Source organism: Ranitomeya imitator, chromosome 10, assembly GCF_032444005.1.
Source record: "Ranitomeya imitator isolate aRanImi1 chromosome 10, aRanImi1.pri, whole genome shotgun sequence".
Lineage (NCBI taxonomy): Eukaryota > Metazoa > Chordata > Amphibia > Anura > Dendrobatidae > Ranitomeya > Ranitomeya imitator.
The window spans coordinates 141,234,427-141,522,784 of NC_091291.1; the positions used below are offsets into that span (position 1 = coordinate 141,234,427).

General features: G+C 48.4%; 4 protein-coding genes across 7 annotated transcripts; 2 read left to right on the top strand and 2 right to left on the bottom strand.

Annotated features, from left to right (window-relative positions):
- Nucleotides 1–8,862: 8,862 nt before the first annotated feature.
- On the bottom strand, nt 8,863–38,181 carry DDX25 (DEAD-box helicase 25). 2 transcript variants are annotated; one of them, XM_069742466.1, is made up of 12 exons: nt 38,052–38,103; nt 20,031–20,067; nt 19,853–19,888; nt 19,383–19,518; nt 18,629–18,721; nt 13,629–13,731; nt 12,525–12,639; nt 11,986–12,163; nt 11,414–11,651; nt 11,172–11,334; nt 10,219–10,407; nt 9,369–9,568 (listed from the first exon to the last, which is right to left on the bottom strand). In XM_069742466.1, exons 5-12 carry the CDS (start codon nt 18,688–18,690, stop codon nt 9,507–9,509), a joined length of 1,110 nt encoding a protein of 369 aa, XP_069598567.1. In that variant the 5' UTR covers nt 18,691–18,721; nt 19,383–19,518; nt 19,853–19,888; nt 20,031–20,067; nt 38,052–38,103; the 3' UTR covers nt 9,369–9,506. The 2 variants fall into 2 exon arrangements, with proteins under 2 accessions (XP_069598566.1, XP_069598567.1); XM_069742465.1 differs by lacking the exon at nt 19,853–19,888 and having other exon boundaries at nt 8,863–9,568; nt 38,052–38,181.
- Nucleotides 38,182–43,350: 5,169 nt separating this feature from the next.
- VSIG10L2 (V-set and immunoglobulin domain containing 10 like 2) lies at nt 43,351–62,686 on the top strand. The gene is made up of 12 exons (XM_069742689.1): nt 43,351–43,625; nt 45,053–45,376; nt 45,515–45,790; nt 47,250–47,525; nt 52,914–53,174; nt 55,536–55,787; nt 56,094–56,384; nt 56,644–56,961; nt 57,984–58,106; nt 58,692–58,716; nt 58,972–59,090; nt 62,447–62,686. Exons 1-12 carry the CDS (start codon nt 43,544–43,546, stop codon nt 62,545–62,547), a joined length of 2,448 nt encoding a protein of 815 aa, XP_069598790.1. The 5' UTR covers nt 43,351–43,543; the 3' UTR covers nt 62,548–62,686.
- Nucleotides 62,687–63,713: 1,027 nt separating this feature from the next.
- Nucleotides 63,714–157,860, bottom strand: CDON (cell adhesion associated, oncogene regulated). Of its 3 annotated transcripts, none has more exons than XM_069741100.1 (21): nt 157,725–157,860; nt 131,781–131,823; nt 86,179–86,302; nt 84,561–84,836; nt 84,294–84,440; nt 83,136–83,279; nt 82,755–83,042; nt 78,957–79,226; nt 75,994–76,350; nt 74,456–74,688; nt 74,190–74,364; nt 73,404–73,508; nt 71,385–71,585; nt 71,121–71,302; nt 70,942–71,047; nt 70,721–70,843; nt 69,374–69,598; nt 68,058–68,329; nt 67,884–67,963; nt 67,151–67,359; nt 63,714–65,724 (listed from the first exon to the last, which is right to left on the bottom strand). In XM_069741100.1, exons 3-21 carry the CDS (start codon nt 86,246–86,248, stop codon nt 65,585–65,587), a joined length of 3,603 nt encoding a protein of 1,200 aa, XP_069597201.1. In that variant the 5' UTR covers nt 86,249–86,302; nt 131,781–131,823; nt 157,725–157,860; the 3' UTR covers nt 63,714–65,584. The 3 variants fall into 3 exon arrangements, with proteins under 3 accessions (XP_069597201.1, XP_069597199.1, XP_069597200.1); XM_069741098.1 differs by having other exon boundaries at nt 67,151–67,389; XM_069741099.1 differs by lacking the exons at nt 131,781–131,823; nt 157,725–157,860 and adding an exon at nt 108,165–109,085 and having other exon boundaries at nt 67,151–67,389.
- Nucleotides 157,861–203,222: 45,362 nt separating this feature from the next.
- LOC138652267 (trichohyalin-like) lies at nt 203,223–205,238 on the top strand. The gene has a single exon (XM_069743035.1). It carries the CDS (start codon nt 203,223–203,225, stop codon nt 205,236–205,238), a length of 2,016 nt encoding a protein of 671 aa, XP_069599136.1.
- The last annotated feature ends 83,120 nt before the right edge of the window (nt 205,239–288,358 follow it).

The following is a 288,358-nucleotide window of genomic DNA, read 5'->3' on the forward strand; positions in this document are numbered from 1 at the left end:
GGAAGGGCGCAGTCCTAGACACATATATACGCAATGCCCTGACAAGATCAAGCGTATGCAGAGCCTTCTACACTCTATGAACCGGAACGGGACAAAGGGATGGCAGTGAAATTTCCTCATTGAGGTGGAAGTGGGAACCAACCTTCGGAAGGAAGGATGGGACCGTACGGAGAACTACCTTGTCCTGGTGAAAAGCCAGGAAGGGCAGTCTGCAGGAGAGTGCTGACAGTTCAGACACCCTGCGTAGCGAGGGGATTGCCACCAGAAAGACCACCTTCTGGGATAGAAGGCGGAGTGGGACCTCCCTAAGGGGTTCGAAAGGTGGTCCCTGCAATGCTGTCAGGACTAGGTTGAGGTCCCACATTTCTAGTGGACGTCTGTAGGGGGGGAACCAATCAGGAAACCCCCTGAAGAAAAGCCCTTGCGGCTTGTTAGCAATGCGTCTCTGAAAAAGCAGTGAGAGGGCTGACACCTGGCTCTTAAGCGAGCCCAGGGACAGCCTGGCCTCCAGACCCGACTGGAGAAAACCAAGTACTTGGAGGAGAGAATAAGGGAGTGGGGTCTGGCCACGAGATTCGCACCAGGTAAAGAAAGCTTTCCAGGTACAGTAATAAATCTTGGCAGAGGCTGGCTTCCGTGCCCTGATCATGGTTCCAATGAAGTCCGGCGATAGCCCTGCCTGGGTTAGAACCCAGGTCTCAAGGGCCACGCCATCAAATTGAGAGCCCCTGAGTTCTGGTGGTAGAAAGGGCCTTGTGATAGAAGGTCGGGGAGACGCCAGGGGACGTCTGCTGTAAGTTGTACGATGTCGGCGTATCATGTACGTCTGGGCCAGTCCGGTGCGATTAGGATGGTTGGAACTCCCTCTTGCTTGATCTTCCTCACCACTCTGGATATCAGGGGGAGAGGTGGAAAAATGTTCAGTCCTGAACCAGGGCATCTGCTCCGATCGACTGCAGATCGTGTGTTCTGGCCATGAAGTTGGAGATCTTGACATTGAAGTGGGATGCCATTAGGTCCACCACGTCCGGAGTCCCCCAGCGATGGCAGATCTGGTGAAAAATTTCGGGATGGAGAGACCACTCTCCCCGAGTCCATTCCTTGTCGGCTGAGGAAGTTTGCTTCCCAGTTGTCCACACCTGCAATGTGGACCGCCGAGAGAACCGACCCTGTGTCTTCCGCCCAGTGGAGGATGTGTATCACTTCTCGCATCGCCTGGGTACTGCGGGTCCCTCCTTGGTGGTTCACATATGCCACAGCCGTGGCATTGTCCGACTGTACTCTGATGTGAGAGGCTGCCAGTAAGTGACGGCTCTCAATGCCAGGAGGATGGCATGAATTTCCAGGATGTTCATGGGCATGGTCTTCCACTGGTGACTACTTGCCCTGTGATGTAGGTGCACCGCATCCCAACCCGTAAGGACCTTCCATTGACCTGTGAGAAAGGATTTCCCCGTTGCTAGCAAGGTTGGCTTGAGCCACCAGTGCAGGGACCTCCTGGTTGACGACGTTAGCTGGAACTCCCTGTCGAGAGAAAAAGGATTCCTGTCCCAGGGCTTGAGAATGGCTAGTTGGAGAGGCCTGAGGTGAAACTGGGCAAATGGGACCGCTTCTAGTGCTGCCACCATCCTTCCGAGGACTCTCATGGCAAACCGGAGAAATCGGGGGGGGGGGGAGGGGGTTTGCGGAGGAGGGTGCGATGACTTTTGTAGGCTGACTAACCAGCCCAGGCGACTCGGAGTGTCGATTTGTGAGTGACACGCTGAGCTCGCAGTCCTTGAAGGTGGAAGCTTTGATGAGGAGATCGTCCAGGTATGGAACGACTACTATGCCTCTGGAGTGCAGGACGTCCATGGTGGCTGCCATGACCTTGGTAAACACTCTGGGAGCCGTGGCGAGTCCGAACGGGAGAGCCACGAACTGGCAGAGGTCCTGGTCGATTGCGAACCTGAGAAATCTCTGATGGGCGGGTGCAATCGGTATATGCAGGTATGCGTCTTGTATGTCTATGGAGGCGAGATATTCTCCCTTCTCCATGGATGCAATGATGGACCGAAAGGACTCCATGCGGAAGTGACAAACCCGTACATATTTGTTGAGTTGTTTTAGGTCAAGTACGGGCTGCACGCTGCCTCCTATCTTGGACTACGAATAGATTGGAGTAGAACCCTCGGAAGCGCTCGGCCGCGGGAACCAGTATTATGACTCCTGCTTGAAGAAGCGAGGAAACCGCTTGGTGGAAGGCACGAGCCTTGGCTGGCGGTTTTGGGGGAATAGAGGAAGAATCGGTTCGGTGGGTTGGAGGTGAACTCTATCTTGTATCCGGAAGACACTAGTTCCCTGACCCACCTGTCTTCTGTAATAGGCAGCCAGACTTGCTGAAAGAGCAGAAGTCAGCCGCCTACGGGTGTGGTGTCTTCCGGAGTCCGTGAGTCATGATGAGGAGAAAGTCTGAGGTTTTCCTCCTTTGGGCTTCGACTGGCCTGCTTTTGACTGCCAGGTCTTGTCGGACCTTTGCGTCGACCGTGAGTTGTCCCTGCATGGGGAACGGTTACGATTTTGTGCTGGATGCGAGATGGACCAGCCCGAAGAATTCCAAAAGGATTGGAATAGAGTTTGGTTACGCTTCTTGTAAGTGCATTTAGGTTTCAGTTGAGGGAGAGAGGTACTCTTCCCCCCGGTGGTGTTGGATATCATTGTGTCCAACTTTCCACCGAAAAGTCGCCCACTGAGATACGGGAGGTGCGTGAGGGACTTCTTTGAGGCTGTGTCCACTTTCCATTCCCGCAGCCAGAGGATACGCTGAGTCGTGATGGCGTTTGATGCTATCCCTGCTACACCCCTTGCTGAATCCAGAGCTGCATGGAGCATGTAATCTGCTACAACTGCTATTTGAACCACTTGGTCCGACAGCTCAGGAGGGGATGCTTGGAGGCCAGCTTGTAAATTTTTGGCCCAAGCCAGGATGGCCTTGGCAGCCCAAACTGAAGCGAACGTGGGAGTCAGGGAGGCCCCTGCAGCCTCGAAAATTGAACGAGCCATGCGTTCTACCTGCCGGTCTGCTGTGTCCCTGAGGGTTGAGCTATCTGGCAGTGAAAGGAGGGTCTGTGCTGCTAGTCTAGAGACTGGGGGGTCCACGTCGGGTCGATCTGTCCATTCTTTGGTGTCCTTCTGCGGGAAGGGGTACCTCGCCTCCAAATATTTGTGATTAGCGAACTTCTCAGGCTGTGAGCTGCTTTTTAAGGATCGCCTTAAAAACTCTGGGTGGTTAGAGAAGACCTTAGGCAGTTTCAGAACTCATTCAAAGGAAATCTTGTGTTCTGGAGCCTCCGGGGGTGGATCAGATGTCCAGCACCCGATGGATGGAAGAGATTACGTCCTCAACTAGCACTGTATTGCAAGGGGGAATTGGGATCAGGGACCCCTCCATTTCCTTGTCTTTGTCGGAGTCACAGATGCCTTCCAAATTCTGTGTATCATTGAGGCGTCCCCTGGTGGGTGAACTAGGGTGGAGATCTGCATTGTCTGTCCCTGGTAGGGGACGGTCTAGGTGACCTGGAACTACGCTGTCTCTCCCTAGAGGGGGATGACCGTGTTCTATGGGATGACACAGATGAACGTGACCTGTGGGTCCACTTACGTCCTGACCTAGACATGGATGTGCCCGGGACGTCATGTCCCTGATTCGAGCTCTCCCTTTGCTGGGTAATGTTTACAGCCGAAGCAGAGCCTGAAGCAATGTGGAGGTTAGGTTATCTATATACTGCGTCATGCATTGCGACATCAGAGTAGCCCATTCCGGCGTGGCATCAGACACCAAAGCATTGGTTCGGGCTTTGACACAGTAGTCTGGATACAGTCCCGGCAGTGCAGGTACGTGCTGCCACTGGGGAGAGTGGTCCTGCAGGCTGTGCAGAATGCATAAAAGCAGTCCTGCCTGGTTTTCTTGGACCTTGAGCCCGGCGTAGTGTGCGAGAGGGGTGGCTATGCAGAGGAACCTATAGGGGGTCTTATAGGAATATGGAATCACAGCCGAGTAAGAACCCCAGCTGTGATCTTACCCCACCAGTCTGCCCCTAGGTCCAGCGCCGAAGATCCACAGTCCTGTGCCCCCTGGAGACTGGCTGGCCTGGACGCCGGGAGATGCAGGGTTAATCTGGTCCTGCAGCAGAAATGGCTGACAAGGAGAACAGGAAGATCTCTCTCCGCCCCCTCTTTGACACTGTAAAGTGTAATATTTGTCATCCGGGGCAGAAACAAGGCGGTGGTCTCGGCTAGGCCGAAGCCACAGCCTAAAGTAGATGCCTGATGCCCGAGAGGGCACGGGAGGGGATCGGATCTGAACCGGACCCTCCCAGATTTGAAAAGCAGGATAGCGGTGGGGCTCTAAGTGATAGGGGGGTTGGGCTGAAGGGTCCCCCCCCCCCCTGCTGCTGCCACAGAGACAGGGAGCCGTGTCTCAGATGTGCCCTGCCTGCATGCCCACCGGCCCCGACAGGAGCCCACAGCTGGGCTGGGGTCCCTGGATGCAGGCGCAGTGTGCTGGCCCATTGCTGGGAGCTGCAGAGTGCTGCCTGTACAGGCCCTACCTGAGGCGTCCCAACCTAATGGCCCCAGAGGGGGATTAGGGAGGGTGCTGCTGTCACCTTCAGGGGGCTTCATCCTCACCTCAACCCAGAAACCAAAAGGAATTGGGGAAGGAGGGGGGGTCTCGTCTTCGAACCAGCACCCGAGGGACTGGGGAAGGAGCGACATGGGGAATAACCATCTCGACTTCAACCGGGCACCCCGTAATAGGGGGCCGAGGAAGGAGCCATGCCGGGAGTCTCGCAGGAGACCACTTTTCTTCATCTGTAATCTCGTTGTGGAAAAAAAAAACAGTATGAAATTTTAGGTGTGCCTCCAATGCGACACTAAGCAACAACTGGAGAAGGCCAACGCCGTCCAGGGGTGTATACTGCAGAGGAGCCATGGTTAATCTTTTTCAGATTATGCATAGTGTTGCCTCCTCGTGGACAGCAGCATAACACCCATGGTCCTGTGTCCCCCAATGAGGCAACAGAGTAAGAAAACCTGTACCAAAAAATAAAAAGGTAAATTTGGCATCTGACGTTAACATGGTAGCGTGGCAGATCTTATGCCACAGGCTAAAAACAGAGGATGTCATGGCACCAACCTGGAGGATGTCTGCCTTGAAGCCTACCCGGTAGCCTTGCAGAATGGCTGAAGGTCAATGCTGTGATAGTGAAGGGTTAAAGGTTAATGAGCTACCGTATTACCGAAGAGCAAAAGTATAGAGAACACTGAAAGGGGAGGCATGGAGGCCTGACCCTTAAAGGTCAAGACCCTACTTAGGACAGTGCTGGGGATTAAGCAAACCAACATATCAATACTTCACACATCAGAGGCCACCAGATGCAAGCAGTGAACATAGACCATGGCCAGAGGGTCTAAAGGACGAGATCTTCAGAGCCTCTTTAACAGCCAATCAGTGGCGTGGAAAGGAAGTCAAGCTGCACATGAAGAGGCCAAAGGGTCTCCCCATGAGAGGCTGTTCGGAGGGCAGGCACGCCCCTCGCCGTGAAGATGGTGTCCAACTCGACTTCGTTCATGAAAGCTGGAACCTTGTGGTTTACGTAATAGAAGAGACCCTCAGGGAAGGCAACTGCTCCTCTGGGGCGAGTGTGTTCCCCTCTGAGCATCTTGACAACAAAAATTATCTACTCCTGAGAATTGGAATTTGCTCCTCTGTCCAACACCTGAAACATGGTGGTCCTGATCAGAAAGGAGAAGCCTGCAATGTTGGGATCGGGCGCTGGGCTCATTGTGGAAAGATTCCTTTCTCTGTGCGGCAGGTTGAACCCATCTCCTCTAGACACTGAGGAAGACGCTGACTGCTAAAGACTGCAACAAAGCCTAATGGTGGCATTACACCCGGATGGTGCAGGACGATGTCAGCCCCCCAATTATACAAACACCACCACTGCTAAATGAGGACGTCTGCCACCTGTTAGAGCAGGGGTGTCAAACTGCATTCATCAAGGGCCACAAACCATGCGTGTTTTCAAGATTTCCTTAGCATTGCACAAGGTACTGCAATCATTATGTGTGTAGGTGATTATCACCTGTGCAGTACAAGGAAATCCTGAAAACATAACCTGTTTGCAGCCCTCGAGGAATGCAGTTTGACACCCCTGTGTTAGAGGTCTATAAATCCCTGGGACAATCAACCATTGGGGCTTCCACTGAATGCGTTCTCCCATAGACTATACCAGCCATCTTTCATGCAAATGACCAGAAGTTTCTATGTATTTAGGATTTTATATATGTCCCGCATGGACCACGAGGTCACGTTGGGTCTAAATGATGACAGGCTTTGTACACCGCAATGAAAAATGTGGATAAGAGGAAATGTTTTATCTCTGGACATTATCTCATCTAGTGGACTTGCTATTGATCTTGTGATTTATGTTGACACAAGCTGTCTAACCACCTTGTTAACAACTTTTGTCCATGTATAGCAGATATGGAAGCAGAGTCTTCTCTGTACATGGCACCCGCCTCCAACACCCGCAATAGCAGCAAACATCAACTGCTGCTGTATAGTCACTCACATGTGTGAATACTACTGTCTATGGCTGTGATTAGCAGTTAAATGAATCAGCAGGGTTGGTAAAAACTCACATGGCATTTCATGGCAGCTGACCACCTTGTTACTGCTATGTTTTTGACTATGCTTTGTAAGAGATCACTTGACAATTTGGTTCCTAAAATGATTGCAAGTTCAGGGGAGTTAAATAAGAAATCAACCTAAAATAAGCATGTGTACAGTTATGTTGATGGGGTGTGAGTGAAGGAATTATTGATATTAAACCAGTGAGGGGAAAAAAAATTTAAGTTCAAAATTAGAAAATAGCTATATCAGAAAGGGGAAAATACCAATATTATTTTGCAGTCTTGAGGGACCGCAATGGGGACAACCTGGATGCCACCATTTAAAAAAAAAAAAAACTGGGAGGTGAACTAGGAAGAGAATTTTATGGGGAAATGGTGAGGTTTTGTGCATGTGCCATGCGGTGATCATACACTAGAGGAGTTTATACATCTAACCCAGAAATATAGTCCGGTCACCACAGCATTTTGGATATCAAAATTCAGAACACATCAATGGATATAGATACCTATACAATAGTAACCTCAGGCTATGCTTTTCTGATTGCCCAGTCATCTAAACAATAGATATTGCAGATTATTCCAAATGGACAATATCTGGCCACACTTTATATGCTGGGACTGAATAATCGGTGACAATGAGTTCAGTACAGCTGCAATAACAATGAAGATCAATGACGTTAAACGATAACTAGCTACTGGGGGAAGCTAAGTTAAGGATTTGGCTTATGTGGGTCTAGATGGGAGTCGTGGCCCACATTTTCTTTTAGGATTGGTGCACGATTTAGGGTATGTGCACGTGCTGCGGATTCGCAGCAGTTTTCCATGAGTTTACAGTACCATGTAAACCTATGGAAAACAAAAACCGCAGTGCCCATACCGTGGAAAAAAAAAAAAAAGCACGGAAACGCTGCATTGTTTATACCGCAGCATGTCAATTCTTAGTGCAGATTCCACAGCGGTTTACACCTGCTCCATAATAGGAATCCGCACAAAAAAAGCGGTAAATCCACATTAATTCCGCAGTGCGGATATATTACCAAAATCAGTGCGGAAAAATCCGCACACCTTTCCGCAACGTGTGCACATACCCTCAGAGGCTGGTTTTCTTGACAGTGGACAATGCTGAGCAGCCCCATAAGGAATGCAGCGCAGATGGACATGTGCACTGCTGCTCCATCCTATAAGGGGGGTAAAAGCTAATTCGATGCAGGTTCCAGAAGTCAGACCCCCACGATCAGTAAGTTATCACCCATTCTGTATACAGGTGATAAAGGGATTGTCAAGTTAAAAAGGTTGTTCAGTCTAAACCGATAAGTCTACAGCCACTGTGTACCTACAGGTATATGAATCCCCCTAGCGTGCGCATTGTGCGGTGGGGATTGGCGGGTTTCAGACCGGGGAACAGAGACCATGTATGAGTTATACACACCCCTGCCCAGTTGTGCAGCCTCGCTCCATACAAGTGTGTGGCGAGAGAGGCTGCAACCACTGTCCGGGGGAATCTATAACTCGTAGATACTCTCCGTTACCCGGTCTGAAACTGGCGAATCCCCGCAGGCAACACTGCGCGCTGGGGGGGATTCATATGTCTGCAGATGTATCGGTTTTGACCGGACAACCCCTTTAACTTTGGGGTTTCTTTGTGCAGATAAATGCCTAATTTAGTGGTAATTCTGAGTCTTTTACACGTAAGCTGGTTGTCATTGTGGAGTAAAATAGCAAAATATTCTGGGGGGGGTGGGATACGTTTTGGGGGCTTTTTTCACACTATACTATGTTTTATTTCCGCCCTCGCAGCCATTTTTTAGTGGAGGGAGTGTGGGGGGTCACAAGTGGTCAAATCTAACAGTGGGTGTTTTGCACCCCAGAGATATACAGCTTGGTATAGCGATCTACTGGTATGCATACATGTAGGGTGGTGGTACAGGGGATCCAGGTGTATATGTCATTGCGTTTCCAGGAGGTCGAGCATAGAGGACATGGTATTCTTGTGTAAGATACACAGGTAACATTCCAATTACATCCATTATCTTACTGGGAGATGAACTAGAAATATGGCTGACCCATCAGCCCCTGACAAAGCAGAGGTGAAACTCACAGTGGATAGGATAGCAAGACGTGATCGCGCCACTCTCCGGTGTAGAGGTTGGGATCAGAGAGACTCCCATCACACAAAGACACTTATTCTAGAACAGTAACAGATTTAATAAAAATATCAACATAAAACTTTCCTGGAAAATATTTCCAATGAATACGTAACAAAAACTTTACAAAAAAAGAAAAAAAAAAAAAGAACATTCGTCACACCAGGAAACGAAGAAGAACATTTAGATAAAAAGCTTCATAAAGACGGCTGCGTCCTGAACCCGAGGACATAGATCGAGAGACGGAGATGTCTATAAGGGGGCTCTGATAATCTGAAGAGGTGTCGGGGGACCCCTTTATGGTCCCGCTAGCCTCAGTGCAAGTGTTAAAAGTAATGCAGATATAACACATTGTATCTGATCGTTCACCAAGTGCAAGTCTTCCCAATTAATATTACTGATCGATTGTGTGACCTGGCGTCAGTCACCCGTGTATGATCGGAGGGTCTCAAGCCCCCCGAAGCAAAAACTAAGAGTGGGCCGATCATTCGCCTCTTATATAAAGTGATATTTACAAATAAAGTGATTAATAAATTTACAAAAGTGCAAAATAAACAAAAACAAACAACTGTGAGAACTTCGTGCCAAAACTTCTCTCCATAATGCAGACCTCCCTAGTGCCCGAACTTCTTTTTTTTTCCCTTAACCAACAGCAGCCTTATAAAACATGAAGATTCTCCGTCCTCATCAGCAGCAGAGTCTTTTCACCTCGTCAAAGTCTCCAGTATCCAACTGCACGATCTTTGTCCCTGGAGGAAACAGAACAAGTCACATCCTTGTGGCCTCACAATTTGGGGAACAAAAGTCACCATTTTCTAATATATATATATATATATATATATATATATATATATATATATTATATTATATACACATATATATATATATATATATATATATATATACACACACATATATATACATATATATATATATATATATACATATATATACACATATATATTTTTTTTTTGTTTTTTTAAATTTTTATTTATTTTCCACCGATTTTGCTTTTGCACATTGAGCGGTAGTTTTTCTTTCCGATACCATTTTGTGGTACGTACGTTTTCATACATTTTTTTTGGAGGAGGAGGTTATCGATAAATGGCAATTTTGGCATTCAGATATTTTTCTACTTAACAGTGTTTATCATTGAGTTCAATATCATATCATATGCTGCGACTAGTCAGCAGCGACTGGAGCTAGCCCTGGTCGCTGCCATCGGACGGCGCCTTTTCTGCACGGAGTGAGTTCACCTTTGTACATAAGCATCCGACATGCGATGAACATATACATAACCTTAAAGGAAAACCTTCAAACGTGGCAGTCCTGGGTAATTATCTGCTATCCCCGTTATTCTCGCACCTAGAGGCGGTATTATACACTGATGTTCACTTACCAAAATGCTCTTCGATGTCCCTCAGGATGTACATGAAACACTTCTCTACCAGACTGATCGCCACACCCTTCTTACCGAACCTGCCGGTGCGACCGATGCGATGCAGGTACGTCTCGTAGTCCGTCAGGCCTTCTATTGTGACCGGCAGGTCGAAATTCACAACAATAGAAACTTGTTCTATATCAATTCCTGAAAACGGAAAAAGATATAATAACATTCCCTGCTGGGAAAATAAAGCAGAGCTGTGATCACACAAGCCAGGCCTGCAGAGACACACCGGAGCCCTACCGAGGACGATCCTTACCTGCTACTGACTGCAATAAGCTCCTCAGCGGAGCTCTCCTAGGATCTCCTGCTTGTTCAGTGTCTGCACAAATGTTGCTCTAATAGCATTTTGGGTAATCTTGATATTAAGGTAAACGGATGTAGGAATAACCAGCAGAATAACGAGTGCAGCTCTGGAGTATAATACAGGATGTAACTCAGGATCAGTAATGTAATGTATGTACACAGTGACTGCACCAGCAGAATAGTGAGTGCAGCTCTGGAGTATAGTACAGGATATAACTCAGGATCAGTAATGTAATGTATGTACACAGTGACTGCACCAGCAGAATAGTGAGTGCAGCTCTGGAGTATAATACAGGATGTAACTCAGGATCAGTAATGTATGTACAGAGTGACTGCACCAGCAGAATAGTGAGTGCAGCTCTGGAGTATAATACAGGACATAACTTGGGATCAGTAATGTAATGTATGTACACAGTGAGTGCACCAGCAGAATAGTGAGTGCAGCTCTGGGGTATAATACAGGATGTAACTCAGGGTTAGTAATGTAATGTCTGTACATGCTGATTGCACTTTTAGGCCCACTGCCGTAAGCATCTCTTACAAATGTGGTAAGGCATAAACCCTCAGGCTAGTGGGTCAGGATGCCTCCTCGGTGGTCTTACCTCGTGCGCAGACGTTGGTGGTGATGAGAACCTTCTCTTTGCCATCCCGGAATCTCTGGATTATATTTGCTCGGTCGCTCACCGACAGTTCGCCGCTCAGCAGAGCCACCTGGTGCCCATCGTTAGCCATTTCTCGGGAAAGCCAGTTTGCAGTTTTCCGAGTCTATTTCACGAGATAAACACTGGTTGGTGTCACAGAAATTACTTCTGACAGCGTTACATAGTCCGAGATGGGACTGTACCTGACAGAAGATGATTGCCTGCGCTATAGTCATCGACCCATACATGTTGCATAGCGCCACGAATTTCTCTTCATTGCTTTCACAAAAGTTGTAGAATTGTCTAATATTCTTCAGAGTCACGTCCTCCTTCTTTACTTTTATGATGTTCGGATTTGGAACAATCCTCTCAGCAAAATACCAGACGGACTCATCGAAGGTGGCAGAAAACAGGAGCATCTGGCAGTCGGGTGGCATCACCCTGCGGGGAGGAGACAGGTCAGGACATCCCTAGAAGAGGCGCCGCAGCGCCCGTGCCTTAGGCACCGCAGCACTGAGGCCAGCAAACATGGCAATAGTGCAGCACTATATCAATGTGTGGCCCACTTTAATCATCTGATCATTGAGGGTCCCAGAGGTTAATTATCCATAAAGTTATGATACATTACACCTACATAGACTGTAGACAGATTGAGGAGAGTATCCCCATCAGACACATTTGTGGCTCGTCCTGTGGCTGCCATGAGTGAGTGACAGGTCAGTGCACCGCATGTACAACTTAATTTAGAAGCCCCCTTCTGTCCCGGGAACCTCACCGCTTCACTCGGACGCTGTGGTCAGAATATCCCTGGCAGCCGATCATGACGTCGGCTTCATCCAGGACGAACACTTTTATGTTTTCAACACTGAAAAGTTTGAGCTTGAAGCACCAGTCCATTACCGTTCCCGGCGTTCCTACAATGATCTGAGATTCTATTCTGGTTCCTCTGGTTGCTGAAAAAATAAATAGTGGAAAAAAAAAAAAAAAAATCAATTTGCAGCTGGAATGCTCCATGAATCTTCTATACTTGGAGGAGGATGAGATTCCTGATCCATTGTAGGACATACTAAAAGACTACAGCTCTGTACGCCATCTAGTGGCCGTTTGCGAGTACTGTGGTTCAGATCACATTCATTTCAATAGGAGCTGAGCTGCAGTACCAGGAACAGACACTTAATAGAAGACAGGAATTATACTGTACAGTTATTCCCATTTATTGAATGATAGTATATTGGGGCAAAAGTGAAGTGCAAATGTATCTGCAAGGGGCAAAACATTGCAGACTCTGCTCCGCTATACAGCAACGCTACTCACGTCTGTTCCCACGGATCGCAAAGATCACGTCAATTCCTTCACAGAACTTCCCCATCTGTTTCAGGACGTCTCCCGTCTGTAAAGCCAACTCAAATGTGGGACTGAGGCAGATGCACTGAGGACGGGAACGAGACAGCAACGAGGGGTTAGCTCGCATTTTTTTCTGGCATCTGCGCTAAAATCATGTCACTTTGCTGTTCACAGGGGGCTTTTTTTAGTTTTTTTTTTTTTCATTAAGAGGTTTTGAAAAAATACACAAAACAAATAAATTAAAAATAAGTACATATCACTTCCAATAGCGAATCCTAAAGGAAATCTCTCCAGACTAAGCCCTGACCAATGAAACGGCCGCAAAGAACACTTCAGGGGGGGAGGGGGGGGAATCTCCACCAAAAACGCTAAAGAGGACGGTTTCTGCTTTAAAAAAATAAAAACAAGAATCAACCGGGGAGAAGGTCAGTCCTCATCCCGAGGAGCCTGTGTGACACCCGTGGGCTGGTCATAGGCCGGTTTGCAGCAGAAATATCAGCACCTTTCTTGTTCATCTGAATTAGCTCCATTCAGATATTTGGGAATGGACAGAAGTTTCTGCAATTAATCTGCATCATGTGAACATACACTAACTGAAGGAAACTACAAGTTCCAGCATTCCAAGGCAGCCACAGGCTGGGCAGGTGTCAGGGCAAGCTGGGAGTTGTAGTGCAAGAAGATCTGGACTGCAGCAGGTTACTGATCTCTGTCTCATAGTATGAAATGCTGCTCTTAAAGGCGTAGGACCCCAGTGGGGGTCTCACCTCTAGGACCCACAGCGATTGTCAGAACCGTCCTGGTCCTACACTGGCTGGTTGCCAAGCTATGGCACAGAGTGACAGCATAGCAGTTCTATGTTCGGCTACCCTCATATTTGGCAGTGAGGGCGCCTGTTCGTTTAGCTCCTCCAGGCAGTGGTCTTATGTCCAAGGGAAAACCAGGGAAGAAAGTGGCACAAGTCCCAGTTCTGGCAATTAGTGGGGGTCCTGGACCACTTATCCACTGGACAGGTGATGATTCATCTAGACTAGAAGACCCCCTTTAAGTGCCATGTGTACGAGCCCTTACACTCACCTGGGGGTATTTTTTCTTGACATCGACCCTGCTGAGCATCGCCAGAACAAACGCTGCCGTCTTCCCTGTCCCTGACTGGCTCTGAGCGATCAGATTCTGAGGTCTAGAGAGAAAAATAAAGAAAACTTTTTTTTCTGCTGTTTAAGTCGTACAAGTAATTCCCTGCCCGGTGCTAACAAGTGGACAGCTCCTATGCGGGGTCTTAGATGAGCAGGGGGAGGCCACATGCCACCAGTATCTCACTGACCCCAGTATCTCACTGACCCCAGTAGCCTGACGCCGACCAGCAGCCCTGGTAGTCAGGGCAATGGTGGCTGTGAAGTCATTGCTCTTTGTTTTAAAGAGGTTTTAATGCATGAATTTGCAAAGTTCTTGTAAAAACAAGGAACTTTGCAATTTACCTCCTAGGATTTTAAACCTTACTGGTCACCCTGTGGTATCGGAGCGGCCAGCCTCACAGGCGAGGGGCGCGCGGCCAGCCTCACAGGCGAGGGGCGCGCGGCCAGCCTCACAGGCGAGGGGCGCGCGGCCAGCCTCACAGGCGAGGGGCGCGCGGCCAGCCTCACAGGCGAGGGGCGCGCGGCCAGCCTCACAGGCGAGGGGCGCGCGGCCAGCCTCACAGGCGAGGGGCGCGCGGCCAGCCTCACAGGCGAGGGGCGCGCGGCCAGCCTCACAGGCGAGGGGCGCGCGGCCAGCCTCACAGGCGAGGGGCGCGCGGCCAGCCTCACAGGCGAGGGGCGCGCGGCCAGCCTCACAGGCGAGGGGCGCGCGGCCAGCCTCACAGGCGAGGGGCGCGCGGCCAGCCTCACAGGCGAGGGGCGCGCGGCCAGCCTCACAGGCGAGGGGCGCGCGGCCAGCCTCACAGGCGAGGGGCGCGCGGCCAGCCTCACAGGCGAGGGGCGCGCGGCCAGCCTCACAGGCGAGGGGCGCGCGGCCAGCCTCACAGGCGAGGGGCGCGCGGCCAGCCTCACAGGCGAGGGGCGCGCGGCCAGCCTCACAGGCGAGGGGCGCGCGGCCAGCCTCACAGGCGAGGGGCGCGCGGCCAGCCTCACAGGCGAGGGGCGCGCGGCCAGCCTCACAGGCGAGGGGCGCGCGGCCAGCCTCACAGGCGAGGGGCGCGCGGCCAGCCTCACAGGCGAGGGGCGCGCGGCCAGCCTCACAGGCGAGGGGCGCGCGGCCAGCCTCACAGGCGAGGGGCGCGCGGCCAGCCTCACAGGCGAGGGGCGCGCGGCCAGCCTCACAGGCGAGGGGCGCGCGGCCAGCCTCACAGGCGAGGGGCGCGCGGCCAGCCTCACAGGCGAGGGGCGCGCGGCCAGCCTCACAGGCGAGGGGCGCGCGGCCAGCCTCACAGGCGAGGGGCGCGCGGCCAGCCTCACAGGCGAGGGGCGCGCGGCCAGCCTCACAGGCGAGGGGCGCGCGGCCAGCCTCACAGGCGAGGGGCGCGCGGCCAGCCTCACAGGCGAGGGGCGCGCGGCCAGCCTCACAGGCGAGGGGCGCGCGGCCAGCCTCACAGGCGAGGGGCGCGCGGCCAGCCTCACAGGCGAGGGGCGCGCGGCCAGCCTCACAGGCGAGGGGCGCGCGGCCAGCCTCACAGGCGAGGGGCGCGCGGCCAGCCTCACAGGCGAGGGGCGCGCGGCCAGCCTCACAGGCGAGGGGCGCGCGGCCAGCCTCACAGGCGAGGGGCGCGCGGCCAGCCTCACAGGCGAGGGGCGCGCGGCCAGCCTCACAGGCGAGGGGCGCGCGGCCAGCCTCACAGGCGAGGGGCGCGCGGCCAGCCTCACAGGCGAGGGGCGCGCGGCCAGCCTCACAGGCGAGGGGCGCGCGGCCAGCCTCACAGGCGAGGGGCGCGCGGCCAGCCTCACAGGCGAGGGGCGCGCGGCCAGCCTCACAGGCGAGGGGCGCGCGGCCAGCCTCACAGGCGAGGGGCGCGCGGCCAGCCTCACAGGCGAGGGGCGCGCGGCCAGCCTCACAGGCGAGGGGCGCGCGGCCAGCCTCACAGGCGAGGGGCGCGCGGCCAGCCTCACAGGCGAGGGGCGCGCGGCCAGCCTCACAGGCGAGGGGCGCGCGGCCAGCCTCACAGGCGAGGGGCGCGCGGCCAGCCTCACAGGCGAGGGGCGCGCGGCCAGCCTCACAGGCGAGGGGCGCGCGGCCAGCCTCACAGGCGAGGGGCGCGCGGCCAGCCTCACAGGCGAGGGGCGCGCGGCCAGCCTCACAGGCGAGGGGCGCGCGGCCAGCCTCACAGGCGAGGGGCGCGCGGCCAGCCTCACAGGCGAGGGGCGCGCGGCCAGCCTCACAGGCGAGGGGCGCGCGGCCAGCCTCACAGGCGAGGGGCGCGCGGCCAGCCTCACAGGCGAGGGGCGCGCGGCCAGCCTCACAGGCGAGGGGCGCGCGGCCAGCCTCACAGGCGAGGGGCGCGCGGCCAGCCTCACAGGCGAGGGGCGCGCGGCCAGCCTCACAGGCGAGGGGCGCGCGGCCAGCCTCACAGGCGAGGGGCGCGCGGCCAGCCTCACAGGCGAGGGGCGCGCGGCCAGCCTCACAGGCGAGGGGCGCGCGGCCAGCCTCACAGGCGAGGGGCGCGCGGCCAGCCTCACAGGCGAGGGGCGCGCGGCCAGCCTCACAGGCGAGGGGCGCGCGGCCAGCCTCACAGGCGAGGGGCGCGCGGCCAGCCTCACAGGCGAGGGGCGCGCGGCCAGCCTCACAGGCGAGGGGCGCGCGGCCAGCCTCACAGGCGAGGGGCGCGCGGCCAGCCTCACAGGCGAGGGGCGCGCGGCCAGCCTCACAGGCGAGGGGCGCGCGGCCAGCCTCACAGGCGAGGGGCGCGCGGCCAGCCTCACAGGCGAGGGGCGCGCGGCCAGCCTCACAGGCGAGGGGCGCGCGGCCAGCCTCACAGGCGAGGGGCGCGCGGCCAGCCTCACAGGCGAGGGGCGCGCGGCCAGCCTCACAGGCGAGGGGCGCGCGGCCAGCCTCACAGGCGAGGGGCGCGCGGCCAGCCTCACAGGCGAGGGGCGCGCGGCCAGCCTCACAGGCGAGGGGCGCGCGGCCAGCCTCACAGGCGAGGGGCGCGCGGCCAGCCTCACAGGCGAGGGGCGCGCGGCCAGCCTCACAGGCGAGGGGCGCGCGGCCAGCCTCACAGGCGAGGGGCGCGCGGCCAGCCTCACAGGCGAGGGGCGCGCGGCCAGCCTCACAGGCGAGGGGCGCGCGGCCAGCCTCACAGGCGAGGGGCGCGCGGCCAGCCTCACAGGCGAGGGGCGCGCGGCCAGCCTCACAGGCGAGGGGCGCGCGGCCAGCCTCACAGGCGAGGGGCGCGCGGCCAGCCTCACAGGCGAGGGGCGCGCGGCCAGCCTCACAGGCGAGGGGCGCGCGGCCAGCCTCACAGGCGAGGGGCGCGCGGCCAGCCTCACAGGCGAGGGGCGCGCGGCCAGCCTCACAGGCGAGGGGCGCGCGGCCAGCCTCACAGGCGAGGGGCGCGCGGCCAGCCTCACAGGCGAGGGGCGCGCGGCCAGCCTCACAGGCGAGGGGCGCGCGGCCAGCCTCACAGGCGAGGGGCGCGCGGCCAGCCTCACAGGCGAGGGGCGCGCGGCCAGCCTCACAGGCGAGGGGCGCGCGGCCAGCCTCACAGGCGAGGGGCGCGCGGCCAGCCTCACAGGCGAGGGGCGCGCGGCCAGCCTCACAGGCGAGGGGCGCGCGGCCAGCCTCACAGGCGAGGGGCGCGCGGCCAGCCTCACAGGCGAGGGGCGCGCGGCCAGCCTCACAGGCGAGGGGCGCGCGGCCAGCCTCACAGGCGAGGGGCGCGCGGCCAGCCTCACAGGCGAGGGGCGCGCGGCCAGCCTCACAGGCGAGGGGCGCGCGGCCAGCCTCACAGGCGAGGGGCGCGCGGCCAGCCTCACAGGCGAGGGGCGCGCGGCCAGCCTCACAGGCGAGGGGCGCGCGGCCAGCCTCACAGGCGAGGGGCGCGCGGCCAGCCTCACAGGCGAGGGGCGCGCGGCCAGCCTCACAGGCGAGGGGCGCGCGGCCAGCCTCACAGGCGAGGGGCGCGCGGCCAGCCTCACAGGCGAGGGGCGCGCGGCCAGCCTCACAGGCGAGGGGCGCGCGGCCAGCCTCACAGGCGAGGGGCGCGCGGCCAGCCTCACAGGCGAGGGGCGCGCGGCCAGCCTCACAGGCGAGGGGCGCGCGGCCAGCCTCACAGGCGAGGGGCGCGCGGCCAGCCTCACAGGCGAGGGGCGCGCGGCCAGCCTCACAGGCGAGGGGCGCGCGGCCAGCCTCACAGGCGAGGGGCGCGCGGCCAGCCTCACAGGCGAGGGGCGCGCGGCCAGCCTCACAGGCGAGGGGCGCGCGGCCAGCCTCACAGGCGAAGGGCGCGCGGCCAGCCTCACAGGCGAGGAGCGCGCGGCCAGCCTCACAGGCGAGGAGCACGTGCCGCCTGTGGGCTCTGAAGCTGGCAGCATTGCTGGATCCCCCTGCGCTTCTCACATGGTGCAGGAACAAGACCACCTGAGCAGCCTGCGGAAAGGGCTCCGTTCAGACCAGCAACCCGTCCTCGCCACTGGTCAAAATTGTCCACAAGCGCTCCGACAACCAGTGAGCCGGAGGACGGAGTGGAGCGCTGCTGACAACGGAAGATTAGAATAAGGGTGCAGTCAGCTGGCCATATAAAATCGGACGGCGGGGCACGGACTGACCAGCGACTCTCGACCGGAGCGTGACATTATGTATGTCTCTGCCGCTGGCCGGTCCGTGCACACCATGCCAAGTTCGTGGCTCTAATGTTGGAGCAATGTGTAATATCGGCCCGATGAATTTCTAAGATTTCCACCAGAGATAGCACAGGATATTTCATTAGTCAAACGAATAGCATTAAATCTCTGCCACCGGCGGTAAAATTAAAAAGGGTTTAACAAAATGGGTCCACAGACGGCCACAAACGGGGGTTTAATTTACACCTCGACACATTTATCCTGTAGTTTATGGCCAGACGACACGTGGAGGACAGCTATACTTACGGGTCAGCAAGAATCATTGGGAGAGCGGTGGCCTGGATTTTGGAGGGTCTGTTGAAGCCCATTCCATAGATCCCCTGGAGCAGATCAGGCTTCCTGCAGAAACAGCAGCACGTCACGCACCCCACCGTAACACCGCGCCACCGTAACACCCAGCCACGTGCACCCCTGAAACACAGCGCATCACGCGCACCCCATAACACCGCGTCACCGTAACACCCAGCCACGCGCGCCCCTGAAACACAGCGCATCACACGCACCCCATAACACCGCGCCACCGTAACACCCAGCCACGCGCACCCCTGAAACACCGCGCATCACGTGCACCCCATAACACCGTGCCACCGTAACACCCAGCCACGCGCACCCCTGAAATACCGCGCATCACGTGCGCCACATAACACCGCGCCACCGTAACACCCAGCCACGCGCACCCCTGAAACACCGCGCATCACGTGCACCCCATAACATCGTGCCACCATAACACCCAGCCACGCGCGCCCTGTAACACCGCGCCCCTAACACCACGCCATCTAACACCCCACCACGCGCTCCCCCGTAACACTGCGCGCCATCATAACACCCAGCCACGCGTGCCCCCGAAACACCACGCACCACCGCGTCATGAGATCCCCGTAACACCACCAGGTCTTCTAGCACTTGTCCCCCTCTCCCTTTATGTCGGACCCTGCACCTCTGGTTACTGCTGGATTAACCCTTTTATGGTCACTGGGTTTTCTGTACTGTGATCACTTACAAGTGCAGCTCCTCAAAGGACTTCACGGAGTACAATGGAGACGAGGGGTCTCTCTGCTGCACCTCCAAATTATGGCTGGACTCCACCAGAGAGATCCGGATCAGCTTATTCAGGAGGGAGTTCGTCGCCTGTTCGTCTGCAACAGAAGAGAACACAAGATCTTTACTTTTCTAATGATTTATCTATAAATTTAGCTCTAATCCCAGTGGCCGTGGCCACAGCAGCAGCCATGTGTGTGCGAGGCATGTCAGCCTATGGAGCAGCCCCCCGAGACCCCTGAACAGTGAAAAGATGCGGCCAGTGGCACCATCTGCAGGAAGAAGGAGACGCTGCCAGTCCTACATGCACCCATCCTACATGCACCCATACACAGAGGTGACAGCGGCGCCTCCTAGTGCCAGACACCGTGGTGGATGGAAAGAGACCCCTGTGCCGAGCATAATATATAGGTTACAAAACGCTAAACTTACTGACACCCTCCTCCTCGCCATGGTCCCAGTAATGGCCTGAAATAGGATATTAACGCTTTTATGAACGGATATATACAGGCCAAGATTCCATTCACTGACAGCCAGCAGGGATCTTAAACAAGCGCTCAGCGGTAGCAGGAGTCAGGAAGGGCAGGTATATCAGAATAACTGGACTTACCTGACCGATAGTGATCTGGACAATCAGGAGCAATAACCTGTAAGACATGGAGGCAGTCAGTATGACGATCACATATGGAGAAGTTATCAGCAGCTGCATAAATCCAATAATCCAGCAGATTACAGTCAGGGTAACCTGATAATCCGAAGCAATAATAAACAGTCTGATGTGCTGGACAATCAGATCCATCGCTGCACACGGACGAGCGCGGGACAGGAACGCAGCAAAAGCCGTCAGCTCTGCGTTCTCTGCACAGCGCCAAGCCACGGACACGTACAGACAGCAGGGGCGGCGCCAAGCCACGGACACCTATAGACAGCAGGGGCGGCACCAAGCCGCAAACACCTATAGCCAGCAGGGGCGGCGCCAAGCCACGGACACCTATAGACAGCAGGGGCAGCCCGAGCCACGGACACCTATAGACAGCAGGGATGGTGCCAAGCCACAGACACCTATAGACAGCAGGGGCGGCGCCGAGCCACGGACACCTATAGACAGAAGGGACGTCACCAAGCCACGGACACCTATAGACAGAAGGGACGTCACCAAGCCACGGACACCTATAGACAGCAGGGGCGGCGCCAAGCCACGGACACCTATAGACAGCAGGGGCGGCACCAAGCCGCAAACACCTATAGCCAGCAGGGGCGGCGCCAAGCCACGGACACCTATAGACAGCAGGGGCAGCCTGAGCCACGGACATCTATAGACAGCAGGGGCAGCGCCAAGCCACCTATAGACAGCAGGGGCAGCGCCAAGCCACAAACACCTATAGACAAGAGGGGCGGTGCCGAGCCACGGACACCTATAGACAGCAGGGGCGGTGCCGAGCCACGGACACCTATAGACAGCAGGGGCGGTGTCGAGCCACGGACACCTATAGACAGCAGGGGCGGTGCCGAGCCACGGACACCTATAGACAGCAGGGGCGCCGCCGAGCCACGGACACCTATAGACAGCAGGGGCGGCGCCAAGCCACAAACACCTATAGACAGCAGGGGCGGCGCCAAGCCACGGACACCTATAGACAGCAGGGGCAGCCCGAGCCACGGACACCTATAGACAGCAGGGATGGCGCCAAGCCACAGACACCTATAGACAGTAGGGGCAGCCCGAGCCACGGACACCTATAGACAGCAGGGATGGCGCCAAGCCACAGACACCTATAGACAGCAGGGGCGGCGCCAAGCCACGGACACCTATAGACAGCAGGGGCAGCCCGAGCCACGGACACCTATAGACAGCAGGGGCAGCCCGAGCCACGGACACCTATAGACAGCAGGGGCGGTGCCGAGCCACGGACACCTATAGACGGCAGGGGCGGCACCAGGCCACGGACACCTATAGACGGCAGGGGCGGCACCAGGCCACGGACACCTATAGACAGCAGGGGCGGTGCCGAGCCACGGACACCTATAGACAGCAGGGGAGGTGCCGAGCCACGGACACTTATAGACAGCAGGGGTGACACCAGGCCACGGACACCTATAGACAGCAGGGGCGGCACCAAGCCACGGACACCTATAGACAGAAGGGACGTCACCAAGCCACGGACACCTATAGACAGCAGGGGCGGCACCAGGCCACGGACACCTATAGACAACAGGGGAGGTGCCGAGCCACAAACACCTATAGACAGCAGGGGCGGTGCCGAGCCACGGACACCTATAGACAGCAGGGGCGGCGCCGAGCCACGGACACCTATAGACAGCAGGGGCAGCCAGAGCCACGGACACCTATAGACAGCAGGGGCGGTGCCGAGCCACGGACACCTATAGACGGCAGGGGCGGCACCAGGCCACGGACACCTATAGACAGCAGGGGCGGTGCCGAGCCACGGACACCTATAGACAGCAGGGGAGGTGCCGAGCCACGGACACCTATAGACAGCAGGGGTGGCACCAGGCCACGGACACCTATAGACAGCAGGGGCAGCCCGAGCCACGGACACCTATAGACAGCAGGGGCGGCACCAGGCCACGGACACCTATAGACAGCAGGGGAGGTGCCGAGCCACGGACACCTATAGACAGCAGGGGAGGTGCCGAGCCACGGACACCTATAGACAGCAGGGATGGCACCAGGCCACGGACACCTATAGACAGCAGGGATGGCACCAGGCCACGGACACCTATAGACAGCAGGGATGGCACCAGGCCACGGACACCTATAGACAGCAGGGGAGGTGCCGAGCCACGGACACCTATAGACAGCAGGGGAGGTGCCGAGCCACGGACACCTATAGACAGCAGGGGAGGTGCCGAGCCACGGACACTTATAGACAGCAGGGGTGACACCAGGCCACGGACACCTATAGACAGCAGGGGAGGTGCCGAGCCACGGACACCTATAGACAGCAGGGGCGGCACCAGGCCACGGACACCTATAGACAGCAGGGGTGACACCAGGCCACGGACACCTATAGACAGCAGGGGCGGCGCCGAGCCACGGACACCTATAGACAGCAGGGGAGGTGCCGAGCCACGGACACCTATAGACAGCAGGGGAGGTGCCGAGCCACGGACACCTATAGACAGCAGGGGCGGCGCCGAGCCACGGACACCTATAGACAGCAGGGGAGGTGCCGAGCCACGGACACCTATAGACAGCAGGGGTGACACCAGGCCACGGACACCTATAGGTCAGAGATCACTGCTGGGTGATCGCCCCTGAAATGGGGTCTGCAACTGGGAGCTCCAGCACATGCTGGGAGTTGTAGTCTCCCATCACAGCAGAAGCACAGGCGGAGTACTAGTGAATCCTCAGTGCTGGGAGTAGTAGTCCCTCCTCCGCACACAGTATAGGCCCGGACTCGCACATTACATGTATTTACATTGTTGTTCCGGTCGGACATTTCTGCACATGAAGCCCCGCACGCTGTGGAGCTCTGGGAGGCGGCGGACAGTCGGACACCTCTTCTGGTTCCCGCCACGCACCGCCGATACCGCGCACCGCCGCCAACGATCCTTCCTCCACGTGACCCTAGCAACGCTCGGGCGGGGCTGGCCGCTCCTGACTCCGCCTCTTTTTTGTGCAAAAAAAAAAGCAGTGACGTCAGCGCGCAGGCAGCGGTGTGAGGGTAGAGACCGTTCACCAGCAGGTGGCGCTGCTGTGAGGGAAACAGGAGCGAGGGCGGTCACTGAGGAGGAGACACGGTGCACGGTGAGCGTCAGAGCGTGCGTGCGTGTGTGAGCGTGCGTGCGTGCGGTGTGTACACTGCGACACAGGAGCCCGACACTCGCCTCGTCATGCCACGTTCACACACTCAGTATTTTACCTCTACCTCAGTGTTTGGTCAGTGTTCAGTGTTTTTTTTTTACCTCAGTGTATTTTTTACCTCAGTGTTCAGTGTTTTTTTTTACCTCAGTGTTTGGTTAGTTTTTTACCTCAGTGTTTGGTTAGTTTTTTACCTCAGTGTTCAGTGTTTTTTTTTACCTCAGTGTTTGGTTAGTTTTTTACCTCAGTGTTTGGTTAGTTTTTTACCTCAGTGTTTGGTTAGTTTTTTACCTCAGTGTTCAGTGTTTTTTTTTACCTCAGTGTTTGGTTAGTTTTTTACCTCAGTGTTCAGTGTTTTTTTTTACCTCAGTGTTCAGTGTGTTTTTTTACCTCAGTGTTCAGTGTTTTTTTTTACCTCAGTGTTCAATGTTTTTTTTTATACCTCAGTGTTTTTTTTTTACCTCAGTGTTTGTTAGGAGAGGAGCAGTCAGAGGAAAAGTGTAATAGAAACACGTCACCACTCCTGTATTTATCACCCACTCCAGGTTATAAATACTGACCGTGTGACCGTGGCCTTACTGTGCGCCTCAGGTGCAGACGGTCAAGCACACGCTGTGGCTTGGGCAGCAGTGGGGGGATTGTTCGGCTACGTCCCCACGGTCAGTAATCGGCGAGGCTTTGGACGCAGCACGTGTTCGCTGCCGGGTATTGAACGCAGGTGACTCCTCTTTGTTCCCTGGACCATGCAGAACCAATACATTGGCGTATGTTTCCACGGTCAGTAAACGCTGCCGGTTGGACGCTGTGTACATCCGCAGCGTCCAGATGTTACAGCATAGTGGGGGGATTTGAAGATATTCCATCTCCACTATGCGTGCATCAGCACCCGCAGCTTCCCTGTGGAGACGGACATGCGGCTCGACTTTCCAGACTGTAGCATGTCTGTATCTTGTGGAGATGCTCCTTCTCTGCAAGATAAATATCACTCGTACAATGTACGGGGCCCGGTGATTCCCCACGGATCAGTGACCAAACGCAGAATCGCCTGCATTCAAAAGCCGACAGCAGACATGTGCTGCGTCCAAAGCGCTGCTGGTTCCTGACCGTTGGGACATAGCCTTATACAGGTGACATTTATCTGTGGAGGCTCGTAGCCTTAAGGTACTGTCACACTGAGCGACGCTGCAGCGTCGCTGTTTGGTCGCTGGAGAGCTGTCACACAGACAGCTCTCCAACGACCCACGATGCCGGTAACCAGGGTAAACATCGGGTTACTAAGCGCAGGGCCGCGCTTAGTAACCCGATGTTTACCCTGGTTACCAGCGTAAAAGTTAAAAAAAAAAAAAAAAACACTACATACTTACCTTCCGCTGCCTGTCCCTCGGCGCTCTGCTTCTCTGCCCTGTGTAAGCACAGCGGCCGGAAAGCAGAGCGGTGACGTCACGGATCGCTAGCGATATCGTTTAGTGTGACGGTACCTTTACACAAGTGACATTTATCTTGTGCAGGCTCGCAGCCTTATACAGGTGACATTTATCTTGTGGAGGCTCGCAGCCTTATACAGGTGACATTTATCTTGTGGAGGCTCGCAGCCTTATACAGGTGATATTTATCTTGTGGAGGCTCGCAGCCTTATACAGGTGACATTTATCTTGTGGAGGCTCGCAGCCTTATACAGGTGACATTTATCTTGTGGAGGCTCGCAGCCTTATACAGGTGATATTTATCTTGTGGAGGCTCGCAGCCTTATACAGGTGACATTTATCTTGTGGAGGCTCGCAGCCTTATACAGGTGACATTTATCTTGTGGAGGCTCGCAGCCTTATACAGGTGACATTTATCTTGTGGAGGCTCGTAGCCTTATACAGGTGACATTTATCTTGTGGAGGCTCGTAGCCTTATACAGGTGACATTTATCTTGTGGAGGCTCGTAGCCTTATACAGGTGACATTTATCTTGTGGAGGCTCGCAGCCTTATACAGGTGACATTTATCTTGTGGAGGCTCGTAGCCTTATACAGGTGACATTTATCTTGTGGAGGCTCGTAGCCTTATACAGGTGACATTTATCTTGTGGAGGCTCGCAGCCTTATACAGGTGACATTTATCTTGTGGAGGCTCGCAGCCTTATACAGGTGACATTTATCTTGTGGAGGCTCGTAGCCTTATACAGGTGACATTTATCTTGTGGAGGCTCGTAGCCTTATACAGGTGACATTTATCTTGTGGAGGCTCGTAGCCTTATACAGGTGACATTTATCTTGTGGAGGCTCGTAGCCTTATACAGGTGACATTTATCTTGTGGAGGCTCGTAGCCTTATACAGGTGACATTTATCTTGTGGAGGCTCGTAGCCTTATACAGGTGATATTTGTCTTGTGGAGGCTCGTAGCCTTATACAGGTGACATTTATCTTGTGGAGGCTCGTAGCCTTATACAGGTGATATTTGTCTTGTGCAGGCTCGCAGCCTTATACAGGTGACATTTATCTTGTGGAGGCTCGCAGCCTTATACAGGTGACATTTATCTTGTGGAGGCTCGTAGCCTTATACAGGTGACATTTATCTTGTGGAGGCTCCTAGCCTTATACAGGTGACATTTATCTTGTGGAGGCTCGTAGCCTTATACAGGTGATATTTGTCTTGTGGAGGCTCGTAGCCTTACACGGGTGATATTTGTCTTGTGGAGGCTTGTAGCCTTACACGGGTGACATTTATCTTGTGGAAGCTCGTAGCCTTACACGGGTGATATTTGTCTTGTGGAGGCTCGTAGCCTTATACAGGTGATATTTATCTTGAGGAGGCTCGTAGCCTTACACGGGTGATATTTGTCTTGTGGAGGCTCGTAGCCTTACATGGGTGATATTTATCTTGAGGAGGCTCGTAGCCTTACACGGGTGATATTTATCTTGAGGAGGCTCGTAGCCTTACACGGGTGATATTTATCTTGAGAAGGCTTGTAGCCTTACACGGGTGACATTTATCTTGTGGAGGCTCGCAGCCTTAGGCCGGCGTCACATTCGGCGTAAGACAATACGGTCCGTATTTTACGGCCGTAATACACTGAAAAGTCCCCAAAATAGTGGTCCGTATCTCCTCCGTAGGCAGGGTGTGTCAGTGTATTTTGCGCATGGCATCCTCCGTATGTAATCCGTTATTAATATTAATAGTAATAACGTATGTAATCCGTTATTAATATTAAGGCTATTAATATCTGCCCTCAGTCACTGGCTTTACTACTCTGGCGGAGAAAATTGCGCGGGAGCCCACGCCAATTTTTTCTGCCATTTAACCCTTTAATTTAATAGCTAGAACGGCCAAATTTTGCACATACACACTACTAACATTAGTAGTGTGGAATATGCAAAAAAAAAAAAAGGGGGATATGAGATGGTTTACTGCATGTAACCATGTCTCATATCATGTCGGGTTTAGGAAGGAGATAGCAAAAGCCGGTAATTGAATTATTGGCTTTTAAGCTATCTAGCGCTGGATGAAATATTAATATATATACATATATGTGTCTCACTGATAGAGATATATATATATATATATATATATATATATATATATATATATATATATATATATAATCTATTCTATGTGTACACATTTATTCTACCTATTCTATTGTAACCTGTCAGTGTGATTTTACTGTACACCGCACTGAATTACCGGCTTTTCTATAGAACACTGCTGCGTATTTCTCGCAAGTCACACTGCTGGTCCGTGTGTAATCCGTATTTTTCGGGCCCCCATAGACTTGAATTGGCGAATTTTTTTTTTTTTGCGCAATACGGTGAAAAACGCAGCATGCTGCGATTTTCTACGGCCGTAGAAGACCGTATAATACGGATCAGTAAAATACGGCTGATAGGAGCAGGGGTATACAGGTCCTTCTCAAAAAATTAGCATATAGTGTTAAATTTCATTATTTACCATAATGTAATGATTACAATTAAACTTTCATATATTATAGATTCATTATCCACCAACTGAAATTTGTTAGGTCTTTTATTGTTTTAATACTGATGATTTTGGCATACAACTCCTGATAACCCAAAAAACCTGTCTCAAAAAATTAGCATATCAAGAAAAGGTTCTCTAAACGACCTATTACCCTAATCTTCTGAATCAACTAATTAACTCTAAACACATGCAAAAGATACCTGAGGCTTTTATAAACTCCCTGCCTGGTTCATTACTCAAAACCCCCATCATGGGTAAGACTAGCGACCTGACAGATGTCAAGAAGGCCATCATTGACACCCTCAAGCAAGAGGGTAAGACCCAGAAAGAAATTTCTCAACAAATAGGCTGTTCCCAGAGTGCTGTATCAAGGCACCTCAATGGTAAGTCTGTTGGAAGGAAACAATGTGGCAGAAAACGCTTTACAACGAGAAGAGGAGACCGGACCCTGAGAAAGATTGTGGAGAAGTGGAAACATCCAGAGCCACCGTGCACAGGCGTGTGCAGGAAATGGGCTACAGGTGCCGCATTCCCCAGGTAAAGCCACTTTTGAACCATAAACAGCGGCAGAGGCGCCTGACCTGGGCTACAGAGAAGCAGCACTGGACTGTTGCTAAGTGGTCCCAAGTACTTTTTTCTGATGAAAGCAAATTTTGCATGTCATTCAGAAATCAAGGTGCCAGAGTCTGGAGGAAGACTGGGGAGAAGGAAATGCCAAAATGCCTGAAGTCCAGTGTCAAGTACCCACAGTCAGTGATGGTGTGGGGTGCCATGTCAGCTGCTGGTGTTGGTCCACTGTGTTTCATCAAGGGCAGGGTCAATGCAGCTAGCTATCAGGAGATTTTGGAGCACTTCATGCTTCCATCGGCTGAAATGCTTTATGGAGATGAAGATTTCATTTTTCAGCACGACCTGGCACCTGCTCACAGTGCCAAAACCACTGGTAAATGGTTTACTGACCATAGTATTACTGTGCTCAATTGGCCTGCCAACTCTCCTGACCTGAACCCCATAGAGAATCTGTGGGATATTGTGAAGAGAAAGTTGAGAGACGCAAGACCCAACACTCTGGATGAGCTTAAGGCCGCTATTGAAGCATCCTGGGCCTCCATAACATCTCAGCAGTGTCACAGGCTGATTGCCTCCATGCCACGCCGCATTGAAGCAGTCATTTCTGCCAAAGGATTCCCGACCAAGTATTGAGTGCATAACTGAACATTATTATTTGTTGGTTTTTTTGTTTGTTATTAAAAAACACTTTTATTTGATTGGATGGGTGAAATATGCTAATTTATTGAGACAGGTTTTTTGGGTTATCAGGAGTTGTATGCCAAAATCATCAGTATTAAAACAAAAGACCTGACAAATTTCAGTTGGTGGATAATGAATCTATAATATATGAAAGTTTAATTGTAATCATTACATTATGGTAAATAATGAAATTTAACACTATATGCTAATTTTTTGAGAAGGACCTGTAGAGAATAATTGGGACGTTTGTTAGGCGTGTTTTACGGACGTATTTAATGCGCTCATACGTCCGTAAAACTCGCTATAGTGACGCCGGCCTAACATGGGTGATATTTGTCTTGTGGAGGCTCGTAGCCTTACACGGGTGATATTTATCTTTTGGAGGCTGGTAGCCTTACACGGGTGATATTTATCTTTTGGAGGCTCATAGCCTAAGGCTATGTGCACACGTTGCGGATTAGCCTTAGGAATTTCTGGTGCGGATTCTGCCTCTCCTGGCAGAAAAGGCACCTGCGGATTTGTCGCGTTTTTTGTGCGGTTCCGCAGTGTTTTTTGTGAGTTTTTGCTGCGGTTTTCTTGTGGATCTGCTGCGTTTTTTACCCCTGCGGTTTTCTATAATGGAATGGGTGCAAAAACACTGCAGATTCCAAAAAAAAGAAGTGACATGCTACTTCTTTCAGGGTATGTGCACACGTTGCGGATTCTCTGCGGATCCGCAGCGTTTTTTGAGGTGCATAAACGCTGCAGATCAGCAATTGATTTACAGTACAATGTAAATCAATGAGAAAAAAAAAATGCTGTGCACACTTTGCGGAAAATCTGCTGCGGAAACGCTGCGATTTAAAAGAAGTAGCATGTCACTTCTTTTTTGTGAATCTGCAGCGTTTTTGTACCCATTCCATTATAGAAAACTGCAGGGGTAAAAAAACGCAGCAAAAACGCACAAAAAACGCTGCGAAAACGCGACAAATCCGCAGGTGCGTTTTCTGCCAGGAGAGGCAGAATCCGCACCAGAAATTCCTAAGCCTAATCCGCAACGTGTGCACATAGCCTTACACGGGTGATATTTATCTTGTGGAGGCTCGTAGCCTTACACGGGTGATATTTATGTTGCAGAGGCTCGCGTCTCCACATGATAAAAAGACACGCTACAGTCATTAAAGACACTCCATATGTCCATTTCCGTAGGTGATCCGCGGGCATCAGTGCACACATAATGGACATGGGGTTTCTTGAAATCCCCCCACTATGCTGTAACATCTGGACGCTGCTGATGTATGCAGCGTTCAACCCGCAGCGTTTACTGACTGTGGGAATACAATACCCATAAAATATAATGGGTGCGGAATCGCCTGCGGTCTAAAGCCGGCAGCAAACGTGCTGCGTCCAAAGCGCTGCAAATTCCTGACCGTGGGCACATATCCTCTGTGGTCACTGAACCGTGCGCATTCATCGCTTCCAATATATTGTATGAGTGAAATTTGCGGGCGTCTATGAACACATAGCAGACATGGGATTTCTTGAAATCCCATCCTCTATTCCGTAACATCTGGCCGCTGCACAAGTACCCAGCGTCCAACCTGCTGCATTTACTGACCGTGTGCACCTGACAGACACGGGGCGCATCTTTCCAGCATGTTAATTTCTCTTTTGCAGACACGAGTCTCTGTAAGATAAATTTCACCCATATAATATATTAATTTGGGCACGGTTCCGTGAATATAGAGGAGTCACCTGCATTCAATTATAGATGGCTGCAAAAGTGCTACATCCAATGCGCTGCCAGTTACTGACCGTGCGCACCTACACTTATGAATCAGGAATGTCTACACCAAAATGCCCCCATGGAGTGCCATACAGTGGGCACAAAGACCTATAACTCCCAGCATGCCCTGAGTCAGAGAAGAGCTAGCAGGGCATGCTGGGAATTGTAGTTTTTAGCAATCTGGAAAACCTAATTAAAGACCTCAGTCCTCCATCAAAGAGCAACTTCCACCCTCCTCCATCTCATTGTAAAGTGTTATATTTTGCCTACACAGTGCCACACACCAAAGAGCAGTAATTACTGGCACCCCTCTACTGTGCACTATAATTAGTGCTGCCCCTCTACTACTGTGTCCTATAGTTACGCCCCTGTACCGTGCCCCACAATTAGTGCGGCCCCTCTACTACAGTGCCCTATAATTACTGGCACCCCTTTACTGTGCACTATAATTAGTGCGGCCCCTCTACTACAGTGCCCTATATTTACTGGCACCCCTTTACTGTGCACTGTTATTAATGCCACCCCTCTACTACAGTGCCCTATAATTACTGGCACCCCTTTACTGTGCACTGTTATTAATGCCACCCCTCTACTACAGTGCCCTATAATTACTGGCACCCCTCTACTGTGCACTATAATTAGTGCGGCCCCTCTACTACAGTGCCCCATAATTACTGGCACCCCTTTACTGTGCACTGTTATTAATGCCACCCCTCTACTACAGTGCCCTATAATTACTGGCACCCCTCTACTGTGCACTATAATTAGTGCTGCCCCTCTACTACTGTGTCCTATAGTTACGCCCCTGTACCGTGCCCCATAATTAGTGCGGCCCCTCTACTACAGTGCCCTATAATTACTGGCACCCCTTTACTGTGCACTATCATTAATGCCACCCCTCTACTACAGTGCCCTATAATTACTGGCACCACTCTACTGTGCACTATAATTAGTGCTGCCCCTCTATTACAGTGCCCTATAGTTAGTGCTCCGCCTCTAGTCCTGTTCCCTATAATCAGTGCTGCCCCTCTACTACAGTACCCTATAGTTAGTGCTCCGCCTCTAGTCCTGTGCCCTATAATCAGTGCTGCTCCTCTAGTCCTGTGCCCTATAATTAGTGCTGCTCCTCTAGTCCTGTGCCCTATAATCAGTGCCGCTCCTCTAGTCCTGTGCCCTGTAATTAGTGCCGCCCCTCTACTCCTATGCCCTATAATTAGTGCCGCCCCTCTAGTCCTGTGCCCTATAATCAGTGCCACTCCTCTAGTCCTGTGCCCTATAATCAGTGCTGCTCCTCTACTCCTGGGCCCTACAATTAGTGCTGCTCCTCTTCTAGTCCTGTGCCCTATAATCAGTGCTGCTCCTCTTCTAGTCCTGTGCCATATAATTAGTGCTGCTCCTCTAGTCCTGTGCCCTATAATTAGTGCCGCCCCTCTACTCCTGGGCCCTATAATTAGTGCCGCCCCTCTACTCCTGGGCCCTATAATTAGTGCCGCCCCTCTACTCCTGGGCCCTATAATTAGTGCCGCCCCTCTACTCCTGTGCCCTATAATTAGTGCCGCCCCTCTACTCCTGGGCCCTATAATTAGTGCCGCCCCTCTACTCCTGGGCCCTATAATTAGTGCCGCCCCTCTACTCCTGGGCCCTATAATTAGTGCCGCCCCTCTACTCCTGGGCCCTATAATTAGTGCCGCCCCTCTAGTTCTGTGCCCTATAATTAGTGCTGCTCCTCTACTCCTGTACCCTATAATTAGTGCCGCCCCTCTACTCCTGGGCCCTATAATTAGTGCTGCCCCTCTTCTAGTCCTGTGCCCTATAATCAGTGCCGCTCCTCTACTCCTGGGCCCTATAATCAGTGCCGCTCCTCTACTCCTGTACCCTATAATTAGTGCCGCCCCTCTACTCCTGTGCCCTATAATCATTGCGGCCCCTCTACTCCTGGGCCCTATAATTAGTGCTGCCCCTCTTCTAGTCCTGGGCCCTATAATCAGTGCCGCTCCTCTACTCCTGTGCCCTATAATCATTGCGGCCCCTCTACTCCTGGGCCCTATAATTAGTGCTGCCCCTCTTCTAGTCCTGTGCCCTATAATTAGTGCCGCCCCTCTACTCCTGGGCCCTATAATTAGTGCCGCCCCTCTACTCCTGGGCCCTATAATTAGTGCCGCCCCTCTACTCCTGGGCCCTATAATTAGTGCCGCCCCTCTACTCCTGTGCCCTATAATTAGTGCCGCCCCTCTACTCCTGGGCCCTATAATTAGTGCCGCCCCTCTACTCCTGGGCCCTATAATTAGTGCCGCCCCTCTACTCCTGGGCCCTATAATTAGTGCCGCCCCTCTACTCCTGGGCCCTATAATTAGTGCCGCCCCTCTAGTTCTGTGCCATATAATTAGTGCTGCTCCTCTACTCCTGTACCCTATAATTAGTGCCGCCCCTCTACTCCTGGGCCCTATAATTAGTGCTGCCCCTCTTCTAGTCCTGTGCCCTATAATCAGTGCCGCTCCTCTACTCCTGGGCCCTATAATCAGTGCCGCTCCTCTACTCCTGTGCCCTATAATCATTGCGGCCCCTCTACTCCTGGGCCCTATAATTAGTGCTGCCCCTCTTCTAGTCCTGTGCCCTATAATCAGTGCCGCTCCTCTACTCCTGTGCCCTATAATCATTGCGGCTCCTCTACTCCTGGGCCCTATAATTAGTGCTGCCCCTCTTCTAGTCCTGTGCCCTATAATCATTGCCGCTCCTCTACTCCTGGGCCCTATAATCAGTACCGCCCCTCTGTGCCATGTGCCTCATAGACATCACAGCTTCCTTAACCCTTTATTAGATCAGTGATAAAGAGCGTTGTTGCTCTGGGGGGTCACGTGTCTCCCTCTGTTGCGCTCATACGTCCTGCGCCCCCTGATACCCAATTCTCTCCCTAAATGACTAATGAGACAGAACACTTCATTCCTGCGTCTGAAGGTATCGAGTTCTGCAGTAACCGGAGACGGCACCTTGCAGAATGGCAGAACGGGCGAGGACAGCACCGAACACCAACTCCATGCTGTAAACAATTTACCTAATCAGTGGGGGACGTGCGCAGGGAGTCACTGTGGGGTCTCCTTACTAGACCCCCAGGATTACAACTCCCACTATCACCTGCTGGTAAGTATGGCGCCGGTCCCTTATAATATCCGGATGATGGACATGACAATATCAAAAGCTCAGTGACTGCACAGAACCAACCACAGGGGGCTGGAGATATTCCTGTAGTGTAAGGTCAGGACGGGGTATTCCGGATGATGCACACTGCTGCTTCAGAACCTCTTCATCACATAGAAGCTGTATCTCCATGTCATTGAAAAATGTGAACAACTTTAAATCGAGGCTCTTAAATGAGGTGGGTATTGGCTATCGACCGGAATGTGTGCAGCACCCAAAACCGTGCCAGCCTCAGAAGTTACATAATGTGCCAACCACACTAGACCCATCCCTGGTGCCAGCCATACTGTGAGCACCATCCTTTACCCCCCATGCATTACCAACCTCGGAGAATCACATCCAGAGCCAGCCATACTGTACTCACCATATAGAGACCACCACACTTTACCCCATACATTACCAACCTCGGAGAGTCACGTCCAGTGCCAGCCATACTGTACTCGCCATATAGAGACCACCACACTTTACCCCATACATTACCAACCTCGGATAGTCACGTCCAGTGCCAGCCGTACTGTACTCACCATATAGAGACCACCACACTTTACCCCATACATTACCAACCTCGGAGAGTCACGTCCAGTGCCAGCCGTACTGTACTCACCATATAGAGACCACCACACTTTACCCCATACATTACCAACCTCGGAGAGTCACATCCAGTGCTCACCATATAGAGACCACCACCCTTTACCCCCTATACCAGGCATGTCAAACTCAGGGTACCCCGAGGGCCACATGAGTAACGAGGTTGTTGCGAGGGCCGCACACAGCAGCTAATGTCACACACATATGTTAACAGCAGTCAATGAAAACAAGATATGAAGTAGTAATATGTAACAGCAACATATATTTGCAGTGCGCAACAGCAACTATTATATTCAACAAAAATACAGCAATTAAAAACTAAACATTTATTTGCTATCTTTTTTTCAATCATTAGTGTTTTGTCCTGAGGCTTGACACCTCAGTCTGTGCACACTGCCAGGTACGTGCATAACGTACAAACCCCATCCCAGAAGGTACGTGCACACTGCCAGGTGCGTGCATAACGTACAAACCCCATCCCAGAAGGTGCGTGCATAACGTACAAACCCCATCCCAGAAGGTACGTACACACTGCCAGGTGCGTGCATAACGTACAAACCCCATCCTAGAAAGTCTGTGCACACTGCCAGGTGCGTGCATAACGTACAAACCCCATCCCAGAAGGTACGTGCACACTGCCAGGTACGTGCATAACGTACAAACCCCATCCCAGAAGGTACGTGCACACTGCCAGGTGCGTGCATAACGTACAAACCCCATCCCAGAAGGTGCGTGCATAACGTACAAACCCCATCCCAGAAGGTACGTGCACACTGCCAGGTGCGTGCATAACGTACAAAACCCCATCCCAGAAGGTACGTGCACACTGCCAGGTGCGTGCATAATGTACAAACCCCATCCCAGAAGGTACGTACACACTGCCAGGTGCGTGCATAACGTACAAACCCCATCCCAGAAGGTATGTACACACTGCCAGGTGCGTGCATAACGTACAAACCCCATCCCAGAAGGTACGTACACACTGCCAGGTGCGTGCATAACGTACAAACCCCATCCCAGAAGGTACGTGCACACTGCCAGGTGCGTGCATAACGTACAAACCCCATCCCAGAAGGTACGTGTACACTGCCAGGTGCGTGCATAACGTACAAACCCCATCCCAGAAGGTACGTACACACTGCCAGGTGCGTGCATAACGTACAAACCCCATCCTAGAAGGTACGTGCACACTGCCAGATGCGTGCATAACGTACAAACCCCATCCCAGAAGGTACGTGCACACTGCCAGGTGCGTGCATAACGTACAAACCCCATCCTAGAAGGTACGTGCACACTGCCAGATGCGTGCATAACGTACAAAACCCATCCCAGAAGGTACGTACACACTGCCAGGTGCGTGCATAACGTACAAACCCCATCCCAGAAGGTACGTACACACTGCCAGGTGCGTGCATAACGTACAAACCCCATCCTAGAAGGTACGTGCACACTGCCAGGTGCGTGCATAACGTACAAACCCCATCCCAGAAGGTACGTGCACACTGCCAGGTGCGTGCATAACGTACAAACCCCATCCCAGAAGGTACGTGCACACTGCCAGGTGCGTGCATAACGTACAAACCCCATCCCAGAAGGTACGTGCACACTGCCAGGTGCGTGCATAACGTACAAACCCCATCCTAGAAGGTACGTGCACACTGCCAGATGCGTGCATAACGTACAAACCCCATCCCAGAAGGTACGTACACACTGCCAGGTGCGTGCATAACGTACAAACCCCATCCCAGAAGGTACGTACACACTGCCAGGTGCGTGCATAACGTACAAACCCCATCCCAGAAGGTACGTGCACACTGCCAGGTGCGTGCATAACGTACAAACCCCATCCCAGAAGGTACGTGCACACTGCCAGGTGCGTGCATAACGTACAAACCCCATCCCAGAAGGTACGTGCACACTGCCAGGTGCGTGCATAACGTACAAACCCCATCCCAGAAGGTGCGTGCATAACGTACAAACCCCATCCCAGAAGGTGCGTGCATAACGTACAAACCCCATCCCAGAAGGTACGTGCACACTGCCAGGTGCGTGCATAACGTACAAACCCCATCCCAGAAGGTACGTGCACACTGACAGGTGCGTGCATAACGTACAAACCCCATCCCAGAAGGTACGTACACACTGCCAGGTGCGTGCATAACGTACAAACCCCATCCTAGAAAGTCTGTGCACACTGCCAGGTGCGTGCATAACGTACAAACCCCATCCCAGAAGGTACGTGCACACTGCCAGGTGCGTGCATAACGTACAAACCCCATCCCAGAAGGTACGTGCACACTGCCAGGTGCGTGCATAACGTACAAACCCCATCCTAGAAAGTCTGTGCACACTGCCAGGTGCGTGCATAACGTACAAACCCCATCCTAGAAGGTACGTGCACACTGCCAGGTGCGTGCATAACGTACAAACCCCATCCCAGAAGGTACGTGCACACTGCCAGGTGCGTGCATAACGTACAAAACCCATCCCAGAAGGTACGTACACACTGCCAGGTGCGTGCATAACGTACAAACCCCATCCCAGAAGGTACGTACACACTGCCAGGTGCGTGCATAACGTACAAACCCCATCCTAGAAGGTACGTGCACACTGCCAGATGCGTGCATAACGTACAAAACCCATCCCAGAAGGTACGTACACACTGCCAGGTGCGTGCATAACGTACAAACCCCATCCCAGAAGGTACGTGCACACTGCCAGGTGCGTGCATAACGTACAAACCCCATCCCAGAAGGTACGTACACACTGCCAGGTGCGTGCATAACGTACAAAACCCATCCCAGAAGGTACGTACACACTGCCAGGTGCGTGCATAACGTACAAAACCCATCTCAGAAGGTACGTGCACACTGCCAGGTGCGTGCATAACGTACAAAACCCATCCCAGAAGGTACGTACACACTGCCAGGTGCGTGCATAACGTACAAACCCCAGCCCAGAAGGTACGTACACACTGCCAGGTGCGTGCATAACGTACAAACCCCATCCCAGAAGGTACGTACACACTGCCAGGTGCGTGCATAACGTACAAACCCCATCCTAGAAGGTACGTGCACACTGCCAGATGCGTGCATAACGTACAAAACCCATCCCAGAAGGTGCGTACACACTGCCAGGTGCGTGCATAACGTACAAACCCCATCCTAGAAAGTCTGTACACACTGCCAGGTGCGTGCATAACGTACAAACCCCATCCCAGAAGGTACGTGCACACTGCCAGGTGCGTGCATAACGTACAAACCCCATCCCAGAAGGTACGTACACACTGCCAGATGCGTGCATAACGTACAAACCCCATCCCAGAAGGTACGTGCACACTGCCAGGTGCGTGCATAACGTACAAACCCCATCCCAGAAGGTACGTGCACACTGCCAGGTGCGTGCATAACGTACAAACCCCATCCCAGAAGGTACGTGCACACTGCCAGGTGCGTGCATAACGTACAAACCCCATCCCAGAAGGTACGTGCACACTGCCAGGTGCGTGCATAACGTACAAACCCCATCCCAGAAGGTACGTGCACACTGCCAGGTGCGTGCATAACGTACAAAACCCATCCCAGAAGGTACGTACACACTGCCAGGTGCGTGCATAACGTACAAACCCCATCCCAGAAGGTACGTGCACACTGCCAGGTGCGTGCATAACGTACAAAACCCATCCCAGAAGGTACGTGCACACTGCCAGGTGCGTGCATAACGTACAAAACCCATCCCAGAAGGTACGTGCACACTGCCAGGTGCGTGCATAACGTACAAAACCCATCCCAGAAGGTACGTGCACACTGCCAGGTGCGTGCATAACGTACAAACCCCATCCCAGAAGGTACGTACACACTGCCAGGTGCGTGCATAACGTACAAAACCCATCCCAGAAGGTACGTACACACTGCCAGGTGCGTGCATAACGTACAAACCCCATCCCAGAAGGTACGTACACACTGCCAGGTGCGTGCATAACGTACAAACCCCATCCCAGAAGGTCCGTGCATGATGTGTACAGGAGGAGGGCCACTCACTTCTTTGCCTGTGCGGCAGTGGGTCCCTTCTTCCTCGGTCACAGTATCCCAGTCACTCTCAGCCTTCCTGACTTAGGACGGAGATCAGCAGCCACGCGAGCCGCAGATGTACAAAACGCGCGATCAGCACTTCTGGCTCTTCATTCATTGGCCGATATCCCTGCATATGACTTGCTTACGTCATCAGCAGCCGACTAAAGTACACACATCATGGATTGACACAGAGCTAGTTGGTCGGCTGCTGATGTCGTAAGCAGGTCATATGCAGGGATATCGGCCAATGAAGAGCCGGAAGTGCTGATCGCGCATTTTGTACATCTGCGGATTGCGTGGCTGCTGATCTCCGTCCTAAGCCAGGAAGGCTGAGAGTGACTGGGAGCATCTGTGGCCCGCACAAAAGTCTCAAACTTTGTGTTTACAGACAAAGTTTGAGATTTTTGTGCGGGTCGCAGATATGCCTGTAAAGGGCCGCATGCGGCCTGCGGGACGCGTGTTTGACATGCCTGCCCTATACAATGGGTACGGAAAGTATTCAGACCCCTTTAAATTTTAACTTTGTTTTATTGCAGCCATTTGGTAAATTCAAAAAAAGTTATTTGTTCTCGTTAATGTACACTCTGCACCCCATCTTGACTGAAAAAAAAACAAAAATGTAGAATTTTTTGCAAATGTATTAAAAAAGAAAAACTGAAATATCACATGGTCATAAGTATTCAGACCCTTTACGCGGACACTCATAAAAGTCACATGCTGTCCATTTCCTTGTGATCCTCCTTCAGATGGTTCTCCTCCTTCATTGGGGTTCAGCTGTGTTTAATTAAACTGATAGGACTTGAATTGGAAAGGCGCACACCTGTCTATATAAGAACTCACAGCTTGCAGCCCATGGAAAAAAAATGGAGTGAACGTGGATTTAGGCTACTTTCACACTGGCTTTTTTTGCTAGACGTCGCAATGTGTCGTTTATGGCAAAAAACGCATCGTGCAAAGTTGTTTGCAGGATGCGTTTTTGCCCCATAGATTAACATTTGCGACGCTTTGCAACACGTCGCAACCGTCGTGCGACGGTTGCGCCGTGTTGTGGCGGACCGCCGGGAGCAAAAAACGTTACATGTAACGTTTTTGCTCCTGACGGACCGCTTTTTCCGACCGCGCATGCGCTGCTGGAACTCCGCCCCCACCACCCCGCATCTTACAATGGGGCAGCGGATGCGCCGGAGAATGCATCCGCTGCACCCGTTGTGCAGTGCGTCAAACGCTAGCGTCGGAATCTCTGCCCGACGCATTGCGACGGGGAGATTCCGACGCTAGTGTGAAAGTAGCCTTACTCTGTTCTGCTGAATAACTGGAAATCCGGGCGTATTATAAAGAAATGTGGTTTTCTTTATGATAATACGCCCGGACTTTCAGTTATTCAGCAGCGCAGAGTAAATCCATGTTTACCCCATTTTTTTTTTCCTACAGTTGGTCATTGCAGCGAATATTCCTACAAGCTAAATTAAAGCTCTATCTGGTGAGTACAATTCAATTGTATTAACAGTTTGTGTCTCGGATAAGACGCTATATTGTGCTATTTTCTCCATTAGGTATGTCAGGAAAATAGCGGTCTATTAGGAGCGCTGTGAGGGCAATGAGGGAGTTAAAAAGGAGGCAGGATTCAATGCAGTTCCAGCCACGCACCTTCTAGAAGGAGCGAATAAAACTAGGAAATAGAAGCACGATCACCTGATGAAGATGGGGTACCGTCGAAACACGTTGTAGTTTACACCAATAGTCTTGTCCTGGCTTCATTTCAGCGCTCCTGTGAAGGTGCTTGTATTTCCTAATTTTCTCCAGCAGCACTCATTAGCTCACAGTGCATGTCAGACCAAATGAGAATCGAGGTCAAAGGCACTGGCCAAGGAGCTCAGAGACAGAATTGTGGCAAGGCACAGATCAGGCCAAGGTTACAACAGCATTTCTGCAGTACTCAAGGTTCCTAAGAGCACAGTGGCCTCCATAATCCTTAAATGGAAGAAGTTTGGGACCGCCAGAAGTCTTTCTAGACCTGGCCATCCATCCAAACTGAGCAATCGTGGGAGAAGAGCCTCGGTGAGAGAGGTAAAGAAGAACCACAAGATCACTGTGGCTGGGCTCCAAAGATGCAGTAGGGAGATGAGAGAAAGTACAACAAAGTCAACTATCACTGCAGCCCTCCACCAGTCAGGCCTTTTTGGCAGAGTGGCCCGACGGAAGCCTCTCCTCAGTGCAACACATATGAAAGCCCGCATAGAGTTTGCTAATAATAATAATAATCTTTATTTTTATATAGCGCTAACATATTCCGCAGCGCTTTACAGTTTGCACACATTATCATCACTGTCCCCGTTGGGGCTCACAATCTACATTTCCTATCAGTATGTCTTTGGAATGTGGGAGGAAACCGGAGTACCCGGAGGAAACCCACACAAACACGGAGAGAACATACAAACTCTTTGCAGATGTTGTCCTTAGTGGAGCATCTTATGGACCCATAATCAAGGTTTGTGCAGCACTATATGGGGCAAATATCTTTATGGAGCATCTTATGGCGCCATAATCAACATTTGTGCAGCATTATATTGGGCAAATGTGTCTATAGAGCATCTTATGGGGCCATTATTAACCTTTATGCAGGATTATATGGGGCATATTTTAATATGGAGCATCTTATGAGGCCATCATAAATTTTATGGAGTATTATATGGGGCTCCTGATTCAATATGGATATTCAAAAACACTTAACCTACTGATATCTCAATTAATTTTACTTTTATTGGTATCTATTTTTATTTTTGACATTTACCGGTAGCTGCTGCATTTCCCACCCTAGGCTTATACTTGAGTCATTAAGTTTTCCCAGTTTTTTGTGGCAAAATTAGGGGGGTCGGCTTATACTCGAGTATATACGGTATGTACTGTAAATTTGCTCTCACTTTTTTTTTTACAGGACAAAATTAATTTAAGGCATATTGTAATTCTTGCAAGAATAGGGAATCATGCACTGTACTATTTAGGATAGAAATAAAACAATCTTAGCATAAATCAATAGGACAGATAAGTATAAAGTTTGTAAAATATGTTGTTAGATAGCTTTACTCTGAACTTTCAATGTCAAATTGTCTCAGGGTACAGCTCACTAAATGCTTCACATCATATTTCTTCAGTCTATGAAAAGGGTGCATGTTTCCCCTTATATTCTATGTATAGTGTATATGTCATCAGAGCAGCTAATTTCTTCAAACATGAGCGAAGAGGAAAAACAAACTAAAGCATCAAGCATACAGAGACAACATAAACTAGACTATTGATTTATGTACAGTTTATTGAAAGTTTAGATATAGCTTTATGAAGTACTTACCTTAATCCTGCTTTCCTTTTCACTCCAGAAGTACTGAGATGAATGCAGGCATTCCTTCCCTGTGTCTTTATTTTTTCACCTTATCTGTAGAGGAGGAGCTTCACTACTTATCATGAAGATAACTGCAGCACAGATTCATCTCAGCTAAGGGTATGTGCACACGTTCAGGTTTTTTCGCATTTTTCCCGCTATTCTATGCATTTGGAAAAAACGCATAAAAAACACGCAAAAAAAGCATAAAAACCGCGAAAAAAACGCATGCGGATTTCTGGCAGAAATGTCAGGTTTTTGTCAGAAAAATTTCTGCCAGAAATCCTGACGTGTGCACATAGCCTAAAAGTCTAGACCTTGGATCAGGAATAGGATGGACATTTATAAGACATATCATAACTTTCCTAAATTTCGGAGATCCACCCCCTGATAAAGGAATCTCCGAAACGCACGTCGGGGTGCTCTGTACTTGGGTACGCAGGACTGACAGGTATATATATGATCTATCCCTAAATCTCCCATATACCTCTCTACCAGTAGTGTGCATATGCAATCTTGAGTTGCATGTGAGGACACGTCTATGTATGGCGTAGTTCCCTTTTTCCCTTGCTTATATATTTTTGTAAATGTAGGCATAGCTTTGATTGCAATGCAGAATAGACGTAAGTGTTGATATTGGGCAAGCTATTTGTCCAAGGCAGGTTTAAGAAAACCTGCCATGGGCTTTTATTTTTTTAATGGACTACAGAATGGCAGTGGGGCAGTCCGTTTCCTCCCTGGCCCTGGGTTTTCCATGTGACCGACGGCCACAGGTTCTGTTGAAAATCCCTGCAGCAGTGGGTTGATTGTGTTAATTTTGGCCTTGCAAGCAGGCAGAGCAGAAGGCTCTGCAGAGCTTAGTCTGTGTGAGGCAACACAGGGCCAAGTGGAGCTAACAGGCCTGGCACTCTCAATGTACACGGTGGTGCAGTAGCCCATGGCAACCGGTCACAGACTGTCTTTGTTTTCCCGGCTCCGATCCGGAGGATACAGCGTGCTGTGCACTGTGAGAGTTTGGACATTAAACATGTTTTGCTTTGAGCTTTGCTGGGTCACTGCCTCATCACTGCACCGCGTGGATTCCGCTGCACTACAGTATCAATGGAAGTCTTAGACACTTGAGCACCAACACCTAGAGATGAATTATGAGAATACCGTGCATCTCAGGGTTAAATCCAATATACCACCAGAATCCTAGGAGCCCTCTGCATGCACCCCTGTATCTATAGCTGTCCCAGCTGTATATATTTGTAGTATCTAGCACGTCTTTTGGCAATTAAAATATCAATTAATTATGGGCTGCTGTTTTACTTCAAATCCTGATTTCCCATGTCCGTGAGTCCGGCTTGTACTTATAGGCTACCTGGGGTTGGTTTCTGACCCGATATGAGCTTGTTAACAGACTGGGCTTATATCTAACGATGAACTGGTGGCAGCATACCGTTCTGGTGTTATATATTCCTGGTCTGGGACTGGTGATATATACACCACCCTCACTGCAGAGTGCCTTGATAACCAGTGCGTGACAGGGCAGCCTCTCTGGCAACTTATCCTGTGTGCTGTTCCCTGACTGACCTGAGGGTAAGGGGGGCGCTAGAGAGCTGTGACTAAGCTGCATCACAGGTTGGGGGGGGGGGGGGATATCCATATTCCCTGGCTCTTGATTTCCTCACAGCCGGCACCCAGCTTTTCTGTGTTCTCCGCAGGATCTCGTGGCCACCCAGCGCTACGGTCATTGCTCTTCTTTTACCTTTCTTTTCTGCTTTCTCCACTTACCTTAATAACCTTACAGATTAATATCCCGGCTACAGCGGAGACCCGAGGCTGGAGGAGGTTTCATGTTCGTGGAGTGCTGCTCCGGCTCCTGCATTATACATTGTGATAGGACCATAGTGTGTAACAGGAAACACGATTACAGCTCCGGACTGAATAATTCACTGCCTGAAACGCGATCGTCCAGTATGGAAACTGTGAGCGCATTCCTCCAGTAGTGATTGCAGTGGACGCGGTTTGGCAGAGGATAATCTGTCCAGACATCTGACAACTTCTCCTCGTAGGTTTCATCCAGGAGCGACATGGGGACATGGATCATGGTGTAAGCAGGGAATGTAAACTGCAGAAACTCCTGGCACTTCTGTGCGTGCTGCACACGCTGCTGACAGTGGGTGAGTACGACCACCATAACTGGAGGGGTAGACGGCATATGGTGGGTGGCTACATACTGGATCCTCCACACACTGGACCCTCCGCTCATTGGACGGACCCTCCGCACATTGCACGGACCCTCCGCACATTGCACGGACCCTCCGCACATTGGACGGACCCTCCGCACATTGCACGGACCCTCCCCCCCATCCCCCCCCCCCCCCCCCCCGCAATATTGTGACTGGTGTCACTTATGTATGCAGAGAAAATCTAAGGAATTAGATGCAAATTTCCAGTTGCTGTCTGTTAGTTACTTTATTTGACTTATTGCCCCCAACATTAACATGTGGTCCCAGCCTGCAGGAGGCAAGTACGGGGGGCAGCACAGCTACGGATGTGGCATCTAAGGGGACCCTGCTACAGCAGGTGACATATATCATAGATGGGCACGTCTGGGACATCAGAGGGAGCGCTGAGGCCTCGTTCAGACATCAGGGGGCATTTTGTATTTAAGAAAAAGGCAAATTTCATCCACTTTATGTCCATATTTCAGCATCGTATTTATTTTTCTCATGCAAAAAATAAATTAATAATAATAATCCAAGCTTTTGTTACAAGCGGTCGTCCCGTTACATGCAGCCATCAATCATCCCATGATAAGTGATCCTCAATCATCCCGTTACAAGCGGCCCTCGTCCCGTTACAAACGGCTGTCGTCCCGTTACATGCAGCCATCAATCATCCCATTACAATTAATCCTCAATCATCCCGTTACAAGCGGCCCTCGTCCCGTTACAAGCGGCTGTCCCGTTACATGCAGCCATCAATCATCCAATTACAATTGATTCTCAATCATCCCCATACAAGCGGCCCTCGTCCCGTTACAAGCAGCTGTCGTCCCGTTACATGCAGCCATCAATCATCCCATTACAAGCGTTCATCGTTTCGTTAATAAGCGGCCACCATTCATCCCTTTACAAGCGGCCATCAATCATCCCGTTACAAGTAGCCATTGTCCCGTTACAAGCGGCCATCAGTCATCCCATTCCAAGTAGCTGTTGTTCCATTACAACTGTCTGTTATCCCATTACAAGCGATCACCAATCATCCCGTTCCAAGCAGCCATCAATCATCATCCCGTTACAAGCAGCCATCAATCATCCTGTTACAAGCGGCCCTCAATCATCCCGTTACAAGTGTCTGTTGTCCCATTACAAGTGGCCATCAGTCGTCCCAATCCAAGCGGCCGTAGTCCTTTCTCAGTCCGTTTGTTTTTTGTCCCATTTTGCACCAAATCTGCATTAATACCAACATCTTCATCTCTGATTCGGTGCAGATTTTGCCGTATGCGTTGCTGAACATGAAATCCGCAATGTATACCTGCACCTCAGAGCCGAAATCACCACCATAATGTCTAGTCCTCATTGAACCTTTTCTGCATCCCCAGGTGAGGCGCTAAGTCGCGAGAACAAGGTGCTATCGGTGGACGGGGTGCTGGGCCGTTCTGTGCAGCTTAAGTGCGGAGACATTGACTCCTCCTTCGTCCTCATCTGGACGTTTATTATCATCGGAACGGATGAAATCGTCCTCATCGCTCGCAAGGGTAATGTGTACGAGGAAGCGTCAGCTCTGGGGGTCGTCACGCTGACCGGCAGCTCGCTCCTCATAGAGAACCTGAAGCCGGCGGCCGCGGGCCGATACACGTGTATAGCGTTCAGGGAGGAGTCGTACATCTCCGCACCCACGGTGTCCATTAACCTGACTGTTCTAGGTAAAGCATTTTTCCGCTCTGCTCTCACATCTGCACTTTGTTACAGTGTATCGGACTTGCTGGTTCAGTGTAACAAACCATCAGCTGTGCACATACAGTGCGCTCTCCATATCTCTCATTTGTTTTTTTCTGTTTTAGTGCCGGTTACAAAGCCCAATCTACACATCGACGAGCAGACGCCGGTGGAAGGGTCCGCAGTTGTGTTGTCCTGTGCTGTTGAGGCTGGAACCGGACCCCTCAGCTTCATCTGGCAGAGATACACAATCCTGGACGGGACGTTCACTGTACAAGATGGCAACAGCAGCGGCCTCATCCTGCAGCCGGCGACACGATCCCACACCGGCTGGTACACCTGCACCGCCAGGAACATGGTCAATGAGGAGACCAGCGGGAGACTCTACCTGGACGTTATATGTGAGTCCTCCAACTCCACCACTGCAGAATAGTGAGTGCAGCTCTGGGGTATAATACAGGATGTAACTCAGGATCAGTAATGTAATGTATGTACACAGTGACTGCACCAGCAGAATAGTGAGTGCAGCTCTGGAGTATAATACATAATGTAACTCAGGATCAGTAATGTAATGTATGTACAGTGACTGCACCAGCAGAATAGTGAGTGCAGCTCTGGGGTATAATACAGTATGTAACTCAGGATCAGTAATGTAATGTATGCACACAGTGACTGCACCAGCAGAATAGTGAGTGCAGCTCTGGAGTATAATACAGGATGTAACTCAGGATCAGTAATGTATGTACACAGTGACTGCACCAGCAGAATAGTGAGTGCAGCTCTGGAGTATAATACAGGATGTAACTCAGGATCAGTAATGTAATGTATGTACACAGTGACTGCACCAGCAGAATAGTGAGTGCAGCTCTGGGGTATAATACAGGATGTAACTCAGGATCAGTAATGTAATGTATGTACACAGTGACTGCACCAGCAGAATAGTGAGTGCAGCTCTGGAGTATAATACAGGATGTAACTCAGGATCAGTAATGTAATGTATGTACAGTGACTGCACCAGCATAATAGTGAGTGCAGCTCTGGGGTATAATACAGTATGTAACTCAGGATCAGTAATGTAATGTATGCACACAGTGACTGCACCAGCAGAATAGTGAGTGCAGCTCTGGAGTATAATACAGGATGTAACTCAGGATCAGTAATGTATGTACACAGTGACTGCACCAGCAGAATAGTGAGTGCAGCTCTGGAGTATAATACAGGATGTAACTCAGGATCAGTAATGTAATGTATGTACACAGTGACTGCACCAGCAGAATAGTGAGTGCAGCTCTGGAGTATAATACAGGATGTAACTCAGGATCAGTAATGTAATGTATGTACACAGTGACTGCACCAGCAGAATAGTGAGTGCAGCTCTGGAGTATAATACAGGATGTAACTCAGGATCAGTAATGTAATGTATGTACACAGTGACTGCACCAGCAGAATAGTGAGTGCAGCTCTGGAGTATAATACAGGATGTAACTCAGGATCAGTAATGTAATGTATGTACACAGTGACTGCACCAGCAGAATAGTGAGTGCAGCTCTGGAGTATAATACAGGATGTAACTCAGGATCAGTAATGTAATGTATGTACACAGTGACTGCACCAGCAGAATAGTGAGTGCAGCTCTGGAGTATAATACAGGATGTAACTCAGGATCAGTAATGTAATGTATGTACACAGTGACTGCACCAGCAGAATAGTGAGTGCAGCTCTGGAGTATAATACAGGATCAGTATGTAATGTCTGCAGTGACTCCTCTGTTTTTGTAACCTGGAGAAAATGCTGTGATTATTATTTTTTTTTTGTACATATCTTGCAATATGGTAACGGCACGTCCACTGTTTCTTCCAGACGGCCCAGATGAACCTGAAATCACCATTAAGCCATACGCCATCAGTGAGACCGGTTTTGCTGCCAACGAGCTGGAGGAGGTGACACTGAACTGTTCGGCGTCCTCCAACCCTCCATGCCACTACATCTGGTTTTATAACAACTCTCAGATGTCCACCGGGCAGATGTACGTCATTCCCAAGATCTCCCGCACACAGACCGGCTTGTACACCTGCTTGGCACAGAACGCCCAGCTCAATACCCGGACCCAGAGCACCATCATCCTCACCGTCTACTGTAAGTTCTGTTATTTTATATTACAGCACAATCTGCAACCTCCTAATTCTCTTGTGATACAATTCCTCATCCAGATCTCTGCTTGCTGTCAGAGAATAGGAACATTTTTATTTACAGCATCTACAAAACTAACACTTGTCACAGCTGAGCGTTTGCTACTATTGTGTCCAGCCTCGACGATCCTGAGCTGACTACATCCACTGCACACTGCTATGGTTTGCTGCAATGTGTCAGTGCAGCTCTGGCCGGGGAACTCGCTTCTCAGCTAGGACAGGACAACATCTGTTTGCTTTACACCCTGTGACCATAAGCCAAAGAGGTTTCATTCACTAAATACAAGCAGAGATCCTATAGATTGTGAGGGATTAAAATATAAAAATGTTGTAGAACTTGTGAAGTTCCCGGAATCTGCTGTTGAAGTGCCGCCATCTGGTGCACAGGCCAGTAACCCGGCCGGATATCTTGCTTTTTATTTGTCCATCTCTTGTTCGATGTGATCACTTGTAACCATCTTGTGTTTCTCTTCTGGATGTTACTTTCTTGCACATGTGCAGATGCGGCACCACGTCCAACCTTCTGTATGCTGGAGGCAATTGTCTTATATTGGGTTCATGACTGACTTACCATGGGGGAGACTGCACTGCAGCTGAATCCCCACCTGAGTTCAAAAGCGGGGGGCTCCCTGTATTTTTTTTCAGAACTTGCACTTGTGATACGTGTTGATATTATATACAGAACTTTACAAAAGTTTTATGCAGATGAGGAAACAAAAGTGCAGTAATAGAAGGGTTAATGGTTTATTTTTATGAACTAATAAAATGCAAAGTGCATAAAGAAATGAGAAATGTGAATCTCATCAGTATCTAGTGACCGCCCGTCGCCCCCATCATCAGTATCTAGTGACTGCCCATCTCCTCCATCATCAGTATCTAGTGACCGCCCATCGCCTCCATCATCCTTATCTAGTGACTGCCCATCTCCTCCATCATCAGTATCTAGTGACCGCCCGTCACCACCATCATCAGTATCTAGTGACCGCCCATCGCCTCCATCATCAGTATCTGGTGACCGCCCGTCGCCTCCATCATCAGTATCTAATGACCGTCCATCGCCTCCATCATTATTATCTAGTGACCGCCGATTGCCTCCATCATCAGTATCTAGTGACCGCCCATCACCTCCATCATCAGTATCTAGTGATCACCTCCATCATTAGTATCTAGTGACCGCCCTTCGCCTCCATCATCAGTATCTAGTGACCGCCCTTCGCCTCCATAATCAGTATCTAGTGACCGCCCATCGCCTCCATCATTATCTAGTGACCGCCCATTGCCTCCATCATCAGTGTCTAGTGACCGTCCATTGCCTCCATCATCAGTATCTAGTGACCGCCCATCACCTCCATCATCAGTATCTAGTGATCGCCTCCATCATCAGTATCCAGTGACTGCCCTTCGCCTCCATCATCAGTATCTAGTGACCACCGGTCGCCTCCATCATCAGTATCTAGTGACCGCCCTTCGCCTCCATCATCAGTATCCAGTGACCGCCCTTCGCCTCCATCATCAGTATCTAGTGACCGCCCGTCGCCTCCATCAGGATCTGGTGACCGCCCGTCACCTCCATCATCAGGATCTGGTGACCGCCCGTCACCTCCATCATCAGGATCTGGTGACTGCCCATCGCCTCCATCATCAGGATCTGGTGACTGCCCATCGCCTCCATCATTAGGATCTGGGGACTGCCCATCGCCTCCATCATCAGGATGCGGTGACTGCCCATCGCCTCCGTCATTAGTATCCAGTGACCGCCCTTCGCCTCCATCAGTATCCGGTGGCCGCCCGTCACCTCCATCAGTATCTGATGACCACTCATCACCTCCATCAGTATCTAGTGACCGCCCATCGCCTTAATTACTATTTCTCGTCACTTGTACACTGGTTATAAAGGATCTCTGCAGGAGATTGTTCCAAACATCTTGGAGAACTGAGCCCAGATCTTCTGTGTATGAGGCCTGTGCGGATCCTTCTGACATACTCAGCATTCTGGTCGCTCTTCTCTGGACCTGCTCCACGTTTTCAATGCCTTTTTTATAATGTGGTGCCCAGAACTGGACACAGTATCCAGATGAGGCCTGACCAACGAGGAGTAGAGGGGGATAATCACTTCACGTGATCTAGACTCTATGCTTCTCTTAATACATCCTAGAACTGTGTTTGCCTTTTTGCTGCTGCATCACACTGTTAACTCCTGTGCAGTCTGTAATCTATTAGTACACACAAGTCTTTTTCACACGTGCTGTAGTTTAGTTCTATTTCTCCCATTCTACAGATGTCATTTTAGTTTTTCTTGCCCAGATGTAGAATCGTGCATTTCTCCCTGTAAAATACCATTCTATTAGTTATTGCCCATTGTTCCAGTTTATCTACTGTAGATCCTTCAGAATCCTTTCTCTGTCTTCTCTAGTGTTGGCTATCCCTCCTAGCTTTGCATTAACTGCAAATTTGATTAGTTTACCTTCTGTTTCCTTGTGTAGATAATTTATAAAAATGTTGAACAACACTGGGGCCAGTACAGAGCCTTGTGGTCCCCACTTGTAACACTGGGGCCAGTACAGAGCCTTGTGGTCCCCACTTGTAACGCTGGGGCCAGTATAGAGCCTTGTGGTCCCCACTTGTAACGCTGGGGCCAGTACAGAGCCTTCTGGTCCCCACTTGTAACGCTGGGGCCAGTACAGAGCCTTGTGGTCCCCACTTGTAACGCTGGGGCCAGGACAGTGCCTTGTGGTCCCCACTTGTAACACTGGGGCCAGGATAGAGCCTTGTGGTCCCCATTTGTAACATTGGGGCCAGGACAGTGCCTTGTGGTCCCCACTTGTAACGCTGGGGCCAGGACAGTGCCTTGTGGTCCCCACTTGTAACGCTGGGGCCAGTACAGGGCCTTGTGGTCCCCACTAGAAATCCTTTTCCAACTGGATGTGCAACCATTTATGACCACTCTTTGAGTATGATCACTGAGCCAGTTATGAATTCATCTAACTGCAGCCTTGTCAATCCCATACTAGGTCATTTTTTCAATAAGTATGAGAAAGTTAGGTTCCAACCACACAGTCAATAATCAGCAGGGCTTTGGACTCGGCACATGTCTGCTGCCGACTTTTGAACACAGGTGATTCCGCATGTGGTCACTGAACTGTGCGGAATCACCGCGCCAGTACATTGTACGGGTGACATTTATCTTGCTGAGATTCGCGTCTCTACAAGATAAGTTGATATTCTGCAGCCTGGAAAGACGCACCGTATGTCCGTCTCCACAGGGAAGCTCAGGCTCTGGAGCACGCATAGTGGACATGGGGTTTCTTGAAATCCCCCCACTATGCTGTAACATCTGAACGCTGCGGATGTACACAGCGTCCAACCTGCAACGTTTACTGACCGTGAAAAAGTACCTAAAAAGACAGAAGGATCCACACAAGCCCCATACACAGGAGATCTGGGGTCAGGTCTCCAAGATGTCTGGCACAACCTCCTACCGAGATCCTCCATAACCGGTGTACAAGTGACCGAGAAGAAGTGATGGAGACGATGGAGGGGTCACCAGATACTGATGATGGAGGTGTCGGGCGGTCACCAGATACTGATGATGGAGGCGAAGGGCGGTCACCAGATACTGATGATGGAGGCGATGGGCGGTCACCAGATACTGATGATGGAGGTGTCGGGCGGTCACCAGATACTGATGATGGAGGTGACGGGCGGTCACCAGATACTGATGATGGAGGCGAAGGGCGGTCACCAGATACTGATGACGGAGGTGACGGGCGATCACCAGACACTGATGACGGAGGTGACGGGCGGTCACCAGATACTGATGACGAAGGTGACGGGCGGTCACCAGATACTGATGATGAGGGAGACGGGCGGTCACCAGATACTGATGATGGAGGTGATGGGTGGTCACCAGATACTGATGATGGAGGTGACGGGCGGGCACCAGATACTGATGATGGAGGTGATGGGCAGTCACCACATACTGATGATGGAGGTGATGGGTGATCACCAGATACTGATGATGGAGGTGACGGGCGGTCACCAGATACTGATGATGAGGGAGACGGGTGGTCACCAGATACTGATGATGGAGGTGATGGGTGATCACCAGATACTGATGATGGAGGTGACGGGCGGTCTCCAGATACTGATGATGAGGGAGACGGGCGGTCACCAAATACTGATGATGGAGGTGACGGGCGATCACCAGATACTGATGACGGAGGTGACGGGCGGTCAACAGATACTGATGATGGAGGTGACGGGCGGTCACCAGATACTGATGATGGAGGTGACGGGCAGTCACCAGATACTGATGATGGAGGTGACGGGCGGTCACCAGATACTGATGATGGAGGTGACGGGCGGTCACCACATACTGATGATGGAGGTGACGGGCTGTCACCAGACACTGATGATGGAGGTGACGGGCGTGGTTTCCAGATACTGATGATGGCGGTGACGGGCGTGGTTTCCAGATACTGATGATGGAGGTGACGGGCGTGGTTTCCAGACACTGATGATGGAGGTGACGGGCGTGGTTTCCAGATAGTGATGATGGCGGTGACGGGCGTGGTTTCCAGATACTGATGATGGAGGTGACGGGCGTGGTTTCCAGACACTGATGATGGAGGTGACGGGCGTGGTTTCCAGATACTGATGATGGAGGTGACTGGCGCGGTCTCCAGATACTGATGATGGAGGTGACGGGCGCGGTCTCCAGATACTGATGATGGAGGTGACGGGCGGTCACCACATACTGATGATGGAGGTGACGGGCGGTCACCACATACTGATGATGGAGGTGACGGGCGGTCACCACATACTATTGATGGAGGTGACGGGCGGTCACCACATACTGATGATGGAGGTGATGGGTGGTCACCACATACTGATGATGGAGGTGACGGGCGGTCACCACATACTATTGATGGAGGTGACGGGCGGTCACCACATACTGATGATGGAGGTGATGGGTGGTCACCACATACTGATGATGGAGGTGATGGGTGGTCACCACATATTGATGATGGAGGTGATGGGCGGTCACCAGATACTGATAGGATTTACTGTTCTCTTTTGTTCATTCACTTTGGGTTTAGATAATAGATATAAATAAACCATTATCTCTTCTACTTCTGACATCTTGTCCATTTTCAGCAATTTTCTCACCTGCCTAACACTTTTGCACAGTACTTTGTGCATATCCTATTCGTTCACACTGATTTGTCTACGCAGGGGCCTGAACGTGGCAGGAGACGCAGTGACGGGCAGCTGATATGGTGGGGATTGTGCCCGTTCATGTGTTTTTGGTGCATTTTCACTGTTTTTCGTGCAGATTTACCAGAGGGGTCTCCCACCTGCACAGCGCAGCCTCACGGTAACTACAAGGATGTGGCGCTGTGGTGCTCCTGGCAGGGGGGTCTTCCCCTGGCGCAGGTCTACTGGGTACAACCAAATGAAGTCAACAAAGTCATTGTGTCAAACTCAAACGCAACTCTGGTAAAAAATGGCGCAGAGCTGCGAAACGGGAGCGCCTTCACCTGCACCATCTCCCACCCGTCTCTGAAGAAAGACATCAACTGCAGCACCACAGTGGGTGAGTAACAACCCCACCACTCCACTGTGGGTGATGGAGAGTAAAGGAACATCCAGGGTGACCACAGCCCCGCCGTCCGATATGCTGTAGGATGCCCCCTGTGTATAGAGGTGTTATCAGTCATTGTACTGGAGGATCAGGTCAGCTGTGACATCATCTATTCTGATTGGTGGATCCTGTGTCATCCCCTGTATATGGAGGTGTTGTCAGTCATTGTACAGGAGGAGGAGGATGTGAGCTGTGACATCACCTATTGTGAAAGGTGGGTCCTGTGTTATCTACTGTATATAGAGGTGTTGTCAATCATTGTACAGGAGGAGGAGGATGTGAGCTGTGACATCACCTATTGTGAAAGGTGGGTCCTGTGTTATCTACTGTATATAGAGGTGTTGTCAGTCATTGTACAGGAGGAGGAGGATGTGAGCTGTGACATCTCCTATTGTGAAAGGTGGATCCTGTGTTATCTACTGTATATAGAGGTGTTATCAGTCATTGTATTGGAGGAGGAGGTGAGCTGTGAAATCCCCTATTGTGAATGGTGGATCCTGTGTTATCTACTGTATATAGAGGGGTTATCTGTCATTGTACAGGAGGAGGAGGTGAGCTGTGACATCATCTATTCTGATTGGTGGATCCTGTGTTATCTACTGTATATAGAGGTGTTGTCAGTCATTGTACAGGAGGAGGAGGAGGTGAGCTGTGACATCACCTATTGTGAAAGGTGGGTCCTGTGTTATCTACTGTATATAGAGGTGTTGTCAGTCATTGTACAGGAGGAGGAGGATGTGAGCTGTGACATCTCCTATTGTGAAAGGTGGATCCTGTGTTATCTACTGTATATAGAGGTGTTATCAGTCATTGTATTGGAGGAGGAGGTGAGCTGTGAAATCCCCTATTGTGAATGGTGGATCCTGTGTTATCTACTGTATATAGAGGGGTTATCTGTCATTGTACAGGAGGAGGAGGTGAGCTGTGACATCACCTACACTGTGTGCAGAATTATTAGGCAAGTTGTATTGAGGATTATTTTTATTATTGATCAACAACTATGTTCTCAATCAACCCAAAAGACTCCTAAATATCAAAACTTAATATTTTTGGAGGTTGGAGTGGGGTTTTTTAGATTTGGCTATCTTGGGAGGATATCTGTTTGTACAGGTAACTATTACTGTGCAGAATTATTTACTTTACTGATCCAACCTCTGGCCCTTCAAGAGTCACTCTCATTTCATCAGTCCATAAAACCTTTGGAAAGTCAGTCTTAGGCCTGTCCCACACGTCCAGATAATTCAAGTACCAGAGTTATTCGTGTCCGTGTGTTCACATAGCACATCAGTGTGGCACACGTGCGGCAGCCGTGTGCCGACTGGGTACCACACGCACCGTGCAGGAGACAGCGCTAGAGTTAAGCGCTGTCCTCTGCTTTGGGTGCTGAATCCAGAATTCATTCCTTCTTCCCAGCAGCGTTCGCTGGAGCGAAGGAATGAAAAATCTTTTTTTTTTTTTTTGGTTGTGAAAATAAAGTTCCCGGTAATCTCCCCCGTCCCTCCCCCTGTGTGCCCGCCCGCTGGCATTAAAATACTTACCCGGCTCCCTCGATGCTTCCTCCAGCGTCGCAGCTCTTCCTGTATGAGCGGTCACGTGGTGCCACTTATTACAGTGATGAATATGCGGCTCCACCCCTATGGGAGGTGGAGCCGCATATTCATCACTGTAATGTGCGGCACCACGTGACCCAGCGAACGCTGCTGGGAAGAAGGAATGAATTCTGGATTCAGCACCCAAAGCAGGGGACAGCGCTTAACTCTAGCGCTGTCTCCTGCACGGTGCGTGTGACATCACCTATTGTGAATGGTGGATCCTGTGTTATCTACTGTATATAGAGGTCTTATCAGTCATTGTACAGGAGGAGGTGAGCTGTGACATCACCTATTGTGAATGGTGGATCCTGTGTTATCTACTGTATATAGAGGAGTTATCAGTCATTGTACAGGAGGAGGAGGTGAGCTGTGACATCACCTATTGTGAATGGTGTATCCTGTGTTATCTACTGTATATAGAGGTGTTATCAGTCATTGTACAGGAGGAGGTGGTGAGCTGTGACATCCCCTGTATATAGAGGTGTTAAGTGTTGTGGAAGGTACATGAGATATGGCGGTATAATATAATATAACCCCAGTGTCCATGGTAAAAATTTATTTCTATTTTTATACAGATTGTGATGTGCTAAAAGTTTAGAAAACACTTTAAAGAATTATCTGTCTTTTTTTAGTTTTTATTTCATAAAATCAGTAAGGAGGTGATGCGTAGAGACTCTGTGCACGGTTTATTCATTCGCATCATTTTGCTCCTTTGTGTCAGTGATGCCTCCCGGTGGCCCCAATTGCTCTGCGGTAGCCACGAAGATGAATGAGTTCATCATGTTGACATGTGAGTGGAGCGGCGGGCTGCCCCGGATCACCCTGCAATGGAATAACCATGAGATCGGAGACATCAAGGAGTCCTCCAACATCTATGTGTTCAAGCCCGACCGGACGTACAATGGCAGATTATTCACCTGCACCGCTCTGCACCCCATGATGGCGGAGCCCGCTCACTGCCTCATCAAACTCGGTAAGGCACAAAACAACAGAACTTAGATGAAAAAGATGCAAATGCCCCAAAGTTTATAAATGTTTCAAAGCTTTTAATTTGAGCAAGATTTGGCCCAGTTTCCAGGACCTCTGGGTGAAGGCGGTGACCCTGAGCCTCCATAGTCTGAGGTCCTCACTATGTGACCCCCCGAGCATGTGCCGGCCTCTGACGTTTGCCTTGTCCACCCATTTTGTCTTCTCTGTTATTTTTGCACCCTTGTCACATAGACCATATGTAGGTCTGCAGAGTATTTGCTGAACCTTCCTGTTCCTCCGCTTTTCACAGTGGCTCCAGTTTTGGACTCTCCGAATCTTGACACCTCCATATTAGAAGGACATAATGCCCAGCTGAGCTGTCACCTAACGCTGGCCACCCCCAGCTCCGAAATCACCTGGTACGATAACTCCAACAAGGAGATCATCACTGATTCTCAGAAGTACGGCATGTACCGGGAGAGCGGGCTGTCAGCGCTGACGGTGCGGGAGACTGAGTGGGACACGGACAGCGGATTGTACCGATGCCTGGCCTCCAACGCTGTTGGGAACACGTCTCTGTTACTGCGGCTGCGTGTGAACAGTGAGTACAAGCTGCCATGGTTGTAATTATAAATGGGGTCCCCCTGTTCTCCTGCTTCCCCAACCACCGGGAAGAAGAACCCCAACCTCCGGGAAGAAGGAACACAACTACCGGGAAGAATAATCCCTGGTATTTGCTTCCCCCAAACTCAAAGTCTTTTGAGACTTTAACCCATTCCCCCGGTGCAACCAAAAGCCCCAGAGAATGGTGTATGCCTAATTACTTGTTTATTTTAGCTTTTTTTGCGTTTCCTTGCCAGAATATCCTACGCCCCCCAATGTGACCATCAGTAAACTTCTCTACAGCCGGCAGAGGACGGAGGTGGATCTGGAGTGGATGACACAAGGCACCGGGGACCTGACTGGTTTTATGGTCCAGCGACAAGCCAGCATCCGATCTGTCCCAATTCCTAAGCGATCCATCCAGGCCGCTACCTGGGACACGGTGGCCAATGACATAGAGCCTGAAATCCGGGGGCACAAACTTGGAGGACTGGACCCTTCAATCGTATACGCCTTCAGGATACTGGCCGTCAACCATAAGACTACGGGATTTCCTTCTGAGGTGAAAACACCAGGTACAGTCTGAGGTTCATGGGTCTGGTGTAAAAGTATTGGTACCCTTGTACCAAAGATACCAGTGCCAGGGTGTGAGTGACATTTACCAGTGATGATGGTGACCTTACTGCCTTCTTGGGCTCGTACGGGGCCCAGACCTCCAGCATACAGATGTGAGATGTGGTGCTGTGCGCTGACGTCTGCTCCTTATTCCTTTCCATACTCCTGTTCTTCTGGGGAATCTTGGGGATTTTCTAAGGAGTTTAGTCGATTTTCAGAAACATCCGACACTTCTACTTTCCCAGTGGTCGGTGAGGATGGAGGCCGCTGCAGGATATATAGGGTGCATCAATTTCTGCCTGTATGGCTGCCCCTCTCTGACCACTGTGATTGGACCACATGCCTCGTATAGCCACGTCACTCCCGCTGTACTGTGGCTTTGGGATCACTGGCCCCTGAAGATCAGTGTGCTAATTAACTTTTTCTTTTATTGACCCTTAAAGGGGTTTTAAATGACTTCTTAAAAGTTTACAGAGGCGAGGCATCCATATCAAAGAAAGTTACTTACCACTGGAATCCAGTGCTGTCCTCCAGGATCGGACGCGATCATGTTCCGACCACCCGATGCCTGACGCTGCAGCCAATCGTCCTCATCGGTCAGGTGATTGGTGGTCAGACAATGGTCACTTTTGGACGTGGCGGGGCTGACCTGTCGGATCTCTAGTGGTCAGTAATTCTATTCTTTTATGCATTTTTTTTTCCCTCCATAAACTTTTCATATTCCTTTTAACTCTGTGCCTGGAAAATACCTAAACATTCTTGGTTAAATTCGGTGTTCGGGTCTCCCCACGTGACAACCTGACTGTAACACCTGAGTTGTCATACAGTATGCGCCCTTCACCAGAGTGTCCGTGTCAGAGCGGTAATGGCCGCCTCGCTGGGTCATGTCCCTTACTGATCAGATTTGTCCACACAGAATAATATTGTACCATCCCTTTTAACCGGTCATTCTTACAGATTAGTATAATTCTTTTCCTTCCAGCCGATCCTCCAAATAACGTTTACCCTGCCGCTATCGGGGCTGGCTTTGCTGGTATGTTGGTGGCCAGTGTGGCCAGCCTTCTGGTTTTCCAGTACATTGTCCGGAACCGCGAGAACAACCCACGTGAGTGACTGACCCGATCTCTGGATATTGGCGCAACCTTATTGTTACTGTTCACATGGCGGCTAATGACTGCGGATTAATATCCAATATTACTGATTCTGGGTGACCATGGAGTGCACAGGGCCGGTGGTTTCACGCCCAGTAGAGAAAATTTAAATTCTCTTTTTTGGGATCTCTCCTAAATTTGTCAAACACATGATGAGGAACTGCGCGAGGTCTGTGCACATCGCACCTCCTCATGGGCCGGGTTTTCATAGAAACAGGAGAGTCCTATTATTTATTTTTTTGCTCACCCCCCCCCCCCCTACCGCGGCGGTGCCCTACACAGGGGGGCCACACAGTCATAGGCTTGACATTGAATTACAGGGGTACTTTAGCCACAAGCCTCTCATAGGTGATAAACGCTGGATTAGTGGCACCCGCCCTGATCGCCAGCAGAGAGACCACCGTCCCCCGATTTCTCAGTCGCAAGAATGCAGTTAATAGGAGTTTGAATGGAGCGGAAATGACAGATGCGTCCGGCTGGAATAACTCTCCAATGTTTTCTAACCACAGTATTATTTCTCCTTTTTATATCTCCTCCAGGATTGCACGACTTGTTCTTCAGACCGTAAGTAAAATACTTTCATGAGTTGGGAAATCACAACGAATTATAAGGCTTTTGACCATCTATGAAAAAGAATTATATAGAAAGCAATGTTGATTAAAAAGTGTCTCATTAAGTGTATACAGCTCCTATGTTGACCTATGTGTCTCACTGGTTACCGAGCACATCTGTCCCATATGGACTCACTCTGTGTATGTTCGGTAGGTCAGTCTGTCTCCATGTCAACCTTTCTATGACTCTGTCTCATCTGCTCCTTAGCGCCACGGCTGAGTCCCGAGAAAACATCCGCAACCCTGAAGATGCGGAAACCGCAGCAGATGGTGAAGAAGGACCTGCCAGTGCCGGAAATGCACCAGCGGCAGAAGCTCCTGCTGAGGGTAAGGGACCATCATATTACTGTGTGAAGCCCCTGATGGTGCATATTAAACAGGGTCTCCCGGTGTTCAAACCAGGTTATTTATGGTCAATGTGCACACGGACGGCAAACTCACCAATGTCAGTCCATGTGCATGAGCAATTCTGGGGGAAAAAATGCAGCATGCTTTATTCTCCTCCATCTTTGCAATGACCTGTGGATGATTGCTCTGAGACCCTCGTACACCCTTCCACGCTGGTTACGATTGCACTGAGACGCTTCAACACCCGTCCACGATGTGTATGATTGGCTCCGAGCTGTTCCTACACCCGTCCGCGATGTGTATGATTGCTCCCTACACCCGTCCGCGATGTGTATGATTGCCCCGAGCCGTTCCTACACCCGTCCGCGATGTGTATGATTGCACTGAGCCGCTCCTACACCCGTCCAATGTGTATGATTGCACTGAGCCGCTCCTACACCCGTCCAATGTGTATGATTGCACTGAGCCGCTCCTACACCCGTCCACGATGTGTATGATTGCACCGAGCCGTTCCTACACCCGTCCACGATGTGTATGATTGCACCGAGCCGCTCCTACACCCGTCCACGATGTGTATGATTGCACTGAGCCGCTCCTACACCCATCCACGATGTGTATGATTGCACCGAGCCGTTTCTACACCCGTCCGCGATGTGTATGATTGCACTGAGCCGCTCCTACACCCGTCCACGATGTGTATGATTGCACTGAGCCGCTTCTACACCCGTCCACGATGTGTATGATTGCACCGAGCCGTTCCTACACCCGTCCACGATGTGTATGATTGCACTGAGCTGCTCCTACACCCATCCACGATGTGTATGATTGCACCGAGCCGTTCCTACACCCGTCCGCGATGTGTATGATTGCACTGAGCCGCTCCTACACCCGTCCAATGTGTATGATTGCACTGAGCCGCTCCTACACCCGTCCACGATGTGTATGATTGCACTGAGCCGTTCCTACACCCGTCCACGATGTGTATGATTGCACTGAGTCGCTCCTACACCCGTCCACGATGTGTATGATTGCACCGAGCCGTTCCTACACCCGTCCACGATGTGTATGATTGCACCGAGCCGCTCCTACACCCGTCCAATGTGTATGATTGCACTGAGCCGCTCCTACACCCGTCCACGATGTGTATGATTGCACTGAGCCGTTCCTACACCCGTCCACGATGTGTATGATTGCACTGAGTCGCTCCTACACCCGTCCACGATGTGTATGATTGCACCGAGCCGTTCCTACACCCGTCCACGATGTGTATGATTGCACTGAGCCGCTCCTACACCCGTCCAATGTGTATGATTGCACTGAGCCGCTCCTACACCCGTCCACGATGTGTATGATTGCACTGAGCCGTTCCTACACCCGTCCACGATGTGTATGATTGCACTGAGTCGCTCCTACACCCGTCCACGATGTGTATGATTGCACCGAGCCGTTCCTACACCCGTCCACGATGTGTATGATTGCACTGAGCCGCTCCTACACCCGTCCAATGTGTATGATTGCACTGAGACGCTCCTACACCCGTCCACGATGTGTATGATTGCACCGAGCCGTTCCTACACCCATCCGCGATGTGTATGATTGCTCCCTACACCCGTCCGCGATGTGTATGATTGCACCGAGCCGTTCCTACACCCGTCCGCGATGTGTATGATTGCACCGAGCCGTTCCTACACCCGTCCGCGATGTGTATGATTGCACTAAGCCGCTCCTACACCCGTCCAATGTGTATGATTGCACTGAGCCGCTCCTACACCCGTCCACGATGTGTATGATTGCACCGAGCCGTTCCTACACCCGTCCACGATGTGTATGATTGCACTGAGCCGCTCCTACACCCGTCCACGATGTGTATGATTGCTCCGAGCTGCTCCTACACCCGTCTGATGTGTATGATTTGACCGAGCCGTTCCTACACCCGTCTGATGTGTATGATTGCACCGAGCCGTTCCTACACCCGTCCGAGATGTGGATGATTGCACCGAGCCATTCCTACACCCGTCCACGATGTGTATGATTGCACCGAGCCGTTCCTACACCCGTCCACGATGTGTATGATTGCTCCGAGCCGCTTCTACACCCGTCTGATGTGTATGATTGCACCGAGCCGTTCCTACACCCGTCTGATGTGTATGATTGCTCCGAGCCGTTCCTACACCCATCCGCGATGTGTATGATTGCACTGAGCCGTTCCTACACCCGTCCGTGATGTGTATGATTGCACCGAGCCGTTCCTACACCCGTCTGATGTGTATGATTGCACTCAGCCGTTCCTACACCCGTCCGTGATGTGTATGATTGCACCGAGCCGTTCCTACACCCGTCTGATGTGTATGATTGCACTGAGCCGTTCCTACACCCGTCCGTGATGTGTATGATTGCACCGAGCCGTTCCTACACCCGTCTGATGTGTATGATTGCTCCGAGCCGTTCCTACACCCATCCGCGATGTGTATGATTGCACCGAGCCGTTCCTACACCCGTCTGATGTGTATGATTGCTCCGAGCCGTTCCTACACCCATCCGCGATGTGTATGATTGCACCGAGCCGTTCCTACACCCGTCTGATGTGTATGATTGCTCCGAGCCGTTCCTACACCCATCCGCGATGTGTATGATTGCACCGAGCCGTTCCTACACCCGTCTGATGTGTATGATTGCTCCGAGCCGTTCCTACACCCATCCGCGATGTGTATGATTGCACCGAGCCGTTCCTACACCCGTCTGATGTGTATGATTGCTCCGAGCCGTTCCTACACCCATCCGCGATGTGTATGATTGCACCGAGCCGTTCCTACACCCGTCTGATGTGTATGATTGCTCCGAGCCGTTCCTACACCCATCCGCGATGTGTATGATTGCACCGAGCCATTCCTACACCCGTCCATGATATGATTGCACCGAGCCGTTCCTACACCCATCCACGATGTGTATGATTGCACCGAGCCGTTCCTACACCCATCCGCGATGTGTATGATTGCTCCGAGCCGCTCCTACACCTGTCTGATGTGTATGATTGCACTGAGCCGTTCCTACACCCGTCCGCGATGTGGATGATTGCAGCGAGCCGCTCCTACACCCGGTCTGATCTGCCCGATTATTTCAGTGCTTGTGTGAGTTTGGTCTTATTAAAGTCTAAGGTTTTAGGAGGCAAAAAAAAACCAATTCTCTGCCGCTTTCTCTGTGCACACAGTGAATGGCAATGGCTGAGGAGGTCACTGCTGGGGTTTCCTGGCATGTTCAGTCCAGACAGGAGGTAGAGACCTGGGAAATATTAGATAATTTGCTGATTTTACTTTTTTTTCTTATTTCCCCATTAGCATCTGCTCCCAGTAACTCTGAGGTGCCCCTGTCCCAGATGTCTCCAACGTCAGAGGAGCCGCCGGTCAATGTCACCATCACTGTGACAGCATTGTCCTAGAGGAAGGTCTCATCATGGAGGAGCAGGGATGTCGCCGCAGAAATCCTGGGCCGCATGGATGAGTAACCCGACCACACAAGGGACCATCACAGACGTGGTTTATATGCTCAGATTGCTTATTAAGGCTGGTGTTTCATCACATCTGGGTGTTGCTGGAGGATTTGTTGTGGGACTTAAGTGTTGGAGGTATGAACTCACATTAATATTAACAAAGTGCCTTTTGACGTTCTCGTATAATATGTTCGAGTCCCCACGGCTGCGTGTCTCAAGGCTTTTCGACAGCCGCAGTCCACGCCTGTTAGGCAATCCCTATATGTGTTGCGGCTATCGAGCAGCCGCGGGGACTCGAACATATTATTCAAGCATGGCGAAGACACTGGGTTAGCACCAGAGCATGGTAACACCTTATCGGGCACGTTCACTCATCACAAGACTTCAGCTTTATTTATGATCAGGAATTCCTTTACCATTTCGGATCTGATGGAATTCAGCCTCGTACCTGGGTGCGTTTGTTTTTGTTTTTTTGTACATAGTTCACAATAAAAACTTTGCACATAAAACTGGAAAAGCCCTTTAAAACCAAGATGACGTCAGTGCCTTAGTTTTAATGTACACTGTACTCGTACACTGGCATCCTGAGCACCACTTGTGATGGCTAGGACCCCCGCAACGTCACAGACCCCTGCCTGTCATGGAGATGTTAGTAATCACGAGGCTCACAAGTCCCCCGGCCCTCGCTGGCCAGCTGGGGAAGATCACTTTGTCCTGGTCCGGTAGCCACAGAGTAAATCTTTCTGTTGACAGCGAGCAGAGATCCTGGGAATAGAGACTATTGATGCATAAAGATTAGAAAGTCGCAGTCTATCTGCACGATCCCATGATTTCTGTACCTTCTCCCTGCGTGAGCCTGAATGCAGATTCCAGCAGCATTCCAATACTTTGCTTTCAGCACCACTGCTTGCTGCCAGTGAATGGCTCATATGTCTGCCATTACTGCAGTGTACCACTGCTTGCTGCCAGCGAATGGCTCATGTCTTCCATTACTGCAGTGTACCACTGCTTGCTGCCAGCGAATGGCTCATGTCTTCCATTACTGCAGTGCATTCCTAGGGATTCCAGCATGTTGGCGGCTCTCACACCTCCATCAATGATCACGCCACTCGTCGTGCTGTATATTAGGCATCTGTCTTTTTAATATTATATTAAAATATAACAAAAAGTTAAAACCGGAAACACGAAATCCTACAACACTTATGTACAAACTGCTACAGAATAATTCCGCTTCTTCGTAGGAAAATAGTAATTTTTTCTATGATAAGAAATAACCCTTTATACTTTGCAGAAAATAAAACTAAGAACAAGGCAGAAAGTTGCAAGCGGCGGTCCCATGGCCCGGGGGGTCTCCACGGATCATGTATGTCAGAGTGTGTACAAGGTACGAAGGGATCGGACACAAACGTGCAATCCTGGAAAGTGCTGCACTATGGGCACATGGGGGATGGGACATGACATTGTCATCTGGAGAACTACAAGTCCCAGACCAGTTATATATGTGCTAAGTGACATAAGATACAGTGAAGCCAGCGTCTCGAGCTGCCAGCCCTTCTCTATACCAATATAATAACCATGAGCGATCTGCCAGGCGCCTCGCGCTCCTGACATAAATAATAATACGCGACACTTAGAACAGCGCCATTATAATAAATTACACCGCAGCCAGATAGGAGCTGCACGGAGAACGTCCCGCCGCTGAACGGGGGTCCTCTGAGGGGAGGAAGGGGCCGGGTCACTATACAGTCTGTGGGAAAACGTGCAAAAATATCTACAGGAAGCCCAAACACTGGGACCCCCATCATAATCAGGGACACGGGGGCAACACGGACCATACGTGGAAGGTAGTCGTGCCCTCCTCAGCCTGAGACATACAGGTGTCAGTAATGTGTGGAGCGATTAGCTAAGAGCACGGACCCCCATCCCGGGATGGAGGATACATACAGCAGAGGGATGTTCAGCCTCGGGGAGCTGCCGAACAGCGGGAACGGTCCCCAAATTCACCATGTTTAGATATTAAGGATGCAACTCGCCCACGATGCAGGAAGCTGAGATACATGGAGCTGTTTACTCGACAGTTTGCAGCCATCGCCTCAGTATTACTGCCAACCTGTGTGCTAATTGCCCCTCATAGGTGAGCTTGGTATTAGGCCACACAACGAGGCCCACCGGGAAGAAAAGACAAATGCCTCAGCACAATGGCAGCCATCACTAATCATAATTAGCAGCGGTGCGTTATTATACAATGATACAACATATATACATCTCACTTCTCTGGCCGTCACTGTGCCACATCGAGGTGACTAATATAATTGCAGAGTGTCGGCTGTGAACACGACTGTGCAGGATGAGGTCGTTACTGATTATTACAACGGTCAATTAGTGCATAAGTAATATTAAATAATATCTTTATAATTTAATCACATATAACACGGACAGAGCCAGGACTAAAGTGCTTCTCTCTGCCATCCACGCCTGCCCCCGGCCACTATATTTACAGGCCAAGTAACGACACCGCACCACCTGCACAGCTAACACCGACTCTAAGCCGCCATTATCTGCCATGATTGGTTGTACCAAAAGTCATGGGACAGATCGGACGCCATATGCAAAACGTACTTTGTCCAATTTGGTTCTGTCCGTCAGGATTATTTCTCCCACAGGACACCAGGGGGCATGTTTTCTGTATATGGCAGCACAGACTATGCTTTCTATACAGTCCATGTACCGGCCTGGCGTGCGTCACGGGAACACGATGGAGGGTCCTACCAATGCAGCCGCAGCTTTTAGGACATTTCTCTTGTAGTGAGCAGAGCAGCCATATAAATAGTGAATCTCGTGTGTCCCCGGGGACAGGTGGGACAATGTCAGCACAGGTGATGTACTCGTCCCATGGGCCCAAAGCACGCCTGCGTTACATTGTAATGGGTGGTCCGCAGTCATGTGATGCTGCTCTGAAGAGGAAAGTGCAGTCCCGGGCTCTGGTTCACGCTTCTGCTATCGGCAGCTGCTGGCGGCCGGTGGAGCCATCTAACGTCCGAGTCTGGTTTTCATCACAGGAACTTAGAACAATAGGAGTCGGTGATGTGAAGCCTCCATCTTCTCGTATACTGGAGCAACTGTCACCTGAGAATGTCAGGGAAGCGTGGGTTTTATTCAGCCATAACCAAGTCCTCCTCCATCCTCCACTACTCTCCCGTATCCTTGTCTTCTATCCTCCAACATGTCCTCGTCCTCCTCCATCCTCTACCACTCTCCCATATCCTCGTCTTCTATCCACCAACCTCTACAACTCTCCTGTATCCTCATCTTCTATCCTCTACAATGTCCTCATCCTGCTCCATCCTCTCTTACTCTCCCACATCCTCATCTTCTATCCTCCTCCATCCTCTACTACTCCCACATACTCATCTTCTGTCCTCCACCACATCCTCCTCCATCCTCTACTACTCTCCCACATCCTCATCTTCAATCCTCCACCACATCCTCCTCCATCCTCTACTACTCTCCCACGTCCTCTATCCTCCACAACGTCCTTGTCCATAGAGGATGGAGGAGGACGAGGACATGGGAAAGTAGAAGAGGGTGGACGAGGACGTGCTGGAGGATGGAGGAGGATGTGGGAGAATAAGAGAGAATGGAGGAGGACGACTATGACATGGTGGAGGATAGAAGACAAGGCTACCGGAGAGTAGTAGTGGTTGGGGGGTAGAAGACGAGGATATGGGGGAGTAATAGATGATGGAGGAGTATGAGGACATTGTGGAGGACATGGGAGAGTAGTACGCTCTCATATCCTCGTCTTCTATCCTCCACCTTGTCCTTGTCGTCCTCCATCCTCTATTACTCTCCCTTATCCTCATCTTCTATCCTCCACATCTTCCTCCATCCTCTATAACTCTCCCATGTCATCATCCTCTTCCAGCCTCTATTACTTCCCCATATCCTCATCTTCTACCCGCAAACCACTACTACTCTCCCGTAGCCTTGTTGTCCTCTAGTACTCTGCCATATCATCATCTATCCTCCTCCAGCCTTTATTACTCTCCCACGTCCTTCTTCATCCTCTATTACTCTCCCTCATTCTCTATCCTTCACCATGTCCTCATCCATCCTCTACTACTCTCTCATGTCCTCCCCTTCTTCTTAAGCCTTTATGAAGGGGTTTTCCTGAGTAGTGAACAATCCATGTAACCATCCCATTTTGAAGCTATACCTTTATCTACAGAACATCACTCTGGTGTCCTCTGTGGTCAACTCCGCCTTCTCTGCCCAGACATGAGTTTTTGTATTCTCTGCATCTTCTCTACTCCACCATGATTGTCTCTGCAACCTGTAGTCTTCTTCATCCGCTGCCTAATCCTAAGATCTTTGCTCCTCTTTATCAGCATGCCCCTCACAGTCTTGTACCTGACTAGGAGACCTGCGCTCTGTTCACACTTGGCTCTTTACATTCTACATATAATTGTGACCTTCCCTTAATCCATAGAACTGTAAATTCTCAATGGCCAAACCAGACACAGACGCCACTCGGCGCCATTAGTGCTCTCACCTTCAGGATTGGCGGCTTTTATCTCTGGCGTCCCGTCCTGGTGAGGGGGTCGGGCCGGGGCCTGTACATCCTTCTCTTTCAGATCCACATCTACTTCTGGTGAATATTCAGATTCGCCTGATGACAAGATCATGGGCGCTGATGCAGGACCGAGTGGTTTGGTTTCTTGGGTCTCCTCTTGGTACGGAGCCCTGGCTGCACCATTGCTGCTGTAAGAGTCATTGATTTTATTAAAACACCTGAAAGAAAATAAGAAATCATATAATGTAGTCATGAGGCAGCCATAACAAAGGGCAGAGTGCTCTCAAGATGGATCTTCAGGGTGTCAACCAAGCTTGTATGGCCTGTTCTGCACCTGAAAACAACATGGGTGATCATCAACCCCAGATTCCAAACTTAGTTACAACCCCCGAGCCCTGAATAATCCCAGCTCAAGTTTCAAGGCCAGTCCAAACCCCCTAAGTTGAGCAACACAATAGTCCTAGCCTTCCAAGTTGGGCAAACCTACGATCTTCTCCAGACCGATCGACTCCAGTCCTAACTCCTCAACCCTGGCACAATGGCAATGCTAGCTTGTAAGCAAGGGATCAAAATATCAACCAAGAAACAAGTGCCACAGGGTGGAGGAGAGGACACTGCTAGGAACGTAGTAAGCCGCTAGTGATCATCGTAGTGCACTGGCCAGGAAGGCACCAAGACAGAGAAGGAACATGTGGCTGCCTCCGTAACTGACCTGTTATTGTTGCAGCAGTTTCTGCAGTTTCGGCACTCGGACGGGTCTGTCTGGGGTACAGCCGAATAAAGCACACCGCCCTGGAATACAAAACATCCCCGACGTCATGGACTGTATGATCAGATATGGAGCTCGCTATTATACACTGGGTTCTCATGCTTATGGTGGACGTACATTGGAGATGCTGTGTGGTAAGTGTTCATACACCGGACACGTTCCCTTAGGAGAATTAGGACAGGTCGTATATAATTCTCCATTTAGGATGCCGTTTACTCCATTATGTACGCTGTGATGCATGTGGGGGCAGCCATTGGTGAGGCTCCCATTTCCCATATATCCCCCATGAACGTTCCCATTGATGAGACTTGTTCCTGGTAAAGTGGTATATTCAATCATCTGTCCATTCAGATCTGACCCTTGATAGAGATAACCAGGAGGCTCGAACTCTGCAGAAAGAAAGTCCAACAGGGACAAATAAGTATCTGATATCATCTAGATCACAGTTTACATGTTCATATGTAATAATCAAATTATATCATGTATTATACCCCAGAGCTGCACTCACTATTCTGCTGGTGCAGTCACTGTGTACATACATTACATTACTGATTCTGAGTTACATCCTGTATTATACCCCAGAGCTGCACTCACTATTCTGCTGGTGCAGTCACTGTGTACATACATTACTGATCCTGAGTTACATCCTGTATTATACTCCAGAGCTGCACTCACTATTCTGCTGGTGCAGTCACTGTGTACATACATTACATTACTGATCCTGAGTTACATCCTGTATTATACTCCAGAGCTGCACTCACTATTCTGCTGGTGCAGTCACTGTGTACATACATTACATTACTGATCCCGAGTTACATCCTGCATTATACTCCAGAGCTGCACTCACTATTCTGCTGGTGCAGTCACTGTGTACATACATTACTGATCCTGAGTTACCTCCTGCATTATACTCCAGAGCTGCACTCACTATTCTGCTGGTGCAGTCACTATGTACATACATTACATTACTGATCCTGAGTTACATCCTGTATTATACTCCAGAGCTGCACTCACTATTCTGCTGGTGCAGTTACTGAGTACATAATTCCATTACTGATGAGGAGTTAGATCTTGTATTATACTCCAGAGCTGCACTCACTATTCTGCTGGTGCAGTCACTGTGTACATACATTACTGATCCTGAGTTACCTCCTGCATTAAACTCCAGAGCTGCACTCACTATTCTGCTGGTGCAGTCACTATGTACATACATTACATTACTGATCCTGAGTTACATCCTGTATTATACTCCAGAGCTGCACTCACTATTCTGCATCTTTTTAGCTAAATTCTGCCTCCATTTCCTTCTTATTCTGCACGGAGCTGATCTGTAGTCTGGGCGGTGTCCTGTTCATTCTCTGTACAGTCACTTTCCTCCATTATTTCTGCTCATAGCTAATAGAAGTTCTGCTTGTGGCTTTATAAGAACTTACTGTGCAGGAGACTCTGCTGCCGATGCTTCAGGAGACATATAGCGATGAAGGTCATCAGGATCAGAACCATCCCGCCTAACACACAGCCCACGATCACATAGAGCATGTCGCCGCTCCGCGCCAGTGTGCTGGATGAGCTGGAGCTTCCCTGCCCTCCTCGCTCTATGGTGGAAGGAGTGCTGAGCTGCAGCACCGGGTACTCCGAGGCTCCAGGACTCCTGCGGGCTGTAATATGATGCCGCTATACATTAGTGTGCACCCCGAGTGCCGGCGTCCTTACCCCGCACCCCAGAGTGCCGACGTCCTTACCCCGCACCCGAGAGTGTCGGCGTCCTTACCCCGCACCCGAGAGTGCCGGCGTCCTTACCCCGCACCCCAGAGTGCCGGCGTCCTTACCCCGCACCCCAGAGTGCCGGCGTCCTTACCCCGCACCCCAGAGTGCCGGCGTCCTTACCCCGCACCCCAGAGTGCCGGCGTCCTTACCTCCCTGCACCCCAGAGTGCCGGCGTCCTTACCTCCCTGCACCCCAGAGTGCCGGCGTCCTTACCTCCCTGCACCCCAGAGTGCCGGCGTCCTTACCCCGCACCCCAGAGTGCCGGCATCCTTACCCCGCACACCAGAGTGCCGGTGTCCTTTCCCCGCACCCATAGTATCGGCGTGTCAGAGCTAGAGGCCAATTTATCAGTTTTCCCCAGAATTCGGACATAAAACTGAAATTTCGCACATTTTTTTACACTTTTGTGGGGTTTTTTACGCTTGTCCGGGCAGCTCCACCATCTTCTTAAAAAGTGAGTAGAGCTTAGCTGCTTACACGGGTAGCCCACTCAGTGCCTACAGAATAATTTCTGGGGGCAGCACGCACCTCATCATTTTTCAGCAGTATTTGTCTACACGGGGGGTGTAAAGCCTTGGTCTCAATGACTGGGGCACTGCCGTTTCCTGTCTCGACCGGAGGCCCTACCATTTCCTGCCTCGATCTCAACCGGAGGCCCTGCCATTTCCCATCTCGATGACCGAGGCCCTGCCGTTTCCCTCCTAGGTCTCGATGACCGGGGACCCTGCCGTTTCCCTCCTCGGCCTCGATGACCGGGGCCCTGCCGTTTCCCTCCTCGGCCTCAATGACCGGGGGCCCTGCCGTTTCCCTCCTCGGACTCGATGACCAGGGGCCCTGCCGTTTCCCTCCTCGGCCTCGATGACCGGGGGCCCTGCCGTTTCTCTCCTCGGTTTTGATGACCAAGGTGTCCTGCCGTTTCCCTCCTTGGCCTCAACCAGGAGCCCTGCCGTTTCTCTCCTCGGCCTCGATGACCGGAGCCCTTTCGTTTCCCACCTCGGCCGCTGCCCGCTCACCTTTGGTCTCGCAGATCATCACGTTGCTGTAGTCGCTCGCTCCCCTCTCGTTGAAGCACTGCATCTTGATGTCATACGAGGTCTCCGGCTGCAGGTGACTGATCTGATGCTGCTTTTTGGTTCCTGTAATTAGACTTAATCAGATTTCTGGTTTCTTCCTCATCTGCTGCATTCACCAGGCGCCTGTCAGCCCCCCAGGCCTCTGTCCCCCTGGCGCTCACCTTCCACCATGTCCCTCTTGTAGTCGCTGTCATTGTCGCTGTCCGTGGGCCGGTAGTAGATGTAGAAGCCTTGGATCGGGGTGTTGTTGTTGTTTGCTGGAATGTACTGGAAAAATAGAAGAAAGCTGTAAGTCATCCCAAATATAAGGAGCGCGAAGAGGAGGCAGAGGGTCGCTCACCGTCCACTTCAGCAGGATCTCAGAGTCCGTCACCGCCTCCGTGTGGTCAATACGAGGACCGACAATCAGGGGGTTGGGGAGGCGGCTGCTGTATCCGGCCACTTGATACGGTCGGGACACTGTACTGTGTCGGCTCTCCCCATATGTATTAATGGCGATAACTCGGAATTTATACACTGCACCTGTAAAGAGGAGTAATTATGTCCAGCAGGTTACAACACCCGTCCAGTGGTCAGTCACAGCTACAGGCAGCTCCCATCATACCTGGCTCCAGGGCAGACACCTCCACGGACAGCATAGACGGAGGGATGTTCTCTGCAGCCATCATCCAGGCCTTCCCAGTTTTCCTATACTCCACTTTAAAGGAAGTTATTGGGGAGCCGCCATTCGCTCTTGGAATCCACGTCACATAGACGGAGGTCTCTGATGCAGTGGAGATGGTGGGACGGTCGGGGGCTTCAGGAACTAAAAGTGGGGGGTGGAAATGCAATTTAGAACTGTGAATGCAGAACAAAAGGGTAAAACATGAACATTACCGACGACTCTGCGGCACCGGACAGCTCCACACCTCCTATCTCTGTTGTACGGCCAGCACGGCGGCACTGCTGCATCCCCTGCACTGTCAGCGGCTCTGCTGCATCCCCTGCACTGTCAGCGGCTCTGCTGCATCCCCTGCACTGCCCGCATCTCTGCTGCATCCCCTGCACTGCCCGCGACCCTGACGCATACCCTGCACTGATATCGGCTGTGCTGCATCCCTTGCAATGCCAGCGGCTCTGCAGCATCCCCTGCACTGCCCGCGACCCTGCTGCATCTCCTGCACTGCAGGCGACCCTGACGCATGTCTTGCATTGCCAGTGGCTCTGCTGCACGCCCTGAACTGCCAGCAGCCCTGCTGCATCCCCTGCACTGCTCGCGACCCTGGTGAATCCCCTGCACTGCATGCGGCTCTGCTACATCCCCTGCACTGCGTGCGGCTCTGCTACATCCCCTGCACTGCCCGCAACCCTGACGCGTCTCCTGCACTGCCCCCAACCCTGCTGCATCCTGCGTGCCCGCGACCCTGACGCAAGTCTTGCACTGCCAGTGGCCCTGCTGCACCCCATGAACTGCCACGGCCCTGCTGCACCCCCTGAACTGCCAGCGGCCCTGATGCATCCTCTGCACTGCCAGCAGCCCTGCTGAATCCCCGCACTTCCCTGTTGCATCCCTGGCACTGCCAGGAGCCCTGCTGCATTCCCTGCACTGCTTGCAACCCTGCTGCATCCCTGGCACTGCGCGCGGCTCTGCTACATCCCCTGCACTGCGCGCGGCTCTGCTACATCCCCTGCACTGCGTGCGGCTCTGCTACATCCCCCTGCACTGCGTGCGGCTCTGCTACATCCCCCTGCACTGCGTGCGGCTCTGCTACATCCCCTGCACTGCCCACGACCCTGATGTGTCTCCTGCACTGCCCTTGGCCTGATGCATCTCCTGCACTGCCCGCAACCCTGAAGCATCCCCTGCACTGCCTGCGACTCTGCTGCTTCTTCTGCACTGCCCGCAACACTGCTGCATCCCCTGCACTGCCAGCAACCCTGGCTGCATCTCCTGCACTGCCTGCGACTGCTGCATCCCCTGCACTGCCAGCAACACTGCTACATCCCCTGCACAACCAGCCAATGCTCTACATGTCCTACCTCTGTTGTGTTCCTGCCCTACTCCAGTCCTAGCACCCCCAGTCTTATACCAGCCTTCTCCTTACGTTGTAACGCCATCCCTCCTGATGTACTGATGTATAAACCCAGCTACTTCTGATTCATTTTTACAAATAATAAAGTAATAACTACATGAATCCTCAGTTCCCCAAGTACCCAGGGGTGCGCAATAACACATGGATGAAACAATGATCTGGGTCACAGAGATGAGGTGAATGTAGCACAGTATAGTCAGTATAGTGTTAGTGACTGGGGAGGGGATGGACGTGGTGGTCTTCCCGGCTGGCACACTAGATACTTACACAACACAATCCCCTTTGGACAAAGAATGCAGGAAACAAAGAGAAGATTAGTGAGGAGAGGAAAGAGAAACAAGAAATATTACAGGTCAGAAAAAAGGAAGCGCCGTCGCCATCCTGAGCATTTCTGTGAAGGGTTAACACATCTGAATGGCACCATCATACATATACAGGTGACCACTGTGTAGTATTCTCTGTTAACAGCCATTTTAGAACCAGAAGCATCGGACTGAGGCGCAGGTGAATGCAGCCTCACTGACTACCAGATGTCACCGTGGACGACTCACCACTGCTGTGCCGAACAGAGTCCTTCTGCACCGGTGAAATGACCTGCTTGTGTCTTCCGACCGGAGGGGAAGGAGCCAGGGTGTTCTTGGAGGACGAGCTCTTCTCTGTGCAAAGTAAAGAACAATCTGACATCAGGTTGTGCTGCAAAATATCACATGTGCTGATGAGTGGCCAGGCGCACACAATACAGCCGGGCCATATGGGAAACAGTCAGCAAGCTTGTGAGCACACACCAACTAAAAGCTGCTATAATGGAGGACAGTTAGTTTTCCTACATCAGCTGCACAATGTCCGGTGGACAATCGTCATCCCCAAACTAGAAATCACCAGACTAAGCTCCGCTGCCACCGAGCAACCAGGGGATGTGGGAGACTTCAAGTCAGCAGACTAGTGAGTGCAGCTCTGGAGTATAATACAGGAGGTAACTCAGGATCAGTAATGTAATGTATGTACACAGTGACTGCACCAGCAGAATAGTGAGCGCAGCTCTGGAGTATAATACAGGAGGTAACTCCGTGTCAGTATTGTAATGTATGTACACAGTGACTGCACCAGCAGAATAGTGAGTGCAGCTCTGGAGGATAATACAGGATGTAACTTGGGATCAGTAATGGAATGTATGTACACAGTGACTGCACCAGCAGAATAGGGAGTACAGCTCTGGAGTATAATACAGGATGTAACTCAGGATCAGTAATGTAATGTATGTACACAGTGACTGCACCAGCAGAATAGTGAGTCCAGCTCTGGAGTGTAATACAGGATCAGTACAGGACATGGCTCACCTTTGCTGGTTCGGAATGTGAGCATGGCGGGTTGCCCTTCGCCCGCTGCGTTCCTGGCCACCATCAGCACCTCATATAGGCTGGCAGGCTCCAGTTCTGTGAGGTGGAACTCGTTCTCGCTGGCCGGGACTCGTATAGAATTCCAGGATCCCACCACATTTCCATCATCATCCAGCTACGGAGGGGAGATATGATTTAGTAACCTGTAGGAGCGCGCCTCGGGGCATCCTGCTCCGTCTCATACTACAGCACATGATGGCGCTCACCTTCCGGTAGCGCACGAAGTAGGCATTGATCGGTAGGCCGCCATCCCGTCCTGATCGCCACACCAAGAAATACATGTCCGGCTTGGTGGCCTGTGGTGGGCTGAGGATGATGGGAGCCTCCGGTAACATGGTGGCATTGACAGGCTTGTCTGTGGGGGCAGCGCTGGCAAGGACGGGGTCTTCAGTGGTCCTGGGGGCCACATCCAAATGTATCGTGCTCATCTCATAGGGAACTAAGGGATTAAATCCAACAATTCAAATACTTCTGATTGATTGCATGAGTCAATGTGCGCCCCAAACTATCCGGACCCTCGGACAGCGGGGTGATCACCAATATAGTGGCCAATACAACAGACTACATAACCAAGCACTTCTGCCCTTCAGGAGTCTAGGAAAGCTGGGTGGCATTAATAAATGTGGTCATATTGGTTATCACCCAGATGCCCCAGTGTCCATAACGGCAAATGTACAATTGATTTATCAGAGAACAGGACATAATGTCACCAGGCAGGTCGGCCATTCAGGAGTTTTGAGAAGTTGGGTGCCCATCTCTGCAATGACAGCAAAAGTTTCCCAGCTAAGTAGAAGTTTGGAAAAGTTAGGTGGCAATCTTACGTGGAAGCTGTAACATCAGCCATATTGATAGCCATCCAACTGTCCAAGAGTCCTGAAAGGCAAATCTGACCGATGCGCGGGAGCAGAGGGATAAATAATCCCATAACTAAGCAGATTGGCCACAAGTCTGGAACAGTTGGATGGCAGTCTTAACAGGACCTGTAATGAAAGCTATATAGGTTGTTACCCAGCTGTCCCAGAGCCCTGAAAGGCAAATCTGCCCGGTGATGGATGGAGGCCAGGGATTTATTGGCACAGGATTAGGTAGATGTGACCTTCCGAAGTCTGAAAAGCTGGATAGTGCCAATGTAATGGCAGCCTTCCGTCCAGGAACCCAGCTTTCCAGGGAGCAGCTATAATGGAGGGACAACTGAGGAGGGACACGGGGGACACACCTGCGATTTGTCCCCCGTACACCGGCTGCACACATACAAGGCGAGCAGCATGAATCACCTTTGCAGACGGAAACTGCTGGTAATCAGCTCCAGCATCGGCCGCCTGCGAGGCCGTGAAAATACCTTCAGCAAACAGAGGCTCCAGTATGAGAGGGCCGGACCAGGCGGGGGGCCGTACAGGAAGGGCTCGGAATAATATAGCCCCCCGGAGAGCAAAACCTGACGTATGAGACCGCGAGATGCTCGAGAATAAAAGATGTCAGCTATTGTTATACGGGCGCAATGCAAGACAATGGCCAGTAAGGGGCGAACTATGGCTCTGACCAAGCCCCACAGTAACGCAGGGACCAGTCATTACCCCAATGGGCCCAGTCCAGGATGGGGCCGTTTCTGGTCCCTACGGAGCATCATGCGATATCTGATGGCGAGTTACATGTTGGACCCGCACCATCACATTGATGCTAAGAACCTTTTATCATTTTATTAGATGTTTGGAGAAGAAATCACAATTTACGGTACGGAACTTACCGATGGTCAGCGTGGCTTCTGCTCGTGTCCATCCAAACTGATTAGAGGCCTCGCAGACGTATCTGCCAGCGTGCTGCCCCCGGACTGCAGGGATGTGCAAGGAGCTGGACCCCGCCTGAGACATGACCACAAGTACGGGGTCCGGGCCGCCGCTGCCTGCCGCCTTGGACTGCGATGACTTGCGCGGTTTAGGACGCAGGATATGGAATGGGTGACTACTGATGGGTCCGTTGCCGTCAAACCAGCGGATGATGGGTGTGGGCTGACCGGTGGCGTTGCAGGTCAGGGTCACCCACTCTCCATTCACAACGCTCAGACTTGTAGGGGGCGACACAATGGAGGGTCTGGAGCCGGATTCTGGAAGGAATTAAATGGTTACGCTACAGGATGCAAAACAAGAACCAACGCTGCCTCCACGGCACAGTCGCTGCCACCACGGGACAGACGCTGCCACCACGGGACCGCCCTCCCACCACGGCACCGACGCTGCCACCACGGGACCAACCCTCCCACCACGGGATCGACGCACCACGGGACCGACCCTCCCACCACGGGACTGACCTCCCACCACGGGACCGATGCACCACGGGACCGACCCTCCCACCACGGGACTGACGCTGCCACCACCCTGCTTTCCCAGCAGCCAGAATAGAAAACCTCTAGATGTACAGACTATTGGCAAATCAGGAGCGATAATCACGCAGTCCCAAAGACACAAGAGCTCAGATGATCGGTGTCCTCACACATAGAAAGTGTGCACTCACTGACCACTTCTGCCCAGAGGTTTGTGCAGTCTGTGAGGGTCCCCGGATCCCCCTAATCAGTACATTGGAGGGGCTACAATGCATCAAAATAAGTGTAGTTACACTTCCAGGATTTTGTCACTTTGTAGGGACGCGTTCGTGAATTTGTCCCTTTTTCTCATAATTTCCGGATTGTTATAACTGGAAACAGTCCAGAGTGAAAGGTCAATAATCTCACTAATTGTTCCAGTAAAGATTTCTATGAGAAAAAAACAAAAAGGGGGAATCCTGCCTCCTCCCACTTGCTACAATCGGCTCCTCACTGTTTGCTAAGTATTGATGCAAGACTCAGATCGAACAGCAGGTGGCGCTCTTGTATTGCTGTATATGGAATGGAAGAAAGACTAGAAATGACTCTAGCATCAGATGGCGGCATCTCTCAGAGCGGGGATGCCACTAGCATCAGATGGCGGCATCTCTCAGAGCGGGGATGCCACTAGCATCAGATGGCGGCATCTCTCAGAGCGGGGATGCCACTAGCATCAGATGGCGGCATCAGAGCAGGGATGCCACTAGCATCAGATGGCGGCATCTCTCAGAGCAGGGATGCCACTAGCATTAGATGGCGGCATCTCTCAGAGCGGGGACGCCACTAGCATTAGATGGCGGCATCTCTCAGAGCGGGGACGCCACTAGCATCAGATGGCGGCATCTCTCAGAGCGGGGATGCCACTAGCATTAGATGGCGGCATCTCTCAGAGCGGGGACGCCACTAGCATCAGATGGCGGCATCTCTCAGAGCGGGGCTGCCACTAGCATCAGATGGCGGCATCTCTCAGAGCGGGGCTGCCACTAGCATCAGATGGGGGCATCTCTCAGAGCGGGGACGCCACTAGCATTAGATGGCGGCATCTCTCAGAGCGGGGATGCCACTAGCATCAGATGGCGGCATCAGAGCAGGGATGCCACTAGCATCAGATGGCGGCATCGCTCAGAGCGGGGACGCCACTAGCATTAGATGGCGGCATCTCTCAGAGCGGGGACGCCACTAGCATCAGATGGCGGCATCAGAGCAGGGATGCCACTAGCATCAGATGGCGGCATCTCTCAGAGCGGGGACTCCACTAGCATCAGATGGCGGCATCTCTCAGAGCGGGGACGCCACTAGCATTAGATGGCGGCATCTCTCAGAGCGGGGACGCCACTAGCATCAGATGGCGGCATCTCTCAGAGCAGGGATGCCACTAGCATCAGATGGCGGCATCTCTCAGAGCGGGGACGCCACTAGCATCAGATGGCGGCATCTCTCAGAGCGGGGACGCCACTAGCATCAGATGGCGGCATCTCTCAGAGCGGGGACGCCACTAGCATCAGATGGCGGCATCTCTCAGAGCGGGAACGCCACTAGCATCAGATGGCGGCATCTCTCAGAGCGTGGACCCCACTAGCATCAGATGGCGGCATCTCTCAGAGCGGGGACGCCACTAGCATCAGATGGCGGCATCTCTCAGAGCGGGGACGCCACTAGCATCAGATGGCGGCATCTCTCAGAGCGGGGACGCCACTAGCATCAGATGGCGGCATCTCTCAGAGCGGGGACGCCACTAGCATCAGATGGCGGCATCTCTCAGAGCGGGGACGCCACTAGCATCAGATGGCGGCATCTCTCAGAGCGGGGACGCCACTAGCATCAGATGGCGGCATCTCTCAGAGCGGGAACGCCACTAGCATCAGATGGCGGCATCTCTCAGAGCGTGGACCCCACTAGCATCAGATGGCGGCATCTCTCAGAGCGGGGACGCCACTAGCATCAGATGGCGGCATCTCTCAGAGCGGGGACGCCACTAGCATCAGATGGCGGCATCTCTCAGAGCGGGGACGCCACTAGCATCAGATGGCGGCATCTCTCAGAGCGGGGACGCCACTAGCATCAGATGGCGGCATCTCTCAGAGCGGGGACGCCACTAGCATCAGATGGCGGCATCTCTCAGAGCGGGGACGTCACTAGCATTAGATGGCGGCATGTCTCAGAGCGGGGACGCCACTAGCATCAGATGGCGGCATCTCTCAGAGCGGGGACGCCACTAACATTAGATGGCGGCATCTCTCAGAGCGGGGCAGCGCAAACCTGATCTGTAATTTGCAAAGGAGACAAAACTTCCCCTTTAAGACGTCTGAAAATTCGGTGCAATAATCATCAGTGCTAATATGTTCACCCACCTGATTGTACCCGGAGTCTTGCTGCCGCCTGTGCCACCCCTACGCCGTTATCCGCCATGCACTGATACATCCCTGAATCCTCCGCCATTACGCCTGTAACATGGAGTTTGCTCCCCGATGGGCGGAGGCGCGAGGACGGATGCAGCGCCTTGGAGTTGTGCAGCCAGGTGACGGTAGGAGGTAGGCTACCTCGCCACTCACAGGTAAAAGTGACATCTGCACCCAGAAGCACAGACTGGTCCTCAGGGGGGTGCGAAATAGACGGGACCTCTGCAAGGAATAAAAAGGGACAAATGTAAAAAATAATCCTATAATAATAAAACATAAGTATTGACTTGGAGAAAAACGGCGTCTTAAAGTGACAGACCATGCTATAACTAATCTCTCCTTGTAAGCGATTTCTCAGAAACCACGGCTGAGCATTACCACGACGAATCACCATGAAACACCGCAGCAATTCCACGGTCATTTGTCCATTCACCGTGCTGCTCACAACTTAATGACTAAATTGCTACGAAATCCCATGGGATCTGGATAAAGGAACACAAACCCTTTACATTGATGACATCTGCACAGAAATTACAGCACCTGAGGACGCTATAACAGCCAACGTGAATGCTCCGCCCTTCTGGGAACCCTCTCAGCCATTCAAAACAGCCCAATGTGGTCATGTGACTATACAGTCCTGCCCCCGAGGAGGCAATCTCTTCCTGGGCGGGGATGGCCAATTGAGCCCCTAAAATTGACCTCAGGGAAGCAGTTAATGTGTGGTGTTAAGCCCATCAATGCAATAGGACATCATATAGTGGTAATCCCACTGTCGTACAGGGGCCCCACATCTAAAGGAGTCCTGTGTCCCTACAACGCTCCATCCCAGAGTAGTAGGGCCCCTGGAGGAGTCCTTGGCCCCATAAGTAGCAGCAGTACAAGCGTCTCTATGGTGACTATACCCTTTGTCAGCTCTTTGTTTTATTTTTTAGTTCCCCCTAAACTAGTCCCCCCATCTATGTCTTAACTGTGGTTATATGAAGGGTTAATCAATAAATCACTATGGATGCATTGGAGCTGCTGACAGAGGGGCACCGCATGGCAGCACATATACCCATGGGGCAGCCACAGCTGTCTCTATAAAAGTCACGAGCCTTCCCAAAAAGAAGAACCAGGTGTCACAAGCATTGTAGGCCAGAGCCTAGTGTAGTAGTCATTTCCTCATTGCCGGTGCTGCTGAGAGTACCTGACCACAGATCACTGTGATACAATGTAGCAATCACACGCTGAGGTCATCACTACGATCCAGTCCAGCAGAAAGAACAATGACAAGTGGGTGGAGTTTCCCAGAAGCCTCCACTGCATAAGCATTGGCACTGAAGACCCCAATAATGGTGAACATCTCCATCCCCGCTGATGGACACACCCGGCCTATTTGGACCGTTCTCGCTATCTACACGATCAGCGGGGATTCTGGATTAGCGGTCGTTACACTCGATCAACCAGAGAAGGAGGAAAAAGTTCTATAAATTATGAAACAAAGGATTTTCAATAAAAAGTACATTTCCAAATATTTTCCTATGAGCCGAAAACTTCATTCCGAGCGGCGTTTTACTACCGCAACGACTGGAACGGGGACAACGAACATAAAATCACATAATAAATATGGAACTGGCACGGATGGAAGAAAACGACTCAGGTGCCAAGAGGAGCGGTGGTGTGCGCCGCCACATCTGGAGGGGACACGTCCTGCATTGTGCCAGGGTCCTCGGCTGGGACACGCAGAGGCGACCATAGATCTGGTGGGGGGAGGGGCGGCGGTAATGGACGTGATCAGGAGCTGGTGTAAATCTCCCAGATTAGTGCTGGACTCGGCCCGCAGACATAGTGCCAACTGCGCCCTCCATGCGCCCGTCCATCACCCAGACACCTTGTCTCACATAATCGAGAGCTTGTTGTGGTGGCAACGGGAACGTGCCAGCAAGGATGTGAGCGCGGCTGCCAGCGGCACCGGCACCCGTGCCAAAATAATGAGCGCGTCTATTACATAAGCCGGGAAATAAATCCAGATAATTGCAGCGTTCAGACCGCAACAGAAAAATACATAAAGTGAGAAGAAAATGTCCCCAAATATATAAAATACATAAAATAGTCAATAAAACCGCTCCTACAGGGGTCCCATAAGCTCCATGATCGGGGGGTCCTCAAATCAAAGAGGTGATAATTAATTACAAAGTAACTTAAAGGCCCCGAGGGTTTGGGGGGCTACAGGCGTGCAATGCCCCCACTCACGAGTGACGACCACTCTTCCCATCATCCTCCATGCGGAGTAGGATGCTCAGGGGCGGGCACACAGTTCACCACTTAAATCTATGTCATGGCTCAAGGAGGGTCCCACTTCCAGGATCACAAAGATGGCGGACGCCTTCACATCCAGTCATTTCCATGTGCGCCACTTATCCAACACCATGAGCAGGAGTTGCAGGTGCCTGGGCACATCGCTGTCCTTGTACCCGAGCAGAGTCTGATGGGTGAATGTGAGGCCGCGGAGTTTGGGCGTCACGTTCCCTATAGGAGTCATGTGAACAAGGCTATAGAGCCGCCGAGGTGTTTCTTTTCTTACAACGGTGAGTTGTGTAGTTGCTCTGTTACACCTCCTGAAAATATATGACACGGCGACACTAATTGGGTCAGCGTCAGGCTGCACAGAAACACGCCTTATTGACAGGAGGAATGGTAACGCCCAGTTGTCCATCTGGCCATTCATTTCCAGGAGGAATAACAGAGGAAGAGCTCGATACAGAATTGTTTTTTTATGAGGAAGTCAGGAGCAGATCGGTGATCTACACCACACAGTCTGTCTCTGGATGCCCCGTATATACACCACACTGGACCGTCCGTCTCCGGATGATCCCTATATACACCACACCAGACCGTCCGTCTCCGGATGCCCCGTATATAGACCACACCGGACCGTCCGTCTAAAAATGCCCCGTATATACACCGGACCGTCCGTCTCCAGATGCCCCCTATATACACCACACCGGACCGTCCGTCTCCAAATGCCCCGTATACACACCACACCGGACCGCCCGTCTCTGGATGCCCCCTATATACACCACACCGGACCGTCCGTCTCTGGATGCCCCCTATATACACACCACACCGGACCGTCCGTCTCCGAATGCCCCCTATATACACCACACCGGACCGTCTGTCTCCCAATGCCCCCTATATACACCACACCGGACCGTCTGTCTCCCAATGCCCCTATATACACCACACCGGACCGTCCGTCTCCGAATGCCCCCTATATACACCACACCGGACCGTCTGTCTCCCAATGCCCCCTATATACACCACACCGGACCGTCTGTCTCCCAATGCCCCCTATATACACCACACCGGACCGTCCGTCTCCGAATGCCCCCTATATACACCACACCGGACCGTCTGTCTCCCAATGCCCCCTATATACACCACACCGGACCGTCCGTCTCTGGATGCCCCCTATATACACCACACCGGACCGTCCGTCTCTCGATACCCCCTATATACACCACCCTGCATGGTCCGTCTCTAGGTGACCCCTATGTATCAGAGCCCGTATCCACAGCCAGGGTTGTACAGAAGATGCAGAAGTTGCAGTTGCATATGGACGCTGATACCTGAGGGGCACCTGAAGTCCCCTAACTGTAATGTTGGACCCCACATTGCACCTCGTCGTCTGGGCAAACCTTGTGGATACAGTGAGGAGCGGCACAATACACACTTCTCATGGGAGCGCAGCTCTGGAGTTCTGCTTCTTACCTAGAATGGTGACTGTATAATTGACCACAGCGATTCCCAGAGGGCCATGTCCCACCTGACAGGAGTAGTTCCCCCCGTCCAGGGCTTCCACATCCTCGATCACTAGATGAGTGAACCACAGTTTCCTCCATCTGTCCCCCATAGCATCACGTCCATCTTTATACCAGCGAACATGGAGATTAGCGGCGCCAGCGGGTGCACACTCCAGAGTCAGCGAGTCGTGCAGGTGAGCGGACACCTTGTGCGTGATGACCGGCGGTGCGACACTGGCGTCATCGTGAGATGGATCTGGCCGGGAGGGAAGGAGGAGCTGTAAGAGGACAGTCCAGACCCGTAGACTAGACCACGTGGGTCCGTCGGCCCCCCATGCACGCTGCTCACCTCTTATAGCCAGCTTGTAGACCGAGGCGCTGATTTTCCGCTCATGGGTCATTGGATTATAGGCCGCACATCTATAGGGTCCGCGATCCTCCAGGGACACATTGAAAATTTGCAGATTTCCTGAAGGTAAAATCAGGAACTTATCTAAAGACATAAAAGATAGAAACTGTTATTTTCAGTGAGACAAAGTGCGTCATCCCTGACCTGCGATGGTGCCGCATGTAAGACTGGTCTGTGCAGGGTCAGCTTCGAGGGGGTCTCCATCCGGAGGGGACATATGCCAGATACCAGGAGATCCTCCAACCTCTAATCATGAAGAATGAGCCGGCGCTGCATGCCTGACTAATGAAGGGCACACACGCCATACAGGTGGCCCAGAAAGGTGCAAGCGAGCCCCCCCCCAGAAGTGTGGACTGGAGCAAAACTATTTATTCTGAACCAATCAGTGGTCTCTCCATCCACAAGGGAGCTAAGGAAACTGAGGAACCAGAGTGGGGGGCCCGGGCAGACTGTGGACCCTAAATCTGAGGTCCCTCAGACACCCACCATGTGGATAAGAGACCCAATGGTTGCCATCCCCTTGAGCTTTTGAGGACCATGACTGTGACGGACGCCAGGCCCAATGACGGATGCCGGGCCCAGGGACGGACGCCGAGCCCAGTGACGGACGCCGGGCCCAGGGATGGACACCAAGCCCAGGGACGGATGCAGGGACAGACGCTGGGCCCAGGGACAGACGCCGAGCCCAGGGACGGACGCCGAGCCCAGCGACGGACGCCGGGCCCAGGGACGGACGCCGGGCCCAGGGACGGACACCAAGCCCAGGGACGGATGCAGGGACAGACGCCGGGCCCAGGGACAGACGCCGGGCCCAGGGACGGACACGGGCCCAGGGACGGACGCCAGGCCCAGTGACGGACGCCGGGCCCAGGGACGGATGCCGGGCTCAGGGACGGATGCAGGGCCCAGGGATGGATGCAGGGCCCAGTGACAGACGCCGGGCCCAGGGACGGACGCCGGGCACAGTGACGGACGCCGGGCCCAGTGACGGACGCCGGGCCCAGTGACGGACCCCTGGCATTGTTATACTAGGGACCATTTAATCTCGGCTATGGGGCTCATCTCTCCATGCAATCACAAGAGTACCCACGGCCGCACCTGCTGATCGCTCCAGCCATTTCCCTTTGACTTTATAATGCATCTGGGCACGGGGGACACTTCGGGGGGCGCTGCAGTTAATAATCACGCTGCTTCCTTCATCAGCCGTCACAGTGACTTTCGAGGAATTTGTAAAATCTTCCAAATCTGCAAAACAAGAAGAGAAAATGTGACACGAGTGCGGACCTAGTGATCCCCTAAGATCTCATGCTGAGAGGTCTCGCTGAGGGATCGGTGTATCTGAGCCCCATCGCCCACAGTACTCACAGGCCATAGACACGGCTGCAGGTGCACTTATTATAGAGCCGGAACTGGAATTCATCATGCACTGATAACGTCCAACGTGCTGGGGAGCAAGAGCCGAGATGGCGAGCTGCCCTGGAGGAGCGTCCACATCCCGACCCATTCTGCTGTCCAAAAATTCTCCATTAAATAACCATGAAATGTGCGGCCGCGGCGACTCTGCAGAGCAAAACAGCGTCACCCTGCTCCCCGCCTTCTGCACAGTGGAAAGGGGCTCAGACAGAAAGCGAAGAGTCACATCTACAAGGAAGGAAGAAAGAGCAATTATAGGAAACTAATATATATTCACATAATGACGCCTATAGGTGGCGCCACTAAGGTATTTCAAGAAAATCTACCTAAAAAATTAGCAAGGACTTCCCATATTAAAGATTACTGCATTGATCCCGCGGCCCATTGTGCATTATACTCCAGAGCGGCACTCACTATTCTGCTGGTGCAGTCACTGTGTACATACATTGCATTACTGATCCTGAGTTACATCCTGTATTATACCCCAGAGCTGCACTCACTGTTCTGCTGGTGCAGTCACTGTGTACATACATTGCATTACTGATCCTGAGTTACATCCTGTATTACACTCCAGAGCTGCACTCACTATTCTGCTGGTGCAGTCACTGTGTACATACATTACATTACTGATCCCGAGTTACATCCTGTATTACAATCCAGAGCTGCACTCACTATTCTGCTGGTGCAGTCACTGTGTACATACATTACATTACTGATCCCGAGTTACATCCTGTATTACAATCCAGAGCTGCACTCACTATTCTGCTGGTGCAGTCACTGTGTACATACATTGCATTACTGATCCTGAGTTACATCCTGTATTATACCCCAGAGCTGCACTCACTGTTCTGCTGGTGCAGTCACTGTGTACATACATTGCATTACTGATCCTGAGTTACATCCTGTATTACACTCCAGAGCTGCACTCACTATTCTGCTGGTGCAGTCACTGTGTACATACATTGCATTACTGATCCTGAGTTACATCCTGTATTATACCCCAGAGCTGCACTCACTGTTCTGCTGGTGCAGTCACTGTGTACATACATTGCATTATTGATCCTGAGTTACATCCTGTATTATACTCCAGAGCTGCACTCACTGTTCTGCTGGTGCAGTCACTGTGTACATACATTACATTACTGATCCTGAGTTACACCCTGTATTATACCCCAGAGCTGCACTCACTATACTGCTGGTGCAGTCACTGTGTACATACATTACATTAGTGATCCTGAGTTACACCCTGTATTATACCCCAGAGCTGCACTCACTATACTGCTGGTGCAGTCACTGTGTACATACATTACATTACTGATCCTGAGTTACATCCTGCATTATACTCCAGAGCTGCACTCACTATTCTGCTGGTGCAGTCACTGTGTATATACATTATATTACTGATCCTGAGTTACATCCTGCATTATACTCCAGAGCTGCGCTCACTATTCTGCTGGTGCAGTCACTGTGTACATACATTACTGATCCTGAGTTACCTCCTGTATTATACCCCAGAGCTGCGCTCACTGTTCTGCTGATGCAGTCACATAATTATAATTTGCCCTTGTACCTGACTCGGCCCTGGTCGGCAGCAGGAGAAGTGAGAGATACAGCAGCAGATGCCTCGGTCCAGGATGCATAGCGCCAGGTCACAGCGATGAACGGTGCAAATGTCGGGATGAAACCAGAAGAATCTGGAAGAGAAGCAGAAGAGATTAGCTGAGTGTTCGCGGTGCCGGAGAGACGCCGCCCGATCGCCCGCGGCTCCTTCCTGTGATCAGGACTGGATCCGGATACTGGATTTCACCAATAATTGAAGGGTCGTCAGACACATGAGATGAACATTGGCCAAACTCAGATTTCAGGGGGTCCGGCCAACAATCTGATCAGTGGCCGACATATCGTTGAGCAGCTGCACAGGGGCCCAGGAGGTCTGGGGGCCACTACTACTACGTCCAAAACAGGAGGGATTGTGTGTTATGAGGAGCGATTGGGATTCAAAAGGGCCCCTATACTGTTCCTACACAGGGGCCCCTGCTGTCAGGAGCTGATGTATGGGGGTCTCCTGACTCCACCTGACACATAATACTGTGAGGACAGAGAATACGGGAGGGGACCAGTGCTGGAGACCAGGCCGCGCTTCACCAGGGTCCAACAGCAAGAAACAAACTAATGCAAGAATCTGACACATAAGAAGCAGAATCCAGAAATACACGAAGAGTAAAGAAGTAACGACTCCGGCAAATCCGAAAACCACAAGGAATGAAAGCGATTCCAGGGGAGATCTGAGAGCAAACCGGACCCCAAGCGTCACTGCCGGGGCTGAGGCCGAGACGGTGACACCCGGAGCGAGACCACCTGACCGATGAGGATTGGAGGACGACGTTGTCAGGGGGTCTGCGCGCAGGACGGTCACAGGGTAGTGCACGATCACTAAGGGTGTGGATTACTGTAGGCGATTATAACAAAATAACGGGATATATATACGAGATAAAATCAATGGATAAAAAAAGCCGGAACCTGACAGTAATATATAAGGTACAGAACAAAGCATAAACATGGCAGCGGCTAGAGGGGTCTGCCAGCGGCTAGAGGGGACTGCCAGCGGCTAGAGGGGACTGCCAGCGGCTAGAGGGGTCTGGCAGCGGCTTTCTCCTCTCGGTGATGAAAACACATGGACACTCGGTTGAGCTGAGCGTTCATGTGTATGGGGGGGGACAGGGAAGGAATGGAGGTCTGCTGCATGGATGCGCAGCTGGCAGCTAACCCTCTGCATGGCAGATTTAGGGATCCAGCTGCCCCTCACCTGGAGCCCCATAGTGATACCTGGGAAGGAGCCATAAAACTGTTGGGAAGCGCCCCACTAATAAACCAGAACTGTCAGCATCGAATGACTGATCAAACCCAGCACACGCACTCGATGCTCCCTTGGCGTGCACCTTCCCACCTACTGGTCTTCCCTCTATCTCGGCCCCTTCTTCTTCTTTGATTGACAGCTCTGGCTTCATAAAGTCAGAGCCGGGAGGAGATAGATGGGTAGAGTTCAATGCTCGGCCTCGCTGAGGGTGCACCGGGCGCTGTGCTTGGTTTGCACAGTCAGTCACAATCCCCTGTAGTGTGAACTCTTACCCTGAGAAGCCTCAGTGATTCCAGGACCATCTCGCCCCGCAGAAGCCCGACTGACACCCGGATAACGTTGCAATCATTCTTGGCGGAGCAGCTGATGGGGCGGCAGGTGTCGGGGCTTTGGACACCCGAAAAATAAACAGGAGAAGGTGTTAACACTTCACAGGGGAGAAGAGCACAGGGGGCTGCCGCCAGGACATTTCCAGAGAGACCCTCACCCACGTCGCATGAACATCATTTTTCAGCAACGCTCTGCTGCCTGTCAGTGAATAGAAGCTTCTCGTCTTCATCCAGAGGCCGGACCTGCAGGAGGATGGAGCAGCCTATGACACCGGCAGGGGATCATCTACACAGACTCCATGTACAGGACCCAGGATACAATGAAGACGGCAACATTCACTGACAGCAGCAGAGGAAATGAAGCTCCAAGCTAGAAAGAGGCAGAACTGCACAAGCTTCACTGAGGAGGAATCTGAGGTAAAGTTCATCATCAGACGGGGACCAGGGTCCGATGGCCGCTCAGACCCCAAATCTCCACTGTACGGGAACCGTCCACCCCGATATCAATATTGTGATACAAGTGAAGACAGATCATTAGGGATCGGAGGTCGGACAATGGGCACCTGCTTCCCCAGCAGCCGACAACTCCCATCATCCACAAGTGTTGTCACAAGGACAAGAGTGAAGGCGAAATGCAACATCAGCACCATTACCCTCCTGATTGTGAAGGACCATGCAAAAGTGTTGGCCAGGTGTGGAGGAAATCTGCAACATAGGAAGTTTCCAAATATTTATGCACAGTGAATTACCCCCCAAAAAATGCAAATCACATCAGTATCTGGTGACCACCCGTCACCTCCATCATCAGTATCTGGTGACCGCCCGTCACCTCCATCATCAGTATCTGGTGACCGCCAGTCTCCTCCATCATCAGTATCTGGTGACCGCCCGTCTCCTCCATCATCAGTATCTGGTGACCGCCCGTCACCTCCATCATCAGTATCTGGTGACCGCCCGTCACCTCCATCATCAGTATCTGGTGACCGCCCGTCACCTCCATCATCAGTATCTGGTGACCGCCCGTCGCCTCCATCATCAGTATCTGGTGACCGCCCGTCGCCTCCATCATCAGTATCTGGTGACCGCCCGTCGCCTCCATCATCAGTATCTGGTGACCGCCCGTCGCCTCCATATCAGTATCTGGTGACCGCCCGTCTCCTCCATCATCAGTATCTGGTGACCGCCCGTCTCCTCCATCATCAGTATCTGGTGACCACCCGTCTCCTCCATCATCAGTATCTGGTGACCCCCCGTCTCCTCCATCATCAGTATCTGGTGACCACCCGTCTCCTCCATCATCAGTGTCTGGTGAGTGCACCGTCGCCTCCATTATCAGTATCTGGTGACCGCCCGTCGCCTCCATCATCAGTATCTGGTGACCACCCGTCTCCTCCATCATCAGTATCTGGTGACCGCCCGTCGCCTCCATCATCAGTATCTGGTGAGTGCACCGTCGCCTCCATCATCAGTATCTGGTGACCGCCCGTCGCCTCCATCATCAGTATCTGGTAACCGCCCGTCGCCTCCATCATCAGTATCTGGTGACCACCCGTCTCCTCCATCATCAGTATCTGGTGACCGCCCGTCGCCTCCATCATCAGTATCTGGTGACCGCCCGTCGCCTCCATCATCAGTATCTGGTGACCACCCGTCTCCTCCATCATCAGTATCTGGTGACCGCCCGTCTCCTCCATCATCAGTATCTGGTGACCGCCCGTCTCCTCCATCATCAGTATCTGGTGACCACCCGTCTCCTCCATCATCAGTGTCTGGTGAGTGCACCGTCGCCTCCATTATCAGTATCTGGTGACCGCCCGTCTCCTCCATCATCAGTATCTGGTGACCGCCCGTCTCCTCCATCATCAGTATCTGGTGACCGCCCGTCTCCTCCATCATCAGTATCTGGTGACCGCCCGTCTCCTCCATCATCAGTATCTGGTGACCGCCCGTCTCCTCCATCATCAGTATCTGGTGACCGCCCGTCTTCATCATCAGTATCTGGTGACCGCCCGTCGCCTCCATCATCAGTGTCTGGTGACCGCCCGACGCTTCCATCATCAGTATCTAGTGACCGCCTGTCTTCATCATCAGTATCTAGTGACCGCCCGTCTCCTCCATCATCAGTATCTGGTGACCGCCCGTCGCTTCCATCATCAGTATCTGGTGACCGCCCGTCTTCATCATCAGTATCTGGTGACCGCCCGTCTCCTCCATCATCAGTATCTGGTGACCGCCCGTCGCCTCCATCATCAGTGTCTGGTGACCGCCCGTCGCCTCCATCATCAGTATCTGGTGACCGCCCGTCGCCTCCATCATCAGTATCTGGTGAGTGCACCGTCGCCTCCATCATCAGTATCTGGTGACCGCCCGTCGCCTCCATCATCAGTATCTGGTGACCGCCCGTCGCCTCCATCATCAGTATCTGGTGACCGCCCGTCGCCTCCATCATCAGTATCTGGTGACCGCCCGTCGCCTCCATCATCAGTATCTGATGACCGCCCGTCGCCTCCATCATCAGTATCTGGTGACCGCCCGTCGCCTCCATCATCAGTATCTGGTGACCGCCCGTCGCCTCCATCATCAGTATCTGGTGACCGCCCGTCGCCTCCATCATCAGTATCTGGTGACCGCCCGTCGCCTCCATCATCAGTATCTGGTGACCGCCCGTCTCCTCCATCATCAGTATCTGGTGACCGCCCGTCTCCTCCATCATCAGTATCTGGTGACCACCCGTCTCCTCCATCATCAGTATCTGGTGACCACCCGTCTCCTCCATCATCAGTGTCTGGTGAGTGCACCGTCGCCTCCATTATCAGTATCTGGTGACCGCCCGTCTCCTCCATCATCAGTATCTGGTGACCGCCCGTCTCCTCCATCATCAGTATCTGGTGACCGCCCGTCTCCTCCATCATCAGTATCTGGTGACCGCCCGTCTCCTCCATCATCAGTATCTGGTGACCGCCCGTCTCCTCCATCATCAGTATCTGGTGACCGCCCGTCTCCTCCATCATCAGTATCTGGTGACCGCCCGTCTCCTCCATCATCAGTATCTGGTGACCGCCTGTCTTCATCATCAGTATCTGGTGACCGCCCGTCACCTCCATCATCAGTATCTGGTGACCGCCCGTCACCTCCATCATCAGTGTCTGGTGACCGCCCGTCGCTTCCATCATCAGTATCTAGTGACCGCCCGTCTCCATCATCAGTATCTGGTGACCGCCCGTCTTCATCATCAGTATCTGGTGACCGCCCGTCACCTCCATCATCAGTATCTGGTGATCGCCCATCACCTCCATCATCAGTATCTGGTGACCGCCCGTCGCTTCCATCATCAATATCTGGTGACCACCCGTCTTCATCATCAGTATCTGGTGACCGCCCTCCGCCTCCATCATCAGTATCTGGTGACCGCCCTCCGCCTCCATCATCAGTATCTGGTGACCGCCCGTCGCCTCCATCATCAGTATCTGGTGACCGCCCGTCGCCTCCATCATCAGTATCTGGTGACCGCCCGTCGCCTCCATCATCAGTATCTGGTGACCGCCCGTCGCCTCCATCATCAGTATCTGGTGACCGCCCGTCGCCTCCATCATCAGTATCTGGTGACCGCCCGTCGCCTCCATCATCAGTATCTGGTGACCGCCCGTCGCCTCCATCATCAGTATCTGGTGACCGCCCGTCTCCTCCATCATCAGTATCTGGTGACCGCCCGTCGCCTCCATCATCAGTATCTGGTGACCGCCCGTCGCCTCCATCATCAGTATCTGGTGACCGCCCGTCGCCTCCATCATCAGTATCTGGTGACCGCCCATCGCCTCCATCATCAGTATCTGGTGATCGCCCGTCGCCTCCATCATCAGTATCTGGTGACCGCCCATCGCCTCCATCATCAGTATCTGGTGACCGCCCGTCGCCTCCATCATCAGTATCTGGTGACCGCCCGTCGCCTCCATCATCAGTATCTGGTGACCGCCCGTCGCCTCCATCATCAGTATCTGGTGACCGCCCGTCTCCTCCATCATCAGTATCTGGTGATCGCCCGTCGCCTCCATCATCAGTATCTGGTGACCGCCCATCGCCTCCATCATCAGTATCTGGTGACCGCCCGTCGCCTCCATCATCAGTATCTGGTGACCGCCCATCGCCTCCATCATCAGTATCTGGTGATCGCCCGTCACCTCCATCATCAGTATCTGGTGACCGCCCGTCGCCTCCATCATCAGTATCTGGTGAGTGCACCGTCGCCTTCAGTGATTTTTTTTCACGCCTGCCTAGAACTTTTGCACAGTTCTGAGTAAGTTTAGATCCCTTTTCAGGCTATGTGCCCACATTGCGGATTTCTGTGCGGATTTTTCCGCTCAGTTTTTTAAAAATCCGCAGGTAAGACGCACTGCATTTTATCTGCAGATTTACCGCTGATTTAGTGCGTGGTTGTGCGGTTTTACACCTGCGGTTTTCTATTATGGAGCAGGTGTAAAACGCTGCGGAATCTGCACAAAGAATTGACATGCTGCAGAGTAAACAATGCTGCGTTTCCGCGTGTTTTTTTCCGCAGCATGTGCACCGCGGATTTTGTTTTCCACAGGTTTACATGGTACCGGAAACGCATGGAAAACAGCTGCGAATCCGCAGGCAAATCCGCAACGTGTGCACATACCCTAAGAGGTTGAGTAGCGGACTAAAAATCATGGCTGCTTTCATACAACACTTTGCGCCCCTCTGTCCATGCAGTGTTACTAAAATCAATGAGGCCGAGCTGCAATACCGCACACAACCTTCCGGGCCGCGGTGGCGCTGCTGTTAATGTGGCCATTAGTATGTAATCTTATAAAAGTTCTATTTTCTAGAGCCTAAAGCTTATAATAAAGGGTGAGGACGTTATTACATGTGCGGCCGACCATTGCAGGGAGTCAACTAGGGAGCGGTCATGGAGCCGGGCTGCTGGTACAATGCCCAAAGGCAAATAAATAACAAATGTCACATCGCAGGATACAGAAAACCGCAGTGTGTGAACAATGACTTATTACACAGACTTGTCTCTGACGCTCCGTTTTCCATCTATGGCACAGAGACCCGGAATATTTCGCATCTTGGTACAATGTACAGTTGGCGGGGTTGTTTCGGGGAGGCGGGGGCAGCGGCGGAGGCCTCCGGCCCGTTACCTTTGTGGACAGGTTTCCTACAGAGAGAATAAACTGACACATTCCTTGGGCCGGAGGCTCCTTGGAGATTGAAGAGAGGCCTTTATCCTCCGCGCGTCTTCACGCTGTTCTCTTGGCCGAGTTTCCAAGTCAATTTTAAAGTATCCCACAGGGTCCGCATCGCCTCCCGCGGGGGCGGCCATTCTCCGCGGACGCCAGTGTATGAGCTGGAGACCATGTGGCAGCCGCAATGCCCCGGGCAGTGGTCTCCGTCTGCCAAGAAACTACAACTCCCAGCATGTCCTATCCTGTAAAGGGGCTTTTAGAACCAGAGTCACTTGGAGAACGCGTCCTATTCATTTCTATGGGAAATCTGCTTTGCAGAAATACAAGTTTTCGGAGCCTTTTTTTCTCCTCCCCCTGAAGAGACTTAGAAAAAAATTCTCCAAACTGGGCACGGTCCAATCAAATGGCTGCAGAAAAAAAACCTCCAAACCTCTTCAGGGCGTGTTCACACTGTGGTCTTTTATATCAGGGCGTGTTCACACTGTGGTCTTTTATATCAGGACGTGTTCACACTGTGGTCTTTTATATCAGGACGTGTTCACACTGTGGTCTTTTATATCAGGACGTGTTCACACTGTGGTCTTTTATATCAGGACGTGTTCACACTGTGGTCTTTTATATCAGGACGTGTTCACACTGTGGTCTTTTATATCAGGATGTGTTCACACTGTGGTCTTTTATATCAGGGCGTGTTCACACCGTGGTCTTTTATATCAGGGCAAGTTCACACTGAGGTCTTTTATATCAGGGCGTGTTCACACTGTGGTCTTTTATATCAGGGCGTGTTCACACTGAGGTCTTTATATCAGGGCATGTTCACACTGTGGTCTTTTATATCAGGATGTGTTCACACTGTGGTCTTTATATCAGGATGTGTTCACACTGTGGTCTTTTATATCAGGACGTGTTCACACTGTGGTCTTTTATATCAGGGCGTGTTCACACTGAGGTCTTTTATATCAGGGCGTGTTCACACTGTGGTCTTTTATATCAGGACGTGTTCACACTGTGGTCTTTTATATCAGGGCGTGTTCACACTGAGGTCTTTTATATCAGGACGTGTTCACACTGTGGTCTTTTATATCAGGGCGTGTTCACACTGAGGTCTTTTATATCAGGGCGTGTTCACACTGTGGTCTTTATATCAGGGCGTGTTCACACTGTGGTCTTTTATATCAGGGCGTGTTCTCTTATGATCCGGTGACCTTGGAGCAGCATGAAAACTTTCACTGGAGTAGGTGGTAACTATACTGACCGCAAATCCTGATCTTAACACCGCAACTAGAAGTAGCCGTGGGGTGTGCCTAACAAAACCTAGACACCTCGTCACAGCCGGAGGATTAAATACCCCTATAGATGGAAATAGGAATACTACCTTGCCTCAGAGCAGAACCCCAAAGGATAGGCAGCCCCCCCCAAATATTGGCTGTGAGTAGGAGAGGAAAGACACACACAGTCAGGAAACAGGATTTAGCACAAGAGGCCACTCTAGCTAAAATAGGAAAGGATAGGACAGAGTACTGTGCGGTCAGTATTAAAACCCTTCCAAAAATATCCACAGCAGATTATACTAAAAATTCCTCCATCTAACTAAAGACGTGGAACGTATATCTGCAACTCCAGAGACTCCTACACTGAGAGCAGGAATACAATCAAAAAACAAGCACACAGCTTGTGTGCCATAGAAAAACAAACAGACACTTATCTTTGCTGAATTGGCAGCTAAGCAGGAGAAGCCAGAAAGAGGTCCAACACTTCCCAAGAAACATTGACAACTGGCAAGGACTAATGAGTCCTGCAAACCTAAATACCCCAGTAAGAATTGCAATCAGCAGATACACCTGTCCAGGACTGCAGCCCAGAGACAACTGCATTACCACCTACAACCACCGGAGGGAGCCAAAAAGTAGAATTCACAACAGTGTTCACACTGAGGTCTTTTATATCAGTTTCCTCTACACACAATCTTCCCATTATTCCTATGGGAAAACGACTCGACGTTCAGGCTTTTGTTTTACCGCTGTGGCGTGAAGAGAAGAGACTGCGCCGTTCTTCACGTGTTTTCTGCTGGGAAGATTATGGGTTATTCTAAATAACTGAAGACAATGGGAAGGATGAGGAGACGCCTGGAAGACGCTGGAGACCTGAAATGGGGACGAATATGGACAAAAATGTGGAAACCGGCGGCCGGACGACGAAAACTGGAGGAAAGCGGGAGCGACGCAGACTCAGAACTGCCCGATCGCCCCGCGGCAGAGCTGCGCTCCTCAGAGGAGCAGGCAAGGGGCAAAACTGATACAGGGGCGGGGCATCTGGTCATGCTCTGCCCTATCACTGCCATATGGGAGGAGCTTCCACCCCCATAATTACAGTGAAAAGACCTGGGGAAGGGGCGGACGTACCTCTGGGTACCTGCACAGCCCTAAGAGGTCAGGGGCCACTTCTGGCACAGGGTGATCACAGGCTTGGCGATTGTACACCATTATTACCCTCTTGCAAAGCATCATGGTCCCAATTTCCGGCCCATGTTGCCATTTTCTGCACAGACACCGCGGTGTAATCCCACAATGCACTGGGGCACATCGGCACAATTCAGCAATCTCCTGCATGCTCCTCTCCTGTAATACTCTGTGCTGCATTCGAGACCCTTCTACAGCTACTATAGCACTCAAAATTTCCCAGAAAATGAGGATAACAAGGGACAAAAAACAAATTGTTAAATCTCAAGTTCAGAATTTAAAAAAAAAAGCAATAAAAAATAAAAATATATAAAAAAAGAAAAGAAAACTGTAAGAATGTGCTAATTCCACAGCTGTAATGTGATTATTCGCAGGCCTCTCCCCGCACAGCGCACATTATATGAAGTGCGGAGGAAAGTTACTTTTCTTTGTCAATTTACCACAAGAAAAGAGAAAAAAAAACAAGAGGAAAGAAATATTTGCTGTGACTGGATACGGCCAAACATAACATTTGTGTTTAACCCCCTCCGCCTCCACACACGAAAACCGGCGTCAACTACTGTCCAAATGTGCCGAGAAAATGAGGAACAGATGAAGACGAGCGAAAAGGAAAAGAAGAGAGAACAGGAGAAAGATGTGTACAGTCTGTACCCCGAGTGTCAGAGCCCCGTGCCCCGAGTGTCAGAGCCCCGTGCCCCCAGTGTCAGAGCCCCGTGCCCCCAGTGTCAGAGCCCCGTGCCCCCAGTGTCAGAGCCCCGTACCCCGAGTGTCAGAGCCCCGTGCCCCCAGTGTCAGAGCCCCGTGCCCCCAGTGTCAGAGCCCCGTACCCCGAGTGTCAGAGCCCCGTACCCCGAGTGTCAGAGCCCCGTACCCCGAGTGTCAGAGCCCCGTGCCCCCAGTGTCAGAGCCCCGTGCCCCCAGTGTCAGAGCCCCGTGCCCCGAGTGTCAGAGCCCCGTGCCCAGAGTGTCAGAGCCCCGTGCCCCGAGTGTCAGAGCCCCGTGCCCCCAGTGTCAGAGCCCCGTGCCCCCAGTGTCAGAGCCCCGTGCCCCCAGTGTCAGAGCCCCGTGCCCCCAGTGTCAGAGCCCCGTGCCCCCAGTGTCAGAGCCCCGTGCCCCCAGTGTCAGAGCCCCGTGCCCCCAGTGTCAGAGCCCCGTGCCCCCAGTGTCAGAGCCCCGTGCCCCCAGTGTCAGAGCCCCGTACCCCGAGTGTCAGAGCCCCGTACCCCGAGTGTCAGAGCCCCGTACCCCGAGTGTCAGAGCCCCGTACCCCGAGTGTCAGAGCCCCGTACCCCGAGTGTCAGAGCCCCGTGCCCCCAGTGTCAGAGCCCCGTGCCCCCAGTGTCAGAGCCCCGTGCCCAGAGTGTCAGAGCCCCGTGCCCAGAGTGTCAGAGCCCCGTGCCCAGAGTGTCAGAGCCCCGTGCCCAGAGTGTCAGAGCCCCGTGCCCAGAGTGTCAGAGCCCCGTGCCCAGAGTGTCAGAGCCCCGTACCCCCAGTGTCAGAGCCCCGTACCCCCAGTGTCAGAGCCCCGTACCCAAAGTGTCAGAGCCCCGTACCCCGAGTGTCATAGCCCCGTACCCCCAGTGTCAGAGCCCCGTACCCAAAGTGTCAGAGCCCCGTACCCCCAGTGTCAGAGCCCCGTGCCCAGAGTGTCAGAGCCCCGTACCCCGAGTGTCAGAGCCCCGTACCCCGAGAGTCAAAGCCCTGTACCCCAAGAGTCAAAGCCCTGCACCCCAAGTGTAAGAGCCCTGTACCCAAAGTGTCAGAGCCCCGTACCCCCAGTATCAGAGCCCCGTACCCCGAGTGTCAGAGCCCTGTACCCCAAGAGTCAGAGCCCTGTACCCAAAGAGTCAGAGCCCTGTACCCAGTGTCAGAGCCCTGTACCCCGAGTGTCAGAGCCCTTTACTCCAAATGACAGAGTGATTATCCTGTACCCCAAGTGTCATAGCCCTGTACCCCAAGTGTCAGTAATTATCCTGTACCCCGAGTGTCAGAGCCCTGTACTCCGAGTGTTAGAACCCAGTACCGCAAGTGTCAGAGCCCTGTACCCCAAAAATTAGAACCCTGTACCCCAAGTCTCATTACCCTGCACCCCAAGTGTCAGAGCCCTGTACCTCAAGTGTCAGAGCCCTGTACCAAGTGTAAGAGCCCTGTACCCCAAGTGTAAGAGCCCTGTACCCCAAGTGTCAGTGTTAATCCTGTACCTCAAGTTTCATCATCCTGCACCTCAAGTGTCATTATCCTGTACTCCCAGTGTCATTATCCTGTACTCCCAGTGTCATTATCCTGTACTCCCAGTGTCATTATCCTGTACTCCCAGTGCCATTATCCTGTACTCCCAGTGTCATTATCCTGTACTCCCAGTGTCATTATCCTGCACCCCCAGTGTCATTATCCTGCACCCCCAGTGTCATTATCCTGCACCCCCAGTGTCATTATCCTGCACCCCCAGTGTCATTATCCTGCACCCCCAGTGTCATTATCCTGTACTCCCAGTGCCATTATCCTGTACTCCCAGTGTCATTATCCTGCACCCCCAGTGTCATTATCCTGCACCCCCAGTGTCATTATCCTGTACTCCCAGTGCCATTATCCTGTACTCCCAGTGTCATTATCCTGTACCCCCAGTGTCATTATCCTGCACCCCCAGTGTCATTATCCTGTACTCCCAGTGTCATTATCCTGTACTCCCAGTGTCATTATCCTGCACTCCCAGTGTCATTATCCTGTACTCCCAGTGTCATTATCCTGTACTCCCAGTGTCATTATCCTGTACTCCCAGTGTCATTATCCTGCACCCCCAGTGTCATTATCCTGTACTCCCAGTGTCATTATCCTGCACCCCCAGTGTCATTATCCTGTACTCCCAGTGTCATTATCCTGTACTCCCAGTGTCATTATCCTGTACTCCCAGTGTCATTATCCTGTACTCCCAGTGCCATTATCCTGTACTCCCAGTGTCATTATCCTGTACTCCCAGTGTCATTATCTTGTACTCCCAGTGTCATTATCCTGTACTCCCAGTGTCATTATCCTGCACCCCCAGTGTCATTATCCTGTACTCCCAGTGTCATTATCCTGTACTCCCAGTGTCATTATCCTGTACTCCCAGTGTCATTATCCTGCACCCCCAGTGTCATTATCCTGCACCCCCAGTGTCATTATCCTGTACTCCCAGTGTCATTATCCTGCACCCCCAGTGTCATTATCCTGCACCCCCAGTGTCATTATCCTGTACTCCCAGTGTCATTATCCTGTACTCCCAGTGTCATTATCCTGTACTCCCAGTGTCATTATCCTGCACCCCCAGTGTCAAGCTCTGGGATCTCTCTCAGGATGATGGATATTATCAGCCGCGCCATCACTTTAGTTTTGTTTCTGCAGAGACTTCTTTTCTTCAGTCTTATGTCAGTGACAGCTGAGGAGTCCAGCACCTCGTCTGTTTCTCCTCCATCACTGGCCGAGGTACAAGATGGAAATTGATAAAAGGAGATCGAGAAACACAAACAGTTCTTGGATCATCTCATGTATATAACAAGAAAGTGCCAGAGACCTGGACTGGATCATGTACGGGACGGCGCTGGCTGCGGATCGCCCACTGCGATGTCAATGTGCTGTAGACAAGCTGTGCGGTCTATCTACGGACCGTCTGCACATGACTGTATGCTATCACAAACCTATCTGTATACACAGGGTGCAGGACATGCAGAGCATCACAGCTAGGATAGAAAGAAGTCAGGACACAGGGAATCACAGCTAGGATAGAAAGAAGTCAGGACACAGGGAATCACAGCTATGATAGAAAGGTGTCAGGACACGAAGAGCATCCCAGCTATGATAGAAAGGTGTCAGGACACGAAGAGCATCCCAGCTATGATAGAAAGGTGTCAGGACACGAAGAGCATCCCAGCTATGATAGAAAGGTGTCAGGACACGAAGAGCATCCCAGCTATGATAGAAAGGTGTCAGGAAACGCAGAGCATCGCAGCTATGATAGAAAGGTGTCAGGACACGAAGAGCATCGCAGCTATGATAGAAAGGTGTCAGGACACACAGAGCATCACAGCTATGATAGAAAGTGTCAGGACATGCAGAGCATCACAGCTAGGATAGAAAGGAGCCAGGACACACAGAGCATAACAGCTATGATAGAAAGGAGCCAGGACACACAGAGCATCGCAGCTATGATAGAAAGATGTCAGGACATGCAGAGCATCACGGCAATGATAGAAAGGTGTCAGGACACGAAGAGCATCGCAGCTATGATAAAAAAAGGAGCCAGGACACACAGAGAATTGCAGCTAGGATGGAAAGGAGCCAGGACACACAGAGAATCGCAGCTATGATAGGTGTCAGGACATGCAGAGCATCACAGCTAGGATAGAAAGGAGCCAGGACACACAGAGCATCACAGCTATGATAGAAAGATGTCAGGATACAGAGAATCACAACTATGATAGAAAGGAGTCAGGAAACACAGAGCATTGCAGCTATGATAGAAAGGAGTCAAGATACACAGAGCATCACAGCTATGATAGAAAGGAGTAAGGACACAGAGCACTGTAGCCTGCTGTGTATGGGAAGCGTAGATGTAAACCAGTTAGAGTGCATGCAATTGGCACCAAAGCTGCAGAATTGGAATATGGAGCAATTGAATGAGGAGTACTGGTCGGATGAATCCCATTTTTCATCATATGGACAAATGTGCTATGGCAAGAAGACAAAACAGCATAGGCAGTTTGATGTGGCGATGCACTGCTGAACGCAAGCTACCTAAACATTGTACATTGTTCTCTTCAGTAGGATAATGGTTGTTCAAGAATGAGGAACATAACAGGTCAAGGTGAATATTCGTCCCCAAATTTCCCACTGCCCAATATGTCTATTTACATAAAAGAATAAAACTACTATAATACTGCCCCTATGTAGAATATAACTACTGTAATACTGCTCCTATGTACAAGTATATAACTACTATAATATTGCTCCCTATGTACAAGAACATAACTACTATAATACTGCCCCTATGTACAAGAACATAACTACTATAATACTACTCCTATCTACAAGAATATAACTACTATAATACTGCCCCTATGTACAAGAATATAACTACTATAATACTGCTCCATGTACAAGAATATAACTACTATAATACTGCTCCTATGTTCAAGAATATAACTACTATAATACTGCTCCTATGTACAAGAATATAACTACTATAATACTGCCCCTATGTACAAGTATATAACTACTATAATATTGCTCCCTATGTACAAGAACATAACTACTATAATACTGCTCCTATGTAGAAGAATATAACTACTATAATACTGCCCCTATGTACAAGAATATAACTGCTATAATACTGCTCCTATGTGCAAGAATATAACTACTATAATACTGCTCCTATATACAAGAATATAACTACTATAATACTGCCCCTATGTACAAGAATATAACTACTATAATACTGCTCCTATGTACAAGAATATAACTACTATAATACTGCCCCTATGTACAAGAATATAACTACTATAATACTGCCCCTATGTACCAGAACATAACTACTATAATACTGCTCCTATGTACGAGAATATAACTACTATAATACTGCTCCTATGTACAAGAATATAACTACTATAATACTGCCCCTATGTACAAGAATATAACTACTATAATACTGCTCCTGTGTACAAGAATATAACTACTATAATACTGCCCCTATGTACAAGAATATAACTACTATAATACTGCCCCTATGTACAAGAATATAACTACTATAATACTGCCCCTATGTACCAGAACATAACTACTATAATACTGCTCCTATGTACAAGAATATAACTACTATAATACTGCCCCTATGTACAAGAATATAACTACTGTAATACTGCCCCTATGTACAAGAATATAACTACTAAAATACTGTTCCCTATGTACAAGAATATAACCACTATACTGCCCCTATGTACAAGAAAACAACTATTATAATACTGCCCCTATGTACAAGAATATAACTACTATAATACTGCCCCTATGTATAAGAAAACAACTACTATAATACTGCCCCTATGTAAAAGAACATAACTACTATAATACTGCTCCTATGTACAAGAAAACAACTACTATAATACTGTTACTATGTACAAGAATATAACTACTATAATACTGCCCCTATGTAAAAGAATATAACTACTATAATACTGCTCCTATGTAGAAGAATACAACTACTATAATACTGCCCCTATGTACAAGAACATAACTACTATAATACGGCTCCTATGTACGAGAATATAACTACTATAATACTGTTCCCTATGTACAAGAATATAACTACTATACTGCCCCTATGTATAAGAAAACAACTACTATAATACTGCCCCTATGTACAATAATACAACTACTATAATACTGCCCCTATGTACAAGAATATAACTACTAATACTGCTCCTATGTACAGGAATATAACTACCATAATACTACCTTAATGTACAGAATATAACTACTATAATACTGCTCCTATATATAAGAATATAACTATTATAATACTACCCCATGTACAAGAATATAACTACTATAATACTGCTCCTATGTACAAGAACATTACTATAATACTGCCCCTATGTACAAGAATATAACTACTAAAATACTGTTCCCTATGTACAAGAATATAACCACTATACTGCCCCTATGTACAAGAAAACAACTATTATAATACTGCCCCTATGTACAATAATACAACTACTATAATACTGCCCCTATGTACAAGAATATAACTACTATAATACTGCCCCTATGTACAAGAAAACAACTACTATAATACTGCCCCTATGTAAAAGAACATAACTACTATAATACTGCTCCTATGTACAAGAAAACAACTGCTATAATACTGCTACTATGTACAAGAATATAACTACTATAATACTGCCCCTATGTAAAAGAATATAACTACTATAATACTGCTCCTATGTACGAGAATATAACTACTATAATACTGCCCCTATGTAAAAGAATATAACTACTATAATACTGCTCCTATGTACAAGAACATAACTACTATAATACTGCTCCTATGTACGAGAATATAACTACTATAATACTGTTCCCTATGTACAAGAATATAACTACTATGATAATGTTCCCTATGTACAAGAATATAACTACTATACTGCCCCTATGCACAAGAAAACAACTACTATAATACTGCCCCTATGTACAATAATATAACTACTATAATACTTCCCCTATGTACAAGAATGTAACTACTATAATACTGCCCCTATATACAAGAGTATAACTACTATAATACTGCCCCTATATACAAGAATATAACTACTATAATACTGCTCCTATGTACAAGAATATAACTACTATAATACTGCCCCTATGTACAAGAATATAACTACTATAATACTGCCCCTATGTACAAGAATATAACTACTATAATACTGCTCCTATGTACAAGAATATAACTACTATAATACTGCTACTATGTACAAGAATATAACTACTATAATACTGCCCCTATGTACAAGAATATAACTACTATAATACTGCTACTATGTACAAGAATATAACTTAGAATACTGCTCCTATGTACAATAATATAACTGCTATAACACTGCTCTGATTTATATTGTTTCAGAAATGGATTCATTATTTCAGGGAGTTACATACAACTATACCTACAGAGTGCAGAGTATCAGTCTTTCTACTTTCCCTGGATACTTTCAGTTTGTTTCAGAAATTTCTGTGATTGTAATCCATGAAGACTCTACAGAAATATTACCTTCCAGATTGATGGAAATTCTACATCAGTTCTATCAGATTTATTATGTAGGAGCATATTCACATTGCCACTATTAGGCTGCATTTTAGGGTCAGACCAAGACAAACATAAGTCTCAGGGAGGGTCTAATTAAAGCTCGGCCTGCTTATTTGCTGGCTGTGCCCATAACACAAGCTTTACATGTGGAAATCTTGGAACGTCGCAGGTTTATAATGATCACGTTTTAATTACATAGTGAAGGTTTTTAGTAAAATAATCCTACAAAGAGATAGTAGCAAGTGCTTTAATTATTGTATTGTTAACGTTGTTACTTATGACTTTTGTGTTTGAAACTGTTAAACTGTAAAGCGCTGCGGAATATGTTGGCGCTATATAAATAAAGATTATTATTATTATTATTATTATTAAGTGATTATCAATTTATTATGGTGTTCTCCTGTGCGGGGCCTTAGGTGCTCTGCTGCCACTAGTGGTCCCCATCTACACCATGGACATAAGGGGGATGCCAGGGCTGCCAATCTCGCCTGTGTATAATGATATAGCCATGTCCTCAATGGTGGCCATGGATCATGCAAAGCTCTAGATTTGTGAAGATCTCGGCAATACTGCAGGATTATCAATGTTCTGTCCTTATATATTGCTGTCCCTGTTTAATGGTGGGACTTAAAGGGCCCCCCTAAGCTGCTGGGTCTGTGTATCCCAGCTGGGGCGGGGTAACATCTTGTGCCTCCTATTAGTAAACAAAGTTTATAAAAAGGAATAAGCCACAGAGTAAATACTGACTGTTTCCTGGTGAGATTGATGGAAAGTAACTTTCCATTGAGGATTAAAGGAACAAAGACCAGAAAAGAGTGAAATGAGAACATCTCATTTCTCATGAGGGCCCTCACTCCTCCTGGTATCTGTTTTGAACTGTGATTTCTGTTATGCTGTAATGTCTATTGTCTGTACAAGTCCCCTCTATAATTTGTAAAGCGCTGCGGAATATGTTGGCGCTATATAAATAAAAATTATTATTATTATTATTTATTATTATCTCTGGGTCCCTATGACTCCATTCACATCACAGCCATAGCTCCCAGGCCCAGAAAGCACAGTCACCCTGTGTGCACCCCTGGGTGTCTGTGGGTGCTTGGTATGAAGTGTGGGACTGCAAGAGGTCAAGCTAAAGATATATAGCCATGGAAATGACAGCAGCCCACACCTCCACCCTGCTGTCCCCCACTGCTGGGAGAGGCCTGGGAACCGCAGGGGACTGAGAGGGGAGAGTTTGGGCTGCTGCAAATGTGGAAGGTTCCTTTTTTCTTCCTTGCATTTGTCTGCCAGGATCCTGCAGAGATTCAGTCTAGACCTGAAAGAGACTCCAAACAATGCACAACTGGCGGAGAGGCTCGGGGTGATCTCTGCTCCCCCAGCAGGTGACATCGGGGGGATCTCTGCTCCCCCAGTAGGTGACATCGAGGGGATCTCTGCTCCCCCAGTAGGTGACATCGGGGGGGATCTCTGCTCCCCCAGTAGGTGACATCGGGGGGGATCTCTGCTCCCCCAGTAGGTGACATCGGGGGGGATCTCTGCTCCCCCAGTAGGTGACATCGAGGGGATCTCTGCTCCCCCAGTAGGTGACATCGGGGGGGATCTCTGCTCCCCCAGTAGGTGACATCGGGGGGATCTCTGCTCCCCCAGTAGGTGACATCGAGGGGATCTCTGCTCCCCCAGTAGGTGACATCGGGGGGGATCTCTGCTCCCCCAGTAGGTGACATCGGGGGGGATCTCTGCTCCCCCAGTAGGTGACATCGGGGGGGATCTCTGCTCCCCCAGTAGGTGACATCGGGGGGGGATCTCTGCTCCCCCAGTAGGTGACATCGGGGGGGATCTCTGCTCCCCCAGTAGGTGACATCGCAGCTTTGACAAAGAAAGGAAAAAAAAAAGGAAAATCACATATGACAAGATCTAACCACGAGAAGCAGCGGCCATTGTGCAGTGATACATTGTATCAAGAAGTGTAAACAATCCCCGAACGTTACATCCACGAGGAATACAGCGAGGGATGGAGTGGTGACACAGGGGACTGCCAAGCATGCTGGTAGTTGTAGTCCTACAGTTAAGTGAATGCATTGTTCGCCATAATGTGGACAGACACCACCTGACTGCATCCAGAAAGCACAAAGGAGGATGAGGAGGGGAACTGATGTGTACAAGGTTTTACACTGCCAGACACATTCTTAGTCCAACTGCTGCAACCACCCATCCATCTATTCATCCACTCATCCATCCATCTACTCATACGTCCATCTACTCATCCATCTATCCATCCGTCCATCTACCCATCCATCTACTCATCCGTCCATCTACCCATCCATCCATCTACTCATCCATCCATCTACTCATCCATCTATCCATCCGTCCATCTACCCATCCATCTACTCATCCGTCCATCTACCCATCCATCCATCTACTCATCCATCCATCTACTCATCCATCTATCCATCCGTCCATCTACCCATCCATCTACTCATCCGTCCATCTACCCATCCATCCATCTACTCATCCATCCATCTACTCATCCATCCATCCATCTACTCATACGTCCATCTACCCATCCGTCCATCTACCCATCCGTCCATCTACCCATCTGTCCATCTACCCATCCATCCATCTACTCATCCATCCATCTACTCATCCGTCCATCTACCCATCCATCCGTCCATCTACCCATCCATCCATCTACTCATCCATCCATCTACTCATCCATCTATCAATCCATCCATCTACTCATCCATCCATCTACTCATCCATCCATCTACTCATCCATCCACTCATACGCCCATCTACTCATCCATCCATCCATCTACTCATACGCCCATCTACTCATCCATCCATCCATCTACTCATACGTCCATCTACTCATCCATCCATCTACCCATCCATCTACTCATCCATCCATCCATCTACTCATACGTCCATCTACTCATCCATCAATCTACTCATATGTCCATCTACTCATCCATCCATCTACTCATCCATCTATCAATCCATCCATCTACCCATCCATCTACTCATCCATCCATCCATCTACTCATACGTCCATCTACTCATCCATCCATCTACCCATCCGTCCATCTACCCATCCATCTACTCATACGCCCATCTACTCATCCATCCATCCATCTACTCATACGCCCATCTACTCATCCATCCATCCATCTACTCATCCATCCATCTACCCATCCATCTACTCATCCATCCATCTACTCATACGTCCATCTACTCATCCATCCATCTACTCATCCATCTATCAATCCATCCATCTACCCATCCATCCTTCCGTCCATCTACTCATACGTCCATCTACTCATCCATCCATCTACCCATCCATCTACTCATACGCCCATCTACTCATCCATCCATCCATCTACTCATCCGTCCATCTACTCATCCGTCCATCTACTCATCCGTCCATCTACTCATCCGTCCATCTACTCATCCGTCCATCTACTCATCCGTCCATCTACTCATCCGTCCATCTACTCATCCGTCCATCTACTCATCCGTCCATCTACTCATCCGTCCATCTACTCATCCGTCCATCTACTCATCCGTCCATCTACTCATCCGTCCATCTACTCATCCGTCCATCTACCCATCCGTCCATCTACCCATCCATCCATCTACCCATCCATCCATCTACCCATCCATCTACTCATCCATCCATCCATCTACTCATACGTCCATCTACTCATCCATCCATCTACCCATCCATCTACTCATCCATCCATCCATCTACTCATACGTCCATCTACCCATCCGTCCATCTACCCATCCATCTACTCATACGCCCATCTACTCATCCATCCATCCATCTACTCATACGTCCATCTACTCATCCATCCATCTACTCATCCGTCCATCTACTCATCCGTCCATCTACTCATCCGTCCATCTACTCATCCGTCCATCTACTCATCCGTCCATCTACCCATCCGTCCATCTACCCATCCATCCATCTACCCATCCATCCATCTACCCATCCATCTACTCATCCATCCATCCATCTACTCATACGTCCATCTACTCATCCATCCATCTACCCATCCATCTACTCATCCATCCATCCATCTACTCATACGTCCATCTACCCATCCGTCCATCTACCCATCTGTCCATCTACTCATCCATCCATCTACCCATCCATTCATCTACCCATCCGTCCATCTACCCATCCGTCCATCTACTCATCCGTCCATCTACTCATCCGTCCATCTACTCATCCGTCCATCTACCCATCCGTCCATCTACTCATCCATCCATCTACTCATCCGTCCATCTACTCATGCGTCCATCTACCCATCCGTCCATCTACCCATCCATTCATCTACCCATCCATCCATCCATCTACTCATTCATCCATCCATCTACTCATCCATCTACTCATCCATCCGTCTACTCATCCATCCGTCTACTCATCCATCCGTCTACTCATCCATCCGTCCATCCATCCATCCGTCCATCTACTCATCCGTCCATCTACCCATCCGTCCAACTACCCATCCGTCCATCTACCCATCCGTCCATCTACCCATCCGTCCATCTACTTATGTCTGTAATGTTCTGGAAACTGTGCCTCTTCAGCTGCCACAAAATTACCACTCCCATCATTCTCCCAAAATTATCAGGCAGTTATAACCCCATTTCAGCTGGAGAGGCAAAACAACCTCCTACACAAATAATAAGTAAATACGGTAATTGAAAATTCTACAGGAAACACGAATGACTAGAAAAAAAATGAATATAAGGAGTTGCAGGGAAGATTCTGGTCCCCGGATTGTAAGCTCTGTGGCACAATACACGGTTCCTAAGTAACAGATGAAGACTGAACCTCTACAGTATGTTCGTATCGGTGGGAGAATCTTACCTCTGACAAGGGCTCTCTCTGCCCATAGGATCTGAACCGAATATCGGGGGACATCCCTTATAGTAAATCCAAGCAAGATGCCTCAGATCAAGTCCAAGCGATGAGAACCTTAGCTAAAATCCAGTGCCTGGAGATGCCCAAGGACAAGTCCAAACCAGGACAAGCCCAAACCAGGAGATCCCCCAAGACAAGTCAAAAACAGGAGATACCCCAAGTCCAAAGCAGGAGAAAACCCAGGACAAGTCCAAAGCAGGAGAAAACCCAGGACAAGTCCAAAGCAGGAGATCCCCCAGGACAAGTCCAAAGCAGGAGATCCCCCAGTACAAGTCCAAAGCAGGAGATCCCCCAGGACAAGTCCAAAGCTGGAGATCCCCCAGGACAAGTCCAAAGCAGGAGATCCTCCAGGACAAGTCCAAAGCAGGAGATCCTCCAGGACAAGTCCAAAGCAGGAGATCCTCCAGGACAAGTCCAAAGCAGGAGATCCTCCAGGACAAGTCCAAAGCAAGAGAAAACCCAGGACAAGTCAAAAACAGGAGATCCCCCAGGACAAGTCCAAGGGAGGAGATCCCTCAGAACAAACCCAAGTTGGAGAATTCCTTCGGATAATTCCAGACCAAGGGATTCCCCAGGACAAGTCCACGCAAGAAGATCCCTGAAGGCAATTCCACCCCAGGAGATCCGGTCAGCGCTGGGCTGCACAGATCAGGAGTCTCCGTGACTTTCTGGAGCTGCCAGGAACAATCCTTTGTATGAATCCCCGGCCAGCTATGGCTTCTGGTGTCACGCCGGCTCCTCCTGGTCGGGGGGATCGGAGACCCCTCTTCATGCCAGCAGCACAATGGTGCTCAGGTGTGATCGGATCTACACCCCAAGAAACACAGAGGCTGCAGCGTCCGCGCTCAACTCTCGGGAGAAGTGACTGGGAAGAAGGTAGAGGAGGCGGCGGAGGAGGGAGCTGGGGGTGGAGAAAGCTCCGGGGGCTGGACTGGGTGTGGGAAAGACCCTCTCTCCCGAATACACCTCATCAACCCCTTCAGTGCCGGGACAGTGCGGGCTACCAAGTGTTAATGGCCCTGTGCCCTCCCCCACCCGCATTCCTGCTAGGTAAAGGGTCGTCCTAGACTGACCCCTCACTGCAGGACTGACAGCTCGGGGCAAAGTGACATTATAGTCTGTCTGCAGTCCTGCTGCACCCTGCAAGGCCACAACATGGAGCAAACACCGACCTCCACTGCATCTCATCTGCCCCACTGTACCTCCACTGCATCTCATCTGCCCCCACTGTACCTCCACTGCATCTCATCTGTCCCCACTGTACCTCCACTGCATCTCATCTGCCCCCACTGTACCTCCACTGCATCTCATCTGCCCCCACTGTACCTCCACTGCATCTCATCTGCCCCCACTGTACCTCCACTGCATCTCATCTGCCCCCACTGTACCTCCACTGCATCTCATCTGCCCCCACTGTACCTCCACTGCATCTCATCTGTCCCCACTGTACCTCCACTGCATCTCATCTGCCCCCACTGTACCTCCACTGCATCTCATCTGCCCCCACTGTACCTCCACTGCATCTCATCTGCCCCAGCCCCCCACTGCATCTCATCTGTGCCCACTGTACCTCCACTGCATCTCATCTGCCCCAGCCCCCCACTGCATCTCATCTGCGCCCACTGTACCTCCACTGCATCTCATCTGCCCCAGCCCCCCACTGCATCTCATCTGTGCCCACTGTACCTCCACTGCATCTCATCTGCCCCCACTGTACCTCCACTGCATCTCATCTGCCCCCACTGTACCTCCACTGCATCTCATCTGCCCCCACTGTACCTCCACTGCATCTCACCTGCCCCCACTGTACCTCCACTGCATTTCATCTGTGCCCACTGTACCTCCACTGCATCTCATCTGCCCCCACTGCACCTCCACTGCATCTCATCTGCGCCCACTGTACCTCCACTGCATCTCATCTGCCCCCACTGTACCTCCACTGCATCTCATCTGCGCCCACTGTACCTCCACTGCATCTCATCTGCCCCCACTATACCTCCACTGCATCTCATCTGCGCCCACTGTACCTCCACTGCATCTCATCTGCCCCCACTGTACCTCCACTGCATCTCATCTGCCCCCACTGTACCTCCACTGCATCTCATCTGCGCCCACTGTACCTCCACTGCATCTCATCTGCCCCCACTGTACCTCCACTGCATCTCATCTGCCCCCACTGTACCTCCACTGCATCTCATCTGTGCCCACTATACCTCCACTGCATCTCATCTGCCCCCACTGTACCTCCACTGCATCTCATCTGCGCCCACTGTACCTCCACTGCATCTCATCTGCCCCCACTGTACCTCCACTGCATCTCATCTGCGCCCACTGTACCTCCAGTGCATCACATCTGCACCCACTGTACCTCCACTGCATCTCATCTGCCCCCACTGTACCTCCACTGCATCTCATCTGCCCCCACTGTACCTCCACTGCATCTCATCTGCGCCCACTGTACCTCCACTGCATCTCATCTGCCCCCACTGTACCTCCACTGCATCTCATCTGCCCCCACTGTACCTCCACTGCATCTCATCTGTACCCACTGTACCTCCACTGCATCTCATCTGCCCCCACAGTCCACTGTACCTCCACTGCATCTCATCTGCTCCTAAAATATAAAGATAACTTATTATAACACTCGGAGTACAAGATAATGACACTGACACTCGGGGTACAGGATAATGACACTGACACTCGGGGTACAGGATAATGACACTGACACTCGGGGTACAGGATAATGACACTGACACTCGGGGTACAGGATAATGACGTTGACACTCGGGGTACAGGATAATGACGCTGACACTCGGGGTACAAGATAATGACGCTGACACTTGGGGTACAGGATAATGACACTGACTCTCGGGGTACAGGATAATGACGCTGACACTCGGGGTACAGGATAATGACACTGACACTCGGGGTACAGGATAATGACACTGACACTCGGGGTACAGGATAATGACACTGACACTCGGGGTACAGGATAATGACACTGACACTCGGGGTACAGGATAATGACGCTGACACTCGGGGTACAGGATAATGATGCTGACACTCGGGGTACAGGATAATGACACTGACACTCGGGGTACAGGATGATGACGCTGACACTCGGGGTACAGGATAATGGCGCTGACACTCGGGGTACAGGATGATGACGCTGATACTCGGGGTACAGGATGATGATGCTGACACTCGGGGTACAGGATAATGACGCTGATACTCGGGGTACAGGATGATGATGCTGACACTCGGGGTACAGGATAATGACACTGACACTCGGGGTACAGGATGATGACGCTGACACTCGGGGTACAGGATAATGGCGCTGACACTCGGGGTACAGGATGATGATGCTGACACTCGGGGTACAGGATAATGACACTGACACTCGGGGTACAGGATAATGACACTGATACTCGGGGTACAGGATGATGATGCTGACACTCGGGGTACAGGATAATGACACTGACACTCGGGGTACAGGATGATGGTGCTGACACTCGGGGTACGGGATAATGACACTGACACTCGGGGTACAGGATAATGACGCTAACACTCGGGGTACAGGATTATGACACCGACACTCGGGGTACAGGATAATGACACACTCGGGGTACAGGATAATGACACTGACACTCGGGGTACAGGATAATGACACTGACACTCGGGGTACAGGATAATGACACCGACACTCGGGGTACAGGATAATGACACTGACACTCGGGGTACAGGATAATGACACTGACACTCGGGGTACAGGATGACGCTGACACTCGGGGTACAGGATGATGCTGACACTCGGGGTACAGGGTAACGACTCCCTGGTATGCAGTGCTATTGGGGGCACACATGACTGCAGGACACTTCCTGTCTCGCACACTTGGGCCAGGCATTCCAGGTCTTGCCCTCTGGGTGTGTTCAGCAGCGGAAGCTCCTTGTGTTGCAGCCTCTGTGCTGCTACATTTGTGTTTTATCCTGGAGGCCTTTGAAGTCACCAAGAGGAAGAGAAGGAATAAACCCAGGCCCTGCAGGCACATGAATAGTCCCAGTATCTCCAGGGCTGCAATGTTTGGGTGCTCGGAAATTCACTTTCTGATGTCAACAAAATTTTACAGTCAAAATAAAAGGCCCCTATGGACATTACAGTACAGGCCGCGGTAACACGTGTGCACTGGATGTATTCAACACCGGGACTGGAACCAGTATAGGACTGAACTGGGATTGCAAAAATATACAAAAGCCCAAATACTGTAGATTTGATTAACTGCTGCTGCCATAGACCAGAAGAGTTAGACCCCCTTACAGATGGATTGGACCGGAACCAGCATAAAATGGGGTACACTGAAGATGCCAGAGATGGTGGACTATAGATGAGGTGGACTGGAGCTCCAATATACTGGGAGATAAAAAAAACAGGTAGAAATGAGCTTCCATAACTAGGGTGGACCATACATGGGGTGCACTGGAGCTGCTATAGACGGGTGGTCCATAGATGTGGTGGGCAATATACAGGATGGACCATAGATATGGTGAACCATAGATGAGGTGGAGATTATAGACGGGGTCGACCATAGACGGGGTGGACCACAGATGTGATGGATCATAGATGGGGTGGACTTTAGATTGGGTAGACAATAGACAGGTTGGACCATAGACGGGGTGGACCACAGATGTGGTGGATCATAGATGGGGTGGACTTTAGATTGGGTAGACAATAGACAGGTTGGACCATAGACGGGGTGGACCATAGATGTGGTGGACTTTAGATTGGGTAGACAATAGACAGGTTGGACCATAGACGGGGTGGTCAATAGGGTGGACCATAGATGGGATGAACCATAGATGTGGTGGATCATAGATGTGGTGGATCATAGATGGGGTGGATCATAGATGGGGCGGACCGTAGGTATGGTGGATCATAGATGTGGTGGATCATAGATGTGGTGGATCATAGATGTGGTGGACCATAGAAGTGGTGGACCATAGATGAGGTGGATCGTAGGTGTGGTGAACCATAGACGGGGTGGACCATAGATGTGGTGGATCATAGATGGGGTGGACCGTAGATGTGGTGGACAATACACAAGATGAACCATAGATGGGATGGGCTGTAGCTGGAATAGACTATGTACACCATACTGGGGTGGACATTAACCACCACAGACAATGAAGTGATTAAAGTCACAGCTTTTGGCAGATCCACCATTGCTTTTCTTCATCTACATGGAGCATGATCAGACTCTTGTGTCCCTCAAATTTTGCCCCCTCGGGCACAGCCCAAATGCTCTGCTGATCTTTCTGTCTTAACCATCTAAGAGGAGATCCAATCTAATCTCATGTGTGTCCATTGTGGTGTGATGCACCCAACTAGACATGAGTGGTGACCTGGTCACATTTCCTGCTGATTTATGGCCGGTGACTCTGCTGGTCGTAGACGGCTGTGGTGCCACGTTACCGTCATCGATGCCACGCTCTGCACCACGACGTGCCGTTCACTATGGCTTTTTCTCACGCAGTAAAGTTCCAGTCTTAACGTCTAGACACTAAATCCTGATGAGCGTGATCCTAGTAAACACAATCGCCATGGTAATGGGACGTGGCCGGGTTCCCATGAAAGATGGCCGCCGTGTTGTGAATGGAGACAATTCCGTGTGTGTACTCCGCACACAACCTTATAAATAGCTGCTGCTGATTTAGGCTTTTCCTGTGAAAGGATTCCACATGCTAAGAATAAAATAAACACCGGCCGGGCCGCAAATAGCAGCCGCGAGATAGGACGCAGCCGTGCGTCCCCCCTGGACACCGTCCAAACACACCACCGCCATCACAGGACAGCAGCAACGACCATTAACAGATCGGGCACCCGTGAAACAATGGGCTACCGGGGTCACAAAGTCAATGGTGTGACAACCCATAAAGTGACGCTGCCCAAAGGAGGGCGCTATTATGGGGTAAATATCACAAGCGGTCCCTGTGCAAGAGCCGCAAATGTGCCCCAATAACTCATAACAGAGCCCTATACAGGAGGAAGCTGCCGGGTGTCAGGGGCCCCTCTTATACACCGGGCCCCTGTGCAGCTGCAAATATTCTATGTCCGTCCCTACAGTGAAAGGCGAGTGATGGTGAGGGGGTCCTGATAGTGATTTTGGGGTGCAGGATCTTCACGCTATGTCTTTCTTTTCTGAGGATGGGTTGGGGGGTGCACACACATTGCAAAGCAGTAGAACAAGTTTCTTTTAGTCTTTTGGGGGTAATGGTTCATGTAAATGCAGCGTAAATTGCAGTTCGTAGCTCACCCAAATTTGGTATCTCTGTATACAGGGAGCTCCCCCTAGTGGCGGCTGCAGACAGGATCTTATCATGTATCTCTGTATACAGGGAGCTCCCCCTAGTGGTGGCTGCAGACAGGATCTTATCATGTATCTCTATACAGGGAGTTCCCCCTAGTGGTGGCTGCAGACAGGATCTTATCATGTATCTCTGTATACAGGGAGCTCCCCCTAGTGGCGGCTGCAGACAGGATGTTATCATGTATCTCTGTATACAGGGAGCTCCCCCTAGTGGTGACTGCAGACAGGATCTTATCATGTATCTCTGTATACAGGGAGCTCCCCCTAGTGGTGGCTGCAGACAGGGTCTTATCATGTATCTCTGTATACAGGGAGCTCCCCCTAGTGGTGACTGCAGACAGGATCTTATCATGTATCTCTGTATACAGGGAGCTCCCCCTAGTGGTGACTGCAGACAGGATCTTATCATGTATCTCTGTATACAGGAGCTCCCCCTAGTGGTGACTGCAGACAGGATCTTATCATGTATCTCTGTATACAGGGAGCTCCCCCTAGTGGTGACTGCAGACAGGATCTTATCTGTTATGAAAGGCAATTCAGTACTACAATGGACATAGCGGTCAGAGCACATACAGTGATCTGACAATAACCCAAAATCATAGAACGAGCTCTGAGACGTGGGAACTCTGCAGACCGCAATCCCTAATCCTCTCCAAACAACACTAGAGGCAGCCGTGGATTGCGCCTAACTCTGCCTATGCAACTCGGCACAGCCTGAGAAACTAACTAGCCTGAAGATAGAAAATAAGCCTACCTTGCCTCAGAGAAATACCCCAAAGGAAAAGGCAGCCCCCCACATATAATGACTGTGAGTTAAGATGAAAAGACAAACGTAGAGATGAAATAGATTCAGCAAAGGGAGGACCGACTTTCTTAACAGATCGAGGATAGAAAAGGTAACTTTGCGGTCTACACAAAACCCTAAAGAAAACCACGCAAAGGGGGCAAAAAGACCCTCCGTACCGAACTAACGGCACGGAGGTACACCCTTTGCGTCCCAGAGCTTCCAGCAACAAATTAGACAAGCTGGACAGAAAAAATAGCAAACAAATAGCAAAGAAGAACTTAGCTATGCAGAGCAGCAGGCCACAGGAATGATCCAGGGAAAAGCAAGACCAACACTGGAACATTGACAGGAAGCCAGGATCAAAGCATTAGGTGGAGTTAAGTAGAGAAGCACCTAACGACCTCACCAGATCACCTGAGGGAGGAAACTCAGAAGCCGCAGTACCACTTCCCTCCACCAACAGAAGCTCACAGAGAGAATCAGCCGAAGTACCACTTGTGACCACAGGAGGGAGCTCTGCCACAGAATTCACAACACTTATCATGTATCTCTGTATACAGGGAGCTCCTCCTAGTGGTGGCTGCAGACAGGATCTTATCATGTATCTCTGCATACAGGGAGCTCCCCCTAGTGGTGGCTGCAGACAGGATCTTACCATGTATCTCTGTATACAGGGAGCTCCCCCTAGTGGTGGCTGCAGACAGGATCTTACCATGTATCTCTGTATACAGGGAGCTCCCCCTAGTGGTGACTGCAGACAGGATCTTATCATGTATCTCTGTATACAGGGAGCTCCCCCTAGTGGTGACTGCAGACAGGATCTTATCATGTATCTCTGTATACAGGAGCTCCCCCTAGTGGTGACTGCAGACAGGATCTTATCATGTATCTCTGTATACAGGGAGCTCCCCCTAGTGGTGGCTGCAGACAGGATCTTATCATGTATCTCTGTATAAAGGGAGCTCCCCCTAGTGGTGGCTGCAGACAGGATCTTATCATGTATCTCTGTATACAGGGAGCTCCCCCTAGTGGTGACTGCAGACAGGATCTTATCATGTATCTCTGTATACAGGAGCTCCCCCTAGTGGTGACTGCAGACAGGATCTTATCATGTATCTCTGTATACAGGAGCTCCCCCTAGTGGTGGCTGCAGACAGGATCTTATCATGTATCTCTGTATACAGGGAGCTCCCCCTAGTGGTGGCTGCAGACAGGATCTTATCATGTATCTCTGCATACAGGGAGCTCCCCCTAGTGGTGGCTGCAGACAGGATCTTACCATGTATCTCTGTATACAGGGAGCTCCCCCTAGTGGTGACTGCAGACAGGATCTTATCATGTATCTCTGTATACAGGGAACTTCCCCTAGTGGTGACTGCAGACAGGATCTTATTATGTATCTCTGCATACAGGGAGCTCCCCCTAGTGGTGGCTGCAGGCAGGATCTTATCATGTATCTCTGTATACAGGGAGCTCCCCCTAGTGGTGGCTGCAGACAGGATCTTATCATGTATCTCTGCATACAGGGAGCTCCCCCTAGTGGTGGCTGCAGGCAGGATCTCATCATGTATCTCTGCATACAGGGAGCTCCCCCTAGTGGTGGCTGCAGGCAGGATCTTATCATGTATCTCTGTATACAGGGAGCTCCCCCTAGTGGTGGCTGCAGACAGGATCTTATCATGTATCTCTGCATACAGGGAGCTCCCCCTAGTGGTGGCTGCAGACAGGATCTTATCATGTATCTCTGTATACAGGGAGCTCCCCCTAGTGGTGACTGCAGACAGGATCTTATCATGTATCTCTGTATACAGGAGCTCCCCCTAGTGGTGACTGCAGACAGGATCTTATCATGTATCTCTGTATACAGGGAGCTCCCCCTAGTGGTGGCTGCAGACAGGATCTTACCATGTATCTCTGTATACAGGGAGCTCCCCCTAGTGGTGACTGCAGACAGGATCTTACCATGTATCTCTGTATACAGGGAGCTCCCCCTAGTGGTGACTGCAGACAGGATCTTATCATGTATCTCTGTATACAGGAGCTCCCCCTAGTGGTGACTGCAGACAGGATCTTATCATGTATCTCTGTATACAGGGAGCTCCCCCTAGTGGTGGCTGCAGACAGGATCTTATCATGTATCTCTGTATAAAGGGAGCTCCCCCTAGTGGTGGCTGCAGACAGGATCTTATCATGTATCTCTGTATACAGGGAGCTCCCCCTAGTGGTGACTGCAGACAGGATCTTATCATGTATCTCTGTATACAGGAGCTCCCCCTAGTGGTGACTGCAGACAGGATCTTATCATGTATCTCTGTATACAGGGAGCTTCCCCTAGTGGTGACTGCAGACAGGATCTTATCATGTATCTCTGCATACAGGGAGCTCCCCCTAGTGGTGGCTGCAGGCAGGATCTTATCATGTATCTCTGCATACAGGGAGCTCCCCCTAGTGGTGGCTGCAGGCAGGATCTTATCATGTATCTCTGTATAAAGGGAGCTCCCCCTAGTGGTGGCTGCAGACAGGATCTCATCATGTATCTCTGCATACAGGGAGCTCCCCCTAGTGGTGGCTGCAGGCAGGATCTTATCATGTATCTCTGCATACAGGGAGCTCCCCCTAGTGGTGGCTGCAGACAGGATCTTATCATGTATCTCTGCATACAGGGAGCTCCCCCTAGTGGTGGCTGCAGGCAGGATCTCATCATGTATCTCTGCATACAGGGAGCTCCCCCTAGTGGTGGCTGCAGACAGGATCTTATCATGTATCTCTGTATACAGGGAGCTCCCCCTAGTGGTGACTGCAGACAGGATCTTATCATGTATCTCTGTATACAGGAGCTCCCCCTAGTGGTGACTGCAGACAGGATCTTATCATGTATCTCTGTATACAGGAGCTCCCCCTAATGGTGACTGCAGACAGGATCTTATCATGTATCTCTGTATACAGGGAGCTCCCCCTAGTGGTGGCTGCAGACAGGATCTTATCATGTATCTCTGCATACAGGGAGCTCCCCCTAGTGGTGGCTGCAGACAGGATCTTACCATGTATCTCTGTATACAGGGAGCTCCCCCTAGTGGTGACTGCAGACAGGATCTTATCATGTATCTCTGTATACAGGGAACTTCCCCTAGTGGTGACTGCAGACAGGATCTTATTATGTATCTCTGCATACAGGGAGCTCCCCCTAGTGATAAGATCCTGCCTGCAGCCACCACTAGGGGGAGCTCCCTGTATGCAGAGATACATGATAAGATCCTGTCTGCAGTCACCACTAGGGGAAGCTCCCTGTATACAGAGATACATGATAAGATCCTGCCTGCAGCCACCACTAGGGGGAGCTCCCTGTATGCAGAGATACATGATAAGATCCTGTCTGCAGTCACCACTAGGGGGAGCTCCCTGTATGCAGAGATACATGATAAGATCCTGCCTGCAGCCACCATGTATCTCTGTATAAAGGGAGCTCCCCCTAGTGGTGGCTGCAGACAGGATCTTATCATGTATCTCTGCATACAGGGAGCTCCCCCTAGTGGTGACTGCAGACAGGATCTTATCATGTATCTCTGCATACAGGGAGCTCCCCCTAGTGGTGGCTGCAGGCAGGATCTTATCATGTATCTCTGCATACAGGGAGCTCCCCCTAGTGGTGGCTGCAGACAGGATCTTATCATGTATCTCTGCATACAGGGAGCTCCCCCTAGTGGTGGCTGCAGGCAGGATCTCATCATGTATCTCTGCATACAGGGAGCTCCCCCTAGTGGTGGCTGCAGGCAGGATCTCATCATGTATCTCTGTATAAAGGGAGCTCCCCCTAGTGGTGGCTGCAGGCAGGATCTTATCATGTATCTCTGTATACAGGGAGCTCCCCCTAGTGGTGACTGCAGACAGGATCTTATCATATATCTCTGTATACAGGCAGATCCCCCTAGTGGTGGCTGCAGGCAGGATCTTATCATATATCTCTGTATACAGGGAGATCCCCCTAGTGGTGACTGCAGACAGGATCTTATCATGTATCTCTGTATACAGGGAGCTCCCCCTAGTGGTGACTGCAGACAGGATCTTATCATGTATCTCTGTATACAGGGAGCTCCCCTAGTGGTGGCTGCAGACAGGATCTTATGTATCTCTGTATACAGGGAGCTCCCCCTAGTGGTGGCTGCAGACAGGATCTTATCATGTATCTCTGTATACAGGGAGCTCCCCCTAGTGGTGACTGCAGACAGGATCTTACATATCTCTGTATACAGGGAGCTCCCCCTAGAGGTGGCTGCAGAAAGATAAGATTATCCTCTATGTAATAAGTCTGATGGAAGATGTGAAGTTGATTCCACTTGGTCCTTGTCTGAATTGAGTCGTCCCATTTCCCAAGTGTCTGATAACCCTTCACATCACTTGGCGGGAACCCACTTTTAAAACTCTGGCAAAACTTCAAGCGTGAGCAGAAGACTGGGAATTACTACAAGTCCAACATCCTCCCAACAATGGAGGCACAGAGGATTAACACCCTGAGATTGGGGTTCAGCTATGGGCAATAGAGCTGTTGTGTCAGGCAACTTCTCCAGATTTGCATGAGAAAAGCGACTTTGGGGAGGAATTGCTGCTTAATTAAAGAGCAGCCGCCACCTTAATTAGCATGGTACTTTGCATGGGTGTAAATCACTTCCTCATTAGCCGCTGGCACCAATGCAATAGAACATATTACCTCCTTGGTGCCAGATGTGGGGGGGCAAGGATCTGCAGGATATGTGAGGTGCAATGATCTGCAAAACATGTAGGGGGTAATGATCCGCAGAACATGTGGTGGGTAACGATCCGCAGAATGTGTGGGGTTCCCATGCTCTGTGCTATGAAGAAGTCACAATGATAGTCATCATTTATGGGGGTGCCATGTTATGCGGGATCTATGGGAAGCGGGGAGATGTCCTGCATCATAGTGAACAGTTTGGGGGGCTCTGGGTCTTGTGGGACCCCATTCTGCAGGATGTTTTGTAATAAGTTTTTGATCGGGGGGTGATGTTCTTCATGATATGCAAGGACAGAGCCGGGGGGAACAAGGTACAAACCTCCGGCTCATACAAATAGTGCAATGTTCTGCAGGAGTGGCCTAAGAACGTGTCCTGCAATGTTGTAGGTGCAATGGTCTGCACATTCTCTGCACACTGCCTGTGGTCAATATTCAGCAGCGCACGTCTCATAGGAGAAATCCCCCTATACAATATTCCTAGAATAATATTGTGCGTGGTCTTCAAGACTGAGGACAGCGCCCCCGCTTCTCGGCAGCGCCTCCGCTTCTCGGCAGCACTCTGGTACGTCGCATGTCGCAATACCCAAATCCACCCAAGACCTGATCATCTAGGTATGAGTGCAGGTAACTCCGGAAGCTGAGGTATGGGGGGCTGCTTGTAGGACCCTCACAGCGTCAGACATGGAGAGGGTAGAGTGGTCTCAGCGATCCTTAAAGGAACAACCAAATTTGCAGCGTAAAGATTTTTCCAGATACCTGTAAGGTGCTGATCGGGGGGACGACGTGGCCCCTTTATTAGTAGAACTTACTGGCGAGTTTTAGGTGGAACGCCCCTTTAAAACTAAACTTTTGAGACTTTTCCAGCTTCCATTTTCCCAGAGGGTTTTTCGGCGTAATCTCCTGAGCACCTGAATGAGGAAGCCGGGCGATCTGTCAGCAACATACCTGCCTCCTCCGCCCGGTGTCTCCGCTCTCTGAGGAGGCCATTGTCCTCACGCTGACAGCTCCTCCGAGCCCATTTTCAGCACGGTCCTCGTTATCTCATCGAGGTCTCTGTCGTCCCCATTGTCCCCGCGGATTAAGCTTTCTTCTGCTTTTGGGGTTTGCAATTTATGTCTGTGACCCAACACTGAGGAATGGACGAGGCGGGAACATCGGGATTATATACCGCCATCTGGGACGCGAATCGTCCTGGGATCAGTTACTGGAGACGGTGCAGTGTTACCTACACGGCTCAGGGCCGGAGAAATGGCACTGTTCATCCTGAGCCTCCTGGTGCCAGCACTAAGGGCACGGGACCGCAGGTTAGCATCCAATGGTGATCTAGGTCCGTTCCCAGTTAAACCCCGAGTGCTGACTGTGTGCATTAATTTCACTAGTTTATCATCCGTTGGGTCTGCGGCTCCATTCACTTTAATAGGGCGGAGATGCAATACCAGATGCAACCTGTGGTCAGGTGTGGCGCTGTTTTTAGATGAAAGCAGCCATGTTTTTATAACTTTGTATAAACACCTTTAAGGGCAAAAATGTCCAAATTATTGGCCTGAAAAAATGTATGTTGGTTGTCACCCAGCTCCGCCAGTCCTGGATCTGCACCCGACGCCGTGACTTGTATAGGGCGGCGCGGTTCAGGGCTGTGCAGGGGTCGCTGCCGGTCAGGTATCCGGGCACGAGGACGGCTGCAGGAATACTTTCACGGATAATTTGCTTTTGTGATGTTTTCTGACGCTGCAGCGATACAGAACACGGCGTGTATCAGGGTTCACGCTAGGATATGGGAAGCTCCGACGGGGCCAGAAACTCCGGATTCCTCCCATGACCCTCTGCTGCAAATATGGAAAACCCAACTGATGAGTAATCCCCGGGGTCCAATCCAGCCCGCCGCCTCCAGTATCTGTTCTGCTCCGATTCTGCACTCATCACTCCTGGAAGTAAAGTATGGCTGCAGCAAATGTCTGCTCTGCAGCACAGAGGATTTCAGGGGAGAAATGTGCTGATCTGACAGAGTTGGGTGCATTCTCCGGCCTCTTGGTGACCCGACCCGACCCCCGGCCTCCACACATGAGGCTGCTAGTTCAGGTTAGGAGACCCGCAGCCGCTCTGGGCATTGTGGATCTTACACATTGTGAAAGAAGGGTTCTCCCAGCAGCACAGAGGATTTTAGAAGAGGAATGTGTTTCATCTTGCAGGAGCAGGGTTCCCTGCAGCACAGAGTATTTCAGGGGAGGAGTCTGCTGGGCCTGTGGGAGGCTACAGAGTGGGAATTAGTCACTAGAAGAGGTGGGATCATCCAGCAGCACAGAGGATTTCAGGAGAGGAGTCTGCTGAGCCTGTGGGAGGCTACAGAGTGGGAATTAGTCACTAGAAGAGGTGGGATCATCCAGCAGCACAGAGGATTTCAGGAGAGGAGTCTGCTGAGCCTGTGGGAGGCTACAGAGTGGGAATTAGTCACTAGAAGAGGTGGGATCATCCAGCAGCACAGAGGATTTCAGGAGAGGAGTCTGCTGGGCCTGTGGGAGGCTACAGAGTGGGAATTAGTCAGTAGAAGAGGTGGGATCATCCAGCAGCACAGAGGATTTCAGGAGAGGAGTCTGCTGAGCCTGTGGGAGGCTACAGAGTGGGAATTAGTCACTAGAAGAGGTGGGATCATCCAGCAGCACAGAGTATTTCAGAAGTGGAGTCTGCTGAGCCTGTGGGAGGCTACAGAGTGGGAATTAGTCACTAGAAGAGGTGGGATCATCCAGCAGCACAGAGGATTTCAGGAGAGGAGTCTGCTGAGCCTGTGGGAGGCTACAGAGTGGGAATTAGTCACTAGAGGAGGCGGGATCATCCAGCAGCACAGAGTATTTCAGGGGAGGAGTCTGCTGAGCCTGTGGGAGGCTACAGAGTGGGAATTAGTCACTAGAAGAGGCGGGATCATCCAGCAGCACAGAGTATTTCAGGGGAGGAGTCTGCTGGGCCTGTGGGAGGCTACAGAGTGGGAATTAGTCACTAGAAGAGGTGGGATCATCCAGCAGCACAGAGGATTTCAGGAGAGGAGTCTGCTGGGCCTGTGGGAGGCTACAGAGTGGGAATTAGTCACTAGAAGAGGTGGGATCATCCAGCAGCACAGAGGATTTCAGGAGAGGAGTCTGCTGGGCCTGTGGGAGGCTACAGAGTGGGAATTAATCACTAGAAGAGGTGGGATCATCCAGCAGCACAGAGGATTTCAGGAGAGGAGTCTGCTGAGCCTGTGGGAGGCTACAGAGTGGGAATTAGTCACTAGAAGAGGTGGGATCATCCAGCAGCACAGAGGATTTCAGGAGAGGAGTCTGCTGAGCCTGTGGGAGGCTACAGAGTGGGAATTAGTCACTAGAAGAGGTGGGATCATCCAGCAGCACAGAGGATTTCAGGAGAGGAGTCTGCTGGGCCTGTGGGAGGCTACAGAGTGGGAATTAGTCAGTAGAAGAGGTGGGATCATCCAGCAGCACAGAGGATTTCAGGAGAGGAGTCTGCTCAGCCTGTGGGAGGCTACAGAGTGGGAATTAGTCACTAGAAGAGGTGGGATCATCCAGCAGCACAGAGGATTTCAGGAGAGGAGTCTGCTGGGCCTGTGGGAGGCTACAGAGTGGGAATTAGTCACTAGAGGAGGCGAGATCATCCAGCAGCACAGAGTATTTCAGGGGAGGAGTCTGCTGAGCCTGTGGGAGGCTACAGAGTGGGAATTAGTCAGTAGAAGAGGTGGGATCATCCAGCAGCACAGAGGATTTCAGGAGAGGAGTCTGCTGGGCCTGTGGGAGGCTACAGAGTGGGAACTAGTCACTAGAAGAGGTGGGATCATCCAGCAGCACAGAGTATTTCAGGAGAGGAGTCTGCTGAGCCTGTGGGAGGCTACAGAGTGGGAATTAGTCACTAGAAGAGGTGGGATCATCCAGCAGCACAGAGTATTTCAGGGGAGGAGTCTGCTGGGCCTGTGGGAGGCTACAGAGTGGGAATTAGTCACTAGAAGAGGTGGGATCATCCAGCAGCACAGAGTATTTCAGGGGAGGAGTCTGCTGGGCCTGTGGGAGGCTACAGAGTGGGAATTAGTCACTAGAAGAGGTGGGATCATCCAGCAGCACAGAGGATTTCAGGGGAGGAGTCTGCTGAGCCTGTGGGAGGCTACAGAGTGGGAATTAGTCACTAGAAGAGGTGGGATCATCCAGCAGCACAGAGTATTTCAGGGGAGGAGTCTGCTGAGCCTGTGGGAGGCTACAGAGTGGGAATTAGTCACTAGAAGAGGTGGGATCATCCAGCAGCACAGAGTATTTCAGGGGAGGAGTCTGCTGAGCCTGTGGGAGGCTACAGAGTGGGAGTTAGACAATAGAAGAGGTGGGATCATCCAGCAGCACAGAGGATTTCAGGAGAGGAGTCTGCTGAGCCTGTGGGAGGCTACAGATAGGGAATTAGTCAGTAGAAGAGGTGGGATCATCCAGCAGCACAGAGGATTTCAGGAGAGGAGTCTGCTGGGCCTGTGGGAGGCTACAGAGTGGGAATTAATCACTAGAAGAGGTGGGATCATCCAGCAGCACAGAGGATTTCAGGAGAGGAGTCTGCTGGGCCTGTGGGAGGCTACAGAGTGGGAATTAATCACTAGAAGAGGTGGGATCATCCAGCAGCACAGAGGATTTCAGGAGAGGAGTCTGCTGGGCCTGTGGGAGGCTACAGAGTGGGAATTAGTCACTAGAAGAGGTGGGATCATCCAGCAGCACAGAGTATTTCAGGAGAGGAGTCTGCTGAGCCTGTGGGAGGCTACAGAGTGGGAATTAGTCACTAGAAGAGGTGGGATCATCCAGCAGCACAGAGTATTTCAGGAGAGGAGTCTGCTGGGCCTGTGGGAGGCTACAGAGTGGGAATTAGTCACTAGAAGAGGTGGGATCATCCAGCAGCACAGAGTATTTCAGGAGAGGAGTCTGCTGGGCCTGTGGGAGGCTACAGAGTGGGAATTAGTCACTAGAAGAGGTGGGATCATCCAGCAGCACAGAGTATTTCAGGGGAGGAGTCTGCTGGGCCTGTGGGAGGCTACAGAGTGGGAATTAGTCAGTAGAAGAGGTGAGATCATCCAGCAGCACAGAGGATTTCAGGGGAGGAGTCTGCTGGGCCTGTGGGAGGCTACAGAGTGGGAATTAATCACTAGAAGAGGTGGGATCATCCAGCAGCACAGAGGATTTCAGGAGAGGAGTCTGCTGAGCCTGTGGGAGGCTACAGAGTGGGAATTAGTCACTAGAAGAGGCGGGATCATCCAGCAGCACAGAGGATTTCAGGGGAGGAGTCTGCTGAGCCTGTGGGAGGCTACAGAGTGGGAATTAGACAATAGAAGAGGTGGGATCATCCAGCAGCACAGAGGATTTCAGGAGAGGAGTCTGCTGAGCCTGTGGGAGGCTACAGAGTGGGAATTAGACACTAGAAGAGGCGGGATCATCCAGCAGCACAGAGTATTTCAGGAGAGGAGTCTGCTGAGCCTGTGGGAGGCTACAGATTGGGAATTAGTCAGTAGAAGAGGTGGGATCATCCAGCAGCACAGAGGATTTCAGGAGAGGAGTCTGCTGCTGGTCTTGTAACTTCTTCATCTGTTGTGTGATAATGGGAGAAGGAAAACACTGGGATAATGGGGTGTCCGAAAAGTTTTGCGTTGCGGAAGTAAAAATCTTTCAGAGGCACAGAGTATTTCAGGAGATGGCTAAAGAAACAGACTTGTGTTGCCCTTGTCACCCATGGATTTTGCACATATGGCGGCACAGGCCGAGCCCCCGAGTCCGGGTACATATGAGGGGCACACGGGCGGTATCCGGACACATGTATGTCCTCCCATGGATTATGTAGCATGCAGCAGGGGGCTCCGTTTCTGTGTGACCCCTCTGTCCCGGCCCCTCCAGTAACAGGATAGAGTTTCATGCTTGCAGGACAAAAGTAAAAAGGGAAGAAAAAGAAGGAGACCGTGGAGTGTGACCAATCAGGAATGATCCTAATGGCTGCACCCAGGGGGTCCGCAGCATTCAGAGCTGGAACCTGATCTTCTTCTACCTCTGCATTCACCGGCCATCATGCAGACAATGTGGGGGGCAGCGCCGTGCCCAGGGGTCACACACCTTCTCTGCACCAGCAACACAACTATCCGATGACTAGAAAATAACGGGGAAAAGCCGCAGGGTCGCCCCTGCCCGTATGGGGGGCACAAGTAACACTGGCAAAAAACTGTCCCCCTATACTGTGTAAGGGGTTAGTAGGGCAGGATGTCCCCCAAACAAGGATGTGTACAGCCCGGCCGGCCGCAGAGATTGTGACATCATCACATCACAGACCGACTACAGAGATTGTGACATCACTGCACTCACTGTATGACATCATCACATCACAGACCGACCGGCTACAGAGATTGTGACATCACTGCACTCACTGTATGACATCATCACAGACTGACCGGCTACAGAGATTGTGACATCACTGCACTCACTGTATGACATCATCCAATCACAGACCGACCGGCTACAGAGATTGTGACATCACTGCACTCACTGTATGACATCATCACAGACTGACCGGCTACAGAGATTGTGACATCACTGCACTCACTGTATGACATCATCCAATCACAGACCGACCGGCTACAGAGATTGTGAGATCACTGCACTCACTGTATGACATCATCACAGACTGACCGGCTACAGAGATTGTGACATCACTGCACTCACTGTATGACATCATCACATCACAGACCGACTGGCTACAGAGATTGTGACATCACCGCACTCACTGTATGACATCATCACATCACAGATTTCCTCCAAGCACAATGTGTATATTGTTCGGTTACATTATCAGTTACTGTTGCGCGGCAGATCTGCTCTGGTCTGCACTCCTTGCAGATGATTGAACAATAATGAATAGCCCCAGAATATATACGGAGGACCACATAGGAATCAACAAAACGTAAGAGATAACAAAATCCTCCAGCGCAGGTATAGAGATGATGGTATTCAATATAGAAACCCAGAGTTGGTATAATTACCCTGTATAGGAACCAACCCTTAAAGGGACACTGTCACCTGAATTTGGAGGGAACAATCTTCAGCCATGGAGGCGGGGTTTTGGAGTTTTTGATTCACCCTTTCCTTACCCGCTGGCTGCATGCTGACTGCAATATTGGATTGAAGTTCATTCTCTGTCCTCCATAGTACACGACTGCGACAGGTAATCTTGCCTTGTGCAGGCGTGTACGATGGAGGACAGAGAATGAACTTCAATCCAATATTGCAGCCAGCATGCAGCCAGCGGGTAAGGAAAGGGTGAATCAAAAACCCCAAAACCCCGCCTCCATGGCTGAAGATTGTTCCCTCCAAATTCAGGTGACAGTGTCCCTTTAACGTGCGTTTCGATCTTGCATCTTCCTCAGAAGGGGTGCACCCTCAGACGACCCGATATCCGAGCATTCTCAGACGACCCGATATCCGAGCACGCTCAGACGACCCGATATCCGAGCAAGCTCAGACAACCCGATATCCGAGCACGCTCAGACGACCCGATATCCGAGCACGCTCACACGACCCGATATCCGAGCACGCTCAGACGAACAGATATCCGAGCACGCTCAGACGACCCAATATCCAAGCACGCTCAGACGACCCGATATCCGAGCACGCTCAGACGACCCGATATCCGAGCACGCTCAGACGAACCGATATCCAAGCACGCTCAGACGACCCGATATCCAAGCACGCTCAGACGACCCGATATCCGAGCACGCTCAGACGAACAGATATCCGAGCACGCTCAGACGACCCAATATCCAAGCACGCTCAGACGACCCGATATCCGAGCACGCTCAGACGACCCGATATCCGAGCACGCTCAGACGAACCGATATCCGAGCACGCTCAGACGACCCGATATCCGAGCACGCTCACACGACCCGATATCCGAGCACGCTCAGACGAACAGATATCCGAGCACGCTCAGACGACCCAATATCCAAGCACGCTCAGACGACCCGATATCCGAGCACGCTCAGACGACCCGATATCCGAGCACGCTCAGACGAACCGATATCCGAGCACGCTCAGACGACCCGATATCCGAGCACGCTCAGACGACCCGATATCCGAGCACGCTCAGACGACCCGATATCCGAGCACGCTCAGACGAACCGATATCCGAGCACGCTCAGACGACCCGATATCCGAGCACGCTCAGACGACCCGATATCCGAGCACGCTCAGACGACCCGATATCCGAGCACACTCAGACGAACCGATATCAGAGCACGCTCAGACGAACCGATATCAGAGCACGCTCAGACGAACCGATATCCGAGCACGCTCAGACGACCCAATATCCGAGCACGCTCAGACGAACCGATATCCGAGCTCGCTCGCTCATCACTAGTCGCTACATCTGTTACACTGCTCTTTTCCTCCGCACCATTTTAGGCCTTAGGTCTCTACACATTGTTGCAGGGCAACATGGTTACAGATTGTGCCACCTTCTTTCAGGCATTTTAGGGAGGATTGTTTTGTAAATTAACCCCTGGTGCAACATTTACATAAGATCCTAATATTCAGCAGGAATTTGCAGGAGGCGGTGCAGCAGCTGCAGCCCGGCAGTGTCCTCCTGGTGGTATATTGTGTGGCCAGTGTACCCAGCAAACATTCCCCATCCCGGAGAACAGAAGTGGCTGTATACTGGTTGCCCGGAGACGGGCACTGGCCACTTACAGGAGCAGAACAATATGGCTGCAGGGCAGAATGCGGCCGCCTTCTCTGAAAGGATTTTCTGAAGGACTGAGCCATCTTTTTCATTGACCCTTCATTCAGGGCCGCCGTTTATCCCTCATGGCTGCGGCTCGGAGCTCAGAGAATCAGTCTTTGGAAAGTGATCATATCCTGCTGTTTTCATTATTGGGCTCCGGCAGAGAAGGCATTGAGAGGTTTTCTTTGGAAATTCAGCGGGCAAAGATCAAAGCCCCCTGCACCTTTCCCCCCATGTCTGCCACAGTACACACAGGCTGCAGAATGCTGCGGATCCTCCGTGGCGACACACGCTGCCATATGTCCTATGAATGCCCCATGGGATAGGGTATTATGTGCATCAATGCCAGGGCTGGCAGCGGCGTATGGCCTGATGGGTATGTAAGCGGCCTTGTAATCACGTGGACCCGGCCCAATTACATGTCTATGGACCAACAATGGAGCAGCTGGTATAAAGGCAAATGGGGGCTGGATGAGCCAGGAGAGGAGCAGAATCCAGCCTCAACCCTGCTGGAGGAGCGCTGGCACCCTGCATTGCACGGACCCCCAGTGCTATGGGTGCTTGGGTAGCCGCCAAGTGTCCCCTGCAAAACTCCAGCATCTTCTCAATTTTCCAAATATTCCGGCCCCTCTGAGACCCTTTTACCTTCCACTAGGGGCCTATGGAAACGTTTATCGAATGCCCCAAAAGTGCAAGTGCCCAGCAGACCCCAGTAAGCGCAGCGCGAAGAATCATTTTAGATTTTCCATTTAGGAGTTTAGTTGAAAGGATGTCATCCAGCTTTACCCAAAGGGTTAACTCCGCAGATGAAGAAAAGTGGCCTATACCGCCATGTTCCCCGCTCCTCGCCAGGGTGTTGGGTTTGCTGGATCACCGCTGCCGTCGGATAATCAGTGACACTCGGAGCAGCTGACATATTTCAGTCGCCGCTCGGGTCGCTGCAGGAGCCGGCCGTCCCGCCATCTCTACTTCAAAAACAGTTTAGTCGTTCCCTCCATTAGCGCTAATCCAGAGAACTGCCAGAGTGGATTGTGTTTCCCAGCAGAGTGAGGAGAGGAGGAAAAGATGTCGATTAGTGAAAATGAATACAAAGCCTGCGCTGCTCGATGCAAAGATGGAAAACACATTCTGATCTGCGCCGGAAAATGTCATAAACACGGAGAGCGCACTGCCAAAATCCCTGCAATTGTGCTCCGTGGCAGGGATGGCGGCCGAGGGGGGAGGAGAAGGAACATAGAACCTCCTGGCGCCTACAGGGACCCAAAACACCCACCCCGGCAGCCTCATACCCTCCGTCCAGGACCGGCTCAATCCCTCCAAGACTGGCACGAAGGACACGGGTGAAAAACGAGGGCGACGGTGCACAATTGCACTCCCCAAAAGTGACACCGTAGGAATATTGAGCTGACCACATAACGGTAATGGTGGCATAGAGGAACATAGGAGCCACAATGAGGCCCGGGGTAGAAGGACCCACTAAGGTGCAAGAAAACTATCAAAGTGTAAGGATGAACTCACAAACCGTTGTCTGACACCAAGATATGTGTTGGGTCGATGTGTAAGACGAGGGCGTAGAAAGTGACAGCCAAGAATGGCGCAGTCATAAACACAATAATGAGGCCTGTGCCCCGCGGGTACGAGAAGATGTAACGCTTCTTGGTTCCGACTCCAGGAAGGCGCACGCGCTTGATGGTTTCAAAGATGGGAAAAAAGAAAACAATGAGTGCCAGGGAGCAGCGTGGCACCCACCACGTGGCACCGGAGAGAGCTGTGAGGGTCCGACGCCATCCTGGTCACCAACAATTACACGATGCAAGGCTCCAATATGTCCGACATCGATATAACACGTCCCAGGGCGTCAGACGACTGAACGCCTGATATCAGTCATATTGTAAACTATAAGTCTGAACTTTACAGAAATAATGAGATTTGCATTGCTGACCCCTGTAAATAACTCCCCGGTGTGATCTGGTCCCCCGATGTTTTGGGGGGTTTCATCCCTGTGTGTGGGGGGATCGCCCCAGCCCTTTATACACGTTGCGTCTGTTATGTAACGGTCTCCTGTTACTTTGCTCATTCAGGACACGACGCTGCGTAAATCCGGGCACAGCCGCCCCCGTCACGTCACCCCCCGCTCTGCTGCTAGTAAATATGGAAGGGGCACGTCACCATTTATTTTGGCACTCGTCCAAAATTGAGGTCATAGCCAAAAACTGAGGAGCAGTATGTGCGAGGGGCTTATTATGGCCTCACTAGGTGCAGTGTCACCTGCCGTTAGGTATTATTGGCTCTGATTCACAAGTAATTAAAGGGAACCTGCCACCTGGACGGGGCACACGTGGATTAAAAGCTACTGGGATAAGTGGTGGGACAGGACTGCTTTGTGAGTCTTCCACTTCCCTCTAAAAAGTGAACATACAAATTTGTGAGTGGACTCCTTTAAGATTTAAAGGTACAAGGCAAAAAAACGAAAAAAACATTTCATGTAGTTACAGCGTAGCCAATAAAATCACCCAACAATAGGGCACTCTGGCCATGGGTATGATCATTCTGGAACCCAATCCAACCAATCAATAAAGGACTCACTTGCCATCCAGTGTCATTGGGGGGTGTTTTTTAGGGGGATGGCGCCCTGCTTTCCCAGAGATAAGCGGTGCTCCAGTTTTGCAGCGGGGCTGATCCTCCACCCCCCATAGCAGAATGGGCAAGGTCATGGAGAAGACATCTGCCCGCAGATCATGCGCCTGAGGTTATATCTTCTCTATAACCTTTACCCACAGTGACCAATCACACGCTGATATCGGAGGCGGCACTCAGGACCTCGGCTCTATTGTTTGCACAAGTTTTCACGCCGCGCACTTTCTTATTCATTCTTTATATAGCCTAAGTTATTGCACGCTTACCTGGAGCAGCTGGCCTGGAGACGTCTGTCCGAGTGCCAAAATCCTGCAAGGAAAACATATAAAAATAACAAAGAAATGTTATTAAATGAATTACGTATTTTAGAAAATCCACTAGCAGCAGAAAGATCAGATTTACAGCTGTCACGCGGCTCTGTGCTCAGTCCCTCGCACTTTATACATCTCTACAGTGAGATCATTGAGGGCCGAGAAGGAAACATGGAGCTTACTAGTGCGACATTAGTGTGGCGGGATTAGGGTCTGCACATGGACACACGCTACAGCTATGGACAGACATAAGGACCTGATACATGTAAATGGGTGCCACACTCCAGAGCAAGAATACAGTAATGTATGAAGTGGAAAAACTCCAAGGTGCAAATGGTGTCATACTGCCCCTATGTACAAGAATATAACTACTAGAATATAACTACTATAATACTGCCCCCTATGTACAAGAATATAACTACTATAATACTGCCCCAATGTACAAGAATATAACTACTATAATACTGCCCCAATGTACAAGAATATAACTACTATAATACTGCCCCCAATGTACAAGAATATAACTACTATAATACTGCCCCTATGTACAAGAATATAACTACTATAATACAGTCCCAATGTACAAGAATATAACTAGTATAATACTGCTCCTATGTACAAGAATATAACTACTATAATACAGTCCCAATGTACAAGAATATAACTACTATAATACTGCCCCAATGTACAAGAATATAACTACTATAATACTGCCCCAATGTACAAGAATATAACTACTATAATACTGCTCCTATGTACAAGAATATAACTACTATAATACTGCCCCAATGTACAAGAATATAACTACTATAATACTGCCCCTATGTACAAGAATATAACTACTATAATACAGTCCCAATGTACAAGAATATAACTACTATAATACTGCTCCTATGTACAAGAATATAACTACTATAATACTGCCCCAATGTACAAGAATATAACTACTATAATACTGCCCCTATGTACAAGAATATAACTACTATAATACAGTCCCAATGTACAAGAATATAACTACTATAATACTGCTCCTATGTACAAGAATATAACTACTATAATACAGTCCCAATGTACAAGAATATAACTACTATAATACTGCCCCAATGTACAAGAATATAACTACTATAATACTGCCCCTATGTACAAGAATATAACTACTATAATACAGTCCCAATGTACAAGAATATAACTACTATAATACTGCTCCTATGTACAAGAATATAACTACTATAATACCGCCCCAATGTACAAGAATATAACTACTATAATACTGCCCCTATGTACAAGAATATAACTACTATAATACTGCCCCTATGTACAAGAATATAACTACTATAATACTGCTCCTATGTACAAGAATATAACTACTATAATACTGCCCCAATGTACAAGAATATAACTACTATAATACTGCTCCTATGTACAAGAATATAACTACTATAATACTGCCCCTATGTACAAGATTATAACTACTATAATACTGCCCCTATGTACAAGAATATAACTACTATAATATTGCTCCCTATGTACAAGAATATAACTACTATAATAATGCCCCTATGTACAAGAATATAACTACTATAATACTGCTCCCTATGTACAAGAATATAACTACTATAATACTGCCCCCTATGTACAAGAATATAACTACTATAATACTGCCCCTATGTACAAGAATATAACTACTATAATACTGCCCCTATGTACAAGAATATAACTACTATAATACTGCTCCTATGTACAAGAATATAAGTACTATAATACTGCTCCTACGTACAAGAATATAACTACTCTAATACTGCTCCTATGTACAAGAATATAACTACTATAATACTGCCGCTATGTACGAGAATATAACTACTATAATACTGCTCCTATGTACAAGAATATAACTACTATAATACTGCTCCTATGTACAAGAATATAACTACTATAATACTGCCCCTATGTACAAGAATATAACTACTATAATACTGCCGCTATGTACGAGAATATAACTACTATAATACTGCTCCTATGTACAAGAATATAACTACTATAATACTGCTCCTATGTACAAGAATATAACTACTATAATACTGCTCCTATGTACAGGAATATAACTACTATAATACTGCTCCTATGTACAAGAATATAACTACGGTACTATAATACTGCTCCCTATGTACAAGAATATAACTACTATAATACTGCCCCCTATGTACAAGAATAGAACTACTATAATACTGCCCCTATGTACAAGAATATAACTACTATAATACTGCCCCTATGTACAAGAATATAACTACTATAATACTGCTCCTATGTACAAGAATATAAGTACTATAATACTGCTCCTACGTACAAGAATATAACTACTCTAATACTGCTCCTATGTACAAGAATATAACTACTATAATACTGCCGCTATGTACGAGAATATAACTACTATAATACTGCTCCTATGTACAAGAATATAACTACTATAATACTGCTCCTATGTACAAGAATATAACTACTATAATACTGCCCCTATGTACAAGAATATAACTACTATAATACTGCCGCTATGTACGAGAATATAACTACTATAATACTGCTCCTATGTACAAGAATATAACTACTATAATACTGCTCCTATGTACAAGAATATAACTACTATAATACTGCTCCTATGTACAGGAATATAACTACTATAATACTGCTCCTATGTACAAGAATATAACTACGGTACTATAATACTGCTCCCTATGTACAAGAATATAACTACTATAATACTGCCCCCTATGTACAAGAATAGAACTACTATAATACTGCTCCTATGTACAAGAATATAACTACTATAATACTGCCCTATGTACAGGAATATAACTACTATAATACTGCCGCTATGTACGAGAATATAACTACTATAATACTGCCGCTATGTATGAGAATATAGCTGCTATAATACTTGCTGTATGGACACTGGGTTGCCACAATGTGACAGCTACGCGTTCTATAGCTGTTATATATGTGGATACATTGGAGGAGACTCATCTCTTGCCATCTCTCTGCTTTATTGTAAGCGTATGCTGCTTCACTTATCTTGGAGGCTTTAGTACAGGGGCCGGCAGCCAAGACCACCAGTTAAGAACAAATATTGTTGGCGGACCTATAGACGTCGATGTGAAGAGACAGTCACGCGTCTGAATGGACTGGAGTCTGTAGAAGTCACAGGGAGTAGGCGAAGATATGATTACTCAATTGTAGAAAATCAAGGCCACAAACAATTTGTTTTCCTGGAAATGCGCTTTCTAGACCCAAGATAAAAGAATGAGTGGAGAGAGAGGAAAATACTGGCAGAAAAAAGGCCCATCTCAGACCTCGTCATCGCCATTGCGTGATTAGGGCACGGTGTGATCTATGCTGATTAATTCCATAATATATATTTATAACAACGATATTCTGTGATACGGGGTTACAAATCTGCTGTATAGATGAAGAGCTAAATTGTGACATTCTCCCTTCCTGCAGCCACCACTAGGGGGAGCTTATTGTATACGGTGCTATTAGCGAGCTCTATGTATATAGCGTATACAGGGAACGGCTATACTCCAGATTAGCAGGCGCAGGAGGATGAATAATTTAACAAAAATTCTACCACTTTGGTATCTCCAAATTATATTTAAAGGGATTGTCCAGTGATTATAAGTTATATCCGATCTGTAGGAGAGGTAATAACTGGAGGTCCGACCTCTGGGACCGTCACAGATTGGAAGAGGCATATAGGATACAAGATGTCTTATCAACGTCTACAACGTGCAGCATAATAGTCACATAGTATATATGTGCAGCATAATAGATACAGTGGTGTGTGAAAGTTTGTACGCCCCTGGTCAAAATTACTGTTATTCTGAACAGTTAGCAAGTTGAAGATGAAATGATCTATAAAAGGCCTAAAGTTACAGATGACATTTCCTTTGTATCTTAAGAAAAAAAAAATATATATATATATTTTCATCTTTTTACATTTTAAAAATGACACAAAGAAAATGAGCCAATGCAAAAGTTTGGGCACCTTGGAGATTTGTGTGCTCGGATAAGTTTGACCAAGGTTTCAGACCCGGATTATCCTGTTAGGGTTATGGCTTGTTCACTATCATCGTTAGGAAAGGCCAGGTGATGCAACTTTCTCAGCTTTATAAAAACTCAGTCTCCTCTAACCTTGTGCCAAAAACAGCAGCCATTGGATCTACTAAGCAACTGCCGAGCACTCTGAAAATGGTGGAGACCCACAAAGCAGGAGAAGGTTATAAGAAGCTAGCAATGCGTTTTCAAGTTGCCTTTTCCTCAGTTTGAAAAGTAATTAAGAAATGCCAGTTACCAGGAACAGCGGAGGTCAAGATAAGGTCTGGAAGACCAAGCAAAATTTCAGTGAGAGCTGCTCATAGGATTGCTAGAGAGGCAAATCAGAACCTCCACTTGACTGCGAAAGACCTTCAGAAAGATTTAGCAGACTCTGGAGTTCTGATACATTGTTCTACTGTTCAGAGACGCCTGTAGAAATATGGATTTCATGAAAGAGTCATCAGAAGAAAACCTCTCCTGCATGTTCACCATAAAACTCAGGGTCAGAAGTATGCAAAAGAACATCTAAACAAGCCTGATGCATTTTGGAAACAAGTCCTGTGGACCGATGAGGGTTAAATAGAACACTGGCTACAATGATCAAAGGTATGTGTGGAGAAGAAAAGGGAACAAAATTTCAGGAAAATAACATCTTGCCTACCATTAAGCATGGGGGTGGATCAATCATGCTTTGAGGTTGTGTTGCAGCCAATGGCGCAGGCAAATTTTCACGGGTAGAGGAAGGAATGGATTCAAATAAATTTGAGCAAATATAACTCCATTAGTAAAAAAGCTGAAGGTGAGAAGAGGAAGAGGATGGCTTATACAAATGGATAATGCTCCTAAACACACGTCAAAATCCACAATAGACGACCTCAAAAGGCACAAGCTGAAGGTTTTACAATGGCCCTCACAGTCCCCTGATCTGAACATCATTGAGAATATGTGGCTAGACCTCAAAATAACAGAGGATGGAATAAGACCCCCACAAGCAGTTGTATAGGGTGGGCTTCACATGTCGTATTCTTATGTGATGGCTTCCATCTTATTACAAAAAACAGTATTTGTCTGTGGCTTTGATGGAACCATTGACTTCAGCTATGTTACTAATGAGACAGACATCCACAGGGTCAGAGTTTCATACTTTAGACATTTTGGGTTAGGGGTCGTGTTTCGGGATGGAAGCCTGGGACAGATGTGGAGGCCAAAAACACGTCATCACAGTAGTAAGTAATCAGATAAAACACCAGATTTAATGCTTCCTTCACCCTCCCCTGGACCGGCCATTGTGAGCCTACTCCGTCAGTTCTACATTACTTTTCTGTTACAATGACGGAAGCCGTAATGTAAACAAATGGACGCCATTATAGACAATAGGGACGTCCTGGCCGCGATCCTGACCTTATCAGTCCCGTTTTCTGCTCCACTGTAGGAACACCAGTGTGAATGGAGCCGAACCATATAAATAACAATTGTGTGAAATAATGATTGTATACCGACACAGGAAAGTGCTCACGTCAGGGGCGGGGTGACCCCTAACGGGGCGATGTCATATTGTCATCTATGGAGGTGTCGTCCATTCAATCGGAGGCAGCAGAGTTTGTGCAATGTGTCATTAAAGGGCCGGTGTTATCGATTTCCCTGTAGGCCATTGTGCCAGGAATGCCCCGTCATCCATTGCTGCGCCGCGCTCCCAGGTCGCCCATTGTGGCTGCTCCTCCGTTCCACCTACTCCTCTAATCCTCCGCTGAACATTCCTCTGATGTCAGATTATTGCAGATCAAAGCCGGCGCGTCGCTCATCACAATTATTTCAACTTAGCAGAATGATTGTGTTTTGTGCGGAGGACAGAGGACGTCCTGAGGCTGGAAAATGAGATAATCCTTCCTGCCAGAGGAGCCCCCGATCTGCGGTGGTGATCTCGCCCTACTGCGCCAGGACTGCGGGAAAAACAGATCTAAGAGGATCCTCAGTGGTGAGACCTCAACACAACCGCAGCGCCGTGCCCAAAATCACCAGAAATGTCATCGACATAGAATGTCATACGGCAAAAGCAAGAGAGGGGATGTGCGGCACACAGCGGGATAATCATTGGGGTACAGCGTGGAAATACCACGTATTGTGCCACGCAGGGTATCACGACACTGTCACAAGAGGTACAGGATAATGGCGCTGACACTCGGGGTACAGGATAGTGACACTGACACTCGGGGTACAGGATAATGACACTGACACTCGGGGTACAGGATAATGGCGCTGACACTCGGGGTACAGGATAGTGACACTGACACTCGGGGTACCGGATAATGACACTGACACTCGGGGTACAGGATAGTGACACTGACACTCGGGGTACAGGATAATGACGCTGACACTCGGGGTACAGGATAATGACACTGACACTCGGGTACAGGATAATGACACTGACACTCGGGTACAGGATAATGACACTGACACTCGGGGTACTGGATAATGACACTGACACTCGGGATACAGGATAATGACACTGACACTCGGGTACAGGATAATGATGCTGACACTCGGGGTACAGGATAATGACACTGACACTCGGGGTACAGGATAATGACACTGACACTCGGGTACAGGATAATGACACTGACACTCGGGGTACAGGATAATGACACTGACACTCGGGGTACAGGATAATGACGCTGACACTCGGGTACAGGATAATGACGCTGACACTCGGGGTACAGGATAATGACACTGACACTCGGGGTACAGGATAATGACACTGACACTCGGGGTACAGGATAATGACACTGACACTCGGGGTACAGGATAATGACACTGACACTCGGGGTACGGGATAATGACGCTGACACTCGGGGTACAGGTAATGACACGGACACTCAGGTTACAGGATAATGATGCTGACACTCGGGGTACAGGATAATGACGCTGACACTCGGGGTACAGGATAATGACGCTGACACTGGGGGTACAGGATAATGACACTGACACTCGGGGTACAGGATAATGACGCTGACACTGGGGGTACAGGATAATGACGCTGACACTCGGGGTACAGGGTAATGACACTCGGGGTACAGGATAATGACGCTGACACTCGGGGTACAGGATAATGACACTGACACTCGGGTACAGGATAATGACACTGACACTCGGGTACAGGATAATGACACTGACACTCGGGGTACTGGATAATGACACTGACACTCGGGGTACAGGATAATGACACTGACACTCGGGTACAGGATAATGATGCTGACACTCGGGGTACAGGATAATGACACTGACACTCGGGGTACAGGATAATGACACTGACACTCGGGTACAGGATAATGACACTGACACTCGGGGTACAGGATAATGACACTGACACTCGGGGTACGGGATAATGACGCTGACACTCGGGGTACAGGTAATGACACTGACACTCAGGTTACAGGATAATGATGCTGACACTCGGGGTACAGGATAATGACGCTGACACTCGGGGTACAGGATAATGACGCTGACACTGGGGGTACAGGATAATGACACTGACACTCGGGGTACAGGATAATGGCGCTGACACTCGGGGTACAGGATAGTGACACTGACACTCGGGGTACCGGATAATGACGCTGACACTCGGGGTACAGGATAATGACACTGACACTCGGGTACAGGATAATGACACTGACACTCGGGTACAGGATAATGACACTGACACTCGGGGTACTGGATAATGACACTGACACTCGGGGTACAGGATAATGACGCTGACACTCGGGTACAGGATAATGACGCTGACACTCGGGGTACAGGATAATGACACTGACACTCGGGGTACAGGATAATGACACTGACACTCGGGGTACAGGATAATGACACTGACACTCGGGGTACAGGATAATGACACTGACACTCGGGGTACGGGATAATGACGCTGACACTCGGGGTACAGGTAATGACACGGACACTCAGGTTACAGGATAATGATGCTGACACTCGGGGTACAGGATAATGACGCTGACACTCGGGGTACAGGATAATGACGCTGACACTGGGGGTACAGGATAATGACACTGACACTCGGGGTACAGGATAATGACACTGACACTCGGGGTGCAGGATGATGACACTGACACTCGGGGTACAGGATAATGACGCTGACACTGGGGGTACAGGATAATGACGCTGACACTCGGGGTACAGGGTAATGACACTCGGGGTACAGGATAATGACGCTGACACTGGGGGTACGGGATAATGACGCTGACACTCGGGGTACGGGATAATGACACTGACATTCGGGGTACAGGATAATGACGCTGACACTCGGGGTACAGGATAATGATGCTGACACTCGGGGTACAGGATAATGACACTGACACTCAGGGTACAGGATAATGACGCTGACACTGGGGGTACGGCATAATGACGCTGACACTCGGGGTACAGGATAATGACGCTGACACTGGGGGTACGGGATAATGACGCTGACACTCGGGGTACGGGATAATGACGCTGACACTGGGGGTACGGGATAATGACGCTGACACTTGGGGTACGGGATAATGACACTGACACTCGGGGTACAGGATAATGACGCTGACACTCGGGGTACAGGATAATGACACTGACACTCGGGGTACAGGATAATGACACTGACACTCGGGGTACAGGATAATGACACTGACACTCGGGGTACAGGATAATGACACCGACACTCGGGGTACAGGATAATGACACCGACACTCGGGGTACAGGATAATGACGCCGACACTCGGGGTACAGGATAATGACACCGACACTCGGGGTACAGGATAATGACGCTGACACTCGGGGTACAGGATAATGACACTGACACTCGGGGTACAGGATAATGACACTGACACTCGGGGTACAGGATAATGACACTGACACTCGGGGTACAGGATAATGACACTGACACTCGGGGTACAGGATAATGACGCCGACACTCGGGGTACAGGATAATGACGCCGACACTCGGGGTACAGGATAATGACGCCGACACTCGGGGTACAGGATAATGACACCGACACTCGGGGTACAGGATAATGACGCTGACACTCGGGGTACAGGATAATGACACTGACACTCGGGGTACAGGATAATGACACTGACACTCGGGGTACAGGATAATGACGCCGACACTCGGGGTACAGGATAATAACACTGACACTCGGGGTACAGAGTTTACATTGTCGCAGTCGGTGTGTACATTGTTGCAGTCGGTGTTTGCATTGTTGAAGTCAGTGTGTACATTGTTGCAGTCAGTGTGTACATTGCTGCAGTCGGTGTGTACATTGTTGCAGTCGGTGTGTACATTGTTGCAGTCGGTGTTTGCATTGTTGAAGTCGGTGTGTACATTGTTGCAATCGGTGTTTACATTGTTGCAGTCGGTGTGTACATTGTTGCAGTCGGTGTGTACATTGTTGCAGTCGGTGTGTACATTGTTGCAGTCGGTGTGTACATTGTTGCAGTCGGTGTTTGCATTGTTGCAGTCGGTGTGTACATTGTTGCAGTCGGTGTGTACATTGTTGCAGTCGGTGTGTACATTTCTATCCTCCCCGCTTCCCGTCCTCTCGGCTGCTGATGCCCGCGCTCAGGACCGTCCCTGGTAATGATTTTCCTCTGTTGTGGTCATACAGTAAAACCTCAGGAAGGTATTAGCCTCTGATGGCGGCCAGATTCCTCTCCAGAGAATTTTTATCTGATTTTTGATCATTTCTAACCCAGAAAGTAAGAAGAGTTTCCGAAAGGTGGAAGGTTCTGAATTCTTTCTCTGTGCCCTTACATGTGGTCTTACAGTCAGTATGTGACGGGAGTTGTCAGGTTGTCACAGCCCCTCCGTTGCCCCTATCATCAGTGCGGCCACCATCCCCCCTTTCCCAGATTCAATATACGCATTATTTTGGGGGGAGCTCATAATTAAGATCGCACATACCCCCCACTTCCCGAGTGTCCCATACTCCCCGCAGCGTCGCCTCATTATCTGCGGCGGTGCGATAATATTTTTTTTACCTTTGCACCTCGCTCCGCATCATCCAATCTCTTAAATTCCGTGTCCGTTACTGGAAAGCTAATTATAGATGAATGCCCAAAATTGTTTTAAGGAAAGTGGTTAAGAAACGGCGTTTAATGTGGAAAGTATTGTACAGCTGGAGAGTTTAGGAGGAACAGGGGTCCCATAAAGCCCCTCTTCTCCAGCTGCTCCATTAATTAAAACAGGCGCTGCATTACTTTGTCTCATTTCTTTTTGCTCTGCGCTCAGGCAGCCATTAGAATAAGTCCTGCCAGCGGCGATTGCAGGCGCAGAGCATCGCAGGAGCGGTGGAGCCAGGGGATGGCGATGCTCTGCAGCCCTTCAGTGGATGCAGACATTTACAGGTTGCAATGTTCTGCAGATGTTCATATGTCACAGTCAGGATGCGAGAATGCTCTGCGGACATCCATTCGTCATATACGTTGCCCGTTCGTGTTCTGCACTCATCCATACGGTACATGTAGCAGGATGTTGCAATGCTCTGCATCTGCTCATAGGTTATAAACATGAGACCGTGTGATGCTCTGCAGCTGTTTATATGTCACATACATTAAAATGTGGGAATGCTCAGCGGACGTCGTGTGTTTGCAGTGCTCTGTGCTATTCATGCAATGGAGAAATGCTCTGCAGACATTTATAGATTATACCTGGGGAGCAGCTGGCAGAGTATTTCTCCCATATGTCGGGTGCCAGAGATGGCGCCAACAAGCCTCACGGTGGAGGCCGGGGAGTTTACAGATGAAATCCGAATTATATCCCCCCTTCTACTATTATAAATTCTGTTTATTAGTAAAATGTACAAAGTTTCTGCTGTTCAAAGTAAACCAAAGAAAAAAGAACAATGTAAATATCTGAACACAATTTACACCAAGAGGTTTCTCCAAATGTAACACAAAATGGCAATATTCCTGCAGTCTCAGGATTATTCCCTCCTTCATGACCAGCATCAATAGTATCTAGTAGGGCCCCATGTTAAGGAGCTGAAACTCCTAAACCCTTCATCCAATTTTAATGTGGATCCCCTCAAATGAAAACTGAAAGTCTGAACTTCAACTGCATCTGAATTGTTTTGTTTAAAATTCATTGTGGTAATGTCTATAACCAAAATTAGAAAAATGTTGTCTAATATGGACATATCTGTATATACATAGCCTCCACTGTGATCCACTGTAGACCTCACCGAGCCGCCGCCGTGCTTCAATGTAGACATCACCAAGCCCCCACCGTGCTTCACTGTAGACATCACTGAGCCCCTATTGTGCTTCACTGTAGGCATCACTGAGCCCCTATTGTGCTTCACTGTAGGCATCACTGAGCCCCTATTGTGCTTCACTGTAGGCATCACTGAGCCCCTATTGTGCTTCACTGTAGGCATCACCAAGCCCCACATGCTTCACTGTAGACATCACCGAGCCCCCACCGTGCTTCACTGTAGGCATCACTGAGCCCCACCGTGCTTCACTGTAGGCATCACTGAGCCCCTATTGTGCTTCACTGTAGGCATCACTGAGCCCCTATTGTGCTTCACTGTAGGCATCACTGAGCCCCTATTGTGCTTCACTGTAGGCATCACCAAGCCCCACATGCTTCACTGTAGACATCACCGAGCCCCCACCTTGCTTCACTGTAGGCATCACTGAGCCCCACCGTGCTTCACTGTAGACATCACTGAGCCCCCACCGTGCTTCACTGTAGGCATCACTGAGCCCCACCGTGCTTCACTGTAGACATCACTGAGCCCCCACCGTGCTTCACTGTAGACATCACTGAGCCCCCATCGTGCTTCACTGTAGGCATCACTGAGCCCCTATTGTGCTTCACTGTAGGCATCACCGTGCCCTCGCTGTGCTTCACTGTACGAATCACTCAGCCCCCGCCATGCTTCAATGTAGGAATCGCCAAGCCCCCACCGTACTTCACTGTAGGAATCACTGAGCTCCCATCGTGCTTTACTGCAGGTATCACTGAGCCCCCGCCATGCTTCACTGTAGGGATCAACAAGCCTTCGACATATTTCACTGTAGACATATCCGAGCACCCGCCGTTCTTTACTGCAGGCATCACTGAGTCCCGCCATCTTCTTCTCAGCATATGCTTCATTCTTCCTCCAGACTCTGCTGGCACATAAGCACAAAAATTCCAGTTTTCTTTCATTGTTCCACAGAACAGAATTCCAGAACTTCTGTGGCATATTTGAGAATATTTGAGGCAGCTTTTCTACTGTTTTGGGGTCAGTAGAGCTAGGTGTCCAGTGGCGTACTGGCCATAGAGGCAGACCATGCTGCGGCTATTGGGCCACATGTTAGAGGTGATGAATTGCAGCAGCAGCACTACTCTCATCATCTCAATTTCAAGGGTATCTGAATCTTCAGGGTGCAGATAGTTAAATAAAATGGTGCAACAGGGAATCATTAGTTTCTTGTTCCACCATTCAGCCTCTATGTCTGAATCGCAGCACAGTAGGTGCAATGACAGCAGTAGATTGTGCCTGCTGCACGGAGCTTCGGTCCACACAGTAAATAGCGAGGCAGCAGATCAAGAGAATGGGGGTTGCGGAGTATTGTTTTCCCTTTAATTGAGTATGTCAGTATTTGCTGGGCCTATCACACCATTGTAGGGGGGCAGCGAGAGGGACAGCGGGGTCCATTATCCTGTGTGGGAGGCTCTGGGGGACATCATACTGTGGAACAGTGGATGTGGGACCATCATACTGTTGGTGGGGGGGGATGCTGTGGCCATCATTCTTGGTATGTGAGGTCTGTTGGGCATCATACTGTGTGGGGAGCTGGGAGGATTTATATTTGAGGGGCATCATACTTTTTGCTCTATACACCTCTGCCCTAGCCAGTCCAGGCATTTGATGCGTTTTTTTTTTTTTTTACTTTTAATTGATTAGTCTTTAGATTATTATCCTTTTAAGGGTTGAGAAAGGCTGGAATCACACATCCATGTTTTGAGATCCAAGTGTGGACCAGCCTCAGGGCTCCTAACCAAACTCAACGGCCTCAGAGGCGTCAACAGGGCTCGGACTGTGAACTGAATCTCTGCCCTGAGTGAGGGGAAGTCTAGAGCCAAGTGGTGGGAATGCCTGCAGACACTCAGGGTATGTGCACACGCTGCGGATTTTGCTGCGGATTCGCAGCAGTTTTCCATGAGTTTACAGTACCATGTAAACCTATGGAAAACAAAGTCTGCAGTGCACATGCTGCGAAAAAAAAAACAACATGCGGAAACGTAGCGGTTTATTCCGCAGCATGTCAATTCTTTGTGCGGATTCCACAGCGGTTTACACCTGCTCCATAATAGGAATCCGCAGGTGTAAAACCACAGGTGAAATCCGCGGAAAAACCGCTGTAATTCCGCAGTGCGGATTTCCTGTGGATTTACCAAAATCAGTGCGGAAAAACCCGCACACCTCTCCGCAACGTGTGCACATACCCTCAGACATGTCATCTTCTGACCTTCAGCATTTCATTTGGTTTATTCAATAATAATGAATGACAAATCCCAGAATACTAACTAGATCGGAGTCAGTGCGCACTCCAGGTCCCGCATCTCCTAGAGCTCCAGTGCTTCCCGTTTATCTGTAACATTAATCCAAGGCTTATATTTATTCCTGATCTCATCATTCTCATAACTTCATAGATCGATATAAATATTTAAAAACCATGGCTTGCACCCATATCTTTGGTACAGGGGAATTCTCTACTTTTTAGGTAGGACAGACACAGGTGCAGACAAAATTATTCACCCTTTCCTCATTGCAAATTGGATTAGCAAAATTTCCAAACTTTATGAAACAAAAACAATGTAAATCACTGACCCAACTAATATATATTATGTAAGTGATTTATCCAAGGATTCTGATTGCAGTTGCAGATTAATAGACAGCAGGATGGATCTCACAACTGTTGCTAATAATATGATGGGGTGTTGATTGCGCCCATTGCAGTCACTGTTACTGTCCGGCTTCCACATAGTAGCAGCAACTATTTGTCATGTGTCTGGCACATTATTCCCCACCAGTATAGGCATTTTATGTTTTCCCTTTATTTATCCATTCGCTAAAAAAATAAAACTCAGGGGAAAAAAGCAAAGAAGTTGCTTGGTGCCTGGTATGTGGCTGGGAGCCGTAAATCAGGATTCTGCGTCCAGGGACAGGTTTGTTTCTTGGTTCGGGGTCTGTTCAGTTCCTCAATGTATATGATAGAAGTAATAATCTCCCAAGCGTTTACATTCCCTCACCCGGCGCAGGTCCACATTGCCTTTTATAGCCTGGAGCCTCACACAGTTACTGTAAACAGGCTGGTGCCGCTTGGCAGTGGGTACTATCTCACACCAGGGACATTTAACTCTTCCTCCCTGAGGATGAAATAAGTCATTGGCGCAGGGTTGGCTCCAGACACCCAACACCTCCTCGGATGATTCCCCTGTGCAAAGTGCTAAGGGTCCGGACACACCCAAAACATTCCACTTTTGTAACAAACGCTTTACCTTTAGGGTATGAATACTTATACAAGCAGGTATGAAAAATCAATAAGCCAATCTAAGTCATGTCTGGAAATACACTACCGTTTTGTGTCCACAGCTCCTGTTCACGCCTATGTGTCTCCTTGGCTACAGACTACATACAAACCCTTACCCTACAGTCAAACACCCTCCATCTGTCCCCTACTCCTCGCTAACAAACTCTTCTACCCCATTCATTTTGTGACCTCCCAAAAGAGCAGCACCTCTCTTTTTCTAAAATACTCTGTGCTGCTGAAGATATCACCTTGCTCCTTCTAATACGTAACTTTCAGTTAATGATCACCCACAAACTCAAGATTAACTCACCGATATCCTAAAATACTCTGCGCTGCAGAGCGTACGCTCCTCCTTTTACTATATAACTTTTCGGATGTGATCACCCACAAGATCAAGATCAACTCACCCACATCCTGAAATACTCTGTGCTGCTGTAATGATAGAACTTTCACACTGTAACCACTGACAAGATGTGTGAGTGAGGGAAGGATTACAGTGTAACGATGTAAGAAACTAATAAGGCAGGTTGGGGGGATATGGCAGCCATAGATATAGCCGAATCAAAGCTTTACGATGACCCGAGTGTATAATTACATGAAATATTTCTCCTGGTCATTAATAAGAATTTCAGTTTCATTATTCCCAGGACCACGGCTGCTGGTCCCGAGCTGCAGCAATGCTCCGCACTGTCTGCTTCCATTTACTGCACAGTCCTTGTTATGTTCTGGTTATCAGGCACTTCTCATGCAGAACCCAGAACTAAAGAGAAATGGGACGCATCATCTCCTCCATCCTACAAACAGCGTTTTCCCTTAAATTACAGATATATTTCCACGCAGTATCCTCCAATTATACAATTCCCAAGCGGCTCCCAAAGAATTCAGATGCTCCACAGCATTGCGTCCGTCCGTAACTTCATGATGTCACAGAAGATAAAAGATGATATCATCTGAGAAAATGAAACAGTATCTCATCAGTCATGTTATCTGTGACATTACTGTATCATCCACAATATCATTTTTTCATCTGTGACATCACCACATCATTCAAAATGTGTTACCTGCGATACAATCGTATTATCTGTGACATCATATTTTCTGTGACATTGTTTTATCATCTGTGACATCATGTTTTTATCTATGATATTTTAGCATTTCTCACATTGTGGCGTCATGTTCTGTTGTCATCTATGATATCTATTATGTTATTATGTTATCATTATGTGACTGGTTACATGATTTTATCATCTGTGACATCATAAGATCATGTTCTTATCTGTGATACTTTATCATCGGTGACATTTTATCATCTGTAGCATTCAGTTATGTTTTTCTCTATTATATCTATTTTGCTACTTGTTATATAATCTTATCATCTGTGACATTCAGTACTGGGCAAAACTTGTAGGCAGGTGCTGAAAAAATGGGTTAAAAATATAAAATGGTGATAGCTTATTTTTATCAATTAATAAAATCTAAATCCCATCAATATTTGGTGACCGCCTGTCGCCTCCGTCATCAGTATCTAGTGACCGCCCGTCACCTCCATCATCAGTATCTGGTGCCGCCCATCGCCTCCATCATCAGTATCTGGTGACCGCCTGTCACCTCCATCATCAGTATCTTGTGACCGCCTGTCACCTCCATCATCAGTATCTTGTGACCGCCCGTCACCTCCATCATCAGTATCTTGTGACCGCCTGTCGCCTCCATCATCAGTATCTTGTGACCGCCCGTCACCTCCATCATCAGTATCTTGTGACCGCCTGTCGCCTCCATCATCAGTATCTTGTGACCGCCCGTCACCTCCATCATCAGTATCTTGTGACTGCCCGTCACCTCCATCATCAGTATCTTGTGACCGCCTGTCACCTCCATCATCAGTATCTTGTGACCGCCTGTCACCTCCATCATTAGTATCTTGTGACCGCCCGTCACCTCCATCATCAGTATCTTGTGACCGCCTGTCACCTCCATCATCAGTATCTTGTGACCGCCCGTCACCTCCATCATCAGTATCTTGTGACCGCCTGTCGCCTCCATCATCAGTATCTTGTGACCGCCCGTCACCTCCATCATCAGTATCTTGTGACCGCCTGTCGCCTCCATCATCAGTATCTTGTGACCGCCCGTCACCTCCATCATCAGTATCTTGTGACTGCCCGTCACCTCCATCATCAGTATCTTGTGACCGCCTGTCACCTCCATCATCAGTATCTTGTGACCGCCTGTCACCTCCATCATTAGTATCTTGTGACCGCCCGTCACCTCCATCATCAGTATCTTGTGACCGCCTGTCACCTCCATCATCAGTATCTTGTGACCGCCCGTCTCCTCCATCATCAGTATCTTGTGACCGCCTGTCACCTCCATCATCAGTATCTTGTGACCGCCCGTCACCTCCATCATCAGTATCTTGTGACCGCCCGTCACCTCCATCATCAGTACCTGGTGACCACCCATCACCTCCATCATCAGTATCTGGTGACCGCCCATCACCTCCATCATCAGTATCTGGTGATCGCCCATCACCTCCATCATCAGTATCTGGTGATCGCCCATCACCTCCATCATCAGTGTCTGGAAACCGCCCATCACCTCCATCATCAGTATCTTGTGACCGCCCATCGCCTCCATCATCAGTACCTGGTTACCGTCCGTCGCCTCCATCATCAGTATCTGGTGACCGCCTGTCGCCTCCATCATCAGTGTCTGGAAACTGCCGGTCACTTCCATCATCAGTATCTGGTGACCGCCCGTCGCCTCCATCACTTCTTGTCACTTGCATAGAGTTTTTGAAGGATCTCAGCAGTAGGTTGTTCCAAACATCTTGTAGACCTGACCCCAGATCTTCTGTGTATGAGGCCTGTGCGGATCCTACTCTGTCTTCATGTGATCCCAGACAGATGGGATGATGTGAGATCATCACCCCCAGGACTCCTCATCATTAATGACATTTTCTGAATACTGGGGGTCATTGTCCTTCTGCAGAATAAATTCTGAGCCACTCAGACCCCTCCCTGATGGTATTACATGATGGGAAAGTATCTGCCAGGATTTCTCAGCATCGAGGACACCTAGAAGTGGCAACAATGAGAACCGTAGATACAGTGGCCGGCCAAAGAAACTTAGTGCAGCAGATGAACGACACATGTTATTTCCTTTGGAAGTCAGAAGATGTTCAGCAGTTCCATCAGCTCAGACCTGGCAGCAACCAGTGGGACCTAGAAATAACCATCTACAGTTAGGAGAAGTCAGGCCAGAAGTGGCTTTCATAGAAGAATTGTGGCCAAAAGCATTTTCTTCTACATGGAAACAAAGCCAAGCTATGCCTGAAAACATAGGAGCCAAGGGGCAGAAAAATGGCATCAGGTGCTCCAGACTCATGAGTCGAAATGTGAAATATTGAGATGTAACAGAAGCAGATTGTTCCTGAAGGGCTGACGAGAGGCACAATAATGAGGGTGTGCAGGAGCCGTGACGCACGGAGAAAGATCCTGCAAGTTTGAGGCTGTATTTCAGCAAATGGAGTTGTGGATTTGGCCAAGATTAATGGTGTCCTCAATGCTTAAATCCAGAAAATACTTCCCCATCATGTAATATCACGAGGCGTCTGATCGGCTCCAAATTTATTCTCCAGCCGGACAATGAACCCCAACATCCAGCCAAATTCATTAATAACGAGGAGTCCTGGGAGTCATCCAGCCAAATTCATTAATAACGAGGAGTCCTGGGAGTGATGATCCGGTCCCACAGAGTCCTGATCTCACATCATCCCATCTGTCTGGGATCACATGAAGAGACCGAAGGATCCGCACAGGCCTCATACACAGAAGATCTGGGGTCAGGTCTCCAAGATGTTTGGCACCAACTCCTACCGAGATCCTCCATAACCTGTGTACAAGTGACCGAGAAGAAGTGAAGGAGGCGACGGGCGGTCACCAGATACTGATGATGGAGGAGACGGGCGGTCACCAGATACTGATGATGGAGGAGACGGGCAGTCACCAGATACTGATGATGGAGGAGACGGGCGGTCACCAGATACTGATGATGGAGGAGACGGGCAGTCACCAGATACTGATGATGGAGGAGACGGGCAGTCACCAGATACTGATGATGGAGGAGACGGGCAGTCACCAGATACTGATGATGGAGGAGACGGGCGGTCACCAGATACTGATGATGGAGGAGACGGGCGGTCACCAGATACTGATGATGGAGGTGATGGGCGGTCACTAGATACTGATGATGGAGGTGATGGGCAGTCACCACATACTGATGATGGTGGCTATGGGCAGTCACCACATACTGATGATGGTGGCTATGGGCAGTCACCACATACTGATGATGGAGGCTATGGGCAGTCACCACATACTGATGATGGAGGGGACGGGCGGTCACCACATACTGATGATGGAGGCTATGGGCAGTCACCACATACTGATGATGGTGGTGACGGGCGGTCACCACATACTGATGATGGAGGCTATGGGCAGTCACTACATACTGATGATGGAGGCTACGGGCGATCATCAGATACTGATGGGATTCACATTTCTTTTGTGTTCATTCACTTTGTATTTTGTTAGTTGATAGAGATATACTATTAACCCTTTCATTTCTGAAAGCTTCTTATTCTGCAGCATATTTCTACCTAAAAAATTTGCGCAGTACTATATGTTGTAATGACCAGCGATAATATTGTGGTGTCACAAATAATATGATATCACAGCTGCCATGTCATCATCTATTATATAATGATATCATTTGTGACATCCTAGAATCATCTGTGACAAGTGAAAATTAAAAAGGTGGATTTTTATTTTAATAAACGGCGATTAGAGACTTAGAGAACTGCAGCAGTTAAGACAAACTATGAGTGGTCATTCGCTCTGATACATTACATGTAGAATCGCTTTTGCTCTAGGAAACTCGGATACATTTTGTGAGAACAGAATTTTGGGGATGAGAACAGCGTTCCCTGTCGTTGTTTGGGGCGTCATGCGGAGCTTTAGTAATATACTGGTTGCCACTCGCTTCTTACAGACTCCTGAGCAGAATATCTCCAGCACAACGCTGTGATGTTTCTCCCTAGATCACTGCACATATTTGCAGATTTACCATGAAGAACGCTAAGTAGCTGTATGACAACTCCCCCGGGATCTACAATGGAAGCCACTGTGGTTGTCAGACATACTTCCTAGGAACAAATTAAACTCTGAAAACTTTTTGGAAGAGGATGATTTAAGGATATATATTTCTATTTTAGAGGTAAATGCTCATTTTTGTTTATTTTTACCTATATAGAATAAGATCCGGTGGATTGCAAAGGATCCTCCAGAGGAATAATTATCGAGCCATGAGAATTTGTTTAGCGAAACCAGTGACCTAATCGCCAGAAAACATCTATGAGAAGAGAGGAAAATGCAGGAAATGATGGATGTTAATGTCTCCCAGGCTCAGGCTGCAGAGCGCAGCTTTTCTGCCCAATTACTGCTTTATATGTTGTGTAATTCATGAACTCTCCATTTATGACGAAGGGTTAAATCCTGGCACCGAACCATTGACTGTAACATGAGAGAAGAGCAGGGGCTCGGGATTACAGCACAAGCCGAGGTATATGGACCACAGGTCTGTACAAGGCATGAAAAGTCACAAAAGGGAAACCTGAATGTCGTAAGATACAATGAAGCTGAGAAAACCAATGACAGATCATCCATTTATCTGACATCGAGCTACATCAGTCCAATATCTAATAATCCATCCAATAGAGATGACCAGAAAAAAAGCCTCAAAACCCCGGTCCAGCGTAATGCATGACCGCCAGAACAGTGCCCTGCGAGCCATCACCACCAGCGCCTCTTCTGATTGGCAGGCCCAGTGTGATGTCATGTGCGAGTCACACCGCCATGATGATGTCATGGTGGTCCTTCTGCAGGAGAGGCGCTGAGGATGTCGGCAGGTCGGAGGAGCTTCACACGGCCCTACTCCGGAAGCCAGAGGCTACCAAGATGGCTGTTGGCTGGACCACGGTCCTAAGAATTTTTCTTTTGCTCAACTCTACTACCCATCCAATATCTGATATCTAGCTACTTAATCTATCCACTATATTTCTCTATTTATCCATCAATTATAAATTCTGTATCTTCTATTTATCTAATATATTCTCTGCATTTTCGTCATATCTTATCTGTCACTCATCGATGTTCATTTCTCATATCGATGTGATTATTCTATCTGAATGTGGTGACTCTATTTAGCTCTGCTGGTTTTTATTAATAGGAGTTGTGCAAATCCAATGAAATACATGTACTCACAGGAAGAAAGGACGTCTAATTTATCCAAACTCTTTAGAAAACTCAGATTTTCCTGTCTGATGTTATGTATTTTATCAGCAGAAGCCGTGTCGGGGTGAAATGAGGACCAGAGAGTCATTTTACATATTCAGAACTTTCTGTTAGGATATAGAAACTGCAGTCCCATAAAGAGACTGAACCTGAAGGATGCCAGGTACATTCAGTGTAAGCCACTGACAGCTCTTTCAATATTATTTTCATGTACGGGATGTAAGACCAATGCCTTCAATACTCCATAGAGAACCATGAAACATTAGTAGGAAAAATCTACTAATTTAGGACAGACGAAACTGGCCTGTCCTAAATCATAGACATTAGCACTAATGTAGTGTAAGAGAGACAGAAACCTTCCACATCCAGAGATTGCACAAACCTGATTACTGAAACTACAAAGATAGATAATAGATAAATAATATATAATAGATAAATAATAGATAGAGAGAAGATAGATAATAGATAGATGGTATATATAGATAATAGATAAATAACAGATTGATAGGTTTATATAGTTATTAGATGTTCATCTTTTTTATGCATAAGGATTACATTTAATTTCAAATTAAGGGAACAGCAATGGGAGCAACATCTACCCCATTATAATACTCTGTTTGGAAATCTTATATCTGTCACATATAGATTCAATTTTATGCAGGGTCAGTTTGAAGAGGATGAGTAGCAGCAAGATTAATAAAAACAATGACAAAAATTATGCAGTTGACATTGAAAACTCAAAGATCAAAGAAGAAAACTGAACATTGAAGACAAGCTGCATTTATAGGGCCTGACTGGATCCCATGACTGAGGATCACTGATACTGGTATTACTTGTGGCATTTCCCATGATATTAGTAATATTGAGTCACATTAACTGTACAACCCTGATTATTGGATAATTAGACACAGAACCTTTATAGAAAGATAAAGCAGAGGAGAGATATAGACTAAATGTTTAGATAGATGCATACAAGATAAAAAGAAGATAAACATATATATATTGCACATAAAAAGATAGTAAACAAGGTCTTAAAATACACATTGAGTGTTTATGTTATTTGTTTCATATGTTTGTATTTCACATCTATCTACCCATCTTTCTCATATCCATGAAACATTAAGTATAAGGAACAGGATTGATTTTATTTTCTATTTAAGGGAACAGATATGGGGGCAACTTTTACCCCATCCTAAGCCAAAATCTATTGGGGTATTGAAAATAGAATAATAGAATGTTTTGGACAATGGATACATCGAATTTTGCATCAATGAGAATAGAATGGGGAAGAAGATGAGATATAGGGAAAAAAAGCAATGACAAATATTGTGAAAATGATGTAAAGAAGCCTAAGATTCAAGCTGAAAAAAAGAACATGCAGGAGGATCAGTATTTATAGGGTCTGACTGGTGCCCACATCACAGTATCACTACTACTGGTATTATTCCTCACATTTCTAATGTGAGCAGTTGTGACTATTAATAAAAACTCCGTGTTACAAGGTGCTCCATAATCTCATTACAATTATTGTGACTTCCACTAGAATATTGTTGTACAAAGTTCACCTCCATCTACTGCGATAACCTTTTAATTGGCCTGGTCAGGTGAGTGTACCTACTGGCACCTATCCTTCCGGGGCACAATACTTTAGAGACGGCAGCACTGAGCTCCGAAAGATCCAATGTTACATCTCACCCAAATCACTAACCATCAACGAAAAAAATAAATGTTTCAAAATATTTTAAAAAAATGCATCTCTTTCTTATTTTTACATGGTTTTTCTAAAGTTGCGTGAAATAAAATGGCCATTATTAAAGTCCCCCCCCTTTCTTTGACACCCTTCCCTGCTCAGTTACACCCCTTTGTTAGTCAGGACTTTAGGAAAGCTGGGTTTTTCTCTCCAGATCTTTTAACCTCTTTGCAGCCCCAACCATTATTATTGTGTGTGTTCTCTGCGCCGCCGCCGCCGCAGCAGCGCTCACATCTGGTGCTGCAACACGGGATCTTCCCGATATAATGTGAATTTACTTTAAAACTGTTAAAGGAAACAAATAAAGCAATTTTGTGGTTAACAGTTAGAGGCTGAAATCCAAGCGATCTCCGTAAACATACACCCCGGCCTGCGAGACTTGGAAACCGTGTCTGCGTGCGGCCACGATTAACCCTTACTGCTCCAGCCAGCAGTGAAAAAAGACCGCGGCCATCAGATACACTGTCACACTGCGATTGCTACAATTGCTCACTTCTATAGAGATGTAGCAGAGCTGAAAGTGGCATTTAACCAAGGGGATAGAAAAAGAGAAATTTACGTAGTAAAACTGTTTTCATCCCGGTGCAAAAGCACCGGTAATGCACCTTGCTGTCAAAATGACAAACTCAGCTCTGCTGCACCTTGTACTTAATTCACACTGCAGAAAACGACGCCGTTCATGTCAAGGTGTCGTTTTTTTCATTATTGCCGACCTGTCACATCTTTATCTGCACGGCTAATGACTTGTCTGAATGAACTGGTACAGGACGGTTATGACAACATGAACGTAAGTAGCAGAGCTGAGTTTGTATTGGAGCAGAGAGGCATCTGGTGAAGCCCAAATGGAGCCGTAGTTTATATCATTTAGCAAAATGCAGAGCTGAATTTGTCAGATGAACAAAGGACAAATATCCTATAGTATGTAGGACGGTGCAGAGCTGAGTTTGTCAGATGTACTGAGGACAAGTATCCTATAGTATGTAGGACAGTGCAGAGTTGAGTTTGACAGATGAACTGAGGACAAGTATCCTATAGTATGTAGGATGATGCAGAGCTGAGTTTGTCAGATGTACTGAGGACAAGTATCCTATAGTATGTAGGACGGTGCAGAGCTGAGTTTGTCAGATGTACTGAGGACAAGTATCCTATAGTATGTAGGACGGTGCAGAGCTGAGTTTGTCAGATGTACTGAGGACAAGTATCCTATAGTATGTAGGACAGTGCAGAGTTGAGTTTGTCAGATGAACTGAGGACAAGTATCCTATAGTATGTAGGATGATGCAGAGCTGAGTTTGTCAGATGTACTGAGGACAAGTATCCTATAGTATGTAGGACGGTGCAGAGCTGAGTTTGTCAGATGTACTGAGGACAAGTATCCTATAGTATGTAGGACAGTGCAGAGTTGAGTTTGTCAGATGAACTGAGGACAAGTATCCTATAGTATGTAGGATGATGCAGAGCTGAGTTTGTCAGATGAACTGAGGACAAATATCCTATAGTATGTAGAGGATGGTGCAGAGCTGAGCTTGTCAGATGAACTGAGGACAAGTATCCTATAGTATGTAGGACGGTGCAGGGCTGAGTTTGTCAGATGTACTGAGGACAAATATCCTATAGTATGTAGGACGGTGCAGAGCTGAGTTTGTCAGATGAACTGAGGACAAGTATCCTATAGTATGTAGGATAATGCAGAGCTGAGCTTGTCAGATGAACTGAGGACAAGTATCCTATAGTATGTAGGACGGTGCAGGGCTGAGTTTGTCAGATGAAATAAGGACAAATATCCTATAGTATGTAGGATGATGCAGAGCTGAGCTTGTCAGATGAACTGAGGACAAGTATCCTATAGTATGTAGGACGGTGCAGAGCTGAGTTTGTCAGATGTACTGAGGACAAATATCCTATAGTATGTAGGATGATGCAGAGCTGAGCTTGTCAGATGTACTGAGGACAAGTATCCTATAGTATGTAGGACGGTGCAGAGCTGAGTTTGTCAGATGTACTGAGGACAAATATCCTATAGTATGTAGGACGGTGCAGAGCTGAGTTTGTCAGATGTACTGAGGACAAGTATCCTATAGTATGTAGGACGGTGCAGAGCTGAGTTTGTCAGATGTACTGAGGACAAGTATCCTATAGTATGTAGGACGGTGCAGAGCTGAGTTTGTCAGATGTACTGAGGACAAGTATCCTATAGTATGTAGGATGGTGCAGAGCTGAGCTTGTCAGATGAACTGAGGACAAGTATCCTATAGTATGTAGGACGGTGCAGAGCTGAGTTTGTCAGATGTACTGAGGACAAGTATCCTATAGTATGTAGGATGATGCAGAGTTGAGTTTGTCAGATGAACTGAGGACAAGTATCCTATAGTATGTAGGACGGTGCAGAGCTGAGTTTGTCAGATGTACTGAGGACAAGTATCCTATAGTATGTAGGATGATGCAGAGTTGAGTTTGTCAGATGAACTGAGGACAAGTATCCTATAGTATGTAGGACGGTGCAGAGCTGAGTTTGTCAGATGTACTGAGGACAAGTATCCTATAGTATGTAGGATGGTGCAGAGCTGAGCTTGTCAGATGAACTGAGGACAAGTATCCTATAGTATGTAGGACGGTGCAGAGCTGAGTTTGTCAGATGTACTGAGGACAAGTATCCTATAGTATGTAGGATGATGCAGAGTTGAGTTTGTCAGATGAACTGAGGACAAGTATCCTATAGTATGTAGGACGGTGCAGAGCTGAGTTTGTCAGATGTACTGAGGACAAGTATCCTATAGTATGTAGGATGATGCAGAGTTGAGTTTGTCAGATGAACTGAGGACAAGTATCATATAGTATGTAGGACGGTGCAGAGCTGAGCTTGTCATAGGCAGCAGTTAACTAGCTGTCATGAGCAGATGTAGCAGTGCTAGTTTGCACAGCTGAGTTTGTCGTTCAGCACAATGCATGGTGATATCACAAAGTCTAATCTTTGGTTTTGCATAGGACTGCAGGTAAAACTTTACTTACTTTTGCACGCACCCCAAACTCTGCTACATCTATACTGTTAAATTCACAGTATGTTTATGTGTACAGTAAATGGAAAGGTGCAAAAACGTCTGCAGCAGCGCTGGAGCGGCGGCGATGGTACCGTGCGTCACTTACCTTCTCGCTGCCCTGAAAGGTGTCGTGTCGCAGCCTCGTCCGACCAACGCTGGTCTCCAGGAGCAGATGCCGCAGTCGCCTCTTCCTCCAGAGCTCAGCCCCTCCGCTGTGGCTTTCTGCCCAGCGACTTTTGCTTAGCAGCCAAGGAAACTTTCTCTGAAGGGGGAACGAGAGCCAGAAATTGCTTTGAAACGAAGACACAGAGAGGACGAGGGCGGAAGGGAAGGTTCTTGTCTCAGATTGTTCTATAAAAGAAAAATTGCAAAAAAAAATTTTTTTTTTATTTTGGAAATTGACAACACATGCCTGCTGGATGGAGCAGAGGCCTAGTAAACAGCCCATCCTCGATGAGCGCGCCGCCCCAGCAACAAACATGCAGGAAGCAGCCAAGATAACAGGAATAGTGACTAAAAAACATGTGTTTTGGATGGAAAGTTGACCCCCTCCCCACCGGCAATTTTTTTCTTCTTTCTTTTGCCGCCGCTGATTATTTCTCAATGTGAACGTTGGAGCCACGATGCAAATTTATTACCGGACGGAACAATAAATCCGAAATTGCAAAATAACATAAGTTAGTATTTGCACACCCTTCCCACCCCCCAAAGAAAAAAATAAAAGAAAAAAAGTCTAATAAGCACCAGCCCCTTGGGGAGAGAGCACACTCGCCAGACTTGCACTTATCACATGACCCAGGATGAGCCTCGCTGTCTTTCCGTCCGGCTATTTTCATGCCGTTATTTATTTGCAACGCAGTATATAGAGCGGTTTCTGCGGGATCCCTATTCACGCTCATGGGGTGCAGATTGGTATTTGACCGGATTACGGATCCGTGTCCGATCTGATACGGATCATTTCACAATCCTAAAGTCAGGCCCCCATACACGAGACTAATGTTGGCCGAACCCCATGGTATCGAAAGGTTCCGCTGATGATACAATGTATATGTGGGACCGGCCGGCTGATGGTCGGGGAAGACGTCGATCACACGTGTCGGATTTCGAACGGCTGATGGTCGGGGAAGACGTCGATCACACGTGTCGGATTTCGGACGGCTGATGGTCGGGGAAGACGTCGATCACACATTTTGGATTTCGAACGGCTGATGGTCGGGGAAGACGTCGATCACACGTGTCGGATTTCGGCCGGCTGATGGTCGGGGAAGACGTCGATCACACGTGTAGGATTTCGGACGGCTGATGGTCGGGGAAGACGTCGATCACATGTGTCGGATTTCGGACGGCTGATGGTCGGGGAAGACGTCGATCACACGTGTCGGATTTCGGACGGCTGATGGTCGGGGAAGACGTCGATCACACGTGTCGGATTTCGGTCGGCTGATGGTCGGGGAAAACATCGATCACACATGTCGGATTTCGGACGGCTGATGGTTGGGGAAGACGTCGATCACACGTGTCGGATTTCGGACGGCTGATGGTCGGGGAAGACGTCGATCACACGTGTCGGATTTCGGTCGGCTGATGGTCGGGGAAAACATCGATCACACATGTCGGATTTCGGACGGCTGATGGTCGGGGAAGACGTCGATCACACGTGTCGGATTTCGGTCGGCTGATGGTCGGGGAAAACATCGATCACACATGTCGGATTTCGGACGGCTGATGGTTGGGGAAGACGTCGATCACACGTGTCGGATTTCGGACGGCTGATGGTCGGGGAAGACGTCGATCACACGTGTCGGATTTCGGTCGGCTGATGGTCGGGGAAAACATCGATCACACATGTCGGATTTCGGACGGCTGATGGTCGGGGAAGACGTCGATCACACGTGTCGGATTTCGGCCGGCTGATGGTTGGGGGAAGACGTCGATCACACGTGTCGGATTTCGGTCGGCTGATGGTCGGGGAAAACATCGATCACACATGTCGGATTTCGGACGGCTGATGGTTGGGGAAGACGTCGATCACACATGTCGGATTTCGGACGGCTGATGGTCGGGGAAGACGTTGATCACACGTGTCGGATTTCGGCCGGCTGATGGTCGGGGAAGACGTCGATCACACGTGTAGGATTTCGGACGGCTGATGGTCGGGGAAGACGTCGATCACACGTGTCGGATTTCGGACGGCTGATGGTCGGGGAAGACGTCGATCACACGTGTCGGATTTCGGACGGCTGATGGTCGGGGAAGACGTCGATCACACGTGTCGGATTTCGGTCGGCTGATGGTCGGGGAAAACATCGATCACACATGTCGGATTTCAGACGGCTGATGGTTGGGGAAGACGTCGATCACACGTGTCGGATTTCGGACGGCTGATGGTCGGGGAAGACGTCGATCACACGTGTCGGATTTCGGTCGGCTGATGGTTGGGGAAGACGTCGATCACACGTGTCGGATTTCGGACGGCTGATGGTTGGGGAAGACGTCGATCACACATGTCGGATTTTGGCCGGCTGATGGTTGGGGAACACGTCGATCACACGTGTCGGATTTCGGTCGGCTGATGGTTGGGGAAGACGTCGATCACACGTGTCGGATTTCGGACGGCTGATGGTTGGGGAAGACGTCGATCACACATGTCGGATTTTGGCCGGCTGATGGTTGGGGAAGACGTCGATCACACGTGTCGGATTTCGGACGGCTGATTGCTTTGTTTTCCTCCGGCCGATCTGTCACTTTTCATCTTTCTTATGGAGAACATAAGAGCACTCGGCTCGGAGCTCCGGTGTATGGGCGAGTCGTCCGACAGCCCTGTAATGTGTACGGGGGCCTCAGGCTGTGCTCACAGGAACGTTTCTCCGGCCGCCCCGTTGTGTCGGCTTTGCAGACGGACAGACCAGGTCACATATCATTGAGACTAACACACAGACCGATCCCCATCCGTGACGTCCGAGTGCACCGGTCGTGTGCTAACCACCTGCGGACCATTGTGTGACCTGACCGAAAATATATTAGTCTGACCGTAGTCACCATGTCATCGACGCTCAGCTTTCCAACTCTCCTGAACGGCAAAACGACTAAAGTTTAGTTCTAAGCTCCAGTGCCCAAAATAAAAAAAATCTATTCTTACCTTTCAGATTGGCGCTGTATGTGCAGAGGTGAAGGGACACAACAATGCCGACATCGCAGTAATGGCGTCATTCTGGGAGGGGAGCCTCTTATTTTATATAGCAGTGAAGAAGGGGTCGTCCGGCGGTTGACAACCCCTTTAAGACTGGTCAGAAGGCCCGTGCGGAGTCCGACCCAATCACTTGGGAAAGCACCAACACTTGGTGTGTAAGCATACAGACCCGGTGCCCCTCCGCTGGCAGCAGAAACCCTAACGCCAGCGCCTCATTCAGCAGATCGTGGTCGACCGGGATCGAGGTGATGACTTGACTTCAGGTCGACCATCCGTGGGATCGTGGTTGTCCCGATGAAGAACTTGTACACTTTGAAACGCGTTGACGAATAGACCACATACTATTGGACTGTCGTCCTCCATTCTTTCACAGCAGCGCAGAACTAGCCATTTGCTTTTTCCTTTTAGTGAACCAGGGGGCTCAGGATGGACATATCACTTGGTGGGATCCCAGACAGGGGCTTGTGCACTGCATGGAGTTGTGGAAGGACAGACAGAAGAATGGGAACATGAGCGCTCCTGTAACAATGGTGCATCTGTAGAAGCTTCTGGACTCGCACGTTACCTGTCAGGATTTATATCCCCCCCCTCCCCGAGACCCCCAGGGTCCAGTTCACACATTCATCAGAGAATCACTTTATAGACCATGATAAATTCAGCTGAAGATGCTGCGATGGCAGCCAAGGAACGGGCAGGACTGACACCATTAGATCAAAGCTCTGGAGTGGCGGATCGACATCCCAGATCCGAATCTTCACCTCCGCTCATTACTTCCAGGTGTCGCCGGCGCTCGCTTCCCTCTGTGCGCTCACATGTGAAGCCGAGCTGGCAGGAAACCGACGATTGGCACAGAGTTAAAGATTTTACCTCATCATTAAATTCAGAGATAAAAAGAGGTCAAAGTAACCCCGAGCTGTGCCAACATTGTCCTGGGCAGCACCCCCCGGAGAGGCGCCTCTAATCAGGGGGCCGCTAACAAGAAACTCATTGCTCTCTAATGCTAAATATTTCTGGGAAAATACAAATCATGGAATAAAACAGGACGGAGCAGAGCGATAACTCACACACCACCACCTTCAGCCACAGTGCCGCCATAACGGCGACAGCCACAGTGCCCCCATAACGGCGACAGCCCCAGTGCCCCCATAACAGAGACTGCCACAGTGCCCCCATAACAGAGACAGCCACAGTGCCCCCATAACAGTGCCCCCATAACAGAGACTGCCACAGTGCCCCCATAACAGAGACAGCCACAGTGCCCCCATAACAGAGACAGCCACAGTGCCCTCATAACAGAGACAGCCACAGTGCCCCCATAACAGAGACAGCCACAGTGCCCCCATAACAGAGACAGCCACAGTGCCCCCATAACAGTGCCCCCATAACAGAGACTGCCACAGTGCCCCCATAACAGAGACAGCCACAGTGCCCCCATAACAGAGACAGCCACAGTGCCCTCATAACAGAGACTGCCACAGTGCCCCCATAACAGTGCCCCCATAAGAGACTGCCACAGTGCCCCCATAACGGCGACAGCCACAGTGCCCCCATAACAGAGACAGCCACAGTGCCCCCATAACAGAGACAGCCACAGTGCCCCCATAACAGTGCCCCCATAACAGAGACAGCCACAGTGCCCCCATAACAGAGACAGCCACAGTGCCCCCATAACAGTGCCCCCATAACAGAGACTGCCACAGTGCCCCCATAACAGAGACAGCCACAGTGCCCCCATAACAGAGACAGCCACAGTGCCCCCATAACAGAGACTGCCACAGTGCCCCCATAACAGAGACAGCCACAGTGCCCCCATAACAGAGACAGCCACAGTGCCCCCATAACAGTGCCCCCATAACAGAGACAGCCACAGTGCCCCCATAACGGCGACAGCCACAGTGCCCCCATAACGGCGACAGCCACAGTGCCCCCATAACAGTGACAGCCACAGTGCCCCCATAACAGCGACAGCCACAGTACCCCCATAACAGAGACAGCCAGAGTGCCCCCATAACAGAGACAGCCACAGTGCCCCCATAAAAGTGCCCCCATAACAGAGACAGCCACAGTGCCCCCATAACGGCGACAGCCACAGTGCCCCCATAACAGAGACAGCCACAGTGCCCCCATAACAGAGACAGCCACAGTACCCCCATAACAGAGACAGCCACAGTACCCCATAACAGAGACAGCCACAGTGCCCCCATAACGGCGACAGCCACAGTGCCCCCATAACAGAGACAGCCACAGTGCCCCCATAACAGAGACAGCCACAGTACCCCCATAACAGAGACAGCCACAGTACCCCCATAACAGAGACAGCCACAGTGCCCCCATAACAGAGACAGCCACAGTGCCCCCATAACAGAGACAGCCACAGTGCCCCCATAACGGCGACAGCCACAGTGCCCCCATAACAGAGATAGCCACAGTGCCCCCATAACAGTGCCCCAATAACAGAGACAGCCACAGTGCCCCCATAACAGAGACAGCCACAGTGCCCCCATAACGGCGACAGCCACAGTGCCCCCATAACAGAGACTGCCACAGTGCCCCCATAACGGCGACAGCCACAGTGCCCCCATAACGGCGACAGCCACAGTGCCCCCATAACAGTGACAGCCACAGTGCCCCCATAACAGAGACAGCCACAGTGCCCCCATAACGGCGACAGCCACAGTGCCCCCATAACAGAGACTGCCACAGTGCCCCCATAACAGAGACAGCCACAGTGCCCCCATAACGGCGACAGCCACAGTGCCCCCATAACGGCGACAGCCACAGTGCCCCCATAACAGTGACAGCCACAGTGCCCCCATAACAGCGACAGCCACAGTACCCCCATAACAGAGACAGCCAGAGTGCCCCCATAACAGAGACAGCCACAGTGCCCCCATAAAAGTGCCCCCATAACAGAGACAGCCACAGTGCCCCCATAACGGCGACAGCCACAGTGCCCCCATAACAGAGACAGCCACAGTGCCCCCATAACAGAGACAGCCACAGTACCCCCATAACAGAGACAGCCACAGTACCCCCATAACAGAGACAGCCACAGTGCCCCCATAACGGCGACAGCCACAGTGCCCCCATAACAGAGACAGCCACAGTGCCCCCATAACAGAGACAGCCACAGTACCCCCATAACAGAGACAGCCACAGTACCCCCATAACAGAGACAGCCACAGTGCCCCCATAACAGAGACAGCCACAGTGCCCCCATAACAGAGACAGCCACAGTGCCCCCATAACGGCGACAGCCACAGTGCCCCCATAACAGAGATAGCCACAGTGCCCCCATAACAGTGCCCCAATAACAGAGACAGCCACAGTGCCCCCATAACAGAGACAGCCACAGTGCCCCCATAACAGTGCCCCCATAACAGAGACTGCCACAGCGCCCCCATAACGGCGACAGCCACAGTGCCCCCATAACAGAGACAGCCACAGTGCCCCCATAACAGTGCCCCCATAACAGAGACAGCCACAGTGCCCCCATAACAGAGACAGCCACAGTGCCCCCATAACAGTGCCCCAATAACAGAGACAGCCACAGTGCCCCCATAACAGAGACAGCCACAGTGCCCCCATAACAGAGACAGCCACAGTGCCCCCATAACAGAGACAGCCACAGTGCCCCCATAACAGAGACAGCCACAGTGCCCCCATAACAGAGACAGCCACAGTGCCCCCATAACAGTGCCCCCATAAGAGACTGCCACAGTGCCCCCATAACGGTGACAGCCACAGTGCCCCCATAACAGAGACAGCCACAGTGCCCCCATAACAGAGACAGCCACAGTGCCCCCATAACAGAGACAGCCACAGTGCCCCCATAACAGAGACAGCCACAGTGCCCCCATAACAGAGACTGCCACAGTGCCCCCATAACGGCGACAGCCACAGTGCCCCCATAACAGAGAAAGCCACAGTACCCCCATAACAGAGACAGCCACAGTGCCCCCATAACAGAGACAGCCACAGTGCCCCCATAACAGAGACAGCCACAGTGCCCCCATAACAGAGACAGCCACAGTGCCCCCATAACAGAGACAGCCACAGTGCCCCCATAACAGTGCCCCCATAAGAGACTGCCACAGTGCCCCCATAACGGCGACAGCCACAGTGCCCCCATAACAGAGACAGCCACAGTGCCCCCATAACAGAGACAGCCACAGTGCCCCCATAACAGAGACAGCCACAGTGCCCCCATAACAGAGACAGCCACAGTGCCCCCATAACAGAGACTGCCACAGTGCCCCCATAACGGCGACAGCCACAGTGCCCCCATAACAGAGAAAGCCACAGTACCCCCATAACAGAGACAGCCACAGTGCCCCCATAACAGAGACAGCCACAGTGCCCCCATAACAGAGACAGCCACAGTGCCCCCATAACAGAGACAGCCACAGTGCCCCCATAACAGAGACAGCCACAGTGCCCCCATAACAGAGACAGCCACAGTGCCCCCATAACAGAGACAGCCACAGTGCCCCCATAACAGAGACTGCCACAGTGCCCCCATAACAGTGCCCCCATAACAGAGACAGCCACAGTGCCCCCATAACAGAGACAGCCACAGTGCCCCCATAACAGTGCCCCCATAACAGAGACTGCCACAGTGCCCCCATAACGGCGACAGCCACAGTGCCCCCATAACAGTACCCCATAACAGAGACTGCCACAGTGCCCCATAACAGAGACAGCCACAGTGCCCCCATAACAGAGACAGCCACAGTGCCCCCATAACAGAGACAGCCACAGTGCCCCCATAACAGAGACAGCCACAGTGCCCCCATAACAGAGACAGCCACAGTACCCCCATAACAGAGACAGCCACAGTGCGCCCATAACAGAGACAGCCACAGTGCCCCCATAACAGTGCCCCCATAACAGAGACTGCCACAGTGCCCCCATAACGGCGACAGCCACCTGTGCCCCCATAACAGTGCCCCATAACAGAGACTGCCACAGTGCCCCATAACAGCGACAGCCACAGTGCCCCCATAACAGAGACAGCCACAGTGCCCCAATAACAGAGACAGCCACAGCGCCCCCATAACAGAGACAGCCACAGTGCCCCCATAACAGCGACAGCCACAGTGCCCCCATAACAGAGACAGCCACAGTGCCCCCATAACAGAGACAGCCGCAGTACCCCCATAACAGAGACAGCCACAGTGCCCCCATAACAGAGACAGCCACAGTGCCCCCATAACAGTGCCCCCATAACAGAGACAGCCTCAGTGCCCCCATAACGGCGACAGCCACAGTGCCCCCATAACGGCGACAGCCACAGTGCCCCCATAACAGTGACAGCCACAGTGCCCCCATAACAGCGACAGCCACAGTACCCCCATAACAGAGACAGCCAGAGTGCCCCCATAACAGAGACAGCCACAGTGCCCCCATAAAAGTGCCCCCATAACAGAGACAGCCACAGTGCCCCCATAACGGCGACAGCCACAGTGCCCCCATAACAGAGACAGCCACAGTGCCCCCATAACAGAGACAGCCACAGTACCCCCATAACAGAGACAGCCACAGTACCCCCATAACAGAGACAGCCACAGTGCCCCCATAACGGCGACAGCCACAGTGCCCCCATAACAGAGACAGCCACAGTGCCCCCATAACAGAGACAGCCACAGTACCCCCATAACAGAGACAGCCACAGTGCCCCCATAACAGAGACAGCCACAGTGCCCCCATAACAGAGACAGCCACAGTGCCCCCATAACAGAGACAGCCACAGTGCCCCCATAATGGCGACAGCCACAGTGCCCCCATAACAGAGACAGCCACAGTGCCCCCATAACAGAGACAGCCACAGTACCCCTATAACAGAGACAGCCACAGTGCCCCCATAACAGAGACAGCCACAGTGCCCCCATAACAGAGACAGCCACAGCGCCCCCATAACAGAGACAGCCACAGTGCCCCCATAACGGCGACAGCCACAGTGCCCCCATAACAGCGACAGCCACAGTGCCCCATAACAGAGACAGCCACAGTGCCCCCATAACAGCGACAGCCACAGTGCCCCATAACAGAGACAGCCACAGTACCCCCATAACAGAGACAGCCACAGTGCCCCCATAACAGAGACAGCCACAGTGCCCCCATAACAGTGCCCCCATAACAGAGACTGCCACAATGCCCACATAACAGAGACAGCCAAAGTGACCCTTCATAAGTCCCAAGCTTAGTGACAGGACGTCCCTCTGTGTGCACTTTAGGTGTTACATGTCTGACAGTATAAACACTTTACCTTTTCTGAAAGGCCACAGAGGCTGCAGCACGATTAACAGGAGGTACCACTAACCAAACACCACCATGAAGACCAAGGGGATCTCCAAACAACAGCATGAAGACCAAGGAGATCTCCAAACAACACCACGAAGACCAAGGAGGTCTCCAAACAACACCATGAAGACCAAGGAAATCTCCAAACAACACCATGAAGACCAAGGAAATCTCCAAACAACACCATGAAGACCAAGGAAATCTCCAAACAACACCATGAAGACCAAGGAAATCTCCAAACAACACCATGAAGACCAAGGAAATCTCCAAACAACACCATGAAGACCAAGGAAATCTCCAAACAACACCATGAAGACCAAGGAAATCTCCAAACACCACCATGAAGACCAAGGAAATCTTCAAACACCACCATGAAGACCAAGGAAATCTCCAAACACCACCATGAAGACCAAGGAAATTTCCAAACACCACCATGAAGACCAAGGAAATCTTCAAACACCACCATGAAGACCAAGGAAATCTCCAAACACCACCATGAAGACCAAGGAAATCTCCAAACACCACCATGAAGACCAAGGAAATCTCCAAACAACACCATGAAGACCAGGAAAATGTCCAAACAACACCATGAAGACCAAGGAGATCTCCAAACAAGTCAGGGACAAAGTTGTTGAGAAGTACAGGGTTGGGTTATAAAAAATGTTTTTGATGATCCCCCAGAGAATTATCAAATCCATTATCATCAACTGGAAAGAACAAACCAGCCAAGAGAAGGCGCCCACCAAAACGCTCAGCCCCGGCAAGGAGCGCATTAATCAGAGATGCAGCACAGAGACCAACGTTAACACTGGAATAGCTGCAGAGTTCCCCAGCAGAGACTGGAGTATCTGTTCATACGACCACAATAAGCCATACGCTCCGTAGAGGTGGCCTTTATGGAAGAGTCGGCAGAAAAAAAAGCCCTTTTTACTTACACACAAAAATTGTAAGGTTTGTTTTGAGTTTGCCAAAAGACATGTAGGAGACTCCCCAAATGTATGGAGGAAAGAGCTGTGGTCAGATGAGACCAAAATTGAACTTTTCAGCTTCCAGGGTAAACGCTATGTCTGGCTCCAATCCAACACAGCTCATCACCCCAAGAACACCATCCCCACAGTAAAACATGGTGGTGGCAGCATCATGCTGTGGGGATGTTGTCCGGTAGCAAGGACACGGAAAATGGTTTGAGTCGAGGGGAAGATGGATGGTGTGAAATACAGGGATATTCTTGAGCAAAACCTGTTTGTCTGTCAGTGATTTGAGCCTGGGACGAAGGTTCACCTTCCAACAAGACAATGATCCAAAGCATACTGCTAAAGCAACACTTGAATAGTTTAAGGGGAAACGTGCAAATGTTTTGGAGTGTCTGAGTCAAATGGAGAATCTGTTGTCAGACTTGAAGATTAATGTTCACCAGAGGAAACCTTGAGGAAAGGGCAAAAATCCCAGCGGTAAGATGTAGAAAGCTCATAGTGTGAGGGTATGTGCACACGTTGCGGATTCTCTGTGGATCCGCAGCATTTTTTGAGGTACAGAAACACTGCAGATCCGCAATTGATTTACAGTACAATGTAAATCAATGAGAAAAAAAAAATGCTGTGCACACTTTGCAGAAACGCTGCGGTTTAAAAGAAATAGCATGTCCCTTCTTTTTTGCGAATCTGCAGCGTTTTTGTACCCATTCCATTATAGAAAACCGCAGGGGTAAAAAACGCAGCAAATCCGCAAGAAAACCGCAGCAAAAACGCACAAAAAATGCTGTGGAACCGTACAAAAAACGCGACAAATCCGCAGGTGCGTTTTCTGCCAGGAGAGGCAGAATCCGCACCAGAGATTCCTGAGCCTAATCCACAACGTGTGCACATAGCCTTACCCAAAGTGACTTGCAGCTGTAATTGTCACAAAAGGAGGCTCTACAAAGTACTGACTTTAGGGGGGTGAATAGTTATGCACACTGACATTTTCGGCTATTTTGTCCTATTTTTTATTTGCTTCACAATAAAAAGAAAACCAAATGTTCACAGTTGTCAGAACGTTCTTTACATGAATTGATGCAAACCCTCAAAAGAAAACACTGAAATTCCAGGTTGTGAGGTAGAAAAATAGGAAACATGCCAATGGGAGTGAATACTTTTGCAAGCCACTGTATGTCTGAGGTTAGAGGGCTTGTACATTACTGCACCACCTTGTCTTAATCTCTTCAGTGCCCCATATAAACCATTAGCTATATATCCTCCCCTCCCGCAGCAGCGCTGTTTTGGGGATGTTAGTGGAGCTATCCTCAGTGGGTCACAGGATATTATTGTGTCAAGTGACCGCTGCAGCCAATCAGTGACTAATCCCCATCTGCAACCCTCCAGTGTTCCTTCAGAGAGCAGAGGACAACCCCTTTATCGGTTCATAATGTCACTTCCACCTGTACATTCGCTGCCAGAGATAAACAGAACCAGAAACCAACAAGCTATTGAAAAATGAAACCATAAAAGCGTCATAAGAGGAGATGATGTTCTGCAACACGTATGTAAATGTGCAACATTGCGACACCTCAACTGGAAACAGACGTGGCCCAGCCGTCCCCGGGACCGTAATGAGGCGCTGTGGTTATAGGCGGACATCATCCATGTCAGGGAGCAGAACCTCCTGAAGAGTTAGGTGGGTCTCCTGGGAAGACTCAGCTCCTGCCGCTCCGACTCCTGTGAGCTGAACATGTCAGGTTCTGCAGGAGAAGGGATCCGCTGGATCTCGTCCTTCTGGACCTCACTGCGAAATCTGTTACAAGATTGTTATTGTTATTATTTACTGAAAGTTCCAGTGCAAAGTGCAATCACCACACAAAACCATGCAGAAGGATGATGCAGTCTACTAGACACCATCTCTGAAAGGACAAGGGCAAAAAGACGCCTGCCCCAATCATCAGGACCAAAGGTCACAACAAAGGTCATGGATTGGTGGTCTTGCTTAGCTGATGTTTAAGGGTAGACCTTCTCGCTCCCAGCATCCACCTCAATGTCCATACAAAAGCTTACCCAAGGTCTACTCCAGTTTAAACCTGACGGCCATGTACCTTTCTGTACACCTCGAAGAGGAACACCGCATAAGGATGAAGAAGGCCCTGACATCCAACCAGAATTCCTTGTACCAACTTAGCCAGAAGGCTGGGCAGAAAGCAGAGAGTGCGCAAATGGGAAAAAAACATATGCACGTGACTCACTGATACACATGTAACAGGAATAATAAAGCCTACAACATACAGAAGTTGTATCCACACCCTACTGGTCCCTGTACAGACTAGACAATCCCTAACCGCACAACTGAAGGACACCACCTCAGACCTGACTGTTTAAAAGGCTGTCGAGTCGTTTCTAGCACCTTCTGAGGAACCAGAGAGGATGCCAGGACCCAGGCTGGGGAAACTTAAAGCATGTGCAAGAATGGGAAATATGGAGAACCCAAAAAAATAAAAAATGAAACAAGAATAATCTCCAACCAATCTAACTGAGAAGAAAAGAAAGGTGCTGGAAAGGTAGACAAACAAACGAATAGCAAAAATACAGTGTTTGCCTAGCAGGAAAAATCCCTTCGCTGAAGAGCTGGAAAATCCTTAGCACTAATCCATTTAAAAGTATAGCCAGCAAGGAAGTGCAGTGAATATATAAAACCCAACCCAGAATGTGATAGGGAAACCAAAATGGGACAATGGGAAACACCTGAAGACTAGCACACCCAGAGAGGAAAAATAAAGGAAATAGGAACCATCAGAACAAGGACAGGGAAGAAGAAGGCAATAGCTGAGCAGGCAGGAGAACAGGCCACGGAGCAAGAGGTTACCGGATTTAATCCCCAATCCGATGCATGACAAAAACATTGAGTGCGAGCCAAGTGCCAGCACCTAGTGAGTTCCAGCACCTCGGGGGCAATCAACCACACTAAGCTTTCCAACAACCTGGCCAATGGCTTTAAACCAAAGGGTTGGAGTAGCCAGTGCACAATCCTGCACACACAAGAAGCTTCCACGCTGGTTATGTACCCAGTCATTACCAATAACCAGCTTCAGACGACTGATAGGAACAAATACGCCATTCTATTTATTCTAAATAGAATCAAAAAATATGTTTCAACTACTGAACCCCTGCGGTACCTCGGTAATGCTGCTGATGTCCCCTGCAAGTATGCTCGCTTCCTTCACCAAAGTATCAGTTTGAAACATTAATACATATTGCACAGGTCATATATCTGGGCAGGGGGATATGGGAGCCCCATTGCTCCTCTGATCTCCGCTGTGATTGATGTGAAGCCCCTGGAATGCACTGGATGTTGGGAGGATTTTATCAGGAGGATTGAGGAGAGCTTGGCTCCTCTCACTGTTAATGGACGGTTCCTGCCCTATCTGCCTGGGCTTTCTACATTCCTCCAGATAATGGTAGAGTTTTTCCAGAACTCGGCCTGGAGTGGGAGAAAAGCTCCAAGAGAAATATGACTTTCTGCAGATACAGAGCCGACCTCTGAGAAAGAACATCTCACACATCCAAGTCACGGAGATGAAGAATAGAAGCTTCCAGCACTTACAAGAGGCTTTTTCCTGTATCGCATTTCTTGTACTAATATGTGAACTGGATACAATTGTAACAAACCCTCCACTGTGAGAGATCAGGAGGAGCTTTCTGTATAAGACCAATGGTCACATTCACTTACAGCAAGCCAAGATCTGGAGCAGAGGCGGACGTATCAATGGTGCAGAAACACAGGAGCCCAAGGGGCCACTCCACCTCCAAAGCAGCGAGGAACTTCTGTCATAGCAGAACTATTACATTGCAAAGGGCCACATACTGCTCCGGGCCCTAGTCTGTCTAGGTGCACCACTATAAGGAAGAGTGGAAACTGAGCACCAATCCAAAGTGTTATCACCAGAATTCTGGCCTCAATCACCCTGTGCAACTCGGAGTTAAGCAAAAATATTCCCAGGCAGCAGCGCCAAATTGGGCAAAACTGGGGTGCGACCAAGCGACCTGGGAATGTCATCTAAAGTTACACCATTATAGTGCCGAGACTGCAGTAAGACGCCCTATAGAGTCAGTGATACGATGTGTCTAATACAATAAGTGGAGCACAACTCTCTGTGTATCACACTCCGCTCCTTTATGGAGACCTCGGGCAAAAGATCATTGTGTCTGAGCCGGGGCCCCTAAACCAATCTCTGATACTCTGGTAAATGACTAGCTTCATCCTGGTGGGACCAATAGAAGAATAGTGAGTGCAGCTCTGGAGTATAATACAGGAGGTAACTCAGGATCGGTAATGTAATGTATGTACACAGTGATTGCACCAGCAGAATATTGAGTGCAGCTCTGGGGTATAATACAGGAGGTAACTCAGGATCAGTAATGTAATGTATGTACACAGTGACTGCACCAGCAGAATAGTGAGTGCAGCTCCGGGGTATAATACAGGAGGTAACTCAGGATCAGTAATGTAATGTATGTACACAGTGACTGCACCAGCAGAATAGTGAGTGCAGCTCTGGAGTATAATAGTATAATACAGGAGGTAACTCAGGATCAGTAATGTAATGTATGTACACAGTGACTGCACCAGCAGAATAGTGAGTGCAGCTCTGGGGTATAATACAGGAGGTAACTCAGGATCAGTAATGTAATGTATGTACACAGTGATTGCACCAGCAGAATAGTGAGTGCAGCTCTGGAGTATAATACAGGAGGTAACTCAGGATCAGTAATGTAATGTATGTACACCGTGACTGCACCAGCAGAATAGTGAGTGCAGCTCTGGGGTATAATACAGGATGTAACTCAGGATCGGTAATGTAATGTATGTACACAGTGATTGCACCAGCAGAATAGTGAGTGCAGCTCTGGAGTATAATACAGGAGGTAACTCAGGATCAGTAATGTATGTACACAGTGACTGCACCAGCAGAATAGTGAGTGCAGCTCTGGGGTATAATACAGGATGTAACTCAGGATCAGTAATGTAATGTATGTACACAGTGACTGCACCAGCAGAATAGTGAGTGCAGCTCTGGGGTATAAAACAGGAGGTAACTCAGGATCAGTAATGTAATGTATGTACACCGTGACTGCACCAGCAGAATATTGAGTGCAGCTCTGGGGTATAATACAGGATGTAACTCAGGATCAGTAATGTAATGTATGTACACAGTGACTGCACCAGCAGAATAGTGAGTGCAGCTCTGGGGTATAATACAGGATGAAACTCAGGATCAGTAATGTAATGTATGTACACTGTGACTGCACCAGCAGAATAGTGAGTGCAGCTCTGGGGTATAATACAGGATGTAACTCAGGATCAGTAATGTAATGTATGTACACCGTGACTGCACCAGCAGAATATTGAGTGCAGCTCTGGGGTATAATACAGGAGGTAACTCAGGATCAGTAATGTAATGTATGTACACAGTGACTGCACCAGCAGAATAGTGAGTGCGGCTCTGGAGTATAATACAGGATGTAACTCAGGATCAGTAATGTAATGTATGTACACAGTGACTGCACCAGCAGAATAGTGAGTGCAGCTCTGGGGTATAATACAGGATGTAACTCAGGATCAGTAATGTAATGTATGTACACAGTGACTGCACCAGCAGAATAGTGAGTGCAGCTCTGGAGTATAATACAGGATGTAACTCAGGATCAGTAATGTATGTACACAGTGACTGCACCAGCAGAATAGTGAGTGCAGCTCTGGGGTATAATACAGGATGTAACTCAGGATCAGTAATGTAATGTATGTACACAGTGACTGCACCAGCAGAATAGTGAGTGCAGATCTGGAGTATAATACAGGATGTAACTCAGGATCAGTAATGTATGTACACAGTGACTGCACCAGCAGAATAGTGAGTGCAGCTCTGGGGTATAATACAGGATGTAACTCAGGATCAGTAATGTAATGTATGTACACAGTGACTGCACCAGCAGAATAGTGAGTGCAGATCTGGAGTGTAATATATGTGCCACAATCCATTTTTGGATGCATGGCAGCTCTGGTTCCACTATGATTTAAATGTAGATTTTTTTCCTTTCAGGCCAGCAGGGGTTAATGGCAGTTTCCTTTGCAGGCAGAGTGCTGCAGTTGCAGAGTTGCTAGGTCAGCTGATGTGGATGGTGACCACTCCCAACAGACTTTACATAGTCACCTGATGCATCAACTGACTTTCGGTATAGAGTAATCTGTGTTGACCAAGCCTGGAGTAAGGAGCTCTCTGGCTGCAGTGGTGAATCTGCTGGTTTCGAGGAGTTCGTGGTCTGGGAGGAAGTTGTTAAGCTAAGTTTTGTGTTTTTACCTTGCCTGTCTTGTGTTTGTCACTGTCCCATGTAAACTTGTACCATCTGCAGTGGTGAGGCTAGCTCCCTTGCCAGCCAGTGCACTAGCCAGGGCAGTGTGAGGGGACAGTGAGGGGCAAGGTTCGTGATGGCGGCTGGGGAAGGACCCGCTTAGGGCGTTAGGTCCTGGTTGGAGCTCCGGAGGTGTCCACCCTTCATTCCCTATCAGTAGGGCCTTCCTCTCCACATTTCCATCCCATTGAGTGTGTGTTGTGCTGTCCACTGACCGACCCCCTGATGGGTTGTTACATTTCGTGACAACAGGATGTAACTTTAGGATCTGTTCACATCTGCGGTTTTGAGTATAATTGTAGCAAACAAAAAATGGAAACAGAAAGGCCCTGGTAACTGTAATGGGGCCCGTCTGGTTTTCGTTAATAGATGAAGAGCGGGATCCTCTGTGGATCCCGAAGTTCTAACAATCAGGAATATGACTGGATGGAAGAAGCCAATGATCCAGCACATCTGTCGATTATTCGCCATCTACCATGACGGACGTTGCTGCCACTTGCGGACCACTCTGCCTCCTCTGCTGCAGTGACGGTGACCATGAGAAGCATCTGTCCACGTCGCTCCCACCTTGGTTACAGTAATGGCAGGAGAGCAGATGGTTTCTATCAGCAGTTATTTGTGAAGGTTCCAGCCACCATCGCCTCTCAGTAATCTCCCGTCTGCATCGCGGCCAGAAATATCTGAAATATCCATCTCCCAATGATTATGGAATATGAGGATGAAATCAACTCTGCTGTGCCACAGCGGGGAGCGCTCAGCCGTCTCCACCGCGCAGAACAGGAGCAGGGACTATGATGGTGTTTATACAGGGGGGTACAAAGACCAGGACGGTCCCGACCCAGACACTGACAGCGCAATGCTGCAGGGTCTGATCCAGGGAGCGGAGATTACTGTAAATGTAATTACTGTGGGAGCAGTCTGGTGGGAACATGCCAATTAGTTCTGGATAATGAGGGTGGAGATGGCAGGAGATCACTGCGGGTGACACTGGACCCGGAATTCTCCCCGGTGCGGCGGACATTACAGATGGGTCGTAGCTGGGACTGGGAAGCTTCTCTTTTTTTTTGCTATCCAATATTGGGGATGGCAATGACCCCTGAATCAGGATGGCAAAGCTTCAGATACATTGGGGCAGATTTCGGAAGGATGGCGCTTTATACATCGGTCTAAAAAGATTAACATTATAAATTAAACTGCAAAAAATTTGAACAAAAGTTTGTAAAAAAGTGACGAATTGTAAAAAATTTCCAATTTTGCGCTACTTTTCCCAAAAGTTGAAAAATGGCACCGCAGTCCAGATAAGGTGCGCTCCCGACAACTTTTAGAGTGCAGTCAGACGGACAGCAATACACGGACTGGCCGGCGGCTCTCCAGACCCAAATGTGACAGCTTCATATACTTCCCTGCGGCTGTCACCCCCGGGTGGGGAGAGCTGCCGGCCAGTCCGTGCATTGCTGTTGGATTTATACGGCGTCTGACTGCGCCCGTAGGGCGTAAGTGAATACAATCTATTATTCCATAGTATCAGCCAGTTTAATTGAGGGCGGGGTGGTCTGTATGACAAGAATGTATTGCTCTCTGTTATCAGCCACATCAGCTACAATAGAGCCAGGACACATACAGTAAAGCAAAGATCCTTTCACGATAATCATACAATCTAATAAGATTTTCTACCGCTTGACCAACAAGCAAAACGCTCGACCATCGGCTGCTGAAAAAAAGATCATTGTTCTCGGCAGCACATCGTTCCATGTCTCCATTCTGTGCTGCTGATAACATGACGCACTATTTGCACTGAACGACCTACCACAGACCCATCAGTGCACATCTGACTCGGGTCGGACTGACTAAATTGGCCACTAAATGACTGCAGATTGGCAAGCATTGACTCTTCTTCAAGAAAAAGAAGGCGGCCGGAGTGGAGGTGTCTGATAAAGGGAAAAATAGCAGAGTGGTGGCACGGGAAGGCCTGGAAGAGCCGGGAGGGAAGAAAGGAGAAGATACATTGTAATTTAGGGGACACGATGTTTATGTATCATTTGTTATAAGGCGATATTGTACAATTCCGATGGCGGCTCCGGCCCTCATTACTCCCTGGACTCCCTCCAGCTACAGAAATACCTATAGTAGGTGTTAACAGGACGACCTCTGACGTGACCCTGATCTCCTGTATCCCCCCACAGAATAACAGCACAACGTGATCTCCTGCATCCCCCCATCACCATTATCAGCAGCACAAATCTTCATGATCATTCCTGACCTCTCCCATTAAATGTGACTGTACCTGAAGGGGAAATATTTGTGTGTGTCAAAGCCGGTAATACAATATGTGCTGTGGGATGGGGGCTATTATTTACACAAAGGACCCTTTCTGGCGGATTCCTGCTTGTAGAGGGGCACACGGCATAAACCCAAACAGATCTGTCACACAGAACAACAAATCAGCGCGGTGTTATTACATGTTACAGCAAGGAAAGGAAAGCAGCGGTGAAACTACAAGTCATCTCCAGCTTCCCACATATTTACAGTCCTTATACTGCTACACACAGCACACAACAGTATTATAGCAGTTACATTATAGTACATAGGGGCAGTATTATAGCAGTTATATTATTGTACATAGGGGCAGTATTATATTAGTTATATTATTGTACATAGGGGCAGTATTATAGTAGTTATATTCTTGTACATAGGGGCAGTATTATAGTAGTTATATTCTTGTACATAGGGGCAGTATTATATTAGTTATATTATTGTACATAGGGGCAGTATTATAGTAGTTATATTCTTGTACATAGGAGCAGTATTATAGTAGTTATATTCTTGTACATAGGGGCAGTATTATAGTAGTTATATTCTTGTACATAGGGGCAGTATTATAGTAGTTATATTCTTGTACATAGGGGCAGTATTATATTAGTTATATTATTGTACATAGGGGCAGTATTATAGTAGTTATATTCTTGTACATAGGAGCAGTATTATAGTAGTTATATTCTTGTACATAGGGGCAGTATTATAGTAGTTATATTCTTGTACATAGGGGCAGTATTATAGTAGTTATATTCTTGTACATAGGGGCAGTATTATAGTAGTTATATTCTTGTACATAGGAGCAGTATTATAGTAGTTATATTCTTGTACATAGGAGCAGTATTATAGTAGTTATATTCTTGTACATAGGGGCAGTATTATAGTAGTTATATTACTGTATATAGGGGCAGTATTATAGTAGTTATATTCTTGTACATAGGGGCAGTATTATAGCAGTTATATTACTGTATATAGGGGCAGTATTATAGTAGTTATATTCTTGTACATAGGAGCAGTATTATAGTAGTTATATTCTTGTACATAGGGGCAGTATTATAGTAGTTATATTCTTGTACATAGGAGCAGTATTATAGTAGTTATATTCTTGTACATAGGAGCAGTATTATACTAGTTATATTCTTGTACATAGGAGCAGTATTATAGTAGTTATATTCTTGTACATAGGAGCAGTATTATAGTAGTTATATTCTTGTACATAGGGGCAGTATTATAGTAGTTATATTCTTGTACATAGGGGCAGTATTATAGTAGTTATATTCTTGTACATAGGAGCAGTATTATACTAGTTATATTCTTGTACATAGGAGCAGTATTATAGTAGTTATATTATTGTACATAGGAGCAGTATTATAGTAGTTATATTCTTGTACATAGGGGCAGTATAATAGTAGTTATATTCTTGCACATAGGAGCAGTATTATAGTAGTTATATTCCTGTACATAGGAGCAGTATTATAGTAGTTATATTCTTGTACATAGGAGCAGTATTATAGTAGTTATATTCTTGTACATAGGGGCAGTATTATAGTAGTTATATTCTTGTACATAGGGGGCAGTATTATAATAGTTATATTCTTGTACATAGGGGCAGTATTATAGTAGTTATATTCTTGTACATAGGGGGCAGTATTATAATAGTTATATTCTTGTACATAGGGGCAGTATTATAGTAGTTATATTCTTGTACATAGGAGCAGTATTATAGTAGTTATATTCTTGTACATAGGGGGCAGTATTATAGTAGTTATATTCTTGTACATAGGGGCAGTATTATAGTAGTTATATTCTTGTACATAGGGGGGAGTATTATAGTAGTTATATTCTTGTACATAGGAGCATTATTATAATAGTTATATTCTTGTACATAGGGGCAGTATTATAGTAGATATATTCTTGTACATAGGGGCAGTATTATAGTAGTTATATTCTTGTACATAGGGGCAGTATTATAGTAGTTATATTCTTGTACATAGGAGCAGTATTATAGTAGTTATATTCTTGTACATAGGGGCAGTATTATAGTAGTTATATTCTTGTACATAGGGGCAGTATTATAGTAGTTATATTCTTGTACATAGGGGCAGTATTATAGTAGTTATATTCTTGTACATAGGGGCAGTATTATAGTAGTTATATTCTTGTACATAGGAACAGTATTATACTAGTTATATTCTTGTACATAGGAGCAGTATTATAGTAGTTATATTCTTGTACATAGGAGCAGTATTATACTAGTTATATTCTTGTACATAGGAGCAGTATTATACTAGTTATATTCTTGTACATAGGAGCAGTATTATAGTAGTTATATTCTTGTACATAGGGGCAGTATTATACTAGTTATATTCTTGTACATAGGAGCAGTATTATAGTAGTTATATTCTTGTACATAGGGGCAGTATTATACTAGTTATATTCTTGTACATAGGAGCAGTATTATAGTAGTTATATTCTTGTACATAGGAGCAGTATTATACTAGTTATATTCTTGTACATAGGGGCAGTTTTATAGTAATTATATTCATGTACACAGGAGTAGTTTTATAGTAGCTTTGCATTTCACATGCTGTTATATAGCGTCTACTATTTCATATATGTGAATGTTGTGCATCTTAAGAGTCATGATGCTCCTTACTGCCCCCTTATGACATAATAAATAAAATGGATTTCATATTTTTTTCCCTTGTCTTTTTTGTATTCACAGAATCTTGGGCTACAGAGGCTAAATCAGGACAGTTCCTTGTATGCAAGAAAATGAGAATGCAAATACCACAAGAGAGAGGGAGTGCTGGCATCTCACGGGCCGAGGTTACAGTCTGCAGACGCGGAGGGAGAGTCTTCCTTTTGAGCCAAATGGGTTATATTGAAAAACAACAGCACAGTATTTATCAGGACTGGCAACAAAGCTCTTTGGGAATGTGTTACAAATAATGTGTTTTTCTTGCATTAATCTATTTTTTTCGATGTTTGGAAACGGTTTTGGGTCTTGTGAATATATTACCAGGGCAAATAACACGATCTACTACCCCTTCCTAAAAGTAGTATTTAGGGGTTCAAAGAAGTTGAGTCTTTACTCCTCTAAAGTATTTCAAGAGAAAAATCCAGTTTACCAGTAGTCCACATTGCTGGAAAGTGAGTCATGTAACCTTGGCCAGTTCTAAGTCAACCAGGCGAAGGGCTAAAGGATTAAGATCTGGTGATTGTGAAGTCTGGGGAAAACAAGAAAAACTGGCTGTCATACTCTGGGAGGACATCCGTGACCCCTTTGTGCCATTGGGCAGTGTGCTTCAGGGGAAACAGCTGCCATATAGAGATGGACATGGTTGGCCACAATGTTAAGGATAGGACCTAGTTGTTCTAATGTCCATCCACAGGTATCAGAGGACATCTGATGTGCCAAGAAATCCTTCTGAATGCCAGTTCTACAACTCCACCAGCCTAACCAGAACAGGCCTTTCATACACAGGTACCAGAGCACCAAGAGGTGCCAAGAATGCTGCCCCCACCATTACTCCACCTACACAAGTCTGACAGGAAGGGTCTTCCATCCTCAGATACCAGAGAACCAAGAGATGCCAAGAAAACTGCCCCCACCATTACTCCACCTACACAAGTCTGACAGGAAGGGTCTTCCATCCTCAGATACCAGAGAACCAAGAGGTGCCAAGAAAACTGCCCCACCATTACTCCACCTACACAAGTCTGACAGGAAGGGTCTTCCATCCTCAGTTACCAGAGCACCAAGAGGTGCCAAGAAAACTGCCCCACCATTACTCCACCTACACAAGTCTGACAGGAAGGGTCTTCCATCCTCAGTTACCAGAGCACCAAGAGGTGCCAAGAAAACTGCCCCACCATTACTCCACCTACACAAGTCTGACAGGAAGGGTCTTCCATCCTCAGGTACCAGAGCACCAAGAGGTGCCAAGAAAACTGCCCCACCATTACTCCACCTACACAAGTATGACAGGAAGGGTCTTCTATCTTCAGATACCAGAGAACCAAGAGGTGCCAAGAATGCTGCCCCCACCATTACTTCACCTACACAAGTCTGACAGGAAGGGTCTTCTATCTTCAGATACCAGACCTCCAAGATGTGCCAAGAAGGCTGCCCCACCATTACTTCACCTACACAAGTATGACACGAAGGGGCTTCCATCCTCAGGTACCAGAGCAACAAGATGTGCCAAGAAAACTGCTCCACCATTACTCCACCTACACAAGTCTCACAGGAAGGATCTTCTATCTTCAGATACCAGAGCGCCAAGAGATGCCAAGAAAACTGCCCCCACTATTACTCCACCTACACAAGTATGACAGAAAGTGTCTTCCATCCCCAATTACCAGAGCACCAAGAGATGCCAAGAAAACTGCCCCACCATTACTCCACCTACACAAGTATGACAGGAAGGGTCTTCTATCTTCATATACCAGAGAACCAAGAGGTGCCAAGAAAACTGCCCCACCATTACTCCACCTACACAAGTATGACAGGAAGGGTCTTCCATCCCCAGTTACCAGACCTCCAAGATGTGCCAAGAAAACTGCCCCCACCATTACTCCACCTACACAAGTCTGACAGGAAGGATCTTCTATCTTCAGATACCAGAGAACCAAGAGGTGCCAAGAAATATGCCCCCACCATTACTCCACCTACACAAGTATGACAGGAAGTGTCTTCCATCCTCAGATACCAGAGCAACAAGAGGTGCCAAGAAAACTGCCCCCACCATTACTCCACCTACACAAGTATGACAGGAAGGGTCTTCCATCCTCAGATACCAGAGCACCAAGAGGTGCCAAGAAAACTGCGCCCACCATTACTGTACCAGCCTGATAAGAATTATTTGACTTGTGCGGCCTAGTGGCAGAAAACAGCTAGTCCTCCTGTCCTCTGAGAAGTGGATACAATGTATCCAGTGTAGACCATTCTATCTGATACATTGTAGCCGATATTTGTGCAGCTGCTGGTGTGTTCAGCTCACAGAGCATTGTCTAGATTGGACACAATTGTATCCAGTTCTCATTCACCGATAACCAAATATCTTGAAAATTGTAATGAACTGAAAAGTGGTCAGCGTTCATAGGAAGGGTCTCCGATGTGTTCTGGGCTCTCCAGGCTCAGGCTTCTGAAACTCATTAGTGACCCTTGGAAGTCACCTTTGGAGACCCCTGGTTTACCAGCTGTCAACAACAGGAAGCACAGCCCCATGGCGGGGTCCCCAGCTCTCCTCCCTGTCTTTCATGCCCCTTATTACAGTGACTCGCTCTCTGTGGCCTGGGCCGCACGTATTAAATAAACACAGGCTCAAAGTATTATCACTGCAATAACAGACGCCAGCAAATCCCAACTCCCCCTGAAAGAGGCTTCCAATACAAGCAGCCAGCGCTCGGGCCTTAGTCTGAAGGTGAAGTGCAATTAATGCAGAAATCTCCGTCACACGTCTAATAAACAGCGGCCCATCTGGAAGGAAGCGGCGGAATTTTTTGGAGGAATAGAGGGCCCTGGGGCCAAATGTGGTCTTCTGTTATGTAACAGGGCCCAGAAGGACTGGACGGGGCCAGAGAGTACGTCACGTGGCATCATTTACCCCAGTTCCCAATGCGTCTGGCTTAGGGTCAAGCTCCACATAAAAGTCAATTTTTAGTGATAAGGGTACAGATACATAGTAACATAGTAACATAGTTAGTAAGGCCGAAAAAAAGACATTTGTCCATCCAGTTCAGCCTATATTCCATCATAATAAATCCCCAGATCTACGTCCTTCTACAGAACCTAATAATTGTATGATACAATATTGTTCTGCTCCAGGAAGACATCAAGGCCTCTCTTGAACCCCTCGACTGAGTTCGCCATCACCACCTCCTCAGGCAAGCAATTCCAGATTCTCACTGCCCTAACAGTAAAGAATCCTCTTCTATGTTGGTGGAAAAACCTTCTCTCCTCCAGACGCAAAGAATGCCCCCTTGTGCCCGTCACCTTCCTTGGTATAAACAGATCCTCAGCGAGATATTTGTATTGTCCCCTTATATACTTATACATGGTTATTAGATCGCCCCTCAGTCGTCTTTTTTCTAGACTAAATAATCCTAATTTCGCTAATCTATCTGGGTATTGTAGTTCTCCCATCCCCTTTATTAATTTTGTTGCCCTCCTTTGTACTCTCTCTAGTTCCATTATATCCTTCCTGAGCACCGGTGCCCAAAACTGGACACAGTACTCCATGTGCGGTCTAACTAGGGATTTGTACAGAGGCAGTATAATGCTCTCATCATGTGTATCCAGACCTCTTTTAATGCACCCCATGATCCTGTTTGCCTTGGCAGCTGCTGCCTGGCACTGGCTGCTCCAGGTAAGTTTATCATTAACTAGGATCCCCAAGTCCTTCTCCCTGTCAGATTTACCCAGTGGTTTCCCGTTCAGTGTGTAATGGTGATATTGATTCCCTCTTCCCATGTGTATAACCTTACATTTATCATTGTTAAACCTCATCTGCCACCTTTCAGCCCAAGTTTCCAACTTATCCAGATCCATCTGTAGCAGAATACTATCTTCTCTTGTATTAACTGCTTTACATAGTTTTGTATCATCTGCAAATATCGATATTTTACTGTGTAAACCTTCTACCAGATCATTAATGAATATGTTGAAGAGAACAGGTCCCAATACTGACCCCTGCGGTACCCCACTGGTCACAGCGACCCAGTTAGAGACTATACCATTTATAACCACCCTCTGCTTTCTATCACTAAGCCAGTTACTAACCCATTTACACACATTTTCCCCCAGACCAAGCATTCTCATTTTGTGTACCAACCTCTTGTGCGGCACGGTATCAAACGCTTTGGAAAAATCGAGATATACCACGTCCAATGACTCACCGTGGTCCAGTCTATAGCTTACCTCTTCATAAAAACTGATTAGATTGGTTTGACAGGAGCGATTTCTCATAAACCCATGCTGATATGGAGTTAAACAGTTATTCTCATTGAGATAATCCAGAATAACATCCCTCAGAAACCCTTCAAATATTTTACCAACAACAGAGGTTAGACTTACTGGCCTATAATTTCCAGGTTCACTTTTAGAGCCCTTTTTGAATATTGGCACCACATTTGCTATGCGCCAGTCCTGCGGAACAGACCCTGTCGCTATAGAGTCACTAAAAATAAGAAATAATGGTTTATCTATTACATTACTTAGTTCTCTTAGTACTCGTGGGTGTATGCCATCCGGACCCGGAGATTTATCTATTTTAATCTTATTTAGCCGGTTTCGCACCTCTTCTTGGGTTAGATTGGTGACCCTTAATATAGGGTTTTCATTGTTTCTTGGGATTTCACCTAGCATTTCATTTTCCACCGTGAATACCGTGGAGAAGAAGGTGTTTAATATGTTAGCTTTTTCCTCGTCATCTACAACCATTCTTTCCTCACTATTTTTTAAGGGGCCTACATTTTCAGTTTTTATTCTTTTACTATTGATATAGTTGAAGAACAGTTTGGGATTAGTTTTACTCTCCTTAGCAATGTGCTTCTCTGTTTCCTTTTTGGCAGCTTTAATTAGTTTTTTAGATAAAGTATTTTTCTCCCTATAGTTTTTTAGAGCTTCAATGGTGCCATCCTGCTTTAGTAGTGCAAATGCTTTCTTTTTACTGTTAATTGCCTGTCTTACTTCTTTGTTTAGCCACATTGGGTTTTTCCTATTTCTAGTCCTTTTATTCCCACAAGGTATAAACCGCTTACACTGCCTATAATAGATAATAGACAGATAATAGATAAATTGATAACTAGATAATTAATAGATAGATAATAGATAGATAACAGATAGGATAATAGATAATAGATAGATAGATACGGTAGATAATAGATGAATAGATAGAAGATAGATAGATAATAGGATAATTAATAGATAGATAATGATGGATAGATAGATAGATAGATAGATAGATAGATAGATAGATAGATAGATAATAGATGATATATAATAGATAGATAAATAGATGATAGATAAATTGATAGTAGAGAGATAGATAAAATATAATAGATGACAGATAATAGATATATGATAGATAATAGATAGATAGACGATAGATAGATAAGATGATAAATAATAGATAGATGATGGATAGATGACAGATAAAAGATAGATAGATAATAGATAGATGATAGATAATAGATGATAGGTAATAGATAGATGATAGATAATAGATAGATGATAATAGATGATAGATGATAGATATATGACAGATAATAGATAGATAGATGATAGATAATAGATGATAAATAATAGATGATGGATAGATGACAGGTAAAAGATAGATAGATAGATAGATAGATAGATAGATAGATAGATAGATGATAGATAATAGATGACAGATAATAGATGACAGGTAGATGATAGATAGATAATAGATAGATGACAGATAATAGATTACTATGGGATGGATAATAATAGATAGATGATACATAATAGATAGATGATAGATAATAGATGACAGATAATAGATAGAGGAAAGATATATATCTCAGTACCGTGTTAGCCAGTAGATAGAAAAATATTTAGAATTGAGAGTCCTCAGTGGTTGATACCTTTTAATGGCGAACTGAAAAGATGGTAACAAATTGCAGCTTTCGAGACTACACAGGTCTCTTCATCAGGCAAAGACTAAAAGAAATTCTGAAGAATCACATATTTATGCACAACATAGCATAGAAAAAAAAAGGAAAAACCATGGATAAGACAGGTGACATGAAGCAGAATTACCATGGGTGATAAACAGTTCTGTCCATAAATATTGGGCCAGTTCTTAGATAGGGAATGTTTTATTGTCCTCTGATTGGGGTCCTGTTGTGATGACCCCTCATAGTCTGAGGGGCAAGTTCCTTAGTTGTTATACATTTTTGTCTTCCAAATCATAACATTATGGACATGAAATTACTTGTGTTAAAAGGTAACTTCAAATCTCAGAGAGACAGAAGAGTCTGGGAATATAAACTGATGACGGCCTTTGACGCTCTCACTGCAGGAATGAATGTGTCGCATGGATTTATGTCTTTTTACATCAACTAAGGAACCACTTTGGTGGGCTGAAAAGTCATGATAAATGATAGATAATAGATAACAGATAGATAATAGATAGATGATAGATAATAGATAGATGATATATAGATGATAGATAGATAATAGATAGATGATATATAGATGATAGATAGATGATAGATAATAGATAGATGATAGATAATAGATAGATAATAGATAGATGATATATAGACTAGATGGGTAATTATACACCCCAGACACAATATACATTACATTTTTTTAATCTTGTAAGTGCGCGAAATCTATTCCATCAATGCTGAGACGTTCCTTTACTGACATTTGAGCCCAGCATAATTATTTCCCCATTGTTATATATGTAAATGATAGAATGACTGACGTTTGATGACTGTGGGGGCAGGGGGCTGATAACGACTCTCTTCATTGCCTGCTTACAATGTGCCATGTTTAACACTTGTAACATAAACACAGTGCTGTGTACCTGCTCCTCTGGCTGCTGACTGTTTCCAGATGTCCCCTCCGCCTACATATACACTACATGCTCTCTGTTATTGTTAGCTGCTTGTGTTTGTGGGATCCGCAGGTTAGAACATTGTCGCCTTCTGTCCACAGAGATACCACGCAGATACAGTCAGGGAAATCAGTCAGATTCCTTCACCAAAGATGGCGGTACAACCACTGCAGAAAGTGCATGTGCAATACAAGGTGGCGGCACCTACAGAGCTCATTCCAGATTTATTCCTGCTCTCAGAGAATAGAAACATTCTTGTCTTCATTTTATGGCTTAGAATTAGTCCTGCGGAGGGTTTGTTACAATGTATCACTGTTAGTAAGCAGGCGGCTCTCTCATTAGCTCATCATAACACATCGACTACACTGATACACTGTAACAAGACAGGATGCTGCAAAGGATCTTAAGACCATGTTCACAGAGCAGATATTTTATTTTTGTTTTTTTATGTGGATTTTGGAGCAAAACAATTTCAGAATCTTCATAAGCCACCACCAGAGGGCGCTCACTGCATACAGGTTTATTATTGATTTCAATGGATACGCTGTATACAGTGAGCTCCCACTAGTGGTGGCTTCTAGAAACCAGAATTTTATCATAAAACCCTATTATTATGCAGGAGATCTGGAGCACAGTATAAAATGGATTTCTGACCATTACACAGGTATGAAAAAGTGTTACTGTAGAATTTTGCTGCACTTCGATTTACAGGTGTAGACATAAAATAGGTAAAAAGCAAATGTACAGATGAATATATAATAAATGACGTAAGAACAAATATAACTCCATAAAGGAAGAGTTAATAAACCATGGTGCGTCTAACTGAGCCTAAAGCCAAGAAGATTTAGTTTGGCAAAAGATAAAGCCAAAATAATTGTGATTTTAAAAATTTTAAATTGACTTTTAATCCCACCGTGTCCTATCAAGCTGGGCAGCAATCTTAGCTCTCAGGATGGAGCTAAACAGCTGCGGCACAGATGGCGGATGGACAGCAGCGTCCCGGGGCAGCGCCCGCAGGCTCGTCCCAGCCGGCTCTCTGCTGTGTGTAAGCACGGGACTAGAACTGTCTCTTTAAGGGCTTCATCCTCTTCACCCCGGCAAGTGCAAGAATAACGGTGAGAGGGGCTTGTGTCCAGGGAGCGGCGATGGCGGACTAGTGCTACGTCTGTACGGCGATTACAGTCAGAGACGTATCTAGGGTCTCTGGCACCCGGGGCAAGAATTCAGTTTGGCGTCCCCCCGGACATATGCGATTTGCACACTCAGTCATGTACCCACGAGCTCCTCTCCCTAATGCTCTCAATATGCAGTGAAAACCTCAGAGAAGCAGAAGAGAAGCTCGTTGTCACAGGACCACAAGTATGAAAATCACATGTGAGTGAAGTGTCCATGTGACGACTGCTGGAACCTGCAGAGCTGAATCCTGACATCGCAGCTTCTGAATTCTCACAACTGCACACTACTAGGATTCTCCCTTGCCGGTGGACAGTCATGTCAGCACAAGTATGTGATTTGGATACTTCTGACCACATTCCGACTAGACGTGCCCGGCCTCGCTCAGTTCATTTTCATTGACTGAGGCCACACGTCTAGTCAGCACGTGACCGCATGTATGTAAATCGCCAGCACGAGAGAATCCTGACAGCGTGCAGGGCGCACTGTGAGAAGTCAGAAGTCTGCAGTCACAAAGAATGACTGCAGACTCATCACAAACCTGGACATCTGGACCCTTTAATGCTCCTAACGTGAAATAAAAACGAGAGTTAGTCAGTATCACAAATAACATTTACATCCAGGTACCTTATAGATGACGTCGCCTCTGGAGTCATTCTCCTTTTCTTCATCTTCTCCAGACCCCACGATGAGTTTTCTCATCCACAGCCGTCTCTGCAGACTTCCATCTTCTCCGCTCTTTTGCAGAAAATCTCCACATGACGCCCTTAAAGATACAAGTGTCATTATAATGCTCCTGAATGAAAAATTGCCCCTCACTATATTGAAAACCACTTAATTGACAAATAAGCATGGTAAAAAAAGTTGTTTTTTTATATCATGAAAAATCATAAAATCATGCATTATGTTAAATACAAACACTGGAGAAAAGGATGATAAAAAGGTCTCAATTAATATAAAAATACCAATTTTTATTAATAAGAATAAAAGGCAAGGATATTAGGGGACAAGTCACACAGGAATTTTACACAAAGGGGTGCAAACAAAAAGCAACGCAGGGACCCAAAGCTGCTGCCAAAAAGATAATAAAGATTATAAATCAATAAATTGTATGCGTGGGCTACATTGGACTAAGCTAGTGCACAGCCCTCATATTCACAGTATATTTACCAAGCAATTGTCATAATCTGTAACCTAACACATACTACTAAGAAGCTGACATAATCACACATTAAGTGACAGTCAGATACCTTGCAGCAGTAATATGGCCGGTACATGCAAAGTCTGCAAAATAAAGAGTAACATACTATTACTGGTAAAGGCAAGGAGGCAGGTGCAGCTAGGTCCGTGCGCGTCTGCCCCAAGGCGCGTTTTGGACCTTCCTTCTTCGGGGGGCCTGAAGGACCCTCACTATATTGTCTGCACAAAATATGACCCCCACACTGTCTCTCTTATGGTACATGATCTTCACACTGACCTCTCCTTTCCATACCGGCCCCCTCTTCACACTGTCCTCTCATACTGTGTCCCCCTTATAGGGCCCAGTATTTATACTGTACTCTCTCATCACACTCCCACTCCTTGGTATACTGTCCCCTCCTGGCTGTGCCCTTACACTGTCCCCCATGCTACGCCCCCACTACTCAGTTTATATTCTGTGCCCACTCACTTTTCTCCCCCATACTGTCTCCTCACACTATTCCCCTCCCTCCTCATACTGTCTCCTCTCACATCCCTCCTGTTCACCATACTGTCTCCTCATATATTTACCCCTCACTTTCTATACTGCCTGCTCACCTGATTCCCCATACTGTGTCTGCACACATCACCCTCACTCCCCGTACTCTGTCCACATACATTTTTCACATCGCTACTCATACTGTGTCTACATACATTCCCCCGTTCGCTCCTCATACTGTCTGCACCCATCCCCCACACTGTTTCCTCAGATATGCCCCCCATTCTCCTGTACAGTTTCCTCATATATGCCCATTATTTTCCTCTACCCCACCCAATCATTGCTCTCTTCACCACCTCCATCTTTGCCTTCTCCACCACCACTATCATTACTTTCACCCCCACCACCTCCATCATTTCCTCCTTTGCCTTTTCCACCATATCCATCATTTTCTCTTCCCCCAGCATCCCCATCATTGCCCTTTCCACCGCCATCATCATTGTCCTTTCCGCCGCCATCACCATACTTGCCCATTCCACCACCTACATCATTTTTCTCCCCCTCCAATATCATCAGTGTGCTTTCCACCACCACCATCCTTGTTCATTCTACCACCGCCATCATTTCTTTCCCCTTCATTATTGCCCTTTCCACCAACTCCATGATTTCCTCCTCCCCACCATCATTGCATTCTCCCCCCACCGCCATCATTGCCTATTCCAATTTCCACCTCCATCATTGCCTCCCCCCACCCCGATCATTGCCCATTCTACCACCTCCATAATTTCTTTCCCCCACCCCATCAATGCCCATTCCACCTCCATCATTGCCCATTCCACCACATCCATCATTTCCTCCTCCCCCTCCATCCCAATTATTGCACTCTCCCTGTCAGCCCCATCATTGCCCTGGCCTCTCCTCCTTGTACACACACACAAAACCATTTACGTCTCTGCACATTCACCCGCAGCGCTATGCATGCACGCACAAACACACACACACATATTGCGTACAGTATAATGGCCACACCTAGTTACTCCTACACACGCAGCTGAGCTCCATACACACGCGGCTCTGCTCCGTACACCTCGTACACACGTGGCTCCGTACACCTCGTACAATCAATGGCCACACCTAGTTACTCCTACACACGCGGCTCCGCTCCATACACCTCGTACACACGCGGCTCCACTGCATACACCTCATACACACGCGGCTCCGCACACCTCGTACACACGCGGCTCTGCTCCGTACACCTCGTACACACGTGGCTCCGTACACCTCGTACACACGCGGCTCCGCTCCATACACCTCGTACACACGCGGCTCCGCTCCATACACCTCGTACACACGCGGCTCCGCACACCTCGTACACACGCGGCTCTGCTCCGTACACCTCGCACACACGTGGCTCCGTACACCTCGTACACACGCGGCTCCGCTCCATACACCTCGTACACACGCGGCTCCGCTCCATACACCTCATACACACGCGGCTCTGCTCCGTACACCTCGTACACACGCGGCTCCGCTCCATACACCTCGTACACACGCGGCTCCGCTCCATACACCTCGTACACACGCGGCTCCGTACACACGTGGCTCTGTACACACGCGGCTCTGCTCCGTACACGTCGTACACACGCGGCTCCGCTCCGTACACGTGCGGCTCCGCGTCATACACACGCGGCTCCGCTACGTACACCTCGTACACACGCGGCTCCGCTCCATACACCTCGTACACACGCGGCTCCGCTCCATACACCTCGTACACACGTGGCTCCGTACACCTCGTACACACGCGGCTCCGCTCCATACACCTCGTACACACGTGGCTCCGTACACCTCGTACACACGCGGCTCCGCTCCGTACACCTCGTACACACGCGGCTCCGCTCCGTACACCTCGTACACACGCGGCTCCGCTCCGTACACCTCGTACACACGCGGCTCCGCTCCGTACACCTCGTACACACGCGGCTCCGCTCCGTACACCTCGTACACACGCGGCTCCGCTCCGTACACCTCGTACACACGTGGCTCCATACACCTCGTACACACGCGGCTCCGCTCCATACACCTCGTACACACGCGGCTCCGCTCCATACACCTCGTACACACGCGGCTCCGCTCCGTACACACGCGGATCCGCTCCGTACACGTCGTACACACGCGGCTCCGCTCCGTACACACGCGGCTCCGCTCCGTACACGTCGTACACACGCGGCTCCGCTCCGTACACACGCGGCTCCGCATCGTACACACGCGGCTCCGCTCCGTACACACGCGGCTCCGCTCCGTACACCTCGTACACACGCGGCTCCGCTCCGTACACCTCGTACACATGCGGCTCCGCTCCGTACATCTCGTACACACGCGGCTCCGCTCCATACACCTCGTACACACGTGGCTCCGCTCCATACACCTCACACACACACGGCTCCGCTCCATACACCTTGCACACACCCAGTTCCGCTCCGTACACCTCATACACACCCAGTTCCACTCTGTATACCTCGTACACACACGGCTCCACTCCGTACACACCCAGCTCCGCTCCATACACCTTGCACACACGGCTCCGCTCTGTACACCTCGTACACACGGCTCTGCTACATCCACACAAACCACTCCTGACCCCACAGGAAAGCTTACCCTCCTCCAGCACCATGACAGCAAGCAGAGTCCTGCACTACACAGAGGCCCTTCATCATGTGACTCCTGACTCCTCCCCTCCTGTGACCTCATCACAGGTCCTGTGCGCACAGAGCAGCAGCAGCAACAGCTTTGGTGTGCAGCTCTCTGCGGTGGAGGGGCTCTGCTGTGGGGCAGTTACGCCGCTGGGATTCGACGTGCAGCACTTTCTCTGAGCCGGCTGTCAATTTGACAGCCGGCTCAGAGAACGGGACTATCAGTGTGGGGGCAGCAGAATGCTGCCAACGAGGAGCCTCTTTGGACCGCCGCATCATCAGGCGGCCCGCTGGCGCCCCCCTGTCGGCTGCGCCCGGGGCACAGACAGATAGATAATAGATAGATAGACAGATAGACAGTCAATTTTGGCTACTGATTACGAATATGAACCACGTTTTTGGCTATCACATCAGGATTTCGAGATATTTTCAATTTTTTAATGAAAATTACTCCTAATGTTTTATGATAAAAACACAAGATTTTCGATACTACATTTTGTATATTTTTAATCAAGGAATAACAAAGATTACAAAGTCTATGTACAGCAAATCTAATATACTTACAGAATTAAACTACAAAATATAAAACACACATATATATGGCACACAGATGAATGACACATGGCCGTTATTTGCACTTTCTCTTCTTGGCTGATCTGTGATGTACGGCTTCTGGGTTGTCTCTCATCCAGCCCCAGCAATAGTCGCCATCATATGTGAGTCCCACCGGCCTTGACAACGTTCTTCCATTGTTTTAATGTCCTGATGAAAACGGTCCCTTGTTCTTCGCTCACATCCCCAAGGTTCTCTGTGTAAATAGTGAATCTTGATCCTCATTCTACACCCAAGATTTCGCAGACTCATCAGTAGCTCTTCCAGTCTCTTCATAGTTGTCGGCTTTCTTATTCCCCAGAAAATTCTGCTCCACATTACAAAATGCATTCCAAGCTCTTTCTTCTGTCTCATTCATTGATGTGATAACATTTGGGTCTCTCATTTATTTGAGGTCCATCAAATATTCCAGCCTTTTTCTTCTCTTCACTAAGACCAGGAAAAGTTGAACATATATAGTTAAAGCATTCTCCACTGTGATTGAGAGCTTTGACGAACTGCTTCATCAATCCAAGCTTTATGTGTAAGGGAGGAAAGACAATGTCCTTCCTATCCATTAGAGGATCATGGATGACATTCTTATCGCCAGATGCCAAACTCTGTCGCTGAGGCCATTCAGTTTTCACCCAATGCTCTGCTGTAGCTCTACTGTCCAAGTAGCACAGAAAACAAGGGTGTTATCATAACAAATGGGAAATATGCATGTTCAAAGAAAGCAAAGATATTCTCACATTTATTGGGAGACTAAATAAAAAGTAAATTTACCTTAGTGAACCGTATAAACTGGCTCTTTTCATACACTACATACAGTATATTTATCATGGAATTCATGAAAATGGGCTATATACCTATAGCGCAAAAACGTGATGTGATAGAGAAATTATAAGATCAGATTTGAATTCAGCACCCTCAAATTAGTCTAAAACTGTTCTTAAAGTCCATGCCAGAAACATTTTTTTTTTGTAGACCAGTGTAATAGATAAATAGGTAGAAAATAGATAGATAATAGACAGATAGATGATAGATAATAGATCAATGATAGATAATAGAAGATAGATAATACATGATAGATAAAGAATGATAATAGATCGATATATAATAGACTAGATGGTGGCCTGATTCTAACGCATCGGGTATTCTAGAATATGTATGCGTAGTGTATAGCACAGCCCACGTAGTATATTGCAGAGCCCACGCAGTACATTGCGCAGCCCACGCAGTACATTGCGCAGCCCACATAGTACATTGCGCAGCCCACATAGTACATTGCCCAGCCCACGCAGTACATTGCGCAGCCCACGCAGTACATTGCGCAGCCCACATAGTACATTGCGCAGCCCACATAGTACATTGCCCAGCCCACACAGTACATTGCCCAGCCCACGCAGTACATTGCGCAGCCCACGCAATACATTGCGCAGCCCACATAGTACATTGCCCAGCCCACACAGTACATTGCGCAGCCCACGCAGTACATTGCGCAGCCCACATAGTACATTGCCCAGCCCACATAGTACATTGCGCAGCCCACATAGTATATTGCGAAGCCCACGTAGTACATTGCGCAGCCCACGTAGTACATTGCGCAGCCCACGTAGTATATTGCTCAGTCACGTAGTATATTGCCCAGCCCACGCAGTCTATAGCAATGTGGGCACCATAGCCCTGTTAAAAAAAAAAGAACTAAAATAAAAAATAGTGATATACTCACCCTCCGTTGGCCGCACGTCATCATCTCGCGAGACCGCAATGCATGGAGCGGTCACCGGCGCGACGCGAGGAGCGTCGGTAACCGCTTCGATCCGGGGGCCAACAAAGGGTGATTTATTATTTTTAACATTAAATCTTTTTACTATTAATGCTGCATAGTAACATTTTAGGCCACGCCTCTGACCACACCCATTCCACAACTAGTCACACCCATATCCACGTCCCAACCACACCCATTTAGCACTGCTGATCACACGGTTTCATATAGAATAATTCTAAACAAAAATAAATATGGCCACACAGTGCTTCATACTGTATACTGGCCACACATGATGCTCCATACTGTATAATGGCCACACATGATGCTCCATACTGTATAATGGCCACACAGTGCTTCATACTGTATAATGGCCACACATGATGCTCCATACTGTATAATGGCCACACATGATGCTCCATACTGTATAATGGCCACACATGAGGCTCCATACTGTATAATGGCCACACCGTGCTCCATACTGTATAATGGCCACACATGATGCTCAGTACTGTATAATGTCCCCCTCCCATCTTGTATGCATGGCTCATCTCCCTCCCATCCCATATGCATGGCTCATATTCCCCCCCACCTCATGTATGCATGGCTCATATTCCCCCCCACCTCATGTATGCATGGCTCATATCCCCCCTCCTGTTTGCATGGCTCATTTTCCCCCCCTCCTGTTTGCATGGCTCATATCCCCCCCCCCTCCCGTATGCATGGCTCATATCCCCCCTCCTGTTTGCATGGCTCATATTCCCCCCTCCCGTATGCATGGCTCATAATTCCCCACCTCCTGTATGCATGGCTCATAATTCCCCCCCACCTCCTGTATGCATGGCTCATATCCCCCCGTCTGCATGGCTCATATTCCCCCTCCTCCTGTATGCATGGCTCATAATTCCCCCCCGCCTCCTGTATGCATGACTCATATCCCCCCTGTATGCATGGCTCATATTCCCCCTCCTCCTGTATGCATGGCTCATAATTCCCCCCCACCTCCTGTATGCATGGCTCATATCCCCCTGTCTGCATGGCTCATATTCCCCCTCCTCCTGTATGCATGGCTCATAATTCCCCCCCCGACCTCCTGTATGCATGACTCATATCCCCCCTGTATGCATGGCTCATATTCCCCCTCTTCCTGTATGCATGGCTCATAATTCCCCCCCACCTCCTGTATGCATGACTCATATCCCCCCTGTATGCATGGCTCATATTCCCCCTCCTCCTGTATGCATGGCTCATAATTCCCCCCCACCTCTTGTATGCATGGCTCATATTCCCCAGTATGCATGGCTCATCTCTCCACCCCTCCACTCCTTCTCCCATCTTGCATGGCGCGGCTTACTGTCCTCCTTCATCCCCCCGTCCCTCATACTCACCTGTCCCACACCGCGCGGCCGCGCCGACATCCCTCTGGCTCTGTCCCGACTCCCGGCGCAGCACCTTCTTCCTGAGTGAGCGGTCACGTGGTACCGCTCATTAAGGTCATGAATATGGGCATATTCATGACCTTAATGAGCGGTACCACGTGACCGCTCACTCAGGACACGCTACAGACGCTGAGACCAGGTAACGCTGGAGCAGGGTGAGCTGTTATGTTTGCTAATGACAGGTGTTATGAAGGCAATCCAGAAACACAGTGTGCTTAGCGATCAGAGCGCACACAGTGATCTGACAAATACCCAAAAATACAAGAACGAGCTCTGAGACGTGGAAACTCTGTAGACTGCACACCTGATCCTATCCTAAACACAACTAAAAGCGGCTGTGGATTGCGCCTAACAACTACCTAGGCAACTCGGCACAGCCTAAGAAACTAGCTAGCCTGAAGATAGAAAAATAGGCCTGACTTGCCCCAGAGAAATTCCCCAAAGGAAAAGGCAGCCCCCCACATATAATGACTGTGAGTAAGATGAAAAGACAAAACGTAGGGATGAAATAGATTCAGCAAAGTGGGGCCCGATATTCTAGGACAGAGCGAGGACAGTAAAGCGAACTTTGCAGTCTACAAAAAACCCTAAAGCAAAACCACGCAAAGGGGGCAAAAAAAAAACCACCGTGCCGAACTAACGGCACGGCGGTACACCCTTTGCGTCTCAGAGCTTCCAGCAAAACAAAAGACAAGCTGGACAGAAAAAAAAACAACAAAAAAGCAAAAAGCACTTAGCTATACAGAGCAGCAGGTCACAGGAACAATCAGAAGAAGCTCAGATCCAACACTGGAACATTGACAAGGAGCAAGGATAGCAGCATCAGGCGGAGTTAAGTAATGAAGCAGTTAACGAGCTCACCAGAACACCTGAGGGAGGAAGCTCAGAAACTGCAGTACCACTTGTGACCACAGGAGTGAATTCAGCCACAGAATTCACAACAGTACCCCCCCCTTGAGGAGGGGTCACCGAACCCTCACCAGAGCCCTCAGGCCGACCAGGATGAGCCGCATGAAAGGCACGAACAAGATCGGAAGCATGAACATCAGAGGCAAAAACCCAGGATTTATCTTCCTGAGCATAACCCTTCCATTTAACCAGATACTGGAGTTTCCGTCTAGAAACACGAGAATCCAAAATCTTCTCCACAATATACTCCAATTCCCCCTCCACCAAAACCGGGGCAGGAGGCTCAACAGATGGAACCATAGGTGCCACGTATCTCCGCAACAACGACCTATGGAATACATTATGTATGGAAAAGGAGTCTGGGAGGGTCAAACGAAAAGACACAGGATTGAGAACCTCAGAAATCCTATACGGACCAATAAAACGAGGTTTAAATTTAGGAGAGGAAACCTTCATAGGAATATGACGAGAAGATAACCAAACCAGATCCCCAACACGAAGTCGGGGACCCACACGGCATCTGCGATTAGCAAAAAGTTGAGCTTTCTCCTGGGACAAGATCAAATTGTCCACTACCTGAGTCCAGATCTGCTGCAACCTATCCACCACAGAATCCACACCAGGACAGTCCGAAGACTCAACCTGTCCTGAAGAGAAACGAGGATGGAACCCAGAATTGCAAAAAAATGGAGAAACCAAGGTAGCCGAGCTGGCCCGATTATTAAAGGGCGAACTCAGCCAACGGCAAAAAGGACACCCAATCATCCTGGTCTGCAGAAACAAAACATCTCAGATATGTTTCCAAGGTCTGATTGGTTCGTTCGGTCTGGCCATTAGTCTGAGGATGGAAAGCCGAGGAAAAGGATAGGTCAATGCCCATCCTACCACAAAAGGCTCGCCAAAACCTTGAAACAAACTGGGAACCTCTGTCAGAAACAATATTCTCAGGAATGCCATGCAACCGAACCACATGCTGAAAGAACAAAGGTACCAAATCAGAGGAGGAAGGCAATTTAGCCAAGGGCACCAGATGGACCATTTTAGAAAAGCGATCACAGACCACCCAAATGACTGACATCTTTTGAGAAACGGGAAGGTCAGAAATGAAATCCATCGAAATATGTGTCCAAGGCCTCTTTGGGACCGGCAAGGGCAAAAGCAACCCGCTGGCACGAGAACAGCAGGGCTTAGCCCTAGCACAAATCCCACAGGACTGCACAAAAGTACGTACATCCCGTGACAGAGATGGCCACCAGAAGGATCTAGCCACTAACTCTCTGGTACCAAAGATTCCAGGATGACCAACCAACACCGAACAATGAAGTTCAGAGATAAGTTTATTAGTCCACCTATCAGGGACGAACAGTTTCTCTGCTGGACAACGATCAGGTTTATTCGCCTGAAATTTTTGCAGCACCCGCCGCAAATCAGGGGAGATAGCAGACACAATGACTCCTTCCTTGAGGATACCCGCTGGCTCAGATAAACCCGGAGAGTCGGGCACAAAACTCCTAGACAGAGCATCCGCCTTCACATTTTTAGAGCCCGGAAGGTACGAAATCACAAAGTCGAAGCGGGCAAAAAATAACGACCAACGGGCCTGTCTAGGATTCAAGCGCTTGGCAGACTCGAGATAAGTCAAGTTCTTATGATCAGTCAATACCACCACGCGATGCTTAGCTCCTTCAAGCCAATGACGCCACTCCTCGAATGCCCACTTCATGGCCAGCAACTCTCGATTGCCCACATCATAATTACGCTCAGCGGGCGAAAACTTCCTGGAAAAGAAAGCACATGGTTTCATCACTGAGCAATCAGAACCTCTCTGTGACAAAACCGCCCCTGCTCCAATCTCAGAAGCATCAACCTCGACCTGGAACGGAAGAGAAACATCTGGCTGACACAACACAGGGGCAGAACAAAAACGACGCTTCAACTCCTGAAAAGCTTCCACAGCAGCAGAAGACCAATTAACCAAATCAGCACCCTTCTTGGTCAAATCGGTCAATGGTTTGGCAATGCTAGAAAAATTACAGATGAAGCGACGATAATAATTAGCAAAGCCCAGGAACTTTTGCAGACTTTTCAGAGATGTCGGCTGAATCCAATCCTGGATGGCTTGGACCTTAACTGGATCCATCTCGATAGTAGAAGGGGTAAAGATGAACCCCAAAAATGAAACTTTCTGCACACCGAAGAGACACTTTGATCCCTTCACAAACAAAGAGTTAGCACGCAGGACCTGAAAAACCATTCTGACCTGCTTCACATGAGACTCCCAATCATCCGAGAAGATCAAAATGTCATCCAAGTAAACAATCAGGAATTTATCCAGATACTCACGGAAGATGTCATGCATAACAGACTGAAACACAGATGGAGCATTGGCAAGTCCGAACGGCATCACTAGATACTCAAAATGACCCTCGGGCGTATTGAATGCAGTTTTCCATTCATCTCCTTGCCTGATTCTCACCAGATTATACGCACCGCGAAGATCTATCTTAGTGAACCAACTAGCCCCCTTAATCCGAGCAAACAAGTCAGATAACAATGGCAAGGGATACTGAAATTTAACCGTGATCTTATTAAGAAGGCGGTAATCAATACACGGTCTCAGCGAACCATCCTTCTTGGCTACAAAGAAGAACCCTGCTCCCAGTGGTGATGACGATGGGCGAATATGTCCCTTCTCCAGGGATTCCTTCACATAACTGCGCATAGCGGCGTGTTCGGGCACGGATAAATTAAATAATCGACCTTTAGGGAATTTACTACCAGGAATCAAATTGATAGCACAATCACAATCCCTATGCGGAGGTAGAGCATCGGACTTGGGCTCTTCAAATACATCCTGATAATCAGACAAGAACTCTGGGACCTCAGAAGGGGTGGATGACGAAATCGACAAAAATGGAACATCACCATCAGGGCCGGTTCCAGGTTTTTGAGGGCCCCGGGCGAAAGAGTCTCAGTGGGCCCCCCCTTTAACACATACCCCGATTCATGATCGCATATAAACACAGCCATGTAGTATATAACACTGCCCACGTAGTATATAGCAGCCCATGTAGTATATAGCAGCCCACGTAGCATATAGCAGCCCATGTAGTATATAGCAGCGCAGCCCACGTAGTATATAGCAGCGCAGTCCACGTAGTATATAGCAGCGCAGCCCATGTAGTATATAGCAGCGCAGCCCACGTAGTATATAGCAGCGCAGCCCACGTAGTATATAGCAGCGCAGCCCACGTAGTATATAGCAGCGCAGCCCACGTAGTATATAGCAGCGCAGCCCACATAGCATATAGCAGCGCAGCCCACGTAGTATATAGCAGCGCAGCCCACGTAGTATATAGCAGCGCCACTCACTCAGGCACTGGTAGGACTTGGAGCTCCTCCTGAATCTGCCTCGTAACTTCAGCAGCACGGCAGCCAGCCAGGGGCGGAGATCAGAGCAGAGAAGTGCTCTCTCCGCCCACAAACAATGTCACACTGGCTGCCTTCTCTTAACCCCTATGTGTGCGTGCCTGGCTGCACTGACTGAGTGAGAAGATGCTTGTGTCAGAGCTGGCACATAGGGGTTAAGAGAACGCAGCCAGTGTGACTTTGTGGGCGGAGAGAGCATGTTCTCTGCTCTCCCAGCTGTATCTATGACAGCGTGAGTGGGCCCCCCTCTCTCCCCAGGGCCCCGGCATTTGCCCGGTGTGCCGGGTGCTGACGCCGGCCCTGATCACCATGTACCCCCTGACAACCCCAGCTGGATACCGACATGGAATTCCAATCCAATACTGGATTATGGGTTTGTAGCCATGGCAACCCCAACACGACCACATCATGCAGATTATGCAACACCAGAAAGCGAATAACTTCCTGATGTGCAGGAGCCATGCACATGGTCAGCTGGGCCCAGTATTGAGGTTTATTCTTGGCCAAAGGTGTAGCATCAATTCCAATCAATGGAATAGGACACCGCAAAGGCTCCAAGAAAAACCCACAACGTTTAGCATAATCCAAATCCATCAGATTCAGGGCAGCGCCCGAATCCACAAACGCCATGACAGAAAACGACGACAAAGAGCATATCAAGGTAATGGACAGAAGGAATTTGGACTGTACAGTACCAATGACGGCAGACCTAGCGGACCGCTTAGTGCGCTTAGGACAATCAGAAATAGCATGAGTGGAATCACCACAGTAGAAACACAGACCATTCAGACGTCTGTATTCCTGCCGTTCAACTCTAGTCATAGTCCTATCGCACTGCATAGGCTCAGGTTTAACCTCAGGCAGTACCGCCAAATGGTGCACAGATTTACGCTCGCGCAAGCGTCGACCGATCTGAATGGCCAAAGACAAAGACTCATTCAAACCAGCAGGCATAGGAAATCCCACCATGACATCCTTAAGAGCCTCAGAGAGACCCTTTCTGAACAAAGCTGCCAGCGCAGATTCATTCCACTGAGTGAGTACTGACCATTTCCTAAATTTCTGACAATATACTTCTATATCATCCTGACCCTGGCACAAAGCCAGCAAATTTTTCTCAGCCTGATCCACTGAATTAGGCTCATCGTACAGCAATCCGAGCGCCAGGAAAAACGCATCGACACTACTCAATGCAGGGTCTCCTGGCGCAAGAGAAAATGCCCAGTCTTGAGGGTCGCCGCGCAAAAAAGAAATAATAATCAAAACCTGTTGAATAGGATTACCAGAAGAATGAGGTTTCAAGGCCAGAAATAGCTTACAATTATTTTTGAAACTTAGAAACTTAGTTCTATCTCCAAAAAACAAATCAGGAATAGGAATTCTTGGTTCTAACATAGATTTCTGATCAATAGTATCTTGAATTTTTTGTACATTTATAACGATATTATCCATTGAAGAGCACAGACCCTGAATATCCATGTCCACACCTGTGTCCAGAATCACCCAAATGTCTAGGGGAAAAAAATAAAAAAAATGAACACAGAGCAGAAAAAAAAAAAAAAATGATGTCAGAACTTTTTCTTTCCCTCTATTAAGAATCATTAGTTGGCTCCTTGTACTGTTATGTTTGCTAATGACAGGTGTTATGAAGGCAATCCAGAAACACAGTGTGCTTAGCGATCAGAGCGCACACAGTGATCTGACAAATACCCAAAAATACAAGAACGAGCTCTGAGACGTGGAAACTCTGTAGACTGCACACCTGATCCTATCCTAAACACAACTAAAAGCGGCTGTGGATTGCGCCTAACAACTACCTAGGCAACTCGGCACAGCCTAAGAAACTAGCTAGCCTGAAGATAGAAAAATAGGCCTGACTTGCCCCAGAGAAATTCCCCAAAGGAAAAGGCAGCCCCCCACATATAATGACTGTGAGTAAGATGAAAAGACAAAACGTAGGGATGAAATAGATTCAGCAAAGTGGGGCCCGATATTCTAGGACAGAGCGAGGACAGTAAAGCGAACTTTGCAGTCTACAAAAAACCCTAAAGCAAAACCACGCAAAGGGGGCAAAAAAAAAACCACCGTGCCGAACTAACGGCACGGCGGTACACCCTTTGCGTCTCAGAGCTTCCAGCAAAACAAAAGACAAGCTGGACAGAAAAAAAAGCAACAAAAAAGCAAAAAGCACTTAGCTATACAGAGCAGCAGGTCACAGGAACAATCAGAAGAAGCTCAGATCCAACACTGGAACATTGACAAGGAGCAAGGATAGCAGCATCAGGCGGAGTTAAGTAATGAAGCAGTTAACGAGCTCACCAGAACACCTGAGGGAGGAAGCTCAGAAACTGCAGTACCACTTGTGACCACAGGAGTGAATTCAGCCACAGAATTCACAACAGTGAGCATCGTCTTCAAGGAGGGTGGGTGGGAGGCAGGCGGGCAGGCAGGCAGGGGGGGGGGGGGGGTTTGGGCGAGCAGGGGGTGGGGGAGGTCGGTCGGGAGGTGACCCAGGACTTAAAAAAAAACAAAAAAAATAACCTTGCTCAGGTGCTGCCCCCCCGCATCGTCCCAACCCTAGGCACATGCCCTCAAGTGCCTAGTGGCAAGTACGGCCCTGCCTGCCGGGGGCTTCATGGCTGAGGAGCTGCATGTGGCCGTACATCACCAAGCACAATGCCGAACATCGGATAGAGTGGTGTAAAGCCGCTACCAGTGGACTCTGGAAGAGACGTGCAGTGACAGATCGCACTTCTATATCTGCGTCTGATGGAGGAGTCTGGGTTTGGTGATTCCAGGAAGACGTTACCCCCTGACTGCATTGTGCCCTCTGTATAGATTATGGAGGATAATGCTAGGGGCTGTTATCAGGGGAGGCCTCTTAAAACGATATGGAAGGGCCATTTGTCTAATGTGCATGGCGGCTTAATGTGAATGTTTTAGTGATATAGATGAAGGCAGCGTGGACGCATCTTACGGAGCAGAGCTGTTGTTGTGCAGATATTTCCCATGTGATAAGTGAATCCTCCTGCTTCATCCTCCCTCTGCCTGGGACCTGGTACAGATAAGGAACAAGTAATCTCCTGCATTCCTTCCAATGGAATTCAGATCTGGAGCCAAGGAACCTGGCAGAGGAGAGGAGCAGAGGAGAGGAGATGTTATCAGTCCCATCACTCAGAGGAGAGGAGCAGCTGAGAGGAGCAGAGGAGAGACCTTATCAGTCCCATCACTCAGAGGAGAGACCTTATCAGTCCCATCACTCAGAGGAGAGAATACCTTATCAGTCCCATCACTCAGAGGAGAAGAGGAGAGGAGACCTTACCAGTCCCATCACTCAGAGGAGAAGAGGAGAGGAGACCTTACCAGTCCCATCACTCAGAGGAGAGGAGAAAAGGAGAGGAGACCTTATCAGTCCCATCACTCAGAGGAGAGGAGAAGAGGAGAGGAGACCTTACCAGTCCCATAACTCAGAGGAGAGGAGAAGAGAAGAGGAGACCTTACCAGTCCCATCACTCAGAGGAGAGGAGCAGCGGAGAGGAGCAGAGGAGAGACCTTATCAGTCCCATCACTCAGAGGAGAGACCTTATCAGTCCCATCACTCAGAGGAGAAGAGGAGAGGATACCTTACCAGTCCCATCACTCAGAGGAGAGGAGAAAAGGAGAGGAGACCTTATCAGTCCCATAACTCAGAGGAGAGGAGAAGAGGAGAGGAGACCTTACCAGTCCCATCACTCAGAGGAGAAGAGGAGAGGAGACCTTACCAGTCCCATCACTCAGAGGAGAGGAGAAAAGGAGAGGAGACCTTATCAGTCCCATCACTCAGAGGAGAGGAGAAGAGGAGAGGAGACCTTACCAGTCCCATAACTCAGAGGAGAGGAGAAGAGGAGAGGAGACCTTACCAGTCCCATCACTCAGAGGAGAGGAGCAGCGGAGAGGAGCAGAGGAGAGACCTTATCAGTCCCATCACTCAGAGGAGAGACCTTATCAGTCCCATCACTCAGAGGAGAAGAGGAGAGGATACCTTACCAGTCCCATCACTCAGAGGAGAGGAAAAAAGGAGAGGAGACCTTATCAGTCCCATAACTCAGAGGAGAGGAGAAGAGGAGAGGAGACCTTACCAGTCCCATCACTCAGAGGAGAGGAGCAGCGGAGAGGAGCAGAGGAGAGACCTTATCAGTCTCATCACTCAGAGGAGAGGAGAAGAGGAGAGGAGACCTTACCAGTCCCATCACTCAGAGGAGAGGAGCAGCGGAGAGGAGCAGAGGAGAGACCTTATCAGTCCCATCACTCAGAGGAGAGGAGAAGAGGAGAGGAGACCTTACCAGTCCCATCACTCAGAGGAGAGGAGCAGCGGAGAGGAGCAGAGGAGAGACCTTATCAGTCCCATCACTCAGAGGAGAAGAGGAGAGGAGACCTTACCAGTCCCATCACTCAGAGGAGAGGAGAAAAGGAGAGGAGACCTTATCAGTCCCATAACTCAGAGGAGAGGAGAAGAGGAGAGGAGACCTTACCAGTCCCATCACTCAGAGGAGAGGAGAAAAGGAGAGGAGACCTTATCAGTCCCATCACTCAGAGGAGAGGAGCAGCGGAGAGGAGCAGAGGAGAGACCTTATCAGTCCCATCATTCAGAGGAGAGGAGCAGCAGAGAGGAGCAGAGGAGAGACCTTATCAGTCCCATCACTCAGAGGAGAGAATACCTTATCAGTCCCATCAGTCAGAGGAGAGGAGAGAATACCTTACCAGTCCCATCACTCAGAGGAGAGGAGAAGAGGAGAGGAGACCTTATGAGTCCCATCACTCAGAGGAGAAGCAGCAGAGAGGAGAGACCTTATCAGTCCCATCACTCAGAGGAGAGGAGCAGCGGAGAGGAGCAGAGGAGAGACCTCATCAGTCCCATCACTCAGAGGAGAGAATACCTTATTAGTCCCATCACTCAGAGGAGAGGAGAAGAGGAGAGGAGACCTTATGAGTCCCATCACTCAGAGGAGAAGCAGCAGAGAGGAAAGACCTTATCAGTCCCATCACTCAGAGGAGAGAATACCTTGTCAGTCCCATCACTCAGAGAGGAGCAGCAGAGAGGAGCAGAGGAGAGACCTTATGAGTCCCATCACTCAGAGGAGAAGAGGAGACCTTATCAGTCCCATCACTCAGAGGAGAGAATACCTTATTAGTCCCATCACTCAGAGGAGAAGCAGCAGAGAGGAGAGACCTTATCAGTCCCATCACTCAGAGGAGAGAATACCTTGTCAGTCCCATCACTCAGAGAGGAGCAGCAGAGAGGAGCAGAGGAGAGACCTTATGAGTCCCATCACTCAGAGGAGAAGAGGAGACCTTATCAGTCCCATCACTCAGAGGAGAGAATACCTTATCAGTCTCATCACTCAGAGGAGGAGCAGCAGAGAGGAGAGACCTTATCAGTCCCATCATTCAGAGGAGAGGAGCAGCAGAGAGGAGCAGAGGAGAGACCTTATTAGTCCCATCACTCAGAGGAGAGAATACCTTATCAGTCCCATCACTCAGAGGAGAGGAGAGAATACCTTACCAGTCCCATCACTCAGAGGAGAGGAGAAGAGGAGAGGAGACCTTATGAATCCCATCACTCAGAGGAGAAGCAGCAGAGAGGAGAGACCTTATCAGTCCCATCACTCAGAGGAGAGGAGCAGCGGAGAGGAGCAGAGGAGAGACCTTATCAGTCCCATCACTCAGAGGAGAGAATACCTTATTAGTCCCATCACTCAGAGGAGAAGCAGCAGAGAGGAGAGACCTTATCAGTCCCATCACTCAGAGGAGAGGAGCAGCGGAGAGGAGCAGAGGAGAGACCTTATCAGTCCCATCACTCAGAGGAGAGAATACCTTTTCAGTCCCATCACTCAGAGAGGAGCAGCAGAGAGGAGCAGAGGAGAGACCTTATGAGTCCCATCACTCAGAGGAGAAGAGGAGACCTTATCAGTCCCATCACTCAGAGGAGAGAATACCTTATCAGTCCCATCACTCAGAGGAGGAGCAGCAGAGAGGAGAGACCTTATCAGTCCCATCACTCAGAGGAGAGGAGCAGCGGAGAGGAGCAGAGGAGAGACCTTATGAGTCCCATCACTCAGAGGAGAGGAGCAGCGGAGATGAGCAGAGGAGAGACCTTATCAGTCCCATCACTCAGAGGAGAGGAGCAGCGGAGAGGAGCAGAGGAGAGACCTTATCAGTCCCATCACTCAGAGGAGAGGAGCAGCGGAGAGGAGCAGAGGAGAGACCTTATCAGTCCCATCACTCAGAGGAGAGGAGCAGCGGAGATGAGCAAAGGAGAGACCTTATCAGTCCCATCACTCAGAGGAGAGGAGCAGAGGAGAGGAGACCTTATCAGTCCCATCACTCAGAGGAGAGGTGCAGAGGAGAGGAGCAGCGGACAGGAGACCTTATCAGTCCTGTCACTGAGAGGAGACGGTGGCCATCAGGTCTCCAGACTTATAGAAAACACTTGGATTGATATCTATCAAGAATAAGACGATCTTCCTATAGAATCGCCTGATCGTGCGGCGTACACCTGCAGCACACACACCAAACAAAACGCTTAGCAAACACCGACAATAGGATCCAACACCAGATTTCACAACACAACCTGAAAACATTGTGAAATACAGCCCTTACACCTGATGGGTCTGGTGTACTTACTATGACAAAGCCACATCAGAAAAGCTACAGTTGGACTCCTACAATGCTCATTTTAATAGCAGGCAAGTAAACTTGAAAAAAAGGACTCTTCGGCCTTTCTGACATGTATGGTCACAGTAAGCACACCAGTATCATCAGGTCTCAGATGTATTCTTGGGGTCACGCCCTGATCACAATCTGCACTAGGACCAGCATATTGTTTGTGCCCCATAATGCACCTGGGCGCAGTAGTCGGATCTAAGTGATGCGGATCTAAGCGCCACTGATCCCATAGAGCAGCCGCGGCCCCTTTAACCTTCGTCCGGCTGACTAGGTACAATTATAACTATTCTGTTTTAAAATTGCAATACATTTTTTCGAAAAGCCGTAGATGGCTGAAATTTCGTGACATCTCTGCAGTTTTGGTCCAGAATATATTGGCCAAATATCACAGTGGAGGTATATATGAAGGTACAATTGTACCTCTGCAGCCTGTCAACGTAAAATTATGCAGCCTGACGAAGGTTAAATGCGCGGTGCGGGCGATCAGCGACTGTTGTAACTTGTGTCAGGTTCTCCTCCAGTCTCATCCATCTGCGTCAGTGACAGATCTATCAGGAGATCTCGGCCGGGAGCCTCAGGCCCCGATTATGTGGGGAGACGGCGCAGGTGGGGGATGATCACAGGTGTTTGGCAGCTTGTCAGCCGGGTGTCAACGTCTCCTGCAAATTCCTAAGAAGATGGCAAGACAGACAGTGAGCGGAGTCCTGAGTGCTGGAATATGGGGGGGTCTGCCCCCTATTATATCACCACACAGCTGGCAGCAGCCATGGAAAGATACTAGAGCACCAAGGGCAAAATAGGCAAAATGCCCCCTCTTCAGGGGCGGACATATCATTGGGGCCCGAGAGGTCAGGGGGCCACATCCACCTCCAAAGCAGGAGGAATTATGCATTATGAGGAGTGATTGGGCTGCACAGGGGCCCCACACTGTCCTGCAAAGGGGCCCTACACCGTCCTGCACGGGGGCCCCACACTGTCCTGCACGGGGGCCCCACACTGTCCTGCACGGGGGCCCCACACTGTCCTGCAAAGGGGCCCTACACCGTCCTGCACGGGGGCCCCACACCGTCCTGCACGGGGGCCCCACACTGTCCTGCACGGGGGCCCCACACCGTCCTGCACGGGGGCCCCACACCGTCCTGCACGGGGGCCCCACACCGTCCTGAACGGGGGCCCCACACCGTCCTGCACAGGGCCCCTACGCTGTCCTGCACAGGGCCCCTACGCTGTCCTGCACAGGGGCCCTACGCTGTCCTGCACAGGGGCCCCACGCTGTCCTGCACAGGGGCCCCACACTGTCCTGCACAGGGGCCCCACACTGTCCTGCACAGGGGCCCCACACTGTCCTGCACAGGGCCCCACACTGTCCTGCACAGGGGCCCCACACTGTCCTGCACAGGGGCCTATACTGTCCTGCACAGGGCCCCTACGCTGTCCTGCACAGGGGCCCCACACTGTCCTGCACAGGGCCCCACACTGTCCTGCACAGGGGCCCTATACTGTCCTGCACAGGGCCCCTACGCTGTCCTGCACAGGGCCCCTACGCTGTCCTGCACAGGGCCCTTACACTGTCCTGCACAGGGGCCCCACACTGTCCTGCACAGGGGCCCCACACTGTCCTGCACAGGGGTCCCACACTGTCCTGCACAGGGCCCCTACGCTGTCCTGCACAGGGGCCCCACACTGTCCTGCACAGGGGCCCCACACTGTCCTGCACAGGGGCCCCAAACTGTCCTGCACAGGGGCCCTACACTGTCCTGCACAGGGGCCCCACACTGTCCTGCACAGGGCCCCTACACTGTCCTGCACAGGGGCCCTACACTGTCCTGCACAGGGGCCCTACACTGTCCTGCACAGGGGCCCCACACTGTCCTGCACAGGGGCCCCACACTGTCCTACACAGGGGCCCACACTGTCCTGCACAGGGGCCCACACTGTCCTGCACAGGGCCCCTACGCTGTCCTGCACAGGGCCCCTACGCTGTCCTGCACAGGGCCCTTACACTGTCCTGCACAGGGTCCCTACACTGTCCTGCACAGATGCCCTACACTGTCCTGAACGGGGGCCCTACACTGTCCTGAACGGGGGCCCTACACTGTCCTGCACAGGGCCCCTACACTGTCCTGCACAGGGGCCCTACACTGTCCTGCACAGGGGCCCTACACTGTCCTGCACAGGGGCCCCACACTGTCCTGCACAGGGGCCCCACACTGTCCTGCACAGGGGCCCTACACTGTCCTGCACAGGGGCCTTTCCTGCTTGTGTCCGCCAGTGCCCGTATTACTGCGAGGCCACAGTCCCCCGATAACAGCTCAATGCCGCAGTGCCCACCATAGCTGTGAAGGAGTCACTGTACAGGGAGGGCACAATGGAGGCACACTGGCCAACCCTCCCGAAACACCTGGAAGGGTCCAGTAAAAAGGGGAAACAGAAGAGATGTCAAATCCCCTCATGTTGCAGAAGCCCCCAGAAAGGAGCACTCCCTAAATCTTTTCCGTGCGTGATGCCAAGAAGCTGCACCGCCGACAGCCATGAGCCCTGATGTGCAGGAGGGGGCATAAAACAAGCTATGGTCTGCAAAAAAGCAAGACAGGGTCTGTAAGGATACATGTCACCAGCCTCAGTCCTGGTGTAAAGACTGAGTGTGAACAGGGCCACAGTCTGCAAAGGAAGCACAGTCAGGGGCCAGGGCACGTTAAGAGACAGCCAGGGAAAAAAATGTGTTCTACTAATTCTGGTGAAGCATCGCCCTTCCTAGAATCTCAGAGGGTGAATTTCTAAAATATGTCAGGTACAAATTTCGTGTGTCCCCAGTGCAGTTTTCTTTGGTCAATGTATTTCTCCTCCAGTGATCCGCAGGGGAGAGGATCCACAGGGGGGGAAGATCCGCAGGGAGAGAATCCGCAGGGGAGAGGATCAGTAGAGGAGAGAATCCACAAGGGAGAGGATCCGCAGGGGAGAGGATCTGCAGTGGGACGATCCGCAGGGGGACGATCCGCAGGGGAGAGGATCTGCAAAGGATGTGGGACTAAACAGATTTTGCACTGGGGCTGCACTAAGTGTAAAATGGCAGGGGTGTGGACCTGGGGGTCCCGCATATTGTCTGTCATATGACCCGATTTTAGAGCTGATAACTGGGGTGCACTGCTCATAGGACGGGTTGCACCACGTAGGCCCCTTTATACCGTCCTCCATGTTGGCTGCTGTAGTTGCACTTATTGGTTTATCTCTGGTAGAGGGTCTCCTCCTCCAGCTCAGCCCCGGACCTCCAAAACTGAAGGTCGGAAGTTTTAAGGAAAGCTATATCCAATGCTCAGGGGGATCGGGCCCGGGCGCGGATTGTTTTGCTGCTACCAATATTACTGGCGGCGTTGGCACCGGCCTCGGCTGCCTGCCCCGACACATCCAACAACATCTCCAAATGTTCATGTTGTAAGACAAATTAAATGGTTCCCGGCGATAACATCACGTTATAGAGGAAAGTCAGAGAATGAATACGTAATGAGGAAGAATCTCAGGAGACGACGCATCAAAACTGCCCAAATTCTACATGGTAACATTCTTTTTATCCAACATCCGATCATCCAGAAATAAAAGGCCACGAAAGATCCAAAATCTGACAAAAGCGATGAAAAACTAAGAAAATATAAATAAGAGAGAAAGGAAATAACCAGCAGCACTAAACAAGCTGAAGTTTCGGTGTCGTTATCTAGATATTTCTCTGAGTCCGTGGGGAGTGATATTATCAGCAGAGGACATGTGTCACCAGAGACATAAAAGACAAGACAGAGGAGAGATGGGGCGACAAGGGTTTATGATGGACAGAAAATAAACTTGGCATTTATGAGAAAACCCAAGACGCTGACTGATTGGAATTCTGTCTGTTATAGACGGACGGGAGGATGGTGAGCAACATGGACATAAAAACTGCACAAAAGTGACACATAAAACCAAAGGTAACATTTATACTGTCCACTGATCATGACAAATAGCATCATTACATAAACTACTAATGGAGCGCCCCCAAGGGCTAGGGGTACTCGGTACCGGGTCCGGCGGTTTTCAAGGGGGATGTCACGGTGGCTGACCCGGTCCGTGGCCCTAGGGACATCCGTTTAAAAGGGGGAAAGGTCTTTAAAGAGATAATATTCGTGACGCCACCTGTGGTATTCGGTCAGGGTGACCGACGCTGCTTAGGGGTCCGCTGGGGTGATGTAATGGCAGCTATATGGTATACTTTCCCACAGGTGAAGTGTGTCCCCTGGGCTTCCCAGAGTGTAGATGGTGGATGGTGAGAGGCGCAGAGAAGAACGAGGACACAGGGTTGCAGTCTCGTTACCTTTACGGAAGGCTTCAGCGTCCACAGTCCAGAGCACCAGATCACAGGGTAGGCAGAGTCCGGCCGGTTTGGAGGCAAATCCAGAGTTCCCTTATCCAGGGGGAAATCAGTAGCCTTCCTCTAGCACCTGGATGTTGTAGTACCTTATTGCTGAGCTTCTCATAAGGTCCTCACAGATGTTGTAGATGTTATGTCTCTTTCTGTCCCCCAGATGGATAGGACAAACCCGTATGACTGGTGGCCTGAGGCTTTTTACTGGGACTCTATCATGCCCCGGCCTCTCGTGGGTGTCACCGTGCCTCCTGGGTATGGGGCGGATCAGTAACTTGCAATTATCTGTCCTGCCGGTCTCTGGAGCAAGGCATAAAGGACTGTTGCTCCCTCAGTGTTCCGGCTACCGGATCCTGCACCCCAGAAGGAGGCAGCTTGTGTAGGGCAGAACTCCTCCTGGTATCCACTCCTTTGCTACAACTTCTTCTCACTCTCTACAATACAGTTCTCTGTTCATGTCCTTTCTTAGGAACTGCCGCACTTAGGGCAGGCACAGCTCCATGTCCATCTGTCTCAGCCTCTGACAGGCTCCCACCCCTGTCAGGGACCAATTACCAGAGCAAAGCTCATCCAGCAACTGCCTAACTTCCTATCCAGGCCACCAGTTTTACCTAGTTGTGAAGAGTGCCCTAATAAATAGGAGCATAGCTCCCCCTGGTGGACTGGAGTATGAAATGTGTTCTATGTTGGTGTTACATGGTAAAGGGATCTCCTTTATTGCCTCCAAACGTAACATCACTCCCCCCTAGAGGAAAATGATATTACTGCAACGACCAGGACCCAGGGACGCCGCACTATACCCAAGACAAATTGTCTATTGTACTCCAGAGCTGCACTCACTATTCTGCTGGTGCAGTCACTGTGTACATACATTACATTACTGATCCTGAGTTACATCCTGTATTATACTCCAGAGCTGCACTCACTATTCTGCTGGTGCAGTCACTGTGTACATACATTACATTACTGATCCTGAGTTACATCCTGTATTATACTCCAGAGCTGCACTCACTATTCTGCTGGTGCAGTCACTGTGTACATACATTACATTACTGATCCTGAGTTACATCCTGTATTATACTCCAGAGCTGCACTCACTATTCTGCTGGTGCAGTCACTGTGTACATACATTACTGATCCTGAGTTACATCCTGTATTATACCCCAGAGCTACACTCACTATTCTGCTGGTGCAGTCACTGTGTACATACATTACTGATCCTGAGTTACATCCTGTGTTATCCTCCAGAGCTGCACTCACTATTCTGCTGGTGCAGTCACTGTGTACATACATTACTGATCCTGAGTTACATCCTGTATTATACCCCAGAGCTGCACTCATTATTCTGCTGGTGCAGTCACTGTGTACATACATTACTGATCCTGAGTTACATCCTGTATTATACTCCAGAGCTGCACTCACTATTCTGCTGGTGCAGTCACTGTGTACATACATTACATTACTGATCCCGGGTTACCTCCTGTATTATACTCCAGAGCTGCACTCACTATTCTGCTGGTGCAGTCACTGTGTACATACATTACTGATCCTGAGTTACATCCTGTATTATACCCCAGAGCTGCACTCACTATTCTGCTGGTGCAGTCACTGTGTACATACATTACTGATCCGGAGTTACATCCTGTATTATACCCCAGAGCTGCACTCACTATTCTGCTATACATTACTGATACATTGTAGCAGGAGAGGACTGTGTTGACTCACAGATCCTTGTATAGACTGGATACTGTTGATAGCAGTGCAGTTTTCTTCCCTCTGACTGTAATCTGAACTGCTCTCATTCACTTGCAGCAAGCAGATATATTAACAATCCGGGGCCTTGCGCTCCATATAGCATATTACAGTATATTAGTTGTGGAGCCTTTCTTCATGCATTGCTGTAAGAGCCAGCAGTATAGGAGGGGTGATGATGTGCATTGCCTGTGTATGGAGGGAATGTGGCCATTGGCTTTTACGGCCGCGTGCTGGAAGCACTTTGGTGAGATCTTAGAACCTCGTACGTGGTACTTGATGACTGTGAATGCACAATGCAGCTGGGGCCAAAGCAAACAATGTTCCGGTTTCCAAACTTTCGGAGCTGCCTGTGGCCACAAGAGCTTACTGCGGAACCACTAATTTTACTGACATTATTTGCAATGGAACCTGATGAAAATCTATAAAATGTCGCTGACAGATGTTTCTGAAAATCGTCCAGGACGGAGATCATGAAAAATGGACTCGTTACTTATCCACTTTCCATGGGCAAATCAGATAGATAATCAGATCAGAGGTTAACCCATTGTTTTTGTTTAATTTCTACACTAGTGAAGATTTCTACTTACTTTTACATCTTTATTTATATCCGGACACTAAAATTATTGAATCATCCCATTCTCACAGCTGAGGTTTCGTTACAATTATACTTGGTCTATGCAATACTCTGTGAGCTCATCACAGGCAAAGCACAAATCTCTCATCTATCCTGAGAGTTTGGTACAAAGTTTCAGTGCAGGTGAAATCAATGGGTGTAGATTAGACTGCCAATATTAGGCCGGCGTCACACTAGCGAGTTTTACGGACGTATGAGAGGCGCAGAGAATACGGATTGCATACGGTACAATGATTCTCTATGGCCCTGCTCCTATCTGCCGTATTTACGCATCCGTACTATACAGTCTTCCACGGCCATAGAAAAATCGCAGCATGCTGCGTTTGTCACCGTATTGCGCAAAAAAATCCGCCAATGAAAGTTAATGGGGGCGAGAAAAATACGGATTACACACGGACCAGCAGTGTGACTTGTGAAAAATACGCAGCGGTGTTAGAGAGAAAAGCCGGTAATTCAGTGCGGTGTACAGTAAAATCACACTAACAGCTTACAATAGAATAGGTAGAATAAATGTGTACACATAGTATAGGGGTATATATACAGTTAGGGCCAGAAATATTTGGACAGTGACACAAGTTTTGTTATTTTAGCTGTTTACAAAAACATGTTCAGAAATACAATTATATATATAATATGGGCTGAAAGTGCACACTCCCAGCTGCAATATGATAGTTTCCACATCCAAATCGGAGAAAGGGTTTAGGAATCATAGCTCTGTAATGCATAGCGTCCTCTTTTTCAAGGGACCAAAAGTAATTGGACAATGGACTCTAAGGGCTGCAATTAACTCTGAAGGCGTCTCCCTCGTTAACCTGTAATCAATGAAGTAGTTAAAAGGTCAGGGGTGGATTCCAGGTGTGTGGTTTTGCATTTGGAAGCTGTTGCTGTGAGCAGACAACATGCGGTCAAAGGAACTCTCAATTGAGGTGAAGCAGAACATCCTGAGGCTGAAAAAAAAGAAAAAATCCATCAGAGAGATAGCAGACATGCTTGGAGTAGCAAAATCAACAGTTGGGTACATTCTGAGAAAAAAGGAATTGACTGGTGAGCTTGGGAACTCAAAAAGGCCTGGGCGTCCACGGATGACAACAGTGGTGGATGATCGCCGCATACTTAATTTGGTGAAGAAGAACCCGTTCACAACATCAACTGAAGTCCAGAACACTCTCAGTGAAGTAGGTGTATCTGTCTCTAAGTCAACAGTAAAGAGAAGACTCCATGACAGTAAATACAAAGGGTTCACATCTAGATGCAAACCATTCATCAATAACAAAAATAGACAGGCCAGAGTTAAATTTGCAGAAAAACACCTCAAGAAGCCAGCTCAGTTCTGGAAAAGTATTCTATGGACAGATGAGACAAAGATCAACCTGTACCAGAATGATGGGAAGAAAAAAGTTTGGAGAAGAAAGGGAACGGCACATGATCCAAGGCACACCACATCCTCTGTAAAACATGGTGGAGGCAACGTGATGGCATGGGCATGCATGGCTTTCAATGGCACTGGGTCACTTGTGTTTATTGATGACATAAGAGCAGACAAGAGTAGCCGGATGAATTCTGAAGTGTACCGGGATATACTTCAGCCCAGATTCAGCAAAATGCTGCAAAGTTGATTGGACGGCGCTTCATAGTACAGATGGACAATGACCCCAAGCATACAGCCAAAGCTACCCAGGAGTTCATGAGTGCCAAAAAGTGGAACATTCTGCAATGGCCAAGTCAATCTCCAGATCTAAACCCAATTGAGCATGCATTTCACTTGCTCAAATCCAGACTTAAGACGGAAAGACCCACAAACAAGCAAGACCTGAAGGCTGCGGCTGTAAAGGCCTGGCAAAGCATTAAGAAGGAGGAAACCCAGCGTTTGGTGATGTCCATGGGTTCCAGACTTAAGGCAGTGATTGCCTCCAAAGGATTTGCAACAAAATATTGAAAATAAAAATATTTTGTTTGGGTTATGTTTATTTGTCCAATTACTTTTGACCTCCTAAAATGTGGAGTGTTTGTAAAGAAATGTGTACAATTCCTACATTTTCTATCAGATATTTTTGTTCAACCCTTCAAATTAAACGTTACAATCTGCACTTGAATTCTGTTGTAGAGTTTTCATTTCAAATCCAATGTGGTGGCATGCAGAGCCCAACTCGCGAAAATTGTGTCACTGTCCAAATATTTCTGGCCCTAACTGTATGTCAGTAGATATATATATATATATATATATATATATATATATATATATATATTTCATCCAGCGCTAGATAGCAGAAAAGCCGGTAATTCAATTGCCGGCTTTTGCCATCTCCTTCTCAAACCCGATGTAATGCACGCGCCCAGACTGGTTGGCGCGGGCGCCTGGGGGTGTGGCCCCACTGGACCACAGACCGAACTTCCCTGGAAGGGGCGTAACTAAGTAGCTTCCTAGGTGTTCGCTGGAGCCTCTGATGGTGAGGTCAGACTTGTGCAATAGGAAGCAACCAGGTACCACTCCAGGGTGGAGTCGGACTGTGGATGCTGATCCCACCGGGGACAAGACACGGGCAGGCAGGCACGGCTGTGACACTGGCTGACAGACGGGTATGGCAGAGGCCCTGACGGGCGGACTGGCTTGACGGAGATACAGGCAGGCAGACGGTTGCGGCTGGCACTCAGGCAGACAGGCGGGCACGGCTGGCACTGGCAGACAGGACTGATACTCTGGTAGGAACTGGTATTCAGATGGATGTGTGGAAACAGGTAAGAACCTGTTCAGACTGGAGAATATAAAGGAACAGGTAGAGACCTGTAGGGAAAGTTGGAGAATTAAGATAGAGCAAGAGTGGAAGAAAAGCTGAATCACAGGAGGCGGAGTACGAGTAGAAGGTGGAGCTATGAGCAGAGAAGGAGAAGGCAGAGCAGAGAGTAGAGAAGGGGAAGGCAGAGCCAAGGACGGAGCCGCAGGAGGCGGAGCCAAGAGCAGGGATGCTGGAGGCGGAGCCAAGAGCGGAGACGCTGGAGGCGGAGCAAAGAGCGGAGACGCTGGAGGCGGAGACGCTGGAGGCGGAGCCAAGAGCTAAAGACGTAGAACCGCAAGGAGCGGTGCCAGGTGGAACCGCAAGGAGCGGAGCCGTAGAGCAAAGCCACAGAGAGCGGATCAAGGTCAGAGAGCAGAGCTGAGAGAAAAGCTGAGAGACACAGAGCCACAGGTTGTGGTAGAATCGAGCAGAGAGAAGCAGAGCCACAGACAGTGGCGAACAGAGCAGAAAGATAAGGCGGAGGTACACACAGCAGAGTGGGAAATGACTAATGACAAAGAAGGAGCAGGGACGGACATAGACCAGAGTACAGACAGGAACGGATACACAAACAGAACACAGATGAAGGCCTGCAATAGTGCAGCCCTCAGAGACAGGAAACACACGACCTGGCAGCTCAGTAGCAAATGCAAACTGAGGGGAATAGTTTGCTCAGGCATCCTCCAATGGGTGAGGATGCCTTAAGTATCAGAGGCCTCAAGGCTATTGGCCAGAAGCACCTTAGGGAGGTGCACACAGTCTCAATAAGAATCCGGAGTGGCTGGCGCCGCCCCCCTATGCACACAGCCAGGAAGTGTACACAGAGCAGGCCGCCATGAAGCACATGGCATGGAACCAGCAGCAGACAGATCTCACAGCATGGCACTGGGTGAGTGAGTAGATGTAACAGGCAGGTGGGGAATGGAAGGCCATGCAGTGATGCCGGCAGGGTTGTTACACCCAGGGCCGCCATCAGGGCATTACAGCCGTGACTGGCGTATGGGGCCCGGTGAGCAGAGGGGGCCCGCATCGGGCCTCCTCTTACCTGCTCACCGGGCCCCTACCGGCAGCCGCAAGCTGAACCGGGCCCTTAGCGGCGGCCGGCGCTACAGCTGTACGCTATTGACGTGCGGGCCCGCACCCGCACGTCAATAGTTAACAGCCGCCAGCCGCAGCGTGCAGGTCGCCGGCGTCTGACGTCATTGTCAGTCGCCGGCGAGTGCACGGTGCAGCTGCGTGGAGAGAGGAGCGCGGCAGGTAAGCAGAACTTTTTTTTTTTTTTTGGAGAGCGGCGATGCGGGGGGGGGGGGGGAGGGGGTTATTGGGGGCCCAGGGCAGTAAAGCTGGACACAGGGAGGGGGGGGGGGCAGTAAAGCTGGACACAGGGAGGGGGGGGGGCCCAGGGCAGTAAAGCTGGACACAGGGAGGGGGGGGCAGTAAAGCTGGACACAGGGAGGGGGGGCAGTAAAGCTGGACACAGGGTGGGGGGGCAGTAAAGCTGGACACAGGGTGGGGGGGCAGTAAAGCTGGACACAGGGAGGGGGGGGGCAGTAAAGCTGGACACAGGGAGGGGGGGGGCAGTAAAGCTGGACACAGGGGGGGTCAGAAAGCTGGACACAGGGGGGGCAGAAAGCTGGACACAGGGGGGGCAGTAAAGCTGGACACAGGGGGGGCAGAAAGCTGGATACGGGGGGGCAGAGTGCTGGACAGAGATGGGGCAGAGTGCTGGACAGAGATGGGGCAGAGTGCTGGACAGAGATGGTGCAGAGTGCTGGACAGAGATGGGGCAGAGTGCTGGACAGAGATGGGGCAGAGTGCTGGACAGAGATGGGGCAGGATTGGACACAGATGGGGCAGAGTGCTGGACAGAGATGGGGCAGGATTGGACACAGATGGGGCAGGATTGGACACAGATGGGGCAGAGTGCTGGACACAGATGGGACAGGATTGGACACAGATGGGGCAGAGTGCTGGACAGAGATGGGGCAGAGTGCTGGACAGAGATGGGGCAGAGTGCTGGACAGAGATGGGGCAGGATTGGACACAGATGGGGCAGAGTGCTGGACACAGATGGGGCAGGATTGGACAGAGATGGGGCAAAGTGCTGGACAGAGATGGGGCAGAGTGCTGGACAGAGATGGGGCAGAGTGCTGGACAGAGATGGGGCAGAGTGCTGGACAGAGATGGGGCACGATTGGACACAGATGGGGCAGGATTGGACAGAGATGGGGCAGAGTGCTCGACAGAGATGGGGCAGAGTGCTGGACAGAGATGGGGCAGAGTGCTGGACAGAGATGGGGCAGAGTGCTGGACAGAGATGAGGCAATATTAGACAGAGATGGGGCAGAGTGCTGGACAGAGATGGGGCAGAGTGCTGGACAGAGATGAGGCAATATTAGAAACAGATGGGGCAGAGTGCTGGACACAGATGGGGCAGGATTGCACACAGACTGGGCAGAGTGCTGGACACAGATGGGGCAGGATTGCACACAGACTGGGCAGAGTGCTGGACACAGATGGGGCAGGATTGGACACAGATGGGGCAGAGTGCTGGACACAGATGGGGCAGGATTGGACACAGATGGGGCAGAATGCTGGACACAGATGGGGCAGAGTGCTGGACACAGATGGGGCAGGATTGGAAACAGATGGGGCAGAATGGAGACAGATGGGGCAAGATTGGAGACAGATGGGGCAGGATGGATACGATGGAGACAGATGGGGCAGGATGGGGAGATCATATGGGGCAGAATGGATACTCATGAGGGCGTTTGGGAGAACATATGGCTGGAGCCTGGAATGAGACACACGGGGGCTAGGATGGCGAATATTACCATAGGGGCTAATTAAGGGATATTATTATTGCAGTGATGTATTTATTTTATTTTTTGAGTATACTGTTTTAAATGGGGGGGCGGTCCTGTTACTGTGTAGAGTGATACTATGTTGCCTTCTTCATGTGGTGTAATGTAGAAGTTGGGAAAATTAAGTAATGTGTTCTACAAGCGGAACTCGAGATAACTGTTTTATTTCCTGCAGAGACGAGTCCTGGCTGGATGAAGTGATGGCGGTCTGTGCTGGATGAAAGATGAAGGACTTCACCTAGAGACGTCACTGGTGAGTCAGTGTTACCTATACACTGACACTATACACTGTATACTATATACAGAGGTCCTGTGTACAATGTCACCGGTGATCACTGTATTACCTGTACACAGACACTGCTTTTTTTTTTTAATCAGATATTTTTATTAAACCATCAAAATTGTGCATAAACAATAAAAGGAATAGTTTGTTTTCAGCAACATACAAATACACAATACTTTTTTTTTTGTTAGAAAACTTATTTAGTCCCAAACCAAACTCCCACCCCCCTTCCCCCCACCCACTAGAGACCTGTCAAGAGTCATCCCCCACTAAATTATCACATACAAAAGTACAAGAAGAGGAAGATGACTTGTCAAAAAAATATTTCCATAGGGGCAAAAGGTCTTCAGGTCACATTGATTCGAGCCACGGGCTCCACAACCTGTCAAAGAGGTCCATCTTGTTCCTCCTAACGTAGATACTCTTCTCCAAAGCAATGATATGGTCCACTTGCTTCATAAAGTCTCTCCTTGTTGGTGGCTCTTCCCTAATCCAGAATTTGGCGATCAACTTTCGCGCAATAAATAACAGTCTAGCTATAACCGTTTTATACAGCTTACCAGTTATTACCTCCTCCACATAGCCCAAAACACATACCAGAGGATCCCGAGGCACATTACAACTATATGCCAAACCCACTTTATTCAACACCACCACCCAAAAGGAGGACAGCCTGGGGCACTGCCACAACATATGAAGGATGCCCGCTTCGGACTGCGAGCATCTAGGGCATTCTGAATTAGGCCTTAATCCGGCTTTGAATAACATGTCTGGGGTTCTGTAAGCCCTATGAATGACAAATAATTGTGACAGCCTACCAGGCTCACTCATTGATATCTTGGGCACATAATCCAATACTGATTCCCACCGATCATCATCAATCGCCCCCAGGTCAGCCTCCCATTTCGCCCTTGCTCTAATAGGGTGCTCCGCCAGAAAAGAAAATAGAAGGAATTCATATATTCCCGAAATCACCCCCTTCGTGCCTCCCCCTTCAAGGATAAAATCCAGCATAAGATCCACCTGGATTTCAACAGTCCCTCTCTTACACTGTGCCCGGTACGCATGAGAAAGACGACGGTATTGGTACATCTCAGACTCCGGGAGTAAAAATTCTTCCTGCAATATCTCAAAGTCTCTAATTCTACCCTGATGTAAAATCTGGCCCATCCGAGAGATGCCTGCCTCCCTCCAAATATGAAATCCCTCCATCTGTCTAAACTCCTGTAGGACACAGTTGTTCCAAATGGGTGAGAATCTAGTGAGTGCCCGTACACCCCTAATTCCTTTAACTTTATCCCACACCTTGTGAATGAGCCTTACAGTGCAAAATTTAGAACCTTTCTCACGGAAATGTCCCCCCTCTAGGCCCTCACTCAACACCTTTGTCCCAATCAATGATCTCAGGCTGCAAGGTGCCCGCATCCCACCTGACCCCTCTCCCCATCCCTTGAAATGCTGACACTGTGAGGCCAAAAAATACAACCACGGATTGGGCAATGCCACCCCTCCCTCCGTCTTTGGTCTCTGTAGGGTTTCCTGTTTAAATCTGGGGCTCTTCCCACCCCAGATCAGCTCACCAAACAAAGATCTATTCCTCCGAAACCTATTCTGCGATATCCATATAGGGGAATTGTGCAACACATAGAGTAACTGCGGCATCACAATCATCTTTATCAGGTTTATCCTACCAATTACCGATAAGTGTAGCTTTTTCCACGCCTGGACCTTGGTACGTATCTTACGCAGAAGAGGTGCCAAATTCAGTTCCTCAAAGCTAGTCAGAGGGAGTGCGATCTGAATCCCCAAGTACTTAAATTTCTCAACTAGCCTCAACCTTGTGACAAAGTCCCCCCCATCACCGTCCCCACTATCCCCATCTATCAACATCATATTCGATTTGTCCCAATTTATCCTTAAGCCCGAATAACTCCCGAATTCCTCAATAATGGCCTCCGTCTTTACCAAGGTCCCCTCGGAATCCTCCAAGAAGAGCAGGATATCATCAGCGTATAACGCTACTTTTTCTTCCGCCTCCCCGTACATAAAACCCTTCACCTCCCGGGACCCTCTGATCTTTGCGGCAAGGGGTTCCACCGCCAAGGCGAAGAGCAGCGGGGACAGAGGGCAGCCCTGTCTAGTACCTCTAGATAAAGAGAAAGTCTCAGAGAGAGCGTCATTCACTCTAATTTTGGCCACCGGAGAAGAGTACAACAGCCGCACCCATGAGATAAATTTAGGTCCAAACCCCATTCGTTCCAGTACTGACCACAAATAACTCCACTCCACGCAATCAAAAGCCTTATGAGCGTCCAAGGATACCACAACCCGTTTGCCAACATTGTCAGAAGGGATTTGCAAATTTAAAAATAACCTTCTCAGATTAAGTGCCGTTGATTTATTGGGCATAAAGCCTGACTGATCCGGGTGAACCAGTCTGTCAATCACCCTAGATAACCTGTTTGCCAGAGCTTTTGCCAGTATCTTTATGTCAGCCGTCAAAAGTGAGATTGGTCTATAGGATTCTGGTAATTGTGGGTCCTTGTCGGCCTTAGGGATAACGACCACGATAGCCTCTCTCATTGAAACAGGTAACTCCCCTCTTTCCAATGACCTATTATACACCTCCGACAGTTTGGCCAACAAAGTTTCTTTCAATACCTTGTACATCTCAGCTGGAATACCATCCGCCCCCGGAGCCCTGCCCCCAGCAACCCCCGCCAAAGCGGCCCCCAATTCTTCCTCCCCAATCGGCTCCTCCAACAACTCACAGTCTTCTTTGCTCAACCTAGGCAGGTCAATCCCCTCCAAGTAGCCCGTCATGTCCTCAGCCCCCCTGTCCACACTTGAAGTATATAGCTTATTGTAGAATTTCCTAAACACTTCCAAAATCTGCTCCCCCTGAGTAACCAATATTCCATCTTCCCTCCTAATGGAGTAGACATGAGAGGAGTCCCTCTGTGCAGACGCCACTACCGAAAGTAAATGCCCCACCTTTTCCCCCTCTGAATAGAAAGACGCTTTTTGAAAGGCCCGCAATCTCTCCGCCCTTCTCAAATATAATTTATTGACCTCCTCTTGGGCCTTCCTCATCCGACTCTGAGACTCCTTAGTACAATGGGCCCCCAATGCTGCCTCAGCTGCCTTCAGTTCTTCCAGAATAGCTTGATCCTGTACTCTAGTCCTAGTCTTGTGTCGTGAAATGTCACGAAACAGAATCCCCCTTAAATACGCCTTCATGGTGTCCCATACTACGTGACATTCCGCACTCCCGTCATTAATCCTAAAAAACTCCTCTATTTCAGCCCCCACCCTTTCCATGTCCAAGAGTTGTAACCAGGAGGGGTGAACCTTCCATCCCATCTTCCGTGAACCAACCTGTTCAGATAATTTTAATGAGACCCGAACTGGACTATGATCTGATAGAATCCTGGGATTATATTCCACCTCACTCAACAATTCGTTCATCCCATCATTACCCAAGGCGACATCGATACGAGACATAGAACCATACGTGGTCGAGTAACAGGAATAAGAATAAGTGTTAGCGTTTCGAACCCGCCATAAGTCAATCCAGCCTATTTCTCTAAGGTAATTCCCAAAAGGAGTGCCATTACCGTCCCTACGTAGCGGAGCGTGATTACTCTTATCCCAATGGTCGTCGGCAATATTGTTCACATCTCCAACCACCAAAAGAGGAACCCCGACCCACCCTCTCATATGCTCCAAAATCTCTTGAATTTTCTTACTAGAATACGGCGGGGGTATATATATTGAAACAATGCAAATCAGACGGTTAAGAATTTTACACACCAAAAGGACATACTGACCATCTTTATCAATTTTAACCTCAACTTCCTCAAATGGAGTACTAGTATGGATCAAAACAGACACCCCCCTTGCATAATTAGAGAAAGTCGAGTGATATGCCCTGCGCACCCATTTTTTCTGTAACATATATACTTTTTCCTCCACTAAGTGAGTTTCTTGCAGGCATATCACCGAGGGCCTCTGCTTCACTAAGTACTGAAATATTGCCGCACGTTTAGTAGCGTCCGCTAGCCCCCTAACATTCCAACTTATAATATTAACCTTCCCTCCCATTTCCTTAGAAAAAGGTATAAAATAAGAATCGTCTCTCCCAGGTCTCCCCCAATGCCCTCCTCCCCCCCCTTCCCACCCCCCATCCCAACAACTAACCCAACCTTCCCCATCTAAAACTCAAGATAACTCAGATACTCCGAACTTTCTTTCTCTATATGAGAACCGAGGGCACTTAGTATACCCTAGAACTAAGTCTTTTGCCGTCCATCTCTTCCCCCCACACCGCGACCAATATGAAATATTCATTACGCCGCCGAACATAATACTGTAAACGTTAGGTGCAGTTGAACCATCTGCAACAGTAACATTCAGAAAGGACCCCTCCAACGAAGAGAGGCAGAACCAGCAGAGTCACAATCCTTCCGAAACAGTCTTAACGGTTCCGCTCAGTGCCAATCTTCTTGGCGTTGGTGTCCAGCCATTGCATCGCCTCCTCCGGATTTTGAAAAAATTGAACACGGTCCAGCGCCACCACCCTAAGCTTAGCTGGGTAGAGCATTGAATATTTTAGGTCCAGTTCACGGAGCCGTCGCTTGACCTCCCCAAACTTCATTCTAAGTTTCTGCACCGATGCCGAGTAGTCCGGATAAATGGAGATCCGATTCCCATTTATGCTCAGGCCATCACTCAGCCTGGCCTTTCTCAGTAAAGTCTCCCGATCCCGGTAGTCCAGAATTTTTGCCAATATGGCACGAGGGGCCGAGCCGGGCGGCAGAGGGCGAGTGGGGACCCGATGAGCCCTTTCCACCGAGAAATGTTTGGTAAGGTCTGCTCCTCCCACCGAGTTCTTGAGCCATGCCTCAATATATTCTGTGGAATTATTTCCCTCCACCTTCTCCGGCACCGAAATTATTCTTAAATTGTTTCTCCGAGATCGGTTTTCCAAATCGTCTGTCTTAAATTCCAGCTCTGCAATTCGTTGAATATATTTCTTTTCTCTTTTTAACAGTTCGTTTGTCTGATCCTCCACACTGCCCACACGCTCCTCCACCACCTCCACTCTTTTCTCCACTTTGCGCATAGCAGAGTTAAGGGACTTTATTTCAACTGTCAGATCATCCACCCTCAGATTCAGCGCGGCCAAGGCAGATTTGCAGTGAATAACGACAGAGAAAATGTCCTGCAGTGTTGGTTCCCCCATCCTTGGCTGCTGTACCACATCAGAGTCATTGGTCTGCACAGGGCTAGCAGCAGGTGTCACACTTTCTGCACTGTGCGCTCCCTGCACCCTCCCTGGGGAACATTGCACCTCCACTTCACCGGTCCCAGCGTCCCCTCCACTTTCTTGCCTCATCAGGGCTTCCTCCACCTCAAGTCCCTCTGGACCCAGCAGCAGGGCTCCCCCCTCCTCCGTGCGGGCAAATCGCTCCAGCCGGGCTATTACCTCCAGCCTCCGGCGGTATGTAGCGCTGGCCCTGGCCGCCTCCTCCTCGGCCACGGCGCCATCTTGAATTTTCGCGCCGGCTGCAGGCGCCGACTGTTTGCGGCGCGGCATCTCCGCTCCTCACCGCTTATCAACTCCGGAGCCTTCTTCCCCTCGCCGGGGACTTGCGGGGTCCCTCTGCCCGGTTTTCGGCGTTCGGCGGCGCCTGAAAGGGTAGGTTTAAGGAGCGGTGCAGGGAGAGAGACCCTTCGCACGTCCGCTCACATTCGTCGCTAGCACACAGACACTGCTTACTAATTACAGATCTCCTGTGCATAATGGCACTGATGGTGATAGTATTGTGGGTTTTTTTTTATTACCGATCAGTATTGTAGTATTCAGTCATTTGTGGTTATATGCGGTCTGGTCATGGTGTAGCGGTATTTGTTCCTTGTATTTTATATTATTCGATCACTGTGGTGGTAATATGTCATCTGGTCATAGTGCGGTGGTATTTGTTCCTTGTATGTAGTATTATAGGTCATTTTAAAAATTGAAAAACAAATAAAAATATACCTAAATTGTATTGCATATTTTAACCCCCTTCCCGACCTGTGACACAGCGTATGCATCATGAAAGTCGGTGCCAATCCGACCTGTGACGCATATGCTGTGTCACAGAAACATCGCGTCCCTGCAGGCCGGGTGAAAGGGTTAACTCCAATTTCACCCGGCCTGCAGGGACAGGGGGAGTGGTAGTTTAGCCCAGGGGGGGGGGGGTGGCTTCACCCCCCCCCCCCCCGTGGCTACGATCGCTCTGATTGGCTGTTGAAAGTGAAACTGCCAATCAGAGCGATTTGTAATATTTCACCTAAAAAACTGGTGAAATATTACAATCCAGCCATGGCCGATGCTGCAATATCATCGGCCATGGCTGGAAACACTTATGTGCACCCACCCCACCCCACCGATCGCCCCCCCAGCCCCCCGATCTGTGGTCCGCTCCCCTCCGTCCTGTGCTCCGCTCCCCCGTCCTCCTGTCCGCTCCTCCGTGCTCCAATCAAACCCCCCCGCACTCCGATCACCCCCACCCGCACAGCGATCCCCCCTCCGTGCTCCGATTCACCCCCCTGCACAGCGATCCCCCACCCCGTGCTCCAATCCACCCCCCCGTGTTCCGATCCACCCCCCCATGCTCCGATCCACCCCCCCGTGCTCCGACGCTCCCCCCGTGCCCTGATCTCCCCCCCCCCCTTATACTTACCTCCTGGGATCCGTCCGTCTTCTTTCCTGGGCGCCACCATCTTCCAAAATGGCGGGCGCATGTGCAGTGCGCCCGCCGAATCTGCTGGCCGGCAGATTCGTTCCAAAGTGAGTTTTGATCACTGAGATATAACCTATCTCAGTGATCAAAATAAAAAAAAAATAGTAAATGACCCCCCCCCCCCTTTGTCACCCCCATAGGTAGGCACAATAAAAAAATAAAGATTTTTTTTTTTTTTTTTTTTTTTTTTACACTATGGTTAGGGTTAGGGGTAGGGTTAGGGTTAGGGTTAGGGTTAGGGGTAGGGTTAGGATTAGGGTTTCGGTATGTGCACACGTATTCTGTTCCTCTGCGGATTTTTCCGCTGCGGATTTGATAAATCCGCAGTGCTAAACCGCTGTGGATTTATCGCGGATTTACCGCGGTTTTTCTGCGCATTTCACTGCGGTTTTACAACTGCGATTTTCTATTGGAGCAGTTGTAAAACCGCTGCGGAATCCGCAGAAAGAAGTGACATGCTGTGGAATGTAAACCGCTGCGTTTCCGTGCAGTTTTTCCACAGCATGTGCACAGCGATTTTTGTTTCCCTTAGGTTTACATTGAACTGTAAACTCATGGGAAACTGCTGCGGATCTGCAGCGTTTTCCGCAGCGTGTGCACATACCTTTAGAATTAGGCTATGTGCACACGGTGCGGATTTTGCTGCGGATCCGCAGCAGTGTTCCATCAGGTTTGCAATTCCATGTAAACATATGGAAAACCAAATCCGCTGTGCCCATGGTGCGGAAAATACCACACGGAAATGCTGCGTTGTATTTTCCGCAGCATGTCAATTCTTTGTGCGGATTCCGCAGCGTTTTACACCTGTTCCTCAATAGGAATCCACAGGTGAAATCCGCACAAAAAAACACTGGAAATCCACGGTAAATCCGCAGGTAAAACGCAGTGCCCTTTACCCGCGGATTTTTCAAAAATGATGCTGAAAAATCTCACACGAATCCGCAACGTGGGCACATAGCCTTAGGGTTAGGGTTGGAATTAGGGTTGTGGTTAGGGGTGTGATTAGGGTTATGGCTACAGTTGGGATTAGGGTTAGGGGTGTGTTGGGGTTAGTGTTGGAGTTAGAATTGAGGGGTTTCCACTGTTTAGGCACATCAGGGGTCTCCAAACGCAACATGGCGCCACCATTGATTCCAGCCAATCTTGTATTCATAAAGTCAAATGGTGCTCCCTCAATTCCGAGCCCCGACGTGCGCCCAAACAGTGGTTTACCCCCACATATGGGGTACCAGCATACTCAGGACAAACTGCGCAACAATTACTGGGGTCCAATTTCTCCTGTTACCCTTGTGAAAATAAAAAAATGCTTGCTAAAACATTATTTTTGAGGAAAGAAAAATTATTTTTTATTTTCACGGCTCTGCGTTGTAAACGTCTGTGAAACACTTGGGAGTTCAAAGTGCTCACCACATATCTAGATAAGTTCCTTGCAGGGTCTAGTTTCTAAAATGGGGTCACTTGTGGGGGGTTTCTACTATTTAGGCACACCAGGGGCTCTGCAAACGCAACGTGACGTCCGCAGACCATTCCATCAAATTCTGCATTTCAAAAGTCACTACTTCCCTTCTGAGCCCCGACGTGTGCCCAAACAGTGGTTTACCCCCACACATGGGGTATCAGCGTACTCAGGAGAAACTGGACAACAACTTTTGTGGTCCAATTTCTCCTGTAACCCTTGGGAAAATAAAAAATTCTGGGCTAAATAATTATTTTTGAGGAAAGAAAACGTATTTATTATTTTCACGGCTCTGTGTTATAAACTTCTGTAAAGCACTTGGGGGTTGAAAGTGCTCACCACATATCTAGATAAGTTCCTTTGGGGGTCTAGTTTCCAAAATGGGGTCACTTGTGGGGGGTTTCTACTGTTTAGGCACACCAGGGGCTCTGCAAATGCAACGTGACGCCCGCAGACCATTCCATCAAAGTCTGCATTTCAAAAGTCACTACTTCCCTTCTGAGCCCCGACGTGTGCCCAAACAGTGGTTTACCCCCACACATGGGGTATCAGCGTACTCAGGACAAACTGGACAACAACTTTTGTGGTCCAATTTCTCCTGTAACCCTTGGGAAAATAAAAAATTCTGGGCTAAATAATTATTTTTGAGGAAAGAAAACGTATTTATTATTTTCACTGCTCTGTGTTATGAACTTCTGTGAAGCACTTGGGGGTTCAAAGTGCTCACCTCACATCTAGATAAGTTCCTTTCGGGGTCTAGTTTCCAAAATGGGGTCACTTGTGGGGGGTTTCTACTGTTTAGCCACATCAGGGGCTCTGCAAACGCAACGTGACGCCCGCAGAGCATTCCATCAAAGTCTGCATTTCAAAACGTCACTACTTCACTTCCGAGCCCCAGCATGTGCCTAAACAGTGGTTTACCCCCACATATGGGGTATCAGCGTACTCAGGAGAAACTGGACAACAACTTTTGGGGTCAAATTTCTCCTGTTACCCTTGGGAAAATAAAAAATAGCGGGCTAAAAAATCATTTTTGAGAAAATAATTTTTTTTTTAAATTTTCATGGCTCTGCGTTATAAACTTCTGTGAAGCACTTGAGGGTTCAAAGTGCTCACCACACATCTAGATTAGTTCCTTTGGGGGTCCAGTTTCCAAAATGGGGTCATTTGTGGGGGATCTCCAATGTTTAGGCACACAGGGGCTCTCCAAACGCGACATGGTGTCCGCTAATGATTGGAGTTAATTTTCCATTTAAAAAGCCAAATGGCGTGCCTTCCCTTCTGAGCCCTGCCGTGCGCCCAAACAGTGGTTTACCCCCACATATGGGGTATCTGCGTACTCAGGACAAACTGGACAACAACATTTCTCCTATTACCATTGGCAAAATAGGAAATTCCAGGCTAAAAAATCATTTTTGAGGAAAGAAAAATTATTTTTTATTTTCATGGCTCTGCATTATAAACCTCTGTGAAGCACCTGGGGGTTTAAAGTGCTCAGTATGCATCTAGATAAGTTCCTTGGGGGGTCTAGTTTCCAAAATGGGGTCACTTGTGGGGGAGCTCCAATGCATAGGCACACAGGGGCTCTCCAAACGCGACATGGTGTCCGCTAACAATTGGAGCTAATTTTCCATTCAAAAAGTCAAAAGGCGCGCCTTCCCTTCCGAGCCCTGCCGTGTGCCCAAACAGTGGTTTACCCCCACATATGAGGTATCGGCGTACTCGGGAGAAATTGCTCAACAAATTTTAGGATCCATTTTATCCTATTGCCCATGTGAAAATGAAAAAATTGAGGCGAAAATAAATTTTTTGTGAAAAAAAAGTACTTTTTCATTTTTACGGATCAATTTGTGAAGCACCTGAGGGTTTAAAGTGCTCACTAGACATCTAGATAAGTTCCTTGGGGGGTCCAGTTTCCAAAATGGGGTCACTTGTGGGGGAGCTCCAATGTTTAGGCACACAGGGTCTCTCCAAATGCGACATGGTGTCCACTAACGATGGAGATACCGTATATACTCGAGTATAAGCCGAGATTTTCAGCCCAAATTTTTGGGCTGAAAGTGCCCCCCTCGGCTTATACTCGAGTCACGGTAGCGGTGGGGTCGGCGGGTGAGGGGGTGAGGGCGCTGAGGTATACTTACCTAGTCCCAGCGATCCTCGCGCTGTCCCTGCCGTCCCACGGGCTTCGGCGCTGCAGTTTCTTCCTCTCTTCAGCGGTCACGTGGGACCGCTCATTACAGAAATGAATAAGCGGCTCCACCTCCCATAGGGGCGGAGCCGCTTATTCATTTCTCTAATCAGCGGTGCCGGTGACCGCTGATAGAGAAAGAAGCTGCGGCACCGAAGACAGGAGGGGACAGCGCGAGGATCGCCAGGACTAGGTGAGTATAGCATATTCACCTGTCCTCGTTCCAGCCGCCGGGCGCCGATCCATCTTCCCGGCCGGCGCCTCCATCTTCCCGGCGTCTCTGCTCTCTGACTGTTCAGGCAGAGGGCGCGATGACGCATACAGTGTGCGCGGCGCCCTCTGCCTGATCAGTCAGAGCAGAGACGCCGGGAAGATGGAGGCGCCGGAACGAGACGCCGGGAGCTGCAATCAAGGGAGGTGAGTATGTGTTTTTTTTTCTTTATTGCGGCAGCGGCGGCACAAATTTATGTGGAACATCTATGGGGCACAGTGAACGGTGCAGAGCACCGTATATGGCACAGCACAGCTATGGGGTACAGTGAACGGTGCAGAGCACCGTATATGGCACAGCACAGCTATGGGGTACAGTGAACGGTGCAGAGCACCGTATATGGCACAGCACAGCTATGTATGGGGCACAGTGAACGGTGCAGAGCACCGTATATGGCACAGCACAGCTATGGGGCACAGTGAACGGTGCAGAGCACCGTATATGGCACAGCACAGCTATGGGGCACAGTGAACGGTGCAGAGCACCGTATATGGCACAGCACAGCTATGGGGTACAGTGAACGGTGCAGAGCACCGTATATGGCACAGCACAGCTATGGGGCACAGTGAACGGTGCAGAGCACCGTATATGGCACAGCACAGCTATGGGGCACAGTGAACGGTGCAGAGCACCGTATATGGCACAGCACAGCTATGGGGCACAGTGAACGGTGCAGAGCACCGTATATGGCACAGCACAGCTATGGGGTACAGTGAACGGTGCAGAGCACCGTATATGGCACAGCACAGCTATGGGGTACAGTGAACGGTGCAGAGCACCGTATATGGCACAGCACAGCTATGGGGCACAGTGACCGGTGCAGAGCACCGTATATGGCACAGCACAGCTATGGGGCACAGTGAACGGTGCAGAGCACCGTATATGGCACAGCACAGCTATGGGGCACAGTGAACGGTGCAGAGCACCGTATATGGCACAGCACAGCTATGGGGCACAGTGAACGGTGCAGAGCACCGTATATGGCACAGCACAGCTATGGGGTACAGTGAACGGTGCAGAGCACCGTATATGGCACAGCACAGCTATGGGGCACAGTGAACGGTGCAGAGCACCGTATATGGCACAGCACAGCTATGGGGCACAGTGAACGGTGCAGAGCACCGTATATGGCACAGCTATGGGGCACAGTGAACGGTGCAGAGCACCGTATATGGCACATCTATGGGGCACAATGAACGGTGCAGAGCACCGTATATGGCACAGCTAGGGGGCACAATGAACGGTGCAGAGCACTATATGGTTCACACCTATGGGGAAATATGAACGGTGCAGAGCACTATATGGCACAGCTATGGGGAAATAATGATCTATTTTTATTTTTGAAATTCACCGGTAAATGCTGCATTTCCACCCTAGGCTTATACTCGAGTCAATAAGTTTTCCCAGTTTTTTGTGGCAAAATTAGGGGGGTCGGCTTATACTCGGGTCGGCTTATACTCGAGTATATACGGTAATTTTTCATTCAAAAAGTCAAATGGCGCTCCTTCCCTTCCGAGCCTTACCATGTGCCCAAACAGTGGTTTACCTCCACATGTGAGGTATCAATGTACTCAGGAGAAATTGCCCAACAAATTTTAGGATCCATTTTATCCTGTTGTCCATGTGAAAATGAAAAAATTGAGGCTAAAATAATTTTTTTGTGAAAAAAAAAGTACTTTTTCATTTTTACGGATCAATTTGTGAAGCATCTGGGGGTTTAAAGGGCTCACTATGCATGTAGATAAGTTCCTTGGGGCGTCTAGTTTCCAAAATGGGGTCACTTGTGGGGGAGCTCCAATTTTTAGGCACACGGGGGCTCTCCAAATGTGACATGGTGTCCGCTAAAGAGTGCAGCCAATTTTTCATTCAAAAAGTCAAATGGCGCTCCTTCCCTTCCAAGCCCTGCCGTGCGCCCAAACAGTGGTTTACCCCCACATATGAGTTATCAGCGTACTCAGGACAAATTGGACAACAACTTTCGTGGTTCAGTTTCTCCTTTTACCATTGGGAAAATAAAAAAATTGTTGCTAAAAAATCATTTTTGTGACTAAAAATTTAAATGTTCATTTTTTCCTTCCATGTTGCTTCTGCTGCTGTGAAGCACCTGAAGGGTTAATAAACTTCTTGAATGTGGTTTTGTGCACCTTGAGGGGTGCAGTTTTTAGAATGGTGTCACTTTTGGGTATTTTCAGCCATATAGACCCCTCAAACTGACTTCAAATGTGAGGTGGTCCCTAAAAAAAATGGTTTTGTAAATTTCGTTGTAAAAATGAGAAATCGCTGGTCAAATTTTAACCCTTATAACTTCCTAGCAAAAAAAAATTTTGTTTCCAAAATTGTGCTGATGTAAAGTAGACATGTGGGAAATGTTATTTATTAACTATTTTGTGTCACATAACTCTCTGGTTTAACAGAATAAAAATTCAAAATGTGAAAATTGCTAAATTTTCAAAGTTTTCGCCAAATTTCCGTTTTTTTCACAAATAAACACAGAATTTATTGACCTAAATTTACCACTAACATGAAGCCCAATATGTCACGAAAAAACAATCTCAGAACCGCTAGGATCCATTGAAGCGTTCCTGAGTTATTACCTCATAAAGGGACACTGGTCAGAATTGCAAAAAACGGCAAGGTCTTTAAGGTCAAAATAGGCTGGGTCATGAAGGGGTTAACAAATATTTAGTAGGTTACAGTAGAGTAGGGCCCGGCCAAAAGTGTCTACCGTGTTATGGTGGCGGCTTAAAAAATCTTTTGGCCAAAACAAAAGCTGCCGGCTATATGTGTGATCTGATGATGGGAACTGTCAATGTGTGATAGGTGAGAAGTGGAGATTTTCCAAGAGAGAGCGGTGGGACTGTTGTCATGATTCAAATGGCAGGGAATCACAAAGGACAAGCACCAACGAGCTCTAGGGTGATGGAACCTGAGCTGACCGCGACCCTACACCTGAACACACAAATAACAATAGCCGGGGAACGTGCCTACGTTGATCCTAGACGTCTCGCACCAGCCGAAGATCTAACTTCCCCTATTAGAAGAAACACAGACCTCTCTTGCCTCCAGAGAAATACCCCACAGAAATAGCAGCCCCCCACATATAATGACGGTGAAATGAGAGGAAGGCACATACACAGTATGAAATCAGATTCAGCAAAATGAGGCCCGCTAAAACTAGATAGCAGAGGATACAAAAGTAAACTGCGCGGTCAGCAAAAAACCCTTCAAAAAACCATCCTGTAATTACTTGAACTCATGTTCCAACTCATGGAACATGAGGAGCAATTACAGCCCGCTAGAGGAACCAGCAGCAAAGAAACAATTATATGCAAGCTGGACAAGACAAAAATAAATCAAAACGTGGAACAAGAAAATCAAAAACTTAGCTTGTCCTGATGATTACTGAAGCCAGAAGCTGAGGTAACAAAACACTCTGATAACCTTGATAGCCGGCGGGGAAATGACAAGAAAGCCCGGTTAAATAGGAAACTCCCAAATCCTAATAGAACAGGTGGACACCAGAGACAGCAGAACACAAATCACCCAGTACCATCAGTAACCACCAGAGGGAGTCCAAAAACAGAACTCACAACAGTACCCCCCCTTGAGGAGGGGTCACCGAACCCTCACGAGAACCACCAGGGCGACCAGGATGAGCCCTATGAAAAGCGCGGACCAAATCATCAGCATGAACATCAGAGGCAACCACCCAAGAATTATCCTCCTGACCATAACCCTTCCACTTGACCAAATATTGGAGTTTCCGTCTGGAAACACGAGAATCCAAGATCTTCTCCACAACATACTCCAATTCTCCCTCCACCAGCACCGGAGCAGGAGGCTCAGGCGAAGGAACAACAGGTACCTCATACCTCCGCAACAACGACCGATGGAACACATTATGAATAGCAAACGATGCCGGGAGATCCAAACGAAACGACACAGGGTTAAAGGGAACCTGTCACCCCGTTTTTTGAGATTGAGCTATAAATACTGTTAAATAGGGCCTGCGCTGTGCGTTACTATAGTGTATGTAGTGTACCCCGATTCCCCATGTATGCTGAGAAATACATTACCAAAGTCGCCGTTTTCGCCTGTCAATCAGGCTGGTCTGGTCAGGTGGGCGTGTTCACAGCGCTCTTTTCTTCCCCAGCTTTCCGTTGGTGGCGTAGTGGTGTGCGCATGTCCAGAGTTCCGACTTCCCTGCGCCCACGTGAAGACACAGCGCGCGATCTGCGCTGTAATCCCTTGCATCGGTGGGGGCGGCCATCTTCCTGGGGCCGCGCGTGCGCAGATGGAGTGCTCTGCTGCACGGGGCTTCAGGAAAATGGCCGCGGGCAGCCGCGCGTGCGCATTAGAGATCGCGGCGGCCATTTTCCCAAAGCCGAGATGCAAACTCGGCTTTGGGAAAATGGCCGCCGCGATCTCTAATGCGCACGCGCGGCTGCCCGCGGCCATTTTCCTGAAGCCCCGTGCAGCAGAGTACTCCATCTGCGCACGCGCGGCCACAGGAAGATGGCCGCCCCCACCGATGCAAGGGATTACAGCGCAGATCGCGCGCTGTGTCTTCACGTGGGCGCAGGGAAGTCGGAACTCTGGACATGCGCACACCACTACGCCACCAACGGAAAGCTGGGGAAGAAAAGAGCGCTGTGAACACGCCCACCTGACCAGACCAGCCTGATTGACAGGCGAAAACGGCGACTTTGGTAATGTATTTCTCAGCATACATGGGGAATCAGGGTACACTACATACACTATAGTAACACACAGCGCAGGCCCTATTTAACAGTATTTATAGCTCAATCTCAAAAAACGGGGTGACAGGTTCCCTTTAAGAATTTCCAAGATCCTATAAGGACCGATGAACCGAGGCTTGAACTTAGGAGAAGAGACCTTCATAGGAACAAAACGAGAAGACAACCACACCAAGTCCCCAACACGAAGTCGAGGACCCACGCGGCGACGGCGATTAGCAAACTGCTGAGCCTTCTCCTGGGACAGCTTCAAATTGTCCACCACATGACTCCAAATCTGATGCAACCTATCCACCACCATGTCCACTCCAGGACAATCAGAAGGCTCCACCTGACCAGAGGAAAAACGAGGATGAAACCCCGAATTACAAAAGAAAGGAGAAACCAAGGTAGCAGAACTAGCCCGATTATTAAGGGCAAACTCGGCCAGCGGCAAAAAGGTAACCCAGTCATCCTGATCAGCAGAAACAAAACACCTCAAATAAGTTTCCAAGGTCTGATTAGTTCGCTCCGTCTGGCCATTCGTCTGAGGGTGGAATGCAGACGAAAAGGACAAATCAATGCCCATCTTAGCACAGAACGTCGGCCAAAATCTAGACACAAACTGGGATCCTCTGTCAGAAACGATGTTCTCCGGAATCCCATGCAAACGAACCACGTTCTGGAAAAACAGAGGGACCAACTCAGAGGAGGAAGGCAACTTAGGCAAGGGTACAAGATGAACCATTTTAGAAAAGCGGTCACACACAACCCAGATGACGGACATTTTTTGAGAGACAGGGAGATCCGAAATAAAGTCCATGGAAATGTGCGTCCAAGGCCTCTTCGGGATAGGCAAAGGTGACAACAATCCACTGGCTCGAGAACAGCAAGGCTTAGCCCGAGCACAAACCTCACAAGACTGCACAAAAGAACGCACATCCCTAGACAAGGAAGGCCACCAAAAAGACCTGGCCACCAAGTCTCTAGTACCAAATATTCCAGGATGACCTGCCAACGCAGAAGAATGGACCTCAGAGATGACTCTACTGGTCCAGCTATCCGGAACAAACAGTCTCTCAGGCGGACAACGATCAGGTTTACCCGCCTGAAACTCCTGCAAAGCACGTCGCAAGTCTGGGAAGACGGCCGACAAAATCACCCCATCCCTAAGGATACCAGTGGGCTCAGAATTTCCAGGGGAGTCAGGCACAAAACTCCTAGAAAGAGCATCCGCCTTCACATTCTTTGAACCTGGCAGGTATGAAACCACAAAATTGAAACGAGAGAAAAACAGTGACCAACGAGCCTGTCTAGGATTCAGACGCCTGGCAGACTCAAGGTAAATCAGATTTTTGTGATCAGTCAAGACCACCACACGATGTCTAGCACCCTCCAGCCAATGACGCCACTCCTCAAATGCCCACTTCATGGCCAAAAGTTCCCGATTACCCACATCATAATTCCGCTCAGCGGGCGAAAATTTTCTAGAAAAGAACGCACATGGCTTCATCACCGAGCAATCGGAGCTTCTCTGTGACAAAACCGCCCCCGCTCCAATCTCGGAAGCATCAACCTCAACTTGGAAAGGAAGCGAAACATCAGGCTGACGCAACACAGGAGCAGAAGAAAACCGGCGTTTAAGTTCCTGAAAGGCCTCCACAGCCGCAGGAGACCAATCAGCAACATCAGCACCCTTCTTAGTCAAATCCGTCAAAGGCTTAACAACACTAGAAAAATTAGTTATAAAACGACGATAGAAATTAGCAAAGCCCAAGAACTTCTGCAAACTCTTAAGAGATGCAGGCTGCGTCCAGTCACAAATAGCCCGAACCTTGACGGGATCCATCTCAATAGTAGAAAGGGAAAAAATATACCCCAAGAAAGAAATCTTCTGGACTCCAAAGAGACACTTTGAGCCCTTTACAAACAAGGAATTAGCCCGCAGGACCTGAAACACCTTCCTGACCTGCTGAACATGAGACTCCCAGTCATCAGAAAAAAACAAAATATCATCCAAATACACAATCATAAATTTATCCAGATATTCACGGAAAATATCGTGCATAAAGGACTGGAAGACTGAAGGAGCATTAGAAAGTCCGAAAGGCATTACCAAATACTCAAAATGGCCCTCAGGCGTATTAAATGCGGTTTTCCACTCATCACCTTGCTTTATTCGTATAAGATTATACGCACCCCGGAGATCAATCTTAGTGAACCATTTAGCCCCCTTAATGCGAGCAAACAAATCAGTCAACAAAGGCAAAGGATACTGATATTTTACGGTAATCTTATTCAAAAGACGATAATCTATACAAGGTCTCAAGGACCCATCTTTCTTGGCCACGAAAAAAAAAACTTGCTCCCAAAGGGGACGAAGATGGACGGATATGTCCCTTTTCCAAGGACTCCTTAACATAATCCCGCATAGCAGTATGCTCTGGCACTGACAGATTGAACAAACGACCTTTAGGAAATTTACTACCAGGAATTAAATCTATAGCACAATCGCAATCCATGTGAGGAGGAAGCGAACTGAGCTTAGGCTCCTCAAAAACATCCCGATAATCCGACAAAAATACAGGAACCTCAGAAGGAGTAGATGAAGCGATAGAAATCGGAGGTGCATCATCATGAACCCCCTGACATCCCCAGCTTAACACAGACATTGTTTTCCAGTCAAGGACTGGATTATGAGTTTGTAACCATGGCAGACCAAGTACTAGAACATCATGTAAATTATACAACACCAGGAAGCGAATCACCTCCTGATGAACGGGAGTCATACGCATGGTCACTTGTGTCCAGTACTGAGGTTTATTCATAGCTAAAGGTGTAGAGTCAATTCCCTTCAAAGGAATAGGGACTTCCAGAGGCTCAAGACTAAACCCACATCGCTTGGCAAATGACCAATCCATAAGACTCAGGGCAGCGCCTGAATCTACATAGGCATCGACGGAAATGGATGATAATGAGCAAATCAGAGTCACAGACAGAATGAACTTAGACTGTAACGTACTAATGGCAACAGACTTATCAACCTTTTTTGTGCGTTTAGAGGATGCTGATATAACATGAGCTGAATCACCACAATAAAAGCACAACCCATTTTTCCGCCTATAGTTTTGCCGTTCACTTCTAGACTGAACTCTATCACATTGCATTGTCTCAAGTGCCTGTTCAGAAGACACCGCCAAATGGTGCACAGGTTTGCGCTCCCGTAAACGCCGATCAATCTGAATAGCCATAGTCATAGACTCATTCAGACCTGTAGGCGCAGGGAACCCCACCATAACATCTTTAATGGCCTCAGAAAGGCGATCTCTGAACTTTGCAGCCAGGGCGCACTCATTCCACTGAGTAAGCACTGACCATTTCCGAAATTTTTGACAATATATTTCTGCTTCATCTTGCCCCTGAGAGAGAGCTAATAAAGCTTTTTCAGCCTGAATCTCTTGGTTAGGTTCCTCATAGAGCAAACCCAATGCCAGAAAAAACGCATCCACATTAAGCAACGCAGGATCCCCTGGTGCCAATGCAAATGCCCAATTTTGAGAGTCACCCCGCAGGAAAGATATAATAATCTTAACCTGCTGAGCAGGGTCTCCAGAAGAGCGAGGTTTCAAAGAAAGGAACAGCTTGCAATTGTTCCTAAAATTCAGAAAACTAGATCTATCTCCAGCAAAGAACTCTGGAATAGGAATTCTAGGTTCAGACATAGGAGCATGTACAACAAAATCTTGTATATTTTGAACCTTAGCAGCAAGATTATTCAAGCTGGAAGCTAAACTCTGGACGTCCATGATAAACAGCTAAGGTCAGAGCCATTCAAGGATTAAGAGTAGGAAAAAAAAAAAAAAATCAGCCAGGCTGCAATTAGGGCTAGGCAGCAACCTCAGAGGAGGAAAAAAAAAAAAACTTCCTCAGACTACTTTTCCTCCTACTTCAGCCCAAACATTTTTGGCCGGCTATACTGTCATGATTCCAATGGCAGGGAATCACAAAGGACAAGCACCAACGAGCTCTAGGGTGATGGAACCTGAGCTGACCGCGACCCTACACCTGAACACACAAATAACAATAGCCGGGGAACGTGCCTACGTTGATCCTAGACGTCTCGCACCAGCCGAAGATCTAACTTCCCCTATTAGAAGAAACACAGACCTCTCTTGCCTCCAGAGAAATACCCCACAGAAATAGCAGCCCCCCACATATAATGACGGTGAAATGAGAGGAAGGCACATACACAGTATGAAATCAGATTCAGCAAAATGAGGCCCGCTAAAACTAGATAGCAGAGGATACAAAAGTAAACTGCGCGGTCAGCAAAAAACCCTTCAAAAAACCATCCTGTAATTACTTGAACTCATGTTCCAACTCATGGAACATGAGGAGCAATTACAGCCCGCTAGAGCAACCAGCAGCAAAGAAACAATTATATGCAAGCTGAACAAGACAAAAAATAAATCAAAACGTGGAACAAGAAAATCAAAAACTTAGCTTGTCCTGATGATTACTGAAGCCAGACGCTGAGGTAACAAAACACTCTGATAACCTTGATAGCCGGCGGGGAAATGACAAGAAAGCCCGGTTAAATAGGAAACTCCCAAATCCTAATAGAACAGGTGGACACCAGAGACAGCAGAACACAAATCACCCAGTACCATCAGTAACCACCAGAGGGAGCCCAAAAACAGAACTCACAACAGACTGTGGACAGTTCGTGGGGTGGAGCCTGGAGGCGGGGCTGGGGTGGAGCCTGGGCGGAGTTTCAAGGGGGCCCCGAAAATTTTGCCAGTATGGGGCCCCAAAATTTCTAGTGGCAGCCCTGGTTACACCCGACATGATAAAAACATCTGCCCCCAGCCACCCCAGAAAAGGCACATCTGGAAGATGCGCCTATTCTGGCACTTGGCCACTCTCTTCCCATTCCCGTGTAGCAGTGGGATATGGGGTAATGAAGGGTTATGGGACTGGGAAGAGAGTGGCCAAGTGCCAGAATAGGCGCATCTTCCAGATGTGCCTTTTCTGGGGTGGCTGGGGGCAGATGTTTTTAGCCAGGGGGGGCCAATAACCATGGACCCTCTCCAGGCTAATAATATCTGCCCTCAGTCACTGGCTTTACCATTCTGGTGGAGAAAATTGCGCGGGAGCCCACACCAGTTTTTTCCACATTTTAACCCTTTATTTTAACAGCTAGAGTCCCCAAATTTTGCACATACACTTCTAACATTAGTAGTGAGGAATATGTAAAAAAAGAAGGGATATGAGATGGTTTACTGTATGTAAACCAGGTCTCATATCATGTCAGGTTTGTGAAGGAGATAGCAAAAGCCGGTAATTGAATTACCGTCTTTTCTGCCATCTAGCGCTGCATGAAATATATATGTCTCACTGATGTATATATATATATATTGAGAGTCTGAGCCGAAGCGTCGCCCTGAACAGTGGGTTGATTAAATCCTGCACAGTTTATACTGATTATATGGAGTGCTGCCTCTTTTTTGCCATATATTGAATTATTTGGATACAAGGACTGTTATCCTGGGGCCCTGCACCTGAAGATAAGTAGACATTGTGCTGTTCCTTTTTTTTCTATATATATATATATATATATATATATATATATATATATATATATATATACACATACATATACAGTGGGGCAAAAAAGTATTTAGTCAGTCAGCAATAGTGCAAGTTCCACCACTTAAAAAGATGAGAGGCGTCTGTAATTTACATCATAGGTAGACCTCAACTATGGGAGACAAACTGAGAAAAAAAAATCCAGAAAATCACATTGTCTGTTTTTTTATCATTTTATTTGCATATTATGGTGGAAAATAAGTATTTGGTCAGAAACAAAATTTCATCTCAATACTTTGTAATATATCCTTTGTTGGCAATGACAGAGGTCAAACGTTTTCTGTAAGTCTTCACAAGGTTGCCACACACTGTTGTTGGTATGTTGGCCCATTCCTCCATGCAGATCTCCTCTAGAGCAGTGATGTTTTTGGCTTTTCGCTTGGCAACACGGACTTTCAACTCCCTCCAAAGGTTTTCTATAGGGTTGAGATCTGGAGACTGGCTAGGCCACTCCAGGACCTTCAAATGCTTCTTACGAAGCCACTCCTTCGTTGCCCTGGCAGTGTGCTTTGGATCATTGTCATGTTGAAAGACCCAGCCACGTTTCATCTTCAATGCCCTTGCTGATGGAAGGAGGTTTGCACTCAAAATCTCACGATACATGGCCCCATTCATTCTTTCATGTACCCGGATCAGTCGTCCTGGCCCCTTTGCAGAGAAACAGCCCCAAAGCATGATGTTTCCACCACCATGCTTTACAGTAGGTATGGTGTTTGATGGATGCAACTCAGTATTCTTTTTCCTCCAAACACGACAAGTTGTGTTTCTACCAAACAGTTCCAGTTTGGTTTCATCAGACCATAGGACATTCTCCCAAAACTCTTCTGGATCATCCAAATGCTCTCTAGCAAACTTCAGACGGGCCCGGACATGTACTGGCTTAAGCAGTGGGACACGTCTGGCACTGCAGGATCTGAGTCCATGGTGGCGTAGTGTGTTACTTATGGTAGGCCTTGTTACATTGGTCCCAGCATTCACTAGGTCCCCCCGCGTGGTTCTGGGATTTTTGCTCACCGTTCTTGTGATCATTCTGACCCCACAGGGTGGGATTTTGCGTGGAGCCCCAGATCGAGGGAGATTATCAGTGGTCTTGTATGTCTTCCATTTTCTAATTATTGCTCCCACTGTTGATTTCTTCACTCCAAGCTGGTTGGCTATTGCAGATTCAGTCTTCCCAGCCTGGTGCAGGGCTACAATTTTGTTTCTGGTGTCCTTTGACAGCTCTTTGGTCTTCACCATAGTGGAGTTTGAAGTCAGACTGTTTGAGGGTGTGCACAGGTGTCTTTTTATACTGATAACAAGTTTAAACAGGTGCCATTACTACAGGTAATGAGTGGAGGAAAGAGAAGACTCTTAAAGAAGAAGTTACAGGTCTGTGAGAGCCAGAAATCTTGATTGTTTGTTTCTGACCAAATACTTATTTTCCACCATAATATGCAAAAAAAATGATAAAAAAACAGACAATGTGATTTTCTGGATTTTTTTTTCTCAGTTTGTCTCCCATAGTTGAGGTCTACCTATGATGTAAATTACAGACGCCTCTCATCTTTTTAAGTGGTGGAACTTGCACTATTGCTGACTGACTAAATACTTTTTTGCCCCACTGTATATATATATATCTATATATATAATTGTCTAAGGGTTTTTCCGTCTGTCTGTCTGCCTGTCTGTCTGTCTGTCTGTCCTGGAAATCCCGCGTCCCTGATTGGTCGATGCCGCCAGCGACGATGATGTCATAAAGGACGTAGACATCCCGCTTCTGATTGGTCGAGGCCGCCAGGCCTCGACCAATCAGCAACGGTCACAGAGACGATGATGTCATAAAGGACGTAGAAATCCCACGTTTCTGATTCAGCGACGGGCACAGTATCGACGTAGATGTCATAATGGTTGCCATGGCGACGATGATGTCATAAAGGTTGCCTCGACCAATCAGTGACGGGCACAGTCTGCCGCGAATTCTGGAATCATCATTGTCCATATACTACGGGGACATGCATATTCTAGAATACCCGATGCGTTAGAATCGGGCCACAATCTAGTATATATATATATATATATATATATATATATATATATATATATATATATATGCTGTATATATGTTTTAACAAATATTTGAGCCCATGGATCCATTGTATGTCCGTTTTGCAAGCCTGCGAGAAGATCTCGCTGTACGGATGCCATAAGGATTACATACGGAGGATGACATGCGTAAAATACGTTGACACACCCTGCCTACGGATGACATACAGATCACTATTTTGGGAACACTTCTGCGTATTACGGCCGTAAAAAACGGACCGTATTTACTTACGCCTAGCGTGACGCCGGCCTTAGGGTGTGTGCATTCAGGAACTCAAAAATGATATGTAAGGCAGGACCTGCAGGGGATGACTGCCTGACTGTATTTTCAGTCCTGGTGCCGTCAATGAGAAAAAAAAAATCACACGGACAGAACTAGGACCAATCTATGTTTCCACGTTCAGGAAACGCTGCGTGTTTGGGAGTAGGAAAGCCAGACAGCAAGCAGAGATATTGGGAAAAAAAGTGAGGAATTAATACAATATGAGGACAAATTTAGGAGTTGCGGATTTGTAAATGGAAAATTGTATGCACGGAACCGGGGATCTCATGACATCCATTCTCACATTAGCAATAATCACCCCGCGCTGAGGTCTGACATCCACACATTTTTCCTGCAGATTTCACTAGTTGCAAAGTAAGGTGTGAAATGTGCAACAATTTAGTTGCATCCCATGGAATCTACCAGTAAATGTACGGCTGCAGTAACCCAGATATTCCTGCTCTCGGCCATGGGTCCGGGAGGCTGAGATACATGAAGCCATTTCCCTCCTCAGCCCTCACACCCTTTCGCGGCCCTTGTTCTGCCCGTGACGTTGAGAGGCCACTGGGCACGGCGGGATTTGGTTTTGTGCAGTCTGCTGCCTCTAAGCCAAAGCTTAGTGGTAAGATTCTGCAAACACCTTTATATGCATAAATCAGTATAAATCACTTTGTGGTCTATAAGCCAAGAAATGAGCATTTATTAACCACATAAATGATGGCACAAAACATTTCCCCACAGAAAAAGGTATTTTGCCCCACTGCAGTGCACACGGCCGTCGCATCATGTCCTCCGCACGGCTGTGCTTTCTGTCTTCTCCATGAATGGTGCTGTACAAATGTTTTTATTTGTCAGTCCTGGATTTACTTTATTTTATTTAAGAAGAAAAATCGCCTGTTTAGACACTTTTTTTTACTTGTATGTCATCTTCTCTGCAGCCAAAGTATGCAGAGGAGATACCATCCAAGTCCAAAGACATCTTAATGAGTCAGTCTACAAAAGCCAGGAGCGCGGGCCCCAAGAACAGATCAGAAATTACTTGCAGAAATTCACATAAAGTACATGTGGTCCAAGCGCTGGATGAAACAAATGAAAGCATCACGGTTCTTCTGTCCCGGCCGCTACAAATCAAGGGTTTCTCCTAGTGCGGCCATACAATCAGGAAAGGGGTCTTCGGGGGCTGACAACCAACGGCCCCTGGTAGTAGAGAAAGTAACGCCAACAGTGACCACCTCAAAGGAACATTTCATACAAAACCTTCATTGGCCAGTTACAACGGTGATAACAAGAGTACCAATATTTCACCAAACTGATATTATCTACGTAAAAGTGAACCTGACATTTCAGAATAAGAGATCATATGAAACCAAAGAATGACACAGGGGCCGACATACCACGTGTGCAACCACACAGGGGCCCGAGAGGTAAGGGGGCCACTTCTATGTACAGAGCAGGTGAGCAATTGGACTGCAAAGGGCCCATATACTGTTCTTGCACAGAGGCCTCTTCCGTCTGTGTCTGCTCCTGGAATAACACGATTTCTGGCTATTATATGACCTGTATCCTGCATTTTCACCAGTTTCCCCCTCCTCAGGTGATCTCTCCAATTCTCAGTTTTCTCTGAGCTAGTGGGTAGAGAATGGCTACTACCCCAGTTTATGTGAGGTCTGGGAAAATGGAGAATCAAGTCATTAGAGGTAGGGACCATCCAATCCACAGGTCGCCTTGACGTGGTTGGAAGGCTTATACACTTTTTCATTAAGAAAATATTAACTTAGTGCCTTCCATTTTTATGCGTATAGCATTAGCGGAACTCAGGCGTTCGTTGATCACCGTGTGTTCATGTATATATCTCTTAGCTCTTATGATGTCCCCCATACACAGAAAACACAGATATGAGGGATTCCTGCTCTTTTGTCTCTTTTGTAGCTTATGTTTAGAAGAAGCAGCATACTGGAGGACATTCTGTAGCAGTACTGAGCTGTGTAGCTGTGATTCTAGCACTGGAGTGACATAAAACAGTTACTAGGAAACACATATGGATGATATTACATAGCAGAGAAGAGCGGTGTGCTGTTATTCTTGCTCTGAGGTCTGATAAAGATTTGTTGGAAAGCAAAAAACATGGAAGACATTGTACAGCAGAGCAGTGTAGCTGTGAATCCAGCAGTGGGGTGAGATAAAACCATTAGTAGGAAGCACCTTCACTATAGACTTTGATAGGCAGTTGTAACCTGATCCCTCAGTGAGCTGCTAGTCCGTTTTAAGCAGTGAACCATGAGTTCAGGAAGCAGAGCTGGGAAGGAGATTTGGTTTATATACTATGAAGTTTCTTATATTTACTTGTATTGTTGATTTTGCAATGTATCTTCAGGTGTCAGTAATTTTGTTGGAATTACAAGCAGGGAAGAGACGGGTTGGGTTGAGCTTCCCGTGCACTATTGGGCTCCAGCCTGAACCAGAATAGACATGGCTCCCAAACTCTTAACCCCTTAGTGACCGAGCCAAATTTTTGAAATCTGACCAGTGTCACTTTATGTGGTAATAACTCTGCAACGCTTCAACAAATCCCAGTGATTTTGAGATTGTTTTTTCGTGACACATTATACTTTATGATAATGGTAAATTTAGTTCAATATTTTTTGTGTTTATTTATAAAAAATATAAAAAAATTGAGAAAAATGTTAAAAAATTAGCAATTGTCTAAATTTGAATGATTATCCCTTTAATCCAGATAGTCATACAACAGCAAACCATTAATAAATAACATTTCCCACATGTCTGCTTTACATCAGCATCATTTGTAAAATGTTCTTTTATTTTGTTAGCATTTTAGGAGGTTTAAAAATGTAGCAGTAATTTTTCATTTTTTCAAAGAAATTTACCACATTTATTTTTTTAGGGACATATCCATGTTTGAAGTGACTTTAGGGGTCCCATATATTGGGAAACCCCTAAACGTGATACCATTTTAAAAACAGCACCCCCTGACATATTGAAAACTGCTGTCAGGTAGTTTATTAACCCTTCAGGTGCTTTACAGGAATTAATGCAAAGTGGCATAACAGAAATGAAAATGTGTATTTTTACCACCTAAATGTTGCTAACTTCTAAACAGATTGCTACAGCCGTCAGACTCTAAGGCCGCTATTTGGTCATGAATTGCCATCGCAAACATCAGGACAACAAAATCATGATCTGAGGGCACCAATTGGGATAAAGAAGAAGCCCCCACACTCTGTTAACCATTTATAATTATGTAGTCACTATTGACAGCAGCATCTAAGGGGTTAAACAGATTTAGATGGTGCAAATACTGATCGTGGCTGGTACAGCAAGTTGTCTGCTATCGTGTACAACCGACAGATGCTGGATTGTCATCTGTATGGGGAGGCTATTCTCTTATATCTCAGGTCAGTTAAAAGACGTATTGGCGGTCATTAAGGGGTTAAACCAGCTCACACAAAGCATTGTTCATGATGCCGTATGGGTGACGTGCAGAGATCCCTGATGTCTCCACCTGGAGCAATTCTGCACATAGACCCAAAGGCGTCCCAGAGAGGTTTAGTTTATTCAGGCTCCTCACCTTCAGAGTCAGAAAATGCTCAGTTTATGGGGTGGGAGTAAATCTGCTGCGAACAGTCATAAATCGCAGAGATAAAAGACTCATAGAAAATCTACAGAAAACGAAGATAGTTTTTGAGGAAAAACAGACGCATTCTACATTCCTGAAGCATCTAATTTATTGAGTTTTTGGTTGGAGGAAATGGACTTTCCAGGCACTGAAAATTTGCAGAGATCTCACCACAAAGACAGAGCTTCAGATGGTTTGTTTAAAGCCTCCGGGAGAAGGATCCTGATCGGATTTATCTTTATAATACTCTAATAATTGACTCCTGAACGTAGACACTAAAATTTCCCCATCACCTCTCACGCTATGCTCCAGTTGTCAGTGACCGATGTTCGGCATTCCAGAGAAACCAGAGAACTTTCTACATTCTCCAGATGAAGTCAAGATACTCATCACTATGTCCAGAACTCGGCCATATGTAAAGATTCTGTATATACACAATATATATACAATGACATACCAGAACTGACCATATATTATGACCATAATAAAGGGAAAACTCAAAAAAGCTATAAGGAAAACATAAGAAAACCAAGAGTCTTTAAATCCAAAAGTATAAACAAGTACTAATAATAATGAAAGATAGTCCAAGAAAAGTAATCACTATCAAAATATCTTTAATAATAATACAAAAACACAAATAGGACATAAAAAACACATACAATACAATACAAAAAAATAATATAATTGGATAGGTCTAATGAACAATAATGCAAGACTGGCAGAGGGTAATCAAATTCACAATAAGAGGGAGAGCACGGTACTCAAAAAAATATATGAGTATACAATCAATTCCAGCAATAGTATATGTCAGCTGGAAAGCACAAGTGTGCATAAATACTGAGGCAAAGGAGTGACCATACACTAACCCTCATGTCATGTGGGAAAGACGCACGAGGGATCACAGGGGCCACTCTATAATAGTATAAGCCATGTGGCAGGAAGATCAAACCCCCATGACTCCCCGAATAAAAGTGCCAATAGTACGCTTATGTGCAAAATAGCATGTGTCTTACCACGGGAAACCGAACACCCACCGCACAGGTACCCCAACGCGCGTTTCACCGCTGCTTCTTCAGGGGGCAGTGTGCAAATGTGCAGATTTCAGAGGTTAAATACCCTCAAGTGAGAACCATGACCCAATCACGCGCATGAAGCAAAGCCCGCCCCAGCCGCGTCTAACGAGCGCATGTGGACGATGCCCGTCCCAGCCAATCATCCCAGCCGGCGTCAAGAAGCGGTGAGTGTCGGGACAGAGTTCCCATAACAACGTATACACTCACCGCATGCAAGAGACGCCGCCGTGAATCAGAGGCAGAGGGGACATCAGAGCGCATGCGCTACCCGCGGCAGGAAGTGACCGCACCACGCTGCATGCAAAATAACATACAGACCCCGCTACGGAACGCCCAGAAGAACGCATGAGAAGGGCGGAAATGACAGAGCGGACATATCACATATGGGCATGTAAGAGAGACATAAAAGCGCAAGCGCTGACTGCAGTAGAAGGTAAACTCGCCATAATACGAGCACAAGAAAGGTTGCCATGACAACAACCAAAACATACTGCACAGCGCCCACAAGGACGCACAAGGTGGAAACAAGAAAGCAGACATGTCATACATGGGCACCATCATTGTTAAACAAACAAAATAAACAAAATGATTTATAAAAATAATAATCATAAAAGCGTCACAACCCATATGTACATATGACATAGTTCTCTAATCCATAAAAGATGGTAGGCGTCCACAAAATCCACAATGCGCAACTGATTTGAAGGTTGATGCAGGGTCCCAGATAGTTCTATCATTCATTGGCAAGATCATCACAATGAGGGTATAGCACTGTAGAAAGTTAATCCAATGAGATATACACTAATGAATAAAAAACACAAAGACACACAAAGTTAAAAAACATACATAAAAACACAGGCTCCAAGGGCAGACGATCAGAAAAATAATGATAAAAAATCACATATAAGGCAGAGGTAACCCCTAAGCAGACACACACGGTTATAAGAATGATGAAAAACTGACGTTTTCATTTAACCCATGCGGTGTAATAGTGTCTAACGTGATAATCCAACGACACTCGAGCTGCGCCAACCTCCGTTTCAGGTCACCACCCCTAACCCCACCATGGACCCTATCAATACCACGAATCTTAAGTCCATCGGGATCAGAAGCATGGCGCAGCCTGAAATGGCGGGGAATAGTTTTCAAGAGCGCTACATCAGGGGCTGACTTCGCCGCCTGAATGTCCCTCACGTGTTCCCTAATTCTAACTCGTAGAGCTCTAGAAGTGAGGCCTATATAAATCAGGCCGCAGGGACACGTGGCAAAATACACCACGAAATCACTGCTGCATGATATATACTCTCTAATACTGAATTTCTTGGTACCGTCAGATGAACTGAATTCCGACGCTCGTTCGATATTACGGCAGGCCAAACATGACCCGCACGGGAAACATCCTTGTTTAGGTTTTCCAGTATAAAAGGGAAGAGAGGGAGTCGAGACATAATGGCTCCGAACCAGGAGATCCTTCAAATTATTGCTCCTCCTCGCCGTCATCAGCGGTCTCTCGGGGAGCACCCTACCAAAAAAGGGGTCGGTCTTAAGGACGGGCCAATGCCTGTTGAGAATATTACGGACAACATTCCACCTGTTATTGTACGTAGAAATAAATCTAATTTGATCCAATGTCCCCACTTCCCTCCTGGAGCCCGACAGGAGCCGGCCACGAACGGACGTCCTTGCCCGCCAATAGCCCTTCTTAATGCAACGTTGGCTATATCCCCGTGCGCGGAACCGTTCACGAAGGTCCAGTGCCTGCGCCTCAAAACGCTCATCGGTGGAACATAAGCGCCTGATTCGCAGGAACTGGCCCACGGGGATCGCACGAACCGTAGATGGAGTGTGGGCTGATGAGGCGTGTAGAAGAGCGTTGACAGAAGTCTCTTTACGGTACACATCTGTTTGAACCATACCCTCATGGTCCACAATAATCTGGATGTCTAAAAACTCAATCTGTTGTTTATGAAATTTGAAAGTGAGTTTGATGTTATAATTATTATTGTTCAAAAATTCAAAAAAATTAACCAAATCACTCTCTGAACCCTGCCAAATAATCAAAAGATCATCAATGTAGCGGTACCAACCAATAGCCTGGGAGGCGGCATGTGCGCCATCCCCAAAAACCTCCCTCTCCCAAAACCCGAGAAAGAGGTTAGCGTAAGATGGCGCACATGCCGCGCCCATGGCGGTACCGCGTTGTTGCAAAAAGAAACGGTCTTTAAAGGTAAAAAAATTATGAGTCAAAATAAAATTAAGTAATTCCAAAATCAAACACTGTAAAATGACATCCAGATTACTAGTGGCCAGGAAAAACTCAACAGCCCTCACTCCATGATGGTGTGCAATACAAGTGTATAAGGACTCGACGTCCGCCGTGACCAACATCATGCCGGGCTCCAGGGTAAGCCCATCCAGTCTCCGCAGGACGTCGTTAGTGTCTCTGACGTAAGAGGGCAGCGTTTCCACCAAAGGCTGCAGATAATGATCGATAAATCTGCAAACCGGGTCGCACAGCCCTCCCACGCCAGAGACAATAGGACGACCCGGCGGGACCAGTGGGTCCTTATGGACCTTAGGTAAAAGATGCTTCTTGACGCCGGCTGGGATGATTGGCTGGGACGGGCATCGTCCACATGCGCTCGTTAGACGCGGCTGGGGCGGGCTTTGCTTCATGCGCGTGATTGGGTCATGGTTCTCACTTGAGGGTATTTAACCTCTGAAATCTGCACATTTGCACACTGCCCCCTGAAGAAGCAGCGGTGAAACGCGCGTTGGGGTACCTGTGCGGTGGGTGTTCGGTTTCCCGTGGTAAGACACATGCTATTTTGCACATAAGCGTACTATTGGCACTTTTATTCGGGGAGTCATGGGGGTTTGATCTTCCTGCCACATGGCTTATACTATTATAGAGTGGCCCCTGTGATCCCTCGTGCGTCTTTCCCACATGACATGAGGGTTAGTGTATGGTCACTCCTTTGCCTCAGTATTTATGCACACTTGTGCTTTCCAGCTGACATATACTATTGCTGGAATTGATTGTATACTCATATATTTTTTTGAGTACCGTGCTCTCCCTCTTATTGTGAATTTGATTACCCTCTGCCAGTCTTGCATTATTGTTCATTAGACCTATCCAATTATATTATTTTTTTGTATTGTATTGTATGTGTTTTTTATGTCCTATTTGTGTTTTTGTATTATTATTAAAGATATTTTGATAGTGATTACTTTTCTTGGACTATCTTTCATTATTATTAGTACTTGTTTATACTTTTGGATTTAAAGACTCTTGGTTTTCTTATGTTTTCCTTATAGCTTTTTTGAGTTTTCCCTTTATTATGGTCATAATATATGGTCAGTTCTGGTATGTCATTATAACTTGCGTACTGTGTATTTTCACAGCCATTCCTCTGGAACAGATGGACCTTCAGGCACGAGATAAAACGTGGCTGACCAAATTGGATCAGGTCTTTTGCGATGATGCAACTCCAACTTTTAATTCAGACTCCAAGGGCATTGATGATCTTATTGTCAAGCTTAGGGACCTCTTGAGTAGACGCACACGGTGGTGGTGGAATAAATCGTTTCTGGAGCGCTATGTCAGTAAGGGTCTCATCCCTAGAGGCCTTAGGGTCCAAGTATTCCCTTCATTCAACATGGACAATGAGGATTTTATATCTAAATGGGAAGGTTATGCAAACGCTTGTTCTATGGGCTTTATGCAGCTATTGATTAAATCCAATGAAACCACGATTAAAGAGATGGAGGAAGAGATTAGTGGTATACAGGAGGCTTTGGCTAAACAGATGACAACAGAAGCCATGGCCAAACTTAATGCTGATCTGGACTTGGACTTTCAAAAATGGGAGAAGGATATTGTCCAGACTAAAAGTAAAAAATACCAGAGGGACTTAACCGATTATAAGAGCAACCGAGTGTATAAGTGGCGTGGATCCACAGTCACTAATCGGAGGGATTTCCCTTCTCAATCTCGCTCTAACTCTTTTTCGTCTGTGTCATCTGTGGATGAGGATTCCTTACTGGGTGCAGGAGGTAACTCCCAGTGGAATGAGAGACTTAGGCCTGCTAGACCTGCCTATAATAAGTTTAAAAATAAACGCAGGATTACTCCTCCTCAATCAAAGGATAAGAAAAGTAAAAATAGTCTTGAGGTAATTAATTTATCTTCCCATGTACTATCTAGTGATCAATGTGAGGTTTTGCGCTTGGGTCTTACGTTTGTCCCTAATAATAATTTTGATTTTTTCACCACAGTAAAAGACCTTTTCCTATTTACAAGAAAATTGATTTTAAAAAAATTGCATTCTAAGAACCAATCTGGCATGGACCTGGACACCAGAGCTGAACAGGAGGCTTTACGTATTCTTGAAGAGCTAGCAGGGGAAACCTCCGATGTCTCAACAGGTAATTTTCCTAGGTCCATTCTCCCCAGGTCCACCACGTTCCCCCCTGTGTCGTTGTGTCCCCAGGTGGAGATCTTCTGTAAGTTAGTGATGCAGGAACTCAGGAGTATCTCCACTGGGAGAACCAACGATAACTTAACTAGTAATCAAAGACGTGCGTTGGTTGAGTTGCGGGCACTTTCTGATGTGTTATTCAAGCCTGCTGACAAGGGGGGTAACGTGGTGGTCTGGCCTGTTGAGATGTATGAACGGGAGGCTTTTAGACAGTTGAGGGACAGGGAGGCATATTCCACACTCACGTATAATCCAGTCTCCTCGTTCCAGAACAAGCTCCTGCGCATTCTTGAATCGGCGCTCTCTCGGGGGGTTATTACCAAGAGGGTCTTTGATGGGCTATTTGTTCGGGCCCCCATGACCCCCACTTTCTATCTTTTACCTAAGGTCCATAAGGACCCACTGGTCCCGCCGGGTCGTCCTATTGTCTCTGGCGTGGGAGGGCTGTGCGACCCGGTTTGCAGATTTATCGATCATTATCTGCAGCCTTTGGTGGAAACGCTGCCCTCTTACGTCAGAGACACTAACGACGTCCTGCGGAGACTGGATGGGCTTACCCTGGAGCCCGGCATGATGTTGGTCACGGCGGACGTCGAGTCCTTATACACTTGTATTGCACACCATCATGGAGTGAGGGCTGTTGAGTTTTTCCTGGCCACTAGTAATCTGGATGTCATTTTACAGTGTTTGATTTTGGAATTACTTAATTTTATTTTGACTCATAATTTTTTTACCTTTAAAGACCGTTTCTTTTTGCAACAACGCGGTACCGCCATGGGCGCGGCATGTGCGCCATCTTACGCTAACCTCTTTCTCGGGTTTTGGGAGAGGGAGGTTTTTGGGGATGGCGCACATGCCGCCTCCCAGGCTATTGGTTGGTACCGCTACATTGATGATCTTTTGATTATTTGGCAGGGTTCAGAGAGTGATTTGGTTAATTTTTTTGAATTTTTGAACAATAATAATTATAACATCAAACTCACTTTCAAATTTCATAAACAACAGATTGAGTTTTTAGACATCCAGATTATTGTGGACCATGAGGGTATGGTTCAAACAGATGTGTACCGTAAAGAGACTTCTGTCAACGCTCTTCTACACGCCTCATCAGCCCACACTCCATCTACGGTTCGTGCGATCCCCGTGGGCCAGTTCCTGCGAATCAGGCGCTTATGTTCCACCGATGAGCGTTTTGAGGCGCAGGCACTGGACCTTCGTGAACGGTTCCGCGCACGGGGATATAGCCAACGTTGCATTAAGAAGGGCTATTGGCGGGCAAGGACGTCCGTTCGTGGCCGGCTCCTGTCGGGCTCCAGGAGGGAAGTGGGGACATTGGATCAAATTAGATTTATTTCTACGTACAATAACAGGTGGAATGTTGTCCGTAATATTCTCAACAGGCATTGGCCCGTCCTTAAGACCGACCCCTTTTTTGGTAGGGTGCTCCCCGAGAGACCGCTGATGACGGCGAGGAGGAGCAATAATTTGAAGGATCTCCTGGTTCGGAGCCATTATGTCTCGACTCCCTCTCTTCCCTTTTATACTGGAAAACCTAAACAAGGATGTTTCCCGTGCGGGTCATGTTTGGCCTGCCGTAATATCGAACGAGCGTCGGAATTCAGTTCATCTGACGGTACCAAGAAATTCAGTATTAGAGAGTATATATCATGCAGCAGTGATTTCGTGGTGTATTTTGCCACGTGTCCCTGCGGCCTGATTTATATAGGCCTCACTTCTAGAGCTCTACGAGTTAGAATTAGGGAACACGTGAGGGACATTCAGGCGGCGAAGTCAGCCCCTGATGTAGCGCTCTTGAAAACTATTCCCCGCCATTTCAGGCTGCGCCATGCTTCTGATCCCGATGGACTTAAGATTCGTGGTATTGATAGGGTCCATGGTGGGGTTAGGGGTGGTGACCTGAAACGGAGGTTGGCGCAGCTCGAGTGTCGTTGGATTATCACGTTAGACACTATTACACCGCATGGGTTAAATGAAAACGTCAGTTTTTCATCATTCTTATAACCGTGTGTGTCTGCTTAGGGGTTACCTCTGCCTTATATGTGATTTTTTATCATTATTTTTCTGATCGTCTGCCCTTGGAGCCTGTGTTTTTATGTATGTTTTTTAACTTTGTGTGTCTTTGTGTTTTTTATTCATTAGTGTATATCTCATTGGATTAACTTTCTACAGTGCTATACCCTCATTGTGATGATCTTGCCAATGAATGATAGAACTATCTGGGACCCTGCATCAACCTTCAAATCAGTTGCGCATTGTGGATTTTGTGGACGCCTACCATCTTTTATGGATTAGAGAACTATGTCATATGTACATATGGGTTGTGACGCTTTTATGATTATTATTTTTATAAATCATTTTGTTTATTTTGTTTGTTTAACAATGATGGTGCCCATGTATGACATGTCTGCTTTCTTGTTTCCACCTTGTGCGTCCTTGTGGGCGCTGTGCAGTATGTTTTGGTTGTTGTCATGGCAACCTTTCTTGTGCTCGTATTATGGCGAGTTTACCTTCTACTGCAGTCAGCGCTTGCGCTTTTATGTCTCTCTTACATGCCCATATGTGATATGTCCGCTCTGTCATTTCCGCCCTTCTCATGCGTTCTTCTGGGCGTTCCGTAGCGGGGTCTGTATGTTATTTTGCATGCAGCGTGGTGCGGTCACTTCCTGCCGCGGGTAGCGCATGCGCTCTGATGTCCCCTCTGCCTCTGATTCACGGCGGCGTCTCTTGCATGCGGTGAGTGTATACGTTGTTATGGGAACTCTGTCCCGACACTCACCGCTTCTTGACGCCGGCTGGGATGATTGGCTGGGACGGGCATCGTCCACATGCGCTCGTTAGACGCGGCTGGGGCGGGCTTTGCTTCATGCGCGTGATTGGGTCATGGTTCTCACTTGAGGGTATTTAACCTCTGAAATCTGCACATTTGCACACTGCCCCCTGAAGAAGCAGCGGTGAAACGCGCGTTGGGGTACCTGTGCGGTGGGTGTTCGGTTTCCCGTGGTAAGACACATGCTATTTTGCACATAAGCGTACTATTGGCACTTTTATTCGGGGAGTCATGGGGGTTTGATCTTCCTGCCACATGGCTTATACTATTATAGAGTGGCCCCTGTGATCCCTCGTGCGTCTTTCCCACATGACATGAGGGTTAGTGTATGGTCACTCCTTTGCCTCAGTATTTATGCACACTTGTGCTTTCCAGCTGACATATACTATTGCTGGAATTGATTGTATACTCATATATTTTTTTGAGTACCGTGCTCTCCCTCTTATTGTGAATTTGATTACCCTCTGCCAGTCTTGCATTATTGTTCATTAGACCTATCCAATTATATTATTTTTTTGTATTGTATTGTATGTGTTTTTTATGTCCTATTTGTGTTTTTGTATTATTATTAAAGATATTTTGATAGTGATTACTTTTCTTGGACTATCTTTCATTATTATTAGTACTTGTTTATACTTTTGGATTTAAAGACTCTTGGTTTTCTTATGTTTTCCTTCACAATATATATACAGGAGTATACAGCAATACAGGGGCCGCGTACCTGAGTAATACACAATATACAGGAGTATACAGCAATACAGGGGCCGCGTCACTGAGTAATACACATTATATGATCTAGTAAGATGATGTACAAGAATATAACTACTATAATACTGCCCCCTATGTACAAGAATATAACTACTATAATACTGCTACTATGTACAAGAATATAACTACTATAATACTGCTCCTATGTACAAGAATATACCTACTATAATACTGCCCCTATGTACAAGAATATAACTACTATAATACCGCTCCCTATGTACAAGAATATAACTACTATAATACTGCTCCTATGTACAAGAATATAACTACTATAATACTGCCCATATGTACAAGAATATAACTACTATAATACTGCCCCTATGTACAAGAATATAACTACTATAATACTGCTCCCTATGTACAAGAATATAACTACTATAATACTGCTCCTATGTACAGGAATATAACTACTATAATACTGCCCCCTATGTACAAGAATATAACTACTATAATACTGCTCCTATGTACAAGAATCTAACTACTATAATACTGCTCCTATGTACAAGAATATAACTACTATAATACTGCTCCTATGTTCAAGAATATAACTACTATAATACTGCTCCTATGTACAAGAATATAACTACTATAATACTGCTCCTATGTACAAGAATATAACTACTATAATACTGCTCCTATGTACAAGAATATAACTACTATAACACTGCCCCTATGTACAAGAATATAACTACTATAACACTGCCCCCTATGTACAAGAATATAACTACTATAATACTGCTCCTATGTACAAGAATCTAACTACTATAATACTGCTCCTATGTACAAGAATATAACTACTATAATACTGCCCTCTATGTACAAGAATATTACTACTATAATACTGCTCCTATGTACAAGAATCTAACTACTATAATACTGCTCCCTATGTACAAGAATATAACTACTATAATACTGCCCCCTATGTACAAGAATATAACTACTATAATACTGCCCCCTATGTACAAGAATATAACTACTATAATACTGCTCCTATGTACAAGAATCTAACTACTATAATACTGCTCCCTATGTACAAGAATATAACTACTATAATACTGCTCCTATGTACAAGAATCTAACTACTATAATACTGCTCCTATGTACAAGAATATAACTACTATAATACTGCCCCTATGTACAAGAATATAACTACTATAATACTGCCCCTATGTACAAGAATATAAGTACTATAATACTGCCCCTATGTACAAGAATATAAGTACTATAATACTGCCCCTATGTACAAGAATATAACTACTATAATACTGCCCCCTATGTACAAGAATATAACTACTATAATACTGCCCCTATGTACAAGAATATAAGTACTATAATACTGCCCCTATGTACAAGAATATATCTACTATAATACTGCCACCTATGTACAAGAATCTAACTACTATAATACTGCTCCTATGTACAAGAATATAACTACTATAATACTGCCCTCTATGTACAAGAATATTACTACTATAATACTGCTCCTATGTACAAGAATCTAACTACTATAATACTGCTACTATGTACAAGAATATAACTACTATAATACTGCTCCTATGTACAAGAATATAACTACTATAATACTGCCCCTATGTACAAGAATATAACTACTATAATACTGCCCCTATGTACAAGAATATAACTACTATAATACTGCCACCTATGTACAAGAATCTAACTACTATAATACTGCTCCTATGTACAAGAATATAACTACTATAATACTGCCCTCTATGTACAAGAATATTACTACTATAATACTGCTCCTATGTACAAGAATCTAACTACTATAATACTGCTACTATGTACAAGAATATAACTACTATAATACTGCTCCTATGTACAAGAATATAACTACTATAATACTGCCCCCTATGTACAAGAATATAACTACTATAATACTGCCCCTATGTACAAGAATATAAGTACTATAATACTGCCCCTATGTACAAGAATATAACTACTATAATACTGCCACCTATGTACAAGAATCTAACTACTATAATACTGCCCTCTATGTACAAGAATATTACTACTATAATACTGCTCCTATGTACAAGAATATTACTACTATAATACTGCTCCTATGTACAAGAATCTAACTACTATAATACTGCTACTATGTACAAGAATATAACTACTATAATACTGCTCCTATGTACAAGAATATAACTACTATAATACTGCCCTCTATGTACAAGAATATTACTACTATAATACTGCTCCTATGTACAAGAATCTAACTACTATAATACTGCTACTATGTACAAGAATATAACTACTATAATACTGCCCCTATGTACAAGAATATAACTACTATAATACTGCCCCTATGTACAAGAATATAACTACTATAATACTGCTCCCTATGTACAAGAATATAACTACTATAATACTGCTCCTATGTACAAGAATATAACTACTATAATACTGCCCCTATGTACAAGAATATAAGTACTATAATACTGCCCCTATGTACAAGAATATAAGTACTATAATACTGCCCCTATGTACAAGAATATAACTACTATAATACTGCTCCCTATATACAAGAATATAAGTACTATAATACTGCCCCTATGTACAAGAATATAACTACTATAATACTGCTCCCTATATACAAGAATATAACTACTATAATACTGCTCTCTATATACAAGAATATAACTACTATAATATTGCTCCCTATATACAAGAATATAACTACTATAATACTGCTCCCTATATACAAGAATATAACTACTATTATACTGCTCCTATGTACAACAATATACAGTGGGGCAAAAAAGTATTTAGTCAGTCAGCAATAGTGCAAGTTCCACCACTTAAAAAGATGAGAGGCGTCTGTAATTTACATCATAGGTAGACCTCAACTATGGGAGACAAACACATTATAGCAGAGCTCCTGCCTGTAAAATAATTTAACCCCTTCAGATGGATTTACATCGTGGGACATATCCACGGAAGGTATGGGATACTGTTGGCTTATTATTTTTAATTTGTTACAGGTCGAGGGTCTTCAGGTGGATTGAGAGTGGAATAAAATATTACAACAACCTGTGTGTTTATTTCATTAAAATACTTTGCAATATTGTGTGTGTGTTTTTAACCCTTTCAGACAATTGGATTAATAATGGATAGGTGTCAGAATTGACGCCTCTCCATTATTAATCTGGCTTAATGTCACCTTACAATAGCAAGGTGACATTAACCCTTCATTACCCCATATCCCACCGCTACACGGGAATGGGAAGAGAGTGGCCAAGTGCCAGAATAGGCGCATCTTCCAGATGTGCCTTTTCTGGGGTGGCTGGAGGCAGATGTTTTTAGCCAGGGGCGGGGGGCAATAACCGTGGACTCTCTCCAGGCTATTAATATCTGCCCTCAGTCACTGGCTTTACCACTCTGGCGGAGAAAATTGTGCGGGAGCCCACGCCGATTTTTTCTGCCATTTAACCCTTTAATTTAATAGCTAGAACGGCCAAATTTTGCACATACACACTACTAACATTAGTAGTGTGGAATCTGCAAAAAAAAATGGGGATATGAGATGGTTTACTGTATGTAAACCAGGTCTCATATCATGTCGGGTTTAGGAAGGAGAAATGAAAAGCCGGCAATAGAATTGTCGGCTTTAAAGCTATCTCGCGCTGGATGAAATATTAATATTAATATATATATATATATATATATATATATATATATATATATATGTGTGTGTCTCACTGACTATATAGAGAGAGAGAGAGAGAGAGTAAAAATGGAACAGCACAATGCTCACCGGTGGGTGCCTGGCCTTCTGGGTCAAGTGGTCCACTCTATCCCCAATTGTATACAAAAAGGCAAAAGAAGGCAGCACTCCAATAGTATCCAAAGTGAAAAAAGTGAGGTTTATTCAGCCCACATCTTTATGCAGCGACGTTTCGGCTCACACTGAGGCTTGAGAAAGGCTCAGTGTGAGCCGAAACGTCGCTGCATAAGGATGTGGGCTGAATAAACCTCACTTTTTTCACTTTGGATACTATTGGAGTGCTGCCTTCTTTTGCCTTTTTGTATATATATATATATATATATATATATATATATATATATATATATATATATATATAGTATATATGTTACGATTTTTTGAGCCCATGGATCCCTTGTATAGCCGTATGTCGGTTTTGCAAGCCTGCGAGAAAATCTCGCAGTACGGATGCCATACGGATTTCATACGGAGGATGCCATGCGCACAATATGCTGACACACCCTGCCTACGGAGGACTTTTCTGCGTATTACGGCCATAAATTACGGACCGTATTTTTATACGCTGAGTGTGACGCCGGCCTAACATGTAGTACCAAACTCCAGCGTACCATACCTAAAACATCTCTAAACCCCAAAGACCAATAAATGTGCATCCAGATCTGCACTTCTGTGCGGGGCTACTCACAAAATTCACCATTTTGAGATGTGGTCTTCATACCCGTTTGCTAGACTTGGACCTAATGCAACAAGTTGGCAGACAGTCGCGAGCCACAATTCATGGGACCGCGAGCCACATGTGGCTCCCGAGCTGCAGGTTGGGCGGCACGGTGGCGTAGTGGTTAGCACTGCAGCCTTGCAGCGCTGGGGTCCTGGGTTCTAATCCCACCCAGGACAACATCTGCAAAGAGTTTGTATGTTCTCTCCGTGTTTGCGTGGGTTTCCTCCGGGCACTCCGGTTTCCTCCCACATTCCAAAGACATACTGATAGGGATTCTAGATTGTGAGCCCCATCGGGGACAGTGATGATAATGTGTGCAAAACTGTAAAGCGCTGCGGAATATGTTAGCGCTATATAAAAATAAAGATTATTATTATTATTATTCTATAGGGAAACATTGGGCTGCACTCTGATGTCATCCCCGTGCTGTCCGATATGCGACAAGTCAGGCCATGGAGGGGATGGAGAAGTTACGTTCTCCGGCTCTTACGTTGCAGCAGAGCAGGAGCCGAGTGTCATGAGCATATTGCATCGGATGCCGTACGCTAGTGTGATACCTGCCTAAAAACCTTACTAAACATGGACACAATGTGACTTCTTCGCCTTAGCTCCAGTCCTTGTCACAACATGGCACATCCAAGACCGACATACACGAAGAATGCTGAACATCAGATCCCTGGTACCTCTGCCCCCAATGTTAGGAGATGACCCTTGGTATCTGTTTCCACATAAGCAGCAGATACTTGTCCTCCGCCCTGCAGACGTTATGACACTTTCTCCATTCAGGCTGTGTTCACACTTAGCCTTGGACTTCTGATAGCATCTAATGATGGTGAAATCGATGCTGGAACATTGGGTCATGTTACACAAAGGCACCAACTTAAGCCATGCAGAGGTTAAAGTGTAAATCCGTCCATCTGCCCCGGCCTGGTGGAAACCTGTTCCTGCGACAGCTGCCGTTCCCCGCAGAAGGCGAATGCCCTAAGCTTCCCAAAGTGTCCTGTAATAGAGACCGGGATTTGCCCTAAATCCGTGCACTTAGATCTCGTCACATCTGTGTTGTTTTTTTTAATGTTACACTGTAATTTTCTAAACCAACACGATGAAAAGGAAACGTTGGCGAAGGAATCGGGAAGGTCGAAGCGGAGCCCGCGCTGCCGTAGACACTCGCCCTGCCAGTTGTTGTTCGCCGCCCGAGGCCATGTTGTGAGTGCAAAGGAATCCGGCCGTGGAGAATTCCCTGGCATCGCACAAAGAACAACATTTAAACATTGAAAATAGATACATTGTGTCTTAAAAACTCTTGAAAGAGGAAGGAAATGCAACATGCTAAGAAGGAGTCAATCCATTGGTTCCACCCGGATCTATCAGATGCGGAAACAAATCCCCATTCTAAATATTGCCGAGTCCCACAGCGCGGAATGTTTGCTGGAAACCTGAAGACGGGCCGTGACGCCTGCAATCTGATTACCGAGGGGCAAGAGCGGATCTCAGAGGCTTTCACTGGTCACAGATCACTCACTTCTCTTTAGACGCCATAGATGGCGGAGCAGGAATGTCACATCTGGCGCTCGCCCGCCGCCATCTGTGCGCCATCCCCCGAGTATCACAAACAAAAGCAGAACAGTGAAGACTTTCTAAATTATGAAATATTATAATATTATAGTGATGAGCGAGTAGATTCGCAGGATCCTGGTCCAGTGGCCACATTCTGGTGCTGCGGGCGACATCCTGGGCACCTCTTCTGATTAGTAGGAGGGCAGCCGCCATAACGACGTGCCTACTAATCAGAAGGGGCGCTGGGGACCCTGCCAGTTAGGAGGCTGCCATCTCACAGCCAACGACTACGTACACGGCACCGGACTAGAGTTCTGCAAATAAAATGGGAAAAAAGGATCCAACGCATTACTGATGGAAGCAGATGGGCTATAATGTTTGTTATGGGGTCCGGCAAGGCTTTGTCATGTTTCTGTTTTCAGAACTGAAGAAAGTTCTGCATCCTGCCCCTTTTCCTCCACCCGAAAAACAGACACATAACACAACCCAGATGGACCCAGAATAAGCACTGTGGTGAGGGGTCCCTCTCCTTCAGTACCGAATAATGAAACGGATCCATTTATGACATTATTCCCTTTACTGGAGCTGAGGGCCCGAGGCTGCGCCCTGACAACAAGCCCACAACATTATCTTCCTGCACCATCTGTACAGGGGCACAGTGCATTCAGGGGGTAACGTCACCAAAGCCAGACTCCTCCAGAAAGAAGTGTGATCCGTCACTGCACAGAACGCATCTCCTCCAGAGTCCAGTGGTGGCAGCTTTACACCACTCCATCCGACGCTCGGCATTGTGCTTGGTGATGTAAGGCTGCATCTAGCTGCTCGGCCATGAAACTCCTGGTGGGGGCGCAGTGTTTGTGCTCATGTTAGTACCAGAGGATGTCTGGACTCTGCAGTTGTGGGGTCAGCAGAGCTTTGGGGACTTTTCTGCCCTCTGCTCCTCGGCCCCCCACTCTAACATTATGGGGTCTCCACTTCATGGGTGAGTTGCTGCGGTTCCTTCCACTTCTCCATAATATCACTCATAGGTGATGGAAAGATTCCAGAGGAAGAAATGTCATGAATGGACCTGTTACCCTGATGGCTTCTACTACAGCTGGTATCAGTGAGCTCTGCACCACCAGCCGCTCTGTCACATAGTAGTAAACACAGACGCAATGTGGGGTCCGGAGGTTGTACACCGAGGGGGCAATGAATGTTATAACCCCATAAGAAACGGGTCTAAAACAAAAAAACAAATCTCACTGAGATGTGCAGCCAATACCTTTCTCATTGTTGTGTAGGTAAGAAGATCGATATTTAGTAGATCCCCTACTGCAGGATGGTATTTGTTATGCAGGGTGGTGCCATACAGGGAGTTTCTAACGGATTTATGTTTTGTTCCCTCTTTGCATTGGATGTGGTTATTTTTTATGCTATTATTGTGCCTCCTTTCTCCCCTCATTGTCCTCTAATGGGTACACAGTGTGGTGATCCTTCCGTAATCTGATGGGTACACAGTGGGGTGATCCTTCCGTAATCTGATGGGTACACAGTGGGGTGATCCTTCCGTAATCTGATGGGTACACAGTGGGGTGATCCTTCCGTAATCTGATGGGTACACAGTGGGGTGATCCTTCTGTATTCTGATGGGTACATAGTGGGGTGACCCTTCCGTATTCTGATGGGTACATAGTGGGGTGACCGTTCTGTATTCTGATGGGTACATAGTGGGGTGACCCTTCCGTAATCTGATGGCTACACAGTTGGGTGACCCTTCCATAATCTAATGGCTACACAGTGGGGTGACCCTTTCGTAATCTGATGGGTACACAGTGTAGTGACCCTTCCATACTCTGATGGGTACACAGTTGGGTGACCCTTCCGAAATCTGATGTGTATACAATTGGGTGACCCTTCTGTAATCTGATGGGTGCACAGTGGGGTGACTTTTTCTTAATCTGATGGGTATACAATGGGGTGACCCTTCCGTAATCTGATGGGTACAAAGTGAGGTGACCCTTCTGTAATCTGATGGGTACACAGTGGGGAGACCCTTCTGTAATTTGATGGGTACATAGTGGGGTGACCCTTCTGTAATCTGATGGGTACATAGTGGGGTGACCCTTCTGTAATCTGATGGGTACAAAGTGAGGTGACCCTTCTGTAATCTGATGGGTACAAAGTGAGGTGACCCTTCTGTAATCTGATGGGTACACAGTGGGGAGACCCTTCTGTAATTTGATGGGTACATAGTGGGGTGACCCTTCTGTAATCTGATGGGTACATAGTGGGGTGACCCTTCTGTAATCTGATGGGTACAAAGTGAGGTGACCCTTCTGTAATCTGATGGGTACAAAGTGAGGTGACCCTTCTGTAATCTGATGGGTACACAGTGGGGTGACCCTTCTGTAATCTGATGGGTACATAGTGGGGTGACCCTTCTGTAATCTGATGGGTGCAGAGTGGAGTGACCATTCTGTAATCTGATGGGTACACAGTGGGGTGACCCTTCCATATTCTGATGGGAACATAGTGGGGTGACCCTTCCGTAATCTGATGGGAACATAGTGGGGTGACCCTTCCGTAATCTGATGGGAACATAGTGGGGTGACTCTTCCGTAGTCTGATGGGTACACAGTGGGGTGACCCTTCTGTAATTTGATGGGTACACAGTGGGGTGGCCTTTCATAATCTGATGGGTACACATTGGGGAGACCCTTCCGTAATCTGATGGGTGTACAGTAGAGTGACCCTACTGTCGCTGGTCTACCCATTGCCAGATCTTATATAAACATTCGGGGATCATGTGATTGTTTTCTTGTTTTCCTGAGACGACTTCTAAGCAGCTCATTAAAGGGGCCGCACTCATGACTTATTCATCACCCTGGGAGAGAATAAATAATCTTTATTTTTATATAGCGCTAACATATTCCGCAGCGCTTTACAGTTTGCACACACATTATCATCGCTGTCCCTGATGGGGCTCACAATCTAAATTTCCTATCAGTATGTCTTTGGAATGGAGGGTATGGAGGGTGGAGGGTAGAGAATGGAGGGTCTGTGCCACCGCCGCTCTCCCACTGCACAATGCGCCCCAGGAACACAACATTAGGTGGACTAATCGCATTTCAGATATTTCTGGCCCGGTCACAATCCTGTTTCTTCTCTGTGATGGCTGAAGTTCGAGCTTCCAGCTTGTCCAGGCCACGCTATATATTATTCACCGCGTATCACATTGCCCAGCACAATGCTGACTCAGCCGAATTTAGGACATAAGTGTGTATTTATTGTGTTGGCCGCACAATTCCCAGGAAGAAGCCACATCTGGAGGCAGAAGACGCTCCGCACAGCGGCGACTAGAAAAACACAACCACAAGATCAGGGGAACTGCAGAGATATCATGCTCTGGGCAAAATGCAAGTCCAGGTCATCATGGCTGCAGAGCTAATGACGGTGTGCGCGTGCTCCCCGTGTGCCCCCCGTGTGCGCGTGCCGCCCGTGTGCGTGTGCCACCCGTGTGCGTGTGCGCCTTCTATGTGCTCCACTACTGGTGATGCACCAACCGAAAAGCGAGATGGGCTCCGCCTTCTATGTGCTCCACTACTGGTGATGCACCAACTGAAAAGCGAGATGGGCTCCGCCTTCTATGTGCTCCACTACTGGTGATGCACCAACCGAAAAGCGAGATGGGCTCCGCCTTCTATGTGCTCCACTACTGGTGATGCACCAACCGAAAAGCGAGATGGGTTCTACAAGTAAGGCACAGCTTTGCCCAGACAAAAAGGGGGCATCACTTAACCCTACAAGGCCCCTGACTCCGGCTATACTGACCGCTATTTCCTGTGCTGATCTCTAAGGAGAGAAATGGGTGAAGGAAAGGGAAGTTCAAGGAATCGGCTCCTAAATGGCTGCTAAAGTGTAACTTCCTGCAACATTCCAGTATGACGGACTTTATCATGAAGCTGGAAGTATTTATTTTACTCGCTTATATAGCGCCATCATATACCATGGCACTTTACAGACATCATCTTGGCTGTCCCCATTGGGGCTCACATGCTACATTCCCGATCAGTTTGTCTTGGAGTGAGGGAGAAATCACTATGAGGGTAGCGGTATAGTACAATGCATTCTCAGGCAGTATTTGAAATAAAAGGTGTACCGTAATCGTTCTCTAAATATGGCGCTACTATAGGTTTTGTCCAGTATTGCAGATCATCTCGAGTTACCCTCCGTGACGCTGCAGTCAGCACAGATTTCCATTGTGCCCCTATATAATGGATGGCTCCATTGCCAGAACATTTATCCTCGAAGCAAATTCATTGTGACAAGTCAGAGAAAATTATTCTGGCTGCATAAATACTGGGAGCGGCGTGAAGTGCGGGACGGCAAAATGAGGGTAGCAATGTAAATACGGAGGTTTGGAGGTGGACGGGGGACACAGCTTTCCTGTGGATTAATCACAACATTCGCCGGTGTTCCTACTACCCCAAGACATAGAAAATGAGCTTCGGCACCAACACTTGCTTACTATAATGTTACGATGTTCCCCTGGACGCGCGCCAACACAAGCGCCAAACTCTCCAGCTTTGCTTTCTTAGTCATAAATCATTAGAACAGAATGAAAACATGTCATTTTCCTGCCACTATTATGCCGAAAGTGCGCTCAGCACTCGATAACGCCTCACTGTCTAATAAAACGCAGTCGTTCAGGTGTCTAGAAATATCTATGTAGGACCAGTATCAATGAGGCGAACTCTACACGACTCAGATCATTCCACCTGCATTCCAAACCGCGGGAACGCAATCTGCTGCCCACAACGAGGAGCGACACCGGCGCTACAGCACCTGAGCGATAAAAGAGGAAAAGGAGATAAAGAGCGCAACATCCCTAAACATCTGATCTATTAAATGAGTCCTGAAAGATTTAACATTAAGGCTTTTTCCAGAACTGGTGCAGCTCCTCTCCATAATCCTCGGAATGCGAAATACTCATGAGGCAGTATTATAGCAGTTATATTCTTATACATAGGGGGCAGTATTATAGTAGTTATATTCTTGTACATAGGAGCAGTATTATAGTAGTTATATTATTATACATAGGGGGCAGTATTATAGTAGTTATAGTCTTGTACATAGGAGCAGTACTATAGTAGTTATATTCTTGTACATACGAGCAGTATTATAGCAGTTATATTCTTATACATAGGGGGCAGTATTATAGCAGTTATATTCTTATACATAGGGGGCAGTATTATAGCAGTTATATTCTTGTACATAGGAGCAGTATTATAGTAGTTATATTCTTGTACATAGGAGCAGTATTATAGCAGTTATATTCTTATACATAGGGGGCAGTATTATAGTAGTTATAGTCTTGTACATAGGAGCAGTACTATAGTAGTTATATTCTTGTACATACGAGCAGTATTATAGCAGTTATATTCTTATACATAGGGGGCAGTATTATAGCAGTTATATTCTTATACATAGGGGGCAGTATTATAGCAGTTATATTCTTGTACATAGGAGCAGTATTATAGTAGTTATATTCTTGTACACAGGGGCAGTATTATAGTAGTTATATTCTTGTACATAGGAGCAGTATTATAGTAGTTATATTCTTGTACACAGGGGCAGTATTATAGTAGTTATATTCTTGTACACGGGCAGTATTATAGTAGTTATATTCTTGTACATAGGGACAGTATTATAGTAGTTATATTCTTGTACACAGGGGCAGTATTATAGTAGTTATATTCTTGTACATAGGAGCAGTATTATAGTAGTTATATTCTTGTACATAGGGGCAGTATTATAGTAGTTATATTCTTGTACATAGGAGCAGTATTATAGTAGTTATATTCTTGTACACAGGAGCAGTATTATAGTAGTTACAATACTGATATACTACACTCTCACTGGAACCTTAAGCATTAATACGATAAAACAAGAAATAGTTAATAAAATCTATTACCTACACGGAAAATACAATAGTGAATCATTTTGTGCTGAGTGATATTACAGGACGTCATTAGACTGTGAAAGGAGGAAGAAAACGTCTGAATTTCAGTGTTAATTTGGCAAAAATAGCAAAATGTCAAGAATGCTTAAAAATGGTATCAAATCTATTAAGTGATATTACAATGGACATTTCAAAATGTGTAAATTTCTTTTTCTGATGTCAAATTTTCAGGTCATTTTAATTTTTTCTTTTTGTTAAAGTTTTTGGAAAATTGCTGTGGAAACGTGGTTAATAGGCCAGCGCGTTGCTCTGTAATAACGGCAAGAGGAATGTTTAATAAGAGACGCTATTAAACCGTATCCCTAAGTGAAAACACATACTGGAAAAGTGACGACAATTCAGTTGGGAAAGTTGCCAGATTCCTGCAAATGGACAGAGGAGGAAAAGTGCTATGAAGCCCCAACGGGTGGAACTCTAATTTCTATTCATTAAACCAGGTGGCGCCATTCTTCATCTTCACATACAAAAAAAAACCTTTGCCATATTTTAAAATATTTTCAAGTGCAAATTTAGAATGGTAGAAGAAAAAAACAACAATTCTCCTGTAGATGAAAATGTATGCAGATTTACAAAATGTGTCACCTGAAGATTTCTATATATGTGCACATCTCTCTTTATTCCTGCGCATGGGCGGGAGCTTCCTCTGTCAGCCAATCAGATGTCTCCTTCTGCTTCTGACTGAGAAACTGCAGCTTCATCTCCCTCCTCTCCCATAATAATAATAATCTTTATTTTTATATAGCTCTAACATATTCCACAGCGCTTTACAGGTTGCACACATTATCATCACTGTCCCCGTTGGGGCTCACAATCTAAATTCCCTATCAGTAGGTCTTTGGAATGTGGGAGGAAACCGGAGAACCCGGAGGAAACCCGCGCAAACACGGAGCGAACATACAAACTCTTTGCAGATGTTGTCCTTAGTGGGGCTTGAACCCAGGATTCCATCGCTGCAAGGCTGCTGTGCTATCCACTGCGCCACCGTGCTGCTCCCTTCCTTTTTGTTTATCTTCTAAGGCTGGTTTCACAGTTACATAAATCACGAATCACTCTTATCAGAAGAGTCTTTCGACCCGAACTGTTTGTTATATGTATCACGTTGCTGCAGTGCAGGTAGAAGCTAGCTCCGCTAGGTGGCGATAGAGTGGAGAGAGGTCATGCACACAGATGAAGCAGATCTGCTGTCCAGCAGCAAAGCTACCACCAGGTGGCAGCAGACAAGTCAAACAAGCCAGGTCAAATCCAAAACTGTAGCACAGTATTGAAGGAATAAGCAAACTCAGGGTCAGAGACAAGCCAGGAGATCAGTAACGGTCAGGAGCAAATATGCCAAAGACAAGAGACAAAAGCAGGGCAGGGTCCAAGCTAAGTTCAAGTACCAAGAAGTCCAGATACAAAGGGGATACACAGACAGGACAGGGATAATGGTATAACACAGACACGGGTCGAGTCAGGAATAACAGCAGAACAAGTCAGGATGTAACAGATTCAGCTACTCACGCCATAGGCAGAACTATAACGGACACTGCCTGCAGGATGCAGTGAAGAGAAGTAGTCAGCCTGAAAGCAAAACGAGGTAGAGAAAAGTTAACCCTTGACATGATCAGACTGGGAAAGAAAGACAATACAAAACTCGGACTGGATCATGACAATATTCTATGAAGCAAGAGATTGGGCGGAGTTTTCCATGGATCAAGGATGTGTGAATTCAGCCTTATTTTGTACAAAGTGAATTTTTCTGGTAACTGAGGAAGTTTATGAACATTTTGACAAAGAACTAAAAGTAGTGAAAACAGAACTAATTTATATATATAAAAAATACACTTGCATCATTTTCTAATTTATTAGTCCAAATTTTACTAATGTAATTAAAAAAAAAAAATAAAAGGGAAAAAAAATGAACAAAAATTATTCGGTGAAAATCACCAGTCTTTGTAGGTCTACTACTGGCTGACACAAAGCTTTCTGTGGGTCCTCACCGACACCTAAACCTAGATATATTATTTTAGGAAGCAAATTATTAGTTGTCTTTTTTAATTAATTCAAAGTATCAATGATAAAAAGATAATTTTGGATTGTGTTAATTTGGCAATTTTAAATATATTTGGATATTTGAAGTTTATAATTTGGATGATTTTATATTGTAGGACAAACCAAAACCCTCCTAGAAGGGCCATTGTTTTATTGCATGGAACTATGGAAGGACGTCAGTGAATGTCACAGCTCATGACAATATTTCAGAAATCGGAAACGCGCCATTTAGATGGTCAAACTTGTAAAGAAGAGAAGATTACCCAATATTGTGGATGACAGGAAATCAAAATAATTTGCACATAAGATGGAATGGAAGAATGTGAACTTCAGATCTGAAAAATTTAATAGGCTCCAAGGATGGAGAAATAGGATTTTCCATGCACTGAATGTTTCGGAGCAGCTGGATAACTTGAAGTATCTTCCTTCACATCTGGAGAGCAGATGTCACTTCATAGGGCCACAATGATCTGCCAGCCAGATGGAGGAACATGGTGCCTGGAGGACTTATTAAAAAGCCTCTCAAAGGTCCAACCACATTGTGTGAACTGGTCAGCTAAGGCCACCACATGACCTCGGCTTTCGGCCATTCTTAAGTTCCATCAGTCTGGATTTTACAGCCCATTGACTTAGTTTCCTCATTGGTGGTAACGCCAGCCTCATTTTTCCTGAAGGAATATTTTTGGTTTTGGCCCTAGTGGGTAACAACTTTACGACACAGTTTCTTTCAGGTTTTCTTTCCAGGGCTGCACGACAAGGCATGAGAGTCACAGTAAAAGTGAAGAATTACTGGGACGTCTGCAACAATTGTAAAAGTAAAAAAGTTGCAAGTGACAATCTTTTGTTTTTTACTGATGGCCGTAAGGTGACAAAATCACAACATAGATAAAAGTGGGTTCAAGATAAGTCTGGCCTCGAACATGTAGAAACCAGCAGTAACAATGGTCGTGGGATATTCAACCCCAGAGGACCCAGATGGGGAAACAATGCGTGAAATGCAATCTAACAAAAGAAAACATTTCAGAACTTCAGGAACATCTCATTTTATCTCCCTGTAACACATCTATTATCCTACCTACACCATATCATCCGAACATCTCTCGCTCATTCGCTTTCCTGGCGCTTCTCATATGCAGCGTTCGTTTTCCTGGGGTGTCTCATATGCAGCGTTCATTTTCCTGGGGTGTCTCATATGCAGAATTCGGTTTCCTGTGGTGTCTCGCATGCAGCAATCATTTTCCTGGTACATCTCGTATACAGCATTCATTTGCCTGGTACATCCCATATGCAGCATTCGTTTCCCTGGCCCGTTTCATGTGCAGCATTAGTTTATCTAGCGCCTCTCATATGCAGCATTTGTTTTCCTGGTGTGTCTTGTATGTAGCGTTCGTTTTTCCTGGCATGGCACATCTTGTCTGCACCGTCCTTTTCCTGGCACATCTTGTATGCAGCATTCGTTTTCCTGACATCTAATATGCAGCATTTGTTTTCCTGGCATGTCTCGTCTGCAGCGTTAATTTTCCTGGTGTGTCTTGTGTGCAGCATTTGCTTTCCTGGTGTGTCTTGTGTGCAGCATTTGCTTTCCTGGTGTGTCTTGTATGCAGAGTTTGTTTTTCTGGTGTGTCTTGTATGCAGCTTTCGTTTTCCTGGTGTGTCTTGCATGCAGAGTTCGTTTTCCTGGTGTGTCTCGTATGCAGCATTCGTTTTCCTGGTGTGTCTTGTATGCAGCGTTCGCTTTCCTGGTGTGTCTTGTATGCAGCGTTCGCTTTCCTGGTGTGTCTTGTATGCAGCGTTCGTTTTCCTGGCATGTCTTGGGGTTATTTTGTGCATTACATGGAACTGTATAAGCATTCGCACCGGCCTGCAGCTCTTCTGACAGCTATGTAAACTGCGGCAGGCTGTGTTTATACAGAGCGGGTAAGTACTACTTTACACTGTTTAATATTCTCTTTCCTCTGGATCAGCTGAGAACCAGTGAACCGTAAGGAGACTCCTTCCACACTATATATAACATCATTGCTGGGCTGTCAGCAGCCTTCTCTGTGCGAGCAGTCTGCTAAATAAGCCATGAATCCCAGGCCGTGCCTATAGCACAGAGCAACCGCGAGCCGAGCGCAACCGCGAGCCGAGCGCAGCCGCGAGCCGAGTGCAGCCGTGAGTCGAGCGCAGCCGCCCCAAAATAAACAGCCTATATATAATGAGTCAGGGATGTGGAACTGTGCACACTACTGTGTGATAATATGGGGGAGGCATGATGGCGGTGCGGGGTCCTCAGCTGTAATGGGGACAGAGCCGGACTGGCCATTTGGCAATTCTGGCAAATGCCAGAAGGGCCTTGTCTGCTACGTTGTTAACAGAATCGGGGTTCTCAAGACATCCATAATGTTAAGAGTTGTGATGGAGCACAAAGTTGCTGATTCCGTCACTTACCCCAGTAGCCACTGGTACCATTAGAAAGATTGGTCCTACCTTTCCTCCATACAGGGTAATATTAGTAATATATCCCATCTGGTTCATGGGGACGGGGACACCATGGGCCTGTGTGATTTGAAATGCCAGGACTGAATTTCAGCCCCAGTCCGTACCTGAATGGGGAATATTACATACAGCCACAAAACAGAATACTAATACTAACCAGTACTGTGTTGGAGCTCAGTAAACATGACTAATTTCATGGGGCGAGTCCAGTGATGTCACACAGACAGGTCCATGACTAATGATATCACCGGGTGAGTACAGTGAAGTCAAACAGACAAGTCCATGGCTTTGTGATGTCACAGGGTGAGTGCAGTAATGTCACACTGACAGGTCAATGACTAGGTGATGTCACAGGGTGAGTGCAGTGAGGTCACACAGACAGGTCCATGGCTTGGTCATGTCACAGGGTGAGTGCAGTGATGTCACACAGACAGGTCCATGGCTGGGTGATGTCACAGGGTGAGTGCAGTGAGGTCACACAGACAGGTCCATGGCTTGGTCATGTTACAGGGTGAGTGCAGTGAGGTCACACAGACAGGTCCATGGCTTGGTCATGTTACAGGGTGAGTGCAGTGAGGTCACACAGACAGGTCCATGGCTGGGTGATGTCACAGGGTGAGTGCACTGAGGTCACACAGACAGGTCCATGGCTGGGTGATGTCACAGGGTGAGTGCAGTGAGGTCACACAGACAGGTCCATGGCTGGGTGATGTCACAGGGTGAGTGCAGTGAGGTCACACATACAGGTCCATGGCTGGGTGATGTCACAGGGTGAGTGCAGTGAGGTCACACAGACAGGTCCATGGCTGGGTGATGTCACAGTGTGAGTGCAGTGAGGTCACACAGACAGGTCCATGACTGGGTGATGTCACAGGGTGAGTGCAGTGAGGTCACACAGACAGGTCCATGACTGGGTGATGTCACAGGGTGAGTGCAGTGAGGTCACACAGACAGGTCTATGACTGGGTGATGTCGCAGGGTGAGTGCAGTGAGGTCACACAGACAGGTCCATGGCTTGGTCATGTTACAGGGTGAGTGCAGTGAGGTCACACAGACAGGTCCATGGCTGGGTGATGTCACAGGGTGAGTGCAGTGAGGTCACACAGACAGGTCCATGACTCGGTCATGTCACAGGGTGAGTGCAGTGATGTCACACAGACAGGTCCATGACTGGGTGATGTCACAGGGTGAGTGCAGAGAGGTCACACAGACAGGTCCATGGCTTGGTCATGTTACAGGGTGAGTGCAGTGAGGTCACACAGACAGGTCCATGGCTGGGTGATGTCACAGGGTGAGTGCAGTGAGGTCACACAGACAGGTCCATGGCTGGGTGATGTCACAGGGTGAGTGCAGTGAGGTCACACAGACAGGTCCATGGCTGGGTGATGTCACAGGGTGAGTGCAGTGAGGTCACACAGACAGGTCCATGGCTGGGTGATGTCACAGGGTGAGTGCAGTGAGGTCACACAGACAGGTCTATGACTGGGTGATGTCACAGGGTGAGTGCAGTGAGGTCACACAGACAGGTCTATGACTGGGTGATGTCACAGGGTGAGTGCAGTGAGGTCACACAGACAGGTCTATGACTGGGTGATGTCAGAGTGAGTGCAGTGAGGTCACACTTGTAGGCATCTAGTAGATGCCTATGAGTAAGGACATAAAGTCCGAAACGCGTCGGGCGTGCGGGGGATTTTTGCCCCTTGACATTCTAGGACATGTATGTTTTTAACTTTTTACAAATAATGGATTAAATAAAAGACAAAACTTGAATTTTTATGGAAATCACCTGGTGCTGGTTTTTCCATTTTTTTTGCCTGTCACACTTGTAGGTCTGTGGTTAAATGATGTCACAGGGTGAGTGCAGTGAGCTTACAAGCAGAACAGTCTGTAACCAGATGGTGTCGTCATAATAGGTGCAGTGCTGTCACACAGTCAATGTATGAAGTCACTTTGCGGTTGGATGATGATGTCACAAGGTAGGTGCCATGAGGTCACACAATTTTCAAAGCAGGTCAGTCTTCATCTGTATCATGAAGTGCTAATGGATGCAGTGATGTAGCAAAGATCATCATATCTCAGAGCCGGCGTAGCGTGCATGTCTGACATTAGATGATGATGTCACAGGTTGACTCCCGTGACCTCATACAGTCTATATTGCAGGTTAATTTATGATTGGCTGAGGATGTCACAGTCTCTTACTGCAGGTCTGTGAATGAATGATGATGTCACCCAGTAAGTGTAGTGATGTCACCGGGTCAGTCTGTGAATGAATGATGATGTCACCCAGTGCAGTGATGTCACCATGTCAGTGTGTGAGTGACTGATGATGTCACCAAGTCCAGTGATGTCACCATGTCAGTGTGTGAGTGACTGATGATGTCACCAAGTGCAGTGATGTCACCATGTCAGTGTGTGTGTGACTGATGATGTCACCAAGTGCAGTGATGTCACCATGTCAGTGTGTGTGTGACTGATGATGTCACCAAGTGCAGTGATGTCACCATGTCAGTGTGTGAGTGACTGATGATGTCACCAAGTGCAGTGATGTCACACGGGCTTTGTGGCAGTGATATCGATGACATGTGCAGCAATCGAGAGGATAACGATACGCGTCTTAAGCATTTGTATTTTTGTGTCCTCCTTCTTCCTAAGCCGTGCTCAGAACTTTTGCAGATTTTCCTGTAAAGTGAAGGTAAATGGTTTTTATGTTTTATTATTTTTATTTTACAAAGTGCCGTGAAAACCTCCATCTCCAGCGAACTCCCCAGACTAAAATATTATGGAGCGGCGAGCAGCGTCTAAGGCTGAAAGACGCTATTGTTACTGATCTCGGCGACCAGGCCGCCCAGAGCAATAGGAGCTTGTTAGAGAAAGCTGCCGAATAAAGAAGCTCTCAGAGGCCAAGTGAACCATACAAAATGACTTAAACCAACAATAATGACATTGCACCCACCCTCACTGCTGGGTCGCCTCTGTCTGTTCATCGCAGATTCATGGCGAGGGTCTGCGCCTCCTTTTCTGCCTCCGCTCTTCACAAGTTCCTTTTTCTGTTTTGTTTTGTAGTTTCCGGTTCATTGCATCTGAAAGGTGCGAGAAATGATTCTGAAAGTCCAGATCAAGTCGCCTTTTACCCGACGTATAGGAGCCTGGGGCGGCCACGTAACCTGACTGTATGGGCATGTGACCACCGCATCCGCCGCATTCCCAGCTGCCGTGTCATGAGGACGGTTAGCAAAAGACGTCTGCAATTAACCGCGCACCCGGTGGGCAGGAATGACGGCAGGATTGGGGGATTTTCATTTAATTGGGAGAGTAATCCAAGGATTAGTCACTGACCAAGAAAAAAATGGGTAAACGGGTCCTTCAGGATTAGAAAAACATGGGTTCCATCTTCCCAAAACAGAAAATTGTGTGTAGTGGTGGACCAACTCCGCACCGTTCCCTGCAATAGGGCTGAACTGCAATACCAGACACATCCTGTAGACAGGGGTGGCGCTGTTTTTGGCAAAATTTTTGCAATCCTAACCATCTTGGCTGATGGAAATTGCCACGACAGCCCACGTGCATCCTTTATACTAGGACATGGCGAGTGCAAATATCTCAAAAAAAGGTGGAAATCCGTGCCTCGTCCAGGAAATGGTATGTGAACGTCGCAGGGTCTGCACGTTTTACAGAATTTTATGGACGATACATTGACGACTAATTTTCCCACCCATCAGCCGAGCCCATGTACCATGTTGAGCAATGGGGTCCGACTGACACTCGGGAAACACCGCTCTGCGCCATTCCTGCCCGACAGGCAACATATGGATCTGGGCAGGCGCCGCGCACTCCGGAATGCGGCCCCGAGGTTTCACATCACAAAAATCCCCATTATTAGGTCAAGGGAGAAAAAAAAATAAGTCGAGAGGGACGTTGTGGTTAAAAGTGATCCTAACAGAGTAAGACAAGTCATTTTTTCACCTTAAACCAGAGTCCTCCGGGAGCAGAGGCACTAAGAAGGCAGGAAACGGAGAAGTGTAAGGAGCGCGGGAGGAGGCTCAGCGCTGCCCCCAGTAACACTTGTACCGATTGTATACAGGAGCAGAGCGGATACACCAGGAGCAGCCCAAATGGTGGCACCGGCCAAAGGGGCAGCACCACACAGGCCCCGAGGGCAGGACAGTGACTGCTTATTATAGTATAGATGGAGAATTGTTTGTCACAAGCTGTTTATTATATGGCAGTATTATATCAGCACCATTACTATAGCAGCATTATATCAGCACTATTACTATGGCAGCATTATATCAGCACTATTACTATGGCAGCATTATTACAGTAGTATTACTATGGTAGTATAATAACAGTACTATTACTATGGCAGTATAATAACAGCACTATTACTATGGCAGTATAATAACAGCACTATTACTATGGCAGCATTATTACAGTAGTATTACTATGGCAGTATAATAACAGTACTATTACTATGGCAGTATAATAACAGCACTATTACTATGGCAGCATTATATCAGTACTATTACTATGGCAGTATAATAACAGCACTATTACTATGGCAGTATAATAACAGCACTATTACTATGGCAGTATAATAACAGCACTATCACTATGGCAGCATTATATCAGTACAATTACTATGGCAGTATAATAACAGCACTATTACTATGGCAGCATTATATCAGTACAATTACTATGGCAGTATAATAACAGCACTATCACTATGGCAGCATTATATCAGTACAATTACTATGGCAGTATAATAACAGCACTATTACTATGGCAGTATAATAACAGCACTATTACTATGGCAGCATTATATCAGCACTATTACTATGGCAGTATAATAACAGCACTATTACTATGGCAGTATAATAACAGCACTATTACTATGGCAGTATAATAACAGCACTATCACTATGGCAGCATTATATCAGTACAATTACTATGGCAGTATAATAACAGCACTATTACTATGGCAGTATAATAACAGCACTATCACTATGGCAGCATTATATCAGTACTATTACTATGGCAGTATAATAACAGCACTATTACTATGGCAGTATAATAACAGCACTATTACTATGTCAGCATTATATCAGTACTATTACTATGGCAGTATAATAACAGCACTATTACTATGGCAGTGTAATAACAGTGCTATTACTATGGCAGTATAACAGCACTATTACTATGGCAGTATAATAACAGCACTATTACTATGGCAGCATTATATCAGTACTATTACTATGGCAGTATTATTACAGCACTATTACTATGGAAGTATTATTACAGCACTATTGCTATGGCAGTATTGTATCACCACTTTTACAATGCAATATTATATCAGCACTATTACTATGGCAGTATTTATATATAAAACTTCATATTCTTAGTTTAGCGCGTTACATCCAATCCATATACGTTAAGATAATTGTGGCTACTTTTAGGGTCTCACTGGCCCCTCGCTTGCAGGGCTCCTGCAATGCTGCAGATATGACAGGGGGGTAGACATATCATTGGTGCAGCCGCACGGGGCCCAGGAGGTAAGAGGGCCCATTTCTGCCTCCACTGCAGGTGGAATTTTGTATTATGAGGAGCTATTGGACTGGAAAGGACCCCTATAATGTTCTTGCACGGGGCCCATTTATGTCTGTGTCCGTCAGTGAGATATGACAGTCGTCTCTGATTTGTGCCCTTACCTACTATATTATGCACTCAGTATAAATGTGCTACATACACAACATTAAGAAGAAATGGTTATTTTAAGGGGAGAGGCATTAGGAATAAGAATAACAGTATTTTTAACTAATGAGTTGCATCCATTGGTTTAGGTTCGTCCGCCTGACACCTTTGACCTCGCTAATGCCCCCGGGTCGCCAGGGGTTGCTGCCTGGAAAATTCTTTCTAGAACTCTTTAAAGTGATTATCTGACAGAGCCTGATACATGAGAAATGCTGCGCTCCAACACCTGCCTGCAATTAAAGGAGTAGTCTGTCCTCACCCCCTGACTCCTGTGCCCCCTTCTGCTTTCATGTGAAAAATTGGAAAAATATGAAACGCCAAAAAAATTTAACATCGCACGTTATAGATCAAGGAATGGGACGGTGCGGCGGTGGGATTGGTTGTGGCATCCGTCCTCGGTCTCCAGCCGTCCAAAACTATAACCATCTGCAGGGCTTTTGGCAAAGGTATTAATAATGAGCTTTTATGTAAAACGTATGTGGAAGCGGCACTGTGGGGGGATGGACCTGGACGGACCCATCAACCTGGCATGGTTGTGATTAGACGTGGACAACGCACGATTATCAGAAAAAAAAAAAACCTTCTCAATTATGGCCTACAGCACAATGCCAGCTGGCTGCAAGAAAGCCCTGGAATTAGGTTCTAGGCACTTTTGTAATTTCAGGGCTGGGTTCAAGCACGATCCAGGTGCAAGAGCGGAACAAACATGGGACAAAGGGTACGGGACATCAGCAAAGAAGCCACAGACTGGGGTCACGTCATGGAAGACGGCCCTGTCCACGGGAGCTTACAATCTATAGTGATTGGATTGCAGAGCTCTATATGAAGCAGAGAAGTAGGAATTCTGGTAATTATAAGGCACAGCAATAGTATGTCTAATGACTAGGTACATTGCTATTAGATCTTAGCTGACCCTGCAATGATTCCTGGGCGCAGAGCAAACGCCCGCTGCATAACGATGCCGCCCAGCACACGCCCGCTGCAGCGCCACTCTGCCATTCCCAATTACCTTATTTTCCTATTAAAACTATGATTCATCTCTTCCCGGCAAGAAAGGGCTGGACCCTTGGAGACGTGTGGACGGAGTGTCAGGGAGTCTTTAGGTTGGACGCATTTTATAAGTGAGGTCACCAGCGAAGAGACAGCCAGTAACACCAAAATGCAAGTCGCATCCAAGAAAAGGAGACAACTCAACCCATTTACCGGCAGATATGGAACAGTGGTGGTGTGGCCGAAAAAAAAAAAAAAGATTGGGACAACTCTTAATTTCTCAACCAGACTTCCTTATGTAAATGTTAGAAAAATATTTAGAATTGAGAGTCCTCAGTGGTTGATACCTTTTAATGGTGAACTGAAAAGATGGTAACAAATTGCAGCTTTCGAGACTACACAGGTCTCTTCATCAGGCAAAGACTAAAACAAATTCTGAAGAATCATATATTTATGCACAAAACATCACAGAAAATAAAAAAAGGGAAAAACTATGGATAAGACAGGTGACATGAAGCAGAATGTTATATAAATGTTGTATTTTTTCTAAAGACAGAGGAACATAATGAGGGTTATACTCCTACAACGCATCCATTTTCCTATAAAAAGACAATTTCCAATCATTTCTGTAGTAAACTCCTCATCGACCGAAAGAATCCTCCAGCAGTAATCCAAAAAATAGTAGGGGGTGAGGAGGGGGATGCAGCTGCACAATCTGCTCCTCTGAGTCTTTGCTGTGAGAAGAGAGTGAAAGTCACATGACAATATCCCTCCCTCCGATTTGACTCGAATGCTGTGAGAGGAAAGCGGGAAGTCATCACTTTCCGGTTCTTGCCCCTATTTTTGGCACATGGGCAGAAAGGTGGAAGGAGGTGGCAGTTCCTGCGAATCCTAAATCCAATCTAGGTTGGAAATTAGGAAAAATGTTAATTTCTTAAACTTCAGCCACTTAGAAAAAGCAGGATAAGTAGATGAGGAGGAGGGGGATGCAGCTGCAGGATCTCTTCCACATGCTTTGACTGCCCGCTGCGAGAGGGAGGAGGGAGTTTTGTTCAACAAAGTGAGAACATTCTGGTGTTTGTTGCCCCTTTTTGGTCACATCGGCAGAAAAGTGTGAGGAATCATCCCCGTTTATTAATCTCGAATCCAAGTGTGGTTGAAGATTGGTGGAAAGGAAAGTGTTGATGAGACCATGAGTTACAGGCGTCAGTGGTCATGGACAGTCCTGGAGCTCAGATTCATCTCCAGAGACGCCGGGCCCGAGACGATGTGTTTGCCGCCTCCACGCTCGGTAGCTCCATCTCACTGTTTACATGTGCAATAAACACGAGCCGCTGTTTACATGATCCTGTAAGTACAATTGTTTTCACATGTGGAGGCCAAAGAAAAATTAGATGTGTTTGAGTAACGGATAGAGTCTTGGAAGAAATCTCAGAAAATAAATCTCCCTCTTCTTCCCAGCCGATCTGGATAAATCATTAGCTTTATTATGTTTACATGTGCTAGAAAGCAAAACTCACGATGGCGGCGGGATAACGATGGCGACAACGGAGATAAGAATATTATTGTGAGCCGGACAAGGTGCTAGATTATTGGATATTCAGAATAATCATCAGCGGAAAAATATGTGATGAAGTGAGTGCAGCTCTAGAGTATAATACAGCAAGTAACTTAGGATCAGTAATGTAATGTATGTACACAGTGACTGCACCAGCAGAATAGTGAGTGCAGCTCTAGAGTATAATACAGCAAGTAACTTAGGATCAGTAATGTAATGTATGTACACAGTGACTGCACCAGCAGAATAGTGAGTGCAGCTCTGGAGTATAATACAGGATGTAACTCAGGATCAGTAATGTAATGTATGTACACAGTGACTGCACCAGCAGAATAGTGAGTGCAGCTCTGGAGTATTATACAGCAAGTAACTTAGGATCAGTAATGTGATGTATGTACACAGTGACTGCACCAGCAGAATAGTGAGTGCAGCTCTGGAGTATAATACAGGAGGTAACTTAGGATCAGTAATGTAATGTATGTACACAGTGACTGCACCAGCAGAATAGTGAGTGCAGCTCTGGAGTATAATACAGGAGGTAACTTAGGATCAGTAATGTAATGTATGTACACAGTGACTGCACCAGCAGAATAGTGAGTGCAGCTCTGGAGTATAATACAGGATGTAACTCAGGATCAGTAATGTAATGTATGTACACAGTGACTGCACCAGCAAAATAGTGAGTGCAGCTCTGGAGTATAATACAGGAGGTAACTTAGGATCAGTAATGTATGTACACAGTGACTGCACCAGCAGAATAGTGAGTGCAACTCTGGAGTATAATACAGGAGGTAACTTAGGATCAGTAATGTAATGTATGTACACAGTGACTGCACCAGCAGAATAGTGAGTGCTGCTCTGGAGTATAATACAGGATGTAACTCAGGGTCAGTAATGTAATGTACACAGTGACTGCACCAGCAGAATAGTGAGTGCAGCTCTGGAGTATAATACAGGAGGTAACTCAGGATCAGTAATGTATGTACACAGTGACTGCACCAGCAGAATAGTGAGTGCAGCTCTGGGGTATAATACAGGATGTAACTCAGGGTCAGTAATGTAATGTATGTACACAGTGACTGCACCAGCAGAATAGTGAGTGCTGCTCTGGAGTATAATACAGGATGTAACTCAGGATCAGTAATGTAATGTATGTACACAGTGACTGCACCAGCAGAATAGTGAGTGCAGCTCTGGGGTATAATACAGGATGTATCTCAGGATCAGTAATGTAATGTATGTACACAGTCACTCTACCAGCAGAATAGTGAGTGCAGCTCTGGGGTATAATACAGGATGTAACTCAGGATCAGTAATGTAATGTATGTACACAGTGACTGCACCAGCAGAATAGTGAGTGCTGCTCTGGAGTATAATACAGGCTTAGTAATGTAATGACTACTATGGTATTGATAATGAGAAATACTTTGCCGTTGTTTTCTGAATGGCGGTATTAACCTGTGCAGTCATCGCTGCTCCACAACTAATTTGATGAGAACCCCTCCAGGACGCTTTCCCCCACATGTCATACATGTTGTTATTTAGCTTCCTTCTGATTTACTTTGCTCAGGAGCTGTGACTTGCAGCCAGCTGGAACCTGCACTCCGACCTCATTAACAGCTTGTTTATAGTTCAAACAGCCCAGCACATATTTCTCCAAAAGTGTCATTAATTGGGGGAAAAAAACTTCAAGTAAGTGAGTGGCACCACATAAATCCCAGCCTGTACATAATGCACTGCTATCAGCTTCTGGGAAAGCTCCTGCTGAGATCAGGCCTTTTCTGCTCCATGGAAAAAATGAAGAGTGAGAGCTGGAGACATGGATGGGACCAGAGTCTGGAGCTTCCAGGTGAAACATAGTGCGAAATGCCAGATTACATCCCGCACATGGCGGCAACAGAAATGGTCACTGCCACACGGTTCAGGGCAATCCCTACCTGCTGGGATCAACAGTGATCGTCTGCTGGCAGCAACTGGTCAATTCCCCTGCAGCACCTCCACAGGCATAACGAAGTATTACACTTTGCCTATTTTAATCAATAGGATGCCTGTGTAATTCAGGACAGGTCGGGTCCTCCAGAGCAGAGGTCCCCAACTCCAGTCCTCAAGGCCCACCAACAGGTCATGTTTTCAGGATTTCCTTTGCATTGCACAGGTGATGCAATTATTACCTGGGCAAGACTAAGGAAATCCTGAAAACATGACATGTTGGTGGGCCAAGAGGACTGGAGTTGGGGACCTCTGCTCCAGAGCAAGAGACGCTCTTTGTAACCCCGCTCTCCATTTTGGCCAACAGCTGAGGATCCTGGACACCTGACCCACAGGTATTAAAGGGTTATTCTCTAAAATGCCTGTTCCCAGGTGTCCCGACATCCCCTTTAAGGTTATGTTTTGTCTAGTGCACGGTCCATACCCTGTCCCCTAGGGCGTGCACTCGTTATTACACCATGCATCAGTATTGTCTGGAGAGTTCCTTGAAATCTTTCTTATCGCAAAAAAAAAACAAAAAAACGTTTTCTTTGCACTTATTCCAAAGTACTGGTTGACTTGAAAGTGTTTCAAGATCTCTGCTTGCTGTCAGTGAAGGAAAACAGTTGATGAATGCATTGGAAGGCTGGAAAACGATCCTGATCATGTGCCACACACGGCTGCAGTTTGCTACAATGTATCAGAGAAGAAGGAAACATGTCTTTCCCCTGCACAATACATTGTAACAAACCCTCAGCTGTCGGGGTTTTCATTACACAACTGACATATATGACAATGTTCTGACATTAGATTCGGCAGCGTCGTCACCTCTGGTATTCATGGTGGGGGAGGAGAACATGAGGCTTTTGCGCCCGGCCCCAGAGTTTTAGGCTAAGCCTCAGACCCCATATTCCGGCACCAGGCGGGTTAGTAAATAAAGCCTTTCATTAATTCCATGCCCATAAATTACCCGGCCTAACCTGCGCTTACTTACTAGTCTCCGGGGCGCTGTATAAATATTGCCGTCCTTCACCTGTTGTGGTTCTCCCCGACAATAAGAAGCCGTGATAGTCTTCCAGCGCCAATGACGTAGCACGCAGCGGCCAGAAAGCATTGATGTCATGATGATTGGCAGTGCCAGGAAAAGCAAAGGTTGCCGTAATTAACCGGATTCCCGTAACCAATAGCCCAGGTGTTTGGACGTGTCGGCGCACACCTGTCCATACGAGCGCACGGCGCTCCGGGCCTGGACGCACCCAGGGAACGAGAACCAGACAGATACGCAATTTCTACTCCGACGCCCCCGCCGGCGATTTATGATGTGTTACATTGTGTCATTGCTTGATACAAGGCAATAGCAAAGCATCATAAATTGTGCATCGGGCTCAACGACTTGGAGATTTTTATTAAGTGGAGGGGTTTTTTTGTGACTTTTACGCAGCCCGAGAGGCGCCCAAGTGCTGAGCGCTCAAACCACCCCAATGACTCACAGTCATCTGCACTCTGACGGGAAGGTGTGAGCGCTCCGCCATGGTCTGCAAGCCTGTAATTAAAGGTGACGTAATGAAGGTGACCAGACACAGATTGCAGGGCGGTCCGACCATCTAATATGTATGGGGGGTCCCAACTCTCATTCAACAGCAGATGTCAGGAGAAAGAAGAAAGGATTGGACATGTTGCAATCCAACATGGCCGACCCTTTGTACTTATAGGAGACTCACTGCCACCTGGCTGCTTTTTCCCTTTAAATTTGAACACAAACACGATCGGATGAGTCAGATATAAGTGTGAAAGAGGGAAGGTCGGGAGGACTGGATGTTGGATGTAATGTACCTTTGTCGATCTCCACCTCTTGCAGATGAGAGAAGACCCCAGGAAGGACAGAACCTACAAGAAACAAAATGAGCAAAAACCCTGCTGTAACTAAATACGTAAAAAAAGCAAAAGTGCATTTAAATAACACAGAGTTCTTAGTTATACTGTTCTTGATCAAAAATAGCATAAAAGCCATCCCACCGTCAACAAGGTGACTCTGATCGGGACGGTTCTACGCTGTCGAATATTGAAAACCTTATCATGTGTCAGAATTGACCTCAGTGTGTGAATAAGGGCAGACAAAAGGATGGGGTCCCAACCTGTGGTCACCTGTCTGGGGAAGCCTTTAAATGTAGCGCCAAGCCAAGGAGAGGGAGGCCACACGCCGGCTTGCACAGAATGTAAAAATACAAAGAAAAAACACAAAAATTGAGCTTGGTTTGATTTGGTATACATGCAGCACATACACATGTTCACATTGGCCATAAAACATACAAAACCAAAATACAAGAAACAAAATGAGCAAAAACCCTGCTGTAACTGAATAGGTAAAGCGCAAAAGGACCGGGTCCCAACCAGTGGACACCAGTCTGGGGAAGCCGGAGAACTCTGTGTTACTTACATGCACTTTTGCTCTTTACGTATTTGGTTACAGCATGGTTTTTGCTCATTTTGTTTCTGGTAGGTTTTGTATGTTTTATGGCCAATGTGAACATGTGTTTATGTGCTGCCTATGTACCAACTTAAAGGGAACCTGTCACCTGAATTTGGCGGGACCAGTTTTGGGTCATATGGGCGGAGTTTTCAGGTGTTTGATTCACCCTTTCCTTACCCGCTGGCTGCAATATTGGATTGAAGTTCATTCTCTGTCCTCCATAGTACACGCCTGCGAAAGGTAATCTTGCATTGCGCAGGCGTGTACTACGGAGGACAGAGAATGAACTTCAATCCAATATTTCGGCCAGCGTGCAGCCAGCGGGTAAGGAAAGGGTGAATCAAGCACCTGAAAACTCCGCCCATATGACCCACAACTGGTCCCGCCAAATTCAGGTGACAGGTTCCCTTTAAGTTTTTTTCTTAGCAATGACAGGTGTAGACAAGCATGTAGTCTCTCATCTGAGAGAATTGGGCATAGTCATCCATACAGGATGATGCACAGCCCATAGTCCTCCATATAGTATAATGCACCCCCATAGTCCTCCATATAGTACAATGCACAGCCCATAATCATCCATAAAGTATAATGCATAGCCCATAGTCCTCTATATAGTATGATGAACAGCCCATAGTCCTCCATATAGTATAATGCACAGCCCATAGTCCTCCATAAAGTATACTGCACAGCCCATCATCATCCTTAAAGTGTAATACACAGCCCATCGTCCTCCATATGATGTAAAGCACAGCCCATAGTCCTCCATAGAGTATAATGCACTCCCTAGTCCTCCATATAGTATAATGTACAGCTCATAGTCATCCATATAGTATAATGCACAGCCCATAGTTCTCCATATAGTATAATGCACAGCCCATAGTCCTCCATATAGTATAATGCACAACCCATAGTTCTCCATATAGTATAAGGCACAGCCCATAGTCCTCCATATAGTATAATGCACAGCCCATAGTCCTCTGGCACAGCCCATAGTCCTCCATATAGTATAATGCACAGCCCATAGTCCTCCATATAGTATAATGCACCCCCATAGTCCTCCATATAGTATAATGTACAGCTCATAGTCATCCATATAGTATAATGCACAGCCCATAGTCCTCCATATAGTATAATGCACAGCCCATAGTCCTCCATCTATATATATAATTGCCTAAGGGTTTTTCCGTCTGTCTGTCTGTCTGTCTGTCTGTCCTGGAAATCCCGGCTCTCTGATTGGTCGAGGCCGCCAGGCCTCGACCAATCAGAGACCGGCACAGCATCGACGTAGAAATCCCGCGTCTGATTGGTCGAGGCCGCCAGGCCTCGACCAATCAGCAACGGGCACAGCGATGATGATGTCATAAAGGACGTAGAAATCCCGCGTCTGATTGGTCGAGGCCGCCAGGCCTCGACCAATCAGCAACGGGCACAGCGACGATGATGTCATAAAGGACGTAGACATCTCACGTTTCTGATTCAGCGACGGGCACAGTATCGACATAGATGTCATAATGGTTGCCATGGCGACGATGATGTCATAGGTTGCCTCGAACAATCAGCGACGGGCACAGTCTGCCGCGAATTCTGGAATCATCATTGTCCATATACTACGGGGACATGCATATTCTAGAATACCCGATGCGTTAGAATCGGGCCACAATCTAGTCTATATATATAATTGTCTAAGGGTTTTTCCGTCTGTCTGTCTGTCTGTCTGTCCTGGAAATCCCGCGTCTCTGATTGGTCGAGGCCGCCAGGCCTCGACCAATCAGAGAGCGGCACAGCATCGACGTAGAAATCCCGCGTCTCTGATTGGTCGAGGCCTAGCGGCCTCGACCAATCAGCAACGGGCACAGCGACGATGATGTCATAAAGGATGTAGACATCCCGCGTCTCTGATTGGTCGAGGCCGCCAGACCTCGACCAATCAGCGACGGGCACAGCGACGATGATGTCATAAAGGACGTAGACACCTCACGTTTCTGATTCAGCGACGGGCACAGTATCGACGTAGATGTCATAATGGTTGCCATGGCGACGATGATGTCATAAAGGTTGCCTCGACCAATCAGCGACGGGCACAGTGTGCCGCGAATTCTGGAATCATCATTGTCCATATACTACAGGGACATGCATATTCTAGAATACCCGATGCGTTAGAATCGGGCCACCATCTAGTATAGTATAATGCACAACCCATAGTTCTCCATATAGTATAATGCACAGCCCATAGTCCTCCATATAGTATAATGCACAGCCCATAGTCCTCTATATAGTATAAGGTACAGCCCATAGTCATCCATATAGTATAATGCACAGCCCATAATCATCCATAAAGTATAATGCATAGCCCATAGTCCTCTATATAGTATGATGAACAGCCCATAGTCCTCCATATAGTATAATGCACAGCCCATAGTCCTCCATAAAGTATACTGCACAGCCCATCATCATCCTTAAAGTGTAATACACAGCCCATCGTCCTCCATATGATGTAAAGCACAGCCCATAGTCCTCCATAGAGTATAATGCACTCCCTAGTCCTCCATATAGTATAATGTACAGCTCATAGTCATCCATATAGTATAATGCACAGCCCATAGTTCTCCATATAGTATAATGCACAGCCCATAGTCCTCCATATAGTATAATGCACAACCCATAGTTCTCCATATAGTATAAGGCACAGCCCATAGTCCTCCATATAGTATAATGCACAGCCCATAGTCCTCTGGCACAGCCCATAGTCCTCCATATAGTATAATGCACAGCCCATAGTCCTCCATATAGTATAATGCACCCCCATAGTCCTCCATATAGTATAATGTACAGCTCATAGTCATCCATATAGTATAATGCACAGCCCATAGTCCTCCATATAGTATAATGCACAGCCCATAGTCCTCCATCTATATATATAATTGCCTAAGGGTTTTTCCGTCTGTCTGTCTGTCTGTCTGTCTGTCTGTCTGTCCTGGAAATCCCGGCTCTCTGATTGGTCGAGGCCGCCAGGCCTCGACCAATCAGAGACCGGCACAGCATCGACGTAGAAATCCCGCGTCTGATTGGTCGAGGCCGCCAGGCCTCGACCAATCAGCAACGGGCACAGCGATGATGATGTCATAAAGGACGTAGAAATCCCGCGTCTGATTGGTCGAGGCCGCCAGGCCTCGACCAATCAGCAACGGGCACAGCGACGATGATGTCATAAAGGACGTAGACATCTCACGTTTCTGATTCAGCGACGGGCACAGTATCGACATAGATGTCATAATGGTTGCCATGGCGACGATGATGTCATAGGTTGCCTCGAACAATCAGCGACGGGCACAGTCTGCCGCGAATTCTGGAATCATCATTGTCCATATACT

Coding starts and splice junctions, on each gene's coding strand:
- DDX25 (XM_069742465.1), bottom strand. CDS start 18,690: ATGGGCTTCAACAGACCCTCCAAAATCCAGGCCACCGCTCTCCCAATG. Junction 13,732..18,628: donor CCAATGATTCTTGCTGACCC/GTAAGTATAGCT, acceptor TTTTCTCTCTAG/ACCTCAGAATCTGATCGCTC. Junction 9,569..10,218: donor GGACATCGAAGAGCATTTTG/GTAAGTGAACAT, acceptor TGTTTCCTCCAG/GGACAAAGATCGTGCAGTTG.
- VSIG10L2 (XM_069742689.1), top strand. CDS start 43,544: ATGGATCATGGTGTAAGCAGGGAATGTAAACTGCAGAAACTCCTGGCA. Junction 45,377..45,514: donor CATTAACCTGACTGTTCTAG/GTAAAGCATTTT, acceptor TTTCTGTTTTAG/TGCCGGTTACAAAGCCCAAT. Junction 56,385..56,643: donor ACTGCGGCTGCGTGTGAACA/GTGAGTACAAGC, acceptor TTTCCTTGCCAG/AATATCCTACGCCCCCCAAT.
- CDON (XM_069741098.1), bottom strand. CDS start 86,248: ATGCATCCTGGACCGAGGCATCTGCTGCTGTATCTCTCACTTCTCCTG. Junction 76,351..78,956: donor AAGACTCCGGGTACAATCAG/GTGGGTGAACAT, acceptor AATTCCTTCCAG/AATCCGGCTCCAGACCCTCC. Junction 71,586..73,403: donor CTCTGTTCGGCACAGCAGTG/GTGAGTCGTCCA, acceptor CCCCACTTTTAG/TTCCTGAAGCCCCCGACCGT.
- LOC138652267 (XM_069743035.1), top strand. CDS start 203,223: ATGTTATCAGTCCCATCACTCAGAGGAGAGGAGCAGCTGAGAGGAGCA.